This window comes from Ictidomys tridecemlineatus, chromosome 6 (genome assembly GCF_052094955.1).
Source record: "Ictidomys tridecemlineatus isolate mIctTri1 chromosome 6, mIctTri1.hap1, whole genome shotgun sequence".
NCBI lineage: Eukaryota > Metazoa > Chordata > Mammalia > Rodentia > Sciuridae > Ictidomys > Ictidomys tridecemlineatus.
The window spans coordinates 77,362,771-77,651,128 of record NC_135482.1 but is presented as its reverse complement, the minus strand read 5'-3'; the positions used below and the strand labels follow the sequence as shown (position 1 = coordinate 77,651,128).

The 288,358-nt window shown below is 37.2% G+C and overlaps 3 protein-coding genes, 2 non-coding genes and 2 pseudogenes across 28 annotated transcripts; 3 read left to right on the top strand and 4 right to left on the bottom strand.

Annotated features, from left to right (window-relative positions):
* Positions 1-49,949: 49,949 nt before the first annotated feature.
* LOC144365249 (U4 spliceosomal RNA) lies at positions 49,950-50,024 on the bottom strand (annotated as a pseudogene).
* A 2,366-nt stretch (positions 50,025-52,390) lies between these two features.
* On the bottom strand, positions 52,391-129,226 carry Ipo8 (importin 8). Of its 4 annotated transcripts, none has more exons than XR_013422995.1 (25): positions 128,985-129,225; positions 122,631-122,712; positions 107,318-107,474; positions 102,723-102,881; positions 101,156-101,312; positions 98,590-98,679; positions 96,915-97,009; positions 95,925-96,009; positions 95,339-95,473; positions 92,713-92,812; positions 91,279-91,355; positions 90,786-90,902; positions 90,254-90,343; positions 89,817-89,982; positions 88,672-88,832; positions 87,699-87,824; positions 83,621-83,687; positions 79,116-79,241; positions 78,425-78,522; positions 74,700-74,795; positions 63,165-63,385; positions 60,253-60,458; positions 58,151-58,349; positions 55,642-55,758; positions 52,391-54,351 (listed from the first exon to the last, which is right to left on the bottom strand). XR_013422995.1 is itself a non-coding variant. In XM_078014965.1 (25 exons), the coding sequence occupies exons 1-25, from the start codon at positions 129,066-129,068 to the stop codon at positions 54,254-54,256; spliced, it is 3,114 nt and encodes a 1,037-aa protein (XP_077871091.1). In that variant the 5' UTR covers positions 129,069-129,219; the 3' UTR covers positions 52,391-54,253. The 4 variants fall into 4 exon arrangements, 3 of the variants coding, with proteins under 3 accessions (XP_077871091.1, XP_077871093.1, XP_077871092.1); XM_078014965.1 differs by having other exon boundaries at positions 58,146-58,349; positions 128,985-129,219; XM_078014966.1 differs by lacking the exon at positions 52,391-54,351 and having other exon boundaries at positions 128,985-129,226.
* Positions 93,304-93,376, top strand: Trnaa-ugc (transfer RNA alanine (anticodon UGC)). Its single transcript has one exon. It is a non-coding gene; the product is annotated as a tRNA-Ala (tRNA).
* Positions 129,162-133,376, top strand: LOC120888328 (barrier-to-autointegration factor pseudogene; annotated as a pseudogene).
* Positions 133,377-143,339: 9,963 nt separating this feature from the next.
* Positions 143,340-188,891, bottom strand: Caprin2 (caprin family member 2). Of its 17 annotated transcripts, XM_078014955.1 has the most exons (20): positions 188,635-188,889; positions 187,348-187,563; positions 185,619-186,402; positions 183,463-183,525; positions 177,735-177,821; positions 175,647-175,885; positions 174,414-174,496; positions 171,870-172,037; positions 170,470-170,513; positions 168,760-169,437; positions 165,486-165,608; positions 164,234-164,315; positions 162,762-162,817; positions 159,332-159,436; positions 156,219-156,365; positions 153,428-153,596; positions 149,291-149,476; positions 148,413-148,513; positions 145,257-145,323; positions 143,340-144,261 (listed from the first exon to the last, which is right to left on the bottom strand). In XM_078014955.1, the coding sequence occupies exons 6-20, from the start codon at positions 175,844-175,846 to the stop codon at positions 143,693-143,695; spliced, it is 2,778 nt and encodes a 925-aa protein (XP_077871081.1). In that variant the 5' UTR covers positions 175,847-175,885; positions 177,735-177,821; positions 183,463-183,525; positions 185,619-186,402; positions 187,348-187,563; positions 188,635-188,889; the 3' UTR covers positions 143,340-143,692. The 17 variants fall into 17 exon arrangements, with proteins under 17 accessions (XP_077871081.1, XP_077871077.1, XP_077871074.1 ...); XM_078014951.1 differs by lacking the exon at positions 185,619-186,402 and having other exon boundaries at positions 188,609-188,891; XM_078014948.1 differs by lacking the exon at positions 185,619-186,402 and having other exon boundaries at positions 188,635-188,891.
* Positions 188,892-242,247: 53,356 nt separating this feature from the next.
* On the top strand, positions 242,248-242,320 carry Trnav-cac (transfer RNA valine (anticodon CAC)). The gene has a single exon. It is a non-coding gene; the product is annotated as a tRNA-Val (tRNA).
* Positions 242,321-251,114: 8,794 nt separating this feature from the next.
* Positions 251,115-287,334, bottom strand: Sinhcaf (SIN3-HDAC complex associated factor). Of its 5 annotated transcripts, none has more exons than XM_078014942.1 (6): positions 287,117-287,334; positions 272,022-272,169; positions 270,036-270,135; positions 267,648-267,774; positions 259,039-259,189; positions 251,115-253,202 (listed from the first exon to the last, which is right to left on the bottom strand). In XM_078014942.1, exons 2-6 carry the CDS (start codon positions 272,147-272,149, stop codon positions 253,043-253,045), a joined length of 666 nt encoding a protein of 221 aa, XP_077871068.1. In that variant the 5' UTR covers positions 272,150-272,169; positions 287,117-287,334; the 3' UTR covers positions 251,115-253,042. The 5 variants fall into 5 exon arrangements, with proteins under 5 accessions (XP_077871068.1, XP_077871067.1, XP_077871069.1 ...); XM_078014941.1 differs by lacking the exon at positions 287,117-287,334 and adding an exon at positions 285,497-285,929; XM_078014943.1 differs by lacking the exon at positions 287,117-287,334 and adding an exon at positions 285,203-285,410.
* Between the last annotated feature and the right edge of the window lie 1,024 nt (positions 287,335-288,358).

The following is a 288,358-nucleotide window of genomic DNA, read 5'->3' as shown; positions in this document are numbered from 1 at the left end:
ACCTGTAATCCCAGTGGCTCAGGAGGCTGAGACAGGGGGATGGCAAGTACAAAGCCAGCCTCAGCAATGGCACTAAGCAACTCAGCGAGACTGTCTCTAAATAAATACCAAACAGGGCTGGGTTGTGGCTCAGTGGTTGAGTGTCCCTGAGTTCAATCCCTGGTACTCTGTCCTCCAAAAATGTTCAAATCCTAATATACACTGATTTAAAGCAATATCTTCAAATGCTGTTTCAGTGTAGCAAATCAGAAAGTCCCTGAGGCTTTCTACTTTCCAGCTTATAGGGAAGCAGCCAGCACCTCCATAAGGGGTCCTTCTTCCTGCCTGCAGAGGGCGTAAGCCACCAGAGAAGATAAGTCAGAAATAATCAGTGAAGAACAAAAGACACAGAGTCAGGAAAAAAAAAAATAGTTTCAAAGGAAATTTGGAGCACCTGATAGGCCCAGCCCACACAGGAGCTGGAGCTGGACAATTAGAAAATAGCTCTCATCGTTTATTTAAGAGGGTACATCAAAGGCAGGGGTAAGGCTTCAGGGGTGGAGCCTTGCTTCTGATGTCTTACAGTCAGCAGGTTGACTGGCATCTTGGCAGGTCACACCCATCTCTGAGAGGCTGTGTGGCTGCAGCAGGGGGGTCACCCCATCTCTGCTGCTGTGTGGGACCTGGGGCAGAGCTTGAATAGGGTCACATGTGTTTGGGTGGTCTTGGCCAGAGGAAATTTCCACTGGAAGTTCCCAGACACCAGATTCTCCTATTTACTAGGTTACGATGCCAAAGTACTGGACACACAGTCCACAGATGGCTCTCAACACCAGCTGCCATAACTGAGACATTTTCCTCCACTCTGCCCTTCTACCATGATGTCTCTGCCTTGGAGACAGCTAACTGTGGCCTGAGTCCTCTGAAACCACGTGCCAGGTCAATGATGAGTTACTGGGTCAGCCCACCTACAAAGCAGAGGAGCTTGGGCATGACTAAAGACATGACCAGATCTGAGCTTCCGCATAAGCACTGCATTGAGTCTGCCCTGCTGGAGAGGTCAGGGTAGATCCTCAGCTGGACTCAGGCACCAAGGCTCCAGAAAGAGTTCTGGTGAACCCTCACAGCTGCCAAGGGAGACAATGGGGCTCTCCTGTAAGGCTGGATTACAAGCTTCCCATGAAGCTAGATTCTTCATAACTGAGATTAGGTTTGGGACTCCAGACAGCATCTCCCAACTCAATCACCCAACCTGTTCAGCAGACTTAGCTCCAAATGACTGAGAACTGTTCTCAAAACCCACATCCCCGCTCTGAGGACACAAGTTGTCAGAGTTATCTAAAACACACCTTGGATCGGGTGCATTAGTGGCTCTCCATTGCATAGAGAGTTAAGCCCCAATTTCTCAGGATGGTTTTCAAAATTTTCTGCATTTCACACCCCCACTTGGCTTTCAGTGCTGTCACCCACCATCTCTATTCCAGGAACACACAGGGCCCTCTCTACTTACCAATGCCAGCTACCATGCTCTGAGCCCTTCCTTCACGCCCCACACTGTGCTAAGAGCTTTACATAATCTCTGATTTTATCTTTTTAAGATTTTGTAAGGTAAACATTATTTCTATAACAGCTAATAATAAAGCCATGATAATTAATACTTCATACAGTGCTTACAATGTGCTAAACCATTGTCCAACAGAAATATAATGTGTGCCACAGATATAATTTATATTTAAAAGCCACATTAAAAAGTAAAAATAAGAGAAGGAAGAATAGGATAACATAAAGATAAAAGGAAGATCAGTAATGTAGAAGAAGGAGACCAAGAAGCAGAGTGAGGGCTGGGGTTGTGGCTCAGCGGTAGAGCATACACTGTGCATGTGGAAGACATAATAAAGGTATTATGTCCACCTACAACTAAAAAAAATAGTGTTAGAAAAAGAAGAAATGGGGCTGGGGTAGTGGCTCAGCGGTAGAGCTCTTGCCTAGCGTGTGCAGGGTGCTGAGTTCGATCCTCAGCACCACGTAAAAATAAATAAATAAAAGAAAGTATTATGTCCAACTATAAAAAACTAAAAATATTTAAAAAAGAAGCAACGTGAAAGAATGAGCAAGGGGAGGAAATGCAGTGGGAGTTCTTTAAAAATTATGTTATGTGCATATATAAATATACCACAGAGAACTTCACCTTTTTACATAAGAACCAATCAAATATAAATTAACAGATGAGCAAAAGGACGTCTAGTAGTGTAGAGGAAGGAGAATGGGACAGGAGAGGGAGAGGGAGGGAAAAGGGTGGATCATGAACTGAAATTGGATTCCATGCATGTATGAGTTTGTCGGGATGAACACAACTACTATGTATAACTACAATAAAAATAAATTAATTAAAACAATTAAATAAAAAATATTTTGTCAGAGAGCATGTAATCAATATGAAATGTACACAGGAAATATAAAATATTTCACATTCATGGTTTTCAGTTCTGTCACCCACCAGCACTCTTCCAGGAACACACGATGCCCTCTTAATCAATGGTTTCAATATGAAGTCATTGAAGCACTCTGCATATTTTGTATCTACAATTTGGATGCTAAATTTTCATTGAAAACACTTGAGCCTGTATTTAGATTTCATTAAATGTGCTGGAAAAAAAAAAGTAGGCCATATACTCAAGTTGTTCCAAATATACTTAGATTTCTAATAACTGAATCAATATAAAAAATAATTTCCTTTTCTATTCTCATCCACATTGCCAAAACTGTTTCAATTAAAAATTTTTAATTTCACCTTCAAGCAGTTAAAATTAAATAAAATTGAAAAATTAGTTTCTCGGTTGCACTAGCCACATGTCAATTGCTCATTAGCCACCTGTGGCTTGTGGCTGCTGCGTTGGACAGTACTTCATAGTGCTCTACTATGAAGGAAATAGGGGCACAGAGATGTAGTGACTTGTACTAGTTCACGCAGCTAACAAGCTACAGGTCAGAATAACTGATTTGCCCAAAGTGACTTCACTAGTAAAGACGGCGCCAGAATTGGAGCTCAGAGCTGCCTATTTCCCCAGCCTAAGTCTTAAGCCAGTATGCTAGTCTGCTCTGCACACTTAATTTTGCTCACTATTCTCTTAAAATCCTTACTTGATTCTGATCCTTTCTTATCAGAGTATTGCCTCTGTCAAGAATGCTTTGTTAGGTCCATTTCCAATGTCGTCCACTCATTTATTCACTCTTTCAACAGACACTGTCAGCCATTTTCCATAGATTTCCCACAGAGGTGAGAGCAGTGAATAAGACTGACACCACATCTGCCCACAAGCCTAGAGTCTAGAAGGAAACTTCTCAAACTCCTTTTAGTCTCAGGACCCTGCAACACAATTACGGAGAACCCAAGGGACTTTTGATTAGGTTAAGTATAACTATCAGTATCTATTGCACTATAAATTAAAACTAGGAACCTTTAAAATATTTATTTATTCATTTAAAAAATGGCATAAATAACCCATTATATGTAGACACAAAGAATGCATGATTATTAAAAGATAATCCTATTTTCCAAAACAAAAAAAAAAATTACTAAGGAGACTGGCATTGTTTCATACTTTGGCTAAAATCCTTAATATGTGTCTCAATGAAAGATAGCTACAGTTTTAAAAAGAAAAAAAAGAAAGTCCCTGAAGTCCCTGAGAAATTGGTACAGGATGATTTCCTTTCACAATATTCAATTCCTTAATTTATATTATAGGATGCAGAGATATTTGAATAAATAAATATTCTGGATCTTCTCAAAATATCATGATAAGCTAGGATTGGCCCACACGAATGTTTACTAAAACACCTCAAAAAGCAAGCAATAGGTTTTAATTTTTATGTATTATAATAATGCATAATCATCAGGCCATCCAGCCTAACCCAAGCCACCATAGAGTCATGGCGAACCTGGGCAGACTCTGCAGGTCACTGGGGGAGAAAATGGTACAAATGGTAAAGTGTCTCTCTTTTGTTTTGACAGTTGCTCAGAGACCCTAGCATTGCCCATCCACTTTGCAGGGTGGGTACTGGGGATTGAATTCAGGGGTGTTCTACGATTGAACTATATTTTCCTTCCTCCCTCCCTCCCTCCCTCCCTTCTTTCCTTCCTTTGAAACAGTTCTTAGCCTCCTAAGTAGCTGGGGTTACTGTGCCCGGCTTACTTTTCCATTAATTGGAAGAGATGTGTTTGTAGGATACGTACTAATATACTCAGCTTGAATGGTACCAATTTCCTTTCTCAAAAAGAATAATATGGGGCTGGGGTTATAATTCAGTAGTAGAGCACTTGCCTAGGATATTTGAGGCACTGGGTTTTATCCTCAGCACCACATAAAAAAATAAATAAATAACCTGGGGACAGTGGCCCACACCTGTAATCCCAGATGCTTGGGAGTCTGAGGCAGGAGGATTGTGAGTTCAAAGCCCACCTCAGCAAAAGTGAGGCGCTAAGCAACTTGGTGAGACCTTGTCTCTAAATAAAATACAAAATAGGGCTGGGAATGTGGCTCAGGGGTTGAGTGCCCCTGGGTTCAATCCCCAGTAGCGAATAAATGAATAAAGATATTAATTATGTCCATTTACAACTAAAAAAATTAAAGAATAATATATTAGACATTTAAATGGTATCTTAATTAATGACTTGTTATAAACTGAAGTTAATGAAGTCAAAAGTGGAATTAATTTCCATGGAAACTAGTAACTTTACAAGGGGAGCAGATGAAAGGGTGTACAGAGGACAAGTCTCTCCCGATTGATGGAACTGTCCCTTGGCTCTGGTCCCATACCTTGGTTCAGTTAGAGGGAGGCATTAGTGTATAAAGGGGTAGACATGAGAACATTTTTTAAAAAAATTTTTTCTTGATATAATGTCAAAGACCAATCTAGCTCAAGATTGAAAATCCTCCTTAAATTTAAATTTAGACCTTTGGAAAAGTACTTTAAAAAAAATGAAGTGTGATGCTTTGTTCTTAGAATTTGGTGCACTGCCGGGGGCACAAAGGGTGACAGTGCCACCCTTGGGAGTGCTGTTACAACACTGATGGTGTCAAGAGGCCGTGCCATTCACCAGGAAGCTGCAGCTCCTCAGCCTGCCCACAGGATTCCACCTGGCACTGATGAGAAGCACACCAACAAGGGAGGAGAGAGGAAGGAGAGGGATCCTGGCACGAAACGCAGGGAAGGCTTCGATGACCTCAAAATGGGGTGAGATTCATGTGACCCGCCCATCATATCCATTTACCAAGATCACAGTGACCAGAAAAGTATATAGTTTATCTAAAAAAAAAATTCACAAAACAAGCTCTTCTCCTTAGAAATGCAATCTGTGAAGCTTCTCTTACACAATTGTGTGGAAAACCTAAACCATTCAGCTCTGTGGCTCTGGGTCATGATTTGTCATACTTAGTCAACAGTTTATTTAAAAGAAGAAATCATCTATGTGGGTTTCTTTTGGCCATCCTTGCTAGCTGTAGATGGATGCACACAGGTACATGTGCACGCGTGAGCACACACACACACACACACACACACACACTGTAAACTGTAGCACATGTAACCCTAGATGTGTGCACTACATAGAAACTGAAGGCTTTTTATCAGGAGAACAAAAGAAATGCACTGTATAAAATGTGTGTACTTATATTAATATATAAAATGTGGATATATATATATATACATATTGTAAAATACATATATAACATTATACTATAATGTAATATGGTGCTCCCAAGGCATTTTCCCAATGTTCCTATGCAGGAATGCTTTATTTAATAAGGAATAACAAACTATCTTCTAAGCCAAGGTTCATGTGGTTTTGCAGACTCAGGTTTGGGGTATGAAGATTCAGACAAAAAGAGTCACATTGTGTCACAGGAGACTGGATAGCTTGAATGCTACTGCCTCTTGCCAGCAATCTACAGCAAGCAGGGACACCATAACAAGAAAGCCACTCTTTGGCCTTATGTTTGGATTCAAAAGTAGACAAAGATGTGAGGATAAATAATTCATAAATTTGCACATTGCAAAGGCTGAGACATCTAAATACTGTTAATTAGCAAATTATTTCACCAAAATACCATCAATCTTAGATTACCTTTCTAAATGATAGGATCTTTTTTAGCTCATCTTCAAGCTAAAGATTTTGCATGGAATTATCTCATCTTGTTCTCAGTGATCTCTAAAATAAATAAAGACCAACATTTGTGCACAGTGTGCTTTGCAAACCTCAGGGTGATACACTGAATATTGATGGCACTCCTGCAAAACAGTGAACAGCTTTCCATGGAGCTGTTATCATTTATGTCTTTAAAAGTCACACCACCAGTAAATCTGTGATTCGGATCAACAAACAGTCTGAAGGTCTTGTGTACGAGACACTCTGTGGGGACCAGGAATTGAATGAGAAGATGGAAAACACTGCCTTCTTCCTCATGGCGCATATTGTCCAGAGAAGGAGACAGATAGGAAACAAATGTAGGATCACAGCTGTGCTCACTGATGTCACAGGGTGACATGTCCCTAAATAGCATGCAATCAAGGGACCTGGGTGGTCTGGGAGATTGGTGTTCCGGTGGAGAGATGTGCAGGAGCTGAGTGATGAATAGTTCACAGTGAAACATCACATAAGAGGCCCCACAGCAGCAGCGAGTGTCCTGTTGGAGACAGGCAGGAGGGAGGAGAGGTACCATGTGACATTCAGATGCATAAATGGGTAAGGACTAGACCCCTTGAGCCAAACCAAGGATTTTGTTCCTTGTTTTGTTTAGTGTTTTTAAAGAGAAATGCAGCCAGCACTGTGCTTTGAAGAGCTGTCTGGCATGGTGTAGTCAGTGGTTGGAGGGGCAGAGTAGGCACCAGGGACCTCCGAGAAGGCTGCTGGAGTGGTCCAGATGAAGCCAAAACTGGCCCCAAATCTTCTCTTCTTTCCAAAGCATCACATGACCTTTCTGCAAAGTGAGCAGGGACATTTTATTGTCACCAAGTCATAAATAGGAAATGGAAGAAAACTGTTTTGTCAGGGCTACCTCGTTTCTCAATGAGAAACTCAGGAAGAATGAAGAATGAATTTGACTCACACCACCTTAGGGTTTGATGGACCATGCTGGCTAAGGCAGAGGAGTAGGATTATTGATTTTACCTTTTCGTCATGTTTTCCTTTAATATACTTGCATTCTGATTTTCAGCCTCAGCAGGCACTTTGGCTGAAACCAAAAAACCCTGAAGTTAGAGCTGAGCTTTGGCTCACAAAGAAGAATCTAAGAAAGCAAAAACTCAACACAGCTCTTGAAGTATGAACATTGAGTCAGGCATTACATTTATGAATTAATACTAATACCCCTCAGTGTTTAAGCAAATACAGTAAAGTCTAACACTGTTAAGACTGTTTATCTAATCAATCTTTGGTTAATTGACATTATGCCTTAAGTTTCTTTTTTATAATTGAACCTTCAATTTTTTATTTTCAAGGGTCCCACAATATCGTTAGGTTATTATTTTTAGCTTTTTTCTTTCTGTTTTACTACAAAATCCTCTCTTCCAGCTCAGCTAATACCTAGATATGCTTAGGGCATTTATACTTCTTGCCTGTATGTGTCCTTGGAATAGACCCCTTTATATATCCCCCAAAGGTTCATAATCCAAAGGCTTTGTCCCCAGTGAAGCAATATTCAGAAGCAGGGCTTTGGGGAAGTTACTGGATCATGAGGGCTCTGACCTTGTCCATGGGTTAATTCATTGACATATCAATAATTTGATCACATTAATGGGAGATGTTGGTAACTATAGGAGGTGGAGCCTAGTTGGAGGAAGTGGGTCACTGTGGGCATCACTTGGAAGAAATTTCTTGTCCCTAGCACCTTGAGCATGTCCTCCCCCTACCTCTCTCTTTCCCAACCATCATGAAGTGAATGGCTGTTTCAAACACAGATTGAAAACTCTAAAACCATCAGCCACAATAACTTTTTCCTCCTTTAGGTTGTTTTTCTCAAGTATTTTGTCTTCATGATGAAAAGTTTTCTAACACAGAGGAAGTAGAAACTTTAGGAGGTGAGCACTAGTGAGCACTAGTTAGACAAAGTCAGTCACTGGGGGCATGACCTTGAAGGGTATATTGGGACTCCCATCTCTTTTTCTCCCCAACCCCAAACCTCCTTTCTGGCTGCTAGTAAGTGAGCCAGTTTGCTCCACCATGTGCCCTGACACGAGTTTTGCCTTGCAAACAGGCCCAAAGCAATGGAGCCAAGTGACCTTGGACTAAAATCTCTGAAATCACAAGGCAAAATAAATCTTTTCTCTTTTTAAGTTGGTTTTCTCAGGTATTTTTGTAACAGCAACAGAAAACTAATAGTTCATCCCACCCTGACTTGAGTACAACTTACCCAAAAAAGATGCACTGACTCTTCCTCTCATGGGAAGCTTTCCCTGATACCCCAGTCACAGTCACACTGACCTGGACACCTGCTGTCTATACTTGTCATCTGAAAGTCACAGTCTGTTAAACTGTGGTATTAGGCCTCTTTATAAATATGCTTTACAGCATCTAATGAATTGAAAGTTCTTCAAGGGGAAAGACTGCTTCTTTCCATATTTATAACACTGTGGCTTGCATCCAATAGGTGTTTAATATCTACATCATTCATTAAAATTCATATAATATCTATATCATTCATTAAAAGTATACACAGCTTGCTCAATGGTAAACATTTACAAATATAAACACTATATTTTTCTTTTATCTGGCAAAGCCACTGGTTAGAATCTGTAATATCTTCAGATCATATCAATTATATTTTGGAAAAAATTCTAAGTGACATAATTTTGTCAGAAAATAAAGAAGTGACTTTTAAAATATTATTGAAAAGCAAGTGCAAAGATACTTGGAGAAATTAATTTGCTAAACTTGAGATGGAAATTATCTAAATATTCTTTTATCTGTAAACATTTTCAACACCAGCCTTCTTCAGTTATTTTTACTAACATAATTTTTATTATTAATTTATATATAAATATACTACATGTGTACATATATATGTAAATATGTGACTAAGATTATAAAGGCATTATTTTTTAAATAAAGATATTTGCTGATTCCAATGAATCAAATGTCATTATATGGAAGATGAACATTTAGTCTAGGACAGTAAGTTAATATTAATAGATAAAATGTTCTGGGTACTTACCATTTGACAGGCCTTATTCTAAAAGTTTTATATGTATTAGCTAAATACATAAATACATTGATAGAAGGTCTATAAGATAGATGATACAAATCAAAACTGCAGTGAGATATCACTGCACACCCAGTATGATGGTTGCATCTAAATAAATAAGTAACAAGAATTGGCAAGGATATGGATAACTTAGAAACCTTGTGAACTGTGTTTGAAGAATGTGAAATGATGTGGCTGTTGTGGAAAACTGTTCCTCAAAAATTTACAAATAGAATTAGCATATATTTCAGGGCTGGGGTTGTGGCTCAGTGGTAGAGCATGCGCCTCACATGTGCGGGACCCTGAGTTCGATCCTCAGCATCACATAAAAATAAATTAATAAAATAAAGGTAATGTGTCCAACTACAACTAAAAAATAAATTTAAAAAAAGAATTAGCATATGTTTCAAAAATTCCACTTATGGGTATAGACCCAAAAGAAGGATCTGGAAGGGATGTATGTATACTCACATTTATAGCAGCATTATTCATAAACCCAGAAACAACCCAAGTGCCCATCAACAGAATATGAATAAGCAAAATGTAGTACACACATACAATGAAATATTATTCAGCCTTATAGAAGAAGGAAATTCTGGCCCATGCTACAACATAGACGAAACTTGAGAACATTATGCTAAGTGAAATAAGCACTTAAAGGCAGATGCTATATGATTCCTCTTAGATGAGGTCCCTAGACAAGTCAAAATCACAGACAGAAAATAGAATGATAGTTTCTATGGACTGAAAAGGAAGGGAAAATGGGGAGTGGTTTCATGAGTACAGAGTTTCACTTTTGCAAGATAAAAAGAATTCTAGAGATGGATCATGGTTGCTCAACAATACGAATTACCTAATACTACTGAATTAGATGATTAAAAACAGATAAAATGGTAGAGTTCATGTGTATTTTACCACAATAAAAAACTGGGAGAAAAAAAGTTTTTCTTGCCAATTTCATTCAACAGAAGCAGTTTTTACAACTAGAAAACAGTTTTCTTGCAGGTCAAGGCCAGCAGGAAATGATGCCTGATAACAGAAATCGCCTGGGTTCCCACAGATGTTTTCAGTCTCTTCAAGTCCACCAGATTATCTCTGCAGGGAAATTACACATTTCCAGTTTCCTCCACTTTATAAGTAACAACTTTTGTGATACACAGCACTTTGGAAAATAATAACGTCTGGTTTTCTATTACTTTGGAAATAATAAAAAATAATAGTGATAATTATATTAACCATGTAAATGTTAGTGTGTGAAGAGAATGATTTCCACATCCCTGTGGTGCTAAAGATGGGCTCTCATTCCTAACCTGAAAGTATCCCTTATTTATTTAGATCTATAAAGCAGCTATTGAACTAAATCCAGATCAAACACATGCCTGGATGAACACCAGGATAAAGGAAATCGCTCACAGCCTCATGAACAGAGGTTTTCCCCCTGGTTTCCCTTTCCATGTGTCTTCTCTTTAAAGTGATTATAAACCTAAACCCTCACTGAATTCTCTGAAGTCCCAAAACATAGATGCTTAACAGCGAAATTTGCAGTTTGTGCCCCACCTGTGGGATATGGATGTTGAATGCCGTCAGTCTCTCCTTCTTTTATTTTTTTGAGTGTGTAGATGAGGCACCATGATTTTACCAATCACAAACATAATCACATGGACTTCTCGGAAAGATCATTATATAGCAATTATGAACTAATTCTATGAACTACAATCCTGTTCGAGTTCAGTCTTTTTATTTTTTCTCACGATTTTACTGAAACATCAAGATTAAAGTGCTATTTTATCTTGGGGATGGAGTTTCCTGAACCAAACCTATGGACCTTGAGGGGTCACTGTACAGATATGAGAGAGTATTTTCATTTTGACCCCCCAAAGGCCTGCCTATTGTAATTGGCAAAGTCCATGGAACCTCTGCCTCCTACCCCTTCCCTCTCTCCTCTCATGGAAGGGCTTACATGGAAGCTAAAAAGCTTGGGCTTCAGGTATCTCACTTGCCTGGGCTCTTTCCAGGCTTCAAGGGGCTGTAGCCATATGTTCAAATGGTCAGATGTCTAAAAAATAAAAATAAATTGCAAAAATAAATAAATAAATAAATAAAATATTTAACAGCTGGAAAAAAAAAGTGCTATTTTAATACTATTTTCCTATTTTTTACCTAATATATCTTTCTTCCTTCCTGACTTTTTGGGTAAATTACTGTGCTTCCTTTTATTTACCTTTTTTTTTTTAAATTGTCAATGTTACCTTTATTTTGCTTATTTCTATGTGGTGTTGAGGATCGAACCTGGTGTCTCACACACGCTAGGCAAGCGCTCTACCGCTGAGCCACAACCCCAGCCCAATTCCTGTGCTTTTTATTTCCTTTTCTTCAAGAGAACTCTTCAAACCAAGAAGGGCTGATAATTATTTGTGTGTCTCTCCCTCCCCCTCCCTCCCTCTCCCTCTCCCTCCCTGTCTCCCTCTCTCTCTCTCTCTCTCTCTCTCTCTCTCTCTCTCTCCTGAGATCTATATTGCTGGGGCCCACCATGCTCTGCCCTCACTCAGGCCTCAACACTTTTCAGGCCCAGCATCCCCTCTCCATGAAATAGCAGGAGACTTTTGTTAGGGCTCCCCGTTCAGGGAGATCTGCAAGGATCTACCTGACCTTCACCAGCACGGTTTCCCATGGGGTAAAAGAGAAAAGGGGAGTCAAGGCTTCCTCCAGTTAGACTCTAGATTATACTGGACAAATAAATGATAAAAGGATTAAAGACTTGAGTGCTCCTCTATTTTGGCTAATGGCTGCTTCTCATTACACAGGGACAGACGCAGAGGCTGCCAGCCACTTTTTAACCCTATCAACACCATCACCTTTTGTTGCAAGCCCCTCTTCCTCTGGCTGAAGTGACTTCCAGGACCAGTGCCCACACACCCCTTCATTTTTTCATCAGTCCCCTTTTGGGAGCCAGTCATTAAAGACTAAGACCTTTAAAAGCAGCTGTATATGAGAGAAGAAATAGAAAGTTACATGTTCGTGCAGGGAAAGGTGCAGGCACAGAAAAGACCTAAGAAGACCTTAAATTTAGATCTTAGACTGAAATTCAGCACAGAGACAGTCCATAAGAACCAAAACCAAAACAAACAGCAGCAAACCTGGGGAAGGGAGAGAACCTGCTTGTTAGAATCAAATGCCCAGAATTCAAAAAAAAATCATTATGCCCACACAAAAAAAGAGATCTATAGTGTACATTTAAGGAAGGAAAAAAAACTACAGAAGCAGTCCCTGAGAAAGACCAGATAGCAGCCCTACTAGACAAAGACTTTAAAACAACTGTCTTAAGTACATGTATGAAGACATGAATTGGGTGTCAACCTACTTTATATACAAACAGAGATATGAAAAATTGTGGTATATATGTGTAATAAGTCTTTTGCCAATTTTAAGGTGTTTTTGGTAAAGGCCCCTGGTTCAATCCATGGTCCAAACCAAACAAACAATCAAAAAAAGGAAATGCATTCTGATGGGTAACTTCGTGTTAATTGAAATGACCCAGACACACAAGGAAAAATACTGTGTGATTCCACTTATATGACCAGGCAAATTCACAGACACAATAAGAACACAGGTTACAAGAAATAGAGCGGCTGGCCAGGCGTGGTGGTGCACACCTGTAATCCCAGTGGCTCAGGAGGCTGAGGCAGGAAAATTGCAAGTTCAAAGCCAGCCTTAGCAAAGTGAGGCACTGAGCAATTCAGTGAGACCCTGTCTCTAAATAAAATACCAAATAGAGTGGCTCAGTGGTTGAGTGCCCCTGAGTTTCAATCCCCAGTACCAAAAAAAAAAAAAAAAAGAGCAGAGGGGAGAGGGGAGACTAGAGAATTTTTTTGATGGACACAGAATTTGAGTTTTGTAAGGCAAAGCATCATAACACAGCACTGTGACTGCATTAATGCCATTGAATTAGTCACATGAATATGGTCAAGATGGTAAATTTTGTTGTACTTATTTTACTATAATAATTTTTTTGTGTGTGATGGGGATTGAACCCAGGGCCTTGTGCTTGCAAGTTAAGCACTCTACCAACTGAGCTATATCCCCAGCCCTACAATAGAATTATTTTTAATTATTTATTTATTATTTTTTATTTTTTAGCTTTAGGTGGACACAATATCTTTATTTTATTTTTATGTGGTGCTGGGGATCAAACCCAGTGCCTCATGCATGCCAGGCGAGTGTGCTACTACTTGAGCCATATCCTTAGCCCCTATAATAGAATTCTTTGAAAATTATTCCAGGTTTCTCTGTGATAAATTCTGCTGCAATGCAGCCTTTCATTTAATAAATCTTTATTGGGCATTTGCTATGAGTCAAGCAATGTGGATAATTTTTTGTAGATAAAAAAGGAAAGAGACACAACCAGCATTTATCAAGTACCTATTCTAGACACCCTGGCTCTCAGGATTTTGAGAGGTAGAAGCCAAAAAAAAAAATGCACAAATAACAGGACACTATAAAAGGATCCTCAAGGGTGCAGGTGAAGCACTACTGGCTTTGTGAAGTGGAACGATCCATCGAGTCTCCAAGGATGGCCACCATGGTAACAGTAGGGCAGACAGGGTGAATCCAGGTGCCAGCAGGAAGTAAATGGCGGGGAAGAGAACAGAGACAAGTATGGAGGGGACATGGGACTTATGAAGAGGATGTGGGGAAGATTGGAAGCCAGGGGAGCTGGCTGGTTCCAGATCCTGAAGAGGTCACAAAGGCCAGTCGAAGCCTTAGTGGGTGAAGCCAAGGACATCTGCGGGTACAAGAAGCAAGGGATCTTGAGTGGGAGTAAAGCAAAAGGAGAAGGCAGGATCGAGATGCTGTCCATGGAAAATTCAGGTCTGGAATGAGTTTGTGTTGACTAAAGCATCTCTTGCTAACTTCTAAGCACATGGAAAGTCTCATCTGTACACTCCAACTCCTGCCTAGTGAAGAAAAGCCAAGTGGGAATTTTTCCATCATGACCTTGATTAGGGGAAAATTCTTTAGGACAGACAATTATGTCCATATATTTCTCTAATTTATATTTTGAAATGCATAAATGTTCCCAGAGGCCTCCAGGGTGATCATGGCAGTGAAACAAATAGAAGAAGGTCACAAGGGCCACACCAATTCCACTTCCTGTCAATTGGCCAAAGCAAGACCCCTGGCCCAAACTTAACTTCAGGAAGAACTGAGAGACACAGAGAAGTGTGGAGGTATTTGCTGAGCAACTGTCATAAGTAGATAACGTTATCATATTCCCATTCCATTAGAGAGGTTAAGTGTTTCTTTCACCCAGAGCCACACAACCAATAATCAATGTAGCCAACAGTCTCATTTAACCATCTGATTCTAAAACCTACAATTTACCCACTGAATGGCTTTGTCAGATGTGAAGAGCTTTTTATTATGATAAGATTGGATGATATCCTGTAGACAATGGAGAGCTACTCAAGAATCTGAAGCAGACAATGGCATGAGTAGATTTTTCTTTTGCATAGATCACTTGGGCTGTGGTTTGGAAGATGGCTTTGAGAGATCAAGATCAGATGTATAAAGGACATTTAGGAAGCTGTGGCCACAGTTCAGATGAGAGATGATGAGAGTCTCAAGTAGAGCAAGAATAGAAGGCACAGAGAAGAGAGACATACTGGAGAAGCTTTGGGGACATGGATAAAATTAGCCAGATTTATTGATTTATTATGAGAATGAGGGATAAGAACTATTCAAGAAAGATATCCCGATATTTGAATGATGGCCTAAAAAGACAGTGTCATCAATAAAAGTAAAATATATAATAAAAACAAGTTTAGTAGAGAAAATGGTGATTTCAGTTGTGGAAATTTGAAAGACATCAAATGACAATGCATAATCATCTGCTTATAGAGCAAAGTTAGGGAACAAGTTAGGGTGGGAAATCATAGATATATAAGTGGCTGTTGAATAAAAGACAAAGAGTTAGAATCCTGCAAGAAACAATCATTGAAAGACCAAGTTCTCAAAGGAGAAAGAAGAGGAAAAACCCAGTGGTGGTACAGTCAAAGCAGCAGACAGTCCAATATAAATATCAGTTTGTCATTGAAAGTTGATGATGATCATAGTGGAAAGGCTTCAGTGCAGTAGGAGTGGGGGGCAGAAGTCATCACATTGCACAGGGAAAGTGGATATAAAATGCTGCCTCTTTTAATTCTCTCAATAAGTAATTTTGTCATCACTACTTTATAATGAAGCTCAGAATGGTGACTTAGAGCCTTGGGGCCCCAGATATGAACTCAGACTCTGGAACATGGCTATTTCAAATTGGGTTCCTTGGAATTAAACTCTGAGATGGATATTGCATGTAGGTTTACTGGGGTGCATTTTCAAAACCAAGGTCTATGAGGACTGGGGATGGGAGGTGGGCAGGGGTGACAAAGGAGCTATAGGAGGGCTACTCTGACCTTGCAAAGGCCTCTTGAATTGGAAAGGACATACCAAGCTGCCTTAACATAAAGGCTTTTAGTCCACATTGCCCAGACATTGGGAGTGAGCTAATTCCAAGAAAGGATTTGACCTGGGGTCTGGCAGCTCCCTTTGGTCAAGGACAACTCCCAGAGAGGGATTCAGCCAGAGCCATCAGGACGCCAGTTTTCCCAGCAGCCTGGCTACTGAATACAACAGATCTGAACAGGGACTCTGTGGGGCGTGTGACAGGATCCATGACAGCACTGTCTATTGGGTAGCAATCTCAGTTCATCCACTTACTAGCTATGAAACCTAGATTAGTTTCCTAATCATTCTATGTTTTAGTTTTCTCAATTCTACATCAGGAAAAATACTATATATATATATATATATATACTCATTCTGATAATTGTCATGAGGATTGGATGAGTTAACAAAAGAAGATTCTAGAAACATGCCTGACACAGGGTCAGTACTTCATAAGAATAGGCTGTTATCACTAAAGGTAGAAAAGCCACTGTAGCCCAAGTCTGGAGATTTTCAGACCTGGGCTGCTTCTTCAAATCATCCAGCCTCCTCCAGTCTAATTCTGTTTCCAGTACATGAAGTACTTAAGTATGGTGGGTCACATCACCATGGTTAAGTACATAGGCTACATCAGGTTAATTTGCTCCTTTACAAAAGTCTGTGTTAATTTAATATTACCAAAACAAGGATCTTAACAACCTGGACATTTCAGTAATTTTATTCCAAACCTTTGCCCACTCATACATCTGAGGGTTCAGGTGATATGTCAGGGCTTAGCTGCACCTGCCTCCTAGCTGCAGGCTGAGTCCAGACCTGCTCCATGGCACTCACCTGTATTATCAGTGCCCATGACATATTGTTTTCGTAGTAAAAGGGAAGCGCTCATGAGAACACCCAAATATGCAAGCACAGTTCAAGGCTCTGCTCACCTCTGTAGACCTCCCCTTGGCTAAAGCAACTCAAGTAGCTGAGCCCAAAATCAAGCACATGCAGCAGGGTAAAGAGCATATGCACAACACCCAGGAAGGTTGGAGTGAAGGAGGAAACAGAAAATTGCTAAACAACATCCTTCTACACATCTGAAGAACAAAGATTCTAAAGTAGAAAAGAACATACCTGTGACCAGAATTTAAAGAAAAAGCTGCAATTTCTGGGCATGGTGGTGCATACCTATAATCCCAGCAACTCAGGAGGCTGAGGCAGGAGGATGGCAAGTTTAAGTCCAGCTTGGGAAACTTAGTAAGAACCTGTCTCCAAATAAAATTAAAAGTTCTGGATATATAGCTCAGTGGTAAAGCACCACTGGGTTCAATTTCCAGTACTGGTGGGGGCAAAGGTTGCACTTGAAAGCCTTTATTAAATATGTTTTGCTGGTGTGTCTGGGTAAGTCCTTCTAGCCTCTCTTTAACTCAATCTCCTCAGTTATAAATCATAATTACAATACTCCTTCGACTTAACCTGCAGGCATGAGATATTATCATTTTCATCCATGTGTCATACTTTTATATGAAATATTGAAGCACATTTTATGAAAAATTGAAATTTTTGTCATCTAGTATAATTTTTTGTTGTTGCTACTAAGAAGCAAGGTGTTTATTTGAAGAAGTAATCAACTCAATCTGGAGAATGCTTATAATTCTTTACTGAGTGTTCCAATATGAGCCTGATTCCCAGCGCTGCCATAAAAAGATACAAGAATTGCAGATTAAGTAGACAGGAGCAGATGGAATCTTACACACTACAGATTCCACACGCCCTGGGTCTTCATCTAAAGGCCTTAACAGTGCCCAGTATATAGAGGATCTTCCGTACTATCTAGTTAATTTCCTGAACTCCTACATCTTCAAGATTGGTTAAATAGAAGTTGGTACCAAAACACTGCTGAGATAGATCCCTTTCAGCTAAAAATCTAATTCAAGTCTTATTGCCAATCACACTAAATACACAGCTGAGCACATATCTGCTTAATTCTGAAATCTTCTATTTGGGCACTACCTGTGAAGAAGCAGTAAGTTTCCTCAACAAAGGACGAAAGAATTGTGGTTCAGCAACCTGCAGCTTCTTGTCCAAAAAATATATATATATATAATTTTTTTTGTCTTTCTAATCCATTCAATTACAGCAAGACAGACGCCAAACTCTTATGGCCTCTTAGTCTAATCAAATTTGTTTACACAAAGATGAAATCTCCCTCTCTCCACTTGCCAGAAACAAGACAGAATCTTTATCCCCATAAAAAACTATCTTACTACAAGCATCATCCAGCTCCTTAAAGATACTCTGAAATCATTTAGATTTTAGTAATGCTTTTCATTAAACCTCTGCCAGACAGATCTTTTATAAGTGCTACAAGACTTCTTGAAAGAAACACTGGAGAAAGTCTCAGTGGCTTAGTGACTGTTGCTAGGACTGTGTGGAGAGCAGCTGTGACCTGCTCAGAGTTATTATAAGATGCACAGAACAGCGAGTTTTTAGCTGTGCCTAAACCTGTGTTACTCTGTTTTTTAAAGCAGTAGTTTGCCATGAGCTACTATATTTTGAATACAAGTGCCAAGTAGAATAAGCCTAAACCTTGATCATATAATTAAATAGCCACCATCAGCCCAGTACAATCATAAGGCATGAATTGATAAATTATATGTGCCAATTTATTAAACTAAATCAAGTACCTAGACACATGGACATCCAAAATCATATCAGAAACACCAGACACAGGAACTTATCAACGTCACCAGATGCAACCCCTTGCTAAGACCCATAAAAGGGGGAAGCCCCTGAGAATAGACATGGCTGTACCCTGATCCCATCATCTGACCACTCATCACCAAGCCCTACCCATAAAATTCACCACAGTGACACACCTATGACTCTCTGTTCTCTGGCTTCATCTAGTGAGGCTTCTCCTGCTCCTGATGACTATTCATCACCCCAGCTGAGAATCTGAAACTGAATCTGACATCGATTGTTGTCCAGACCCTCTGTTTTGACAGAACTGGTTCTTGACATTCTTATCTGGCTACCTACAGTGACTCTGAGTCTGCATTCATCTCTCTGCCTGTGCACTTGTCTCAGCATTCTGTAACCCTGTGGCTGCCTTAACCCTCCCTTCATCTATCTGTGAGATATATATATGATATATATGTATATATCATATATGTCACAGCATACATATATGTGTATATATATATATGTTATTATGTGAAGTATGATATGTGACTTGAGTGTTAGAGATATTAGAAATTAAGATTGGAATAAAAAAAACATGCTTTCCTAGGTGACCCACAAGCATTTGGAGAATCATCATTAATAAAAATGGTATAGCCCATGAATTTATTGTTATTCAAAAGTTCTGACACTGTGGAAAGACACAAACATGTTTGGTCTATGTTAATGACATAGCTTGCACACAACAGGCTGCCATAAAAAAAATTCCACAAATTGAAGGGTTTAAACAACAGAAATTGTGTTATCTCACAGCTCTGGAGGCTGGAAGCCCAAAGTTCAAGTGTGAGCAGGGTGGTTCCTTCTGAGGGCCATGAGAGCGGACCTGTTGCAGGCCTGTCTCTTCCCCTCAAGCTTGGCTGACATTTTGGCATTTTTTGGCTTTGGATACCTCACCCAATCTCTCCTTTAGGTTCACATGGCACTTTTCCACCTATCTGTCCTCAAATTTCCCTTCATATAAAGACACTAGTCATGCTGGATGAGGAAATAGCCCAGTAACTTCATTCTAAGTTGAATACCCCTGTGAAGACCCTATCTCCAAATGAAGTCACAATCCGAGGTTTTAGCGAGTGGGACTTTGATATATAATTTGGGGGAGATATAATTCAACTCACAATAGTGACCTTGTGTGACACAGACTTCTAATAAACCATAAAAAAATACAATTGATAAATTGAATGTCATCAAAATCAAACACTTCTGGTATCCAAAAAACACTGTTGAGAAAATGAAAAAAAAAATCAGCCATAGACTGAGTGAAAATATTTCCAAACATGTATCTGATAAGGAATATATAAAATATAAAGAAATCTTAATAATGACTCAATAAGAAAAATGAAATGACAAATCATCCAATATAAAATGAATAAAAGATTTGGACAGACATGTCAATGAAGAAGATATATAAATGGCCAATAAGCATATGAAAACATGCTCAAAATTATTAGTGATCAGGGAAAAGCCAATTAAAACTACAGAATACCTCTGCACATCAATACATGAAAAATCAAAGAGAATGACAATACAAAGTGTTGGAAAGGCTAGGGATCAGCTGAAACTCTCATGTAGTCATGTTGGAACACAGTATGGCATTTCCTTGTGAAAGTCATCATATCTCCATTTACAATACATCAATACAAATCTTAGGTATTTTACACAAAAGAAACAAAACCCCATCTATACAGAGACCTACATGAATGTTCATAATGTCTTTATTCATAGTAACCCAAACCTGGAAACAACCTAAATGCCCATCAATTGAAGAATGGATGAATGATGATATACATATACAGTGGAATACTATTCAGTAATAAAAAATGAACTTCTAATACAAAAGAATATATATCCTGTATTCAATATGTATGTCATTCTGGAAAAGAAAATACTATAGAGACAGGAAATATATCAGTGGTTAACAGGAACTGGGAGTAGTGGAGGGAACTAACTGAAAAAAAGGAGAACAGTGGAACTTTGGAGTGACAGATATTTCTGTATTGACAGATATTCTTGATTGACAGACTTCTGTATCTGGATGATACTGATATTAGATGACAAGGTATTTACCAAAATTCACTGAGCTCTACTCTTAAAAAGGAGAATTATTGTATGTAAATTATTTTTAAAGAACTACCATATCTCTCATTCCTCCAGCATTTACAAAGATTGCTGAAGCTGCCTCATCTCCATGTGCAATGCACCATGCAAATCCCCACCACAAGGTCATCAGGGATGCAGTTTCCTCCTTACAGCTCATTACTAGAGCCAGCTTCCCAGCTGGAACATACCACATACCTGCTGACTGAGTTATTCTCCCTCTGATCATTTATGGGATGAGTGTCCCCAGCCCTTCTCCTTTGCAGATAAATCAGGTTCTGATTCTGCCCACTGATTGGTACCTTCACTGCCTCTCCCTCTGAGCACAAGTAAGCAACACTGAGGTCCTTGGGAGGCAGAATTGGGGCGGGGGGAGGGGAGCTGAGGAATTAACTGTTATGAAAATATGCTTCACTTTCCAGGGCATTGAGAGAAGAATCCCACACCTGGAAAGTATGAAGAGACCAGAGCAGAACTGGGAGAGTTGGTATCAGGGTGGTTCAGAGAGAGAACTGGGCTGGGCCAGGGGGTGATGAAGAAGATCCTTCTGTGGGAGAAGAGAGATGGGCCTCCATCCATGTTGTCAGGTGCTGAGGAATGTGAGGGAAAGGGGGTTGTGGTAAGAGCTGCCTAAGTGTTGCATATTTGATTTGTGTGACTTTGATTCATCTTTGTAGTATTCTTTGAATGTGGCTCTATCCCAAATGAACCACAGAGGTCGTGATTTTAAGATGATCATACATATCACAACCTATGGGTATCCCATATCTCACTATGCAGCAAAGGATAAGCAAAAGATGTAAAAGACAGCTTTCAAAATCTTAGCATGTTTGATCCATTGTGATTTTATTAAATCCTGATTAGAACGTGGTGGGGCAGATAGAATGGGTCTTATTTTATCTAACTAAATAACTGAGAATAGCTGGTGTTCCGCTCAATGACAAGAATCTTAACCCAGTTCTGAAGGTCTGCACATCTTGTCCCCATTTTTCTCTCTGCAACCTCTCACTCTGTCTGGTCTGATAAGAATCATGGAATACCAGAGAGAGACTAAAGCAGAAGTCCACATATTGGTGTGTAAAGTGGCACTCAGGGTTTACTCCAGACATGCCTAGTTCCCTTCAGAGCAAGGATCGCCAATAAGGATTCACAGCATGTCAGGTTTCCAAGTCATCATCTGCCTTTTGGCTGGACAGTCACTCTTGGTCTCAAAGAGTTGGCTACACCACAGGCTCACAGACCACTAATCCCATCACATCGAACATTGGGAGATAGCTTCCATTTCTGCTTATCTCCTGGAATCCATGCTTAAGGAGAAAGAGGATCAAGTTTATCAATCTAGCACCATCCCATACAGCATTCTGTACAGGAAATGCTTTTGCCCAAAACTCCATGAAGACATCTGGCCTCCCTAGTTTTCTTCCAAGGAGAGCTGTGGATGGATTAGCAGTGATGAGTGGAGAGAGGCTGTGACTTTGAGGCAAATGATACAAGTAAGGCTGCTATTGTGTTGTATTTTCTAAATCAATAAATATGTAGCTTTGTTCTTTCCTTTGGTACAATATAAACCTAATACCTCACGTGCTCTTGCATTTTTGTCTCATGCTTTCAGGCAACATGGGCTTTCAGAGCAGTTAGTTTTCATTACTCCACCATTCCTCCACTTCATCCTCTCAGCTTTAAGAGTGCATTTATCTCAATTCAGAAAAGAAGAGAAATACCTATACTACTGCTTTTTAGATGACTCTGAACCAATTCTAACGTAGCACTCAGAAGCAGATATTGCTTATTCTTTAAAGATTCTAAAGCTCCCTGAAAGAGATATTTTTAAAAACTGACACAAATTATCAATGGGTCATATTATTTATTATATTTTAAGGTTTCATGAAAAAAACATGAAACAATCTGGTCTGTAACTCACAATTTGAGTGTTAACTCAAATTTTTAAAATATATAATTTTAAAATTAATGTGGTACAGATAAATTAGAAGTCATACCTGTTGGCCTCAGAGTTATTTAGTATCTTTAATTCTCTAAAGATATTTAGTATCTTTAATTCTGTCATGAAGAAGGATTAACAGCTCAACTGCTTCACTGTAAGCATAGCAATTATTGTGGTTGGAATTCAGGGTTCCATAAACTATCCCATCAAAGTATGTGGAGGGCAGATGTTGAATCACTATAGTTAAGGATTGCTGCCTTTACGCCACTTAGATCATGCATCTTAATTTCCTATAATAAGCTCAACTACCGCAATGTTTGCATAAGAAGAGTGAGGTAGATAATAGGACTGACCTTTGACCTAAGACTCAGGAAGCCTTCTGGAAAGATCCCAGCAGCAAAACCTGCTGTCACTCTCAGATCACCTCTCAGCACGTCATAGTCCATGTTCCTGTCCTGTCTGGATGAGCTGATGAGGGTTGTTTGGACTAGATGTAGAGACTGAGAATTAGTAGGCACCCAACTGTATTATGATTTGGAAGATTCTTCAAAGGATCCCCTTTCTCCAATGATATTCCCTCCCATTAGGATATCTGAAATCCAGATCTCAAAGGCATTCCATTTCTTCTGATATTTTTGTCTAAGATCACACATCTTACGTGGGGCACAGGGGAGGCAAAAGAGAAAGACAACACTGGGAACACTGGGATTGGTCTTTCTCCAATAAACACGTTTGCAGAGCTGGCTCAAGAAATCCTCCCTTCCTTCCTTTCTCTCTCTGTCTCTCTCTCTCTCTCTGTCTCTCTCTCTCTCTCTCTCTCTCTCTCTCTGTCTCTCTCTCGTCCTACTCATTCAAAATATACTTTCCATTTACATCTTCTCTTCGTTTTGCAAATTTATTCTCTTTCCTTCCCTCTCCTTTCTCCCTTTGTTTCTCTCTCCCTTCCACCTCTGACTTCTTTCCCCAAGATCAATTATAGAAAATCACCAAGAAATTATGATAATCTTTTATCTTCTGTTGGTCCTTTAAAAGACTTCTCAAATTTGCTCAAAATTCAAATTAAACATGTGACTTATGACATCACCCTGATCCCCAACTTCCTTGAAAGTTGTGCACTGAAATGCACAAAATACACAGAATCTGACTGAACCCCTGAGAAAACTTTGCTTTTGTCTTCTGAACAATGCAAGTACATTTTGAAAATATGCTAGGATTTTCATATAGTTATAAACATATTGTATAAATATGGTGATAGCATAGTTATGAATTTTCCCATGACTTCTATTGAAAACCACAAGGAGCAAGAAAGAGAATTTTTTTTAAGAGACAAACTTAATTTTTGTAAAACTATGAAAAAAAACTATAAATTGAATGGAAAGGTTTTCAAAAGCTGTTGAGTTCAGCAGAGCTTTTTGAGAGGCAGAAATGAGACAAATAGGATGATAAGGAGAATGCAGAAGCACCTAGTAGTAACCCACCTCAGAAATCACTAGCAAGAGTTTTCTCCCAGAGGACCCCCCCACCCCCCAATGACAACTGCTGTGGGAAGGGATGACGTTGAGTAGGTTTTGAGTTCTAGGAAAGAGTGAGAAAAGAAGGTGGAAGGTGTACAGGGGTATGCAAAGTGGTAAATATCAAAAGCAGCAACCGAAACACACTCTCTAAATGTGAAGGAACCAACTACTTGAGTAGGCACAGCACTAAGTGAGGGAACCAGGGGAGTGCAGAACTGGCTGTGGCCACCACTTTGAACCAGGTGAATTCATAGACACTATATTTAGAGAAAAAAGAAAAAAAATATTTGAAGAAATAGTTACAACTTCCTACATTTGCTCAAAAACAATCTATATATCCAAGAAGGTCAATAATTTCTAAATAGAATAAACTCAGAGTTCCATGCCTAAACATATCATACTCAAATTGCCAAAAGACAGAGAAATTTTTGAATCCAGCAAGAGAAAACTTACCACAAAGAATCTGCAATAATACTAACAGCTGACATCTCATCAGTAACAATGGAGGCTAGAAAGCAGTGCATTAACAAGGTCAAAGTGCTAACAGAAAAAAAGTAGACAACTAAAAAGTACATACCCAGCAAAATTACCATTCAAAAATGCAAATGAATTAAAGAAAGACATTCCCAGATAGTCAAAGTCTGAGAGAATTTGCAACTAACATATCTTCCCATACAATTAATTCTAAAGGAAGTCCTTGAGTCTAAAAAGAAATTACACTAAACATAACTTGAATCCATACAAGAAATAAAGAGCACAAGTAAAAGAAGTTATATCGTTCCTATGGCTAATGTAACAAGTTACCAAGAAATATATAGTGACCTAAAATAATGCAAAATATTATCTCATCTGTGAAATTTAAACGTCTAACCCAAGTTTCACTGGGTTAAAACCAAGGTGTCCTGGAGAAAGGGGAACTCTTATACATTATTGCTAAAACTAAAAATTACTGTCACCACTATGAAAAACAGTATGGAGTGCCACAGTCCAGCTGGGCAAAATAACCGGGAGGTGACAAGCAACTTGAAGGTTGAAGCGGGAACTGCTTTATTGCGGGGGAACTCAGCGGGAACTCAATGTAGCGGGCTCCCAAGGTAGCGGGAGCCGCTTTATTGCAGAACAGCAGAGGTATTTATACCTAACTGATTACACACAGCTTGACTCAATTAGCATCATCTAGATACAGCAGTCAGCCAATAAGGAATCCCCACCATCTTAATGGCTCGGTGGCGTTGCTTCACAAACCACTCCTCCTGGCAAACTGCCAGGCGCCATCTTGACTTGATTTTCGGTCTCCAACAATGGAATTTCCTCAAAACAGCTAAAAATAGAACTATGATGTGATCCAGCTATCCCAGAACTAGCTATATCCAAAGAAAATAAAATCCACATATCAGAAAGACATTTGTATTCCCATGTTTACTGTGGAAGTACTCACATAGTCAAGATATGGAATCAGCCAAGATATGTATCAATGAATGAACATACAAAAGAAAATGTGCTATACACACATAGATACACAATGAAATATTATTTAGCCATAAAAAGAATGAAATTCCATCATTTGTAACAACTTTGATGGAATTGGAGGACATCATGATAAATGAAATAATCCAGGCACATAAAGACAAAGACTGAATGTTCTTCATCATATGTGGAAGCTAAAAAAGTAAATCCCATTAATGACTACTGCCAACCCCATCAGCAATTTTCTAGGCAAGTACTTTCAAATTTTTAATTGTCCTTTGCTTTCTTGAGGGGACGTCTTCTAAGTGGCCTATTTCTCAGCTGCTTTATTACTGTTGTTTTCTAAAATTTTTGTAATGTGACCTGGAGCGCAACTGTACTAATTTTCAAGAACCATGCTCCCTTTGAAGAATACATCATTTTAAAAATATAAAACAAAATAACATGCTTTTGAAAACAAAATATTAAAATAACTTTGGCAAAATTGCCCTCTTTTTTTTCTCCCTGTTTTTTTATTCTAAATTACAAAGAAGGAAGGAAGGAAAGAAAGAAAGACAATCCTCCTTTTACAAAATGCTGCCCTCATGATAATAAGGGTGTAATTCACCAAGGCAGCCAGGTTTCCCTCTACAAATCCCCATTCCAGAGAAAAAGAAACCACCTGAGCCAGTGTCAAGACCAGGAACTAAAATACAGACATCCAGATTTCCTGAATTTCCATCTGAAAAAAAAAATACCTTTCTCCTACCTGGACAGCTCTGGCTAATAGTCAGTTAATAATAATCTAAAGATAATATTTAAAATAATAAACATTCTTCAAAACAGAATCCTAGAGTTATTGGCTAATGTTCTAAATAAATAATATGAAAGTATTCTGTGATGTTAGTATAAGAATGTGGCTTAATTTCTAAAACCAAAGTTATACTCATTTACCTTTCTCCCTTTGATTTTGATTTTCATAAAGATCAAAGCATGTAACTGGCAGTTTGCCAACAGTCTCAGTCCTCTAAGTCCAACAGCAGTTTTGGAAACAAAAGTAAAGATATGCTAATGATTACTATACTCCAGTTACTTCCTTGAAGGGCTATTAAGTAGACAATAGCCTTTAGCCCCCAAAGAGATAACCCCTCCCAACAGTTGTTATGTCTAAAATATGAAAGCTAAACATTCAAGTCATCCTGGAGCAGTTCTTTCAGCTTGCTCACATGGACGAACATCTTCCACTCTTTCTCTCCACGTGGTTTAAGTTTACACTGTGAGGTGCATTTGTGAATGGATGATTCTGTCAGCCTTATCTGGGGCCCTTCAGAGCTGGGAAGGACCTCTGATTGGCCGTATTCTATGGTGACTGAGAAAAGTGGCGAGGAACCAACAAATTAGAAAATAACAAGTACTGACTACAAGTGCTGACAACGTCACACCTACTGTGTGCTTAGCACAAAGCAGGCATTGGCACAATGGTGGGGTGAGGTACAGGGGGAAAGTACGCACACCCCCAGAGTTCCTTGGCAGGGCCTTCCTAGCACCAGTTGCATCACCATCATCCCCACCACCCTATGCACCAGACACAGCTCATGGTCCACTCTGATCTCAAAGCCTTTGAAATGGCACAGGTTAGGTGGATTTTCATTACTAGGATTTGACTTTTTTCCTAGCTCTGCCAAAGACCACAACATGATTGATATTATCTACTCTTTCCAAACATCTGCTTTTCTCCTTCCCCCTTTTCCTTCTTTTGTATCTAATACTCAAAATATGCAGAGTGAACCAGATTAACAATCCTTCCGCCTCTAAAGTGTCAGTAGATAGTTAATGAGCTTAGCATGAATGGCTGCAATGTTCCTAATATAAACTAAACTTTCAAATAGGAAGAGATGAAGAGTTATCTAAAGAAATATTAGAAATCACAGGAGAAAATAGGAGGACGACAAAGTACAAAGCCTTGTCAGAAATGGTATCAATGACCTTTAAAAAGCATGTTGGCCCATAAATACTTTTTTAAAAATCAGGAAACAACATACCAAGAATTTAAAATCACAGCATGTTTTAGAGAGCATCAATAAATTTGTGTGGGTAAAAATAATGTTTGAAATTCCAAAGACAAAGTAAGTCACAACCTCTTCTTTGCAGTACTAGTAACAGAGAATGCAGGTGGCCTGGGGTGAAGCAAATAGCTCAGTGGCTCTTCCTCTGCTTGCCCAGTGTGCACAGAAAAGCAGAAGCTAGCCTTGGCCTAGGTTATGCCCATATTCTTAGATGTTGACTTTCAGACATTCTTCTTCATTAGATGGAGTTGCCCTCTCTATTTATGGTGACTTCTGTACATATCTACAGCTTTTAAAAGAGGAGAGTTGTGCAAAAAATATACACTTCATTTTAAAAATATTCTCTTGCACTGTCACTCAGACACATATGAGAGCTTAGACAAACTAAGACAGCTACAATGTCACCAGGCAATATAAACTAATAGGACCAAGTATGTGCAGTATGTGATTGTTTTAGACAGCTTTTGCATTACTGTGATCAAAACACCTGACAAAAACAACTTAGAGGAGGGAACGTTTATTACATTTCATGGAAAAATCCCTTAGAGGCTGGAGGTTTGGTCAAACCTGATTGACAGCACATTCCATTACTCTAGTTTAGTTGTTCCCTGAATGGCAAAAGGGAATTAACAGTGTTATCAAATAACCATTGTCAAGTGACAGTTCAACAAAGACCTGGGGAGCCAAAAGCCTGTGTTATTTAATGAAACACAGGCAATTCTACTCTTATATTTTAACCTTAGATGACTCTGAAAATCATATTTCTAAGTTGAATATAACATGAGATGATAAAAATAGAACCCAATGGCAGAGAGACATGCAAGTACTATTTATTTATTTATTCATTCATTCATTCATTCATTCATTCATCAGGAGCCACTCTGGAAATACATGCCCTTAAGTCCTGAGCAAGAGATACTGAATAATTATTGAGCCCTGCAATAACATGGGCTTTACTCCAGCTCAGACAACACGGCATGGCTCCAGGAGTAGGCGTCACCCACTGGGGTTGAGTTACACCCACCAGTTTCTTTTTAATCCTACCCCTTTGCCCTTTTGGGGATAGAATGTTCCATGGAATCTCCCCTTGTGTGTCCCCTATATAAGAATAAAGAATTCCAGTGGCTCTCTCTTTCCAGAACCCCTAAGGTCACAGAGCCATCCCAGATTTTGAAAAGGTACTTCTGTGTGTTTGCATGCTTTCTTCACCATTTTCTTATGTTATAGGAATAGTCAGATTTTGTGAACCCAGCATTAGGTTGCCAGCTAGGTTAAATGGCAGTACTTATTTATTTATTTATTTTTAGTACCGGGTATTGGGGTACTGAGTCCAGGGCCTCATGCATGCTAGACAAGTGCTCTACCACTTAGCTATATCCTGGACCCTTTTGAGTTGATTTGATTCTGAGACACAATCTCATTAAATTGCCCAGACTGGCCTTGAACTTGCCATCCTCTTGCTTCAGCCTCCTGAGAAGCTGAATTTACAGGTGTGTACCATCATCAATGCAAGTGCTTCATGTACTATAGAAGAATCTACTGAAGAACTGTCTCAATTGTATGAGTTAGTAGAGCTGCCCCACGGACACATCCATAACTACAAATGAGTACATTAAGGAGTCTCACCCACAGCCCATGCAGGCAACAGAAGCTGGGTTCCCCTGCGTGGAGTGAGCTGGCTGAGATATTTGCAAAAAATCACACAACACAGAAAATAGTTTTAAAGAGCAAGGGCAGGAGGGCTATTCGACAGTGAAGATACTAAGCAGCTCAGGAGTGGCTTCCCACAAAGGACTATAACTTGTATGAAGCCTGAATACATGAAAAATCAGCCATGGTTGCAAATAGGACTTTATGGCCATATAAATGGAAACTAAAAATTAAATTATGTCTTGTCACTTGTAGAAAGTTTTGCATATTAGAAAATAAAGTTGGGGGCTGGGGTTGTGGCTCACGCTTGCCTAGCATGTGCAAGACCCTGGGTTTGATCCTCGGCACCACATGAAAATAAATAAAATAAAGGTGTTGTGTCCAACTATAACTAAAAAAATAAATATTTTTTTAAAAATAAAGTTGGCTAAACATTAAAACAAATGATACACCTTCTCCAGGTGTGAGAGCCCTTCCGTGTGGGGGTGTGACTGATCATTGACCCTGAGACCAATCACTGACTCTGACCTTGGAATTCTGTCCCCCTCGACCTTCATTGGATGGAATTTTTCCCTGAATTTCTTGTTCCCCAATAAAAGGCCATCCTCTGGCATGCGCTCTCTCTCTCTCTCTCTCTCTCTCTCTCTCTCTCTCTATCTCTCCTGCTAGTCCTGAGTAAGCCTTGCTGCCCCACCGGGTGGTTCGAGGCAGGAGCCAGAGGGAGGGCCGTCTCAGACTTGGTCAAAAAAAAAGGTAGTTGATTTTTGTGTGTTTATTTTGATCTCACTAGATAACTTCTATGCTACGAACCTCTTGTATGAAGCCAGCATGCTGGTCGCACGGCTGACACCCCAATGACCCAACTCCTCTAGCCACACTCTACTTGCCTGCCTTCAGTTACTAGTTAATCCCTATCAGAGAATTAATGCACTGGTTAGGTTAAGGCTCTCATAAACCAATCATTTCACCTCCAAACTTTCTTGCACTGTCTCACACATGAGCTTTTGGAGGGACACCTCATGTCTAAACCATAACATGCATACTCCATACTGGTGGAAACATTGGTAAAACTGTTGCCCACAGTAACTCAGAGAGTTATTTTTAAAATGTACCTAATAAAACTGTGTATCTGATTAAGGATATTTAGAGGCAAATTTTGTAAAAATCAGTGGGCTTTTTTTCTTTTTTACCTCTACATGATACAGCATGAAAAGAAAACTAAAAAGATTTGTTCAGTTTTCAAGTCAAATTTGGTAGAGGTATAGAAGACTCAGGATGTTTTATATCAGGAAATAAACTGTTAAGCATTTCTAATATTTCCAATCAGAAAAAAAAATCAAAGTAAGAGAAGACCTTGGTGTAGAATCAAAGATGTGGCTATAAGATCATTTTTTGTTGAGACTTCAGAAAGATGTAAGGCAGCATCTAGTAGACATTGCTCAGCAGGATAAAAGGCCTCCTAGGAATCTTAAAAACATTATCTCAGCTGTGGGACAAATTAGGTCTGTCTCAAAAGAATAATGCATGTAGCTTTGGATTATGAAAAGAACCGCAATAAGACACATAACAAATCCACAAAGTTTCTGAGAGAATTATATTGGTAAGGATGCCACTAGTTTAGAAGAGACAGAGACAGTTAAAAATGGAGAGTCTGGGCTTAAATTTTTCTACAGTTGGCAAATAGGTTAAGAAAGTTACTTTTCTACAAACATGGGACATTTTTAACCAAAAAGGAAAAATATCTCAGAAGGCACAACTGAGGGCCTAAAGGGTACCAAGATCCCATTGCAAAGCCAAGAACCAGGGATCAAGTAGGATAAGACAATCACTCTAAGGGACTAGAGCTAGGTGCTTGTTAATCATTCCCTGCTACCAAAGAAGTGGGTCCTAGCAAGATGAACCCAGCAAGCCACGTTTCAAAATTCCTGTTAACTAGTCACTATCAAGCACCTTCCATTCCTCATATTTTTCAATGAGAGTGTTCTGTGGACATCCTCTTCCTGTCTCACCTTTGTATGTGCATTGGGTGGGGAGGGAAGAAAACCTCTGAGCTCTCAGTTCTCTGCATCAGGAGGAGCTACACCCATGGAGACTAAACCATTTGGACCTAATGCAGATCATAAAATAATGGCCTTTGAGACTAATGCAAAAACTGGATAAGACTTCAGGTATCTTGGGAAGAACTGAGTGTATTTTGCATGTAGAAGGAATTTAAATTACTGGGAAAGAATGCAGAAGTGGCAGGTTCTTACTATAATGGCTTCCAATGAATTATAGCATCCTATGGCCACACTCTTTTGTAATGTGATTTTGCCACTCCACCCGTCAAGAACTAATCTGTTTCTATCACTTTAATCTGATAAGGACTTGTTTTATACAATAAAATGCAGCCTAAGTGATTCTGTGACTTCAAAGGCTTTTAGACCATGCAGCTTCCATTCATACTGTATCATGTGAAAAACTTTGGCCTTCCAGCTCCAGGAAGAAAGAGGCCTCATTTGCTCAGGTAAGCACACCCACAGGCAATCAAGCGGCTAAATGCAGTTGCATGAGTGAATCCTGAGAATGTAACCAAAAACATGCACAGAATAGTGTGAGGGAAACTTATTTTTTAAGCCAACAAATCTTGGGGGTGGTTTGTTACACAGCAAAACTGAAACAGTATATAACAAAATGCATGTTTTGGAATAGGTAGCTAACTAATTTTAAATCCCCTTCTTAAATTGTCTAATTCCCAAATCTCTGCCATCATTATTTAGCCTCAACAAGATGCAGATTATCTGATCAATTTACGTAAGTTTTACAATGTGTCTAAAATTGCTTTTTATTTTTTGTTTTTTTTTTTAAGAGAGAGAGAGAGGGGCTGGGGATGTGGCTCAAGCGGTAGCGCGCTCGCCTGGCATGCGTGTGGCCCGGGTTCGATCCTCAGCACCACGTACAAACAAAGATGTTGTGTCCACCAATAACTAAAAAGAAATAAATATTTAAAAAAAAAAGAGAGAGAGAGAGAGAGAATTTTAATATTTATTTTTTAGTTTTCAGCAGATACAACATCTTTGTTTTGTATGTGGTGCTGAGGACCGAACCTGGGCCGCACGCATGCCAGGCGAGCGCGCTACCGCTTGAGTCACATCTCCAGCCCCTAAAATTGCTTTTTAGAAACATTAAAAATGCTCCGTCCTTTTTTCTGCCTTGTCCCCTCTCAATTCTGGGTATGAACAATGTATTAGTTATTTATAGCACATAACAAAATGTCCTCAAATGTAGCAGCTTAAAACAATTATTGCTGAAGGGTCAGGATCCAGGCTCTCAAGAGGTTATAGTCAGCTGTCAGCCAGGCTGAAGATTCTGAAGACTCCACAGGGCTGAAGTATCTACCTCCAGGTTCACTCATGTCTTTTGGCAGGAGGCTTCAGTTCCAAACCATGCAGATCTCTCCACAGGACTGCCCACGATGTGGCTTCCTCCAGAGTCAATGATATAGCAGACAGACAGGCAGAGAGAGCACCTGAGACAAAGTCACAGCTCTTAATAACCTAATCTTGGAAATGACATACCATACATAACTTCTCCTGCATACTATCACCCTGAAGTCCAGCTGCAGAGCAATGTGAGAGGGACTCACTGGAGAAACAGAATTTAGTACTGGACACTCAAAGCAGATTAGGGACTCAGGAGGTTGGATATTAAAAAAAATAAGGAAGAAATCTCCAGCACCACAATCTCAGCTTCTGCTAGAGGCACCAGCCAAAGCAATCCCTCTATGAGCACAGTGCAGGGATAAGAGAATTAGAGGTACCCACATATTTAGGAGGATTGGGGCGTGTCTGGGTACAGAGAGTTTACAAATCAAAGACACTTGCCTGACTAAGCTGAAAGAGATGCTTCATAACAGCCTTGTATGGGAAAGAAACCACACCTCTCCTGAAGGTGTGTAGAGGACAGAGGAAGAAACCATTTGAAGCTGCATGTAGGAACTAGCAGCAGAGGGAGCCAATTCTTGGCTAACACAAATCTGGCCCAAAACACAAGCCTGGCAAACCCACACTGCACAACATAGAGTGTGCCTAAGAATATCAAACTTGGAAAGAGGTTTACACAGGAGACAGCTGGTCATGGAAACCCACATAGCTATCCTTCTCCCCTTCCAATCAGGCTGCTTACAGGATCTCCTGGGAGAGACGTGCCTGACCAGGAATTTTAAAAGGCCAAGGAGGGAGAGATTGAGTTTGGAGAGTGAACCCGAAATGAGGAAATGTGGGGCCCACAGGTGACATAGTGGACTAAGAATTCGCTCCTCCACCACATGAGTGGAACCCAGAGGAGATCCCTGGGGTGCAGACTTCCAGCTTGGACCAGCAATTGCCAGGTCCTGGAAGTGCATTGATTTAAAATCTCCAGACCAACTGGCATTCAGCAAAGAGCCTGCAGCCTATTTAAGCCTAAATCCTGCCTTCAGAAGTCCTGCCTATGGGATTAACTCCCTCACCCTAGCAACTCCACACTAAGGGTGTAGCAAGCATCATGCTGCAAAAAACCCCACCAAACTATTGAGAAACAAAGCTGAGAATCTTTTGAACTCCAATAGAAACAATTCTTTAACTTTTCATTGAGATCTTTTCCCCCCTTTTTGTTTTCTCGAGTTAGTTTTTTGAGGACTAGGAATTTTGTTGTTATATTTCAGTTTTGTTTTGTATTCTTTTATTTTTTTATTTCTCAAATTTTTACTTTCTATATTTTTTCTTTCACTTATCTATTTCCCTTGAATCTTTTTCTCTCTTTTCTTCTGCTAACAGCCAAACCCTATTGTTCTGTCACTCTTCCTTTAATTTTTTACTTCTATTCTCTTCCCTCCTTCCTTATAATCATTACATTCTACATCATTTCTTTTCTCTCCCTGTGCACCATTTGAACTGTAAACCCTTTTGCAAACTTACTGTTTTTACTGTAGGCAATAACTGATCATTTAATTTCTGTTTATTGTGACAACATTGTAGACATCAGAGCAGGGGCTCTTTGGTTTAATGCTGTATATTGTTATCATTGGTTGTTGTTATAATTTGTCTCTCCCCTAGATGGTGAAGTCTTCAGGGAAACTATAAGTTTAAAGGGGAGAAACTCTACTGCCTCAAATTCATATTGTTAGATAGGTAGATACACAAATAACATGAAAAAGCAAGGGAACAAAATGTACCACACAAACCAAAATACTTCAATAACAGAATCCATCACCAGCACAGTGGAAGAAATGTCAGAGAAGGAGTTTAGAATGTACATAGTTAAACTGATCTTTGAAGAAAACAATGATATAAGGAGTGAAATCAGAGAGAAAATACAGGAGGTGAAAGATCACTTCAACAGAGAGATGAAGATTCTGAACAACAACAAAAAAAAAAAAAGCAGAAATCCTCAAAATGAAGGAATCAATAAACCAAATTAAGAACTCAACTGAAAGTATCACCAACAGGCTAGACAACTTGGAAGACAGAATTTCAGGCAATGAAGGCAAAATATATATTCTTGAAAACAAAGCCGACCATGGAGAAAACATGTTAAAAGACCATGAACAGGACTTCCAAGAAATATGAGATAACCTAAGAGACCACACTTAATATTTATTGGGATAGACAAAGGCTCAGAGATAAAAGTGAAAGGAATGCACAATCTTTTCAATGAAATAATATCAGAAAATTCCCCAAACCTAAAGAATGAAATGGAAAATCAAATACAGGAGGCCTACAGTACCCCAAAAATACAAAATCACAACATACCCACACCAAGTCATGTTATTATGAAAATGCCTAACATACAGAATGAGAATAAAATTTTAAAGGCTGCTAGAGAAAACTAACAAGTCACGTTTAGAGGGAAACCAATGCAGATCTCAGCTGATTTCTCAACTCAGACCCTCAGAGCTAGGAAGCCTTGGAGATATATATATATATTTGAAAAAAAATGGATGTCAGCTGAGAATACTATACCCAGCAATATAGCTTCAGAATTGACAATAAAATAAAAACATTCCATGATAAATAAAAGTTAAAAGAATTCACAATTAGAAATCCTGCTCTATAAAACATACTACACTAAAAGAAGAGTAAATCAATGGAGAAATTAATTCAAATTAAAAACCAGAAATTAATAAAAGTGACAGGAAACAAAAATTATTTCTCAATAACATGAATGTAAATGACCTAAACTCATCAATCAAAAGACATAGACTGGCAGGTTGGATTAAAAAACAAGACCTGGGCTGAGATTGTGGCTCAGTGGCAGAGTGCTTGCCTAGCATGTGTGAGGCACTGAGTTTGATCCTCAGCACCACATAAAAATAAATAAATAAATAAATAGAGGTGCATCAACAACTAAAACATATTTAAAAAAAAACAATATTCTGTCTCCAAGAGACTTACCTCTTAGCAAAGACATCCACAGACAAAAGGTAAAAGTATGGGAAATACATATCACTCACATGTATCTCGTAAACATGCAGGAGTTTCTATCACATAAAGTGGACTTCAGGCTGGGGATGTGGCTCAAGCGGTAGCGCGCTCGCCTGGCATGCGTGCGGCCCGGGTTCGATCCTCAGCACCACATACAAACAAAAGATGTTGTATCTGCTGAAAACTGAAAAACAAAGTGGACTTCAAGCCAAAGTTAATCAGAAGGGACAAAGTACATTTCCTTAAGGGAATTATATATCAACAAGACATAACAATTATAAACATTTATGCCCCAAACAATGGAGCATCTACATACATCAAACAAACACTTCTCAATTTCAAGAATCAAATAGATCACAACACAAATAATACTGGTTGACTTTAAAACATCTCTCTCACCATGGGATAAATCCTCCAAACAAACACTAAAAAAAGAAGTGATACAACTAAAAACTACAATTTATAATTTAGACTTAAGAGATATATTCGAATATTTCATCCATCAATGACTGAATAGACTTTCTTCTCAGCAGTACAAAGATCCTTCTCTAAAATAGACCCTATGTTACATCACAAAGCAACTTTTAGCAAATTTTAAAAAAAATAGAGATAATACCTTGTATTCTTTCAGACCATAACGGAATGAAATTAAAAATCAATGAGAAAATAAAAAATAGAAGCTACTCTAAAACTTGGAGACTAAATAATAAGATATGAATGACCAATGGATATCAGAAGAAATCAGGGATGAAATTTTAAAAAATAAAAAAACTTAGAAGTAAATGAGAACAGGAATACATCATATCAAAATCTCTGGGACATTTTGAAGGCAGTGCTAAGACAAATGTTTGTTGAGAGCCACAGCCAAAGGGGCCCCAGCAAACTTCCAGCTGCCAGCAAACTTCCAGCTGCCAGCTGATAATTGGCTCACAGCAGTCCCAGCAAACTTCTAGATGCCAACTGATTGGCTCCTCTGCAGTGATGCTCATTGGGCTATTTCCCCACCCTTTCAGACTACAGAGCTGCTCATTGGGGGACTTTTTTTGGCTCTGCCCATGCAACCCAGCCAATCAGCCTCAAGAGCAGGAGGAGAGGGGGAGGTTGAGAGGCTTATGGGAAGCTGGTGGTGGCAGTTGGGCTCTGAGGGTTTCTCCTGAAGAGCTGTGTTGGGCGGTGTGTGTGTTCTAAAAATAAAGTTCATTTCTTTTGACAAGTGGCTCCTGAATTGTGCCCAGCCAGACTGCGGCATTTGGTGGCTCGCATGGGGGAACGACTGAGGGTAAGTGATAAGGTAAACTGCTCGCCCCTGAGGGCAGGGCAAGAGGATGGGTAGCCATTTTAAGATTCTTCTTTTGTTTTGCTTCACTTTTCTTTTAAGTTGCCTGTCCCTGGAAATGTGTAAGATGGAAGAAAAACCACTCACATCTGAGGAACAGATAGGGAGAAAGGACGGATGGACATTTCAGGAGGATAGAAAGGCTGATATAATGATTTTTTGTTGTTCCAATTTTGTTTCACTCTGTTTCAGTTTTGTTTGGCGCTATCTTGTTGGGTTGTACTATAGTTATAGTAGAAAAATTCAAGTAAAAGAGAAGGTCTCTCGAGCTAGTCAGAGAAAAAAATTCAAGTAAAAAAAAAGGTCTCGAGGGGGGATAGTAGAGAATAGGACTGACAGCAGAATACATCAGACACTAGAAAAGCAATATGTCAATCAATGGAAGGGTAACTGATGTGATACAGCAATCTGTATACGGGGTAAAGTTGGGAGTTCATAACCCACTTGAATCAAACTGTGAAAGATGATATATTAAGAACTGTGTAATGTTTTGAACGACCAACAATTATAAATAAATAAATAAATAAATAAATAAAATAAAATAAAAAAGGTCTCTCGAGCTAGTCAGACAGAGGAAAAAATTCAAGTAAAAGAGAAGGTCTCTTGAGCTAGTCAGACAGAGGAAAAAATTCAAGTAAAAGAGAAGGTCTCTCGAACTAGTCAGACAGAGGAAGAAAATTTAGAGCATAAAAAGCCATCAGGGGGAAAATTACAACAGGAGACTGCTACTAACACCTTTCTATCACCAGAGGGCATAAGTGTCCAACCAACAGCACCACCTCTATATGCTGGGAGGCCTCCAAGCCCCACAGTCGATAGATGGGATCCTGAGACAGGATCTCAAATATTAACATGCCCTGTATTTGAGCAGGCAGGAGGGCAGCGAATTCACAATGCTTTAAATTTTAAAACAGTGAAGCAGCTAAAAGAGGCTGTAACAACGTATGGTCCTCAAGCACCCTTCACTATAAGCATGGTCGAATCCATTACCAATTTGAACATGACGCCAGCAGATTGGGCTAATATGTGTAAAGCTGTGCTAAATGGAGGACAATACATGTTATGGAAGGTTGCCAATGATGAATTTTGCAAGGAGACGGCTATGTGAAATGCAGCAGCTGGTTATCCTCAGAGAAATTTAGATATGTTGTTAGGAAAGAGACCTTATGAGGATCAGCAGCAACAAATTGCATACAATCCTGACGTATACTCACAAATTGCTGCAGATGCAGTTAGGGCATGGAAGACTTTACAAGGACATGGAGGTTTACAAGGTCAATTATCTAAGGTAATACAAGGAGCTAATGAACCTTACGCTGAATTTGTAGATAGGCTTATTCAAACAGCTACCAGAGTTTTTGAGAATACAGAACAAGCAATGCCATTAATAAAACAACCGGCTTATGAGCAAGCGAATCATTGGTGCAGAGAAGTCATTAGACCATGGAAACATGAAGATTTAAACACATATATTAAATTATGTAGAGACATTAATGAACAAGGGCAAGTCATGGCAGCTGCAGTACAACAGGTTTTAGATGCCAGGCCAAAAACATGCTACAATTGTGAACAAACAGGACATTTTAAAAGGAATTGCCCCATAGGAGGAGGGTTTAACAAAACTAGGTATCAAAGGAGTAGAATACCGGGTATTTGCCCACAATGCCATAGAGGGAGACATTGGGATAATGAATGCCATTCTCAAACCACCATAGAGGGCACTCCATTATCAAAAAACGAACAAGGACCAGGTGTTTATCCACGATGTCGTGGAGAAAGGCATTGGGCTCCATTGCCAAAAAATGGACAGGGGGGCCCAATGCTCCGGGGCACAGGACCACAAATATACGGAGTACTGGAGGAACCCAGCAACCCCATCAGGGTAGTGCCCAGGACACATTATCCATTAGATCTCTCATCAGACAAACCAGAGGGAGCTCAGGGTTGGACATCTGCACCTCCACCAGAGCAGTACTAACTCCAGAGATGGGAGTTCAAATCATTCCCACAGGGATAAAAGGACATCTTCCCAAAGGAACAGTAGGCTTATTATTGGGATGAAGTTCTTATACTCTAAAAGGACTTATGATAAGTCCTGGGGTAATTGATCCCAATTATAAAGGTGAAATAAAAATTATAGCCAGTTCTCCAAAGGGTATATCAGTAATTTTACCAGGAGATAGAATAGCACAGTTACTAATAATACCCAGCCTACATGATAAATTTTCCAGTCATACTGTAGAAAGAGGTTCCAGGGGATTAGGCTCCACAGGTGTAGATTGGGCTATGCTTTCTTTAAATTTAGATTCTTGGCCCAATCTAAAACTAAATATTCAAGGACATGAGTTTAATGGGCTACTGGATACAGGTGCAGACCTTAGCATCATCTCTCATCAAGAAAGGCCAAAACATTGGCCATTACAACAAGCCACTCAAACGCTTTGAGGCCTAGGAATGGCAACTAATCCCCATAGAAGTGCAATGATATTAGATTGGAAGGATGCTGGAACTATACAGCCATATGTATTAGATCATCTTCCTGTAAATTTATGGGGACGAGATGTCCTAGATCAATTAGGTTTGACATTAACAAATAACATCAATCAAAATGCACCCACTATTAGGGCTAGACAAGGTTTTAGGAAAGAAAAAAGATTAGGAGAACAAAGACAAGGTATAGCAGCACCAATTCAAATAGATCAAGGAATAAATAGACATGGATTGGGTTTTCAGAAGGGGTCACTGAGACAATAAAAATTACTTGGAAATCAGAAAGACCAGTATGGGTTCCTCAGTGGCCCCTGACTAAAGAAAAGATACAAGCAGCCCATGACCTGGTCAAACAACAATTAGCAGAAGGACATATACAATCTTCTGTATCTCCCCATAATATTCCCATTTTTATCATCAAAAAGAAATCTGGTAAATGAAGATTATTGCAAGATTTAAGAGCCATTAATAATGAGATGGTTATTATGGGACCTGCTCAATCGGGGATTCCTCAATTGTCTGCTTTGCCAAAAACTTGGTATGTTTTAGTTATAGATATTAAAGATTGGTTTTTTTTTTTTCAATTCAAATTCATCCTGAGGATAGTCCACGTTTTGCATTTACTATCCCTGCACTGAATCATGAAGGTCCTGATCAGAGATATGAATGGAAAGTACTCCCTCAAGGGATGGCTAACAGCCCAACTATGTGTCAAATTTATGTTAACAAAGTAATCCAGCCACTTAGAAATCAAAATCCTGAATTATAAATATTTCACTATATGGATGATGTATTATTAGCACACAAAGATAAAAACACATGGCTAGAATGTTATGCCACACTTACAAACTTATTAAAAAATTATAATCTAGAGATAGCAATAAGTAAAGTATAATTAAATTTTCCAATTAATTATTTAGGAGTTCTATTATCCTCAACTATGATCTGTCCACCAAAAATTCAAATACGAGTAGATCAACTCAAATCATTTAACAACTTTCAAAAGTTATTAGGAGACATAAATTGGATAAGGCCTTATCTAGGTATACCAACAGGAGAGTTGGGACCTTTATTTGATATCCTAAAAGGTCCATCAGATCCAAATTCACCCCGAATGTTAATGCCTGAAGCAAGAAAGGCATTAAAAATCATTGAAACATATATGGAAAATATGCATTTGGATAGAATTGATATAAGTTTGGCTTTATTATTTATTTTACTACCAACAAAAAATATTCCTACAGGCATATTTTGGCAAGAAGGTCCATTATTATGGATACATTTATCTTATTCTCCTAACACTATTCTTACTAGGTATCCTGAGGCTGTAGGACAATTAATACTCAAAGGAATAAAAGCACCAAAGGGAGTGTTTGGAATTTCTCCCAATAAAATTATTACTCCATATACTATGAATCAAATTCATGAGTTAGCTAATGAGTTAAATACTTGGGCAATAATCATGTGTAAATCTAATGTTTCATTTGATAACCATTTACCATCTAATCCTTTATTGTCTTTTTGGTCATTGTATCCTGTAATTTTTCCAAAAATGACAAGAAAAACACCTATTATGAATGCTCCAAATATATTCACTGATGGGTCAAATAATGGTACAGCAGCAATAGTTACACCTGATCAAACTTTTACAAACTTTTGGTACCCAAACAATCAGCTCAAAAGGTAGAGCTTAATGCAGTATTACAAGCTTTTGTGATGTTTAAAGATTCTGTATTTAATTTATTTTCCGATAGTCAGTATATAGTTAATGTGATAGTATCCCTTGAAGATGCTAGTAGGATTTCCCCTTCCTCTACTGTCTTCTCTTTGTTTTCCACTATACAAAGTCTAATCTGGGACAGAAAAGATCCATTCTTTATAGGATATATTAGGGCACATACAGGATTGCCTGGAGCCCTTAGTTTGGGCAATGATTTAGCAGATAAAACTACACATAACATACATATTTTCTCTACACTAGAAGAAGCTACAAATTTTCATAAAAAGTTCCATGTCAATGCTAATAGTTTATAAAAGCATTTTAAAATAACTAAGGAACAAGCCAGACATATAATAAAACAATGTCAAAATTGTGGGACCTTTTTACCACAAATTAATCTTGGAGTCAATCCTAGAGGACTGATACCTAACCATATTTGGCAGATGGATATCACACACTTGCCAGAATTTGGAAAATTAAAATATTTGCATGTTATAGTTGATACTTCTTCTGGATTTTTGATGGACTCCCTTCATGCTGGAGAAAAAACTAGATATTATAGCTCATTGCTTACAAAATTTTGCCACTGTGGGCATTCCAAAACAGTTAAAAACAGATAATGGTCCTGGTTATACTTCTACCTCTTTTAAACAATTTTGCTCATCATTTGGCATTACTCATATAACAGGAATCCCATACAATCCACAGGGACAAGGCATAGTTGAAAGAGCTCATCAAACTATTAAAATGTAATTATTAAAGCAAAAAGAGGGAATTGGGAAGGGGAATATATTCCCCAAAGATACACTTAAAATAACCCTTTTTACTCTAAACTTTTTAAATTTGGATTCATCAGGACTTAGTGCTGCGAAAAGGCATATGTGTCAAAAAAAATGTACATAAGCCTAAGGTACTTTGGAAGGATATTCTAACAGGACAATGGAAAGGTCCTGACCCAGTAATTGTCTGGAGTCAGGGGTCTGTTTGTGTGTTTCCACAGGGAGAACAGCAGCTGATTTGGATTCCAGAGAGATTAACTAAAGCGATTTCTACAGACCAAAAGATGATGATTTGGTTCAAATCCATAACAGCTGATATCCAAAACTCCAGTTTGGCTATCCTTACATCTTCGACAGAACCAGGATGCTTTTTTCAGTATCTATTTTATTATTACCCTTTCCCACATCATGAAGTTCTATTTTGTTTTTTGAGCTCATACAGACCTAGGTTAATGTTTTGCTGATCAGTTCTATTTTTTGACTATAGAGTTTTTAAACATTGCAATGGAAATTTCACCTGTAAAAAATTATAAGGCCTTTACTATTATGTTATATGTTGTATGTATTATGTGTGCACACTTGTGTTTTATGTTGTATGTTTGTATGTACATATGTCCATTTATTATATATGATGAACGATCATGAAAAAATGGATCCAAATATATTTTTTATTCATGTGATTTAAATGGTTTAATATAAATTGGGTAAACAGCTGTTGAGGATTGTTTTAATATGTGAATGAAAAAGAAGGTTAACAGATCTATTTGTTTACTTTCACCTTTCCTTTTCATTATATTTAATAATTCTGTTCAAGATAATGTAAATTGTTCACAAAATTGTTTTCTTTTAGTGCCTTCTGGAATGTAACATAATTTTTCCTTTAGCCATTATTGTCAGAATTCCTATCTTCATCCCAGTGCCGGTGAAGACAAAGATAAAACCAATCTACAGCTTCTGAAATAGCTATCACTGAACTGCTTGCAGAACTTGCCTGGACTACGTATCACTTGTATGCATTGTGAACTCACTTGTATGCATTGTGAACTATCTGTTGGTGCAGCAACTTGTGGTAGTGTTGGGGTATTTTTGCTGATGGTGTCATCGGTACAATTTTTCCAAAAGGAGCCGTCAATTGGCCTAGTGTATCTTCCTCCCTTCTGCTTGTCATGTCGTTCAGCTAAAATTTGGGAGCCAAAAGAGGTGAGGCAAAGAACCTCACATCCCCCCGCCCGCTGGTACAAAGACCTATCCACAGGTGTGGCTGTATGCTGGACCGGTAGTCAATGACGGATAAGATCCAATTGCAATGGTACCAACCTAAGACAGGAGGCTGACGCCCTGAGGTCAGCTCATCCGAAGACGGATAAGAACCATATGTAGTATTGGACAACCTAACAGGCACAGTCCCTAAGCCCCATTGCTTGTTGTTTAAACAGAGAGGGGGAGATGTTGAGAACCACAGCCAAAGGGGCCCCAGCAAACTTCCAGCTGCCAGAAAACTTCCAGCTGCCAGCTGATAATTGGCTCACAGCAGTCCCAGCAAATTTTTAGCTGCCAACCTATTGGCTCTTCTGCAGTGATGCTCATTGGGCTGTTTCCCCGCCCTTTCAGACTACAGAGCTGCTCATTGGGGGACTTTTTTTGGCTCTGCCCACACAACCCAGCCAATCAGCCTCAAGAGCAGGAGGAGAGGGGGAGGTTGAGAGGCTTGTGGGAAGCTGGTGGTGGAAGTTGGGCTCTGAGGGTTTTTCCTGAAGAGCTGTGTGGTTGCGGTGTGCGTGTTCTAAAAATAAAGTTCATTTCTTTTGACAAGTGGTTCCTGAATTGTGCCCAGCCAGACTGCAGCAAAAGTTCATTGCATTAAGCTCATTCACTAACAGGATAGTCAACAAATAAACAACCTAACATTACATCTCAAAGCCCTAGAAAAAGAACAAATCAACACCAAAATGCTGCAACTTGCACAGCCATTAATTCAGAAACCCAACAAAGGGTGATGGTGGCCTAGAAAAGATAAATAGACATATAAAGAGAGAAAAAGCTGAAACCAGGTGGATCTTCACATTCTGATGGAGATATAATGACCCAGAGGTAGATCAGCACGTTTATTATATAGGGTTTAATATCAAAAGGATTTTTTTCTGGGAAAGTTTCTCCAAAGCAGGCAGGGAAAAGGATGAACGTCTGGGCAGCCTAATTATAATTATCAACTTGCGCTCATAATTCTTTACCCCCAGAAGCTGGTGTCTGAACTCAGTGTCAAGACTGATAGTCCCATGACTAGCATGAAACCTCCTTTGTACAGGGCATCACCATAGCAACTGGATAATCTCAATCTGTGCCTTTCCACAAGGAGTTCCCAGCAGAGGCATGCTCCTGTTGCCAGAGAATCAGAGAGTAATTCAAATCACCACTCCCAACACCAAAAGCAGTAGAAGAGAGGAAAAATAATTAAAATCAGAGCTAAAATCAATAAAATTGAAATGAAAAAAATAATAAAAATATAGACAAAACAAACAGCTGATTATTCAAAAAAAATAAATGGATAAATCTTTGCCAAGCTAATGAAAATAAACAGAGAGAAAAATCAGCAAAATTCATGATGAAAAAAGAAATATCACAACAGATACAGCTGAAATACAGACAATAATCAGAAACAATTTTGAAATTTTATTCTCTAATAAAATAGCAAATCTTGGGCTGGGGTTGTGGTTCAATGGCAAAGCACTTGCCTAGCATGTGTGAGGCACTGGGTTCAATCCTCAGCACCACATAAAAATAACTAACTAAATAAAATGTAGGCTGGGATTGCGACTCAGTGATATAGCGCTTGCCTCGCAAGGGCGGGACCGGGGTCAAGCCTAGCACCACATAAAAATAAAGGCATTATGTTGTGTCCATCTACACCTAAGAAATAAATAAATATGAAAAAATAAAATAAAATGTCTATCAACAACTAAAAAATTTTTAAAAAATAGAAAATATTGAAGACATTGACAAATTTCTAGAAACCTATGACCTACTAAAATTGCATCAGGAGGACATAGAAAATTTAAGCAGATAATTTTTAAGCAATGATATTGAAGATGCCATTAAAAGCTTACCAACAAAGAAAAGCCCAGGCCCAGATGGATTCTCAGTCACATTCTACAAGATCTTCAAAGAAGAACTAACACTAATCCTCCTCAAATTATGCCATGAAATACAAAAGGAGGGAACTCTTCCAAAATCATTCTCTGAAGCTAGAATCACCCTGACACCAAAATCATAAAGAGACCCATCAAGGAAAAATATTTCAGAATATCCCTGATAAACATAGATGCAAAAATTCTTAATTAAATACTGGCAAATTGCATACAAAAACATATTTAAAAGATAGTGCACCATGATTAAGTGGGGTTCATCCCAGGGATGCAAGGTTGATTGGACATACAGAAATCAATAAATGTAATTCATCACATCCAGTGACTTAAAGACAAGAATTACATTATTATCTCAATAGATGTAGAAAAGGCATTTGACAAAATACAGCATCCATCCATGTTCAAACAACTAGACAAATTGGGAATAGTAAGAACATACCTCAACATTGTAAAAGCTACCTAAGTTAAATCCAAGGCCAACACTATATTAAATGGAGAAAAATAAAAAGCATTCCCTCTAAAACCAGGAACAAGACAGGGATACCCCCTCTTTTACTACTTCTATGAAACAATCCTGGAAACTCTAGCCACAGCAATTAGACATAAGAAAGAAATCAAACGGATACCAGTAGGAAAAGAAGAACTCAAACTATCTCTATGACATGATTCTATATTTAGAAGACCCAAAACACTCCTCCAGAAAACTTCTAGAATTCATATATGAATTTATTAAAGAAGCTGGATATAAAATTAACACCCATGAATCAACTGCATTCCTATATATCAGTGATGAATCCAACAGAAGAAAAATTAAGAAAACTATCCCATTCACAAGAGCCTCAAAGAAAATAAAATGTTTGGGAATCAATCTAACAAAAGAGGTAAAAGATCTGTACAATGATAACTACAGATGTCTTTAAAAAGAAATTGAAGAAAACCTTAGAAGATGGAAAGATCTCCCATGTTCTTGGATAGGCAGAATTAATACTGTCAAAATGGCCAAACTACCAAAAGCACTATACAGATTTAATGCAATTCCTATTAAGGGACTAATGATGTTCTTCATATAAATTTAAAAAAGCAGTCATGAAATTCATTTGGAAAAATAAGAGACCCACAATAGAAAAAGCAATCCTCTGCAGGAAAAGTGAAGCAAAAGGCATCATAAATAACCAGAACCTAAATTAGACTACAGAGCTAAAGTAACAAAAACAACATGGTATTGGCACCAAAACAAACATGAAAACCAATGGTACAGAACAGAAAACACAGAGACAAACCCACATAAATACAGTTCTCAAATACATTGAAGAAAAAATAGCCTCTTCAATAAATGGTGCTGAGAAAACTGGAAATCCATATGTAACAAAACGAAATTAAACCACTCTCTCTCACCCTGCGCAGAACTCAGCTCAATGTGGATCAAGGACCTAGGCAATAGACCAGAGAACCTGTGCCTATTAGAAGAAAAAGTAGGCCCAAATTTCCATCATAAAGGGTTAGGAACCGATTCCTCAACAAGACTCCTAAAGTGCAAAAAATAAAATCAAAAATCAATGAATGGCATAGTATCAAATATCAACCTAAAAACTTCTTCACAGCAAAAGAAACAAGAACATGAAGAGAGAGCCTACAGAGTAGGAGAAAATCTTTGCCACTTGCACCTCAGATACAGCATTAATTTCCAAGATTTACAAAGAACTCAAGAAGCCAGGCATGGTGGCACATACCTGTAATCCCAGAGGCTCAGGAGGCTGAAGCAGGACTATCGTGAGTTCAAATCCAGCCTCAGCAAAAGCGAGGCACTAAGCAATTCAGTGAGACCCTGTCTCTAAATAAAAGACAAAATGGGACTGGGGATGTGGCTCGGTGGCCAAGTGCCCAAGTTCAATCCCTGGTACAAAAAAAAAAAAAGAACTAAAAACTTAACACCAAAAAAACAAATAACCCAATCAATAAATGGGCCAAGAAAGTGAACAGACACATCACAGAAGAAATACAATCACTCAACAAATATATATATATATAAAAAAATTGAACTTCTCTAGCAAATTCAAACTACACTGAGAATTCATCTCACACTAGTCAGAATGGCAATGACCCAGAATACAAGTTAATACAATAAATGTTGGTGAGGATGTGGAGAAAAAGATTCACTCATACATTGCTGGTGGGAATGCAAAATGGTGCAACCACTCTGAAAACCAATATGCAGATTCCTCAGAAAACTTGGAATGGAACCACCATTTGATCCAGTTATCCCACTCCTCGATTATAACCAAAGGACTTAAAATCAGCATACTACAGTAAAAGAGCCACATCAATGTTTATAGCAGCTCAATTCATAATAGCTAAGCTATGGAACCAAACTAGGTACCCTTCAACAGATGAATAGATAAAGAAAATGTGGTACATACACACAATGGACTATTACTCAGCCATAAAGAATGAAATATGGCATTTACTGGTAAAAGGATGAAACTAGAGACTATCATGCCAAGTAAAATAAGCTAATCCCCAAAATCTCTCTGATATGCAGACACTGACTCACAATAAGCAGAGGTTGGGTAGCAGTTCACCAAACTGGAGGGAGTATGGGCAAAAGAGGGGGAGAGAATGGGAACAGGAAAGACAGTAGAATGGATCAGACATAACTTTCTTATGTCCATATATGAATACACAACCATTGTAACTCCACATTGTGTACAACCATGAAAGTGGGAAGTTACACTCTATGTATGTGTGATATGTTAAAATACATTCTACTGTCATGTATAACTAAAAAGAACAAATTTTTTAAATTAGCTGGCTACAAATACGTGGGTTTATTTCTGGTTCTCTATCCTTTTCCACTATTTGTGTTTCATGCTGTTGCAGTTACTCTTTGTATTGTGTTTTCAGTATTGTGATACCTCCAGCATTGTTCTTTTTTGCTCAGAACTGCTTTAATTCTTTGAAGTGTCTTGCAGTTTCAAACAAATTTTAGAATTGTTTCTTCAATTTCTGTAAAGAATATCATTGACATTTTGATAGGGAGTGTCATTAATCTATAGATCTCTTAAGGCACTATAGACATGTTAACAGTATTAATTCCTCCAATCCACATTGTGTGTGTTTGTGTGTGTGTGTCCTCTTCTGCTTCATTCATCAGCAATTTACAGTTTTCATTGTAGAGTTTTTTTAATCTCCTTGGTTAAATTTATTCCTAGGTTTTATTTTTGTAACTATTGTTAATGGAATTACATCCTTGATTTCTTTTTCAGCTAATTCATTGTTGGTGAATTGAAATGTTAATTTTTGTATGTTTATCTTATGTCCACAAATCTCTAAATTTATCAGTTTTAAGTATTTTGATGAAGTCTTTAGGTTTCTCTATTTATAATGCCATTTGCAAACAAGGATAATTTGACTTTCCCTTTCTATTTGGATGCCCTTTCTTTTTCTGGCCTATTCTGGCCATGACTTCCAAATTGTGTTGAATAAGAGTGACAAAACTGAGCTTCCTTGTCTTGTTCCAGATTTTACAGAACATTTTCAACTCTTCCCCATTTTGTATGATATTAGCAGTTAATTCATCATAAAGAGTTAAGAAATTATATTCTGTCTATATCTGATAAGACTTTTTATCATGAAGGAATATTGAATTTTATCAAATATTCTTCATATCTATTGAGATGATCATATGGTTTTTGTCCTTTTGATGTTTAATATGCATATGTTGAACCATCCTTGCATTCCTGAGATAAACCCACTTAATCATGGTGTATAATCTTTTTTTTTTAGAGAGAGAGACAATTTTTTAATATTTATTTTTTAGTTATCAGCGGACACAACATCTTTGTTTGTATGTGGTGCTGAGGATTGAAGCCGGGCCACAAACATGCCAGGCGAGCGCGCTACTGCTTGAGCCACGTCCCAGCCCCTGTATAATCTTTTTTGAAGAGCTGTTGGATTCAGTTTGCTAGTATTTTATTGGGAATTTTTGCGCATATATTCACCAGGGATATTATTGGTCCATAATTTTATTGTTATTATATTCTTATCTGGTTCTGATAACAGGGCCATTCTGGCCTCATAGAAGGAGTTTGAAAGTACCCCCTTCTTCTTTAATATTTTTGGGGGGAGATTTTGAGAATTGGTGTTAGTTGTACTTTAAATTTTTGGTAAAATTCAGCTGTAAAGTCATCAAGAGAGATTTTCTTCACAGAAGAGGGCACATTACAAGCAATGCCACAGAAATTCTTTTAAAAAGATCATTAGGGACTATTTATGAACAATTACAGGCCAACAAATTTCACAACCTAGAAGAAATGAATAAATTCATAGGAACATATAAGATTAAATAATTAATCTTATATATATTAAACATATAAGATTAAATAACATACCAAGATTAAATCAAGATGAAACAGGAAGCCCAAGCAGAACAAAAACAAATGGGATTGAGTTAGGAATTTTAAAACTTTCAACAAAGAAAAGGCCAGGAACCAAGTAGAAGAAGCACATGAATTGGAAACAGTGAAAATAGGCAACTAAAGGTTACGGAGGGTGAGGAACAGCCAGATTACTTTGGACATTATACATCACATTAAAGATTTTCTCTTTATCCAAAGCCATTGAATACGTCTTAGGTTTGTGATACCATCAAGATTAGGATTTTGAAAAATCACTCTGTCTACTCTGTGAACAATGGGAAAGGACAGTGAGGTGGGTCACAGGAGCAGGTAGATGATCTCAGGTTTGAGATATAGGAAGAAAAAAGTGATACAGGAAGAAGTAAGCAGATTCAAAATGTATTTCAAAGAAGGAATTAGTGAGACATTGCGTTTGCAGGGTGAGTGTGAAACAGTGGGAGTTATCAGGATGAACAAGCTTAGAAGTTACACAGAGGATAATGACTCCATAAAGGTTTCAATTAGCAATAATCGCGCCTCGGATAAACCTCATTGGCTACGATACTGCCACTGCGCAAAGCTATGACTCCATAAGGGAAAAAAAAAAAAAAACATGTTGGAGTTAGGAGAAAGGCAACTAGAGAGGTCTGAGAAAGAAAAAAAAATAGGGGGAGGAACCTATTTTGAACACTGCTCATTGCTGCACATAAAAACTGTGCACTGGGGGCTGGAGCTGTGGCTCAGTGGTAGCACAGTTGCCTGGCATGTGTAAGGCACTGGGTTCGATTCTCAACACCACATATAAATAAATAAAGATCTATTAGCAGCTGAAAAATTATATTTAAAAAAATTGTGCACTGGGTGTAGAAAGAACAGGAAGTACAGCCACAGTGATTCACAAACATCTCGCTTTCACTGGCACAAGCCAACTTTTCTTACAAAGGAGCTGCTGCTGATACTGCATTTTTGTTTTCTTCTTCTAAAAGCCAGGTGCCTCCACAGGAACCTCTGTCTCTAAGCCCTTTTTTGTGGCCTCTGAGATATTTCTAAGTTCCAAGCTCATTGGTAGAACCTCAAATATTCATTCAATCAGCCATGTTTAGCCACCAGGTGCAGCACATCATAAATATGACAAGATGTTTTTGTTTTTATTTATTTTATTTGTGGAGCTGTAAGGGCCTTGTGCATGTAAGGCAAACACTCTTACCAACTGGGCTATATCCCCAGCCCAAATAAGACAAAGTACTATATAAAGCAGTCTCCTCCCTCAAGCCTATCATCAATGGTGTAATCTAAGGCAAGGCAATAAAACACAAGTGACAGGAACACAGTTCTAGTTCATTGCCATGCTTAAGGACATAAGCCTAGTGGAGTCAGACTATATGGAAATTAGCAGGAGGGAAGACTCAGCTATAGAACATGTCTCCAGGACAGAATGACTGCCAAGGAAAAGAAACAGGGTGCTGTCCTCACCTTCTAGGCAGCAGAACTGGAGAATCATTCTAAATTTACAAAAGCAGTGTATTTGACGCCGAGACACAGCTGAAAGGTACCCATGAGGCCTCGTGGGGAAGTTCCCGTTCTTCCCAGATTTTTCTTCCATGCCTAGATAGGTTCTTTGGAGGAAAAGTTTCCTGAAGATATTCTTCTCCAAATAGATCTTAGCTCCTGTGCATTCCAAATCATTGTGATAGTCTTGAGACACCCCCATCTACTCGCAAAATCTTTTTCAAGTTCGGCAACCTCCAAGATGAATTTCTTCTCATGTGTCCTGCTAGGAGTATGTGAACCCACTCCCTCTTCCTCCCTGATGGCACAGTGTGCATCCCCCCTCTCCGGAGCACACTCCTCTCCTCCCTCTACCAGCACTACTGTCTTTCCCAGCCTCTCCAAACACATGCTCTTGATCATATACTTCTGCTGTCAGCTACAGAATCAACTGTTTGCCCTATGCTTCTTCCTCAAGCACAGTCCATGCACAAAAAAGGAAGCCACTCTCTTGATTTTGCAGACTCATCAGCAGAGTACCCAAAAGCTCACGACCCACCCAGAGTCAGCACTGTACACTCGTCCTAATGCAGACAATGGAGTAAGGATAGGAAGGGTTGTCATCTACAGCACACCTGAATGATTTTTAACAGATAACACTTGTGTGCATGCACACAGAGATGGTTCCTAATACTAGGCCAAGTTCCCCTGGATTTTCAGTGCCCTTTACTGAAAACTATACTATATGTAATTCACTATGTCACTTAGAAAACAATTATTTAAAAATTGTCATTTATCTTAGAAACATTCACTAACTTCCAGTGTATTGGTTCAGTGTAGTCTTAAAATAACTTGGAGGTGAAGATTTTATTGTCAAGAAAGGGAAGCACTAAGAATATAAAGGCTAGCATATATCCAACCAGTTATGACCACTCCGAATTTGATAAGAATATTGTTCCATTTTAGTCACTTTTTCTCTTACTTCCCTTTCACCTTCTCTTCCTGATGTAGGTAAATGACCTTGCTTTTCCAGAACTCTGTCACTCTCATTTGGATATGTGACTGGGGTTCAGTGGTAGAGTACTTGCCTATCACTGTGTGGGGTGCTGGGTTCAATTCTCAGCACCACATAAAATAAATAAAGGTGTTGAGTCCATCTACAACAAAAAATATTGGAGGGGGGGGAGAGACAGAGAGAGACAGAGATAGATAGATAGATAGATAGATAGATAGATAGATAGATAGATAGATAGATAGATAGATAGATATGGGGCTGGCTTCCTACCACTCCCCATACTTTGGCTGTTCCTGATGAGACCTTCTGTTGGCCCAGATGAGTCCCTGGTACCTTCCAGACCAAGTCACCTTGCTGCAGGTGTCAGAAAAAGGTACTGATAGTTTGTTATCTGCCTAAAGCGCCTGCATATTTTGGAAAACATTTCACACAGAAGAGTTCAGAATCCTGGGAATCAGTCCGCATTTTATTTTACAGTACATTCGTGTAAGTTCCTGCATTTCCAAGATAACCAGATCACATTCAGGTTAGCACTGCTGGTAACAAAATCATACAACTTCCCTGGCTTCAAATACAAGATAGGGCAATGCACATTAATACTTCTTTCCCTTTAATACTGCAGAAGATAATACATCACACACACACAAATCACATGCCTTTTACAATCCAGTGTGAAGGCATTTTATGTTAAAATTAAGCCATGTGGAACATGGGCACAATAAGAGTTCCAAAATTCCCTAACATTCCCAACAATGCCATCTTTCTCTTAATTGACAAGGATAAGATTCAGCTTCAATGCCTTGGGAAGTGAGGGATGGGAAAGCAGAGGATTATTTAATTCTGAAACTCATGGCTTTTCAGGCTACTTCTGTGAAAATTATTTAAATAATCTAAAATTGTAAAGAGTTAATATGAATAAAGGATAGTAATATAGGAAGCACCTGGGAAAAAAAATTCCACCAGTCACTGATGGAAAATTTAAACTGCAGACATTTCACAAAAATGGAAAATCTGTATCACATCCAGTAATATGTAAATTCTCAAGATACATTTTCATTTTACTGAATGAACACACTGTGATCCATGTTCTGGTCTTGAACAGTTCAGAAAAATTCTCCATCTGCAATATTTATTAAAAGCCGTCCTAGATCATTACCCATCTAAAAATACAACTGACCAATATACCCAACCCTTACAAACAGAGCTATAATAAAAACGAAAACAAGATATGTAGGAGAAAAATCAGAAGTGTGGGAAAGCAAGTTACACTTGTTTAAGTCGTGTGACTAAATAAACAATTTCATTATAAAATGGTTCAGACCCTGGTCCACCACAGCTGGAATGATGAGTTACTGAAGATACAAGCCCCCATCCAGAAAGACACTGTGCTACGCAGCATCTTTCTCCTAAAAGTTCAATGTGCTTTAGGTAAAATCATTACTTCACTGCATAATTAAGTACATGATTCAGAATATCTTCAGACTTGCTGTTAACTCCAGTGACTAATGAGCCTCTGCCACTTGCTTCCAAGAAGCTGTTGAGTCCTGAACGTATCAGGTTCTGATAAAATCGATATGCATATTTGTTGATCCTGAAAGAAATCCCACCCCTTTCAAGGCAGAAAATATGATGGAAGAGGGAATAAGACACTTCTTAGGAAAGCCACAAAACAACTTATGAAAAACCAGAGCCAGTGCATATTTTACAACCCCTGAAGAAAGCCCCCGTAGCAGGGTGGGCAAAGGGAGCAGTGATGTTTTTGAAACCAGAGTGACTTGCAGCTAACTGCCTGACAGTAAATTCACAGAGTAAAATGCAGAATAAGTCGACATATAACCAAGGTTTACATTATATCTAGAAATATGTTTTATGCTTTAAAAAAATTGCAATGCACTCCAAAAAAAATTTTCTGATAATTCATGTACAACAGAAGGCACTGTTATCCGCATAAATCCATGGATTCTGCATGGCAAAAACCTGAGACCTGCAAGTCAATCCAATCCTCTAAAAACCACCATAGGCTGTCAGCCTTTGGAGCGTATGGTTTGTCCTTTTCAATGCAATGATTCTGTTTTTCTTTAATTTCATACATTACAGTAGCTGTTGAAAATATATATTTCAGGGTGAGAAAGGTCAAAGGGGAAAGGGAGAGTGGATAAAAGTACTGCCTAATGCCAGATGATTACTGGTGCAGCAGGAGGGCCCTGAAAAGCAGCCCCCTAATTTCTCCCCTTGACTCTCACACTCCCTTTGTGAAATTGTGAGATAAAAACACAGCAAAGACGTCTGGTCAGCTGATGTCCTTCCTTCAGTTGTTGCTCGGCACAGTCCCAAAGTTAAAGGCAGAGAGAACTCCTTTGTTTTCAAACGTGAAGCCTCCCTGTTGTTCAATCTTCTTCTTTGCCTCTAGCATTTTCAAAAAAAAAAAAAGAGGAAGAAAACAGAAGAGTCCATAAGGCACAAAGTTGGAAAGAATCTCAAAAGAGCCAGATTCTTTGCATACTTAGAACTGAAGAACCATGACTTATGGTATTTGTTACCTGGCCAAATTGAATGCCAGCCTTTAGCAGGAGCACATCAATAAGTAATTATGTTTACTATCACAGAAAAACATTACTACAGTACGTGAAATGAAAACAAGTCTCAAGCTAGATTCCAATAGCTTCACTGTCTCTACTGCTGAAAAGGCACCAGACTTCTCATAGCAGGAGGGTCGATACCAAATCTGAAGACCTAAGTCTGTGAAGAACCAGAGTTCTCAACTCTAGACGCCCATCCATGATGTTTTCTACCAAAATATTTTTTTGATCACAAAGTCTTTTCCATTGCTAATCTAGGCGTGACCATAACAATCTCAACATAAAAATAAAATAATTTCTTTAGCTTAAAAACTGAAAATCAACATGAGTCACCAACACAAAAAGCCCAACAAATATAAATGGAAAGCATTTGTTACAGTTTGGATTGTAAATATTCCCCAAAAGCCTACATGCTGAAGGCTTGGTTGTCAGCCTTGGCACTCCTAGGCGGGGATGAAACCTTCAAGAGGTGGGGCCTAGTTACGGGAAGTTAGGTCAACAGGGGCATGCCCTTTAAGGGAACACTGGGCCTTGGCTCCTTCCTTCCTCTGTTTCCCAGCCACCTCGATGAGCAGGTTTCCTCCACCACAAACTCCTACATGATATTCAGCCGTACCACAGGCCTAACAGCAACAGGGCCAAGTGACCATGGATTGAAGCCTCTGAGACTAGAAGCCAAAATAAACTTTCCTTCCTTATAAGTTAATTTTCTCAGACATTTTGTCACAGCAACAGAGAGATGACTAATGTAGTATTTCATTTACAGGAATACAAGTTCCTTGCAAGAATTCATAAAGAGACTTTGGTCTACCTGTGGTTAAGATGTTTAGGTAGGTGTCCATCTGATTAAGTCTCCCTCAGCAAGATTCATGCCTACCCTTACTTTTTACCTATACCTCCAAAATAACATAAGGATCTGAATGGGAATACCACTAATAAACACATAATGAACAGATTTTTGCAAATCTAAGATATTGGAAATGATTAAAAAGAACAACCATTCAATGATGACAACTCCTCATATTCTAAAAATTTAAAAAGCATATTTAGGTGCCCCCAGGACACTGAAGAAGTCTGGCTGCCAGCAATCTGACACATGTGAAAGTGAGTGGCTGACCTGCCACCGTCCTTCGGTGCTCTGCCAATGTGTACACCTCCTGCAGTGTTCTCTTCTGGTCCTCACTGAGAGGGGCTAACAGCAACTGGTACCAGGCAGCATCCCGATTCTGCACAGCTGTTGCATTTCAGGGGTGTATAGGAAAAGGAGAAAAAGATAAGAGTCCAATAACAACTATTACCTCAGAGAAAAACGAGTGGCATGATCAAATCACAATGAAATTACTTCAGATAATAAGGGACAGGATGATGAAACTTAACCAAGGAATAAATTGTTGTTCTTTCTAAATTTTACCATCTATCAATGTTCCCTAAAATCCAGATCATGGGACATACACCTGTACTCACTTGTTACCATTTTCCTCGAGGAAAATGCAGCTTCAGCATTGTTTCCACAACAAGGACCCACATCTGTGTGCATTTAGGCAAAGTCTTCCCCTTAGCTACTAGACTTTTCCCCTTAGATAGCTCATCTCAAATTCTACACAATAAAACCAAATTCAGCACTTTCCTCCCAAACTCTGTTTATCTCCCTATTTCTATCACTGGTTCTATTAGTCTCCCAGGCACCCATCCCAAGCCCTTACCACCTCTGCCCACATTGTCTTCATGTCCAATCCTCTGAGACTTGATGTTTTCTACTCACATGATTCTTTCCATTAAATCCCATTCTCTACTCCAGGACCTTATTCCTCCTACTTTAACAAAATAATCTCAGCATGCTTGGTTCCCTCAGCTCTTTTTACACATTGAACACCTGGAAACTCCCTGAAGGTAAACTACCACATGCCCTTACAGAAAACACTCAACACTCTACTGGGAAATGGAGACCAGAACTCAAAGCCTCTACAATCTCATCATGTTTCCTTCCTTCACTGAGGCTTTCAGCAGTCGTCATTACAAACTGGCCCAAAGCTGGGTGCCTAACTATCACTTGAGGAGCATTTTAATAATACCATACGTGCTGGGCACAGAGGCACACACCTATAATTCCAGCTACTCAGGAGGCTGAGGTAGGAGGATCACAAGTTTCAGGCCAGCCTCTGCAATTTAGCAAGACCCTATCTTAAAATAAAAAATCAAAAGGACTAGAGATAGGGCTCAGTGGCTAAACACCCCTGAGTTCATTCTCCAGTACCTAAAAATAAAAAAGGGGTGGGAGTATAGCTCAGTGGTAACTTACCTCTAGAGTCAGTCCCCATTACTGAAAAATTAAAAAATGAACTACATCTTTTGAGACTCCACTCAATACTTAAAAGTTTCGTTGGTGACTAGGGTGCACACCCATGTCTGGAAAAAACTATCTTGGTACACATCATATTTCCATCTCCACATTTATGCTTTTATTTTCCTAATTGTTTTGTAATGACATTCCTTGTACTCTCTTTAATTCCTGTGAAATTTCAATAAAAATATTTAGGTAGTTTTTAATCTTCATTAATGGTATTTGCAACAACACTAAATGATGCCAAAATTATGCTAATATTGTCCCTGTCAGTAAAAATATTTTATACAGAAGCATATCCACTTTAATATCACTTATAACAAAAAACTAGAAATAATCCTAAATGTCCAACAATAAAAATAAGTTATATTATGATACAATAATAGAAATACCATCTAACCATAACAGAATATACATTAGTGGGATTATTTTTCATTATACTTTCTTTAATAATTTTCTAAATATTATCATTGGTTTATCATTTCTTTTGCAGGAGGGACTGAACTCAGGGGCACTCAACCACTGAGCCACATCCCTAGCCCTATTTTGTATTTTATTTAGAAACAGGGTCTCACTGAGTTGCTTAATACCTCACTTTTGGTGATTCTGGTTTTGAGCTTGCAATCCTCCTGCCTCAGCCTCCAGAGCTACTAGGATTACAGGCGTGCACCACTATGCCCGGTTCATTTATTTTTATTCTGTAAAATTTCTATTTCCCATTTTTATACTAGTTCATTGGTCTTACTCATCTGTAGAAGGCTTTTGGATGTTGTGCATCATAAGCCTATGATATATTTAGCAAGTCTTCTCTTCCAATCTTCAATGAGTCTTTTAATTATATTTATGTGTCTTGCTGTACAAAATTGGTAAACTGTTTAAGAAGAGCTAGCCTCTGTTCCTTCCCTCAGGGACTGTGAATAACTAAAAGGTTTACACCACCATTTTTAAATAATATACATCTGAAATACTTCATTCTTTTCTGTAAATGCTTGCTCGATTTTTGCCTAAAAGACAACACATTTGCCTGGAATTGCTTTCGTGAGGATAACCTACAGGCTCACCCTATTGCTTTAAAATGATGAAAGATGCTAGGACTGGGTGATGAGAGTTTCTTTATGTTAATCCCTTTCATTTTGCATATGTATGGATATTTCTGTAACAAAAAATTAAAATTTTAAGTGTCTATACCGATTTTTAGTCAGATCCCAAAACAAGTAACAGAAAGGAATGAAAAAAAAAATTCTAAGAAATAGCTCAAAATTCAGGGAGTAAAGACATACTTAACAGAGCTTGTGTAAAGAACTGATATTCATCCACACTATTGTCAAGGTCAAGTGGAGTGCTGAACCCCTCAAGGGCAGTTTCTTCCAGCACTTCTTCATCCCAGTCATCCTCCTCTTCCTCCTCGTCTCCACTTCTCCCGTTATTTGCCTGCATGGCTTGAGCGGCAACGTTTGTATCCTCCTCATCACTGGAAATCTCCTCTGTGGATCCATTAATTATTTAAAAGGAATCAAAATATGCAAGTGTAATAGATCAAATTCCATGAAAAAGACTATTTTAAAAATGTAGAAATGGAAAAACAACAATTTTACATAAATACATAAAAATAAACCTTATGCGTACTCTACAGTTTGATAAATTGAGAATGGCTTTATCCTTCTCACTGAAAACAATTTCCCTAGATCTGCGGGTTACCTGAACATTGCTAATGGTATACTATAGCTGACTCATTAACTTGAGAATACTATTTAACTGCAGATTTCCCATAATTTTTGTTAAAAAAAAATAAAAAGACATCAGATGATTTTGTAATCAGTACACGTTTTAGATAACAATGACCTCCCATTGAGAATTCAGGTCTCTCATTGATTAAACAGATTACCAAGTGTTCAGAAGTACCAAAATGAGGAGGTCATTTCCTTTAATAGAAATAGTAAAAATGCAAAAAATGTAAATAATAATAAAGTAGTCAACTACATGTGCCTTGAAAAGTTATAAGCCAAGTTACACATGACCTATTTTCAGTGCTGCTCTGTTCCAAGCGGTTGGATGAATATTATAACTGGAATATTATAACTAGAAGGCAGCAAATTCAGAATAAAAATCAACTTAAAAGGAAAAACCTAGAGTAAACCAGGCAACATCAATCTAAAACTAGTTCCATAAAACACACCACACTGAAACAGTTGGATTAAACTAAAAGACAGAGATAAAACAAGAAACCATAGTTTGGGACCAGACATGCAGTGGGGGAAAAGTGGCAAAGGTACAATTACAAAGATAGCAAGAAATATCTTTGCTAGTTAATAATTCTACACTTTGGTAGAAAATTCAACAAGTCTTGGAATATTACTAGAAAAAAATTATTTCAAGCCATATTATTTATAGGCCAAAAACCAGCAAAACATGGAGTTAGAAAGAGATCACAACAAAATGAAAAAAGAATTTATAATTCTTGGAATATGCTTAACCCCCTCCAAAAAAAAAATAATAAAGAGGGGGGAAAAGTAACTTCTAGAAAGAAACTATTTCAAAAGATCTACTCAGAAATCAGAAAAATCAGAAACTTTTGTGGTAAGAGTGGTAAAGGGTAGCTTAAAATTCCTTATATACCAGTTAAAACAAAACGTGTTTTAAATCTATACCTGCTGAAATCACAAAGTTTAGCATCAAAAAATAGTTTGGTTTTTTTTGTTTGTTTGTTTTTGTTTCCTGGCAAGAATTCTGATTTTTCTTAGCTAAAGATAAATGTCTGTTTTTAACCAGAAAAGGAAAACCTCCACTCAGAATTAAATAGTGCTACTTCCTGGGCCCTAGCAAGTAGCTTTACAATCTCATTATTAAATGTCTAATATTCTTGATGTTGACAATCTTATTCTGACTTTAGATTAAGCAAATCATCTTCATTTCTGAACTTTATTCTAAATGTATATTTAGACCACAAATACATTTCTCATTAATAATTTTGGAAGATGAATCACCTACCAATCCTTTTTTTTTTTAATCAATCTCCACTGTTCTTAATCTAGTGTTTCATTTAATTCATGGCTGCTGCCTTCATTTAGTCTATTAGCATTAACAAGAAAATAAAATACTAAGTTGTTAATGTGTAGCAAGACCATATGATTCTGTTACAAATATATTTACCAGGTATAAAAACATCCATTAGGCTCAGGTTTAAAAATAATTCAGTTTACAGTTTCAAGAAGTACACAAATCTGTTATCCCACATGATACAATTAACAAGTCAATCAAGTCCAAGATATTTGTCAAATGTTCAGCAAGCCAAAGAATGTAAATCTGTTTAATGAAGCCAAACAGACTAAAAGTCAAAGAAAACAATGCTCAAATCACAATCAATTCTAGCACCATATAAGACTTTACCATTTTCTTCTATGTCAACTTTCTCTGCTTTTGAGCGATCTTCCCGGTTTACCAGTTGCCTACTGGCACAGACCTGCTTTAGGCCAAGGAAAAGGAAAAGTATTGAAGGGACAATCTGTCCCACCACAGCTTCTACTGCAGGAGGTCGATTTTGCAATTCAAAAAGGATACTCAGTCCTATTATACACATCTTCCGATCATGATGCCTGCAAAATTTAAAGGGAAAAAAATGTAGACATGAGAAGTGCAATAAAGGACAAAACCCAGAGAAATTACAAAAAGAAATGTTCAAGGCAAACTCTAGGGTTTATTCATTGGGATTGTACAGAAATAGCTCCAGTTTTCTGCTATATGAAATCTTACATTAAAAAAGTTTTATAAATCATTATCATTAAAGACCCATGGGAGTCTGCAATTAGCATGGTGAATCTTGCTGTAATACCAACTTATGACTAATGTAAATGCTACATTTGAGTGTTGGCATAATGGATTTTGTTAAAACAGAAAATTCTTATACAATGGAAAACATGGAGAGTTCCCCAGACTCTTCCCACTAGACTAGTCCTCAAGTTTTCTTGGCACAGGTATTGTACACTAACATAAGGTGCCAAAAGCTATTTCAAAAACTCGACATCCAATAAGCTGAGCTTCATAGATCTAAGTAAATCTACTAGCATCCTCTGCTATAACACGGATAAGGAACTCTTTTTATTAAATTATTTATTCTAATTTGTTATACACAATGGCAGAATGCAATTCATTTCATATTACATATATGAAGCACAATTTTTCAAATCACTGATTGTACACAAAGTATTTTCACACCATTCATGTATTCATATGCGTACTGAGGGTAATGCTGTCTAACTCATTCCACCATCATTCCTACCCTCTTGCCTCCTTTCTCCCCTCCCTCCCTTTTGCCCTATCTAAAGTGCCTCCATTCCTCCCATGCTCCACACCACCCCAGGAAAATTTAATTCTGAAGAAAAAGATGTTTGACCAATTTATATTAGACATATTTTTCTATACATTCCCTTTAAATTGTTTAAAACGAAAGATACTAAGAACTAAAAGACTATTATATCAGTAGAACCACTTAAAATTGCAAGCATGAACAAAAAAAAATCACTTGCAGTGGTTCAATTCATTTAAAATGAGATTATAATACAACAACCTCATGAATACTTTACAAGCTTCTGTTATTCCTCATTATTTACATTGCTTGCTTCATTTGAGTTACTAATGGCCAAGTCGTATGACATAAGAGGAATTGTACTTGACCGAAGGCTTTCTCATTCTCATAGTATCAAACTAGTAGTGCATACCAGTCAAGTGGATCATAGCAGGAAAGATGATTAACCAGTGGGTCTCTAAATAATCTAAGGAAGCACTCTCCAAGGATGCCCAGTGTATGCAAAAGCTAAAAAAGACTGTCTTTGAAAAACTGCTTATTCATGTTGACAAAGATATAAGAATACCAACTACATAACTTTGCATGAACAAATCTCTACTCTAAATCTTTGTCAGAGTTAACTTTAAGCACACTTTTTTTGGGGGGGCGGGGGCGGCTACCGGGGATTGAATTCAGGGACACTCAAACACTGAGCCACATCCCCAGCCCTATTTTGTATTTTATTTAGAGACAGGGTCTCACTGAGTTGCTTAGCACCTTGCTATTGTTGAGGCTAGCTTTGAAGAATGTTTTTCCCTTGAAAGTTTTATAAACAAATACAAGTGAGGGACAAATTCCAGGCTTCTACAAGTAGAAAACAGGCAGAGCATCCTGTAAGTGTGTTCCCTCAGTCCTAGTCTACCATCCTAATCCAGGCCTTCACCATCACCCACACACATGGTAGTGTACTGATCATTTCTACCCAAGGGTCTACTCCTTTCAGCAAATTTTTCTAAGTAATATCTTACAAAACTTAATAAATGTTCCCAAATTAAGACAGCAAGCAAGCTCAAATTCTAACATAATATAGCCATCAACATGTGTTGGGTGACTTGAGATGAGCATATAACAACGTAGGACCTTACTTTTCCTGTGTTTGAACCATGCCCCCTGCCTTTTTTTTTTCTCGCCATACTGGGGATGGAACCCAAGGCCTCATGCATGCTACGCAAGCACTCTACCTTAGCTATATCCCCAGACATAATTTGTGGGTTTTTTTCCTTTGTGGCACTAGAGAATGAACCCAAGACCTTGTACATGCCTCGCAAATGCTTTACCACTGAGCTCCATTTCCATCCCTATGTTTAAAAACTAGGAGAGTGAGTCACAGAAAGCCAAACTCTTCTACAGAGGCAATCTCTAAGCTAAAATTAATAATCTTTCTGACCACATTTGAGAACAGGCTCCTTTGAGAGCTGCAAAGAGCTAAACATCCCAGGACAGTATGTAACATCTTTGGCAGACTGGTATCCTCCTTAGAAACCTGATTGCCCCTAGAATGTCTGCCCGCAGACACATAATAGTCATAGCATTTAGACCCTTAATTTTTGCTGCCTAAGATAATAATGACATACAATAATCAAAAACAAATGGGAAGGGGTTGGGGATATAGCTCAGTGGCAGAGCACTTGCCTAGCACATGTTGAGGCACTGGGTTTAATCCTTAGCCCACATAAAAAATAAACAAAATAAAGGCATTCTGTCCACCTACAAGTATTAAAAAAAAAAAAACTTTTTTTTTAATACTTGTAGGTGGGAAGAGGCTTGAATTCTTTTCACTAGATTGTACTGTTGAAACACATTCATAACACTCTAAAAGTTAAACATCATGTTACTAACATACCAAAAATAGCTCCAATGATATGAAAATTGATTTTGTACATGGTATCCTACATATATATATATGAAGTAACTTTCCAGAAACAAAGTCAATATGAAGTCCAAAAGGCACACATACCCAAGAAAATAATCTGTATCGCTCATCCACTGGTTTATAAACTGTACAGTGATAGGTCCAGGGTTGTGAGGCAACTGAATTCGATCTAAAGTATGTAGCAGCAAATCAGGGTTATAGTACAAGGCAGCAATTGCAACCTGAAGACACATCGTACGGAGTTCACTAGTTTTGACCCCTCGAGTTAATCTCTCCAAAACAAGTTGAACAAAGAGAGGAATGCACTAAAGAGTAAAAAGAAAAGAAGAGTCAACCATACACAGAGCAACCAAGTAACTTACAGAAAGCTAACGCTGGCAAAGAGTAGTATCAAAAAGTCAATAAAATGACAATAAAATTTTTGCTTAAATTGTTTTTAGATATTTACAAGATTTACATGTTCATAAAATTCACAGAAATTAAGTAAACAAAACAACAGTCCTTCAGCAATGCCAGGAAATCTGCTTTCTTAAGTGAACACTAGAGTTCATGCAAGATTGTCCAGTAGAGTCCACACTCAAATGGTGACAATAACCCATGGGTGAACTCAGCTAGATAAAATGATGAAGGTGGACTTTTCTTTGATTAATCAAATTGAAAATAAATGATTGGGACTAAAAGTAAGTATGAAAGTCTCAGTATGTCTCTTGAAAACAACTTTACATGAAAGATGAAAAAGAAGTGGTGAATCCCACACATTAAAATGATCTAATTCCAATGGTAACTCTGTTTCTTACTCAGATGCAGAATACTCCTGGTTCTAATGTAATAGCACAACACATATGATTTTAAAATACATTAAAAATTATTACCCTGGCCAAATAACTGGTTGAAAATCAGTGAAGTCACAATGGAAAACAAGCCTGAAGAGCTCTTTTTGAGAGGTTTTAAAAGTAAATTTTAATTTTAATTAAATTTTTTAAATTAATTTTTACTAATACATACAAAGCCAAGAGGAACCAAAGGAATCTTTAAGTTTTAAACCAGTAACACTAAAACTATCCCCTTTACAGTATATTAAGACAAAACTGATTATGGAGACAAGTTGGACAAGTTACACAAATCCACAAATAAAGCACTGTGCAACTACAAGAGCAGTGCAGGAGAGCTGCTCGTACCACTGTGGAGGGTGGCCACCAAGAAAAGAACAGCGAAAAACATAGGTAGAGTGCACTGCTGTGTATCTAAGAAGCAAGGAAAGAATGAATTTAAAATGGAGGGAAATAGGGAATTGCTGTAAAGGTAAAAGGATCAGTGATGGAGGCTAGACTCCTCTGAATACACCTTGTTTATTAAGTTAGACTTTAGAACTGTGTATATGTTCTATATTCGTTAATTTTTTTAAAAAAAAAGCAATCCCTAAAAATTCAGATTAATTGAGGTAAATGAATAAGCCAAACAGGGATTATTTTAGTGACTTTAAATTTAATGATTTGACTGTATATTAACTACATGTATATATTTGTATACTCCCAGAGTATAGACATACCTTGGGTGAAAAGAGCTACCAAAAAATCTTGAACTGTTAACAGTAATTTTTTTTTTAAAGAGAAAGAGAATTTTTTAATATTTATTTTTTAGGTTTTGGTGGACACAACATCTTTATTTTATTTTTATGTGGTACTGAGGATCGAACCCAGCGCCCCACGCATACCAGGCGAGCGCGCTACCACGTGAGCCACATCCCCAGCCCAACAGTAATCACATATTGATGATAATAATGATATAATTATTCTGAGACTATTGTTTATATTAGTGGAATAAAGCACATAAGTAATTATGATGATAACCTACCTAATTGATCCTACCTCCTACACCAAAAATTATATTTAACTAAAAATAAAGAAGCCCTGAATTTTAATTGGAAATTAGAAACATCTACATATATCTATGTGTACTAATGATGCACAGACTAAAAAAAGAAAAAGGTATTTCAGCTCTTCTTCATAGAAACAATGACCAACTCAATATTGATGACTATACATAAATAGCAGTAAAATATATATTATATATGAATGTTAATATATAATTGATGCATATTACATCATCAACATACTAATATATTAATGACATACTACATCTACATAGAGAGAAAATGTGCATGCATGCATAATAAATATCACTTATGCCTAGCTTATAGTCTTGAAATACCATTTCCCAGGGTAGGGCAGTCTAGGACAAGAAATCTATACAATGATCCTGGAACAGCTAGTCCTACCTGATAATAGGAAAACTACCAACGACTATCAGAGTTAAGTCAAAAGGATTCATAAGGGCTGGGGTTACAGCTCAGTGGTAGAGTGCCTGTCTAGTACATGTGAGGCACTGGGGTTGATTCTCAGCACTGCATATAAATAAATAAAGTCCATCAACAACTTTTTAAAAAATTTAAAAAAAAAAAGACTCATAAGACAAATTCAAGAGGTTCCTACTGGCCAAAGATGACATATCTTTGTATACTTGGAATATATTCAAATACCTCAACCAATTTGAATTCATAAATTCACAATGATACAAATCAACAGAATGAAACAAAAACAACATAATAAAACACTTCATTGGTCATCTCTGGAAGAGGTCAAGAAACAAAAGTATTATCTTGCTGGGCACAGTGGCGCACACCTATAATCCCAGCAGCTCGGAAGGCTGAGGCAGGAGGATCGTGAATTCAAAGCCAGCCTCAGAAACAGCAAGGCACTAAGCAACTCAGTGAGACTCTGTCTTTAAATAAACTACAAAATAGGGCCAGGGATGTGGCTCAGTGGTCAAGTGCCACAGTGAAAGTTCAATCCCTAGTACCCAAGATAAAAAGTATTATTTTGAATCATGGTAGAAGAGAGAATTAACATACTTAAATACTCAAACTTTCTCAGGATAATCTGATAATTTATGAGAAAACATTTCGTTTTACAGAAATATTTCATATAATAAATGAAGAAGTAATGGTAATTAGAATATCACTTTCAATACCACTAACCTCAGAGGATAGGAGACAACTAGACATACTGTGCTTCCTGGGAGAAATACACATCATCACCCATGACTTGTTCTTGCCAAAAAAGTAAAACCTGAGTCTAACCCAATCTCTAAATTTAACTACCATGTGACAGGAAATTTAGAGAAATGGAATGCCAAGGTAATGTGTTCCTTAATAGATAGTGAATGCACTGTGTATTCGCAACCATTAGAAATCCTCGTAAGTCCTCAGCTTTCTGATTAAAAATTCTCTAATACTATCTTCCCAGATCCTTCTACCACCCAGTTTTAGGAGTAGAAATTGACTATATCACTTTAGAGATTTTTGGTTGCTGACTTTAAATGAACATACACATATAAACAATCCTCTTATTCAACTCTTGATTACCTACCATATTGCTCCAAACTGAAATTTCAATTTTTTGCACTTTTACAAGTCTTCCTAATTTGCTGATAAACAAAGCCAAGATAGGCCAGTAGTTCAGCAGAGAAAGCCCAGGAAGGAGACAGCCAAGAACAACCCTCATGGGGACAAGACAAACCTCACAAGAACCTGAAAACAAAAAATCAGCCATTACGAATGCTTAAAGAAGGGCTGGGGATGTGGCTCAAGCGGTAGCGCGCTCGCCTAGCGTGCGTGCGACCCGGGTTCGATCCTCAGCACCACATACAAACGAAGATGTTGTGTCCGCTGAGAACTAAGAAAAAATAAATAAATGTTAAAATTCTCTCTCTCTCTGTCCCTCTCTCTCTCTCTCACTCTCTTTTTTAAAAAAATGCTTAAAAGAATAAAGGAGGGCTGGGATATAGATGAGTCTAGAGTGCTTGCCTGGAGGTGAAGCCCCTGGGTTCAACCACCATGAAGGAAGAGGAAACCATTCCTAAAGGAAACTTTGATTACAATACCTCAAATATAAAATAACAATAAAAACAGACATTATAAAAAAAATTCTGAACTTAAATACTATGAACAAAATGAAAAATTCACTAAAGAAGCTCCACTGGCCAAAGGTTTAAAATGGCAGAAGAGAGAATTAACATACTTAAAAGACAAGCAATAAAGACTATGAATTCCAAAGACCAGAGGAAAAAAGAATAAAGAAAAATGTCCACAACCTCAAGGAAATGTGGAACATAATTAAGCACACTAGTATACGAATAACAAAAGTACCAGGAAAAAAACAGGACAGAAAGGGGGGGAAATACAGAAACAATGGTTGAAAACTTCCCAAGTTTGACAAAAATAATCTGAACATTTAAGAAGCTCACAAATTTCAATTAAGATAAACACAAAGAGAGCCACACACATCCACATCATAGTAAAAATGCTGAAAGACACAATCTCGACAGTAGTGGTAAGAGAAAAACATATACCAACACAATGAACAAAGGAAGGTTAATAAGATTAACATCTGTTAATCATTGTTTCTTCCCAGAAATAATGGAGGCCAAAAGGCAATGTCATAGCATAGGTAAAATTTTGAAAAAGTTGTTCACCAAAAATCTACCAAAACTACCTTTCAAATATGAAGGCAAATCTTTTCTAGCTACACTTCTGACAGAGGATTAATATGAAGAATATATAAAGAACTCAAAAAATTTAACACCAAAAAAAAAAACCACCAAAAATCAAATAACCCAAATGATAAATGGGCAAATGAACTAATTAGACACTTCTCAAAAGAAGAAATACAAATGTCCAAAAAAATATATTAAAAGTTCAACATCTTTAGCAATTACAGAAAAGCAAATCAAAACTATACTGAGATTTCATCTTATTTCAGTTAGAATGGCAACCATCAAGAATACAAATGACATCCAGGCGTGATGACATATGCCTATAATCCTCAGCTCAGGAGGCTGAGGCAGGAGGATCACAAATTCAAAACCAATCTCAGCAATTTAGCAAGGCCCTAAACAACTTCATGAGACCCTGTCTCAAAATGAAAAACAAAAAGGCCTGGGAATAGGGCTCTGTATTTATGCAACCCTGGGTTCAATCCCTGTTACCAAAAGAGTATGAACAATAATAAATGCTGAAGAGGATATGGGAAAAAGTTAAACTTGTACATCGTTGGTGAGAATGTAAATCAGTACAACTACATTATGAAGGTTCTTCAAAAGACAAAGGATGAAATTTCCATATGATCCAGCTATACCACTCTTATTTATACAAAAGAATTTTAAGTTATCATACTATAGTGATACATGCATACCACTTTATAGCAGCACAACTCATAATATCCAAACTATGGAACCAAACCTAGGTGTCTCTCAATGAATGAATGAACAAAGAAAATGTGGTATGTACACACAATGAAGTTTCCTTCAGCCATAACGAACAAAATTATGTCATTTGCAGAAAAATGGGTGGAATATGAGACCATTATGTTTAGCAAAATTAGCCAAATTCAGAAAGTCAAGGGTCATGCGTTTTCTCTAATATGCAGAAGCTAGAAAGATAAAAAGAAAACAAAGGTGGGGGTGGATCTCATAAAAATTGAAGGTACATTAGTAGAGTAGAGGAAAGGGAACAGGGAGTGGGAGGAGGGGAGGTAAAGGAGAAATACTGGGAAATGGTTTCGGCCAAATTATATTGTTATATTGTGTGCATGTATAAATATGTAAAAACAAATCCCTCCATTATGTACAATTACAATATACCAATAAAAATATTTAAAAAAATAAATATCCCTTTAAAAAACAAATACAAGGGGCTTGGGTTGCAGCTTAGTGGTAGAGTGCTTGCTTAGCATGTGTGAGGCCCTGGATTAAATCCTAAGCACCACATAAAAATAAGTGAATAAAATAAAGCTATAAAAATATGAAGGTAAGATAAAGGCATACTCAGATAAAGAAAACCAGAGAGGGGTTGGGGATATGGCTCACGTGGTAGAGTGCTTGCCTCACATGTACAAGGCCCCGAGTTCAATCCCCAGCACAACTACCAAAAAAAAAAAAAAAAAACGAGAATCCATTGCTAACATAGCTGCATTATAATAAGTACTAAAGGAAGTTCTTTGGGCTGTGAAAGCAAATGACCCAGATGGCAATTAAACGTTACACACACACACTCATACACACACACACACAGGCACCAGTAAAGACAGCATACACAATATTTCTTTGACTTTGTTTTCTTTACTGTTTTAAAAAGCAACTACATAAAACAAAGTATACCACAATTGTACTGTTGGGCCTATGACATAAAGCAATGTAATAATACAGAAGAGGTAGGAGGAGCAAGGTAATCTTGAAGCAAGGAAATAACACCAGATGGTAACTTAAGTCCACAGGAACAAGTAAAGGAATCAGAGATTGTTAAATAAGAAGGCTAATATAAAAAAACCCATATTCCACAAACCAAGAACAACTTTGTGCATACATACTTGGTTATCTCTCCTCTCTTCAATTTCTTTAACAGATGCAAAGTTACAAAAAGTGATAATTATTAATAATGTATTATTGGATTTGTAACAAACATAATATGTATAAGAACAGTGCAAAGAGAGAAGAGGAAAGAGTTATATCAGACTATTTCTGTTATCTTTCTGAAATTAATATTAAGTGGATTCTATAAATCACCAGAAAAAATTTATTAAAATGAAAAAGTTTATAAGCCTATGTCAGATTCTTTAAAATCTTCAGCTATACCAACAACTCTTGAGTTCCTTAAACTATAGGATCCTGGCCGTGATTATTTGCTATAAACCCATGATAAAGGGGGATCAGGAAGAGAAAATATTTAGGCTGACAGATTTGGCCTTAGGTTTCTCTGTCCAATTTCCTGGCCTATGCGTACTTCCATTTCAGATGGAATCTCTCACTGGGCTTCTCTGTGATTCAAATGAACAATCACTATTTATATCAAACACTACTTTAGTCATGTCTTTAAATTTTTTAACATCCAAAAAATTTAAATAGTGAAAAAATATAGAGTAATCACTAAGAGAACAAAAAGTATAGTGAAAAAAAATAATTAAAGAAATTAAGATGTGACATTGGAAAATATTTACTTAATCAAAATAAAGCAGATAAAGGATTAAATAATGGGAACAAAAACACATGAGATATAAAAAATTGACTAAATCCACATGTAACAATAATAGAGAATGTCAGGATGTCAGATTGGATTAAAAAACAAGACCCAATTATAAACTGTATACAGAAAACACTTTAGATTCAAGACACACAATAGATTAAAAGCAAAACCATAGGAAAAAAATATATCAGGGAACACAATTATGAAAAAAGATAATATCAGACAAAATAGACATTAAAACAATTTCTAGAAATAGAAATTTTGACTAATGAGTCAATCCATCAGAAAGCTAAAGCTATTATAAATATACACAAACCTAACAACAGAGCCCAAAAAAAAATGAAGCAAAAATGAACAAAAATTAGAGAAGTAGACAATCCAACAATAGTTGCAGGTGACTTAAATACTTCACTTTCAATAATGGACAGATCAAGTAGGCAGACCATCAAGATATACAGGACTTAACATTATAAACCAACAACTAGACCTAACAAACACCTACGGAACACATCAAAGAACAGCAGAATATACATTATTCACAAGTGCACACAGAACATTAAGACAGACTAGATGAGAAGCATAAAACAACCCCCAAGGTCTTAAAAAGGAGTGAGATCACAAAAAATGTGTTCTCCACTCAAAATGGAGTCAGAAATTTCTGAAAATCTACAAATTCACAAAAATTTTAAAAAATACTTCTAAATGACTGGTGGGTCCAGAATGAATCACAAGGAAAACTAGAAAACATTTTGAGATAACAAAACAAACACATATCAAAATTTATGGAATTTATCTAAATCAGTGCTGAGAGGAAAATCTATAGCTGTAGGTTCTTATATTAAAAAAGAAGATCTCAAATTGGTAACCTAAAATCCCACCTCAAAACACTAGAAAAAGAATAACAAATCAACAAAGAAGAAAAAAACAAAGATTAGAGGGGAGACTAAAAAATGGAAAACAGAAAATAAAGAATGAAACCAAAAGTTAGTTCTTTAAAAAGATGGACAAAATTGACAAAACCATTAAGTCAATTACCAAAGGAAAAAAAAGAGAAGACTGCTAAAGTCAGGAACAAAATAAGGTCATTATTGCCACTCCTATAGAAAAAAAAAGAATTGTAGAGAATCACTATAAACAACCACATGTCAACAAACTAGACAACTTTGATGAAATGGCCAAAAAGATGCTAGATAATGAAATTGATTTCAAAAAAACTGGAAATATTAATAGATTAACAAATGAAGAGACTGTGATAGTAAGTTTAAAACTAACCACTGAAGTCTACCAAAAATAGAAGAATACCAATCCTTCACAAACTCTTGGAAAGAAGAGAATAGGGGAGAACTTCCAAAATTCTGAGACCAACATTACTCTGATACCAAAGCCAGCCAAAGACATCACAAGAAATGAAAATTCTATATTAATCTCTCTTATGAAATCAGACACAGCCAGACATAAAGGTGCATACTTGTAATCCCAGTGGAAGGGAAAAAGAGAAAAAAAAAAAAGTAAGGAAGGAAGAGAGGGAGGGAGGGAGGAAATCAACAAACTTTGTCTAGAAATACATAAAATGAATTATACTCTATGCCCAAGTTTGTACCAGGGCTGTAAAGTTGATTTAACATCTGAAAACTGAAAGAAGGAGAGGAAACCACATCATCTCAATAGACACCAAAAAAAGCATTAGACAAAAATTCAAACCCCCTTCATGATAAAAATATTCAATAACTAGCAATAGTCAAGAACCTCCCTCAACTTGATAAAGGGCATCTTTGAAAAACCCCAATTAACACTAGATCTAATGGTAAAAGATAGGATGTTTTCTCTTCCTAAGACCAGGAACAAGACAAGATGTCACCTCCCACCAAAGGCAGTCAACATGGGATACAAAGTTCTAGTCAGGCAATTAGTCAAGAGAAAGAAATAAAAAGCATCCAAATTAGAAAGGTAAAACTATTTGTAGATGATATGATCTTTTATATAAAAAATCCTAAGTAATTACTAAAACAAATGAGTTTAGCAAGGTAGTAGAAGATAAACATACAAAACACATTTGTTTTTCTATACACAGGCAGTAAATCTAAAAATAAAATTATGAAAACAATTCTACTTATAATAGTATCAAAAAGAATAAAATACATAGAAATATTTTAAGAATAGAATTGTAAAGTATATACTCTGACAACTATCAAATATTGAAAGAACATAAAGATGATCTAATAAAAGTTAAGACATACCATGTTTAGGGATTAAAATACTAAATATTCTTAAAATGGCAATACCTCCCAAATTGATCTACAAATTCCAAACAAGGCCTATCCCAATCCCTGCTGGGTTCATACGTGGAAATTTAGGGGATCCTGAATCACCAAAATGATCTTGCAAAACAATAAAGTTGGAAGATTCAAATTTCCTGATTTCAAAACTTACCACAAAGCCACAGGAATAAAGATAGAGCAGTTACTAGCAAAAACAGATAAATAAGTAAATCACAGTGATAGCCCAGAAAAAATACCCTCACATTTAAGGTAAATTGATTTGACAAGGATGCCAAGAAAACTCAATGGGGGAAAAGTCTTTTCAGTATACTGTGCTGAAACAATTTAATATCCACATGCAATGAGTAATTTAGAGCTCCTCTCACTTCATATGCAAGAAATTAACTCAAAATGGAGCAAAGATCTAAGTATTAAGAGCTAAAACTATAAAATTATTAGAAGGAAACAGGTAAATCTTTGTGACCTTGGATTTAGAAATTTTTCTTAAATATGACACCAACCACAGGCAATAAAAAATAAATAAACTGAACAGCATCAAAATTAAAAACTGATGTGCTTCAAAGGACATGATCAAGAAAGTTAAAAGGCAGCCTACAAATTGAGAGAAAATTTGTGCAAATCATTTATCTGCAAGGGACTTGAATCTAGAATATATAATGAATTCTAACAATTCCACAATAAAGAAACAACGCAATAAAAAATTTAAAATAAGTGTAGAATCTGATTAGACATTTCTCAAAAAAAAATAAGTATACAAAGTCAATTATCCTTGAAAAGATCTTCAACATCCTTAACTATCAGAGGGAAAAAAAAAAAAAAAAACTAGAGCGAGGCACTGGATTCAATTCTCAGCACTACACAAAAATAAAAAGATATTGTGTCCATCTACAACTAAAAAAAAAAAAACCTACAATGAGACACTACTTAATACCTACTACAATGACTATTACAAAAAGATGAAACAAGTGTTGTCAAGGACATCAAGAAATGGAAAACCGCCTTTACTCCTTTGGGGAATAGAAACAGTTTGACAATTCCTCAAATGATTAAACTTTGAATTCCACATGATCCAGCAATTCCACTCATAGGAAATGAAAATATGTCCACATAAAAACTTATACACAATCATTCATAACAGCATACTCATCATAACCACAACAGGGAAATAACTCAGATGATGAACAACTGGTGAATGAATGAAAAATGTGATATTTCTACATGATAGAATACTATTTGGCAACAAAAAGAAATAAAGAACTGATACACTACCACTTGGATTAACCTTGAGAACCTTAAGTGAAAGAAGCCTACAAGAAAGCATCATATAATGTGATTACATATAATGTGATTCCATTTGCAAGAAGTGTTCAGAATAGGCCTGTCTATAAAGATGGGAAATACAGTAGTGACTGCATGGGCTGGAGGGAGTGAGAGAAGTGTTGGAGAAAGTGATTGCCCATGAAAACAGAGGGGTTACTCTTTTTGGGTGGGGCAGATGATGAAACATTATAAAATCATGGCAATAGTTACACAATTCTGTGAATACAATGAAAATCATCAAGGTGTACACTTTAAATGGGTAAAATGTATATCAAGTGAATTATATCCATACTACTATTATAATAAATAAAAGAAAAATACAAAACTAAAGAGAAATTCACAATTTTACTCAAATGCCTCCATATGTATACTTAATCAATTAATATCATAATAGTACCAAAAAATAATCTCATTGAAAATTTATAAATTTATCTTATAAAAAAGAAAATACAAATTTATAATTTTAAAATTTGTCAAGAGAAACTTTCTCCTTTTCATTTTTTCATAGTATCTTAATTTCTATTTAGAAAAGATATTTGGTGAGTATTTAAACAGTATACACAAAAACAAAGAAATGTACTAGAGAGCACGGCAGTTGAGTGCTTGCGTGTGGGATGCCCTGAGTTTAATCCTCAGCACTGCCAAAAAATAAAAGGGAAACATGCAAACACTAGGGCTCCAAATAAGTAAAATTTACTTACACACTTATTTCTTTCATTATTTCATAGCTCCTTAAATTGTTATATATTTATTATGCATCCTTCTCAGCTAGGATGCAAGGTACAATCTCCAAAATGCATGATTGTTTGGTCATTTAAATAAAATTTGCACCCACAAGCACAAATTATCAGCTATCTTTTAAATTTTGCATCAAAAGAAAATGTCAATCAGGCATATAAATTTTAAATTTGAATGTTTAGACACTTTCCAGAATTGTATTACCTGATCAATTCCCCTTCCTTTGCACTGAAGAATAATGACTTCAAGAAGTTTGGCTGCATGACATTCTGCATCTTCTCCTGCATCTCCACATAGTACCTACAGTAATTACAATTTACCTCAGTAGTGAGTGGTATTGCATGCAATTTAATCAAGAGCACTTGAAGCAAATATTCTATACAAACTCAATCATAGGGATTATAGCTTTCCAAGTTTACTTATCAGCCCAAAGAAGGGAAGGTCAAAATAAAGTCCACCTATCTTCTCTAGTACCACTCTAATTCCTTATAAGGCATAATAATTCACTCATTTGACTCTAAATTAATAAAGTAAGCTATTTGCATTAACTACCCAGATAAATAAAGATTCCCTTTTAAAGCAGCAAAGCAATGAAAAGAAAATAACTTTTCAAGCAAACTATTTTTCTGTCTCTTTTGCCCATTTTTTTCATAACTGTAATTTGATACTATATATTTTTTAATTTTCCCACCTGGAATTCATAATTAGAATATTTTCGTTGGCTATTATAACTAATCATGTTACATATAGTAGGACATAGTACATGAATATAACAAAGTTACTAAACTGTTCCTCTATTGTCAATTCTGTATTTTTGCTATTACAAATGATTCTATAATAAACATGTTCATATGTAAAATATGGAATATAATTTTCTTATGATCCCTAGAAGAGAGGTTCCTAGAGTAGAACATGCTTATATTAGAAATTAAGACAAAAAATGAGTCCAAACACAAAACATAAGGAAATGAACTGACTTAACCCAAAAAAATAGAAAAAAATGAGAGCAGAAAATTAAAATACAAAGAGAAACCAAAAGCAGATTCACTAAGAAAAAAAAGACTAAGTAGACAACTTTTGCCAAATGTTTACAAAGCAAAAACTTAAACATATTAGAAATGTAAGACAAATATAAAAGAGAAATAAGAAATAAGAATATGGGGAACACTATTTCCATATTTGAAAACCTAAACAAATTGAATTATTTCCTAGAAAAATACAATTTTAAAAAACTGATTTGAGAAAGACAACAGAAGGAACATTCCTATTTAATTGCATTCCCTCCCAAGAGGTTAAAATAACAGTGAAGAGTTTTTAATAGTATATATTCAACAAAGAGAAAAGGAAAAACACACCAGTAAAAATTTTAGAAGCTGGAAAATAGTGAGCTAATTCATAAGCATATGACAGCAGAGCTAAGAGTGAGGGCTATTTACATAAGTTTAAATCTCTCCCTCCAGGACAATACACAAAATCCAGCTTCTAAAACAGCTCTGGAACAAGTACAGCTCTGCCACTCATTACTTGTACTTTTAAAAGCCACTTAACCCCTGTGTCTTACTTTCCATCTATAAAATGAGGATAATAATAATACCTACCTCAGGGATTTGTATGATATGGAAAAAAAGAAAACATTTCCCAAAATTGCACTCACATGGAAACTTGTTTGCTTAATTGATTTCTGTTTTCTCAAAGGGAAAGAAACAAGATACATCCTGTAATTTTAAAAATGGAGGCAAGGAATGGTAGCACACACCTGTAATCTCAGCAACTCAGGAGGCTGAGGCAGGAGGATGGCAAGTTTTAGGCCAGCCTCAGCAACTTAGCGAAGTCCTGTCTCAAAAAAAATTTTTAAAGGAAGAGGGTGTATATTGATGGGAGAGTGCCACTAGGGTCAATCTCCAGAACCACTAAACACGTAGAGAGGGCTCTGGAACTAGACTACCTGGGCTTCAAATCTGCCTCCAACACATAGTAGCTATGTGATTTAAAACAATTTACTAAACTCTAGCCACAGCAAAAGAAATTAAATTATGCCCTAGTTCTCTCATTAATAAAAATGTGACACCTTCTTCATAATATTACAAAGATTAAAAAAGTCAATACGTATAAAGTGCTCAGAAAATATCTGATATATTGAAAATTAAGTAAATATAATTTGATATTAAAACCAAGAATATGAAATATATTTTAACTACTTAGTAAGTATAAGGACATTATGAGTATCAGTTTTAGTGTACATGCTTTAACACAGAGCACCTGAGTTACTAATGGAACATACAGGATTGCTGTTTTCTACTTGTTTTCTTTCTCCCTTTCTGTCTCCATAATGGGAAAACTGAAGATGCCAGTGATTTTGATTTAACAAGATGGGCTATCGCAGTGCTAAACTGAGGTTTTTAAATATCACAGCTTAGATGTGAAGTTTAATGACTTCCCAAAATCTCCCAGGCTTTTAATAATGAACTGAAAATCAGTCTGTCTCAAAGAGACAGACTGATTTTCAGTTCACAGCTCTTACCAGATTCTGGTACACATCTCTTCCAGTGAGAATACACACTTGCTATTTTATTCTCTACTCCAGAATCAAACTTTTTGTTTTCAGGCTAGTTAAGCTTTCTAAAATCTGCCTGATGGCTTTAGGCAATATAGTTTTAAATTTATGTATATGCCAATAATTATCTAAATGAGAAGGAAAACATTATTTAGCCATCAAAGATTCCAAGACATAACCAACAGAGGCCTAAATCTAATCTATAAAGACAACACAGTAGATAATCATGTTTGTGCATAAAGATAAGAATAGCTATAAAAAAATAATAATAAAGAATAAATTAGGGCACAGGGGCTGTAGCTCAGTGGTAGAGTACTTGGCTAGCACATGTGAGGCACTGGGTTCAATCCTCAACACCACATAAATAAACAAATAAAATTAAAAAATTTTTAAAAAGGATTGCCATTATAGGGATTATAAATTATCTTGTCCTGAGCTAAATGATGCTGTTTTTCTAACTACTATAATTGTTTGGGGCTGCGTTTATAGCTAAGTGGTAGAGCTCTTGTCTAGCATACATGAGGTCCTAGACAAGAGCTCTACCACTTAGCTATAAGTACTGCTTAAAAAAAAAAAAAATTGTCTTATATTGTTCAAATTACCTATACCTAGTGATATCCAATATACACATTCAATCAAAAGAGAAAAGATCAATGACAGAATGGGAAATTGTGTGGCCAGTTTTCCTAGCTTTTCTTAGCACATTTCTTTAATTAAGTAATGAGTTTATATTTTAGAAAGAAAAAAGTAGAGAAGTACAGTTGGTCCTCTATAGGTTACCTATCCAGATTCAACCAAAATATCAAAAATACTTTTTAGAAGAACTACATCTGTATTGAACACATACATAGTCTTATATAACAATTATTTATACAATATTTACATTGTATCAGTTATAAGTAGAGATGACTTAAAGTATATAGAAAGTATGTGCATAGATTATATACAAATACTATCTCCTATTACTCAATAAGCTTGAGCATTCGTGGAGTTTGGCATCCATGGGGATCATGAAATCAATTCTTCATTAATACTAAGGAACAGGGCTGGGGTTGTGGCCCAGTGGTAGAGCACTTGCCTAGCCTATGGGAGGCATTGGATTCGATCCTCAGCATCACATAAAAATTAAGTTGTTCATCTACTGCTAAAAATATTTCTTTTTAATTCTAAGGAACAACTATATTTATCTTTAAAATTATAATGTAGATATTAAAGTAGTAAACATTTTAAGCACAACATATATCATGAAACTTTCAAATTACAACAATCCCAAATTCATTCTGAAAATGCAAATTGACAAATACATGTTGATAAAGGATATAAATATTCAAGTATTAGTAAGAAACACTGTGACAATTGATTAGGATATGCTTACCTTTCTACACATTGTAAAAAGTACTTCTAAATGCTTTGGATTTGATAGTAAAGTATTTGTATCTATTGTCACATAATTATGCAGGAGAGGCATCATGTCTAAGAAAAAATTCAAAATCCCAATGAGATTTGAGCAACAGGAGTAGAAATAATTATTCCTAGTGAAACCACACTTCCGTAATGCCCAACATAATTCTTTTACCTAGCAACTACAAAATGCTAGAAATGAAGGTGGTCTGCCCTTTTTGTAAATGAGGAAAATGTGAATTTGAAAGATTAAGATGCTTACCATTTATTGTAGTGATTGTCCTGAATTTTTGCTTATTCACCTGAATACTTCCCTGCCCTCTCCCATTCCCCACCAGAATGCAAGCTTCAAAAGGGTTTCTGAAGTTCACTGCCATATTACTGAGTTTAGAAGAGCATTTGGAACATAGCTGACATTCAGAAAATATTTATTGAATTAACATAAGGACATGTGCTCTGGTTGCAAAGTAACTTAACACAACAAGAAACACAGCCTTAACTCTTTTGATTATATATAAACACTGCTACAACAGCTCCACCCTATTCAGGACAGAAAAATAAGAACATTTTCTAATTAGTGCTAGAATCATGTGTGATATTTGAAGTGTCAAAGGAGTAAATATCCAGAACCAGAAAGTCAAAAGGCTATATGGTCAAAGCCATACCTGTAAAGTATTCAAAGCAATCCTGCTGGAAAACTTCATATAAAATACCTAGAAGTTGCCACATTTGAGGGGAAATTGTGTGACAGGTTAAACTATATGCCAGTGAAAGAATTTCTTCATAGAATTCTAGAAGGAAGAAAATCTCTCATTAGAATATCAGAAATAGCAAAAAATAAACGTAAAGACCACGCAGAGGAACAACACACGTTCCTCCTATGTGCTTACCAGCATCCCTTTCTCAGCATCAGCACTTTCACCTTTCAAGACTTGTCCTCAACTTGAGGCAAGGCAAAAATTTGTTTTTACTAAACTTTCTTTTAATACTGGAAAAAATATAAGTTTTTCTATTTTATAACAAAATATAATTTATTTTTATAAAGTTATATTAGAATGCATGAGGGAAGGAATAGATTACCATACCTCTTTCACGTAGAGGATTTTAAACTTACAAATAATAATATTCTTTGAAGAGCTTAATTACATAGGGATTAAAATATCTACCTATTTCACATTTATATTTTTAAAAGCAATTGTTGCTACCAGTATTTTTCAATCCATAAAACTTAAAGATTTGCATAGTATTCTTCAATTTACCTCAAAACAATTATACCCACAGGGCACTGTAGCACACACCTGTAATCCCAGTGGCTCGGGAGGCTGAGGCAGGAGGATCGTGAGTTCAAAGCCAGCCTCAGCAAAGGTAAGGTGCTAAGCAACTCAGTAAGACCCTGTCTCTAAATAAAACACAAAATAGGGCTGGGATATCACTCAGTGGTCGAGTGCCTGAGTTCAATCCCCAGTACAAAAAAAAAAATTATACCCACTGTAAAGTAGAAGAGTCCAAAAGAAATGTTCTTACATTCACACATATTTAATACCATCACCCTCAATCAAAAGTAAATTATAGCTAAATATATAATCAGAAAAGACAAGCCTCACTGTAAGTTTCAAATAACTCCTACCATGTCACTGAGCCAAGAAGTCTAACTAGAAAGTTTTATTTTTGTCTCAGAAAGGTAACTAACACTTACCCTGAAAGCCTGAATAATATATTCTTTGTCTTACTTAAAAGAACATATTCAGAAGCTACTAATACAGACATTTGCCTTATTAAAAGTAAAATAAGATAGAAAGTATAAATTTTGGGAACTAATCTGCTATATAAGGTAATCACTTGAAAACAAATTGTCTGAATAAAGGATTTCTGAAAGTTTCAACATGGCATAAAATCAGTAAAATAGAATGGAAAACCTAGAAATAAATCCATGTATTCACACTCAATTCATTTTCTACAAAAAAAAAAAAAAAGCACAAGAACACATATAGGGAAAAGACAGTCTCTTCAATAAATGGTGCTGATAAAACTGGATATCCACATACTGAAAAATGAAATTAGATGTCCATCTCATACCATATACAAAAATCAACTCAAAATGAATTAAACACTTGAACATTAAGACCTGAAATTATAACACTACTAGAAGAAAACAGAAGGAAAAGTTCTGTGCCATTGCTCTGGGGAGCAATTTTTTTATGACCCCAAAAGTACAGAAAACAAAAGCAAAAAATAGACAAACAGAATTATGTCAAACTAAAATTTTTCTGCATAGCAAAGGAAACAATAGAGTGAGGAGACAATCTACAAAATGCAAGACAATATTTGTACACCATACATCTGGGGGGAAAATCATATGTCTAATAAAGAATTACTATCCAAAATACATTAGGAACTTAATTCAACAGCAAGAAAATACAAAAATATAATTTTAAAATTGGAATCAGGCAATCTTGCATGTTCCCATAGTCCAAGCTACTCAGGAGGCTTAGGCAAGATGATTGCTTCAGTCCAAGCCACAGTTAGACCTCATCTCAAAAAATAAAAAGACAAATAGATATTTTCAAAAGAGAACATGTAAATGGCCCATAAGTATATGAAAAAAAATGCCCAGTATAACTAATCATCAGGGAAATGCATATTAAAGCAGATTAAAACTCACATCAGTTAGAACGTTTATTATCAAAAAGATAAATGCTGGAAAGGATGTTGAGCAAAGAGAATCCTCAAACACTGTTAGTCATGCAGCCACATGGACAACAATGTAGAGGTTCCTCAAAAAAGAAAAACCAGAACTACCATATGATTCAGCAAAACCACTAATGGATACATATCCAAAGGAACTGCAATCAGGATCTTGAAGAAATGTAATAGTTAGAAATGAAAAAGCTAAGTGCCCATTGACAGATGAATAAATAAAGAAAATGTGGTACATATCCAGGATAGAATACTATCTAGTATTTTGGAATTCTATTCTATTATTATTATTATTATTATTATTATTATTATTATTATTACTACTACTACTACTACTACTACTTTATTACTATTAAAAATATTTAGAGTTAATTCTTTATACTGCACATTCTATGCATTTTGACAAATGTATATAATGCCATATGTCTATCAATACTGTATCACACAGAAGAGTTTCAATGTCCTAAACATCCCATACTCCCACATATTCATCCTTCCCTCTCTCCCATTCCTAGTCCCTAGCAAGTACTGATCATTTTACTGAAACATATACTTTTTAAAAATTATCTTTTACGTATTTTTAATTGGCCAAATTAAAAATGTGCAATTTATAGTGTACAACAAAATGTTTTGAAATATACATGTTTTCTGGAATAGTTAAATCATCTAATTAAGGTATCCATTACTTCACATACTTATTTTTTGTTGTGAAAACACAAAAACGACTCTCTTAGCAATTTCCAAGTATATAATACATTAACTATAGTCACCATTTTGACCAACATCTCCACATCTCAATCCACTCCCACCCTTGGAAACCACCATTCTAGTGTCTCTTTCCAAGAGTTCAACGTTTTTAGATTTCACATGAGATCTCACAGTACCTGTCTGTTTCTGACTTATTTCTATCAACAGCCATCCTTGAACTGTATGTGAAGACCTTTTCAGCACTGCAGCCAGGGAGTGGGAAAGTCTGGTATTGGGAACTTCCCGTGGCAATCCCACAGAGTAAGATCACCCAAATACATGTGAACTCCCTCTCAGCTCTGCTCAAAAATGTCTCATACAGTACTGGAGATGGGGTGACCTGCTATTGTCACACAGCCTCTCAGAGATGGGTGAAACCTGCCAAGATGCCAACATGTTGACTACAAGACATCAAAAGCAAGATTCCACCCTCAAAAATTATCACTGCCTTTGATATATACCCCCTTAGATAAACCACGGGAACCATTTTCTAATTGTCCAGCTCCAGCTCCTGTGAGGGCTGAACCTATCAGGTCCTCCATCCTTCAAAACTATAATTATGTCTCTGTATTTTGTTCTTTACTAATTATTTCAGACTTTAAGTTCTTTAGAGGCTTATCCCTCTGAGCAGAAAAGGGTTCCCTGGTGAGGAGCTGGCACCCACAATATATTTCACTTCATATAATTTCCTTTAGGTTCGTCCACATTTTTGCAAATGACCAAAGTTCTTTCTTTTTAAAGGCTATGTAAATACTGTGTGTGTATGTACATGTATCATATTTTATTCAAATAATCTCAAATACTATAAGTATTTGAGTGAGATCAATACTTATTGAATAAATAATCTCAAATACTATTAATATATATTAGACATGCATGCTCAATTTTTTTACTAATGAGCAAACAATAAAAAGTTTGGAGACAACTACTCTTAAGCCATAACATACTTTTCTTTCTACATCAATACTAAATAACTTGTGTCTTTCTCATGCCCACATGTCTTGGGATTGGCATCTTCAAAATGCTTGAAACTACAGAAAGTAGCCTCCTCTATCAAAACTACCCATCAGCTCATAATATCTAGCATCAGTTACTGATTCTACTCACAAGTCAGGCACTTTTAACAGAAAACAGGACAATTCACACTGCTAGTAATAAATATTTCTATTTTTAAATATTTTTCAATCCCAGATTAAAGAATCTCACCAAAACCTCACCTCAGTTCATTTCTAAAAATGTAAAATACAACATTCTCTGTCCTTTATACTTTTCAAAGCCAAAAATTCTCACTGGATATATAAGTTACTCCTTCTCTAAATGGTCCATCTGTCAAATTGAAGGGCTAAAAATGTACTTTAAATTCATCAAATTGAAAAAATAAAGTCTCGATTATCTTTCTTTGGGGGGGAGGGGTTTTGAATCTAGGGCCTTGCACATGCTAGGCAAGTGCTCTACCATTAAGTTATATCCTCAATCTTCAATTAACCTTTTTTGGGAGTGGGGTGATGATACAGGGAATTGATCCCAGGGACACTTAATGGCTAAGCTATATCCCCGGACTATTTTTATATTTAATTAGAGACAGGATTTCACCGAGTTGCTAAGGGCATCACTAAATTGCCGAGGCAGGCTTTGAACTCGCAATCCTCCTGCATGAGCCTCCTGAGCCGCTGGGATTACAGGCATGCACCACCACTGCCGATTTTTATTTAACTTCTGAACTTACCAATTACATGCTTCTGTAAAACAAGGTCAATGATCCGTAGACAGATATTCTCTAATTGCTGTGTGATCTGAAAACAAATTTTAAATATTTACTTTAAAATTCATCATGATAACCTTTAAGTTAATATATAAATTAATATTATCCCAATAAAAATACCTATAAGACATTTCTGAGGGGAATTTGATAAATTAATTCTAATTTTCATGTGAAAAATTAACCATGCAAAAATGCAAGGAAGGGGCTGGGGTTGTGGCTCAGCAGTAGAGTGCTCACCTAGCACGTGCAAGGCCCTGGGTTCGATCCTCAGCAGCACATATAGATAAAATAAAGGTATTGTGTCCAACTAAAAAATAAATTTTTAAAAAATGCAAGGAAATTCTAAAAAGTAGACCAAAGATGGGGATAAGAATAAATCTATAGTAAATCTGTGAATTAGATTAGTTCCTTACCTGTTTTATACCAAAATAAATTTATAATGGATAAAGATTTCAGATGCAAAGAATTAAAACAAACAAAAATACTAGAATAAAAAAAAAGAATTCTCGTGTAATCCTGAAGTGGGAAAGTGAATCAAAGCCCAGAAATTAAAAAAAAAAAAAAAAAAAAGCTGAGCCATCTAATTGCAAAAATTAAAATTTTCTGCATGAAGCCAAAAATAAAAATTTGAGTGAAATACTATCAAATGGTATTACAAAAATCATATTCCCATTATATGAAATCAACAGAAAAACAGGCAAAGGTTATGAAAAATAAATCTAAACAAGCCTTAAGCTTATAAAAAAAGATGTTTAATATATGAGAAAATTATAAATTCAAAGTGCAATATTAATACTTTTGACCTATCAGACTGCCAATGATCAAAAAGTATGAGACTGGAAAGAAAGACTGTGGTACACTGATTCATGGACTATAAATGGGCGCACTCTATTTAGGACAAATTAGCAACGTCCTTAGAACTAACTCATATAAAAACCATTTAACCCAACAATTCCACGTCAAGAAATTACCCTCCAGACATTGTTATGTGCACAAAATGACATGCAAAAAGCATTCATTGCAACAATATTTGTGATTTCTCACCAATGTCCATTTAAACAAGGGACATCTAAATAATTTCTATTAACTAGCAACCTGTTATATAAATTTGACACATCATACAAGAGAATAGTATGCAACCATTAAAAATGTGTAAGTTTACTAACTGGTATAGAAGGATCACCAAGATGAATTAAATAGAATATGGTAGCTAAAAATTGTGCATAGTATGTTACTGTGTTCATAAAAGAAAAATATGTACACTTTTTGTTTGTATGACAGTAGAAAAACCTCTGGAAGAATACCAAAAAAGACCTGAAAAAACTTTGCTATCTTCTGCAAGGGATAAAATTAAGATAACTAGAGAACTGAGTAAGAAAGTAAAATTTCACTGAGTAATCTTTTCAGACCTTTTAAATCATTCAACATATTTGTTTTAAACATTTTTTAAATAAGTTACAATTAAAATCCATCATGTTAGATTTTTACCGTAAATATCCAATTTCATCTTTTAAGCACTTTCTAATACTCAATTATTTTCTTCATTGTTGTTTTTGAAGTATTGGGGATTGAATACAGATTAAACTCCTGAACCCAGGAATGCTCTAGCACTGCCCTATATTCCCAGTTTTTTTGGTTTGTTTGTTTTTGTTTTGAGATAGTCTAAGTTAGCTAGGCTGGACTTCTAATCCTCCTGCCTCAACTTCCCAAGTAGCTGGGATTATAGATCCATACCACTATATCCAGCTGTGTTTTTATTTTTAATTTTCACATAATAATGGTGCATTTTTGTGGGATACAGTTTAGTAACCCGATATATGTTAAACTATTATCTAAAGTTCAAATGATCCAAAATGTCCCAGTTTAAAAATTGCCAATATACTTAAAACCATTAAATAAAAATGTACATGCTTAAGCACCTATTTCAGATTTCCAATTATGCTCTTCATGCATTAAGTATTTGTACAGATATGGGTTTTTTCCCTTTTAAGGAAATACTGCTTTCAAAGTTTGCTTTTAACAAGGCAAAGTTCAAAATTAAAGGGCAAGTGACCTAGAGACCAAGATTTCAGTTGGTGTTTTGTCTCTAACTACCTATGACCTCAGTAAAGCCAGTTAGCTAAATCATTAAGGCTTTGCTCTATAGTATAGGTAAGGGAGTTAGATTTGTGTTTCTCAGTTTTAACCCACTCCTCCTTTGAAAACCAGAGTTCACAGCTCCTTTAACATTATTTGAAATTCAAAATAAATTTAATATCAATAGTGAAAAATTAGGGCTGGGGATATAGCTCAGTTGGTAGAGTGCTTGCTTAGCATGCACAAGACCCTGGGTTCAAACCCCAGCACCACTGCCAAAAAAAAATAGTGAAAAATTAAAACAAAAAGACCAGTTTTGTTTTCAAACTAATCCTAAAGCTAATTCTCCAACTTCTTACACCCTCACCCACACTCAGAAAAACTGGAATAGGTGATTTCTAAGGTGTCTTCAAATTTAAAGCATAAGTTCCAAATTTAAGGTGAAAAAACTATCCTTACAATACATATTGTAATTTAACTTGGAATATCTCACTGTTACAAGAGGACCATAGTTTCAACATGAACAAAAAAATAAAATGATGAATATGAAAATAAAAATTCACATTAAGCCCTTCAATTAAGAAGATGCATCCAAGAGAGAATACTGAACCATTTTTAAGACACTAGCAAGCTCTCATTAATATCTGATAAACACAGGATAAATCAACAGTCACATGGTTTAACAATAATAATGCTGTTATGGTTTAGATGTGAGGTGTCCCCCAAAAGCTCAAACGTGAGACAATGCAAGAAGGTTTAGAGAAAAAAAAATGAGCCTTAACCCAATCAGTGAATTAATCCCCTAATGGGATTAACTGAATGGTAACTGAAGGTAGGTTGGGTGTGTCTGGAAGAGGTAGGTTCCTGGGGGCGGGGCATAACTTTGGGGTATATGTTTTTGTATCTGGTGATCATCATGTCAGCTGCTACACTCCAACACACTCTTCTGCCATGTTGTTCTGCCTCAACTCAAGCCCCAAGGAATGGAGCCAGCTGTCTATGGACTGAGACCTCTGAAACTGAGCCCATAAATAAACTTTTCCTCCTCAAAACTGTTTTTGGCAGGTATTGTAGTCACAGCAGCAAAAAAAAAAAAAAAAAACGCTGACTAAAACATGCTATTTAAAGAACTGGCACCTACTTCCTAAGTCCTCACTGTATAAAACAAGAGCTCCATCCCTGACAAACCAATCAACTTGTGCTCACAGAAATAATGAGTAAAAATCTAATTTGAGGTGAGTCCACGTTATAATTCAGAAGGAGAACTGCAGGATTTAAGTGGTGGGGAAAAAACAATACATTATCAGAATGATCTGACTACAAACCTAAATGCACAACTTATTAGCTCTGTAACCATGAACAAGTCTCCTGAACCTACCTGAACTTGTCCTGTTTCAGCAAAAAGAGATTACCAACACCTGCTCTCTCTCTCTCTCTCTCTCTCTCTCTCTCTCTCTCTCTCTCTCTCTCACATGGCATCAATAAGACTACATCAGCTAATGATATGAAGACATAGGATACATGTCTTTGTAAATTCTTATCCCAATACTATTCTAGGAATTGGTTTATGAAAAATGTCTAAGTTCTTGCCACTCTTCTATTCTTACAATACTAGTAACATCAGAATTCTATTCCTTTACTTAACATTTGCCACTGTGATTGAATAGCTATCTGTTTTTCTCTACCACAAAGACCGAACTGTGGGTTCCCAGAAAACAGGGCTCATGTCTTATACAAAACCTAGCCTGGCACATAGCAGATATGATGAACTAAACTCTTTAAAACAGAGAGATATACTATATACTTTAAGTGCATCTCAATGTTTCTTTAAAATTTGAGGGCAATTTTTAAAGCCTAGCAACATAACTAAATAGCAACTTCAAGGTCAAGACTTTAAAACTCATGCCCACCAGTCATAAAAATTTCAGTCACTATTATGTCATAATAAAACACAAAGAAATCCCACCTCTTTATGATCTTCTACAACTGTTAAGATAGTATCAATAGTATGTAAAATTCCCATAGCCATTACTGTTTTGTCTTCAACTTCTTCATATTCATCACTTTGAAGAACTTTGCCAAATATCTCAGCCTAGGCAAAACATATTAAAATATTCAACAGTTGGTACTGTTACAACCCCCCTCATTATAAAAATTAGCAAAAGGGTAATGTCACACATTAAAATATCAGCATCACTCAAACGTTAATTTCTGCACTTTGTGAATAAATCACCTTTTTTCTTACAAAAATATAATCTGTCATATTTTAAATATAGCCATTTCCCCCATATAGTTATCAGTGTGAAATATTCATTAGCCATTACAACCGTTAATTTTTTTTTTTTTTTTTTTTAGAGAGAGAAAGAGAGAGAGGGAGGAGAGAAAGAATTTTAATATTTATTTAGTTTTTGGTGGACACATCATCTTTGTTTGTATGTGGTGCTCAGGATCGAACCCGGGCCACACGCATGCCAGGCGAGCGCGCTACCGCTTGAGCCACATCCCTACCCCCCTTGAGCCACATCCCTACCCCCCTTGAGCCACATCCCCACCCCCCACCCCCGTTAACTAATTTTATTGGTTGTCATTAAGCAAAATGACTTTAAAAAACAGAGAAATTTATCAAAGTGGTAAAACAAAAACAAAAATGCCCCAATGTAAAGAAATTGAGATACCAGAATCAAAGTTAAGAAAGTAAAAATTTAGAACGTTCACATCAAGGCACGTTATGAAATCTTAGGATACTACAGATGAAGAGAGATTATCCTACATGTTATTAGCTTCAAGTCTGCTTAACTACAGGAATATCAGAATTATCAGAGCAAACATTTTTATATTAGTATTTCAGTTACAAATAAAACTGAACTTGAAATTATGGGGTTTAATTTAGATTACTCAAGGATTCCAAGCCAAACTAACAAAAAACTGTCACGTCTTACCAAGTGTTGGGTCATATCAATAGCAATCGAGGCTACCTCTTGACTGTATTCACATATCATCTTCTGGATTACATTAGTAACATCATCATTTTCTGTCTCTCTAACAATGTGCAACAGCTCCTGCATAATAGGCCTCACATGTGGCTTCATATATTCCTTAGCTAATGCAACAAAACAAAATTAGTAAAAGTTAGCCATTCACAGATAGTAAAAGGAATTAACTTGGTAACAGGTCAAGTGACACAAGGTAATACCTAGATAAGGTTCTAGATACACTCATGCTCTATGATGAATAAGTTACAGAGTTGCATCAAATAATATTCACCACTATACCAACTTCAAGAATATAAAAGGGATAAGCAGTTCTACATAAGGACTGTCCTATTCCAAATGCTAATAGTTCCCACTGAAAAATTCTAACTACACATATTGTCATCAGCATAACTTGGAGAACATAAATATTACATCAGTCTTGATGTCAAGTATAAAAACTCATGTACATAAAGATTATCCCAACACTGATGGGGCCCACTCCCTACCCTAATCCATTTCTACCCCTAGATCTCTGGAAAATCCTCATACAAAATCCAGTCCTCCCATTAAAACATGTTAAATAAAGGTAAACAAGGTTCATGTTTTTCATAAAGCTGAATTTGTTTGTAAAGGTTTATTTGAACTTTGAACAGAACATTCTTCTAAACAAACAAATGAGATATTTGTTTTATCACTCCCTAGAAATAATACTTGCTAGAACTGGTAGAACCAAAGAATTCTAAAGTTGAAAAAAATCCTGAAGCCATCTAATCTAACCCCCTCAAGTTTAAATATGTGGAATCTAAGCCTCGACAGATCATATGTCTCACCCAGCTTTCCACGACAAGTTAGTAGCAAAATCAAAACTGAACCCAAGCCTCTCTTCTCAATCTACCTTACTGCCCAGCAATTATTAACTTGTTCCTCATGTAAAACTTTTCCAGAAACCACAATCAATAGGAACTCCTAAAAAAGGGACAAGAATAATCCCCTACAAAATTCTGAGGGAGCAAAAGCCTAGGAATCCAAACTCCTGGAACCTAAAGAACCCCCTTTATTAGGGAAGGAAGTGAATGAAAAATTACCCTTCTAAAAGGCATTTTTGGTTTTACCTTGTATCTGATTAGAAATTAATGACTGAAGAGCAAGGGCAGCTTCAACTTTGACTGGCATCTCCTTATCTTCAATCAGGCTCTTCTTTGCTAATTCAACTGCATTTCTGAGGTTGAGTTCATTGTGAAACTTCAAAGAACTAAATGCATGAAGCACCCAACATGACTATAGTATGAGCAGAAAGTAAACAGAAAGCTATTAGGATTATGGCACTGAGCAATAATGTCACATAAACAAGAACTTTTTTTTTTTTTGGTGGTGGTGGTGGTGCTAGGGATTGAATCCAAGGTCTCACACATGCTAGGCAGGCACTATAACTATAAGCTACACCTGCATCCCTCACACAAGAACTTCTTATTAAAATATCACATTTATTTCAATAATTTTCTTACAGACAAGGATTTTAAGGTATAAAATAGATACACAGAAAACTTACTCTAGCTCGAAGATATCCCAGGTTAGACAACAATAAAGGAAATACATGATTCTGTAGGAATAGCTCGATTTGGTCCTTGAATAAACTCTTCTGTTAGGAAACAGAAATTAAATTTCAATTTATCAGTGGCTTTTCTCATATGTAAGAATCACTTCCTGATAAAGCATGTTTATTATGACTTGCATTTATATACTTCTATTCACAATTTTGTAAAATCGTCTGACCTACATACTGCATATTTTAAAACACAATAATAGTACTTTAGATCAATTAGATATTGATGGATTTTTGTAGAAATAATAACACTAAAATCATTTCCTATCCTTTTTTATAGAGCAGTTTCATAAGGAAAAACTGACAAAAGTCAAATTTTCTCTTAATAAAGAAATAGGTTACAAAAAGAAGGATCTGTATCGTTGACTCAATCACCCAGAGGAAGTCATAATTTTTAAATTATCCATAACTTTCATACTATCTTATTAGTCTGTGCTTTGCAATTTTATTAAGTAAATTAAATTTTGATAATCTTAACCTTCAATAAAATCTCAGCTAGGGAACCAATCACATGCAGGGCTCCATCTTTCTTCCTAGGGTCAAAGTTCGGGTCTGTTAGGATTTGATAACAGAATGCCATCATTTTTGGCAACACCTAAAGAAATAGAAGAATCCATTTTAGTCTACAAGAACTTTCATTATCTTAATAAAGTATTAAATATGATATAAATTTTCAAAAATAAAAACCATTTTATTGTGTTTTATCAAATAACCTTAAGCTCAATAAGAAAGGTACAATTTATTTTTTAAAAAAAACTAACCAAAGTACTTCACTCTTTTCCCCTACTAGAACAAAGAATATTGTTAAACTGACAAGTTACAACTAATGATAATATTATTTTTGAATACTAGGGGTATATTAGAATATACTTTTTTTCCTTACTAGAGCAAAAATATTCTTAAACTAGGTTATAACTAATACAAGATAATTTTCAAATACAATGAGTACATTAAAAAGAATAATTATATACCTCTTTCCTTTTCTTTGCAGCAGTATATAAGAGAGTCTGGGCTGCTGTGGTAGGAGAAGCATAATCTTCAAAAATATCTAGGATTTCAAAAGGTCAAACCATATTAGTAAAAATGTAGTGACTTATGATACAGATTTTAAATCTGACCAACCAATAATTCAGACCAAAAAATAAAATAATCCACATAATGCCATTCATAGCATAAAGAAGCTAAGAAGAACAGGTGCAGTAGTACACGCCTATAATCCCAGCAACTGTAGAGACTGAGGCAGGAGGAACATGAGTTTGACATCAGCCTCAGCAACTTAGTGAGATCCCATCTCAACAAAAAAGGGCTTAGGAGTGTAGCTCAGTGGTAAAACACCCTAGGGTTCAATCCCTGGTACCAAGTTGGGGAAAAAAAGGAGAAAATTAGCTAATCATTTTGTCTTGCCAAAGCAAACTAGAAAAACAAATACATAAGGAAGGGGAAGTAATAAATTCTACACATGAGTTTCAAAAAAACAAAGAAACAAAGCAGGTGGTAAATGTTTCATTTGCTCTTCCTGAACTTTGTCTCCAAGAGAAAAAGTACCTCCTCACTTACAAAGCCCTGTAAAAACACCAGAGTCTGATAATCTAATGCTCATACCAGTAAGTTTAACTCAGATAGCTAGAGATACCTGGCTGAACAGATGACAGCACAGCTTTGTCATAGCACATTTGGCATCTTTGTGTTAGTTCTAGTAGTTGATTTCGACATTTACTGAAGACATATTAAGGTCATGCACTAGTAGAGGAATACAGAGGAGGAAAGGATAAAAAATATAAAATAAGACAAATAAGACAAAGCTCCTGACTTCAGATAGCTTCTAACTTGTGGGAGAGACAGAAACACACAAATTAATATTTTACTATGTTAAGTGCTTAAAGGAGGATAAAGGGAAACAACTTAGGTAACCTACACAGTTCAACAGCTTCCAGGAAGATCAAATTGCAAAGAACCCCAGAAAATTGTGCACATGCAGTATGTCTAAAAGAAATCCTATTCCCTGTGGAATACTTAGTCATAGGGAAAGGAGACAGGTGAAATAGGGTACCCCCAAAACATGCAGAAATCTAAAGGCTGTCTCAGAGTTGAGAACAACCCAATCCATAGGTGAGAACAAAGAAAAAGATGGTCCCTGCAAATCCACGGGACACAGCCTAAGTAACAGATGGCTTCATGAGTATTTCAGCACTCCTAAGAGAGATACAGAGGATTTTCATCTCCCACACCCAAAGGCCTCAAATTCTCTTGTTCAAAAACACCAAACTCTCATGAGCTTCAGTTAAACAAACAAAGTGAAACTTTGGGAATTTAACAAAGTGATTTAAAAAAACTGCTTAAAATGTAAATATAGTTATATTGTTTTACATATCCAGGAACTATTAAGGAAAAAATATCTCAAGTACCAAATTTCATCCTTATATACTCATATGGATCTTCTTGCCAAAGCTCTTCATCCTCATCTTTATAGCACATCACAGAAAAAATCACATCTTCGGAGATATTCTAAGATGAGAAACAAACAAAACAACAAATGGGTATAGGTTATTCAAATTTGGGGAATACCAATAGTGTATTCATTGACAGTCTCTATGATCATATTCTTCCAATTATAGTATTTCTTCTTTTAAGCCTGCATTCACTATGGTGAAAGCAAGTAAGCAAAAGTCCCCAAGCAGACATAGGGGTTAGAATTACAGGTAAGATTGCTTTTGAACAGCGAGTAAAAGCACAGAGAAAGAAACAAATATAAACTACTCTTTGAAGCAACAACAGGGACAATGAAATTTTACTAACAAATTGACATTAAACAGACTTTGATTTCTTTAAGGAAGAAAAATGTCAAGTCAGGGATATATTTCTATTTCTTACGTTGAAATTCTTAACATTTCCACTTTGGTCCTAAATGTCCACTGATCAACAATATTATAATTTTCTTTTTTTTCTTCCACTTTCAAAAGACTAATTTTCAATCTCCAAACTGCATGTTTAGGGCTGGGAATATAGCTCAGTTGGTAGAGTGCTTGCCTTGCATGCACAAGGCCCTGGGTTCAATCCCCAGTACCCCCCCACACAAAAAAAATGGCATGTTTAGGGAGGTCCTAAACTAGTGGCCTCTCTTACACTGCTCTAACAACTACTTATACAAAACTGAATAATTCAAGAATGGATCCTTCTCTAAAACAGACCATATCTTATGCCATAAAGCAACTGTTACCAATACAAAGAATAAAGGTAATAACCTGCATCCTTTCAGATCATAATGGAAAAAATTAGAAATCAATGATAGAATGAAAAATAGAAGCTACTGTAATACCTGGAGACTAAATAATATGCTATTGAATGATGAATGCATAATAGCAGAAATCAGAGATGAAATTAAAAAATACTTAGAGGTAAATGAGAATAGTAATACAATGTATCAAAATCTCTGGGACACCATGAAGGCAGTACTAAGAGGAAAGTTCATTGCATTGAGCTCATTCATTAAAAGAATAATAAGTCAACATATAAATTACCTAACATTACAACTCAAAGCCACAGAAAAAGAACAATTCAACACCAAAAATAGAAGACAGGAAGTAACTAAAATCAGAGCAGAAAATAATGAAATTGAAACGAAAGAAACAATTGAAAAAACTGACAAAACAAAAAGTTGGTTCTTTGAAAAAATAAGTAAAATTGATAAACTCCTAGCCATACTAACAAAGAGAAAAAAAGAGAAAACTCAAATTACTAAACATATGAGGAAAAAAGAAATATCACAACAAACACAACTAAAATACAGAAGATAATTAGAAACTATTTTGAAATTTATACTCCAATAAAATAGAAAACTTAGAAGACACAAATTTCTAGAGACCTACCCAAACTGAATCAGTAGAACATACACAATTTAAATCAAGGATCAATTACAAGTAATGAAATAGAAAATGCCAAGCTGGGGTTGTAGCTCAGTGGTAGAGCAATTGCCAAGCATGTGTGAGGCACTGGGTTCAATTCTCAGCACCACTTATAAATAAATAAATAATGAACGTTCATCAACCAAAAAAAAAAGAAATAGAAAATGCCATCAAAAGCCTACCAATCAAGAAAAGCCCAGGACAAAACAGATCCTCAGCTAAGTTCTACAAGATACTATATATTTTTTTTAAAGTACTTCTCAGTTCTCAATGGACGTCTATTTTGTTTATTTATATGTGGTGCTGAGGATAGAACCCAGTGCCTCACACATGCTAGGCAAGCACTCTGCCACTTAGCCACAATCCCAGCCCCAAGATACTATATTTTTAAAACTAGTAGTAACAGAATGCTAACCAAATCCTATGCTGGACACAAAGGAAAAGTGAAATAATTTATTTTCTTGTTACATACCAACTTATAGAACTTAAGAACTCATAGTTGGGAAGTGGTGATTCAGCTCCTAATGTTTTTGAATTAGCCAGGATTATTTATGTGTGAGTTATTTATTAATGGCCCATAATTTTTTATTCTCGTTTGTAGTTTAAGTAATAATGCTGAATTCTACCTTAAGTAAACAATTGGTATAAAACAGAAAATGTTAACTTCTACTGAAGAACTTAATCTAAAGAAAATAAAAAGCTTTTCTGCTCAGACCTATAAAAGAAAAACGGTGCACATATCAGATTTTATTTTCTATAAAATAATACGGTCTTAGTAGAGCCCAACTGAGTTTTCAAAATACTTTCTCACAAAATGCCTCATTTGATCCTAGTAACCTTTAGATAAGAAATGTTATGAGCCTCAACAGAAGAGAAACTGAGATAAATGAGATTTTAAACAAAGTCAACTTTCAATCCAAGTCTTCCAACTCTCAAAATGAAAGGCCTCGCTCTTTTCAAATGACTAAATTTTTCAAGTCCATAACAGATGTAAGATTGTGCTTATTAGAAGTTATTAATGGAAATAAAGAGATACTAAATATAAATACAGGATTAATAACACTAATTTTACCTGGGAAACCTAAGTTAACTGGAGAACGATTCTGGAGAGCTGCTCTATGACACTTACCTGTATGTGTGGCTTCATCTGCTTCCAGGTTACAGAATGAACAACCCCTTGGTTGAGATAGTTGAATGCTTGCTGAAGAATACGAGGGGCTACATACTCTTTCTGTCTATATTGATCTAAAATTTTTAGTAGTACCTATAGGAAAATAGGAAGAGATAATATGGGAAAACAACTTTAAAATTAAAAAAGATGAGGCACTTTAGGTATAACAAAATCCAAAATACATAGAGATTAAAAATAATAGATTTAGGAGGAAATCAATATTTTGTGAGAAAGCTCACATAGGCAGTTATAATTTTTAGATACATCCGCGTTACACTGAATCAAAGGCTGACTTGCTGTGACTCCCAGGCATTTGTCCTACTTTTAACCTGCAGAAATACTCAGACTAAGTCTAATTTCTATTCCACTGTTGGCTCTTTGAAATAAATTAAGACTTCTATTTTAAGAAAAATGCAGCTCAGTGGTAGAGCACCCTAGCTTCAATCCCCACTACCACAAAAATAATGTAATGAATTAGTATGTCTATAATTCACTTTTGAGTAGATGGAAATAATTCTCTGTTTTAAAAGTGAAGGCTTATTACCTGCTGAATTCCCACTGCATAGGTTTTCAAGAAGAATTCAGAAAATTCAAAATATTCTTTTGTGACATTTCCTGGGCTTCCATACCTTAAAATTCAAAAAAAAATTTCAAATACTATGAAGTTTAAAAACAAAGCAAGCTCACTAGCTTAAATATAGTCATTGAAAGATGCATTCTATTGTAACAAAACTAACACATTCCTCTTTTTCAGAAGGCACAAAATGAAATCATAAAGAGCTGGGTTCAAACTCTGAGCCATACTTAAAATTTCACATGTAAGCTTTTACTTTCTAAATCAAGAATTCCTACAGAGCTAATGGTAAGACTAAAAAATGCTTATCTGACATGTAATAATTTTCTTTCCATAAAATGTTTATCTGACATGTAATAAATTTCTCTCAATAAATGTTCTTTTTTAAAAATTTTTTAATTTGTTCTAATGATTTATACATTACAGTAGAATGCATTTTGACACACTGTACACAAATGAAGTACAACTTTTCATTCATCTGGCTGTACATGGTGCAGTCACTCCAGTAGTGTAATCATACATGTATGTAGGGTAATAATGTTCATCTCATTACACCATCCTTCCCATCCCCACAGCCCTTTCCCTCCCCTCATTGCCCTCTGCACAATCCAAAGTTCCTTCATTCTTCCCTATCTCCCCAATAAATGCTCTTACAATTAAATTTTACTTTCTAATGGAGCTTGATAGCCATGCACCTTCTTACATAATTCCTGGATATTTCTAATGGACTGAATAATGTTATTTTTCCATGTTTTTCACAGAATAAAAGAGCCAGAGAAGGCTCCCTACCTCATTATGATCTCAAAGCCAATGATCGCAATTAAGCCACTTTAAACCAAGGGTGACTTTTTGCCCTCTGTGGTTTTGAAGACATATAATTATAAACTGCAGAGCAAGAAGGGAAGTGTCCACTTTTATTATACTGACTGTATAAGCTAAATGTAATAAACAGAGAATTACCGTTCAAAGAGACGAGCTACAATATGCAGAGCCCACTTTTTACACTTCCACCATACTAGTTCTGGTCTATCATCTTCATCAATTTGCAGAGTCTCCTAAGAGGGCAAAAATCACGCAGATTAAATGTCTGCATAATAGAAGGATTTATGTGACTAACAAAAACAGAATAAGTCTTGGTATAAATTAAATCATATTAAATGTGTAGTTAGATTGCTCTACAAGCATTCTTTATAGATTGCTAGGTAGAAATTAAATAAGCAAATTTCATAGTCAATGCCATTGTTCACATTATCCACTATCTTCAATAGGGCCAAATAAGTAGACAACAAAATATAAACATCATGATCCCTTGATAAAACTCTTGAGATAGCAAAAAGCCTCTACACTTTAATCTGAGTGATGCTCACAAAATTTTACATACTAAATTTTGAGCATCTAATATATGTACATTAAACCTTTATGTTTAATGTACATATATTATATGTTTCAAATTAAAGAGAATAAAACTAGAGATATAGCTTAGTGGTAGAAAGTATACTTAGCATGTGTAAGACCTACGTTTATTCCTAGCACACACATACACAAAGATAAGAACAATGGAAAGAATATTGTACACTTTAAGACCATCTTAAATGTAAAAATACAAAAAGTTAAGCCAAATGTAGTAATCCCAGCAACTCAGGAAGTTAAGGCAGAAGTATCACAAGTTTGAGGCCAGCCTAGGCAACTTAGTGAGACCTCGTTTCAAAATTTAAAAAGGGGCTGGGGATGTGGCTCAAGCGGTAGCGCGCTCATCTGGCGTGCCTGTGGCCCGGGTTCGATCCTCAACACCACATACAAATAACGATGTTGTGTCCGCCAATAACTAAAAAATAAATATTAAAAAAATTCTCTCTCTCTCTCCCTCTATCACTCTCTCTTTAAAAAAAAAATGTAAAAAAAAAAAAAAAGGGCTGGGGATGTGTCTCACTGTAAAGGACCCCTGAGTTCAACCCTAAGAACAGCAAAAGAAAAAATATATTGGGAAGTGAGGGATTAATTTGACAGATGCAGAAATACTCTCACTGCAGATCAAAAGAAGAGACATATGAAATAGGCAAACTTAGAATTCAGTGTATACTCATAATAGGCATCTTCAGCCACTGTTTATTAAAGTATAAATCAGGGTGCCCTTTCTGGAAATCATTCCGTAAGATGTATCAAAAGCCTAAACACTTTTAGAAATTTTTCTAGAGAAAATAATTGTGCACGTGCACAAAAATGTAACTGTGTTCTCATATTTAAAACACTAAAAGCATCTGACAAAAATGAAGTATAAAACATTCATAATCAAAAAAATATATATATATATTAAATTTTAGGCCAAAATGAACTTCAAAATAGTATATACAAGTACTATTTTTTATTCATAAACTATTGTATGTAGATGCAGAGAAAAAAGGCTAGAGGAATACCAAGTTTTAAAAATGGTTTTTACCATATTTAGTAGAATTAGCTATTTCATTATTTTTGCTTCTGAGCTTTCTAAAAGTGATTATGAATTATTTTATTAATTAATATTATTACAGTAGCAATTTTCTTTTTTCAAATAGCAGGATAGGATAATGAATTAGCCCAACACAAGCACTCCAAACCCAAGACTGCCCATTTTTTTCTCAGAACACCCCTATCTTACAGGAGGGACTGTCCTGTCAATAATAGTTCGGAAGATCTCCATCCATGTTGTCATGGTTTGGTTATTCACCAACTGAAGAGGCAATGCATACTGGAAAAACAGAACAACAACATAAAGAATTCCCATTTACCATAAAAACCAGCAATTTTATCTATTCTAAAAGGTTAAAATATGTAAAGTAGCCAATTTTTAAGCATTAAAATAGCAATTTCATATGATTCAACCTAAAATTAACTTGAATTAGATGTGTAAGTATATATCTAGGCTAGGGATATAGCTCAGTTGGTAGAGTGCTTGACTAGCATGCACAAGGCCCTGGGTTCAATACCCAGCACCAACAAAAAGAAAAAGTAAACTTTTAAATTATGTATAATTTTGAAAAAAAATTTAATTAAGCTCTTATTTATTCAGCAACACTATATCATTTCAAATGGACAAACGTAGTCTATAGATGGTAAAAGTAAATAAAACAGGACCTACATAACTATGAGAAGCTTACCTATGGACCTATACTTTAACTAGAATTAATATTCCAGGTAAGTAGTTTTTACTGTTTATCCCTTTGCATGTCAAACTTTTAATTTCAACCACTTTAATGATAATCTTTACCTTACTGAACACTCATGAAACTATTTTTTAGTTACTCTCATCTACACTGTGACATAATAACCACAGTCCACTTTGAAGCAGGCACTTGTCTTCCTGCTACATTGTGAGCTGTAGGAGAGGAGGGACAGTGCCTCTATGTTTATTCCAAAATGTGCTAAGGACATAGTAAGAAAGATAGTCATTGCCCTCACAAGCTTACAGTCTAATTGGAAAACACACACACACACACACACACACACACACACACACACAAAAGTGGTAAAGATAAAGGTGGAGGGATGAAGAGTTTTATAGGCTACATTCAGTTCACACTTTATTCAAAATGCCCTGGGGATGCATTCAGACTTGAATTAGGGTGCAGAGGAGGACCAGGCTGAGAGTTAAGCAAAGAATGGTGATTTCTCTGGAATGTATGAAATATCCAAGTACCCATGCAAATAAATGCTACTTAGACAAAATCAATCTCATTGTACAGACTTTTAAAAAATATTCCTCTGCCTCTTTCCATACTGTCAGTCACTTTTTAGTTACATTATTATTGCAACTGTGTCCCTCAATGCTTTGAAATTTTTTGCTTTCAAAAGAACATATTATATTAGTACATTAACAGATTACGAAAATGGTTAAAAGTGTTAAGGGTATTTACCTATTTTTTAGGTTTTTAGCATGTATAGGTTGAGAGAAAAAAATTTAGATTTTGTCTCATTGGGCAAATAACAATAAGCCTTAGAAAAAATGATTTGGTCAGTCTTTATCTTACTGCTCAATTCCTAGCTATGTTTCTCCCAATAAAAAAGTCAAGTCTGGTCCTAAACAAAAGGGTTATTACCAAATCTAATGGCAAAACGTCTCACTGAACAAAAAATTTGCCTCAAAGTAAAGTGATCCTCCTGAGGAAGATTTCTAAACAGTGCTTCGATAAGTAGAGGCATCATGCATCTTCCTTCCCTATTCTATTAAAAAAAAAAAAAAAAGGTAAAGGAATATACTTTTCTAATATTCTAGTTCTTCTCTCTTCTCAGATTTGCCTCCTTTTCTTTCCTCTCTCAATCCCTCAAAAGGCTGATCTGAAAAACAAATGTCTGGCTCAGACTGTCTTTCGTAAAAGTTTAAAAGATGTAAGGCTGAGGGTATAGCTAAGTGGTAGAGTGCTTGCCTGGCATACCCAAGGTCCTAGGTTCAATTGCCAGTAATACCCCCTACACAGACAGTTTTAAAGATGAGACTTCAATATAACTATAAATCTATATTGAAATGAAATGTTCTGAAACAGTGCCAAGAACTGTCCTGCCTCTCAAGTTCAACAAAACTATCCTAGTATCATGAGGAATTTAACTAAAAACATGTATTAGAGCTTCAATTCACTAATCATACATTATTTAGGGTGACAACAAGGATTCTTCCCCCAACCAGACCTCATTTACTCAAGCCTTTCAAAGATTTATTATTAAATACTTTTATATTTTATACACATTACATGTCTGTCTTATAATTTTTTTTCATTCCCACATTAGTAGCCCTTATAGCTTTCAGATATGAAAAAAGAAAATTTTGAATCAAGAAAAATGAGCCACCAAATCTTGGTTAGCTTTAGGTTGGTGGAAGACAGAGAAATTATCATAAATATGATTTTCCAATAAAAGGACGACTCTATTCTTATTTTCCTTACCCTTTTCTTATAATCATAACTATGCTTTGGACAGAAATGTCTACTAAAAGTTTCGGGGAAAGTAATGTGTTGGTTCTTACTGACCTGGAGCTTCAGACACTGGAATGGAAGCACAGACACTGAATCTCACCTCTGTTAACTTCTGTGATCCTGTTTCTCATATTTCTTTTTAAAAGAAATATATATGAAAATATATAATAATTTTTAATAATAACTGACTCTGAGCATTTTCCACACATGAGGAAGAAATACAAGACCTCATTTTTGGCTTCTGCAGTAGAAACTTACCTGAACAAGAGCATAAAAGATTTTGAGAATCTGTTTCTGTAGTAATACAGAATAATGGGAGGAATCAGGAAGGAGCTGCATGATTTGCTGCTGAATACGTGGCAAAAATATCTGCATCGCTGCTATAAGAGGTTCTCTTTCTTCTGCTTTCTTATATCTACATGAGGAAAGACAAAAAGAATGAAAAATAATGTCCCCTCTTCCCCAAAGAACTATAAACAATGAATGAAAAATATTTGTTAACAACATAAAACAAACCCCTCCCCAAAAAATTTTTTTGGCTTACACTTTCTGTTCAGATTGTTGGAATAAACTTGGGGAGTATGTCCCTGTTCTAAGCAAAATACCTAAAATCTTTCTAAAAAAAATTTAGGCTAATTTTTAATAAAAGCATCCAAGACTAATGCAGCTTTCCTAAATTTTTCTAGTATCTATAGTCATTTTTATTAAATCACAATTCTATAAAATACAAGTTGAAAAGCTAGTTTATATAGGAACTCATAATGTGGGGAAATTTTTTCTTATTATCCTAAATTGAGAAGTAAAAATAACTTACAAATTTAGCTGCTTTTAGATCACTTTAATTGCTAAAAATCTAAAATATTCTGTAAAAATTGTACAAATAAGAGTCTGCACTAATTTCATGAGTCAGCCATGGGCTATGTGTGTGAGCTATGAGCATTTGAGCGCTGGAGGGGACTGGACTGATGCTGTTGTTAATGGGTTGTGTGACATATGTGTCCTTTTCACTTGCTTCGCCTTTGATCCCACACAGCACCTGACATGTGTGTGGCCTTCCAAGATGTCAATCTGCTGACCATAAGACATCACCAAGCAACCTCCTGAAACCCAATCCCATACCTTATTTGGATTGAACTTTCTTGACTGTCTTCCCCTCAATAAACAGGATGGTCTCAGGAGTACTCTCTTTCTTTTGTCTGCCTCTATTGCTTCCTCTGTGGGAGCTGGGGCCAAGAAGCAATCAGAAAAACATACTTTCTGTGTCTGTGGGATTATTCAGTGCCAAACCAATTTACCTGGAGTGACCCTGACTGATTTAGTTGTGTGTTGAGGCACATTAAATATTTTAAAAGGGAAATAAGATTTTGAATGCAAAAGCAGAAATCCTCTTTTAAACCAGAAAATACTATTAAATGTGACCCTAGTCCTCTACCTCTCAAACAACTTTTATGGGAGAAGAATATCCCCAGCAAAGAAACTTTAACATTTTCATTCTTACATCCAGAAAGGTATCTGATTTGACTTATTTCATAATATGCTCCTGAGAAGACAAATGTTAAGGTAAAACATTTAGAGTCTCCAAGTAAAACTGTTAATAAATATTTGAGAAGCACTGCATATTATATCTGCATTAGAAATTAGCAATATACATTAAAAGACTAAAGTGGCTTTGAATAACTGCAGTAAATTAACATGCTTAACTATATTTAACCCAACATTTTCCAAATTAACCTGGTTTTACAGAACACCCACAGCAGACTCTCTACGCAAATTAATCCCAAAGTGACACAAGACTATTCTCTTTAGCGAAGAGAAATCAACTTACTCATAAGTCTTCACTAGTTGGTAAAGACATAACAAACTGCCAAGCCAGCTTCCACTGTTCTGCGACTGTAAGTAAAAGTTTATCTTGTCCACTACCGCTGGCCAGTGACCAGGAAAATCATGCTTAATGATGACACGGAGACACATTGTTAACTGGATTCTGTAAGGTGAGAGGGAAAAAGGTAAAAAATACAAGTAGTTAGAAGTATAATGTATCAAGGACCTCTAATATTTTACATAAAAGTTCTCCAGCTCCTATTTGCCCATTATGTAGTCACAGTCACACATAACTTACCACCATGGATAACGTTATAAAAAATGCATAAATTAGCAAATTCACAGCTTTGGGAATAACACAGAGTGAACTTTTTATAAACTTAAGATGGCTATATCACTAGATAATGTAATTTTATGGGACCTATCATATATACGGTTGACCAAAATGCTGTAATGTGGCATGAGGCTACATTATATGTGGAGTAGGAAGGAAAACAGTAGTCCTTTAAAAAAAAAAAAAAAAATTCCTGGGGCTGGGGTTGTGGCTCAGTGGTAGAGTGCTCATCTAGCATGCACAAGGCACTGGGTTCGATCCTCAGCACCACATAAATGTAAAATAAAGATACTGTGTCCACCTAAAACAAAAAAAATAATAATAAATAAAAGATACTCGGGGCTGGGGATGTGGCTCAAGCGGTAGCGCGCTTGCCTGGCATGCGTGCGGCCCCGGGTTCGATCCTCAGCACCACATACCAACAAAGATGTTGTATCCGCCGAGAACTAGAAAATAAATATTAAAAATTCTCTCTCTCTCTCTCCTCTCTCACTCTCTCTTTAAAAAAAAAAAAAAGATACTCTATGTGCTGGCAGAGAATCAATAAAATAGGTTTTTTTTTTTTAAATTCCTCAGTAGCTCAATTTACTAAAAAATAAACAGAACGAAAATGAATAAAGCTTTTCAAAGTGTCTTATTTTAAAGACAGCTTTTTAAAATATGAACTTAAAAATAAATTTGTAAGGCCAAGCACAATAGTACATGCCTGTAATCCCAGCAACTCAGGAGGCTAAGATAGGGGAATTACAAGTTCGAGATCAGCCTCAGCAATTTAGTGAGACTCTGCCTCAAAATAAAAAATAAAAAAGGGCTGGGTATGTAGCTCAATAGTAAAGTATCCCTGGGTTAAATCCCAGTACCAAAAAAAAAACAAAAAAGAACTCATAAAAATCTCAAAACAATGAATCTACCTCAGCTTTGTAAGATTTCTCAGCATGCTACAGCTGAGAAATCTTATATTTTGGTTACCAAATCCTAAAAGGAATGAGGAGAGAAAATAGTTCATCATTTCAACTAGACAGACTTAGTTTGCAGATGGTAAAAGTAAGAATCTACCTCAGCTTTGTAAGATTTCTCAGCATGCTGTATTTTATATTTTGGTTACCAAATCCTAAAAGGAATGAGGAGAGAAAATAGTTCATCATTTCAACTAGACAGACTTAGTTTGCAGATGGTAAAAGTAAGTTAAATGGAGGTTTACAAAACTATGGGAAGCATCTCAATGAACCAAAACATTGAACACTCATCCCTCATCAGTTAACAACCAGCAGTGAGTGCTGCACTCGTCAAAGCAGCTGAGATACTAATTTTTGTACTCTGAGTATAAGAAAAAAACATGCATTAGCCAGGCAATTTCTGAAGAGGAAAGCTAAGAGCCGTCTCCAAATAAATAAATTTAGAAAGCAACAGAAAAGATACAAAACAGAAAAAGAGACTATCCCTTTGATGAAACCACAAAGTTAAGTGATAAAAGATGTTGTCTCAACATTTAGTTCAGTGATCACTTCCTCAATAGGCTCTCAATCATAATAGAGATTTAAAAATAAGGGAAAAAATGTGGCTTCTAGAAACTATCAACATTATCACTAAATTTGTTCTTACATACAATTTGCAAATGGTTAAAAAATTGGTCTGGCAAATTAGGATTCTATGATACAAAAGAAAAAATGTTCAGTTCAATATCTGCTAACTTGGATTCCCAAAAACCAGTAAATTTAAAAAACAAAAAAAAAGGCTTTTTCTTTTGCTACCAAATCTATTTGAAATTTTCTTTGCAATACTTTTAAATAAAACTGGAGAACTGGAAGAAAATATGTCTTCAGGGTGATTACAATTAAGCCTTAAAGACAGAAGGAGCAAAGCCACAAAGAACTTTCATAACAGGAGGCCTTCTCATGTCACCAGCAACAGTCCTTACAAATAGGTCATATTTGTATGTAATAAAACTGACACTTTTAATTTCTTAAAAATTTCATCTTCAAGGAGCCAGGCACAATGGCGCATGCCTATAATCCCAGCAGCTGGGGAGGCTGAGGCAGGAGCATCGTTGAGTTCAAAGCCAGCCGAGGCACTAAGCAACTCAATGGGACCCTGTCTCATAAAATACAAAAATAGGGCTGAGGATGGGGCTCAGTGGTTGAGTGCCCCTGAGTTCAATCCCTGGTACACCCTCACCTCCAAAAAATTTCATCTTCAGAGCTGGGGTTGTAGTTCAGCAAGAGAGCTTGCCTAGCACGCAAGGGCCCTAGATTCAACCAGCAACACCACAAAACAAGAAAAAAAAATCATCTTTGGTTGACCTCTCAGTTCTTTCTCATTCCAAGCCAAAGAATGACTATGAAAGGCCATCCTTCATGTTACTATGTAAAATCATTAGAAGATTCAGGTAAATCAGAAAATGTAAGCATTTTGACAAAAAAATGGATACATGATGATACTGCAGGGTTATCAGGACCATGACTGGCAACTAGTGAGAATCATGATGATTTTCATCAATTAGCACATCTATTTTCTCCCCTTAACAAAATAACTGCACAAATGGTTCAATGTTTGTTCTTCCTGTTACTGTTACTCTCTTATTTACCTCCTTTCCCATTGGCTATATCATAATTTCTGTTAGACGCTCAGGGCTAAAGTTATAATTAAACAATTTCATTCCCTTACCACCGTTTAATCTGTTTGCTTCTTTTCTTTTCTCTTTTGTACTGGAGACTGAACCCAGAGACCTTTTACCACTGAGCTACACCTGCACCCCTTATTTTTCACTTTGAGATAGAATCTCTAAGTGGCCAAGGTTGGCCTCAAACTTACAATCCTCTTGCCTCAGGCTCCCCAACAGCTTGGATTACAGGCATGCACCACTACATCTGGCTTGCCCAACATTTTTTTTTAATATTTATTTACATGTAGATGAACACATAGTATCTTTATGTATTTCTATGTGGCACTGAGAATTGAACCCAGTGCCTCACACATGCGACGCAAGCACTTTACCACTGAGCTACAATCTCAGCCCCTTGCCCACCATTTTTAGCTCATATGTTGGAGTAAATCTGTTTCTACTACTTTAATCCATTTTTTTCCATTATTCCAAATATGAAACTATAAAAACTAATAAGTTGAGCAACAAATACAACACTATGGTAAATAATATTTGAATATTTACTATATTTGCAGAATTGGAAACTTGGGACTTAATGGGTTTAGACTGCAAATCTTGGGGCTGGGAGTGTAACTCAGTGATAGAGTTAGCATGCATAAGGCTCTGGGTTCAATCTCTAGTACTGTAAGAAAAAAGAAAAAAATCTCAACCTAAGACTGCAAAATCTGTATGACTCATTGGCTTTGTTGCTTAACAGAACAGTCACTAACTACATATACACACTGTAAATGCATCAAAATTAAATGAAATTTAAAATGCAGTTCGTCAGTTACACTAGCCACATTTTCAAGTGCTCAAAAGGCAAGTCACATGGCTAAATACTGGACAGTTTGGACAAAGAACACTTCTATCACTGCAGAAAGTTCTATTGGGCAGTGCTCTCTACAGCCTCTAATCTAATCTATGAATCTAAAAAACTGGCATTAACTTTTGTAGTTTATATTGACTATTCTTTCTTTGCTGCAAGAAAAGACATTTAGTTCATTTAAAACATGAATAAAAACATAGGTAAAGAATTAAAATAACAGTAGATTAAAATTTCCAGAATTGGCTGGGCACAGTGTAACCCCAGCGGCTTGGTAGGCTGAGGCAGGAAGATCACAAATTCAAAGACAGCCTCAACAACTTAGCAAGGCACTAAGCAACTTAGTGAGACCTTGTCTCTAAATAAAATATTTTAAAAAGCTGGGAATGTAGTTCAGCACTCCTGGCTTCAATCCCAAGTACCAAAAAGAAAAGGAAAAAAAGAAAATTCCCAGAATCAATCCCTCATATCAAAAAAAAAAAAAATGAAAGCAAATATAAAAGAAGAGATTATTATTAACAACATAGGTTATTTACTTCACAAGAATTTACACAATCATTTTAGTTAAGTTTGATTTTTACCTTACTTTTTTTTTGAGGCAACTTATGACAACTAAATCTTTTCCAAAATATTTTGAGGCAAAGAATTATAAATGCAAAGACATAAGTTAGATAATACTCCTTGAGTGTCCATCTTTCTTATTTACCTTTTTTAAGAAAAAAAACAAACTCATCGCTCTCATCCCAGATCCAAATATTTCATGTTTCCTAGTAATTACACAGATAAAACACAACATACCTCACTAAATCTGGTGATCGAATTATCCCTTCCACAATGTTATCACGTATTTGCTGGCGGTCATTTTCATGAATATTGAAGGGAAATATTGCTTCTCCTGGTGGAGGTTCTCGATCTGGCCAATACTGGGTCACCATGTTCTTTAGGTAGATGGCAGCTGTGTTTGGGAAAATAATGTTAATGTGTTAGTATCAAAAGAAATGCTTTAATTCAGCTGAATAGGGCATGAAAGGATAAGCCTTTCAGTGCCGAACGTGACACCCAGCAGAAAAGGCAAATCTTGCAGGAATAAAGCCAAGTTAGGAAGGGGAAATGGATAAGAATTTAAAGGTTTCACTTTAGGTAGTCAAAGCAGAAAATATTTTGCCAAATCAAACTCCAGAGCTTAAAAGCCAGAAAAAAATGATCTAGGAATCGTGTGTGTGTGTGTGTGTGTGTGTGTGTGTGTGTGTGTGTGTGTATCTCCTTAGACAAAACACAAAGTGGTCTAAATGAGGCCATACAAAACACACACTAAGATCACAAAAATCACACTTTTCATAATGCCTAATACTGAACTGACAACAGGTAAAACTCTGCTTTCCTTTACACAGACTGGTATTTCCATTTATTTTCTCTCACTGGCTACTATCTGGTACTACCATCTTAGAATATTTATGCTTTTTAAAGCACTGGTAATTTTTATTTAACCCTTTTGAGATATTTATTACTTATAATTAATAGGGAAATTGGGCATCATTTCTATCCTTCAAATATTTTTGGAAAATCTCAGAAAAGAAATAAACAGAAGAAAAATTTCCTATTAATTTCTATCAATTATTTTGTTCCCACTCTTTGTTTTTATAAGAGATGTCTTTATTTGTTCTTTTTAGTTATCCATGACACCGTAGAATGCATTTGACTTATCATAGATACTGGAGTATAACTTCCTATTGTTGTGGTTTACATGATGTAGACTACACTGGTCATGTATTCGTATATGAATACATATATTCTTTCCCATTCCCATCCCCTTCCTTTGTCACCATTCCAATCCAGTGAACCTCCACTCCCTTCAACCCCATTGTGAGTCAGCATCCACATATCAAAGAGAACATCTGACCTTTGTTTTTTGGGATTGATTTATTTCACTTAGCTTGAGAGTCTCCAGTTCCAACCATTTACCAGCAAATGCCATAATTTCATTCTTCTTTATGACTAAGTAATAGTCCATTGTGTATAAGTACCACTTGTTCCTATTCTTTTTAACAACCCTCAACTTTTAACAGTAAGCTTTTCAAAGAAGATGAAATACTATTAAGGGATTTTAAGAGAAATGTTAAGTTTTCTAACTGTTCCAATTGAACGCTGAATGAAGGAAAAATACTAAAGATATTCATATTAACAATCTTAAAACCTCCCTTTAATCATTTAAGTATTTAATAGTTAATTGGTCAGAGCTCAGAAATAAAACACTAATATCATCTTAATCTAATTCATAGTGTTATACTTCATTTTCTCACCAAATCCACTTATTATTTATGTATCTTAAGTTTAAAATTAGTTTTTGTTGGAACATAATATTTGAATGATTGTGGTAATTCAACTCACATATTATATACATGTATACAATCTTTAATAATCCAATCGTGGTTTCTTTGGTTTTTGAGCTAAATCCCTAGTCCCCAATAATTGATTTCATTTCATGATCTACCTCCTCTACTCCACTGAACTTCCTATCACTCATCTATTCATATTTCACTGGTCCTTTTTACTTATAAATATGAAATTACCTGTAGTAATATTTAGATAGGTACATGAAATGATTTTCTTAAAATCATTTTTCATTGCCTCCGCTTATTCATCCTCTCACTCTGTAGATCTTCTTCTACATTACTAATCTTTGCATTGTCTTTACGTTATTCTATCACTCTCGCCCTCTTCCTTTATTTTACTCTAGTTTCTGCATATGAAAGAAAACATTTGATCTTTGTGATTCTCAGTTTGGCTTATTTCACTTAGCATGATATTCTCCATTTCCACAAGTTTACCAGCAAATGCCATAATTTCATTCTGTATTGTTGCTAAGAAGAACTCTAATCTAATTTATCAATCTATATCTATTATCTATCTACATATCTATATATATATATATAGATATATATATGTTTATTATCTATCTATATATATCTATCTAATCTATCAATCTATGTCTATTATCTATCTATATACCTATATTAACCCATTTATTTATAGGCACCTGTGTTGATTCCATAGTTTACTATTTTTAATTTTGCTGCTATAAACACTGAAGTAATGTTTTAATCATAATTTTTTAATGGACATAACACAATGCCTTTATTTTTATGTGGTGCTGAGGATCAAACCCAGGTCCCACCCATGCTAGGCGAGCGCTCTACCACTGAGCCACAATCCCAGCCCCTTAATCATAATGTTTTAATAAGTATTTCCATCTCTTCAAACATTCACTTTTACGTGCTGGGAATTTTGTACTATTCTAATCATTTTGAAATATGTCATAGATTGTTTTGATCTATCATTACCTTATTGTGCTAAAGAAGAACCAGAAGTAATTCCTCTACTCTGTTTTGGTGCCCCTTAATGAAATTCTTTCTAATCCCTCTTCACCCTAACTTTTCAAAAGTCTAATGACCACTATTCCATTCTCTTCTTCTACAAAACTGACTTATTAGCTACCACAAATGAGTGAGAACATATGCTATGTGACCTTCTGTGTTTGTCTAATTTCACTTAGCATAATGACCCCCAGTTTTGTTCATGTTGCTACAAATGACAGAATTTCATTCTTTTTAGGGAAGAATAATATTTCATTTGGGGGGGATCTTTATCCACTCAACCACTGAAGGGGATCTAAGTTGATTTCATATTTTAGCTGTTATGAAAAGTACTGAAATAATCAGGAGAATACAAATGTTTTTGGAATAAGAATTTTATCACCTTTGGACATATACCCAGAAGCACAGTGCTGGATCATATGGAGTTCTATTTTTAGTTTTCTGAGGAATTTCCATACTGTTTTCCATAGTGATTATACTAAATTTACATTCCCACCAAAAGTGTATAAGAACTCCCTTTTAGAGAAAAGGAAGCATTTGCTTTTTTAGTTATTCTTTATTTGCAATACTGTGGATCAATCCCACAAGGCCTCACACAGGCTAAGGAAGGGCTCTACCACTGAACTATGTCCCCAGCCCATTTTGTGTTTTTTGATGATAACCATTCTAACTGGGGTGAAATAATATCTAACTGTGGCTTTCAGTTGCCTGCCTCTCTCCTTCACAAGCACAATGTATCATCACTTAAACTTCACTCTCTACTCAGAAACACAACTACAGAAATAAATTGGGCTCCACAACCTCAAAGGATCAAGATAGTGCTGTTATAAACTCGGTGAGGCAGAATGCCATGCTTTGTAGGTGATCTTTCGAAGCCTTTGCATTCTTCATCATAATTTGGTAGCCCTTCTCTCCATTGCTATTACTTCAATCTGTTAAAGGCTAGGAGATCTGATAACAAATGTATAAGCTATAAATAAAATTAAACAGATTTTTAGTAAGAGCAGAGAAGCATCCTACAAATAAAATAGTTTTAAGAAAAGAGCTTTTTGAAATGCTTCTGAAATGATAAACATTATCCTTCTGTTTATCACTAGCTTCTTCATTTTATAATGCTGAAGTTAGTCTTAACAAACAAATTACACATAAAAAACTGTAAATTGTAATATCATCACCCCATCCCTTTGACATACAAAAAGGAAAACAACCTAGAAGAATGAAAACCAGGCGGGGGGGGGGGGTCCTGTTAAGCTTTTTTCTGTTTTTTTCAATTGATTGGTCCTTCATCATTCACTGCAGATGACTTCTTCAGGTCCAATATAATATTCCTCTCAACCTCCACTTTTAAATACAAACTACTCTTCTCACAGCAACTGCAAAATGCATTAAAGAAAAGTACATTCTGAAGCCAAGTTTACATTTACTAAAGGGTCTCTTTCTCTTCAGAGACAAGGAGTTGAACACTTAAAAACAAAAGTGACTTGAAAGATTCCAAACTACAACTTCAATATCCTATATTTAAAACAGGCTTCTTCCCAGGCAAGGTGGTGCACTCCTGTAATCCCAGCAGCTTGAGAGGCTGAGGCAGGAGGATTGAGAGATGAAAGCCAGTCTCAGCAACTCAGTGAGAACCTGTCTCCAAATACAAAAAAAGGGATAGGGAAGTGGCTCAGGGGTCGAATGCTCCAGTAGCAAAAAAAAAAAAAAAAAAAAAAAAGGCTTCCTTCTCTACATATTACCTGGTTATAATATTATTATGCTTATCAGTACTTTGAAAGGAAAGCAATAGAGCAAACCTCCAAATTTATTTTGACATGACAATATTAAAATATTAATTTTTTTCCTATTTCTTGAAAATTCACAGTAAGCCAAAAGCAAACATTTACTACTAAGTTTACTTAATAATAGAAAGAATATTTTAGAATTGTCTACCAAAAAAGATGAAAATTTTAAAAAAAAAATTTCCCAGGGACCTGGGGTTGTGGCTCAGTGCTAAAGTGCTCGCCTAGCATGCACAAGGCACTGGGTTCGATCCATAGCACCTCATAAATGTAAAATAAAGATGTTGTATCCACCTAAAACTTAAAAATAAAGATTTTTTTAAAAAATTTTCCAGCACCAAGAAACAAAACACTAACATCTTAATCCAATTCATAAGGAAATAAATTTGTTTTCCTACAAAAACAGGGCTATGTAGAGCTATATCTTTCCACTTAATTTTTCTTTTTTTGGTTGGTTCGTTGTTTGCTTTTGATTTGTTTATTTTTACAGTTTATGTAGGCTGATCTTTCTTTAAAACAAAGACCACATCATTCTATTTTTAATATGATGATGAAATGACAGGCTAACTAGATGTCACCTTAAAGTGATAAAGCATCCTTGTATTTTAATAATAGACTAAATAGAAAAGAACATTTATAAACTATTCTTTAGGATAGCTGTAAAATGTTATACAATATATTTCAAACTCGATGGCAAAAATGGATGCTTTAAGATTGAAAGTTTGTTCAAATACATTAGGAAATAATCAGTCACCAAGCCAAACTGTCCTGCAGATAAAAGATTTAAAATTCACATACATTATAAAGAAAACAAGCACCTTTACACACAGATTATATTTTATATGAAAACTTCATTACCTAAGTTATTAAGATTCAAAGTTGTAGAGCTAGAGATATGGCTCAATGGTAGAGCACTTCCCTAATATATAGGAGGCCTTGGGTTGGATTCCAAGCACCAAAAAAAATAATTTTTTAAAAAAAGTTATGCACAGGCGCCCAGCCAGACCGAAGGAGGAAGTCCGGCCCCGCCCTGAGTGCTAGTCAGGAGGAAGCCCATCAACCCTTAAAACCCATCAAAGGAGGTGTGGCTACCAGCAAGGTTCTGCGGCTGATCCAGGTTCCCGGTTTCCAACTCCCCCACCCTCAGCTGCAATAACTCAAAATATTTCCCACAAGCTTTTGGGGGTTGCAGCTATCAACGCAAAACAACAACTGTACAGGCACCTGGTTTCTACCTCAGAGACTAGAGTAGGGAAGATACAGGTGGAAGATCATTTCCTTTCACACTGGCTATATCCACCACCCTGAATACAGAGGCTCAAGCTAGGAATAGACAACGCCACCTACTGGAAGCAAGGAAAACAGTGTTCTGGGAGACTTTTTTTTCCTCTTTCTTTCTCTATAGAGGAATTGCATATACCCCACCTCCCCCCCATTTTTTTCTTTATTTCTCTTACTTCCCTTTTCTTTCTCTTATTTCTCTTTTCTTCCTTGTTATTTTTTTTCTTTTTTTTAATTCGTATTCTCTCTATCCCACTTTCAACCACCTAACTTTTGCTATCTATACAAAGGGTAACTATCTAAATACAGATAGGAGGTTGAGTCTATACATTCTTCCATAAATTATCAGTCTAGTGGTTAGAGTTCTCCAAAGGTGCTAAGTAAGTTTAACCTCATACCCTCACTCCTTTCCCTCTAAGTATAACATCCTTCATCTGAAATTAAGTTTTCTATATGCCACCAGATATGGTACGCATTTTATGAAACTAATGAATATATTCTTTTTTTTTGAGAATTTTTAATATTTATTTTTTAGTTCTCGGCTGACACAACATCTTTGTTTGTATGTGGTGCTGAGGATCGAACCCAGGCCGCACGCATGCCAGGCGAGCGCCCTACCGCTTGAGCCACATCCCCAGCCCCTGAATATATTCTTAAGTAATAATTAAAACCAATATCTATAGTCTTAGAATCTAAATATAAATGTATTAATAATGAAAACTTGTGCTTAGATAATGTACTGTTGATATTGGGATCTGTTAACATTGTCTTTCTCCGCAAAAGAGGAATTTTGGAGCTATACAAGAACAATACAAATATATAAGGGAAAAAACATTAGCACAACAGTTTCACAAAGCTAGAAAGAATCATGAGCAGTATGAAAAGACAAGGAAAGAAAGGACCACAAACAATACAGGTCAATTCAACATTAGACGAGGTAATATCTGCAGCTGATGCAATGTCAGACAAAGAGTTCAGGATATACATGCTTCAGATGATCTGGAGTCTCAAGGAAGACATTATACATTGAATTCAGACAATGAAAAATCACTTTGACAATGAATTACGTAAACAAATCCAAGAAGCAAAAGATCAACTCTATAGGGAGATAGAGGATATAAAAAACAAACAAACAGAAATCCTGGAAATGCAGGAAACACTAAACCAAATTAAAAACTCAAATGAGAGTATTACCAGCAGAGTAGAACACTTAGAAGATAGAACTTCAGACAACGAAGACAAAGTTTTTCAACTTGAAAAGAACACAGACAGCTCAGTGAGAATGTTAAGAAATCGTGAGCAAAAAAAGAAAGAAAGAAATCATGAGCAGAACATACAAGAATTATGGGATAACATCAAGAAACCAAACCTAAGAGTTATTGGGATACAAGAGGGTACAGAGGTCCAAACCAAGGGAATGAGCAATCTATTCAATAATACTAGAAAACTTCCCAGACTTAAAGAATGAAAAAGAAATCCAAATACTAGAAGCCTACAGGACACCAAATGTACAAAATCATAAGAGATCCACACCAAGACACATAATAATGAAGATGCCCAACATACAGAATAAGGAGAGAATCTTAAAAGCCACAAGAGAGAGGAAGCAGATTACATTTAGGGGTAAACCAATCAGGATAACTGCTGATCTTTCAACACAGACTCTGAAAGCTAGAAGATCCTGGAACAACATATTTCAAACACTGAAAGAAAAAGGGTTCCAACCAAGAATCATGTATCCAGCGAAATTAAGCTTCAGGATTGAAGATGAAATAAAAATCTTCCACGATAAACAAAAGTTAAAAGAATTTGCAGCTAGAAAACCAGCTCTTCAAAACATTCTTGGCAAAACATTACAGGAAGAGGAAATGAAAAATAACAATGAAAACCAACAGCGGGAGGTAGTACAGTAAAGGAAAAACTAAGCATAGAGGAAAACAAATCATGTTAAGTATCATACATAACCAAATATGGCTGGAAATACAAACCATATTTCAATAGTAACCCTAAATGTTAATGGCTTAAATGCACCAATCAAAAGACATAGGCTAGTAGAATGGATTAAAAAAAAAGATCCAATAATATGCTGCCTACAGGAGACTCATCTAATAGGAAAAGACATACACAGACTGAAGGTGAAAGGTTAGGAAAAATCATATCACTCATACGGACCCCGGAAGCAAGCAGAGGTGTCCATACTTGTATCAAATAAAACAGACTTCAAGCCAAAGTTTATCAAAAGGGATAAACAAGGACACTACATACTGCTCAAGGGAACCATACACCAACAAGACTTGACAATCACTAATATATATGCCCCAAACAATGGTGCAGCTACGTTCAAACAAACTCTTCTCAAGTTCAAGAGTCTAATAGACCACAACACAATAATCATGGGAGATTTTAACACACCTCTCTCACCAATGGACAGATCTTCCAAACAAAAGTTGAATAAAGAAACCATAGAGCTCAATAATACAATTAATAATTTAGACTTAATTGATATATACAGAATATACCACCCAACATCAAGTGGATACACTTTCTTCTCAGCAGCACATGGATCCTTCTCAAAAATAGACTATATATTATGTCACAGGGCAAATCTTAGCAATTACAAAGGAGTTGAGATACTACCATGCATTTTATCTGATCATAATGGAATGAAATTGGAAATCAATAATAAAATGAGAAAGGAAAAATCCTACATCACATGGAGATTAAACAATATGCTACTGAATGAACAAAGGGTTACAGAAGACATCAAAGAGGAAAGTAAAAAATTCTTAGAGGTAAACGAAAACTCAGACACAACATATCGAAATCTCTGCGACACTATGAAAGCAGTACTAAGAGGAAAATTCATTTCATGGAGTTTATTTCTTAAAAGAAAAAAAAAGCCAACAAATAAATGACCTCACAATACACCTCGAAGCCTTAGAAAAAGAAGAACAAATCAGCAGCAAATACAGTAGAAGGCAAGAAATAATTAAAATTAGAGCTGAAATCAATGAAATTGAAACAAAAGAAACAATTGAAAAAATTGACAAAACTAAAAGTTGGTTCTTTGAAAAAATAAATAAGATTGATAGACCACTAGCCACGCTAACAAAGAGAAGAAGAGAGAGAACCCAAATTACTAGCTTATGGGATGAAAAAGGCAATATCACAACAGACAATTCAAAAATACAGAAGATAATTAGAAATTATTTTGAAACCCTATACTCTAATAAAATAGAAGACAGTGAAGGCATCAATAAATTCCTTAAGACATATGAATTGCCCAGATTGAGTCAGGAAGATATATAAACAACCTAAACAGACCAATTTCAAGTGAGGAAATAGAAGAAGCCATCAAAAGACTACCAACCAAGAAAAGCCCAGGACCGGATGGATATACAGCAGAGTTTTACAAGAACTTTAAAGAAGAACTAATACCAATACTCCACAATCTATTTCAGGAGATAGAATGAATTTGGAAGTTCTCTCTCTTTTTCTATGAGGCCAATATCACCCTGATTCCCAAACCAGATAAAGACACCTCAAAGAAAGAAAACTACAGACCAATATCCCTAATTAATTTAGATGCAAAAATCCTCAATAAAATTCTGGCAAATTGTATACAAAAACATATCAAAAAGATCATGCACCATGATCAAGTAGGATTCATCCCTGGGATGCAAGGCTGGTTCAATATACGGAAATCAATAAACGTTATTCACCACATCAATAGACTTAAAGATAATAACCATATGATCATCTCGATAGACGCAGAAAAAGCATTCGACAAAGTACAGCATCCCTTTATGTTCAAAACATTAGAAAACCTAGGGATAACAGGAACTTACCTCAACATTGTAAAAGCTATATATGCTAAGCCTCAGGCTAGCATCATTCTAAATGGAAAAAAACTGAAGGCATTCCCTCTAAAATCTGGAACAAGACAAGGATGCCCTCTCTCACCACTTCTATTCAATATAGTTCTCGAAATACTTGCCAGAGCAATTAGACTTTTGAAAGAAATTAAAGGCATAAAAATAGGAAAAGAAGAACTTAAATTATCACTATTTGCGGAAGACATGATTCTATACCTAGAAGACCCAAAAGGGTCTACAAAGAAACTACTAGAGCTAATAAATGAATTCAGCAAAGTGGCAGGATATAAAATCAACACGCATAAATCAAAGGCATTCCTATATAACAGTGACAAATCTTCTGAACTGGAAATGAGGAAAACCACCCCATTCACAATATCCTCAAAAAAAAATAAAATACTTGGGAATCAACCTAACAAAAGAGGTGAAAGATTTATACAATGAAAACTACAGAACCCTAAAGAGAGAAATAAAACAAGATCTTAGAAGATGGAAAAATATACCCTGTTCATGGATAGGCAGAACTAACCTCATCAAAATGGCGATATTACCAAAAGTTCTCTATAGGTTCAATGCAATGCCAATCAAAATCCCAACGGCATTTCTTGTAGAAATAGATAAAGCAATCATGAAATTCATATGGAAAAATAAAAGACCCAAAATAGCAAAAGCAATTCTAAGCAGGAAGTGTGAATCAAGAAGTGTATCGATACCAGATTTCAAACTGTACTACAGAGCAATAGTAACAAAAACAACATGGTACTGGTACCAAAATGTGGGAAGCCATTCTAACACGTGATTGGGTGACTCCTGTTAAGGGCCTGAGGCGCTTTGGCAGTGTCGAAGCTTTCCCGACCCTTTCCTGATGAGAGAGCCCATCCGTGTGGGGGTGTGCCTGACCTCTGACCCCGGAGACCCAATCACTGACCCTGACCTTGGAGTGTAGCTCCCCCTCAGCCTTCATTGGATGGAATTCTCCCCCGAATCTCTTGTTCCCCAATAAAAGGCTACTCCAGGCGTGTTCACTCCCTCTCTCTCCTGCTAGCCCTGAGTAATCCCTGCTGCCCTGCTGGGCGGTTAGAGGAGCGAATTAGAGAGGGGAGCCATCTCGGACCTCGCAATAGAAATAAGGTAACTGAGTCTTGTGTTTTATTTCGATCTCTTCTAACTAACTTTATGCCTAGAACCTCATTAATGAAACCATTGCGCAGGCCGCGTGGTAGACCAAAACAGGCGGGTGGACCAATGGTATAGAATAGAGGACACAGAGACCAATCCACAAAACTACAACTATCTTATATTCGATAAAGGGGCTAAAAGCATGTAATGGAGGAAGGATAGCATCTTCAACAAATGGTGTTGGGAAAACTGGAAATCCATATGCATCAAAATGAAACTGAATCCCTTTCTCTCGCCATGCACAAAAGTTAACTCAAAATGGATCAAGAAGCTTGATATCAAATCAGAGACACGGCATCTGATAGAAGAAAAAGTTGGCTCCAATCTACATACTGTGGGGTTGGGCTCCAAATTCCTTAATAGGACACCCATAGCACAAGAGTTAATAACTAGAATCAACAAATGGGACTTACTTAAACTAAAAAGTTTTTTCTCAGCAAGAGAAACAATAAGAGAGGTAAATAGGGAGCCTACATCATGGGAACAAATTTTTACTCCTCACACTTCAGATAGAGCCCTAATATCCAGAGTATACAAAGAACTCAAAAAATTAAACAATAAGATAACAAACAACCCTATCAACAAATGGGCCAAGGACTTGAACAGACACTTCTCAGAGGAGGACATACAATCAATCAATAAGTACATGAAAAAATGCTCACCATCTCTAGCAGTCAGAGAAATGCAAATCAAAACCACCCTAAGATACCATCTCACTCCAGTAAGATTGGCAGCCACTAGGAAGTCAAACAACAACAAGTGCTGCCGAGGATGTGGGGAAAAGGGTACTCTTGTACGTTGCTGGTGGGACTGCCAATTGGTTCGACCAATATGGAAAACAGTGTGGAGATTCCTGGAAAAGCTGGGAATGGAACCACCATTTGACCCAGCTATTGCCCTTCTCGGACTATTCCCTGAAGACCTTAAAAGAGCATACTACAGGGATACTGCCACATCGATGTTCATAGCAGCACAATTCACAATAGCTAGACTATGGAACCAACCCTGATGCCCCTCAATAGATGAATGGATAAAAAAAATGTGGCATTTATACACAATGGAGTACTACGCAGTACTAAAAAAATGACAAAATCATGGAATTTGCAGGGAAATGGATGGCATTAAAGCAGATTATGCTAAGTGAAGCTAGCCAATCCCTAAAAAACAATGCCGAATGTCTTCTTTGATATAATGAGAGCAACCAAGAACAGAGCAGGGAGGAAGAGCAGGAGAAAAAGATTAACATTAAATAGAGTCATGAGGTGGGAGGGAAAGGGAGAGAAAAGGGAAATTGCATGGAAATGGAAGGAGACACTCATTGTTATACAAAATTACATATAAGAGGTTGTGAGGGGAATGGGAAAAAAAATAAGGAGAGAAATGAATTACAGTAGACGGGGTAGAGAGAGAAGATTGGAGGGGAGGGGAGGGGGGATAGCAGAGGATAGGAAAGGTAGCAGAATACAACAGTTACTATTATGGCATTATGTAAAAATGTGGGTGTGTAACCGATGTGATTCTGCAATCTTTGTAATGTTTTGAATAACCAATAAAAAAATAAAATTAAATTAAATTTAAAAAAAAAAGTTGTACACAGGGCTGGGGATATAGCTCAGTTGGTGGAGTGCTTGCCTTGCATGCACAAGGCCCTGGGTTCAATCCTCAGCACCACAAAAAAAAAAAAAGGTTGCACACAGTTGGTGAGGATATGGGGAACCTAGCATTCTAAGGCACATTTTTTCCTCCACAGTGCTGGGGATCAAATCCAGGGCCTCCTGCCAGGGCTCTGCTATTGAGCTACACACCCAACCCTCTTAGGTACATTGATAGAAAAAGTAAGCAAGGGCTGGGGTTGTGGCTCAATGGTAGAGCGCTTAGCTACCATGTTTGAGGCCCTGGGTTCGATCCTCAGCACCACATAAAAATAAACAAAATAAGTATCCAACTAAAAAATAAATATTTAAAAAAAGAAAAAGCAAAAGCAATTTTGTGATCGGATTCAAATTATAACTGTTAATATCTTTAACATCTATTAACCTAGCATTTCATTCCAAATAATTCATTCTAAAAAATAAAAATTCCCAAATACCCAGAGGTACATTTCCAAAGATGCTCATTAAGCACTGCTTCTATTAACAACAAAAAAGGACAATGAGTGAAATGTCTGTCAATATCAAATTGTTTAAATAAACCATGACAGTTCTACACAATGAAATACTACTGAGTCACTGTAAGAATGAAGAATGCGTGTGTACACAAACATGGAATAATCTCCAAGGTACATAGTTTAATGAAAGAAAGGAAACTTGAAAACAGCATGTGTAATGTAAATGGAAAAAACTAAAGCACTGCCCCAAATTTGATGGCAGCTATCTTTGAGAGTGGTATTAAGTATAATCTAATGTAAAAGTTCTGTGTTTTGTTTGTATGTTATAAAACAACACATTAATGTAATAAATTGTTTTAAGATCTTCTAAAACAATATATTTTAAAATATTTTTTAAAAGCTTTATAAGAACATCACAATGTCCCTACAAATACTTGGATTATTAAAATAGGTTTCATTTAGTAAAATGTTGTTTCAGAACAGCCCCACTTTAAATTTTTTATTTTTTTTAGAGAATTTTAATATTTATTTTTTTTAGTTTTCGGCAGATACAACATCTTTGTATGTGGTGCCGAGGATCGAACCCGGGCTGCATGCATGGCAGGCGAGCACGCTACCGCTTGAGCCACATCCCTAGCCCTAGAACAGCCCCACTTTATAAAGTCAAAGATTAAACAAATGAGATCCAAAATTGCAAAAAGCATTTACAGAATTCTTATAAACCTTATTAAAATAAATAATTCCAACATGAATGTTTTTCCATAGGTTTTTCTTTTTTATCTAAACCACAAAGCAATCTTGTAGGAAATCATACAGAGTTATGTTCCACATAATGATATTTCAGTCATTATGACAATCAACCATTTTTCCAAAGGTAAATACCACAAATCCTAGATGTGTTGGAAGCCATCCTGTCCAGGTTTGTTTAGGTAGATGCTATGATATTTGAACAGTGATAAATAAATTGCCTGCCTACACATTTCTCAGAAGATGTCCCCATCATCAGGCAACACATAACTGTATTTTCATAAACATAGTCCCAGAATTTAATTATTCCTTATTTATTCTTTGTCCAAGTGAAATTAAATACTTTGATCGACATGTAGATTATAATTCAATTTCTATGAAACTATTCTTCTACCCTTGTACCTGAACACATGTAAGACTTATGCTCACCTAATGTCAATGAGGGTCATTTCTGAATGATGAATATTGGATAATTTTACTTTCTTCCTTGTATTCTTCTTCATTGCTCAGATCAATTATAATGAATAGAGATGACTTATCGTGGTTCAATGCATGCTTATTTAACTTTAGAATGATGCAAAAAAAGTATGCATTCAATAGAACCCATATTTGAAATTTTGAATTTTGATACTTTCTGGGGCTAGCAATATGTTGCAAGATACTTTCTCATGATGTTAAGCTACCACAGTCAAGAGATCATGAGGGTAAACAACAGAAACTCAAGAGTATACTGTGTTGTTAAGCTATGGTGTTCAATAGATTAGGTGCATCAAATGAAATTTGTTTGTTTGTTTTTTGGTACCAGAGATTTGAACCCAGGGGCACTCAACCAATGAGCCACATCCCCAGACACCTTCATTTTCTATTTTGAGACATGGTCTCACTAAATTACTTAGGGCCTCACTAAGTTGCTGAGACTGGCCTAAAACCTGTGATCCTCCTGCCTCATCCTCCCGAGTCACTGGGACTTCAGGCATGCACCACCATGTCCTGAATCAAATGCAATTTTGACTTATTATTTTTCAACTAACAATGTTTTCAACTTATAATGGGTTTATCAGAAGGGAATTCATCATTAGTGGAGGGACATCTATATATATCACTAACATAAGGCTTTTAAATACACTTATTTTTTAAATTAGCTATTGTCATTTTACCCCTGTTAGTTTATAATTATTATCTTTTCGGGATATTCCAAGGACTTGTGATATTCCAAGGCTTTCTCAATATTTAACCTTTGAGCTCTAATGATAAGCCCACTAAAAAAAAAAAAAAAAGTGCATTAAGCAATTACATAAAATCTCAGACTTAAGAATAAATTTGTGTTTAAAACAAAGTCCAGCTCTCCAAACATCTGGTTAAGAACATCTGTGTGACAATTACCACCATCAATTGACACATAATTAGAGCTTGAATTCCAATACATAAACTCATGGTCTTAATCTGTGGGTCCAAAGGTGAGACTATCAGGAATCATAAGAAATTAGGGAGATAAGCAATTAAAACTGGGAAAACTAAGTGAGAAACTGACATTGTAACAAAGGCAAGGAACTGAGGGGTAGAACAAGAGGGGCGGGGGGAGCTATTTGAGAGTTTAGTATTTACCTTTGAGTTTTCAGTGGGAAAAAAAGGTAAATTTTTATGCCTTAGAAATATGTAGATGCGCTTCCTACTTTTTCAAGAAATTATATTTAGAATTAAAATAAAATTCTCATTCTATTTTCACCTATAAATCAATTTTTAAAGTATTAAAAAAAAAAAACTCACCTGCCTGGCGTACTGGAAATTCCACATGGTCAGAGACTATAATCCGAAGTAAACTGGGGGCAAAATTGATAATCTTGTAAGACTGAAATGACAAAGAATAGTTTTATAAAAAGAGGGAAATGTCAATAAATATCTATTAGCACCTGTTAATGAATACCTTATCATCCAGATAAAAGAAAAACTGCTGGGGCTGGGGATGTGGCTCAAGCAGTAGCGCACTCGCCTGTAATGCGTGTGACCTGGATTCGATCCTCAGCACCACATACAAAGATGTTGTGTCTGCCAATAACTAAAAAAATATTAAAAATTCTCTCTTTAAAAGAAAAAAGAAAAACTGCTAATATAAAACAAATTCTCCATGGCAAAATGAAGATTATTAAGATACTTCAAGTCAAAAGACAATTTCTTAGAATAAGCTCATAAATAAAAGTGTGAACACTTAGGATTTTTTTTTTTTAACTAGGTACTGAACTTAGGGGCACTCTGCCACTGAGCCACATCCTCAGTCCTATTTTGTATTTTGTTTAGAGATAAGGTCTTACGGAGTTGCTTAGTGCCTCACCTTTGCTGAGGCTGGCTTTGAACTAAAGATCCTCCTGCCTCAGCCTCCCAAGCCACTGGGATTACAGATGTGCACCACCCCGCCAGGCACTTATGATTTTTTTTTTTTATTTTTAAAGAGAGAGAGAGAGAGAAGAGAGAGAGAGAGAGAGAGGAGAGAGAGAAGAGAGTTTTTTAATATTTATTTTTTAGTTTTCGGTGGACACAACATCTTTTGTTTATATGTGGTGCTGAGGATCGAACCCGGGCCGCACACTTGCCAGGTTACCACTTGAGCCACATCCCCAATGATTTTTGACATATGCTGCCAAAATGCTTTTCACAAAGAATATGCAAAATCACACACTCAACAGTAGTATACAAGTGTCCATATAAGCAATGTAGGTAGAGTATTAACCATTTCTTTGAAACTTTAATACTTTAAGTTATATTTCCTCTATTACTAAGGAGGCTTTTTGTGATTGCTATTGTTTTGTTTGGGTGCTAATTGCTTCCACAAATTTCTTACTCCATTTATCTTTTTGTAGGTAAAATTTTCACTTTTTCTCAATAAAGTCTAAAAGCTATTTATGGATTTGAAGTCTCTGAGTAACTCATTACAAGTGTTTATTCTCAAATTATTTGTACATTAATTTTGTTATTTTTGACAAACGCAAATCAAGAAAACATCAGCTACAGAAAACTGGATATCCAGACCAGACGATGTTAAATAATGCCTAAGCTATGGAGAAGAGCCAGTCCAGATTGGAACAGGGTGACTCACAAGACAGGGTTGAAAGCTGTCATTGCCAGCTGTCCTCTGCAGCTATAGCATCTTTTAAACTTAACAATGCCTAAGGGAGCCTATGCTGATGGAGTTTCTTCTCTGCCCTGCTGCTTGAGTCACTTCACGCCCCAGACATGCTCTACACCAGTAATCTGCTCCTGAGTTTGGCCATGGTAACCTTAGAAGCAAAGAAAAGAAACAGAGCAGCCAGTTCCTTCTGGCCATGCTCTACATAGATGTTTAGTATCTGGACCTTCACAACCCTGTACATTCCCAGAGCCCATAAATGGATTTGCCCACTGACAATCCCAGAAAAGACTTGTAAATTCTCACTGAAGCCAAACCAGACAATGCCCCACAGAGTCTGTCTAGCTTACATTCTCCTGGGAGCCTGAATCTCTGGTATCATCCCTTTGAAGATACAGCTAGGTTTGTGCATACACTCATTTATTTAATCACCTTTCCTATTACTTTATTTATAAAGTAGCATTTAAGGTAAATATAATTAAAAATAAATTTGGAGAAAAACAACATATTTTCCATTCAAGTACATTTTTGTGCTTTCCCAAATACTTCAGTAAAATTTTGTATTATCTTATAATTATTCTTCCCTCCTGTATAGTCTTTAAAATCTTAAATCTGGGGCTGAGATTGTGGCTCAGTGGTAGAGTGCTCGCCTAGCTTGTGAGAGGCACTGGGTTCGAAAGATTTATAAATAAATAAAGGTATTGTCCATCTATAACTAAAAAATTTTTTAAGAAATCTTAAATCTATCATACTTAAGGGAAATTCATTTTCATAATTGAAACTACAAAATTTCAATTTTTTTAAGTTGTAGTTGGACACAATACCTTTATTTGTTTTAATGTGGTGCTGAGGATCGAACCCAGGGCCTCGTGCTTGCAAGGCAAGCGCACTACCACTGAGCCACCCAGCCCCAAAATTTCAATTCTTAAAGAAACATATTTAACTATAATTTACAAGTGGCAAAATTAATATAGATTTAGCACCATCTTCTACATCTCTCTACATACACGTTATAAAATAATTCATTTGTGCTGGGCACAGTGGCACACTTTGTAATCCCAGCAGCTCAGGAGGCAACAGCAGGAGGATCAGAAGTTTTGAGAGTGAAGCCCTAAAGCAACTTAGCAAGACCCTGTCTCAAAATGAAAAATAAAAAGAGGGCTTGGGATGTGGCCCAGTGGTTAAGTGCTCCTGGGTTAAATCCCTAGTCCAAAAAAAAAAAAAAAAACAACTATATCAGTTACTTTTAATCATAAAACTAATTGGTTACTTTTTTAAAAATCTTCCTACACATAAAAACAACATAACCTTTACACTTAGATAATGCTACTTATTTGAAATTAATTTCAGCATTGTTGCCACAGTTGGAACTTCTCTTTTTTCAACTGTTTACATTTTAAAGAACTTCAGGAACTTTGTCTTCTCCTTTTAGCTTTGTTTCAATGTATGTTAATTTGGCCAGATAAAACATTCAGCAGTAAATTCTGGTATATTCTCATACTATTTGCCTCACAAATATTACTCAATTTCTTTGTCCTCCTTTGGGCTTCAAGTTTCTAAAAAATAAATAAATATTTAAATAAATAAATACATAAATGAGATAACTGATTTCTCCATGATTTCTTAAGGATGTTTATTTTGAATCTGTGAAGTTCACTGAAAACTGTTTTCTTGCTTGGCTATCTTCTGCATTTTATGAGAACTCCTATAAAGCAAAAGCCTGATTTTCCCATTCTCTGATTCACTGCTCTGACTACATTTACCTTTCAAGTCTTCTAAAATGACAGGTTGAGGGCCTTTTCTGAATTTGCTATTCCCTCTGCTCCTCTCCCAATTCTCTTAGCTCGCTCATTCACAATATCTATGTCTGTTCAATGTCATTCCTCAGAGAATGATTACCCTATGCATATATTCCAACACACTTTCTCAGGCTTTATTAGCATGAAATTATATTATTTGCTTGCCTGTATCTCTAACATATAAGCTCCATGGGAGAAGAATCTTATACCAATGCCTACAATATAACTCTGTCATTCATATAAACAAACTCTCTAAAAGGGGAATAAAAATGGGCTAGAGTGTACCTACTGGGTGTAGAGTAGTTACTGGAGATCTACTGGGTGTAGATCCCCATTAACTAATATGCAGGCACGCGCGCGTGCGCGCGCGCGCGCGCACACACACACACACACACACACACACACACACACACACACTTCCATGGAAAATGGGGATTCCAAATTTTGGCAATTAAAGTAATTATATTTATTTCCCTATTGAAAACATGTGGAGGATAATTTTAAAAAGACGACTTTTAAAAAAATGTTTAGTTATAGATGGACACAATACCTTTATTTTGTTTATTTATTTGTATGTAGTGCTGAGAATCAAACCCAGTGCCTCATGCTCAAAAGAAGGCATCTTGGGGCTGGGGTTGTGGCTCAGCAGTAGAGCGCTCACCTAGCACGTGTGAGGCCCTGTATTCGATCCTCAGCACCACATAAAAATAAATAAAAACAAAGATATTTTAAAAAAAAAAAGATGACGACATCTTTCTCAGTGAGTTACAGAAGCAAGAAATCTACCCAATGCTACTCCTCTATGCTGCTGCTAAAGGGACTTCTGGTGGAGAGACAGTGAGGAAGGTGTACAGTATTCATTTTTAATAAAAAAGACTCAAAAATCTATTTTCCATAGAAACAATATCACAGACAGTCAGAGAACCAGTCACTGCTAAGAGAAAAAAGCTGGTCTAAGAAAACATAGCTTCCAAATAAGAATTTATCCCTTAGACCTTAGGCTGTTATGCTGAAGCTACTTACTCTTAAAGCAATTGACAGATCAATCAGCACACTGTAGAAGCTACCCCCATTTCCTATGCAAAGCATATTTGCTGAGGTGGGGCAGTCTAGACTAAAATTAATGAGCTGGGGACTAGAATGTAGCTCCATGGTAGAGTATTTGTCTAGCATGTGCAGGAACCCTGAGTTGGATCCCCAGCACTATGAAAATAAAAATTTTAAAAACACAAAATTTTAAGAGGAGAACCATAAATACTTATGATAGATTACCCACCAGATTATCCAGCAAAGCAGAAAGTTACAGTGGTGGTAATGAACAAGCATACAAAACCCAAAAACCATAAACTATGTGAGTTTTTGTTTTCCATACTGGGGACTGAACCCAGGGATTCTCTACCACTGCACTACATCTCTAGTCCTTGTTATTTTAAGAGAAGGTCTCACTAAGTTGCTCAGGCTGGCCTAAAACATGCAATCCTTCTGCCTCCAGCCTCCCAAATAGCTGGGATTACACATGTGTGTCACCATGTCTAGCTAAACCGTGTTTTACTATAAGGTTAAGTAATATTATATGGTGGCCTTCTATTTACAGACAATTCCAAAAAACTTAGTGTGGATATATTGCAATGCAAAACACCATACAAAACAAATGCTAAATGAGTGGCATGGCAATAATCTACATACATACATTTATTTATTTATTTATAGAGTTTTTTGTTGTTGGTAGTGGTTTTGCAGTGCTGGGGATGAACAAAGGGTACCTTAAGAAGTTGCACTGGAAATGGTCTGTGATGAGGAGAAGGGGGTCACAAACAAGCTAACTCTCCTGTTCATATTAGAAAATTGCAAGTTCAGCTCTTGTTTTGTTCTTCCTAACCAACCCCTGGATTACTATTCTTCCAGCTAATCTGCAAAGCAGGTGCTGACTTTAACTTTATCCTGAGTGATGGTCCTGACACATCCCCTTTGGGTTTTAATACAATCTCTGTCTTCATAGTACTTTCACAATCCCTTTTATCGCTTGGGAATCCAGGTTTCAGTCTACTCAGAACTCCACACAGATTTCCCATTAAGATAATTCCTTTCAAAGACTCACAACTCATATCTGCTTTTTAAAATTAACCCCAACAGAAACATTTACTTAGGACAGACTTTATCACATTTTAGAAGGAACAGAATCACCTGGTGAGTTAGTTAAAACACAACTGGTTCCCACACCCATAATTTCCCTTTAAGTCTGGGAAGAAACCCCATCACTTGCACTTTCAATAATTTCTCAGAGGATGTTGATGTGCTGGTCCTGAGCAAATACCTTGCGAGTAATTAATTTGAGAATATTCCTTTATATTTTAAGGATTGTTAGAACTTCAAACAGTGGTCACCTCATCCTAGGAGTAGGTATCATTTGTACTTTTTAGTAACAGGTCTATGGTTCAGTGTTACAGGTATGAAGGAAGAAATACGTTAGAGTCCGGGATCATTAAGTTTTTGGAATATTGGGGATAACACTAACAAGGTTGGTTAGGAAGAACATCTGAAGTCGAATAGAAGAAATTCTTACACATTTTAGCATTTAAAAGAAATCCCTCCAAACACCGATTAGGGGATGTGTCTTTGGTAAAGCACATGAAAACTGCCCTTTCTTCCCAGAGCACTCTCTCGACAGCAATGCCCAGCGCTCCAACAAAACTCTTGCCACTCTTTGTCAAGAAAGACCGTGCCAACCCCACAGAAGCAGGCGATGGGCAGGGTTTCCCACAGCAACACCTAAAAAGGGTTGGGTCTGGAGAAAAGCTAACTCGGCTTTGAATATGAAGTGAATTTCCCCCAACCGCGTCCTCAATTCCAGATTCGGAATTGAATTCGGATTCCAGCTACGGAAAAGCTTCCCACCCTGAAGACACCGGCAAAGGTTGCAAAAGCTTCTCTATTTGGACCAAGTGGGGTTGACAAACTGCACTGGGAAGGAAGGCGACACGAAAAGATGCAAAGGTGACCAACAGGTGCGTGAGTTGTTCCGCAAAGACCCCGGGGGAGTGCCATGCTGCTCCCCTGGACCCGGGGCGGGACAGGCCGAGGGAGCGCCGGGGTCCCGAGCCCGGGTGCGGGTAGAGACGAAGGGCGTCGAGCGGGGAGAGCTGGCAATCCGGCTGGGGGCACCGCTTCGGCGGCAGCGGGGCGCCGAAGGCCCGCTCTCACCTGGTTGAGCTCGTTCTCTGCTGCAATCCGAAGCTTCGGGTCGATGGTGCCCTTCAGCGCCTGGATGATCCGGTTGAGGTCCATCTCCCCGGGTGGGGGCTCCGCGGCCCCCGGACCAGTAGGCCAGACTGCAGATTTAGTTTTATTTGGACCCTCTCACCTTCCTCCCCCGCGACGCCTAGACTACCTCACTCCCCAACCCCCGCCACCGTCGCCACCTGCAGCCACTTGCTGCGCCACTCTGACTCCGCGCCCCCTGTCCTCCCTCTTTCCCCCCCACAACTCGCTCTCCATTCACCCTTTTACGACAGCCGGTGGGAGGCGGGAGAAGTAAGAAGAGGAAGCGGCGCCTCCTTTACGGCGGCCTCTTCCCCCGGGCGTGATGCTGTGACCGGCTCCCACGGGCGGCGCCATGATACTGTACGGACAGAGCTTTCGACTTCTACCCGCAAAAGGGAACGTGCGGCCGAGTTCAGGAAGGCAGCTGCCATGCTGCTGTACGGAAAACAGCCTCGGGGGAAACAAGCTTGGCTGTTGTCTTCTTACAGCCGCTTCCAAACGTAGCGGGTCTAGTGGAGTGACACTTTCTGTTACTCCGAAAACTGCTTGGGCATCGCAGCTAAACCTATTCCATCACAGACTTATTGGGACCTTAAGATTATGTAGCCGCCGGGAAGACAGAGTTGCTTCCCAGTCTATTATGGGAGCCATCATTCATTCATTGACTCACTCACCGAACATTTGTTAAACTTATATTTCGGATCCAGAATTCTAGGATGTCTAAGTACCACGTTATAACAAGATGAATTCGATACAGTTTAATATAAAGGCATTCAGGACCTTCGAGGAAAGACAAATATAAACATATGAAGTATATTTTCTGCGTGAGGAAACACAGGTCAGGGAAAGTCTATGGCTGAGATTTTCCAGAAAAAAATTCCAGAGGCTCTCAGAAAAATAGTGAATGACAAGAAGAGGGTGACACTATTTCCAATTACAACAGCCGTATCTGGCCCCACAACTTTAATGACATAAGAATGTAGAGCAAATTTTTCCTGAAATTAGCCCAGAAAAGGGAGTTTTAATTACATTTAGTAAACATGGCTGTGAGCAAAATACAATTAAGGGATGGTGGTCTTTCCAGGAGCACAAAATCAAGATTGATGGGTTCAATTAACTGGGTTTAATGAAAAGGGTAGAAAATGTGGCAAAAAAACTTATCTGAAACAAGGCCCTTCAGCTGGGTGCAGAAGTAATGAACTTGTCTCTGATTGCTTTGAGTGTTGCCCCTCTTTTAATTCATTATCCACAGTACCATCAGAGTAAGGTTTCTGAAAGGTTAATATGGTCCTATCCCTTCTTTGACTTTCCATAAATTCTAAGATAAAAAACAAATTCCTTAACACTGCAGGGTCCTTTGAAACGATGGCTTTCATCTCTTTCATTGTGGCATTCTCTCTCTCTCTCTTGGACCTCATGATTATGTCAAGTTTCTTTACATCTGAAATCTTAACTCCAATATCATCTTTTCTAGTCAGAAAGTGTTGTTCCATGTTTCTCTTGCTCAATACTTCTACACCTTTTTTCTAACCCAACTGATACTACTGGTTATCTGCCACGAATTCTGCTCCCCCACATATTGATATTTGAACATTGGAGAAGCACTCTGGAGGCAAGCATATAAAGCAGGGTTTATTAAGAAAGGGGTAACATAGGAGGAACATAGGGAGGGAGAAGGGGGCCATAGTGATATCCTGGTACCCCCAGAAGCCAGATGTTCTGCCCTTTTTATAAGTCCTAGGCTTCCTTTGTTCTGCCCTCTTCCCCTTATCTCTCTCCTTTCTGCATACAGGATTAGGCCTAGGAAATCCTTGGTGGGATGGCCAAAAGGTGGAAACAGGTAGGATGAAGGGGGAAGGGCAGAATGGTGCAACCAACTACACTTTAACAACTTATAGCTCCCTGTAGGGCGGTTACCTTGGCAACAGGTTGGAGCAGGGGCAGGTTCTAGATAAGGGTGATGGAAGGGCTCTGTAGGAATTAACATTTCAGTCCTTCAGGGGAGTCTCCAACTTCTCGGACTCACTCAAAATTGGCCTCCTTGATCCGACTTGACTCAATTTACCTATCTATGCTGACTGCCTGTCTAATTCTGGCTTCACAATCACTACTTCAGTTCTCTTAGACTATCCACTCCTGACTCCACATCCTCTTCTTCTATTAAACTCCCAATTCAATTTCTCAAGCCCACCCTGGCCCCACTGTACAAACTGACAACACTACAAACACGTGGGTTTTTTTCTCAGACTCAACAATCCTATTCCTTGTGATTAATCAGCACCATCTCTCATTTCTTCAATGACTGTTCCAACCCTCAGGACTCTTCTCAAACCCCTTACCCCAAGGATGAGGAAAGTCATTAGGCTGAACTCACCAAACACAAATTAATCTCAGCTTACCCCTCTCCACCTCCCTCCCACCAGTCTGAACCAAATCTTCTCTCCCATCTCTTCTAGAACCTTTCTCCTTAAATCTCTCCTTTCTTTTGTATAGTTTTTCATTAAGATAAATTTGGGGTATTATTACATGCTCTTTGTTGACTAATTATAAGATTTTTTCCTATATTTTGGGGGTATTCTCCCCAGTAATTCAACTTTATCCTAAAACATTGGCCTCCAGTTTTTTTAAATCATTTTTCCATTAATACTCTCTAATTATTGCTTGTTCTTTTCACTTTACATTCAAAGAATCGCTTCATTCATTACCTCCACTTTATTTCCCATTCATGCTTCAAGTAGGTATCCCTGGTCTTCTGCCTGCATTTCTACTGAAACTGCCAAGCAAAAATGAACACTAGTCCCTTTAGCTACCAAATGCAAGATATATTTTTAGTCTTCCAATTAAATTGTCTCTCATCTGGCATATAACACTGTATTATATGCTCTTTTGCTAATGTCTCACTTCTTGTTTTACTTTCCAAAGTATATCCTAGCCCTTTGAATACTCAGTTACCCAACTCTTAAGTATGAATGGACTCTGGACTCAGTTCCTTTCTTTCTCTTCCACCCACACTGCATGAGTCATTTCATCTACTTACATAACTTTAACCATAAACTTAAAGAGACAATTCACAAAAGTTCTAACCAATGTCTCTTTAAGTTAGATGAATCCAAATGCCTACTACATTCATACCAAGATATGTCATCTCTCAAAAATTTTTCGGCCCATGTCTGAAAATGAATTTTGACACCATTAAAGAAGATGGTCAGGAGTAGGGAGACTTGATGTAGTTATTTCAATAATGTAAAAGGAGAGGAGACAGAAAAATTCTAGTGGTTTGAAGTACTGGCTGGAGCAGCCGAGTGGAAAAAGGGGCCGTTATGGGAGCAGGAGCTGATCAGGATGGCAGCACCACAAAAGCACAGAGATTTCGTGTCAAAGTCTATAGAGGGAATGCCAGTGGGGAGCCTGGCCAGGATTGAGTAAGTCCTGGACAAGAAGCTGGAGGAAAAGGACTTTCATAAGACATCTGTGGTCCTAGTTTTGGGTGCTAAAGAAAGATGAAGAAGGAAATGGGGCTCCAAGGCCAAAAAAGAGTCCCAAGACGGCTTTGGGTGCTTTTAAGAATGGTGTGATGCCTTCTTGTGATGTGCTCTGGAGAACCCTCAGTCCCCAACCCCATTGAATGTCCAGAGTTGGCAGCTGAGTGGGAGTTCCTTGTCCTCTACAAAGGAAAAGATTCCTTTTTGTACTTCAGGGTCTCTCAGAGTTCTCTCCCCTCACCATTTCTATCTTTTTGGAATTATTGCTCTTGCATGCATCTGCCTTCCTCCTTCCCCTGCTAGTTTCATGGAAACATTTAACCAACTTTTCTGATTGGGCTTTTGGCCCCTTCCCTCACCCCATCTTTCACTTCTGGTCTGTTTGATTCCATTTGGTGCCTTTTATGGCATAAATCACTGTCCTTGTAAATTTTTTTAGATCAATAAAGTCATTGGCCTTAAAAAACAGGGGCGGGGGCTGGGGATGTGGCTCAAGCGGTAGCGCGCTCGCCTGGCATGCATGCAGCCCGGGTTCGATCCTCAGCACCACATACAAACAAAGATGTTGTGTCCGCTGATAAAAAAAAATAAATAAAATATTTTAAAAAAACAGGGGCGGTTGGGGGCGCTCGTGTACACCTATAATCCCAGCTGCTCCGGAGGCTGAGTTAGGAGGATTGCCAAGTTCAAAGCCAGCCTCAGCAAAAGGGAGGCACTAAGCAACTCAGTGAGACCCTGTCTCTAAATAAAATACAAAATAGGGCTGGAGATGTGGCTCAGTGGTCAAGTGCCCCTGAGTTCAATCCCTGGTATCCCCAAACACACCAAAAAAAAAAAAAAAAAAACTAAACATGCAACTTCCACATGACCTAGAAATTGCACTCCTGAGCATTTGTCAGAGAAATGAAGGCTTGTACTCATGTAAAACTTTCAGGTAAGCTGGGAATGGTGCCCTGTGTTGGGAGGCTGAAGCAAGAGGATCATGAGGCCAGCATGGGCAACACAGTAAGACCCTGTCTCACTGAGACAATTGGGGTACCTCAGTGGCAGAGCCCACACACAAGCCCTAGGTTCAATCTCTATCACTGGGGGCCAGGGAGAAGCACCTATTAATAGCAGTTCTCCTCATTATAGCTAAAAACTAGAAACAATCCAGATATCCTTCAATGGGAAAATGGTTAAACTGTGATACATCTACGCCTTGGAACTCTACTGAGCAAAAAAAAAAAAAAAAAAAAAAAAAGGAATGATACGTGCAACAACCTGAATGATCTGTGGAGAATTATATTGAGTGAAAGAGGCCAAAGGATATGTATTGAGCTGTGAATATAACTCAAGGGTAAAGCACTGACAGCAATAGAAGATGCCCTCAGCTGAATCCCCAGAACTACACACACAAAAAAGGGGGGCAAAACAATGTGTATTTTCTAATTCCATTTACATAAAATCCTTAAATTTTTTTTTAAAGAGAGAGTGAGAGAATTTTTTAATATTTATTTTTTAGTTATCAGCGGACACAACATCTTTGTTTGTATGTGGTGCTGAGGATAGAACCCGGGCCGCACGCATGCCAAACGAGCGCACTACCGCTTGAGCCACATCCCCAGCCCAAAGCCTTAATATTAAAATATATAGAAAGATCAAGTCAGTAGTTTCTGCAGGCTAAAAGAAGGGCAACTTGAGAGATTCTTGTAATAATAGAAATTTTCTGTATCTTTTTTTAAAAAAAAATTATTAGTTCTTAGTTACACATGACATGTTCTGTATCTTAACTGTATCTATTAGTATCCTGGTTGTAATATTGTACTATAGTTTTGCAAGATATTACCATGAAAGAAAGTGGATAAAGGATACATGAGATATATTTGTATTATTTCCTACAACTGAATGTGCACCTTCAATTATCTCAAAACAAAATTTTTAACTAGAGCTATGGATGTAGCTTATTGGAAGAGACCTTGCCTAGCATGCAGAAGGCCCTGAGTTTGATCCCAACTCAAATATTAATTAAAATAATACATAACCAAAAAGTCAATTTTCCCATGAAAACCTTTTCAAAAAAATTTTTTTGTAGTTGTAGATGGACACAATACTTTTATGTTTTGTCGACTTTTATGTGGTGCTGAGGATCGAACCCAGTGCCTCACACATTCAAGCAAGCATTCTGCCACTGAGCTACAGCCCCAGCCATCCCATGAAAACTTTTTATGCTTTAGTGCACACTCCGTGAAGACCAAAAAAAAAAAAAAACTATCAAATTTGAGGTCACCAAGGTAATAGGTAAAGATCAAAATCAGGATAAAGATATAGGCTCTCAGATTCTGCTCTAAATTTTCTTTACGTGTGTTTTGCTCCCTGTTACATGTGGCTCATTGTTCTGAGTCCTTTCTTTTTGTATTACTTTGCGTGAAAGGATTTCTATATTTCCTAATGACCTCATTTTGGTCTCAGTACCTTGAGTCACCTGTATTGTCTTGTTATAATTTGCAGATATGCCTCATCTCTTAGCACTTGTTTCCTCATCTGCTTCTAAGAGTTATTATGAAGACTAAATAAGTCCTGTTGCCCTTGGGAAATGCTCAATAAATCTTAACCACTATTGCCATCTCTTTAAAAGGAAGGAAGAATGCTGCGCCCAGTGGCTCATGCCTATAATCCCAGCAGGGTGGGAGGCTGAGACAGGAGGATCACTAGTTCAAAGCCAGCATCAGCAAAAGCCAGGCGCTAAGCAATTTAGCAAGACCCTGTCTGTAAATAAAATGCAAAATAGGGCTGAGGATGTGGCTCAGTGGTCGAGTGCCCCTGAGTTTAATCCCCGGTACCAAAAAAAAAAAAAAAGAAGAAAAGACATCTTATTCAGACTTCACTGAATAAGACATAAAACAGCCTCACAAAATAAACAACCAGTAAGTACTAGTTGAATACATAAATGCATGCATGTGCGATAACAATGTGTCTGAAACAGGATGTTCCACGGTAGGAATGAAGGTAAGAAAAATATGAGACACTTTGCAGGTAGAATCAACAAGGATGTGTGACTGATTAGGTACACAAAATTAACTAAGGGAAGTCAAGAATGATGCTAAAGTTTTAAGCTTTGATGACCTATGGAAGTCATTAGCCAAGGGAAATGGAAAATACATTTTGGAGGAAAGATGAGGTTACCTTCGGACATTATGAAGTAGGAATGCTTATAGTTTATACAGCTGGTGAACTCCAGTGAACAATCTGAAACCACATCTGTACTTATAAAAGAGCTGGGGGAGGAAGAAGGAAATGATGGTGGAGAAGAGGAAGAAATAAAAGGACAAAGAGACTTGAGTCATTTGTGTACATAGGGTAGCTGACATCAAGGACGTGATGGCATTACCCTAGAATACAGCATAGTGTGAGAAGAACTGGCATGATTACAGCTCAAATTAAAGAAAGCAATTGTTAGTCCACGCACTGCCACTATGGCCTTTTTTGAGATTTAACATTTTAGTCATCTAAACGGAATATCACACAGCTGTGCTCCCCGTCTGCTGGCAGTAGCTCATCCGTTGGTCTATATTAGTAGGTTTGAATCTAGTCCATACGGTAAAAGACAAATAGGAGTTAAAAACCAATGCTGGGGCTGTAGCTCAGTGGGCACAGTGCTTGTCTAGCACATGTGAGGCACTGGGTTTAATCCTTAGCAACACATAAAAATAAACAAATAATATAAAGGCATGCTCTCCATTCATCACTACCCAAAAAAAAAGTTTTTAAAACAATGTATAAAAATCCTATCTATAAACTCAATAATTCATCTTTTATTTTTTTAAATATTTTTTTTAGATGTTGATGGACCTTTATTTTATTCATTTATTTATATGTGGTGCTGAGAATCGAACCCAGGGCCTCACACATGCTAGGCAAATGCTCTACCACCAAGCCACAACTCCAGCCCCAGTAATTCATCTTTTAGACCACATTAAACAGTCTGTAAGGGAGTGCTGTGAAGTTGGTTCTTAAAACATCTTTATTCCCAAAGTGTCTATCTTGGCGTAGCTCCACGTCATAGCACCTGACATATAGGCAAGTGCACAGGGGTACCTCCTGAAAATGTAAGATTTTTAATATTTTTTTTCTTTTTTTTTTAAAGCATGTACCTTTTTTATTTTATTTTTTTAAAGAGAGAGATTTTTTTTTAATATTTATTTTTTAGTTTTCAGCGGACACAACATTTTTGTTTGTATGTGGTGCTGAGGATCAAACCCAGGCCACACCCATGCCAGGCGAGCGCGCTACTGCTTGAGTCACATCCCCAGCACAGATCTTTAATATTTTGTTAATGGAAGTCAACAGAAATTTCCTTTAAAATAGCACCCAAGTAGACTTCCCTAAAAGAATGTGACAAACCTCCCAGTTAAAGAAAACTAAAAAAAAGGAAAAAATGAGTGACATATGTAGGGCAGCATTACAGTTTCTCAACAGAAGCCAGAAACTTACTTTTCCAGAGACTACAATGGTAGTAGTGGTGGGAAGGTTGAAACTAAAGATAGTAGTGTTAACTGGGACAAAAAGATGACATATCTACTTTCAAATAAGTTTTTTGTTGTTATTTTTGTTACTGTTGTTGTTGTTCAAAATGTTGTTTCTTCATTGCCTCAAGCTTTCCTCATTCCACAGTGAGAAAGGAAATGTCCCTTGCCTCAGCTTCAGCACCTATGAGGAACTACTTTATGACAACCTCAAATGAATCTGACTTGCATGGTTCGTGAAGGATGTAACGTGCCATAGCAAAATTTAGTGCCTCCAAAACATGTGCAAGACAGCAGTGGAAGATATGGTGATAGAAAACACTACACTATTCAGACTTGGGAGAGACAATTGGCTCTGTGCTTCTGCTCCCTTACAAAATCTCTAAGAGTTTCTATTTTCTTATGTCCCACACAAGATCTATCTCACCAGCGCCACTGTGAGGATCAAATAAGATTATATAGGGGAAATCCAAGTAGAGAGGGGGTGGGGATGGTACTCCAGCTTTTCTGTTAAAACTCCTCCATGTGTTATCTCAGGCTGGATGATAATACCCAAATTCCACCCAAGGAAAGACAAGACTGGGCAATAGCATACAATCTACCATTTTAAGTGTTTTAAAAGTGATATATATACATTTTTATGGTAAGATGCAGGATGAAAAGTCAGTCTTCTTTCTTCCTACTTGCAATTCCCAAAACCTTTATACAAGGCCAAAACTATCAAAATTTTTATCTACCCTATCCTACTAGGGGAAAAATTTAAAAATCAAGTCATCAGATATATGCTTTTACATTTTTGTCACACAAATGAGATATTATGCACTTTGATCTGTGCCTTCCATTTTGATTCATTTAATTCCCTACTAGCGGGCATATGTGTTGTTTCTCTAGTTTTTGCTAGTATAATTAGTGCTGTACAAAATATCTTTGTGCATGTATCTTGGCATAATTCCAAAACTATTTGTGGAATAAATTTCCAGCAGTGGGATTTCTAGGTCAAAAGCATGTGCTTTTTTATCTTGACAGCTACTGCCAACTTACCTTCCAAAAACATGCCAATTTCATTCCCATCTGCTGTATCTGAGCCTCCATTTCACCCTCATGCTTGCCCAAATACGTATTTGAAAGTTTTACCTTTGCTTACTAATCACCTTTAGTATGCATGTGTGTGTACGTGAATCACTTCGCCTTTTTAATTCATTTTTTCCCACTCTAGGTAGTCTTCTATCTTTTGACATTGATATTTTCCTGAAAACAGAAGTTTTGGGGGAATAAATTCTGTGTGTCAAATTGATCCATCCTTGGGGCTAGGGATGTGGCTCAAGTGGTAGCGCGCTGGTCTAGCATGCATGAGGCACTGGGTTCGATCCTCAACACCACATAAAAATAAAATAAAGATATTGTGTCCACCTAAAAATAAAAAAGAAATATTAAAAAAAAATTGATCCATCCTTTATGCTGTTTAGGTTTTGTGTCCTACTTAAAAAGCTCTTCAATACCCCCACATTGGTGTTTCTTCTTCCTCTCTGGGGAAAAGAAACATCATAATACCACAAAGTCCAAAGTCAACAAGCCCCACCTCTGTGTTCAAATTTTCCAATGCATTTTTGGTACTGTGTTCTTTGTATGAACAATAGCCAACTACCAAGATTCTAGGCAAATATAATGATAAGAAAGTGGATGTAAAAAGTACAGGAATAGACCACAGAGAGAAGAAAACCTGGAAAAAAAAAAACAAAAAACCTTTGCCATTTAGTAATGAGAAAATGCAATCATGAAATAAGGATATGTACAAGAAACATTCTGATAACAAATGTATTTAGATATTTTAAATGTGAGCAGAGGGCTGGGGATGTGGCTCAACTGGTAGCGCGCTCGCCTGGAGTGCGTGCGGCCCGGGTTCGATCCTCAGCACCACATACCAACAAAGATGTTGTGTCCGCCGAGAACTAGAAAATAAATATTTAAAAAAATTCTTTCTCTCTCTTTCCCCTCTCTCTCTTTAAAAATAAATAAATAAATAAATAAATAAATAAATAAATATGAGCAGAAATTTAAAATGCTGTGAAATGGTAGAAATATAAAATCTCCCAATAAAGAAACTTTGAAACAAAAGGTCCAAAGAAGTCTAGTTTTGAATAGTAACACTTCTAAATAAAAGAGGTGTGTCAGAAATCAGAGAAATAACTTGAGATTTGCTCAGTAGAAGAAAGTGATGAACCTGATGTATATGAATATTTAAATGTCATTCATCTTTGCAGTCTGAGTCAGGTACAAATGAGATTATCCCAATATTTAAAAGACTAACCATTACCAAATTATGATATTTAAATAGTCAATGAAACAATAATGATTAAGAAACTTAGAATTAGTGAGCCTACATCCTCTTGGTATTGATAATGGATAATTTTTTATAATCTGGCATTTGGTGTCACACACTGGTAGTAAATGAGCTGTACCTATCAGTTGTCAACACTTGCTCAAAAGTTGAAAAACGAGGACAAAGCCATTGTAGCCTCATTACTAAAGTTGTCAAAAAGATACCTTTACTAAGGTAAATAAAGTAGCAAGTAGAGGACCAAGAGACAAATTTAAATTTTTTCCCCTTTTAGAACACTTAACATATTATCCTATTTATCACAAGGACCACAATGTAACACCAGATCATTTAAGCTAAAAAGTTTAATTTGCAAACAGAAAAGATTAAAATACAGTTAAAGGATTATAACTGCTAAGGAGTTGAGAAAGGGGACAAATCAGCAAACCTTTAAGCTTCTTGCTTTAAATGCCTGCATTTGCTCACAAACCAATTTAGAGACAATATGCAAAAACTAACAATTGTGGATGTGAGAAGTCATTTAACAAAAAGACTTAAAGTGAAGGAAAAGAACTTGGGGGAAAATATAGTAAACATGTACTATACCCTGTCCATCTCCTTCAGTAAGACAACAAAGCATTTATATGTTCAGGTAATTATAAAATGCCTTTGTACTTCAGTTCTATTTACAAGATCTTCCCAGTAAAATATAAGTTCTTTATAAAAGGTCTATTAAAGGGGCTTTTAATTTCTATGGATGTTCACTCCATCTCTTGCAAATGTATAAATATGTACATATGCAAATCTTCCTGTAAGATATTATGCTTCTACTAAAACATCCCAAAGCTATCTTTAAAATTTTATACTGCAGGGTTGATGATTTAGATTTAGTGGTAGAACACTTGCTTATGAACATGCACAAGGTTCTGGGTTCAATCCACAGAACTTCAAGAAATGATACTGCTTCAGGAGGAAAGATCATGTCCATTCATTTTCGTAAGTCTAATTTATAATTCATAGTCTTTATATTTGGCGAAATAGTAATTTCAGACACTCGCATAACTCCAGTTGTGGTAGCACATGCCTCTAATCCCAGCTACTTGGAAGGATAAGGCAGAACAGGATTGTCCAAGGTCAGCCTATCCAATTTAGCAAGACCCTGTCTCAAAATAATAAAAGGGGGTGGGTGTCAAGAGCCATCCATGGGCTGTGTGTATGAGCTATGTGCATTTGAGCATATGAGAGGACTGGCTGCTGTTGTGTGCTCTTTGGGCTGTGTGACACACATGTGCCCTTTCCTCTCGCTCTGCCTGTGTTCCCATAAGGCACCGAGATGGGTGTGACTTGCCAAGATGTCAATCTACTGACCACAAGACATCATGAAGCTAGACTCAACCCCCTGAAACCTGATCCCTTGCCTTATTTGGAATATTCTATGAATGGTTTCTCCCCAATAAATAGGGGGACTTCAGGTGTGCTCACTCTCTTGCCTCCTTTGCTCCCCATGCCCTCTAGTGTGGAGCTTGATTCTTGAGGCTGTAGAGCTGTCCTGAACTCTGAAAAAGGCATTTTCTGTGTTTGTGTGGTGTTTTTTGTTGTTGTTGTTGCCAGCCCAATTCACCCAGAGTGACCCCGATTCCATCGCATACTGCAACAGGTGGGCATATGGGTCAGTGGTAAAGCACACCTAAGTTCAAGCACACCCTAGTGCCAAAAAAAGAAAACAATCCCCCTAAAACAAATATTATGATATCCCATTTAATGAATCCCCATTGGTGGATTTATATTTTTAAAAACTCAAGAAATGCTCACACTATTTAAATAAGCATTTATTGTGTACAGGAGAAAAATAAGACTAAGCTAAAAATCCCAATGTAGTAGGAAGCATAATGGATAAAGGCCTTGTTGAACTTGAGGACTCACTATTCCTATACACCAAATTTTGCTTTCAATCATTATACTTTGTGTTCTGGACATAAATGCCAAACCATGAACTAATTTATTTAACTGAAATACTAACCTACAAAGTATCTACCTTGAACTGAAAAAAATTCTGTTAAATAGTAACTCACCCCAAATCCTCTCTACTGAGAACACTAAAATTTAAAACCACAAAGAGAAGCCATGTGTATGTACCTGTAATTCCAGCAACCTCGGAGAGAGGATTGGGGATTGAGTTCAAATTGAAGGCCAATGTGGGCAATACAGTGAGAACCCATCTCAAAAAAAAAAAAAAAGAAAGCTGGTAATGGTGGCACACCAAAAGCAAGGTGCTAAGTAGCTCAGTGAGACCTCGTCTCTAAGTAAAATACTAAACAGAGCTGGGGATGTGGCTCAGTGGATGAGTGCCCCCAAGTTCAATCCCCAGTAACCACCCCCTGAAAAAAAAAAAGTTATGCATAGCTGCAGGGTTTAACTGCTGAACCCAGACCCAGCTCAAAAATAATAACTTTTGTAGATATAAAACCTTTTACCAGCTTCCCAAGTTTACTCAACATCTCAGAAAAGAGAATCAAAACAACTTTCTGCTTTAGCAGAAGACTTGCATCTATTTCTCCATATTGCAACAAAATAGTTTTGATGAATTTTATTCAGCCAAAGAGAAAAATGAAATTACGGCATTTGCACGAAAATGGATGGAATCAGATACCATTATATTAAATGAAATAAGTCAAACTCAGAAGGTCAAGGATCTAATGTTTTCTCTTACATTGGAAGCTAGAGAAGAAAAAGGAAAAGAAAGAAGGGAGTAGATCTCCTAAAAATCAAAGCAAGATCAGTAAAGGAAGGGACCAAGAGGTAGGAAACAGAGAGGGAGGGGGCAAGTCCTGGGGAGTGATACTGATCAAATTACATTGTTGCAATGTGTGCATGTACAAATACATAACAAATCCCATCACAATATACAACTAATGCACCAATAAAAAATGTGGGAGGAAAAAAAATCAAGCTCTGAGTACTTGTTGTGCTTGTTGCTAATGAAATAGTACTGCTTCTAAGAGCTTCAGTGAATAGAACTAATTTAATGATTTTTAAGTGCAAAAAAAATTGAGAAATAAAATATTATTAATGAGAAAGATATAAAGCTTAAAGGGTGAAGTTTGAGATGTTACATGCCTCAAATGAACAGTAAACTCTGGTAGTACCTACTATACTGCATAAGACAACATATACACACATACACAGAACCCTGTATAGTCTTCATAATTAAGAAAAAACAAAAAAACCCACAGCACCTCATATTCATTTAATGCCAAGAGCCAGGCACTAAGTCTTTTAGACATATTCTTAGCTAAGTTTCACAACTGCCCCATGAGACTGACCAATCATCATCATCATTCCCATTTTACGTGTGCAAAGACAGTCTTTAAAAATAAACGAGAGAGAGAGAGAGAGAGAGAGAGAGAGAGAGAGAGAGAGAGAGAGAGAGAGAGAGATCGATCTTAGAGGTAAAATAGCTTATTCAATTGGATAGCTTATCCAATCCAGATCAGTTATGCAGTGGCAGCACCAAGGCTCAAACACAGTATTGCCTGACCAAAGACTATGCTTTTTGATGATTTAGCATTTTACCTAATTCAAATTAAATCAAGAACCCAGGAGAAAGCAAAAGCCTTACTGATGGTGGACCATGATATTACCTGTGTATTTTCTATTGTATCTTGTATTATTATACATGTAGGAGGTTCCAAAATAAGACCTAATTAAAGGAAGTACATGCCCTACTGCAAAAATAAAAGAAAGAAAAGAAAAAAAGAAAGTTTCAAGGAGAATGTGTGATTTGGTCCATTGAAAACATATTAAATCTTTTAATTAAAGACATGTATATCAGTGACCCTGAAAGGAACTGTTATATATAAAAGTCTTATTTAAAAATAACAGCATGAACCCATGAATAAATAACCATTCAAGAATTATCAGTGATAAATTCTAAAAACTTAGGTATCTTACCTCTCATCTAAGTGTTCAATCAAATAGGAACAACTGAAGGTGCAAGTAACTTTTTTATTGAGGCACAACAAGGCATTGTAACTTGCCTGAACTTGAGGCAGTCAGTTTAGTAAGCTCAACGTTAATACAGTTAAGGATTAAGTGCAAACAATATACATTCACAGCTTGACTAGCGAGGCTACATCACAATTTATAAAGTGCCAGATTAGTGCTAATTGTCATTCAGCTTGAAATTTTTCACCTAGAGAGGAAAACAAAAAAGTAAGGACCTCCACCTTCCTCTAGGAATGAAAACATTTTCTTAAACCAATCAGTCATCATGGCAAGGACTACATTTTCTCCAACCCCACTAATTCAAACACCATCCTTTTATTGTCAATTCTGAACTGACTTTCAATCTTGATAAAGAAGATAGCCTGAAAATGTAGAATATTTCCAACTACTTCCATAAATTGCTCCCCTGTGCAAACGTAACCATATCTGGTCTCCCTGGAAGAGCTGAAGAATTGCATGATTGCTAGCAGTTTCATGGTCTGGAGCACCATCATTGGCATAGGCTGATACCAACACCTCTTCATTCTTCATGAGGTTGACATACAGTGGAACATTAACTGCCAGCTTTAGCATATGGAAAATGAAAACATAAGTGCCATTCACTGGGCAATTGAATCTACCAAGCTGAAGATCAAAAGTCTCCCCCAAGTTATTCAGAAGAAGATCAAACACAATAGGTTGGTCTAAAGTTCCAGGGGCCAGGTTAGAGGTTCTGGCTGCTGAGAAGGCAACTCTCATCTGCTGAGGCAGGGGATAGACGTGTACTGGCAGTATGGTGGCTGCTGGGTTTGTCACTGGCACATCCACAGGGGTCATGCTACGGGAGTCTCCTTGTCCAGAGTCACCACTGTTAAAGGTTTCGTTGTCTCTTTCTGGGCTGCTCACCTGAGAAGAATCACTCCACCCTGCTGTTTTATTAGCAACAGTGAGTTTCTCATAATGAAGCAGTTAGCTTTGAACACAATATTTAACATTAGTCGGCTACTGAAACACAGATAAAGATACATTTTATAGTAAATTCCAAAACAAAAGCAATAAAATGTAAATAACTTACAATTTCTTAGATTTTCTGGAACAGACTTTATAATACTATTCTGAAGCCAAAAGGGACCTAACTAATCTTGTCTAATTGTCTTTTTAAAATTTTTCTTAAGAAAATGTGGTCCCCAAAAAGGTTAGATAAAAAGGTTAGCAAAAACTTAACCCCAGGTTTAAACATTTTTTACTTCTGTATCTTTTTCCCATAATTCTGACTCAGTTAATTTCTCATGATCCATCTTCTACTCAAAGTAGGTAATATAGAAATAAAATAAAACCTAGATTAAGAAACCAACTTTTAGAACTACTGGCTAATAGCTCTTCAGAGATATTTTGATTTGGTACTAAACCACATGATGAATGCTTATTTTTTATTTCCAAGTTAATGTGACATCAAATAATTTTAATGTGATAGGGGCCATACAAAAATAATGCTTAGGTCAGGTGCAGTGGCACACACCCATAATCCCAGCAACTTGGGAATCTGAGGCAGAAGGAGCAAGTTTGAGGTCAGCCTCAGCAACTTAGCAAGGCTCTATGCAATTTAGCAAATCTCTGCCTCACAAAATAAAAAAGGACTGGAGATGTAGCTCAGTGATAAAGTGCCTCTAGGTTCAATTCCCAGTACCATTAAAAAAAAAAAAGCTTAGATATAAGGCAAAGATGTTGTAAATATTGGTTACTTTTTCAAAAAGAAAAGATTGTTTTTAGGCTGGGATTTAGTTCAGTATTACTCTTAAGAAAACTAAAACTTTAAAAAGATGAATGCTGGAAGCAATACACTTTGGGGAGAAGTTGGAAGAGGGTGCAGAATGAACTAAAATTATGCTTTTGGTAAATAAACTACTCACTTAATGACCCTTACCTCTTGAATTTGCCCGAGGACCACCAGATGTTGTCCCTCCTCGCTTATAACACTGTTGGAAATTATCCTAAAACGAATACATGAATATTCACCTTGGCACCAAAAATGCAGGACAAAAATTAGTTATTACACAGGATTATTGGCTGCTAAGTCTATAAGATTAAAGTCCTCCTAACTCTTTATCTGACCTTCCCCAGCAACCATCAAGAAGCTCAAGATGTTCCCAAACACCAGAAAAAACAAAGCAAAGGCAACAGTGGCAATACTTGTTTCATCTGTTAATTAACCTGACCAATTAGCTATGTATATGCAAAAACAATAAGTCACTTAGAAAACACTATGTAGAAGGTACAATACTAGGTAATGATGGCAATTCAGAAATACAGCATGGTCCTTTGTCCTTCATCTCAATATAAGACATAAAGCAAGAACAAGAACATAAAGCCAGGTGAGGTGGCGCATGCCTTAATTCCAGTGGCTTGGGAGGCTGAGGCAGGAGTATTGCAAGTTCAAAGCCAACCTCATCAACCTAGCAAGGCCCTAAGCAACTTAACCAAATCCAGTCTCAAAAAATAAAAAGGCTGAGGATGTAGCTCAGTGGTTAAGCAACCCTGGGTTTAATCCTACATAAAAAAAAAAAAGAACAATTTTTTCAATCTTATTTAATTTAATTTATAAATCAAACTGAGAAGACTAAGTTTGTTTTTTGATAGATAAAATTAAAAATAATTACATCATGTAAGTGTATTTATTGCCTGGAAATATGATCCAAAATAGAAAAGAAAAAATATTCAAGGTGCAATGCTTCCAACTGATTCTCAAGTATGGAAAAAGCATCTCCACATAACCCATGAAAATAATAGTTTTTTTTTTTTTTGAGAGAAAGAGAGAGAGAGTTTTTAGTATTTATTTTTTAGTTTTCGGTGGACACAACATCTTTTTTTTATTTCTATGTGGTGCTGAGGATCGAACCCAGCGCCCCGCGAATGCCACATGAGCACATTACCGCTTGAGCCACATCCCCAGCCCAATAATTAGTTTTTTAACTAAATTAATATGTACAATTTTGGGGGAAAAAACAGGCCAGAAGACACTCAATAAGAATAATTAAGTCTCCTACTCCAGAAGTTCATAATCTCCTTTCTAATAGCACCAATATCAATTTCTTATGTTTTCTCAAAGAAACTTAGAGCAACACACAAAAACACTGGAACACTGATATTAAGAACAAGTAGTTCTATTAATGAAGTCTATATTCATCAACACCCTCCCCAAATATAGTCACCGAGGATCATATAATAACAGCTAATATTTGCATGCTTGATATACACTCAGCACTGTGTTGTTAAGCACTCATAAGTATTGTTAGTTCATCTGATCCTCAAAATATCTCATGGAGAAATCCTCAAAACCCCTCAAAGTTAGATGAATAACTAAGAGATGAGTCCACATCTAACAGATAAGGAACTAGAGCTCAGAAGGCTAAAGAAACATATTTAAGGTCACAAGGCAAGAGAACTGATAAAGTAAGAAAGTAAACACACATCATTTAGATTCCATGGTGTGTCCTTCACTCCTTTTCAATCCTGCCTCTATACAGACATCTACCCTACCTCATGTAACTGAAAGCTCCAGAAGAACAGGTATTTGATATATTAGCAACAAAGCTCAGTGTAGTACATATACACATGCACCTCTTCTTTAATGGGGTTATGTCTTGAAAAACACATCATACATTGAAAATATCGTAAGCCATGTAATTATACAAGAGAAAATTGAACACTTTTTTAAAAAACTAACCATTCCTTTATATATATATATATTCCTTTAAATATATATATATATTTAGTTGTAGACAGACAAAATACCTTTATTTTATTTGTTTTTATGTGGTACTGAGGATTGAACCCAGTGCCCCACACAAGCAAGGCAAATGATCTCCTGAGCTACAACCCCAGCCCCAAACTGACCATTCTTAAAAATGTTTAAGAATATGCAATTTGTAAAAAAAAAAAAAAAAAAAAAACTAAATAATCACAATTAAGACACATGTTCCCCGCCCCCCCGCAAAAAAAAAATATATTGTAAGTTAAAAGGCATTTAATATACCTAACCTACTGAACATCACTGGTAGGTAGCACAATATTCTACACAGTATAATTGGTTGTTTACCCTCATGACTGCACAAATGACTAGAACTCTGGCCACTGCCCATGATCTTGAGAGAGTATCAAAATTCAAAATCTGAAATAGACTTTCTACTAAATGTATATCACTTTCAGTCATCATAAAGTCAAAAAAAATCATTAAGTTAAACCACTTTAATTTGGGGACCATCAGTACATATTCAAAATCTTATAAAAGTCTAAAATGGAAAATACTAATATGGTATAAATTTATATCTAGGATACCAATGACTGCCTCTTCCTGGTTTGTAAACTTTTTTTGGGCAGCCAGTTGGGGCAGCGGGCGGCTGTGTACATGTGTAATTGAACTCAGGGCCTCATGCATACTAAGCAAGCAATCTACCACTAAGCTACACCCAACAAAGCCACACCCCTTTTACAAACATAAATAAATTTATATCCATATATGACCAATAACAGGAAGTTCCAAGGTTTGTTAAAGCAAAATGTCTAACATCCTATCCAGTCTTCCATCAGATGTAGTGATGGAAGATGTTTTGATTTACTGCAATCAGAATAAAAGACAAAAACAACAAAAAAAAGAGCTCTGTTAATTAAGCAAGCTAAGTTAAAGGCAATATGGTAAAGTTGAGATCATGAGGTTTGGAGTTAAGAAACTCACATTCCAATCTAAGTTCTACAATATACTTGCTGAATGAACTTATCTAAGTAGAGAAGTTACTTAACCTCTGAACCCCCAGCTCCTTTTTCAAGGTGAAGGATTAAATGGGCTAATGTGAACATGATTACTAAAGTCCTTAACACCTTTAAATTCCAAATATCCAGTAGCTGACATTTATCTTCCTTGGGTGACTGGGAAAGCTTCCAAATCAACACTCCATAGGACTTAAAATAGTTCTAGAACTAAGAACACACTTGTACAAAACAGATTATTACTGTTATAGTTTAATCACCAGCTTACCACCAACAACTGTAATACTATTCAACTACAACAACTATTCTTACTTACCCTTTGGGAGTAAGGAGTTCCAGGATATTCTCTAGCTTGGAACTGCAGCTGGCTATAATTTCCATTGGAAATTGAAGGTGGTCCTCTGTAAGTATCAAAACCTAACAAATAAACAAACAATAAACCAATTAATAAAGCATACTAAATTAATGTGCACATATAAATATGTAACAAATCTGTTACTATTATAATGGCTCAACAAAAAAATGAGGAAAAAAAGCATATTAAACTATACCACTGCAAAAGATAAACTGACCCTGTAAAGCCATCATTACTTCATTACTTCTTTAAGCAAAGACATATTAAAATTGCTCCCACAGTAAAAATACATTTATAAAATATCACTGACTTCAAACAAGCCCAGTTTAGAAATTTGCTGCCACTGGAATACAGGTGGGGATAGGAAAAAGTGGTGGTAGGGCAATTAGGGTACTTGAGGCTTCTGTCTTGAATATTTTGCTAATACTAAGCAGTAATTAAAATACTTGGGATCATAACTAAAACTTAATATCATTATCATAGTTTTCAAATTCTGTGTTCCTGTGTGTAGAATTAGACAAATAATTAGAAAACAGATATTATCTAATTGTGATATATTTTTTGACAAAGTTAACTAACATAAAAAGAAACTATTCAAATACAAAAGCCAAACTTATCCCTAGAAAAACAAGAAGATTGACCATTCTATTTAGTAAACAGCAGGATTAATCTGTTCTTCAAAAAGGTAGTTCTGTTATAGAGAGAAGGCATACTAGGTAGAAGACCTCCATTACATTACAAATGGCAATGACAAAACAGAAAAAGGTAAAAATGGATTGAGCCAGGTAAATATACAGACAAAATAATTCAGTACAATTAAAGTTTGATTCATAGCATACCTTTATAACTACCAGGGGACCTATATGAATTGGTCAGTAATCTCCCACCACGAGTACATCCTCTCACAGATCCCCGGCTGTTGACAAATGGCTGAGCAGGTCTGGGAAATACATTCGTCTGTGCTGGGTAAAAGGCAAGGCTACCATTGCTTACTTGAACAGTTCCATCAGGATGATAATTTGAAGCTTAAGGAAACAGTTAAGAGTTAAATGGTAATAAAGGTCCGATACTCTTTATATGTAAAAAAATCAATAATCAAAACCTTTAATATATTTTCTCCCTTTAAAAAGAAAATGATTTAAGTGATGAAGCCACTACAAGAGAAACTAGGAAAACTACCCATTCATAATAGCCTCAAAAAAAAAAAAAAATACTTGGGAATCAATCTAACAAAAGAGGTAAAAGACCTCTACAATGAAAACTACAGAACACTAAAGAAAGAAATTGAAGAAGACCTTAAAAGATGGAAAGATCTCCCATGCTCTTGGATAGGCAGAATTAATATTTTCAAAATGGCCATGGGCTGGGGCTGTAGCTTAGTGGCAGAGCACTTGCCTAGCATGTGTGAGGCACTGGGTTCGATAAAAATAAACAAATAAAAGTATGCTGTCCATATACAACTACAAAAAAATGTTTTAAAAATGGCCATACTACCAAAAGCATTATACACATTTAATGCAATTCCTATTAAAATCCCAATGACATTCTTCACAGAACAATTGAAATTCATTTGGGGGAAAGAAAAAAAAAAAAAACCCCAGCATAGCCAAAGCATCTTAGCAGGAAGAGTGAATCAGGAGGCATCACAATACCAGAGCTTAAACTATACTATAGGGGAACAGTAACAAAAACGGCATGATATTGGCACCAAAGTAGAAATGTAGACCAATGGTACAAAACAGAACACACGGAGACAATCTCCCATAAATCCAGTTATCTTATACAAAGGTGCCAAAAAAACATACATTAGAGAAAAGACAGTCTATTCAACAAATGGTGTTGGGAAAACTAGAAATCCCTATGTAGCAAAATTAAATTAAAACTCTATCTCACCCTGCACAAAAACCAACTCAAAGTGGATCAAAGAAAGACACTAGAACAGAAATCCTGAACTAATAGAAAAAAGAGTAGGCCCAAATCTTCATCATGTCAGCTTAGGATCTGACTTCCTTAACAAGACCCCTGAAGCACAAAAAGTAAAATTTAAAAAAATCAATAAATGGGATGGATTCAATCAATAACGTGAAGAGAGAGCCTACAAAATGGAAAAAAATCTTTACCACATGTACCTCAGATAGAGCACTAATCTCCAGGATATATAAAGAACTCAAAAAACTTAACTCCCAAACAACAAATAATCCAAATGGGCTAAGGAGCTGAACAGACACCTCAGAGAAGAAGAAACAAAATCAATCAACAAATATGAAAAAATGTTCATCATCTCTAGCAATTAGAGAAATGCAAATCAAAACTACTCTAAATTTCATCTCACTCCACTCAGAATGGCAATTATCAAGAATATAAACAATAATTCGTGTTGGTGAGGATGTCGGGGGAAAGGAACACTCATACATTGCTGGTGGGACTGCAAATTGGTGCAACCACTCTGGAAAGTGTTATAGAGATTCCTCAGAAAACTGGGAATGTAACCACCATTTGACCCAGCTATCCCATTCCTTGGTTTATACCAAAAGAACTTAAAAATCAGCATACTACAGGGACATAGCCACATCAATGTTTATAGCAGCTCAATTCACAATAGCTAAACTGTGAAACCAACCTAGATGCCCTTCAACCGATGAATAAAGAAAATGTGGCATTTATACACATGAAATTTACTCAGCCTTAAAGAAGAATGAAATTATGGCATTTGCAGGTAAATGGATGGAAGTGGGAATATCACACTAAGTGAATTGAGCCAATTGCAAAAAAAAAAAGCCTAAATATTTTCTGATAAGCAGATGCTGATCCATAGTGGGTAGGGGTGAGTGTGGGGAAGAACGAAGGAACTTTAGATTGTGCAGAAGGGAGTGAGAAGAGGGGTGGGGCATTGGGGATGGGAAGGACAGCAGAACGAGACAAACATTATTACCCAATATACATGTATGATTACACTACTGCTGTGACTCAGCACCATCTACAGCAAGAGGAATGAGAAGTTATGCTCCATTTGTGTATAATGTGTTAAAATGCATTCTACTGTCATGTATAACTAATTAGAACAAATAAAAATAAATTGCAGGGGCTGAGGTGTGGCTTAGTGGTAGAGTGCTTGCCTAACACGTGAGGCATTGGATTCTATCCTCAGCACATTAAAAAAATAAATAAGTGAATGAATAAATAAAATAAATTTTAAAAATAAATAAATTGCAAAAAAGTGATTTTTGTGTGTGTATATGAGAGAAATGAGTATGATTTATTACTTCTTATAAATGAAAGAAATTTGACACATGCTACAACATCAATGAACTGTGAAAAAATTATACTAAGTGAAAAAAGCCACTTCCAAAGGACAAATATTGAATGATATAACAGGAGGCTAAAGTAGTTAAATTCATAAAGACACAAAAGTAAAACAGTGGTTGTCATGAGCTGGAGAGGGAGGAAAAGAGGGAGTTCGTATTAAATGGTTCTAGTTTCAGTTGGGAAAGAAAGTTTTAGAGATGGATTATGGTGATGGCTACACAACACAAATGCAGTTAATGTCACTTAGCTGTACACTTTAAAAATGGTTAGAATAGTCAGGTTCATGTTATGTATATTTTACCATGATTTTAAAAATAATAAGCTAACCATTTCAGGCCAGGGAGTAGAAGAAAATTAGTCCTAATTCATAGAATTCATAATTGAAAAAGCATATGACAAAATATTATTTATGTAGATCACCTGCCCTATATTTCAACAAAATACGTGAGAACAGAATGAGGTCCCTGTGGTTAGAAATTTATAATTACTATCTCTTCACCATTTTATTGAAAAGTACCAACAAGCTGGGCATGTTGGCACACACCTGTAATCCCAGCTAAACAGGAGGATCACAAATTCAAGGCTAGTCTGGGCAACTTAGTGAGCCCCTGTCTCAAAATATAAAATAAAAACAGCTGGGGATGTAACTCAGCAGTAGAGCACTTGCCTAGCATGAGTGAGGCCATGGTTTAATCCCCAATATGGAAAAAAAAAATGCTCAGTTCACTTGCTCAGACATTAAGTTTCAGAAAAGTGAACAAGGAGTTGAAATAGCAACACTGAAAATCTACAAGTGCTCCTTTAAGAAATAAGTACAAAGTTGCCTATTTCATAATTTAAAGTAGCATAAAAGATCAAAGTATTCTCCTTTCTCTGTTAACAGTATAATAAGCATACTAAGTTATATCTTCACATTAATCAATGTCGTATGTAAGAGAGGGAAAGGCCAGATAACCCTTTGTCTGTGGTGAAAAATTAACACAATGGTTTCAAAATCTTCATGCACTGGGTATGGTGGCACACACCTGTAATCCCAGCTGCTTGGGAAGCTGAGGCAGGAGGATTGCAAGTTCAAGGCCAGCCTCAGCAATTTAACAAGGCCCTTTCTCAAAATAAAATATGAAAAAAAGAGCTGAGGGGGCTGGGAATGTGGCTCAGGCAGTATGGCGCTCGTCTGGCATGCGTGCGGCCCGGGTTCGAGCCTCAGCACCACATACCAACAAAGATGTTGTGTCCGCCGAGAACTAAAAACTAAATATTAAAAATTCTCTCTCTCTCTCTCTCTCTCTCTCCCCCCCCCCCTCCTCACTCTCTTAAAAAAAAAGAAGAGCTGGGGATATGGTTCAGTGGCTATCCCTGGTACCAAGGAGCGGGGTGGGGATCTTCATACCGTCAGATAGTACCCTATCTACCTCAGTGGAGTGCTCAAAGCAATTAGATTTTAAAAAACACAACCCTACAAGGTTAAATCGGCCATCAAAGTTCTGCCTCTCTATAAAAGTTCAAATTAACAGGTGAACTTAACTAAACAGAAACAAAGACACTCAGTGCTTCTCAACACTTTAGAAAGGTTTATTGGACAAGAAAGAACGTCTTGAGTGTCACTACAGACTTCCTTTCCATTTAATTACCTGTTACCAAAATCTTCAAAATATATGCAAAGATCTTACCAGTTTCTTGAGACATGCCAGTTGGTTCTACATGTATAGCTGGCAGTTGGCACTGGGGTGGCGTCTGTGTACTTGCTGTAGTAAAACTTTGATTGTAGCCAGGTGTATAAGGGGATTCTTTAATTTCCTGTTCTTTCCGTGGAGGCAGAGGTGCATTAACATTAAATACCTTAAAAGATAAGGGTAAATAGGCCATTTGTGAATGTTTATAGGAAATGCGTAAGGATAGCATTCATCAAACTACAATATTTTGATATTTCTATTTGTGTAAAGGACTTGAATAGACATTTCTCCAAAGAAGACAAATAAGTACATGAAAACATAATCAACACACTTAGTCATGAGGAAAACATAAACCATAATAAGATGCCACTTCATACCCATTAGGACAGTTATTATCAAAAGACAGAAAACAAGTGGTATCAAGGATGTGGAGAAGATACACTGCTTGTGGGAATGTAAAATGATGCAGTCATGAAAAACAGTACAATGGTTCCTCAAAAAGTGAAACATAATCTACCATATGATACACCAACTTCACTTCTAGGTATGCACCCAAAATAACTAAAGCATGGACTGGAATAAATATTTGTAGACCTGTGTATTTAGCAACATTATTCATAACTGACAAAAGGTAGAAACAACCCAAGAGCCCGCCAACAGATGAATGAATAAACAAGATATATACATAAAATGAAATGTTCTTTAGCCAGAGGAAGGAATGAGAATCTGATGCATGAACCTTGAAGCATTATGCAAAGTGAAAGAAGCCAGATACAAAAGAACAAGTATTGCATGATTTCACTTATGTGAGGTACCTAGAATAGGTAAATTTATTGATATAGAACATGGAATAGAGGTTACCACAGGCTGGGGAAGGGGAGGAATAACAACTTACTACTTAATGAGTACAATGTTTCTGTTTGGGATCATGAAAAAAGTTTTGAAAATAGTAGTGAGGGTTACACACAAAATGAATGTATTTAATGCCACTGAATTACACACTTTAAAATTATTATAATGGTAAATTAAATTCCATTTGATTCCAGACAGAACTGACATGAAAGAGTAAATGTTAAACCTCTATTAAGCTATCATAATAAGGCTTATTGAGAATAAAAGTTATATAGAAGAAAAGGATCCTTTTAAAAAAACTAAAATAATTTATCACTTCCTGAATTTTTACTATGTGGCAGGCAATAACCTTCCAGAACCTGGTCATAATTTACAAAAGAACATTTCTATTACTTTGGCTTTCTTACCTTGCTCCATTTTCCTTACATTACATGGCATCTGATAATATGTATATTTGTCTTTCTAAACCTCCCACTTCTAGTAATAATAATATAATAAATTATTATTTAATTTGCAATAATAAAAATGCAAACTTCTTGAGCAAAGACCTATTTTTAATTGCTATAATCCCAGTGATTTTGATCTGGCTTCATAACTACATGTCTAATGAATGAATAAATGAGAACTGATCTGAACTTGAAAGGCTTCAAAACAGGCAGAACACAGACAGAGGCATGAGCAAATAGGTACTGTGCCAACAATGAGCAAACCAAGCCCATTAGGGGACTGGTTTGACAAGTTATACAAGACTACAAAGGTACTGAGTGTCAGGCAAAGGACTCAATTTCATTCTGTAATGGACTACTGCTTGCTTTCAATTAGGAAAAAGAAAAAGTAAACCCAATGTGGCAAAACTGTATAGGATGGACTGACAGGGAAAGAGGAAAAGCAAGGAAACTAAGATATTCTAATTGATTAAGCACAGAGTGATAAGATTGGTGAATTCGGGTGTCGAACTTCACCAGCCTATTCCTACATTGTGCCTGCTTCCCATTGCCACTCCAAGGGCCCCCCCCACACACACACCATCATCACTCCAAAGGAGCTGGAGTGGGACACTGAGCCAATTAGGATCACTAACAGCCCTACAGACTGTTTCATGCTACTGTGTTTAGAGAATAAATGTAGAAATCTAGCTGCAATATTATCATTAAAAAAAGAGAAAAAAAGTTTTAAGCCAGGCATGGTAGCACACACTCATAATCCCAACAAATCAGGAGGTTAAGGAAGGAGGATCACAAGTTTGAGGTCAGCCTCAACAACTTAGCAAGAACCTGTCTCAAAAAAATAAGAAAGGATTGGGGATGTAGCTCAGTTGTAGAGTGATCCTGGGTTAAATCCCCAGCATGATAAATAAATAAATAGAGTTTAAAACTATAATTTGTAAAGAAATACATAATTCAGAACACCAAACAAATCTGAATAAATCTCTATAAATAAGCATGAGACCAGGATGAAACCAAATGAAATCTTCAATAATGAAGTGAGGTGCTAAGCAAGTCTGTGCCCTGAACTTCGGGTTACTAATGCTAGGAACATCGCTAGTACCCTTTTAGTAATGATTAGTATTATTAAGCTGTTCCTAGAAACAGATGTTTTTCACCTACACATTTTCTTCCTTTTTTTGCTGTGCAGGGTACTCAATCAATCACATGTTTTATTTGTCTGATATAGGCCTTCAGCTTTGCCTGCTAGTTTTCAGAGTGGGAACAATGCTCTGATAAAAGACCCATTCAAAATTCTAGGGACTGGGGATTTAATACTCCTCTGTCAAAAACAGTATGTCAACTAGACAAATGTAAATTCTAACCACCCAAATAAGAATAAAAAAGGCAAACTTTTCACATAGCACTAATAATAGATGTAGGAGAAACAAAGACTCTTAGGCAGAATAATGAATAATGAACTGTGATCATCATTCCCGGTTCATACTCACTGTCTGCATGGCTTGAAAGGGTGCTGTGTTAATGGTTATTGAACTAGTACTTGCTGGAGGTGACTGGAAGCCCTGTTCAGAACCCTTTGCCATGGAAGGATTTGGAGCAGCTAGTGAAGACGGTGGCTTGCTTGGGGGAACTGCTGCCTGGAGGGAAGAAATGCAGCATCAGCCAATCACCTGCCATATAACAAGCAGTTCACTTACACTAAACCCCAAACTGGCGCAAGTCAGCAAGTTCTTTAGGATGACATTTGGACACAGGAATGCAAAAGAATAGCTTTTGCTTACAATTTCAAATCTCAATTGCTGAGGATGCACACTAGTATTTGCTTTGCACAGCCTGCTGACTAAGTCAAAGAGTCTTACTGATAATCAGTCTAACAAAAGAGGGGCTGACCTTTTTACAAGCATCTAATCATTTCTGAACCCTGAAATACCATTTTCCAGTTAAGAATCTAATGTTATTCCAAATTTATACAGTGGAATTGAGCTTAAGAAAAATCTTGGTTACTTCTTTAGTGTTAATTTTTCTCTGTTTTAAAGACTTATTAGTGGATTTCTGAATCAGTTAACTAAAAAAAGAAAACCAATCCTGACCTATTTTAATTAATTTTTAAGGAAACAATTAGTTCTTGACATAACAGACTATGAAGACAAAGACTTCTAAAAAGACAGTAAAAGCTGAGGCTGGGGCTCAGCAGTAGCACACTTGCCTGGCATGTGTGAAGCACTAGGTTCAATTTTCAGCACCACATATAAATAAATAAAGGTCTATCAACAACTTAAAAAAAATATTAAAAAAAATATAGTAAATCCAATTCCAATTAGTTATAAAGCAGATATCTGTGGTCACTTGGTAAAAATCACTATCTACTTTTTTTTCAATATTGGAGATTGAAACCAAGGATTCTTTACTACTTAGCTACATCCCCAGTCCTTTTAGTATTTTATTTTAAGGTAGGGTTTCGCTAAGTTGCCAAGGCTGGCCTTGAATTTGAGGTCTTCCTGCCTCAAGTTCCCAAGTAGTTGAGATTACAGGTGTGCACTACCACCACATCCAACTGATTTGCCACTATTTTTTTTTTTTTTTTTGAGTACTGGAAATCGAATCCAGAGGTTCTTAACCATTGAGCCACATCCCCAGCCCTTTTTATTTTTTTATTTTGAGACAAGACCTCACTAAATTGCTAAGGCTGGCCTAAAACTTGTGATCCTCCTGCCTCAGCCTCCTGAGCAACTGAAATTACAGGCATCTGCCACCACACCCAGCTTCTTCCCCCATCTTTTTAAAATGAAGAACCAAATCTCAATTTAGACCAAGGTAGTACCATAAAAACTAATGATTGTGGGGCCAGGGTTGTGGCTCAGTGGTAGAGTGGCAAGGCCCTGGGTTCAATCCTCAGCACCACATAAAAAAATAAATTAAATAAAGGAGTTTTTTTCAACTACAACTAAAAAACTAAATACTTTGAAAAAACTAATGATTGTTTGTGGGGTTTTTTTTAGTTTTTTTTTTTTTAAGTTGTCAATGGACCTTTATTTTTTTTTTATTTGTATGTGGTATTCAGAATAAACCCAGTGCTTCACACATGCCAAGCAAGAGCTCTACCACTGATCCACAACCTCAGCCCCTCTATGTTTTCTTGTATTGTATAATGAATATTTCTATATAATAGCACACCCAAAATAAAACTAATATTTGTTAAATTGTCCTTCAAAATTCATTTTATCCTGCTATGTCTGTCTCAAAGATTTGCTCAAACATCAAAATCTATAACTCAGAACAGTTTGTAATCTCAGCAGCTCGAGAGGCTGAGCAGGAGATTCATGAGTTCAAAGCCAGACTCAACAACTTAGCGAGGCCCTAAGCAACTCGGCAGGACCCTGTCTCTAAATAAAATATAAAAAGTGCTGGTGCAGGGTGTGGTAGCTATTGGTGCACACCTGTAATCCTAGCAGCTGGGGAGGCTGAGACAGGAGGATTGCAAGTTCAAGGCCAGCCTCAGTGAAAGTGAGGCACTAAGCAACTCAGTGAGACCTTATTTCTAAATAAATCACAAAACAAGGCTGGGGATGTGGCTCAGTGGTCAAGTGCTCCCGAGTTCAACCCCGAGTTCAATCCCCGTACCAGGAAAAAAAAAAAAAATACTAGAAATGTTGCTCAGTGATTAAGAACCTCTGGGTTCAATTCCTGGCGCGATACACACACACACACACACACACACAAAAAAAAAAAAAAAAACCCTGAAAGCACAAAAAAACCTAATATTGTCAAATAAGCTAAAACAGTAACTCACAACTGAACTAACATTAAGCAGTATTGTTTGGTTTTGTTCCAGAGATTAAACGCAGGGGCATTTAACCACTGAGCCACATCCCCAGCCCCTTGTAACTTTTTTATTTTGGACAGGATCTTATGAAGTTGCTTAGGACCTCACTAAGCTACTAAGGCTAGCTTTAAACTTGTAAACCTCCTCCCTCAGCCTTCTGAGCCACAGAGATTACGGGCATGAACTACCATACCCAGCTTTTGAATTAGCATTAATTTTTTTTTTTTTTTTTATACTAGGGATTGAACTCGGGGACACTCAACCACTGAGCCACATCCACATCCTACTTTTGTATTTTATTTAGAAACAAGGTCTCACTGAGTTGCAAAGTGCCTCGCCATTGCTGAGGCTGGCTTTGAACTCTCGATTCTCCTGACTCAGCCTCCTGAGCCACTGGGATTACAGGTGAGAACTGCCACACTGGGCTAGCATTAATCTTAATCCTAAAAATTATTGTCTTCAGTCATGAAAAAATAAAAACTTGTCCAGGTTTTCCTTAGAAAAATCTGGCCTACTCTTACCTAAATTTTTTTACTTTTCTATATGAAAAATTAAATATTTATTGCAAAAGATAAGGCAATATACTATTAAATTTACCTATACAGCAAAGCCACTGTAAAGTTACCTAGAAAAGTTCTAGGACCACAAAATCTATAAAGTCATACCTTAATAAATTAAACATTACATCATTCAACTAATCATTCCTGTAATTCATAAAATAAACTAGTTCTGCTATTCTTTTAGGAAGAAAAGAAATTAAGACCATTAGCCTTTTAGTACCTCAGGAGTCTCTGAAGTCACAAATTCTGTTTCAGCTCCCGTTGAAGCCTGATCAGCAGTAACCAAGCAAGCATTTGAGCTACAAGTAACTGGAGAAGCAGTAGCCTAGACACAAGAAGACATAAAATACTATAAAAAAGTCATATTTTGCTCACTTTCTGTTTCCTGGGCCCTAGGTCTCCTAATATGTTCCTCTTACTAGCCCTCACTAGTGTTAAGCATTATGTTAAGCCCATCACACATATTAGTATTTAATATTAATAATAACCCTGTAAAATACGTACAACTATCCCCATTCTATTGATAATCAGGCAGAGATAAAGAAAAGTGCAGTGATTTTCCCAAATAACATAAAAATTATGTGGCGGGGTTAAGATTCAAACTCCAGGCCTAGGGCTAGACTGAGTGTCTCAAAAAGCAGCTCACTGAGGGTAAGCTCGGGCACATGAACTCTTCAGCCACAGCACTGTCAGGGATCATTAAAACTAGGCTTTTATTCTATAAGTACTTTCTGTATTAAAGAGGAAGTTGGAAGTATAAATGGGATAAACTCCACATAAATCAAAATAACACTAAAATTCTAGTGCAAAACTAAATTAAAAGCATGAATAAAAGAAAAATTGTGAGATAGCACAGCAGGAACTAAGGCTGCACCAACTGTAACCAATAAAATACTAGGAGAGTAGCTAGGAAGGAAATCTATGGCACAACAATTATTAGAATATATCAGAGATACTTCCCAAAATCTAGCAAGCAAGGTCTAAAGCATCCACAAATTCAATAATTTTATCTAAATGCTTCTATGTGGTTCTCAGAAGCTCAAGTAATAAAACACATGAATGGAAACTAACGAGGGGTAACCAAACATTAGAAGTTATGCTGCTGCAACCCTCCAAAGGGGCCTTCATGATATGCTGCTCCTTTAAGAGTGTGGGACCAAGTTTTAAAAAAGATCACATGGAAATAATTTTTTAATCGTGTACAACATTTTATAAAGTTAAACAGGCATAATTTATATCCAACTAAAATATTAGAATACGAGATTGAACACTTTTAAAACTATGCCTTTCTTCTGTCTTCTGAAAGGACTTCTGAAAGGACATCATATCTATGTTACCCATAGCAGAGAAGAAACTGGAAGAAATGAAGTATTCTAGGCCAGAATGTTCCTATTTAGAAGACACATTTAGATACAACCATTGCTGGATGTGTATAAAATCTACAAACGTTAAGTCCTTATTTGAAACATCTGATCATTTTAGATGTTTAGAAGTGCACAAAGTATGTTAAAAACAGAGGTACTAAATAAAACACTTTATAGATATTTTTTAAAAACTGACTTTTTTTCTGTGCTTCTTATTAAAATAATGAGACAACTGCAAAAAAATAAATAGAACTGGCTGTTGTGAGGACATAAGTCTCTCAACAAAAGGGTTTCACAGATGCTAAGTATTAAAGCTTCTTGGACCACCTGATAGTTAAACTTTAAAAGACTTGAAGGCAGGCATGATGGCACATATTTATAATCCTAGTGATTAGGGAAGCTAAGCAGAAGGATCAAAAATTTAAGGCCAGCCTTGGCAAATTAAACTTAGCAAGACATGGAGATACAGCTCCATTGTGGGGTGCCAATGGGTTCAAATCCTAGCACCATAAGAGATTTAAGGAGGGAAAAAGTTTACTTAACAACAAAAAAGACAAACACACGTTTTTTTCCCCTAGTACTATGAATTGAACCCAGCAGTGCTTAACACTGAACTACATCCTAGCCCTTTCCTTTAATTCTTTAAATTTTCAGACAGGGTCTTGTTAGATTGCTGAGGCTGGCCTCAGACTTGTGACCCTCTTGCCTCAGCCTCCCAAGTAGCTGGGATTATAGGTGTGCACCACCAAGCCCAGCAAAGACATATTCTTTACACTTGTATTCATGTTAGCAGCTCTTGTTCCAAATTACCACTCTTTAAAAAGTGAACCAGCTGGAAGAAGATTACATATTGGTGAGTAAACATGATGTTTGAGATGAGTGGTTCCAAATACAGATATGCAGATTCACCAGGGAGTTATATTCAAAAGATAAATACTTAGCCAGTATTTACATGTGCCTGTAATCCCAACTACGTGGGAGACTGAGACAGGAGTATTCCAAGTTCAAGGCCAGTCTTGGCAACTCAGCAAAAAACTAACTCAAAATTTAAAAAAAAAAAAAAAAAAAAAAGGATTGGGGGGAGGGTATGAATCAGTGGTAAAGCACCCCTGGGTTCAATTCCCAGTACAATAAAAAAAATTCTTTAATAAAAAATAAATAAATGAATGCTTAGATAGCAACCCTGGAAGTGATGCTCCAGCAGGTTTAAAGTTATACCTAGAAATACATATTTTTATTAGAGTGACCAGAAATTCTGATGTAGCTATCCTGTCAGCCTGTACCTGAGAACTTCTACACAGACCAGTAGTTATTCAAAAAGAATTTAACTTGACAAATGAAGGCCTTTTGTAGAATTCTAACAGCTAGATAAGATAAACAAAACCACTTTAGTAAAAGCATAAGTGGAAAAGATAGGGCAAAAACCCCCTGATATACCTTGCTTAACAAATACAATTTAAAAACTGAGGACTCAAGATGTAGTCCAGTGGTAGAGTGCTTGCCTAGCATGCACAAGGCAATGGGTTAAGTCCCCCGTACCCCAACCCCAAAAACTAAGCCACACCTTTTCAAATTATATATAAACCACCATAAACAAATGGTATTTACTCAGAGGGTTTCAGAAGGGAAGATCACAACTGCTGAACCAACCAGTCAAAATATTTAACTTACTGTCAAAAGAGCTACTGTCAAGAAAATTGCCATAAGGCTTTCACAGAAACAGTTAGAAAACGTTTTCAAAAATAATGGCCAGTGAAGTTTGGGCTTACCTTTGATGGAAATGCAACTTGACATTGGGGATCTCAAAATCTAATTCCTTTGTGCTTCTAAGTGTACTCAGTGAAAATGAGAAGAATGAACTATTATGGGCTGTGAGGGAGGGACTGGTTAACCATGGACTAAACAAAATTAGTTTCTTTCTTTAGACCCTTTACTATGCTAATGAACTGTAACTTGCATAGCTCAATAGAAAAGCAATATTCTTAGACAAGGTACCCCTGAATTCTTCAGGTTTGTTCTTTACTCACCAAAATCAGTCAACTGTCCCTACTGTATTAGATGTTTTCAGCATAGTCAGAGAATCTTTTTAGAACCGGTATGCTTAATCTAAAAAAACTAGACAGTCTTAAAACACTTTTAACAATTTAGGCAAGTGCTCTACCACTGAGCTACAACCCCAGCCCTACTTTAAACAATTTAGTTAGGTATCTTAATAAGTCTGGTCTTTCTTGCCAAAGCAAGAGGTCCTTCCCAGAATAATAAAAAAGAGTAATCTGAGGATATTACCTGTAATGGCTCTTGAAGAAAATCACTTTGACTGGAAAGAGTTTGTTCTGTAGACACTGCAGAGAGTAAAATAAACCATTATTGAGGAGGAGAGAAAAGTTACTGCATAGCAATTGGAAAGAAACTAAAGTTTACACTTTACAGCAAAATCGTTAGCTGGAAGAACTAGGTATTAAGTCCATCATGCATTCTTCATTAGTACTTTAAAAAGAGCCAGAGAAACTGGGCACAGTGACACATGCTTGGTATTCCAGCTACTCAGAAGGCTAAAACAAGAGCATCACAAGTTCAAGACCAGCCTGAACGAATTATCAAGACCCTGCCCAAAAATAAAAATAAAAGAGGCTGGGAGTGTGTGTTGTATATCAGTGGCGAGAACTCCTGGGTTCCATCCCCACTTGCAAAAAAAAAAAAAATCAGAGAAGGTGGCGAAGAGCTGAAAATACTAATTTCATCTGATACTTTTTCATGGTAATATTTTAAGGTTAAAGGGTTATAAGCATTTCAAGGCTTCTAAAGAAAAGAACTAAGACTTTAAAAAACAACCAATAAAACACAAGTTTCACAGGTTTCAAAATAAGTCTTAGCTGGGTCGTATGTTCAGGTATTTTTCTTGCTGGTTATAATAATATGCTTTTCAAACATGTAGTTTTCATTTTGGTTTCTTGTTAATGTCTATCACAATTGTTTATTACTTTCTACTGATTTATTACTTCACCCTGGAATTGCTGCCCCTGTCTTGAGCTGGTGTCTAGTGCCCACTGCAGCTGGAATACGGCTTTGATGTGTTCTCCCCTCACCTGACAGAAACTAATATGGACCAAAAAGGCTACCTGTTAAAGCAGCAGACCAGATTTACATTTGGGGTCTATCATTAGTTACTGTGTTAGTCACTGTTCTAAACATCTCTCAGGTGATCTCATTGTTAGGATCCAAAAGCACCAACTCCAGATTTGGAGTCCAAAAGAGTCAAGCAGTTTCTAGTCAGAAATCACTCCAAGAAGAACATAAGATATAAGCCAAAAACATAAGCCAAAAAATCCAGCTATTGGGCATTTCCATTTACCCATCTGAAAACTTTCTCCCAAAATACAAACAGGTCAGGTAAGCACAGTAATGTACTAATGGTAATTTATCCTTATATAACTCTGATGGCAGAGGATACAATTAGAATAAATTATTACAGAGACATACTTCAGTTTAACCCTTATGCTATCTAGAGCAAATGATTTGTAAAGAGATATAACTGTGAGCTCTAAAGCTGTTTGTTCTGAGTTTTTTGTTGTTGTTGGTGGTGGTGGTGGTGATGGTGTTTTTTTAGTTATACACAGACACAATATCTTTTTTTGTTGTTTATTTATTTTTATGTGGTGCTGAGGATCGAACCCAGGGTCTTACATGTGCGAGGCAAGCACTCTACCTGTGAGCCACAACCCAAACCCTTGTTCTGAGTCTTTAGAAAGATTACATACCTACTGGGCTACCTGGAGAAGCTGAAGGCGGCTGTGATGATGGAATTGCACTTGAAGGTTTGTCAAAATCCAGAACAGACTCCTGAAGATAAGGGATTTTAAATAATGCATAGGAAACAAAGATCATTAATTTAAAAGATATTACCATTAAATTATTCATGGTATTGCCCATAGCTTATTAGCTAAAGCTATAGGTATCTAGTTAATTAACATCTCAAGATGTTCAAAATTCAGCATATAAAAGAAATTAAGAGTCAAAAATCAACTCTAATGTAACTGCTAAATGTTAAAAACTATGATAGCAATTACAAGGCCTAACTTGGGAAAGACACTCCTCTTTTTTAAGTATAAGCATCAATCCTAATCTAGTCTGTACCTCCATTTTTATTATTCCCAAATTAGAGAGGGTCTAATTATTTTACCGCAACCTCCTACTAGCTCATGTTGTTAAACAATTTAGTGATGAGAACCATTCTCATTTCCTACCTACACTATATATCTTGGTTATCTCAGAGAAATTTCCCCACATTTTGCATACTTAAACTACATACTTGTAGTAAGCATTTTAGTTTTTTTATTTTCAAATAATTCACAGAGGTAATCCATTCCTTAATTTTGTAAATAAGTAGAGGTTTGGAAGTTAAATAACCTGTGTGGATTATATAAGTCTTAAGTGGTAGAACTGAGATTTAAACCCAGGTCTAAATGCAAATCTCAAGATCTTTTTGCTAAACAAAAATACCTTTTTTGACTACTCAGTCCTCAGTAATATCATGCTATTATGAAATTCTGTAAGAGTCTGTATCTCATAATTTAGCATTCAACTATTGATATAGCAAAGTTTATAATCTTATACAGCTGGAAATATAAACTCCTCAAAGGCAAAAAATGTCCTATCATTTTCTATATACAGCAATACCCAACAGAAGACCAAGCATGGAGCAGGTTCTCACAGCCTGAGTGGAACTACTGGTGACCTGCAGCGGTAATAAGTACTTGAAGTTTTTTTATATGTCTAATTCATTTCTTTACTCAGAACAAACTTAGGAAGTAGGGAATATTATCTTCATTTTTCAAATAAAGAAACCAAAGCAGAGAATCAAGTAATTTGCCCTCAGAACTAAGGGATAGCAGAGCCAGGAGTCTCACTCATTCTGGACTGCAGAATCCACAATTTCTCTGTAATTCTTCAGATCAGAAGTTAACTGCCCCATGAATATCACCAAAGACTCTTTTTTAAAATGGCTCATACTTGCATAAAGTTACAAGTTCCTTGAATCTGGGTCATCAGATCCTGCAGTTTTTCTTTCCTCAATACTGGATCCTTTGGAAGAGCAGAGGAAGAACCTACAGGCTGAGGCATGGGCTTAGGCACCTATAAGACAAACCCACTACGTATAAGAGAAATTCAAAGTCAACAGCCTTATTCAGGATCTCACTGTATCTTAATAAAATTAAAACAAACAGCAATGTTCATTTATCAGATTTATTACAATTAAAGAATTTCTACATAAATGCATTTTCTAAATAATGTAAGCAAACTTTAAATAATTTTCCCTTATTCATGACAACTTTAATGGAGATCTTTCTTTAAAAACCTATTTCTAAAGGGAAGACCTAGAATAACAGAACTTCCTTGTTAAGAGATGTTCACTACTGACAATAGTTATCAGTATGTTCTCTGCACTGAACATACTCTTAACAAGGATACCACTGACAAATACCAATGATTTTTTTCTCCCTGGGGCAAAAATTACTACTATTACATTAAATATTTTTAAGATGTATCTGATTTCAGAAACACTAAGATACAAATACATATACACAAACACAGGCACCCTAGAACTGAGGAAATACATTATTACATTTTTTTACTTTGAGGCTACTGGTATTTAAAAGGTGATTAGCTAAAATTGCTGTACATTATGAATTAGACCTAATTTACAATTTATAATTACTCCTTACAAATGTTAGGATGACAGGCTCCATCCGCATCTCTTCCCCAACTTGTAAGTCACCTGAGTGCTTGTCAAAGGTACCAGATAAGTTAATAGACTATAAGTAAATAAATGAAGAACTCTTTCAGGAGAAAAATATGAGCTTTAGTGATTAATTTCATGTTACCTAGTCTTTTGGCTTTGAATTCATTTTGCCCTTGCCTATACCTAGTCATGTTCTAGACAGCTGAAATCACAAGACAAAATCTGCACTACACAGAGTAGTATCCTCTCAGTTACTTAAAAACAAACAAACAAAAACTAAAACTACACTAGAATGTTGTCTATGCTATTAAAGCAAATCACATGTGAGTTCTGACCTTTCCAACTAAGCATGTAACAAACAACGCATTATCACTATTCTGTCATGGAAAAGGTTCAGCATTGCTATATCTAGTCCAATTTCCCATTAGATTTTTTTTTAACAGCTGTCTGGAGGTATTAAATTAGGTTTTTAAATGTTTCTCAAAATAGTTATGACACTACAGTTACTGTTGTATAATATCAGGTTAATGAAATACAGCTACCAATTTTCTATAGAAAAGAAGATAAAATCAATATTAATACTCCTAGAAAAGAGAAGGAAAAGAGAGCAAAAGATAAGTAACCCAACTCTTTCCATAAGAGAATCGAGCTAGAGGTAGCAGAGGTAGTTCACTGCTTATAAAATGTAATGCTTGACTTTTTTCAAGCTAAATGTTTTAAGGTATAAGGCTAAAGACTAACTGGAAAGCCTTGACTAAAATGGCACAGAAGTACAAGAAAGACCACTACACAGAGGTAGAGAACACTGGGAGGATAAGTTCACACTTCTTATAAAGCAAGGTGGTAACAAGTTTGTGTTCACCACAGTAGTGAGCAATTTAGTAACAGGCAACACTAGCATGGGACTGTATCCAAGGATTATTCATTATTAACCTCATATTCCTGAAATAGGTTATTTATCATTAACAGAATGAGGCCTTCTTTTTTCAAAACTTAACTACAAAATACTTAATGCCTATATTTTCTTATCTCTGGAAATTATTTTGAAACAGAAATAGAAAACTAACTCAAATAGGGGCTGGGATTGTGGCTCAGTGGCAGAGCGCTTGCTTCGTACATGTGAGGTACTGGGTTCGATCCTCAGCACCACATAAAAATAAATAAATAAAATAAAGGTATCGTGTTTCCATCTACAACTAAAAAAAAACCTAACTCAAATTGTCACCCAAATACCAGGATATCTGTAACCATCATGTATCTCACACTTCTTCATAAAAATTCAGGCTAGTCTCAGTGTTACAAATGAAAAAATACAGAAAAATGTAACTTCTGTCAGAAAAGATCACCCATGTGCCCAGTGGAAAACTCCACAAATAAAACTAAAACTACACTAGAATGTTTTCTATGCTACTAAAGCAAATCACATGTGAGTTCTGACCTTTCCAACTAAGCATGTAACAACGCGTTATCACTATTCTGTCATGGAAAAGGTTCAGCATTGCTATACACCGTGTAACAAGTCTCCCATTCTGTGACAAGTATTTATATTATTCACTTATTCACATTAAGGTCTTGTCTGAAATAGCCACTATCTGATGTCATACTGTACCATTAAAAAGTCAACATTAATATGTATCAAAAAATAAGAGTAGCTGGATGCAGTGGCCTACACCTATAATCCCAGTGACTCAGTAGGCTAAGGCAAGAGGATCAAGAGTTCAAACCCAGCCTTAGCAATTTATCGAGGTCCTAAGAAACTCACCAAGACCATCTTTAATAAAACATAAAAAAAGAGTTGGGGATATGGCTTGGTGGTTAAGTGCCCCTGGGTTCAATACCTGATACCCTGCCCCACAAAAAAGACCAAATAAAAAGCAATCAACCTATATTAATAAATAAATAAGACAAGATTTACGATAAGTATAGTAGACATAATGTGAAGTTATTCAGATATCACATGAAGTTAGATGCTACTGAAGCCTTAGAGTACATAATTAAGTTTAAACATTCAGTCACAACTATGTATTACTTATATAAAACTGTCCTAAGTAAATCATTATTCAGGATTAAAATAAATATATTCCTCAATTTCATCTAAGAGAGGTGTTGATAGCTCAGTCACACTGAAATACTATAAATCCACTGTGAATGAGGTTCAAATCTGAGTTATGTAACTTATTTTTTGATTCATACAACCCAATTAATTTTATTTGTTTTATTTTCCTCACATTTGAATTAGAAATAACAACTTCCTAATTCATTAAGGTTCTATGAAATATATTTGATAATATGTTAATATAGGTACTTCATGTCTTTTCATTAAATATGTGTTGTACCTGTTCAAAAAATTGGCATTAAATCTTAACATTTTATAATTGTAGAAATTTCATCTTCAGTTAGACTCCTAGGAAAAATAACAGATCAACTCATTAGAGAGTTAAGGGTATTCAATTAATATTACAAGGGGTTTGTTTTTAAAAGAAATTATCATTACTACAATTCCTTATGCCTCCACTGACAGAGCCAATATGCAGATCTACTCACATCTTTGGATTCTGTATTAAACTTCCTGGGCAGGAGCTGGTCATTTGGTATGAGGCCTGCTGTGGCTACTCCCCAGTTCTTTGGAGAAATCTGAGATTGTGGTGTTAAAGAGTGTTTTTGACTCTCAACATTGCTTTCCCAAGATTTTGGAGTCCCTGGCTGTTTTGCATCCTGCTCTTCACACATGGGAGTGGACCATGACTTGCTGACATTCTGGTCACTCTGCACAGAAGGTGTCCAGGACTTTGGAGTTTGCTTCTTTGGATCCTGTTCCTTTTGCAGCTGAACTGGCCAAGGCTTTGGTGTCTCCTGCTTCTTCTGCTCCTCTTGAATATATCCTGCTTTAGACTTAGGAGTTTCTTGCTTCCACTGGCTGGGAGGTGGTTTGGGTTTAGAGATCTCCAGCTGCTTCTGCTCTTCCTGCAAAGTTGACCTGAGTTTTGGAATCTCTTGTTTCCTCTGATCTAAGGAAACTGCAGGCTTTGGTGTCTCCTGTGGCTTAATAGGAGACTCCCAGGACTTGAAGGATTTCTGTTTCTTCTCTTGACCATCTGGTTCAGTAAGCATATCCCAACATTTGGGGAGATTTGGTTTCCTAGCATAATCTGCTTCCCAAGATTGCTCTTCATCTTGTTTGCCTGAATAATCCACTTCAGTCATATAGCGTCTGTTAAGAAACTGAACCAGAGAAATAATGTGCTTGAGTCATAAATTTATACAAGACCTTGAAAGCAATGTTCAACTCTACTAGTATTCCCATATCCACTGGTCTGAATCATCATGCTGATATGAAATTTCTGTCCTTATCTTACTTAAAAAGACTGGCCTACTTCTTTGTTCATTCCTTTTTCCTCAATTAACAGAAATATAAACTTTGATATTCCAAAAGCAGCTATTTATGTTGGACTCACTTATGATTGGCAAGAACAGGGCCAGGGTTGTGGTTTGGTGGTAGAGCGCTTGCCTAGCATGCATGAGGCACTGGGTTCAAGCCCATCGCCACATATAAAAATAAACAAATAAAATGAGGGTACTGTGTCCATCCACAACCAAAAAAAAAAAAAAAAAAAAAGATTGGTAAGAACAATTGGTGCCACAATTGTTTGATTTAGGCCCTTTAACCAAAGCTATTTCACCTCTGCCAGCCTTAGGACCCTTCTACCTACCTGACTCCCTTAATTTAAATAGTTCATATAAGAAAACCTGCTTAGCTCTATTTCCTGTATTACCAGCCTTTTCTTTTATTTCCTTCATATATCAATTATACTATGTTTTCTTCTCTCACTCTTTTTGGCCCACAAATTTCAATGTCACATCTAAAAGAGGGAAAAAAATATACCCTTTTCTGCTAACAATGTGAGTAAATTCTGGAGAGAGCATAATACCATACATCTTTAAATTCTAACACAAGAATAAAAACATCAATAACAGTTAACAGCACTAATTGTGTATCAGGCCAAATTCTAAGTAATTTAACTCCTTTGATCCTCACAATAACCCCATGAGGCAAATATTATTATTATCCTTATTTTAAATTTGAGAATAACGGACACAGCTGGGCCAACAATCTTGCCCAAGTCACTAAGCTAATAAGCCGCAGAGCTAGGATTCAAGCTCAGGCTGTCTGGCTCCAGAGCCTTAGCTCACAACTACAACACTATACAAAAGTCTGAAAAAACAGCATCAGCAAATGATCTTTCAGTCTCTTACCTCCTGTGGTTGTATCTCTGGCTGTGCAAGTTCCATGAGAGACTCTGGGAAGATAAAAGAATGTTAAATAAATACTAAATAAGAATATTAAATAAATACTAAGTAATTCTAAGTTTTTAAACTTATTACAACTGTAATTCATTCCGGCAACATATTTCAGAGGATTTCAGAAGAACAATAGAAAAAGAATAGTACAATTAAGTACATTTATTGTATGAATGATTCTAACTATTGCTTTATTGGTCAAAAGCATGTGGAGGGGCTGGGAATGTAGCTCAGTGGTAGAATGCTTGCCTAGTATGTGTAATGCCTGGGTTGAACCACACACACACACACATACACACACACACACACAAACACACAGCAGCAGGTGGTCTCTAACTAAAGCTAGTGGCTCTCCTATATAAAGCATTCTGTTAAAGTCAAGTTTCAGCTAAAAATTTATTTCTGATTGAAAATAATACTATCTCCTCTTACCCAAAATACAGCTTTATTAAAATTGGAATCATAGTTCAGGTCTTATGTGTAAAAATTAGTCATCTCAGCTTTGAAAAAGAGCCCTTAAAGACCTCTTCCAAGTCAGTTTAAGGTCAAGAAGAAAGCAAAAAAAGAGAGATACTGAAGCACTGGTCTTAGAAGTAAGGAGAAGTAAACTTTGAAAATAACTTTAATCTTACTGGTAGGCACTAGAACCCTACCTGGACTACCTCCTTGAAAGAGGCTTTAATAAATTCAACCTCAACAAACAAAAGCAAACTTCTTCTTGAAAATCTTTCTTTCTCAGGAAAATAATTTGAGAAGTATATTGTCTTTCTTAATTTTGGCAATTTTGTTCCTAAATCAGTATTTTGATTTTAGATTATTTAAATTTTCATTCTACCTCAGTATTGGATTCTACTATAACTTATATTTATGGCACAATTTTAAGCAGAATTATCCTACTAGTAGTAATTTAACTGAGAGGTTAAACCAATATATTCTCTTGGAACAAAATATAACCTAATGTTTCTCTTAAGGTTTGCTCTATAAATCATGGCAACAAAGGCTGGAGATGTTTTCTAAACTCAGGCTTACCTTGAAAAAAAGAATTCTATACATAAAGAATCAAATGAATTAAAATAAGACAAATCATTTCAAAAAAAATTTTTTTTAAAAAATGCAGTGTTAAGAAACCAATAAAGAGGGGCTGGGGCTGGGGCTGAGTGGTAGAGCGCTCACCTAGCACATTTGAGGCACTGGGTTTGATCCTCAGTACCACATAAAAATAAATAAATAAATAAAGATATTATGTCCAACTACACACACACACACACACACACACAAAAAAAAAATATATATATATATATTATATATATATATATATATAAACCAATAAACAATCCCAGAGATTTTTAACAAACCTGACTCTCTGATAGATTCAGTCTTCGATAATTGATTTTTCTTTTCTGATTGTATTAGGATTTCTTCCTCCAAGGATACTTCTTTTTCCTTAGCATTTTTGGGAACAGGGATGCTTTCAAAATAACCTGAGTTCAGCAATTTAGACAGTAGATCTTTCATGTGTTTGTCTAAGAAAGAGTTAATTAGGACTTAGTTATCACATAACCTAACAGTTCATTGAAAATTATGAGGAATAGGAATCCTAATTTTACCCTAGTTACAGTACTGATGTACTGTTACAAAAGTTAACATAGAGATACTCAAAGAATTAGTTCCATAAAAAGTAATAAGCAGCCCATCTCTATTTTATGCTGAATCAATATAATTGTTAAAGATTAGAATCTCAAAGTTCAGCAAATTACTAAAGTTTCTCTGGGCCTCCATTTCCACCATATGAAAAATGACTTAAAATTAGAGATCCTAATCAGACTCTACTGTCACAAATGCACACATTCCCTGAACTGAGAGACAAGTCCATTTGCCCGCCAAGATATCACAACTAGCAACTGCTTTGTGTTCTCCATTAAGGCTTTGGAGAAGTAAAAGACAGTTCCTCAAAAATAACCAATGTAAAACCATAATTGGACGATCTCTTAATGAAAATATAAAATTCCATAATTAAGATTTTACTAAGTTATGTTGCAGCACATCACATTAATCATATGATAAAGTTGCCCACTACAAATAGGTCTAAAGAATATTTCATTTTAAATATCCAATAAAAAAATAATTCCCAAACTAAACAGAGTTCCCATGCTTGATCTGGGTCTATTATTCCTTTAATAGAAGAACTATGACATAGATTTTGTCTTTTTCTTTTTTCATCAGCTTTGAGATATAGCTTACAAACAACAAAACTAACCTATCTTAAGTACAGTTTTACCAAATATATAGTCATGTTACCACCCTTTAGAACCATGATATAAAGCATTTTCATAAACCCAAAAAATTCCTTATGCCCCTTTTGCAATTACTCCCCTTCCCCAACCTCCAGCAACCAACAGCCTATCTAATTATGTCTTTCCTAGAATTTCATAAAAGTGAAATCATATAATATGTACCCATTTATTGTCTGGCTTCATTCACTAAGCATAATTATTTTGAGATTCATCTATATTTCACATATGAATAGTTCATTCCCTTTAATTGCTGAGTGGATTCCACTGTATAGATATTTTGTTTATTTTTTTTTTGTTAATATTTATTTTTTAGTTTTCAGCGGATACAACATCTTTATTTGTATGTGTTGCTGAGAATCGAACCCAAGCCGCACGCATGCCAGGCAAGCGCGCTACCATTTGAGCCACATCCCCAGCCCCTAGATATTTTGTTTATTGATATATCAGCTGATGAACATCTAGGCTGTGGGATTATTATGAATAAAGCTAGCATAAGCATTTATGTTCAAGTACTCATATGAACATAAGGTTTTCATTCATCTTGGGTATTAGAAGTATCAATGTTTGGTCATACAGTAAGTGCAACCCACTTTTGCCCAGGTTGGCCTTGAACTCCCACACTGAAGCATTCCTCCTACCTCAGCCTCATGAGTAGCCAGGAATACAGGTGCATGACACCACACCCCACTCAAGAAATAAATTTTTAATTGTGACTTAAACTTTGAGTTAGAAATCTTAATAATTATACATACTTGGATTTTTTTTTAAAAAAAGGAAGCAATTAACTTAAACGTTAAACAATTAACAAAAATGTCTATTAGTTTCCAGTAAGTTTTCATTATTCTGAGCCATTATAAAAAGCTATGTCCTGCCAGGTATAGTGGCCACAGCAACTTGGAAAGCAGAGGCAAGTTCAAGAAGGACTGCAAGTTCAAAGCCAGCTTTAGCAACTTAGTGAGGCCCTAAGCAACTTAGTGAGTTGTTTTATTTCTCAAAATAAAAAATACAAAGGGTTGAGGATGTAGCTCAGTGGTTAAATATCCTTGATTTGGGGCGTGGGGGGAAACTACATACATATGTACATCACATGTATCCATTTGTGCTTGTTCATTTGACCAATAGATATTTAGGAAGCCAAAAGGAATTACTCCCTCTCCAGATAATTTTCAAATCAATAAAAAACAGTGCTTCAACAGACTAACCAAACCGTTCATATTTTCTTATGCTAATCTGGTAGATAAATCCATGCATTACTAATGTCAAGGTTTTAAGATTTTTAAATAGAACAGGTACTTCCACTCAGAATAGAGAACTGAACCCCAAAATAATCAAGCTAGTATTGAAGCAAGCACTATTACTTAACTTTTATTCTCAAATCACATTGCTTTGCCACTTCAAACTTTTCCCTTAGTTCCACTTTAGTAAGACTACATAACAGCTGCTTTTAACAGAACTGAATGAAGGGATTATTTTCTCAATGAATATAATATTGTCAGACATGTAAGTTCTGATGGACTGACACAGCTTAGACCCTCAATGTCATACTAAACTTCTAGACATAAAGTTTAGTATTTACTGCATAAGTCCAGAGTAGAGAAAACTCACATGTCGTTCCTACCACTGCTTTCTCACTACCTTCCAAAAGGTCCCAAAAGTACAAGGATGACTGTTCCATCTGGTCTTCAACACTGACAAGGAAAAGCAGCAGCAGAACAAAGTGGCTTTAGAAGCACATATATATATATGTGGAGCAGTACAATTCATGCAGTATAATCCATTAACAGTCAAGACAGTCGAATGTTAATATTGTCCATTTTACTCATTGGAAATGAAAAGTGAAATTTTTATAAAGGGTGAAATTTTAAAGGGGTAAAATTCCCATTTACAGATTTCAAAAATAAGAAATTTTTCTTAAATCAACTAAAAATAAAGATTTTACCAAATATGACTATCAAAGAATAGACCAAAAGAATTTAAGACTGCCCACAAGGTATCATTAGTTATAAAGCAAGTTTCATAGATGAAAGAAAAATGAATTGGAGTCAATAAAAGCTGCATTTAACTTTAAAGACAGCAGCTGATTTTTCAAATTACATTTTGCTGACATTTCACATACTTAAGTATGTTACATTCCCTGGACCCACCAAAGTGAGAAGGTAACAATAAGCAATCTAACAGTAGTGATGGGGTAAATTATCAACCTAGGAATAAAAAGATAAATAGCTATCTACAGGTAATTAAGAGTTTTATTGGGCACCTTCATGATATAAGGCTGATTTCTAGTAACAGATGAAATCTGACTCTCCTTTAACATGACTAACAAAGTTGGGATAACGTGTATTTAACAAAGCAAAAGCATAGAGATATATTTATTAACTGATTTACTCTATTTAAACAAAAATAGTAAGTGGCTAACTATAAGGAAAAAATTAGCCCAAATTTGTTGATTGTAAAACTTACATTATCAGATCTATGTGTTTGCTCACAGGATAAAAACATGTCAAATAAGTCTCATTTTTAAAGTTTAATGATACTGACGAAGTTAAACTTTATTACTCTATTTAAGTACAGCAGGAATAAGAAGATAAAGACAAAAAGTTTTCAACTGTCTATAATTAGTATCATGGTTAATAATTGTATGGGGTTAAAACTTGATCAGACATTTTTAAAACATTGTTACAATGAAAAAGCACATTAACACATTCAAACTAACTTTTTTTCTGGACAATCTATCAAACGCCAAAGTTTTCCATGTTTGATCAAATTAATGTTTTCTTTGTTAATATATACTAAAGTGCTATGAGGCTCTTATTTCGGGAAAACTTTTCATTAGCTTACCTCAGACTTTCGTTTCTTTCAGGGCAGGTCAGTTTTGAAAATTTAATGAGGTAGTCAAGTTCTTTTGAAGGCAAATACACTGCACCATTCAAGCCCTCTATGAAGTCTTTTTGTACATGATCCTGTGTCAGATTCTGCAATACATACTGAACTTGAAGTATAGTTCGAAGCTTTTTCTTCTCAGCCTCAAGTTTTAGCATGTGCTCCCTTCTTTGGGCCTTTTTCTGAGCTTTCAGTAGCTGTGAAAACAAATGCTGAATGACAACTCTCCACCACCCACATTAGCTATTCAAAGATTACAAGATATAATTCCAAATAGCTGAGATTAGATAATAAATCTTATTGCTTAAGCCATCTCCTTTTCCAGTTAAAGAACTCACTGCCAGGTGTGCTGGCCCACACCTATAAACCCAGCAACTGAGGCAGGAGGTTCAAGGCCAGCCTCAGTAAGGCCCCAAGCAACTTAGTAAGACCCTATCTCAAAACAAATAAGAAGAGCTGAGGATGTGGCTGTGACTTTGTGATTAAGACCCCTGGGTTCAATCCCCATACCAAAAAGAATTCACTGGTTTGTCTCAGGTAACCAGAGACAAGGGAATCCAAATATCTGACTTCCAACTCCAGGATATACCTGGTGTCTTTAAAAATACCATGATACAAACTAAAATACTAATCACTGATAGCCATACTTATTTCAAGATTTTACATATATATATATATACATATATATATATATGTATGTATAAATTTTTTTAGATGTTAGTGTACATTTATCTTATTCATTTATTTATATTCAGTGCTAAGAACCCAGTGCCTCACACATACTAGGCAAGCATTCTACCCCTGAGCCACAACCCCAGCCCCAGATTTTACCTTTTCTTATTATGTATATCAAGCCTTTTAAGGCCAAATATTTTAAGAAAAATACTTTAACTGGGGGTTTTCAAAAATCCAAAATCTGAAAGCTCCAAATCTGAAATTTATTGAGCAGCAACATGACACCATAAACAGAAAATTTCACACCTGACTTCATGTGACAGTGTGCAGTCATATGAAAAACCAATGAAAGCATATTTCTTATTGGAAACTCAAAAATCAGGTTACATTTTTCTTATCTTCCAACTGAAGACCAATTTGGAAAGGAAGAATTTATACAAAATAAACCACTCCAAATCAATAGTAGTGAATGACAACTTATTTTCTGAACCATGACTTAGAATGATGAATCCCTCTCACAGGGACAGAGATCATCTCACAATTACAAAGGCTTTTTCTTTTTCTTCCCCCCCCCCATGCCAAAGGAACAGTAAAGAAATTTTTAAAAAGGAAAAATATCAAAAACATAGACTATAAGACATGCTCCCCATGGAATCAATTTTTTTTTAATTTCCTCAATTGTTGAAACATTACCTTTAAAGGAACTTCTAATGCTAAAATCCTGAAATAGTGAAGAGTATTTCATTAAGGAATGCTTAAAACTTTATATTAACTACTAAATACGTCAGAAATAAAAGTTTGAGGGGCTGGGGATATAGCTCAGTTGGTAGAGTGCTTACCTCACATACACAAGGCCCTGAGTTCAATTCCCAGCACCACAAAAAATAATAATAAAAATAAAAGTTTGAAAAGTTTGTATTATCAACATAGAGAACTTAACTATTACAAGGCCAGACTTAATTTAATACGAATCACAAATTTTCCATAATAATTTTCATGCCTCAATAAGAGTACCAACTCTATATTTCCTCCTTTATTAAATAATGTTCAACTAACAATGTGTAAATTTATAGGCATATGTTCAAAAATTATCTTCAATATACTTGTCAAAATTATTCTCAATGATTTCTGTGATTCCACGATGAAATTAAATAACCAATGCTTTATTTATGGTGTCCCATATTTCAGGTGCTATTTGTGTTCCCTTGAGACTCCAGAAATCTAAAAAAGTATTAACTATCCTCAATCTTTAATACCAATATAATATCAGCAGAAATTAGAAGGATGGTAAACAAACATTGTTATTAGATACTGACATTTCTTCAAGGTGGTTAAACTGGTTTCAGGAAAAGCAAAAAAAGACATACTCACATCTTGACTTAGTCCAGAAAAGGTTTTCTGAAGCTCCTTGGCAAATTCCAAATTATGTAGCACTTCTTCATATTTCTCTACTGCTTCCTACCACACAGGATAAGAAAACATCAATTCTGTGACCATATAAGTACAAATATGTAAAAATAAATGTTCCTTAAATACAGCAGAGGAGATTTAAGATTTCATGAACTAGCCATTTACTATATACACATTGAAAAATACTTACCTAAGGAAAAATAACAAGCAATATAAAGTTAAATGTAAAAATTATAAAGTTAAATAAAGTTATACAAAGTTAAATGTAAAAATTCCACTTTAATGCTAGAAATTCAAATTTAATACTAGAAATCAGACTCCCTAATTCTACCCTATCTATGAAGTTTAAGGTTAGAGAGGCCTGCAGGTTTTAAGAGCACTGAGCCTATAGGATTTTCCTATAAATATTCATTCATCAATCAAATGTACAGTAGCACAGTAAGCATCACAGAAATCAATGAGCGACCTCAAGACATTTATGATATTGTGGAAAATACATATAAACAATTATTTATTAATAGGCAAACAATATCCTACAGGAAATTAAAGGAGCAAGTTTAAGATTTCTCAAATGAACACAATTTATTTTAAAGAATGACTTTATTCATGATAATTTAACTTGAATCTTAACTTGAAGTTCTTAACTTGAAGTTCTCTAATATTTTTTTGTGTTTCAATGAAACACAAAAAAATATTAGAGAACTTGCCAAACCAGATAAAGACAAATAGATTATCAATAATTAAAATAGTATAGCATTGAACCCCTAGATATTGCCCAAAAGAAATGAAAACATGTCCACAAAAAGATGTATGAATCTATATAACAGAATTACTCTTAATAGCCCAAAATAAAAACAATCTAAATATCCAGCAACTGATAAACAGATAAACAAAATGTGTGTAGCCTTATAGTGGAATACTATACTATACATACTATTACATGGAAAAACATGAAAAACATTAGGCTAAGTAAAAGAAGCCAAATGCAAAAAATTTTATTTTATATGAAATGTTCACAAAAGAGAAGCTTATAGAAACAGAAACAAATCAGGACACAAAAGGGGACTTTAGGGGGTAAAATATTCTAAAACTGGACTGTAGTGATAATTGCATAACTCCACAAATTTAGTATAAATCACTGAATTGTGCAATTATAATAAGTTTATTTTGTGACACTTATCTTATGCCTCAATAATCTTTTGGGAAAAGTCTGATAATACTAAGTTCCTATGAAGTTATAGAAAACTAATAACTCCTTGTACCATCAATATTAGTAAAAATTGGTACAATAATTTGGGGAGACAGTTTAACATTTTTACCCATAAAGTTAACTATGGGCAAACCTTACAGCCCAATGATATGTATACATCCTAGAAAAAATCTTTCTCCCATGTCTCAATAACATATATACATAAGATTGATGAAAGAATTGTTCAAAATACATCTATTTACACATTACTATTAAGAAGAGAAAAATATAAAATACAGTTACTTGCATCGATAGAAAAATACTAAATATAGTGAGTGAAAAAGGAAAACTACAGAATATATAGTGTGATACCACTAATTATAAAGTGCAAAAAGTAGCTCTCACAGATTTAAGGGCAATAAACAAAAATTAAATTAAAAGTGGGGAGAGAGTTTCAAGATCACAGTTACAGGGAGGAAAAAATACTGGGTAAGAACTTCAATAGTACTGACAATGTACTATTCCAGTTGAGAGGTGGTTCTGCTGCTTGCTTTATTATGTATTATAACTCTGATGCAACACTCTGTTTGGACCATGTTTCATAATAGAAAGATAACGTGGCCTCCCTGCTATAGAAACATGAATGGGCAAATAATAAAACCATAGCATATAATCCTCAGAGGGACATAAATCTAGAAAGGAATACTTCAAATCCATTCCCAAAAGGTATTAGCTTTGAGCCACCTGACTTCCTATCACCCAATGTACATCAGTCCTTTCCTCACAGAGTAGAAGAGATTCTCTCCACCTGTGCCTTGGGTCATATTTAATTCTACTTTCAAAGAAATCCGTATTGTGATTCTCTCTTTAGAGTTTTCTAACAGAGCTTCTCCCTCTCTGTTGATGCTTTAAATCAGCATTTAAAAAGTCCAAGTCATGGGCTGGGGATATAGCTCAGTTGGTAGAATGCTTGCCTCACATGCACAAGTCCCTGAGTTCAATCCTCAGCACAAAAAAAAAAAAAAAAAAAAAAAAATTCAAGACATCCCCAAATAGAAAAATTTAAAGTTCCTCTCTGGCAACCACTTCTTTCCAGTCTCAGACAAATTTCCAAACTGATGATCTCTATTTCCTTTTCAGACCTCATCAGCCTGGATTCTGCTTCTACCATTCCACTAGACCAGTTCTAATTGAAGTCAGTGATGTCAATCCCATTCTTTAAAGCTCTGGTATGAGTCTTTTATAATTCTCATTTGATTGATTTCTCAGCAGCCTTCAACAAAAAGGCACTCTCCTGCTTTATAAATACCTTGCTTCTCATATAATAAACTTCTATTTTTTCCCATTTACCAGCTGCTTATTTGCCAACAATATTTCCATTAACTTCTCTCACTTCAGTTTCAAGTACCTGTAAGATAGGCATAAGACCTACTGCACATAGATGCTGTAGAATTTAAATGACTTAGTACTTATAAAACACACAAAATGATGCATGAGCCATAATAAGTTCACTGTATCTTAAGCTATTATCCAAACATGAAATGTCAGATCCTCAGGACTCTGTCCTCAGTATCTATTCTGCTTTCTATAATCCTGCCCAAGATAGTCTCATCTTCTCTTATGGTTCTATTAGCAGCCATATAGGTGATAAATCTCTAGACTAAACTTTATGCTCCAGGTCGTATACTTTTAAATACATACATACCCATGATATCTCATAAGCACATTAAAATCAGGGGTTAGAGCCAAAATTGGTTTCAGGCTTTCACAGTTGGATAGCTGGCAAAACCATTTAATGAGCTTGGAAATACCAGGGGAAGGTTTTTGTTTTGCGAGGATGAGGTATAAAAAAAGAGATCAATTTTGTACTGAGATTTCTGTTTCACAACAAGGACACAAGAGACAATAGGACTAAAGTCCCAAGAAAAGGCTAATAGTTAGAAAAATAATGGACAGTTCAGGTGGCCTACCTTGATTAGGCCAAGAGAAGAGGAATGATGAAGGAAAGAAGATTCTATATTATTTTTTTTCCTTTTTGTGTGGTACTGGAAATTGAATGCAGGGGTACTTAACCACTGAGATATACCCTTAGCCCTTTTTTTCCCCTTATTTTGAGACAGAGTCTCACTAAGTTAGGCAGGCTGAACTCAAACTTGCAATCCTCCCACCTCCGCCTCCCAAATCACTGGGACTACAGGCATGGACCACTGTGTCCAGAAGATTGCACATTATTTAATGTGTTTATCAGTAGGTGCATTAATTACAACACAGGATCAGAGTTTAGCGGTAAGAGAAACCAAATCCTAATTCTTCAATGGCAAAAACTTCTGTGGAACCCAAAGTATCACTCAAGAACTCACTTGTAACTTGGTTCTCCATTTCAAATCTATATCTGAACTAAAACATATAGTTTTAAATGGGACTCTAAAATCAACTCAATTAAGATATTATCTTTGCCAGGCATCGTGGCACATGCCTGCAATCCCAGTGATTTCCATAGCTGAGCCAGGAGCATCACAAGTTCAGGCCAGACTCAGTAACTTAAATACCCTATCTCAAAATAAAATAGGGCTGTTGGTGGTTACGTGGGGTGGTGATGATGTAGGTCAGTGGTAGAGTGCCCAATACAGACAAAAAAAAGAAAAGCTGCCACTTCAAAGTGGATAAAAGAGCCATACAGACAAAAGAAAGCTTTATTTATAATATTACTAATGTCTGTTGGGTTAAAGAAGAAAATCAAACTAAAATTATCAAATTTTCTCACAATTAAAAATACAATATCAATACCTAACACCACTAAAGCAGTGCTTGACAGAAAAATCACACTCGAGGAATTTTTACAAATAAAATTTTTATGTTAGAAAAAGTAGAACAAATCAAAAGGGAAAAGAAAAAGGCAAAAAGTGAAATTTAAAACAAAAATCCAAACATTATTCTTAAGGAAAAAAAAAATATATATATAGTGTGTATGTGGTACATATAGATACATATATACACACTTTTTCTGCAGACATATATGTGTACATACACACAAACACACACCTATCATGAGTTAGCTTCATTAAGAATAAACTGAGATCTGCCTGTGTAGGCTGCTAGCACTGAAGTGGATTGCACAGTGGAAAAAAAGAAAAAGCCCTACTTAGCAGAAATATTTAAAGGTTAAAATAAATAATTTCAAGATTAAAAAAGAAAGAAAGAAAAAGAAGAAGAAACTGAGGAAATAGAAACACAAAAAATTAAAAATAAACAGAAAGTAACCAAAGAAGCAGGCGGTGAAATTTTATTAAAGGGACAACTTCATTCAAATCTATGCAAATAAATTTTAAAAAGTAAATAAGTGATTTTCAAGAAAAAGTTTTTGAAAGTTGCTTCCAAAAGAAAAAATCTAAACAAAATCAATTTTCAAAGAGAAAAAAATAGAGAATTTTCAAAGAGCTCCCATTCCCACCTCAAAAAAAAAGTTCAAATAGCTTCACAGAGGAGCTCAACCAAACTTTAAAGACTGTGTATTATGGAGACACTACTGCCACATAAAATCAATGAAAAAAAAAATTAAGTGAATGAATAAGTGTAGTATAGAGACGATTTAGGATGTGAAACTATTCTAAATGACACTAACGGTAGATGCATTTATCAAAATACATAGAATACAAAGGGGTTGGGGGAATGCCTCAATGATAGAGCACTGACCTACCATGCAAACTGGGTTCCATCCCCAGCACCAATCAAAAAAAGAAAGAAAAAAGAATGAAACAAAGAAAAAGAATATGTAACACCAAAAATTAACCCTAATGAACTTTGATGATAATGTGACAATGTAGGTTTATCAAAGGTAACAAATGCATCTCTCTGAGAGACATTTATAATGGAAGAGGCTGGGGGTAGGCAAGGGGGTACATGGAAACTTGTATTTTCTGCTCAATTTCCCTATAAATCTAAAATTGTTCAAAACTAAAATCTATTAAAAATAAGAGGCAAAAATAAATATTTTTTATAAATTTATATAAATTTAAAGAAATTCTGAAAGAACATAACAATCTATTAACAATGAGTATACCTTAACATGAGAACTGAACAGTGAAAAGATGAGGTAAAAGAAAAACTACAACTTTTTAAATATTTCCTGGTTTCTGAACTGTATGAAATATTACAAATTTTAAAAACTAAACTCAGGGCTTGTTTTTTATCTTTAATTGACATAGTACCTATACATGTTTGTGGGATAGAGTATGATATTTCAATACATATATACAATGTGTAATGATCATATCAGGGTAACTGGCATGTCCTTCACCTTGACTATTTATCATTTCCTTATGATGAGAACATTCAAAATCCTCTCTACTAACTATTTTGAAATACACAATTATTTGTTATTAACCTAATATGCATCAGATACTAATTCCTTTTGATCTATTAAGCCTCTGGTCTCACTAAATCCACCTAGAATTTTATTAAGAAACCAGTATGTTTGACAAAGAATCATAAGCCACTTACCAACTGGTCTGGATTAAGTTGCTCTCCATTTTTCAGACGATCTTTATAATCTTCCAGTTTGAGCTGCAAAAGAGAAATTTGTATCTACTATGATTTTTTTAAAAATCTGAAGCAAATAAATATCAGACTTTGTTCCCTCTGATAACAAAGTTTCTTGAAGTAAGCAATCAATACTCAAGAATACCATTTTACCATAGGCAGAGAGCAATTAAATGAGTTCCAGTCATGGCGGGGCACATAGAATAACATTACTCTGGTCTCTGCACTGCTTCAGTGTAGCCAGACTCTTTGTTCCATAGAGTTGAGCCCTGAGATTTCCCACTACTTTTTTGTGTTGTGTCCAACTGCTGCAACAAAACCCTGGCGTTGGCTGACTTTAGGTCAATATCTCATAGATGGAACAGCCTCAGCTCCAAATACAACTTGAATACCACAGGTATAACCCATTGAAAATGGGATATTCTGATGCTGGTATTTTAATTATTTCTACATTTGCAATAGAAAAGTGCCTCTCTTGAGGTAAAACATTCTTACATGTAATAACTATGCACCCCAGGAGTTAGAGCAGTAGAATAGTGCTGAGTGGTGACAGGACAGTGTAACAGCTGCTTCAAGTTCATTTAGTTCTCACAACTCTGAGTTAGGTAGTAGTCTCTCATTTTACAAATGGAAGAAGTGGGTTAGGTGGTTGAGTTCCCTACGTGAATGAATACCTCTGAAGAAAGAGCTCCACAAAAGTAAATTTTTGGCTATGTGACTAATGGAATCTGTGGTGATTTAGTGCCCCAGTGTAAGAGTAACAAAATTTCAAACAGATAAGGCCAGTTTGGGAGAAGGACCACCGTAGATCCATTAAGAATATAAAGTCTGCCAAGCACGGTGGCACATGCCTGTAATCCTAGCAACTCTAGAGTCTGAGGTAGGAGTGTCAACAAGTTCAAAGCCAGCCTCAGCAACTTAGTGAGGCCCTAAGCAATTTAGTGAGACCCTATCTCAAATTTTAAAAAATAAAACAGGCTGGGGATGTTTGGATTCAATCTGCAGTACAAGAAAATAAAAAAAGAATGAAAGGTCTTAGAAAAGAAAAGGGAAATACTGAGGAATGATATTGGCCAAATTATATTGTTACACTGTGTGCTTATATGAACATGCAACAACGAATCCTACTTCATGTACAACTATATACACCAATACAAAATGTAGAAAAATAAAAGAATGTAAGGTCTTCATAGTACTTAATTGCTCTGAGCCTACAGAAGTTTCCCAAAATTGGGCACAAAGGGAGCATCTATAAACATGTCAGATGTTTTTGATGTATGAAGCATAATGAATTGCAAAAAAAAAGGGGAGGGTGATTTTTTTTCCCAGTACTTCCAGGGGCACTTAACCAAGAGCCACATCCCCAGCCCTATTTTGTATTTTATTTAGAGAAGACAGGGTCTCACTGAGTTGCTTAGGGCCTTGCCATTCCTAAGACTGATTTTGAACTTGCAATCTTCCTGCCTCAATCTCCTGAGCCACTGGGATTACCCACCACACCAGGCTGAAAAAAGGGGATTTAAAAGGATGCTACAGTGCTAGATTATTAGAATATGAAAGTATTAGAGGTAATGGGCAAAGCTTTCATATGAGAAGAAATGTGACAGATTAGCAAAACACATGTAGCCCACTCCATGCTAGCCCAAGTTCACTCCTATTAACCAGTCTACATGTCTAGCAATTGAGATTTATTATTAGAGCCTGTATGCTAATTATAAGTAATTCATTTTCCAGGACCTTTAAATGAAGGAATTTAATATTTTCAAAAAGAATAACATTATTCTAAAATTATAATAAAAAGGTGCAATACTTTTCTCTTGCTTTTTTAAAATTTTTTTAATTATCAATGGATCTTTATTTTATTTATTTACATGCAGTGCTGAGAACCGAACCTACTGCCTGACACATGCTAGGCACTGAGCCACAACTCCAGCCCTTTCTCTCTAGCTTTTTAAGACAGGGGTCTTACTATATTGCCCAGGAGGGCCTCAAACAATTCTCCTGCTTCAGCTTCCCAAGTAGTTGGGACTAAGGACACATGCCACTGCACCAACTCAAAGCATTTTCCTCTTAAAACTTCTATTTATAATTAGACTACTTAATACACAGAGACTTACCTTAGTCAATCATATGTGGTGTTCATTTGGGCAATTTTGTCCTCCAGAGACATCTGGCAATGTCTGGAGACAGTTTGGGTTATCACAACTTGGGGAGCTAAGAGTGAGGTAGACTAGTATCTTTTGGTAGAGGCCAGTAATGTCACAACCCATAATGCTCAGGACAGCCCCTCACAACAAAAAATTATCTGGCACAAATCAATATCAATGGTGTCAAGGTTTCAAGTTCTGCTCTAACCTCATACTTAAACTTATTAGTTCAATTACCTGCTGAATTATATGACAGTTTCCTAAAGGAAGCACAAATGTAAAAGAATTCCTTTCTAATGTTTTAGTAGCCACAACTTATTATTTTTCATATTAAACTTGATATTTTATTTAAGGAAATACATGAAAAATAAATTGCATTTTCAGTGCCATAATGATAACATAAACCCAGTATATTTGTCAAGCATTTCTCAGGTTCCTCCTATATTGCTTTAGAGTCTAAAAATGCTTTCCCAGAAGCTTGAAATGAAAGCACCAGTACTTCCAGGTATTCAAAATTAAAGAGGAATAGTAGTTAAGCTAGAGAATATAGGTTTACATATATGTAGTTTCTCTATCTGAGGAAAGCCATTAATGAATCTCCATTAATAGTCCCACTTTGACTAGTTCTCATAGTGGTAGGGAATTTGTGCTGACCCAGGCAAATTTACCTTATCACACTTGTGATCAAATGCATATATTCAAAAGAAAAATGGTGAAGATACTAGCAACTGGCCCTTCTTTACTACCTTCCTAGCTGAAAGAAAGAAAGAAAGTGAAAAGAAAAGACAGGGTGAGGGGAGATAAAGTCAACCACATTTTTAAAATCTGGTTAAAACTGGGCATTGAAAGAAACTTCCCAGGATTAGGGATATGGCTCAGTGATAGAGCACTTGCCTAGCATGTCTGGGGCCCTGGGTTCAATCCCCAGGACCACAAAACGAACTAAAAAAAAAAGCAAAGCAGGCTTCCTAAGGTTTAACTAGATCTTGACATAAAAGTATGTACAAACACGTAGGTCCAGATAGTTACCCACTCAGCCTTACCGTCTAAATCAGAAGAGAATCATGACACAACAAAGAAACGTTCAGTACCGTTTCATAGGCTACATGACTCAGGAAATGGAAAATGATTTGGATACATCAGCATTTACTATAACTTTAAGCTGATAATAACCCCTGGGCCTTTTTACAAGGCTGTCCACAATACTTTCCCCTACCAATCTTAAACCAACACCAAGCAAACACAAAAATTAGTGCTGAAATATTTTTTGGCTCTACCATGGTTAAAGCTTCCAATGACTGCAGCAGCAATACTGCAATATCAACTGCTGCAGAAAGTCACAAGGAAAACAAGCTAAAAAAGCAGGCTTTTACTCATCTTTGAAAAGAAACATTAATTCTGTAACTCAAAAAATTTATCTGCCCCAAAATAACCAGCTCTTCAAGAATTTCAAGAGCAGTATGCATAATAGTTTTACTATGTAGAATACTGTTATTCAGCTGTGTTGAAAAAAGAAACAGAAGGTTTAATACATCCAATATTTAGCCTGCTTATTTAAATTGTTCTCAGACTAAATCCCAAGGTTAGTTAAGTCTTCAGGAAGGAAGATCTGTGATTCTTGACATAAAGAAAATGTCAATTCTTTAACCCTTGTTTAAGATCATGCATACAGAGGGCTGGGAGGGGGGAAAAAAGTTACCTTCTTTTTCTCGATGTTTCTAATTTTGTGTTTAAGGCATATGAGTCCATTATCAATATAGGTCTCATACGCCTGGGAAGGAGATGAAGCAGAACTGAGAGTAGACTGCAGGGGGCTGAGGGCCCGCTGGCTTTCCCCGTGCTGATTGTGGTTCACTTGGGGCTTGGCTGACTTCATATTCCCCTCTCTTCCCTCCTCTGAATGGCCTGAAGGTGACTGGTAACCAAAAGGGGATGGAGAGAGTTGCACCATTGAAACAGATGAAGCTGAAGGAGGGGGGAGGGGGAAGTTACGAATAAAAGTAAACTAGAGGGATAAACCAGGCTTTAACTTCCCTAGGGAAGTCTAGACCCACTTTCTTAAAATTCTCTTGCACGGAAGTGAATTCAGAACCTAACGGTGCTTCAGATACTGGACGTCCATCCCATTATTTTTAAAGTAATTGGTGACAAGCACTGGCCTAGGCAAAATCTACAATATAGGGGATATTTCCAGAAATTCGATTTTCCACATGGTCAGAAGAACAACCCATAAGCAATGGCTTCCAAGCTCCTCTCTCCACTTAAGGGCATATCGCATTCTGAATAATTCTGTGATCAAATGATTTCTCACATTCACACACAAATAAGCTTTCCACGATGGGACCTCTAAAGCAACCACTCTTTATCTGATCTCTCATTCCCAGCCCCCAACCTCAATTATATGAATGACATTTAAATCTTAAAACTCACTCGCCAAGTGAACCAGCAGTTTCTTGGACAAGAATGTTAATTAAGTTCCCTTGGACTGCTCTAGAACCTAGAGGTTAAGTCCATCACTTCTGGACATTTTTAGCCAGGTACCCTCTCAAGCTGCTAGCACCCTAGTTGATTTTCGGTTGTTTTAGGCGAACCCCAAAATCACTCACACTCAGCCGGTTTAAGAGTTCATTCTAACAAGCCTTCAACTTCCCTCAGCAGTGGCCCTTGGGCACTGCCATCCCATTCCCATTAGGAGCATCCCCAAAGCAAGGGCAAAACAGGCCCCTCGCACGCCAGCGCTATTCCCAAGACCCCACGTGGGCCCGCGCTAGGGGCACCTAGACCCAGTGGTCACAAGCACCCTGAAGGGACCGACCCCTCCCCCTGCCCACAGCCCTTGGGGGCCACTTCTGCAAGGTCGCTGGGGAGGCCGACCTGGGGAGAAAGGCACGAGCCGCTGCCCTCGAGGACCCCGCCCAGCGATGCCGAGCCCCCCTCCACCTGGTCGCTGCCACCCGGACCTGCCCACCCTCGCCAGGAGGGTCACCTCCCCACGCCGCGCCGACCGAGGCCGCCGCAGCCCGGCTTCACCTCCCCAGGCCACCAAGGCCGCCGCTGCCGCAGCCCGGGCCCGCCTTCGAAAGCCCGCGGGAGCCAGGCGAGCTGCGGAGGTGGACCGGCGCCACCCCGCACTCGCGTCTCCTCCTCCTGTCTCCTCCCTCTCCCCTCCCAGTCCTGGCCCGCGGCGTCTGCGGCGCCGGGCTCTCCGCCGACTCCGCCGCTCGTGCCCAGGCCCGCCCTTTCCGCCGCGCGCAGCTTTTATAAGCCGCGCCCCGCTCCGGCCCCCGCCCGCGCGCGCGCCCGTGAGCTGCCCTGCCTCCTTCCGGTATCTACGGTGCCGGCCCGGGGAGCTGGGCGTCAGTTCCCAGCCCAGCTGCGGCTGGCGGTCGGTCGGGAGAGGGCGCCTTCTCCAGCGGTTGCAAATTGCTGGGCACCAGGTGACCGGGATCAGGACGTGCGCCGGCAGGCTGTAAACCGCGCAGCCCTGCCGTGTGTTGCTGATTGCATTCAGTACTGATTGGCAGGGCGACCTTGAGCAGGTGATTTCAATGCCTGGAAAAGGGCGACACGCCCAGGTGGGCAGTTGTGAAATGACAGAGGCGTCTTTGCCACTTGGGTAACACCCTTCATCGTAGGATAGGGGAAATCACTATTTCCAAAGCAGGGACTTGGCCTATAAGAGCAGAATGCTCCAGATCAGCATTGCCACAAAACTGTAGTAAGGCAACTCAGTATCCTTCAATAATAAGATTGTGTTTATTTGGGCTGTTATTTGTTGCTGTGGAACGAATTCATTCATTGGCACTCAAAAGCTGGTTAAAAAAAATTATTTTTGGTAAGGATGTATAAAATTAGGAGGAAAGGCTGAAAATACATCAGAGTTTCTGAAGGAATGGACAAGTGTTTCTGACCAACTAAACACGTTTTTAAAAATAAATTACTTGGCTCAAACACGTGTCCAACTGTTTTCATCAAATGGAATTGTTTTAGGTCTTGTATCTAAGGCTCCGAAAAAAAATAAAATTTAGCCTAGCTAGAGAACAGAAAAATCAGGAGAGTAGTCAAGAAAACAAGGCTCCAGTTTTAACAGTCTGGTAGATTCCACAGAAAAATTTTCTGTGTTAGCATTTTTTGATACAGTATTTTGCCATTTATTATCTGTGTTCTTTTCAGTTCCTGGTGATATTATGTACCCTAATGTTACATTTTAATTTTGAATCTCTGAATTTCATGTGGCAACATTGAAGGTCAGACAAATAGGAGAGTATTCATTTGACTCTTGGTTTATAACCAGAGAAAGAACAAGCTGCTGAGAGGAGAAAGGCTATGCCTCTCTTGACCACACACTAAAAGAGTGGACATGATTAGAAAAAGTGTGAGGACTGAGGAGATAGCTCAGTGGTAGAGTTTTTGCCTAGCTCACTTAAGGCCCTGAGTTCCTCCCCATACTGAAAAACAAGCCAGAGGGCACATGTTTGAATCAAGGAGTTGGCACAAAGTTACAACATGCCTTATACAGATTGTATGTAGCTTGAGCTAATAATAAAACCAAAAAATTGTATTTCCAGACCAGGCAAAACTATCCCTTGGGTCATATAGATCTCACTATAGATCCCAAATAATCCATTAAATGAAATAAATCATTTACTTCCAAACATATATTGCAAAAATGAATCAAGAAAGAATGCAAAAACAAAAATAACTAAACAAATCCAGTATAATACAGTCTATGTAAGTATAGCGTAACATTTATAGGAGAATACACAATAATACTATAGCCATGTCTTCTGAAAAATGAAAAAGATGATTTAGAAAAAGAAGCTTTCCAGGGCCTGGGAATGTAGCTCAGTGATGAAATGGCCTGCCTTATATATGTAAGGTCCTGTGTTCAATCCCTCGCACCACCAACAAATAAAAAGTAAAACAATTTCCTGCCAGAAGAGATCTTTAAAGCCAGCAAATCTGGCTTGTTTTGAAAAGAACTGCCCCCAAACTTTCATGTGTCAATGATTTGATTTGTTTCCTCTTCCCCTTCCCTATTTTCTATGAACTTAATTAAGTTCCCTTGGACTGCTCTAGAACCTAGAGGTTAAGTCCATCACTTCTGGACATTTTTAGCCAGGTACCCTCTCAAGCCGCTAGCACCCTAGTTGATTTTCGGTTGTTTTAGGCGAACCCCAAAATCACTCACACTCAGCCGGTTTAAGAGTTCATTCTAACAAGCCTTCAACTTCCCTCAGCAGTGGCCCTTGGGCACTGCCATTCCATTCCCATTAGGAGCATTCCCAAAGCAAGGGCAAAAGCAAAACAGGCTCCTCGCACGCCAGCACTATTCCCAAGTCCCAAAATGGGCCCGCGCTAGGGGCACCTAGACCCAGTGGTCACAAGCGCCCTGAAGGGACAAGCACATGCTTGTAATCCCAGTAGCGCGGGAGGCTGAGGCAGGAGGACCACAAAGCCACCTTCAGGGACCATATGGCCCCTTGTCCTCCTGGAACTGGGTGGGAATTCAAGCTACAGATATAAATGGCAAAGCAACCAAATCAATAAAATAGACAAAAACGCTAAAGAGTCATCATAGATGGTTTCATTCTGACAAAAACAACCAGACTTTACATCCCTTGAAAATATGAAATGTTAAATGTGCATTGTCTGGCAAAGGTACCATCCCTGCAGGCTATATTGCAGTCACTTATAATTAACGTAGCTTCCTGTTGTTGAAACTGAAAAGACTAATTCACCAGAGGATGTGAAAGTTGGTAGCCTACAAGTGGAGATGTGAGAAATTATCTTGGACATTTTGTTATGGGTGATAGAAGTCAGCTTCTCAGTGGTTCTGTAAGATTTTGGGGAAGGAGGAAGGGAGGAAGAAAAGGAAAGGGAGACAAAGAGAGAGGGGAGCAACCAAGAAAAATAAGAAGGCAAAGGAAGATAAAGATTCTTGGGGAACAATTATCATAAGTTTATTTAAAACATGGTACTTTCACATATTTTCAGATTGACAGGGTATCTTGCCGAAGTCTGGCTTGGCACAAATCAGGAGCCACTTGTCAAAAAGAAACTAACTTTATTTTTAGAACTACAAACGCCAAACAAAACAGCTCCAGGGAAAAACCCTCAGAGCCCAACTGCCACCACCGGCTTCCACAAGCCTCTCTCCCCCACACCAGCCTCTCAACCTCCCACAATCCTCCTCCTCTTGAGGCCGATTGGCTGGGTTGCGTGGGCAGAGCCAAAGAAGTCACCCAATGAGCAGCTCCGTGGAGGAGCCAATCAGCTAGATGTTGCTGGGGCAGCTGTGAGCCAATCATCAGCTGGCAGTCTGAAGGGCAGGGAAACAGCCCAATGAACATCACCGCAGAGGAGCCAATCAGCTAGATGTTGCTGGGGCAGTCTGAAGCTTGCTGGCAGCTGGAAGTTTGCTGGGGCCCCTTTGGCTGTGGCTCTCAACATCTCCCCCTCTCTGTTTAAACAACAAGCATGTGGCTTATGGACCGTGCCTGCCTTAGGTTGTCCAATACATATGGTCCTTACCCGTCTTCGGATGAGCTGACCTCAGGGCGTCAGCCTCCTGTCTTAGGTTGGTACCATTGTAATTGGATCTTACCCGTCATTGACTACCGGTCCAGTATACAGCCACACCTGTGGAGAGGTCTCAGCGGGGGGGGGGGGGGGTGAGGTTCTTTGCCTCACCTCTGTTGACCCTCAAATTTTAGCTGAATGATCATGACAAGCAGAAGGGAGGAAGATATACCAAGTCAATTGACGGCTTCTTTTGGGAAAATTGTACCACCGATGATATCATCAGCAAAAATACCCCAACACTACCACAAGTCGCTGCACCAACAGATAGTTCACAATGCATACAAGTGACACATAGTTCTGTAAGCAGTTCAGTGCAAGTTCTGTAAGCAGTTCAGTGATGGCTATTGCAGAAACTGTAGATTAGTTTTATCTTTGTCTTCACCGGCACAGGGATGAAGATAGGAATTCTGGCAATAATGACTAAAGAAAAAATTAGGTAACATTCCAGAAGACACTAAAAGAAAACAATTTTCTTAACAATTTATATTATCTTCATCGGCACTGGGATGAAGATAGAAATTCTGGCAATAATGGCTAAAGAAAAAATTAGGTAACATTTCAGAAGGCACTAAAAGAAAACAATTTTCTTAAAAGAAAACAATTTTCTTAACAATTTACATTATAGTGAAGAGAATTATTAAATATAATGAAAACGAAAGGTGAGAGTAAACAAACAGAACCTCCTTTTTTGTTTACATATTAAAACAATTCTTAACAGTTATTTACCCAATTTAAATTAAACCATTTAAATCACGTGAATAAAAAAAAAATATTTGGATCCATCTTTTCATGAGCGCTCATCATATATGATATATAGAAATACGTACATTGGACATACGTACATTCAAACATATAACACAAAACACAAGTGTGCACACATAATATAATACATACAACACATAACACAATAGTAAAGGCCTTATAACTTTTTACAGGTAAAATCTCTATTGCAATGTTTAAAAACTCTATAGTCAAAAAAAAAAAAAAAAAATAGAACTGATCAGCAAAACATTAACCTAGGTCTGTATGAGCTCAAAAATATAAAATAGAACTTCATGATATGGGAAAGGGCAATAATAAAATAGATATTGAAAAAAGCATCCTGGTTCTGTCGCAGATGTAAGGATAGCCAAATTGGAGTTTTGGATATCAGCTATTATGGATTTGAGCTAAATCATCTTCTTTTTGGTCTGTAGAAATCACTTTAGTTAATCTCTCTGGAATCCAAATCGGCTGCTGTTCTCCCTGTGGAAACACAAAAACAGACCCCCGACTCCAGACAATCACTGGGTCAGGATTTTAGTTAATCTCTCCGGAATCCAAATCAGCTGCTGTTCTCCCTGTGGAAACACACAAACAGGCCCCCGACTCCAGACAATCACTGGGTCAGAACCTTGGTTAATCTCTCTGAAATCCAAATCGGCTGCTGTTCTGGGTCAGAACCTTGGTTAATCTCTCTGGAATCCAAATCGGCTGCTGTTCTTCCTGTGGAAACACACAAACAGACCCCCGATTCCAGACAATTACTGGGTCAGGACCTTTCCATTGTCCTGTTAGAATATCTTTCCAAAGTACCTTGGGCTTATGTACATTTTTTGGACACATATGCCTTTCTGCAGCACTAAGTCCTGATGAATCCAAATTTAAAAAGTTTAGAGTAAAAAGCGTTATTTTAAGTTTATCTTTGGGGAATATATACCCCTTCCCAATTCCATCTTTTTGCTTTAATAAGTACATTTTAATAGTTTGATGAGCTCTTTCAACTATGCCTTGACCCTGTGGATTGTATGGGATTCCTGTTATATGAGTAATGCCAAATGATGAGCAAAATTGTTTAAAAGAAGTAGACGTATAACCAGGGGCATTATCTGTTTTTAACTGTTTTGGAATGCCCACAGTGGCAAAATTTTGTAAGCAATGAGCTATAACATCTTTAGTTTTTTCGCCGGCATGAAGGGAGCCCATCAAAAATCCAGAAGAAGTATCAATTGTAACATGCAAATATTTTAATTTTCCAAATTCTGGCAAGTGTGTGACGTCCATTTGCCAAATATGGTTAGGCATCAATCCTCTAGGATTGACTCCAAGATTAACTTGTGGTAAAAAGGTCACACAATTTTGACATTGTTTTATTATTTGTCTAGCTTGTTCCTTAGTTATTTTAAAACGCTTTTGTAAAGTATTAGCATTGACATGGAATCTTTCATGAAAATTTATAGCTTCTTCTAGTACAGAGAAAATATGTATGTCACGTGTAGTTTTATCTGCTAAATCATTGCCTAAACTAAGGGCTCCAGGCAATCCTGTATGTGCCCTGATATGTCCTATAAAGAATGGATCTTTTCTGTCCCAGATTAAACTTTGTATAGTGGAAAACAAAGAGAAAACAGTAGAAGAAGGGGAAATTCTACCAGCATCTTCAAGGGATACTATAGCATTAACTATATACTGGCTATCAGAAAATAAATTAAATACAGAATCTTTAAACATCACAAAAGTTTGTAATACTGCATTAAGCTCTACCTTTTGAGCTGATTGTTTGGGTACTAAAAATGTAAAAGTTTGATCAGGTGTAACTATTGCTGCTGTACCATTATTTGACCCATCAGTGAATATATTTGGAGCATTCATGATAGGTGTTTTTCTTGTCATTTTTGGAAAAATTACAGGATGCAATGACCAAAAAGACAATAAAGGATTAGATGGTAAGTGGTTATCAAATGAAACATTAGATTTGCACATTATTATTGCCCAAGTATTTAACTCATTAGCTAATTCATCAATTTGATTCATAGTATATGGAGTAATAATTTTATGGGGAGAAATTCCAAACACTGCCTTTGCTGTTTTTATTCCTTTGAGTATTAATTGTCCTACAGCCTCAGGATATCTAGTAAGAATAGTGTTAGGAGAATAAGATAAATGTATCCATAATAATGGACCTTCTTGCCAAAATACTCCTGTAGGAATATTTTTTGTTGGTAATACAATAAATAATAAAGGCAAACTTATATCAATTCTATCCAAATGCATATTTTCCATATATGTTTCAATGATTTTTAATGCCTTTCTTGCTTCAGGCGTTAACATTCGGGGTGAATTTGGATCTGATGGACCTTTTAGGATATCAAATAAAGGTCCCAATTCTCCTGTTGGAATACCTAGATAAGGCCTTATCCAATTTATGTCTCCTAATAACTTTTGAAAGTCATTAAGTGATTTGAGTTGATCAACTCGTATTTGAATTTTTGGTGGACGGACCATGGTTGAGGATAATAGAACTCCTAAATAATTAATTGGAAAATTTAATTGTACTTTATCTATTGCTATCTCTAGATTATAATTTTTTAATAAGTTTGTAAGTGTGGCATAACATTCTAGCAATGTGTTTTTAGCTTTGTGTGCCAATAACACATCATCCATATAGTGAAATATTTGTAGTTCAGGATTTTGATTTCTAAGTGGCTGGATTACTTTGTTAACATAAATTTGACACATAGTTGGGCTGTTAGCCATCCCTTGAGGGAGTACTTTCCATTCATATCTCTGATCAGGACCTTCATGATTTAGTGCAGGGATAGTAAATGCAAAACGTGGACTATCCTCAGGATGAATTGGAATTGAAAAAAAACAATCTTTAATATCTATAACTAAAACATACCAAGTTTTTGGCAAAGCAGACAATTGAGGAATCCCCGATTGAGCAGGTCCCATAATGACCATTTCATTGTTAATGGCTCTTAAATCTTGCAGTAATCTCCATTTACCAGATTTCTTTTTGATGACAAAAATGGGAGTATTATGGGGAGATACAGAAGGTTGTATATGTCCTTCCGCTAATTGTTGTTTGACCAGATCATGGGCTACTTGTGTCTTTTCTTTAGTCAAGGGCCACTGAGGAACCCATACTGGTCTTTCTGATTTCCATGTAATTTTTATTGTCTCAGTGGCCCTTTGTGAAAATCCAACCCATGTCTGTCTGTTCCTTGATCTATTTGTATTGGTGCTGCTATACATTGTTCTTGTCTTTCTAATCTTTTTCCTTTCCTAAAACCTTGTCTAGCCATAATAGTGGGTGCATTTTGATTGATATTATTTGTTAATGTCAAACCTAATTGATCTAAGACATCTCGTCCCCATAAATTTACGGGAAGATAATCCAATACATATGGCTGTATAGTTCCTTCACATCCTTCAGGATCCTTCCAATCTAATAGCATTGCACTTCTATCGGGATTAGTCGCCACTCCTAGGCCTCGAAGCGATTGAGTGGCTTGTTGTAATGGCCAATGTTTTGGCCATTCTTGACGAGAGATGATGCTAAGGTCTGCACCTGTATCCAGTAGCCCATTAAATTCATGTCCTTGAATATTTAGTTTTAGCATGGGGCGAGAATCTAAATTTAAAGAAAGCATAGCCCAATCTACACCTGTGGAGCCTAATCCCTTGGAACCTCTTTCTACAACATGACTGGAAAATTTATCATGTAGGCTTGGTATTATTAGTAACTGTGCTATTCTATCTCCTGGTGAAATTACTGATATACCCTTTGGAGAACTGGCTATAATTTTTATTTCACCTTCATAATTGGAATCAATTACCCCAGGACTTATCAAAAGTCCTTTTAGAGTAGAAGAGCTGCGTCCCAATAATAAGCCTACTGTTCCTTTGGGAAGAGGTCCTTTTACCCCTGTGGGAATGATTTGAACTCCCATCTCTGGAGTTAGTACTGATTTGGTGGAGGCGCAGATGTCCAACCCTGCGCTCCCTCTGGTTTGTCTGATGAGGGATCTGATGTGCTGGGCACTACCCTGATGGGGTTGCTGGGGTTGCTGGGTTCCTCCAGTGCTCCGTATATTTGTGGTTTGGGGCCCCGGAGCATTGGGGCCCCCTGTCCATTTTTTGGCAACGGAGCCTGATGCCTTTGTCCACGATATTGTGGATAAACACCTTGTCCTTGTTCGTTTTTTGATAATGGAGTACCCTCTATGGTGGTTTGAGGACGGTATTCATTAGCCCAATATAATGGAGTACCCTCTATGGTGGTTTGAGAACGGCATTCATTAGCCCAATGTCTCCCTCTACGGCATCGTGGGCAAATACCCGGTATTCTACTTGTTTGATACCTAGTTTTGTTAAACCCTCCTCCTATGGGGCAATTCCTTTTAAAATGTCCTGTTTGTTGACAATTGTAGCATGTTCTTGGCCTGGCATCTAAAGCCTGTTTTACTGCAGCTGCCACAATTTGCCCTTGTTCATTAATGTCTCTGGCATCCAAAACCTGTTTTACTGCAGCTGCCACAATTTGCCCTTGTTCATTAATGTCTCTGGCATCTAAAGCCTGTTTTACTGCAGCTGCCACAATTTGCCCTTGTTCATTAATGTCTCTGGCATCTAAAGCTTGTTTTACTGCAGCTGCCACAATTTGCCCTTGTTCATTAATGTCTCTACATAATTTAATATATGTGTTTAAATCTTCCTGTTTCCATGGTCTAATGATATCTCTACACCAACGATTCGCTTGGTCATAAGCCAGTTGTTTTATAAATGGCATTGCTTGTTCTGTATTCCCAAAAACTCTGGTAGCTGTTTGAATAAGCCTATCTACAAATTCAGCGTAAGGTTCATTAGCTCCTTGTATTATCTTAGATAATTGACCTTGTAAACCTCCAGGTTCTTGTAAAGACTTCCATGCCCTAACTGCATCTACAGCAATTTGTAAATATACACCAGGATCATATGCAAGTTGTTGCTGCCGATCCTCATAAGGTCCCTTTCCTAACAACATATCTAGATTTCTCTGAGGATAACCAGCTGCTGCATTTCGACTAGCCGTCTCCTTGCAAAATTCCTCATTGGCAACCTTCCATAACAGGTATTGTCCTCCATTTAGCACAGCTTTACACAAACTAGCCCAATCTGCTGGCGTCATGCTTAAGTTGGTAATGGATTCGACCAAGCTTACAGTGAAGGGTGCTTGAGGACCATAGGTTGCTACAGCCTCTTTTAGCTCCTTCACTGATTTGAAATTTAAACCCTGGTAAGTTCGCTGCCCTCCTACCTCAAATACAGGGCATACTTGAGATCCTGTCTCAGGATCCAAACTATCAACTGCGGGGGTTGGGAGTCTCTTAGCATATGGAGGTGGTGCTGTTGATTGGACACTTATGCCCTCTGGTGATAGAGTGCTGTTAGTAGCAGTCTCCTGTAGAGGTGGCGCTGTTGGTTGAACACTTATGCCCTCTGGTGATAGAATGCTATTAGTAGCAGTCTCCTGTAGAGGCGGTGCTGTTGGTTGGACACTTACGCTCTCTAATAAAAGGGTCTTATTAGCAGTCTCCTGTTTTAAATTTTCCCCTGATAGATTTTTCTGCTCTAAACTTTCTTCCTCTGTCTCACTATCTCGAAAGACCTTCTCTTTCACTTGAATCTTTTCCTCTTTCTGACTAACTTGAGAGACTTCCTCTTCTACTTGAATCAATATGTCTTCTTCTTCCTCTACCTCTGTCTGAACTGAAGGCTTTGGACTAAGCAAACTAGATACCAACGTCCACAATGACAATGTGCCAACTGGCAGAGTCCCTGGGTTGTTCTTTTCTATTCTTTTTAAATCTTCACCATGATGGTTCCATTGTGATATATCTAACAGCTCCTCCTTAAAAAGCCATGGGCTATATTCTTGTATTACATCAACGTATGCCTTGACTGCTCTTGATTTTACTGGGAAGCTTCCTTCCTCTAACAATTTACTTAACACTCTTTCGGTTTGTTTTTTACTAATTGCTGATCCCGTATTTCTACTATAATACAACCCAACAAGATGACGCCAAACAAAACCGAGACAGAATCCAATAAAAAGGGAACCACACAAAATCATTATAACAGCCTTTCTATCCTCCTGACATATGCATCCGTCCTTTCTCCCTATCTGTTCCTCAAACGCAAATAGTTTTTCCTCAGATGTGAGTGGTTTTTCTTCCCTCTTACTCATCTCCAGGGACAGGAAAGTTAAAACAAAAACGAAGCAAAACAAAAGAGGAGACTTAGAATGGCTCCCCATCCTCTCGCCCTGCCCTCAGGGGCGAGCAGTTTACTTACCCTCAGTTGCTCCCCGTGCGAGCCACCAAATGCCGAAGTCTGGCTTGGCACAAATCAGGAGCCACTTGTCAAAAAGAAACTAACTTTATTTTTAGAACTACAAACGCCAAACAAAACAGCTCCAGGGAAAAACCCTCAGAGCCCAACTGCCACCACCGGCTTCCACAAGCCTCTCTCCCCCACACCAGCCTCTCAACCTCCCACAATCCTCCTCCTCTTGAGGCCGATTGGCTGGGTTGCGTGGGCAGAGCCAAAGAAGTCACCCAATGAGCAGCTCCGTGGAGGAGCCAATCAGCTAGATGTTGCTGGGGCAGCTGTGAGCCAATCATCAGCTGGCAGTCTGAAGGGCAGGGAAACAGCCCAATGAACATCACCGCAGAGGAGCCAATCAGCTAGATGTTGCTGGGGCAGTCTGAAGCTTGCTGGCAGCTGGAAGTTTGCTGGGGCCCCTTTGGCTGTGGCTCTTCAATATTTGAGGAAAATTTTTTTCATGTTAGACAAGACTCAAGTAACGCAGACCTCAAATAGAAAAAAAAAAAGTTTCCACAGTCATTTAGGGCAATTTTTAAAGAGAATTCCTAGTTTTTAAGGTTAATATTTTATGGGCTTTTTTCATAAAATTATAATTACACATTCCTAGTAGTTTGGTCTATACTATTTTTTTAATTACTGGAATTAATGCATTAATAGTGCTTTACCATTAAGTCCCTTTGAAATAAAAATCCTTTGGTGGAAGAATGACTCATGCAGCTGATTCCATAATGAACCTGTCATGGGCTACCTTACATTTTCTTTTTTTTTTTAATATTTATTTTTTAGCTTTAGGTAGACACAATATCTTTATTTTATTTTTATGTGGTGCTGAGGATCGAACCCAGCGCCTCACGTATGCCAGGCAAGCGCACTATTACTTGAGCCATATCCCCAGCCCCTACCTTACATTTTCTGAGATGCTTTCCTACTTCCCTTTCCAGTGTCCTCTCCCTACTGCCCAATTTGAAGTGCCTACCTTGGATTCTTTTTGTTTGCAATTAATATCAAGTAAAAATTCAGACAGCAAGCTCTACCTTTCCATCAGCATTTGAGCTACTTGTTATTTGATCTAAATGTCCCTTCATCTGTTTTATACTCATCATAATGTTGCTATTCTCTAGACTATTGAAAATAGCCTCTTTAAAACTATATAGCTAGGGGCTGGGGATGTGGCTCAAGTGGTAGCGCACTTGCCTGGCATGCATGCGGCCCAGGTTCTATCCTCAGCACCACATACAAACAAAGATGTTGAGTCCACCGAAATTAAAAAATAAATAAATAAATATTTTAAAAAAGAAAAAAAAAACTATATAGCTAGTCGGCTGTGGTGGTGCTTGCCTGTAATCCAAGTAGCTCAGGAGGCTGAGGCAGGAGGACTGCAAGTTCAAAGCCAGCCTCAGCAACAGTGAGGCATTAAGCAACTCAGTGAGATCCTGTCTCTAAATAAAATACAAAATAGGGCTGAGGATATGGCTCAGTGGCTAAGTTCACTCCCCAGTACCAAAAAAAAAAAAACCACTTTACAGCATAATTAAAGCTCAGCAGAAGCCTGAGCGAATGCATATTGTTCCTGTAGGTTGACAGTGAAATGATTTGGGGGTCATGGAAAAGAAAGGAAAATAAACAGTATGTTGATTTTCATTTTATATTTTTAAACTATGTAGACTTTAGAAACCTTCACATTTTTTTTTCAAAATGCCTAACAATTAATAAGTACAACATAGTGGGGAACAAGAAAAAATGGAACTGCATAAATAAAATTCACTTAAATGTTTTTATTGATGCAAACTGTTTTTCTAGGAAAGAGATTCCCCTTCAGACACAAGTAGATAAAAGCACATACACACACACAAAAGCACAAGCTAAGTGTAAGTTGGATTTCTTAGAACTTTAGTTTTATGACCTCTAAAATAAGATAATAATTCACAGGGATGTTTTGTTGATTAAATGAGCTAACAAATGTAAAAGTACTTAGCACATTGCCTAGCATGTAATACTAACTTTTTTTTTCCTTTCTTTTTAAATGTTTTTCCCAGCAGTACTGGGGATTGAACCCAGGGGTGTTTTACCACTGAGCTATATCCCCGGCCCTTTTATTTTGTTTTGAGATGGAGTCTCACTACACTGCTCAGGCTGACTTCAAACTTGGTGATCCTTCTGCCTCAGCCTGCTAAGTCACTAGGATTATAGGTCTGTGCCATCACACACCTGGCTGGTAGTTATTCTTACAAAAGCAGTTTCCAACTCATGCTATTGTCTACAGTAGAAGACTAGTAATGAGCCAGGGAGGAATGCATCCCATGGAAACTTCTTGACCATTTAGACAGCCTAAGGAAAGGAAATAGGACACTGAATAAAGAACTCCTAAAACTGGCACCCCACACCTCAGAGGAGTGCAAATTGAGAAGATAGCGCAGTCTCCTTTCACATGCTTTGCATTTTGGGGGCCACCCAGACTTCTATAAATGTGTGCCCGGGGACATCACAGAACTTACTACACATGAGAATAAATTCTAGGGCTTCTTGCTCATGCTGCAGTGGGCATCTTCTAAGACAATTGCCTTTGCTAGCTCTACCTACCACTACCGCTATTAATGTTACCAATTCCAAAAGCATCTTTTAGAGTTACAGCAACTCTAAAAGATGCTTTTGGAATTGGTAACATTAATAAAATAATTAACAAAAGCAACTGATTCTCCTTCAAAGCAACCTGTGCTTTGTTTCTGTGAAGCAAAATTTGGAGGTGAGAGATAGAGGCAGGAACTGAAACATGGCATCTATAATCACATATAGAAAGAGAACTGGACTGATTCAGGGAGAGTTCTACTTCTGGCTCTTCCCATGATAGTTTGTCAACTTGGGCAAATGACTTAATTTGACTGTGAAGAGTCCCATGATAAAAAAAAGTTGATAGCAGTTCTATCCACATTTCTGTATATACTCTATCACTAAAGCCAGGCTTCCATATTCTATGTGGACATAGCAACAGACTTCTCTGGATTTCTTGCTTCCTTCTTAGTACCACTATAAATTTCTCCTAGACACTGAAGCAGAGAGATATTTAAGAAGTGTAAATCATGTAGAATCCCCTGTTCAAGAGTCATAATTGTTTTATACCCTACTTAGTAAGAAAATTCATACTATCTAAGATGGTGGGAGCTAAGTATATAGCTCAATGGTCGAACACATGCCCAGCATGAAGGAAGCCCTCAATTACCTCCAGTACCTTCCCTCCAAAAAACATGGTGTTCGTGATATAATCCTCCTGCCAGCCTCCCACCCGCAACCTCCCTGACATTATTGTAGCTGACAGACTCTAAGGTGGACCCCCATGATCCTCACCTCTAGATATTCATTTCTTGTGTGTTCCTTGCCCAGCAGGTGGGATCTGAATGTGTTTAAACAGAATACAGCAAAGGTGATGAGATGTCACTTCCATGATGACATTACTTAAGATGATAGCCCATCTTGCTGGGAGACTCTCTTTCCTTTGCTGTCTTTGAGGAAGGAAGCAACCAAGTTGGGAATAACCACACACACAGAGCTGAAAGCACCCTCCAACTGACAGCCAGCAAGAGATTGAGCCCCTCAATCCAACAGCCATAAGGGACTGAGTTTCCCACAACTACTCAAGCTCAGAAACAGATCCTTAATAAGCTGCAGATGAGACCCCTATCCTGGCCAACACCTCGATTACAGCTTTTCAGAGAACCCAGTTAAGCTGTGCCTGAATTCCTGATCCACAGAATGAGATAATAAGTTGTTTTAAGATGCTATATTTGTGGTAATATTGTTACCTAGCTATAAATAACTAATACTGTTGTCTTAAACCACACTCCTCACCTATAGCTTGCCTACCCTGGTTTTCATACTGCTCTCCACATATGTTAAGGTCTCTCCTTTCTAACCATCATCCCACACCCTAGGAGGTTCTTAACCTACATCTCCACTTCAACTGACTTTTTCTTGTCATTCAAGGTTTTAGCTCTAATATTTTTCTTATCTACCTAAAGTAGTCATTATGACAGCAGCATATTATGTTTTATTTCTCTTCATATGATTTTTTACTACATGTAAAGTTTTTCTTATTCTGTTTCCCTACTCTATAATGTGAGTTATTTGAGAGGAAGAACTTGTCTATCTTGCTTCCCATTATATACCTAGAACCTCAAACAGTGCTATAAGTAACATTCACTAAATACTTTGTTATCGGGGCTGGGGATGTGGCTCAAGCGGTAGCGCGCTCGCCTGGCATGCGTGCGGCCCGGGTTCGATCCCCAGCACCACATACAAACAAAGATGGTGTGTCTGCCGAAAACTAAAAAATAAACATTAAAAAATTCTCTCTCTCTCTCTTTCCTCTCTCACTAAAAATAAAAAAATAAAAATTCTCTCTCTCTCCTCTCTCACTCTCTCTTTAAAAAAAAAATACTTTGTTATCACTGAATAAGCATTGGGAGATATTTAAGCTCTTGCCAATATTAAAATAGTCTCAGATTTATAAGGGACATATGCAGAATGTTCATTGTAACAATATTTATGATGTCATGAGTGGGAGATAGCATGGGTGTTCATCACTGAGAGAGTAGATCAATGAAATTGGTGGATGCACACATGGAGTACTGTGCAGCAATTGGAAGCAACAGATCATATGTGCATTTTGCCCCATGGCTTGACTTAGAGCATAATGCCCAAGATTAAGATGGATATGATGCACATATTTTGCAAACAAAAATACATATGCAGACAAAGATGCCTATTTTTGTAAGAACCAGGCAAACAAAACCACATTAGATAGATTAGAATACATGTCTTTAAGAGAGAAGGAGCTGGGTGCGGTGGTGCACACCTGTAATCCTAGTGGTTCAGGAGGCTGAGGCAGAAGGGTCACAAGTTCAAAACCGGCCTCAGCAAAAGCAAGGTGCTAAGCAACTCAGTGAGACCCTACCTCTAAATAAAATACAAAATAGGGCTGGGGATGTGGCTCAGTGGTTGGGTGCCCCTGAGTTCAATCCCAAGAACCAAAGAGAGAGAGAGAGAGAGAGAGAGAGAGAGAGAGAGAGAGAGAGAGAGAGAAAGAAAGAAAGAAAGAAAGGGAGAGAGAAAGAGAGAAAGAGGTAAAGAAGAAAGGAAGAGAGAGAGAGAGAAAGAGCAGGGGGAAGGAGATACAAGTGGGAAATGGGGTTAATAAGGAGTCAATAAAACAGGAGAGGAACCTTGCACAGACTAATAATGATACTGTTCTAGGAATTGAGCTGTATGATTAATTCTATCTTCTGCATCTGAGAGCAGAATTAAACAAAACAAAATTGTGTGATTCAGAGATCCAGAAGATTGTATCACTAGCCTAAAGCTAAGAAATATTGGATTGCATACTGGAAGGTGACCTACACTAGAAGTCTCAGTGTCATCCTTGACCCCTACCTTTTCTTCCCTCTGGTTAATACTAGGCATCTAGGTTCTTCCAAATTTTATCTCAAATTATCCACCCAAATCCCGTGCAGGCGGTGGAATTTGGGTTTCCTCTGCGTGGAGTGAGCTGACTGCGAAATAAAGCTATGAAGGTGGTGAAAAAACCACACTACACAGAAAGTAATTTTAGAAAGCGGAGGTGGGGGGCTGAGGTTTGGCTCAGTGGCAGAGCACCCACCTAGCACGTGGGTTCCATCTTCAGCACCACATAAAAATAAATAAGTAAAATAAAGGTATTGTGTCCAACTACAACTAAAAAATAAATATTCAAAAAAAAAAAAGAGGGCTGGGGTTGTGGCTCAGTGGTAGAATGCTGACTTGGCACATGTGAGGCACTGGGTTCGATCCTCAGCACCACATAAAAATAAATAAATACAATAAAAGTATTGTGTCCACCTATAACCAAAAATAAATAAATAAATGAGAAAGAAAGAAAGCAGGGGTGGGACAGCTCTTTGACTTTAGGGTTCAAGCTTCAACACTGGGAAGAGAGAGAGCCCTTGATTGGTTTATTTATGTGGGGGAACCATCAAAGGTTTTCTACGGAATGTTCTTTTGCCAAATAAGGTAGGAGGTGGGCTGTCAAGGTCCAAAGGGTCATGCCCAATTCCAGAGTTACAGAGCAATCTCCCATTGTGTAATCCACTAAGTGGGAGGAGCCACAATATGACTTGCAACCCAAACCAAAATCTCCTTGGCTCAAGGCCAAGTGAAGAAGATTCTAAATAGCTCAGGAGTGACTTCCCACAAAAGTAGTCTCCACCTATCATAGGTTTCTGTCAAGATTGGACTTAGCCATTCTTGCATTAGAAAGTATATAATGTATAACTATCTCTCTTTTTGTGACATTAGAGCTCTTAATGATCAAAGCCACATGGCTTTATGTCAGTCTATGTGTTCACTTTGATTATATGAAATTAATGTTTATTCCAAAGGAAGAATTCGTGGGAGAAATATTCCTTGGGTTTTCAAATCTCATAACAATTTATCTATGGCCTTCATTCTCAAAAGCCAATTTAACAGTTATAAATCTGTGGCTCATGTTTGCTTGCTAATGGACTGTCAGATCTCTGTGTTGCACCTTATACCTTTCTCCACTGAAATGTCCTTCCAACTTATCATCTGTCAAACTCTATTCATCCATTTCCGCCAAATGATGACTTCCTATCACTACAGAGTCTTTCCTGTCTGCTCTTTATAGAATTAAGTTCTGGGCTGGGGATGTGGCTCAGGCGGTAGCGCGCTCGTCTGGCATGCGTGTGGCCCGGGTTCGATCCCCAGCACCACATACCAACAGAGATGTTGTGTCCGCCGAGAACTAAAAAAACAAAATAAAATATTAAAATTTAAAAAAAAAAAAAAAGAATTAAGTTCTATTTTCAAAAGTCTTCTTATAAAACTTTATACATTACATCACTTATACTTCATGCATGGCTAAATTTGTTAAGTTTTTCCTATGTGCCAGGTACAGCTGAGCCATACAATAGACTAATTACATGTAGTGTACCTCAGTAAAATGATACTGCTTCTACACATTTATGTTTGTTCTAGAATAAAAACTTGCCTAAGCATCTAAGGGAAATAATAGTAAAAATAGTCTTTTAATCAACAGGCTTAACATATTATAAAAATGTTTCCAAGTAATGTAATCTCACCTCTATTCCTTCATTCCTTTCCATTTCCATATGAAAAAAAACTGAGTTTTTATTTGATCAAAATTTTATTTATGTGTGTATTAAATAAAAAAACACTCCAAGGGGGCTGTAGCTGTAGCTCAGTGGCAGAGTGCTTGCCTAACACTAGATTCGATCCTTAGTACCATGTTAAAAAAATAAATCAAATAAAGGCATGCTGTCCATCTACAACTCAAAAAAAAAAAAAACTATATGAGGGCTAAGGATGTGACTCAGTGGTAGAGTGTCAGCCTGGCATGTATGAAACCCTGGGTTTAAATCCTAGCACCATAAATAAGTAAATAAAGATATACAATAGTGCTTCCTGCTTTAAAAAAAAAACTACATGATACAATTTATGTATTCTGGAACTGGTAGAATGCCATTGTCTACTCCAAAGAATGCTTATATATTGTCGTAACTATAGAGGAGCAAAGTATAAAGATTACATGTAATTCTTTTTTTTTCCATTTTTTTTATTGATTGTTCAAAACATTACAGAGCTCATGATATATCATCTTTCATACATTTGACTCAATTGGGTTTTGAACTCCCCAAATACATAATGCAGACTCACTTCTGTTACATACTCACATTTTTACATAATGGCATATTAGTGACTGTTATATTCTGCTACCTTTCCTATCCCCTACTATCCCCCCTCCCCTCCCCTCCCCTCTAAAGATTACATGTAATTCTTAAGGTACATTTTTAACAGGACTAGGTTTGTTTTTCATTCAAAATAATGTTATGCCCTATCATTCTTTAAACTACATATGCTGGGGATTAAACCCAGGGCTTCATGCATATAAAGTAAGAACTCTATCACTGAGCCACACCCCCAGCCCTAACCTCTTTTCTTTAATTTCCTATAGTTTTCTGAGAAAGGAATATTAGGGGTAAAATATTAAATTTTAAAACTTTCTCCATTCTCACCTAGGTGTAGTGGCACATGCCTGTAATCCCAGCTATTTGGGAGTTTGAGGGAGAAGGATCACAAGTTCCAGGCCAGTATCAGCAGTTTAGCAAGATGCTGTCTCAAAATAAGAAGTTCTGGGGATTATAGTTCAGTGGTAGGGTACCATTGGGTTCAATCACCAGTACCATAAAAAAAAAAAAAAAACACCTGTTCTCCATCCTCACATGGCATTTATGGAGCAGTTTATAATTCCAGATTAGACATAGTTTTTCTCTCAGAATTTTGAAGACATTGTTCTGTTGCCTTTATAGCTTACTGTGTCACGCTGAGTACCCAAAGCCGTTATGATTCTGAATCTTTCACATGTGACCCTTTTTTCAACCTGGAAACTTTTATAATCTTTTTGTTTATCTGATGGGTTCTAAAATTTCAAGATAGGTACCTTGGTAAACTCATGGGCCTCTTTAACCAGAAACTTAATTCTGAGAGGGTTTTTCAAATTAAAAATCATTTATCTGATAATTTCCTCCCCACTCCCCAAACGCTTGTTTTGCACATGTTTCATCTCCTGGGTTCATTTTCTAGATTTTTTATCTTTGCTTTCCTATTTCCCATGTCTTTGTCTTTTTGTCTGCCTGAGAGAGATTTCCTTACCTTTAATTTAGAGTCCCACATTTTTAAAAAGGTTTTTAGACAGACATTTTTATATTTCTTAAAGGCAATTATGAAATCTCAAAATACCAGCATCTAGTATAGTTACCTGACATGTGGGAATAGGTGCTGAGTACATAATTTTTGAAAAAATAAAATGGAGTCCAACCCCTAAACTGCCACTCTAAGTGAGTATAGAGACCAAAAGAGCTAACAATAGGTTCCATGAATTTCCCATTTCTCTCTCTCTCTCTCTCTCTCTCTCTCTCTCTCTCTCTCTCTCTCTCTCTCTCTCTTTCTGAAAACAATACCCAAATAATAGGGAGTAATTTAAATCATATGGATTTTTAAAGAGTCAAAATGATAGTATATCTAGTCTTGTTTTTGTATTCTGAAAATAGTTTTAGATAACTCAATTATATTTTTAGCTTCTTAGATCTTTTACTAAATTAAGAATCCAAATTAAACACGGTTATTTGCAAATTTCTTTGAAGAATTAGAAGTAAAACACATTTTGTGACAGTGCTTCCATGTTAAGCATACTTGGCTTTAGACTTTGTATAGGAAGTGGCATCTTGATGACTGCCTTTTATCAATTTTTGAAGGTTAACCCCAAAACTTATTTATCATTATTAGAAATTTTATGTCGCACTGGCAAAGCATTCGTCATACATCATTATCGTTCAGGAAAGATTCCAATTTTTATTGTATTTTATTGTATTGGGGCAATAATATGTTGGTGGATATTCTGTAGAAATAAGTAGCTTGTTATGAGAAAATTCTATTTCAATAATCATTCTATTTTAACAACTGTCCAGATATAATCTTAAGTCCAAAGGATCATTATGATTGGCTGTATTCCTATGTTGTCCTTTCCTCAAGAGTTACCTTTAAATAGCCAGTATGTTCATTGTGGGACCAACATATAGTTAGGTTCCTACTGTAGCCTGTATGCTTAAACCCATGGATGGGTGTAACATGAGTATCGGTAAGACCATCCATCATATGAGTATCATTAATAAATACTGGGATGTGTGTAGATTTTTTTAAACATTTATTTTTTAAAAGTAGTTGGACACAATACCTTTATTTTATTTATTTATTTTTATGTGGTGCTGAGGATCAAACCCAGGGCCTCGCTGGTGCTAGAGGAGCGCTCTACCACTGAGCCACAATCTCAGCCCGGGGATGTGATCTTTAGTCCACATTGCTAGGCACATTCAAGATGGATTTGTGGAATGGGTCCATAGAAGTCTCTCCTTGATTTTACTTACCTGACAGCTCACAAAGCCTGCATGGCTATAAATATTGTGGTTGGAGATTTACCTTCCTGTGTCAGGTTTTTCAGCCATTTTCCATGATGACAGATTTAGAATCTTTCTTTGAAATCTGATTTATCCTTTTGTTCCAGGTGTTGCTCAGTAGCAGTAAGACTTTGAGTGTCATGATTTAAAGAAATTTTAAAATATTTTTGTGAGATTTAGCGGGGACATGTAGGGTTCTTTTTCCCCTTTTTTTATTTTTTAAAATTGAAGAAAAAGTTGATATAAGTCAGAGTATTATTAGCCTTAAACTGTATACAATGGCCTACTATAGTACAAGTATTTTAATAAGAAGAAAAGATTTACTATCTTTAGTTGGCCTGCAAAATTGGCAAGAGTTAGGTATTAGGCATGTTAAGGTTAGTATTATTGAGTTAGAAAGGAATTATAGTAAATGAAAGTTTAATTTTTATCAAATGTATGATTAATCTCTATAAAGGTATAAAAGACATAAATAGAATCTTTTTAGAATAAAAATTATATTTGTGTTAAGTGAGTGTAGGGAAAAAATTTTATTTAGTACTAATAATGAGAAATGAAATAGGAGAATGAATAACTTTTACTTAACAACTTAGGAAAAAATAATTTTTATTATCATTAAATCTAATGTTGATCTAAGTATGGGGAATCAGTACTTTAAATATTGATGAGTAAAAGTGTATCAGTAGTATTGCTTAGGACAGTGATTTAACAAATTATTTAGAAAAATTTCATATGGCATTGACCCAGCAAAAGCATCTCAAAGGACTTATGTCAAAACAATTTTTATGTATAAAGATATAGTTGTATGAATATCTTTAATAACTTTATATTTAAAGTAGTAAGATCAACTCAAATGTTTAACATAAGATTTTGGATAAAGGAACTATATGATAGATAATTTGACATTAAAAGTGTCACTGTAAAAGAACATCAATCATGTATAAGTTTATAAGTTTTGTAAATACTAATATGATCCTATATTTTTATATAAAATATGTATATCTATGTGTATAGGAAAAAAAAAAGTTTAGAAGGCTATGTATTAGATGCCAATAGCAGTTAACTATGGACAGTACTTACAATAGTAGAACCCTAAGAGATTTTTATGTATACTTGTTAATTTTTCTAACAACGGGTCTCTTGGCAAAAGTTAGGTAAGATGTTTTAATATTGAAATTAATTTCATTTTTCCATCTGAATATCAGTTTATAAACTTTGGTATGCAATCTTTGGGATAACACAGATTATCTAAAATATGAAATGGACAAATTAAGAGAACTTTTAATCCCTTCTTGAGAAAAGGTGTTAAAATATTTTTATATCTTATGTTACCCTTTTAATAAGCTAGCACCTCTCAATTGTCTTTTAAAAATATAGCTAAGCTTACTTTCCAATGTAGTAACATTTAAGTTTTATATTATATAATTATAGAATAAGTCATATTATTAGATTTTTAATTATTTTGTTCATTATTGGATGAGTTGTTAAGAAACCATTTATAAAAAACTAGTTTGTAGAGCATCAGTTTAGTAAAATGTTCTCTTAAACCTTATACATTAAGGATTTATATATTTAGGAAACAGAGATACAATTGATATATAAGAATTAGTAATAATAATTATTATATTGATGTTTTAAAATCAATTTATCTTTCAAAAAGAGGTTTGACACTTGGAACTCAAGGTGATATTTGAAAACATTTACCATTTAATCAAAATGTATGACTCTTAATTTCTTAAAAATTAGTCCTTTTTAAATAAAACTTACTAGGCATAAGTAATTATTCTATTGGAATGAGAGTAGATAAATGTTTCAAGAAGTTTTTGTCATCTCAATGTATAGGTTAAAATTTTGGTTTATATTAGCACATTAATATTTGCTCTTAGGGAAAAGCCTCAATTTTTTTTCTTTTTCTTTTTTTTTTTTTTTTTGTGTGTGTGTGTGTGTCAGTGGACCTTTATTTTATTTATTTTTATGTGGTGCTGAGAATCAAACCCAGTGCCTCACACATGCTAGGCAACCGCTCTGCAACTGAGCCACAACCCCAGCCCAAGCCTCAAATACTTTTAATTGATTGTTCTATATATTTATAACCAATTTAGTTACACAAATCTGTTCTCTATTTACTCAAACCTTTTACATCACCTATGTGTATGTGTATAATCATATAAAGACCCCTCTATCCAGAAAAACCTTTTTCTTTCTATTATTAAAAATCTTCAAAACATAAAGACCTTTTTACCCAAAGATGTTTTCTTTCTTCCTTCTAGGACTCTCTAATTTTTTTTCCTCTCTGTAGAAGTATTTCTTTCTTTGGTTACATTTTGGAACAATTCCTGTAAATCTCTGAATCTAGATAAATTATTGTATTTTTTTTTTTTTTAAAGAGAGGGTGAGAGGAGAGAGGAGAGAGAGAGAGAGAATTTCCAACATTTATTTTTTAGTTCTCGGCAGGCACAACATCTTTCTTTGTATGTGGTGCTGAGGATCGAATCCGGGCCTCACGCATGCCAGGCGAGCGCGCTACCGCTTGAGCCACATCCCCAGCCCCTAAATTATTGTATTTTAATAAGAAGAAATATTTCAATGGAAATGTAGCCAAAGTTTTTGGACATCTTTGTACATAGAATTATATTTGTTCACCACTTGATGAAAACCTAAACAGTAGTTAGGAGTTAAGATTACTTGTTGTTTGAATCTTCACTGTATAAGTCATTAAGTATCTCTTGAAACAGGCATTTATATAATGAATTACATTTATTGTGAATTTATCCCTAACTGCAAAAGGCAGGGCATCAGGTAAATGTATATAATGAATTATGTATTTCCTGTTGAAGAAACTGTTAGAAGTAAATAGACATATAGGTTAACTATCCTATAAATTAAAAATTATGTAGATTATTTAACCAGCTGGAAAAATATGTATTAAGAATGAAGACATTGTCTGTTTTTATTTAATTACCTATTTAAAAAAAAAAGAGAAAGAGAATTTTAATATTTATTTTTTAGTTTTCGGTGGACACAACATCTTTGTTGGTATGTGGTGCTGAGGATCGAACCCGGGCCACACACATGCCAGGCAAGTGCACTACCACTTGAGCCACATCCCCAGCCCTTAATTACCTATTTTAAATTGAATTTTATTAAATGACAATTTAAAAGTATTTGGATGGGGGCTGAGGCTGGGGCTGAGCAGTAGCTTACTTGCCTGGCATGTGATTGTGAGGCAATGGGTTTGATTCTCAGCACCACATATAAATAAATAAAATAAAGGTCTATCAACAACTAAAAAAAATTTTTTAAAGTATTTGTATTCATTTTTATTTTACTTGAAATATTATGAGTGCACTTTTATCTATGCAAACTTTGACATTATGTAATGAAGTTAAAATAGAGTTTTTGTGCATATACATATTCAATTCTTATGTTTACATATTTAGAAATCAGAAGAAAATATTTTTCGTCATAATGAGAATGTTGTGAGATTAAGCATGTTAGATTTCCAGCTTTTGTTCTCATAACGGTCAAATTTATCTCTAGTATCCCTAAAAATTAAAATAATGTGTGAGAAAACATAAGTAGAACATCTTTTGTTAACATAATAATTTTTTGCAACTCTTCCTTGGCATAGCTATAGAGAGAATGGGAAATCAAATTTCTTGGAAAAACCTGTTGATAGGATTAGAGGTTAGTTTATGTAACTCAGCATAGGGAAAGAATTAAGTATAAAAACGAAGGAGTTCGTTGGTCGGGACCCTGTCTGTAAAGAAGTATATATTGGGCGCTTGGTGTTTGCGTGTGAGAGGCAGCAATGCTGGGAGATACAGGTTCCGCAAAACTGGAGGGCGGGCCGGAAGTCCCGCCCCGGGATGGTGGGGGACCAAGAGGAAGCCTATGAAAGCGCAGGAGGCGGGGCTTGAGGAATCCACCAGGTTGCTGGTGGCCCGGTGGCCCTGTGGCTAGAGCCATTTTCCCATGTTTTCCATGTGACCAGAAACTCTGCTTGCCGCTCTGGGGTCCCCATCCTGTACACTGTTCTGCCCTGAGTGCCTCCCATATTCCATACCCCATCTGAAGTTAGAATACCGGTGACTTTTGTAGGATTTTGCCAGGCGGGTAGCTACCATCCATGTCCCCCAGGGTGATGGAATCTGGGTCCCTCTGCGTGGTGTGGGCTGGCACCGAAAAGACCACACAGACACGGAGGTAATTTTTCACAGCCCAGCCTCCCCTCCCCGCCAGTTGTAGTTGGACACAATACCTTTATTTTATTTATTTATTTTTATGTGGTGCTGAAGATTGATTCCAGGGCCTCGCACGTGCTAGGCCAGCGCTCTAATGCTGAGCCACAACCTCAGCCCTTTTTTTTTTTTTTTTTTTTTTTTTTTTTAGTATATTTTTCAGACAGGATCTTGCTAGGTTGCCCAGGATAGTCTCTGACTTGGAATCCTCCTGCTTTAGCTTCCCAACTAGTTGGAATTATCAGCACATACCACTGTGCCCAGGTTAGAGTAATTTTTTTTTTAATAAATAGCAGTTATTCAAACAATTCTCTTTATAGGCTAAAACTAATCAAGAAACTAGTATCTGCTCTGATATAAATGACAAGAGAGCAATTGAAAAAATAATGTAGCTATAACTATATGCACATTACATGTACGAAATACGCATGACAACACTTTAGGTTACTTTCTACCATTTTCCCCATTTTATAGAAAAGAAAATAAGATGCAGATTAGTTGAATAACATCCTCAAAGTTATATAACTATGTGACATCTTTTGATAAATTTCTCTTAATTTTTTTTATTCTATGATTTTTATTTTCAGGAGTTTTTTAATATTTAATTTTTAAGTTTTAGGTGGACACAAAATCTTTATTTTACATTTATGTGGTGCTGAGGGTCGAACCCAGTGCCTCATGCATCCTAGGCAAGCACTCTACCACTGAGCCAAAACCCCAGCCCCTTTCAGGAAATCTTTAAATCCTCTAAATATAGCTTTTAAAAAAAACTCACTCTTTATAAATGCAATATCTACTTTTTCTTATTTATTTATTTTCAAAACTCAAGATTGAGTTCAGGAGTGCTTTCCCACTAACCTACATCCTCAATCCTTTTTTATTTTGGAACACGTTCTTATTGAATTGCTTAGGGATTCTCTAAGTTGCTGAGGCCGAGCTTGAAATTTAGATTCTACTTCCTGAGTCTCAGAGTTGCTGAAATTACAGGCATGTGCCTACATGCCAAGCTCCAAACTCTGTTCTGTTTGTCTTTTATTTTTTCATAGTGCGACTTTCCTTCAATGTTGACTCTTATCTATTCATTTATATTTTAAGAGTGAGGTCTAAAACCCAACAAGAAGACCTTTGTGGGAAAATGCAATGGACTAAGTTGTAGACTTTACTGCAGAATTACTGAGCAGGGACCCCACCATTCCCTAAAGGGAACCTCCTCAGAAATGTGTCAGCATCTCCAGCAAAACCCAGTTGGTCATTCTCTCCAGAGAGAAATTCTCCCTTCAGCTCCTAACCTTGATGAGTGTCAACTTGGATGCCAGCATTCTAGAGGCCAATTTAGGGAAGGAAGCTTTAGAATCCTACTTTGAAATTATATCTTGATTTCTGCTTAGTCCCCTTGTGATCTGCAGGGCCCCCTGCCTTTCAGCTATGTTTGAGGCCAGTACATTTCAATATCCTTCCATTTCCTGCTGGGTTGTGTACTTGGTTACCTGCGGTGTGGAAAGGGACATGAGGGTCTGAATTGTTTCATTTACAGACTTTCAACCCACCCTTCTGTTTTCAGCCCCACACCACCCCCTGCCTTCAGAGATGACTGGTACCACCTCAGGTTTTCCAGGATTCTAAGGCAGGATTTTGCTTCTTGGTTTCCCTCTGCAGGCAATGTGGTTTTAGCTTTCTCTGGTTTTGTTAGATCAGTTAGCAATTGCTAACTGGTTTGGGAGCTTCCAAAATTTGGCATCTCTTAACTGTTTTTTGTACCCCCCTCCTGTTGATTCCCCTAATGTTCTTTTCCTCCTCATAGGTTTATTAATCCCTTTCTCATCATCTGGGTAGAGATTCAGGTAGGAGCAGAAGTAAATGCAAGCATCCAGTCTTCCACGGTTAGCAAGACACCTGTGCTTTCAACCTCTCTGTTATGCTGATGCTGTGTATAGCTTGCATGTCTGTCACCCACAGAGACTCTGATTTCTTGAAGGCAAAGACCTGTAAATAGTTCCCACACTCCTTAGAAAAAGATTGAATGCTCTGTAGTTATGGCAACAAGTAACCACCAGAACCAGTTCTAAACTGGCTTAATGGATCCATGACAGCTTGCCTCAGTTTAATGAATCAATGGCAACTTGCCTAAGTGAACACACTTCTGAAAACCAGCCAGAAACAGTCCTATGCTTTTGAAAGCCAGCCAATCCACAGCATTCTCATCTGAACAACCAAGTTTCCATAGTGACACCAACTAACCCACACCCACCTCTGAAAGTCCACCAACTCCATATTCCATAAAACCCTAAATAAAAACAGCTCCTTGCTTTGCTGGAAGTGATTGCAGCAGCCACCACAAGATCTGTCACATTGAAGGTACCAAGTGGGGAGGTAAGGGAAGGTGCAGAAGGCAACTTAATTGTGTCCTAAATAAAAGGTCCTAAGATTTGGGGAGGCTGAGGCAGGAGGATCATGAGTTCAAAGCCTAAGCAACTCAGTGAGACTCTGTCTCTAAATAAAATAGGGCTGGGGATGTGGTTCAGTGGTTGTGTGCCCTTGAGTTCAGAGTTCAATCCCCAGTACCAAAGGTCCTAGGCTACTTGCTCTAGTGAGCCCTATGGCAAGGCTAAACCCAATATAAAATTCATTCAACATTCACTCATTTTTTAAAATGCATATGCCCCTGACATGTAAGAAACCTACATATCTGTATCCAGAAGCAATATGTTCCTTCCTTCTTTGATTCAATATTGTTAACTGTATGTTGAGAGCTGTCCATGGGCTGTGTGTGGACTGTTACACATCACAGCCTAGTGAATAGGGAAACCTGGTGTCTGGGAACTTCCAGTGGATATTACCTCTGGTTGACTACTCAAAGACATTGTGAGATTGTGAGCCCTATTTAAGCTCTGCCTGTTCCCACACAGCACTGCAGATGGGGTGACGTGCTGTAGCTGCACAGCCTCTCTGAGATGAGTGTGACCTGCCAAGATGTCAATCAGTTCGCTGATAGCAGGAAGCAAGACTCCACCCTTGAAACTTTACCCCTTTGATGTACCCCCTTAAGCAAGCCATGGGTGCCATTTTCTAATTGTTCAGCTCCAGCTTCTATGTCCTGGACCTATCAGGAACGCCCCTTTTAAAACTATCTCTTCTGACTTTGTCTTTTGTCCTTTACTAATTATTCTAGACTTTAATTTCTCAGGTGGCTTACACCCTCCTTGGCAGAAAGAGGAACCCCAAAACAAGGCACTAGCTGCCTCCCTATAGCTGTATACATCCTGAACAATGAATAGGACCAGCTGCTACCAAATGGGTTTTGCTTGTTTTGTTCTATGACTACACTTTCAATTCTGTTTGTGTCCTCTCTCTCTCTCTCTCTCTCTCTCTCTCTCAGGACTGGGGATTGAACTCAGGGGCACTCAACCACTAAGCCACATCCACAGCCCTATTTTGTATTTTATTTAGAGACAGGGTCTCACTGAGTTACTTAGCGCCTTGCTTTTGCTGAGGCTGGCTTTCAACTTGTGATCAGCCTCCTATTTCGCTAGGATTACAGGCATGTGCCACCACACCCAGCACAATTCTGTTGTCTTTATCCTAAAGAAGAGAAAGAAAATCTCCCTCAACAGAGATCACATTTACAGTTACAAAACTGATTCTAGTAGATATAGGAAAATATCCTATATGAAACTGAATTATAGGATTAAGGGTTCTCTAGGTAATGCTTCAAATGGGAGAAGATGTTCATTTTATTATACACACACACACATATACACACATACATACACACATCCATACATATATACACACACATACATACACACACACACACACACACACACACACACACACACACACCAGGGATTGAACCCAGAGGTCCTTTACCACTGAACCACATCCCCAGTACTTTTTTATTTTTTATTTTGAGACAGGATCTCAGTAAGTTACTGAGACTGGCCTCGAACTTGCAATCAATCCTCCCACCTCAGCCTCCCAAGACACTGGGATTACAGGCATGTGCCACCATGCCAGCCGCCTAGACTTCTGAGGGATGGAAGTTGTAAATATTTGTAAGGGTTTCCTGATGTATTAATTAGTTTTTGCTGTATCACAAACTATCTCAACTCTCAGTAGCTTAAAATAACAACCAGATATTCAGCTCCCAATTCTATGCTGTGGGTCAGCAATTTGGACTGGGCTCAGCTGGGCAGTCTTCTGTGATCTTGTTCATACATTTACAGTGAGCTGCTGGATGTGCAGTTAGTTGGCTGGTCTATTGGAGGTTGACTGGTCCTAGGCAGCTTTGTTTGCATATCTGGCAGATGACCAACTGTCAGCTGGGGCACCTTGGTCCTTCTTCACATGTTCTCATTTTCTACCAGACTAGACCAGCCTTGTTCATCTGGTGGCAGTGTTCAAAACTCACATGGTATCAGTGGTGGTATCACTTCTGTCACCACTTTTCAGACAAAGGAAGTCATGAGGCCAACCAAGAGTCAAGGTCAGTTAATACACCTTTCATCTTTCTTGACAGGAGTTGTACTGTGACCATTTTTGCAACCATTACTAATTATTACAGTAACCCACTATTTCCATCCTGGTTGTTCCTGGATCCCATCCTAGCTTTCACAGGCTCCAGGCCTGAAGCCCACTTGACCACAGATCCTGTTAATTCTTTTTTTTTTTTTTCTTTTTTTTTTTTTTAAGAGAGAGTGAGAGAGGAGGGAGGGAGAGAGAGAGAGAGAGAGAGAGAGAGAGAGAGAGAGAGAGATTTTTTTTTTATATTTATTATGTTTAGTTCTCGGCGGACACAACATCTTTGTTGGTATATGGTGCTGAGGATCGAACCCGGGCCGCACGCATGCCAGGCAAGCGCGCTACCGCTTGAGCCACATCTCCAGCCCAGATCCTGTTAATTCTTACATCAGCGATGTGCTGGGTTCCCAGTTCCCTCTGCCATCTGATTTCACATGTATTCAGCCTCAGAAAATCCCCCCAGTGTTTGATACCCTGAGAATTTTCTTATTTTTGAGCATCTTTGTATATTCACCTAGAACTAAGGTAACCATATGATTTATCATTTAAATTGGGACTTCTGAGAATGCACTGTGACACTATCAATAATCATGCTAATACACCAAGCATAAACTGAGATGTTCTTATTTAAAACCCAGTGGTGGGCTGGGGCTGGGTCTCAGTGGTAGAGCACTTACCTCTCACATATAAGGCACAGGGTTCAATCCTCAGCACCACATAAAAATAAATAAATAAAATAAAGTTATTGTGTCCATCTACAACTAAAAAATAATTTAAAAAAAAAAAACTTGGTACTGGGGATTGAACTCAGGGACACTCGAGCCACATCCCCAGCTGTATTTTGTATTATATTTAGAGAGAGGGTCTCACTGAGTTGCTTAGTGCCTTGCTTTTGCTGAGGCTGGTTTGAACTCACGATCCTCCTGCCTCAGTCTCTAGAGCTGCTGGGATTACAGGCATGTGCCATAAAATATTTTTTAAAATAAAATAAAATCCAGTGGTTATAAGCACAGGTTCTCAGACCCTCATTATTTGGGTTTGAATCTTAGTTCTTCCAATTATTTACCAAACTCTTTTATTTATTTTTCTTTAAGTTTCTTATGCAATACTGGAGATTGAACCTAGGGTTATTTTATCACTGAAACTACGTCCCCACCCCAACCCACCCCCTTTTAAAAATTTTTGAGCCAAGGTCTCCAACTTGACAATCCTTCTGCCTCAGCCTCCAAAGTAGCTGGGATTACAGGCATGTATCACCACACCTGGCTATTGTACTAATTTTGAACATAATTCTAACAAACTTGTTTTCTGGTTTCCCAGAACTCCCAAATTAAAAGAAAAAAAAATAGAAGCAGGTTTAAAAAAAGCCTGAAAAAGATAACTTGGGAATATTTGCTCAGAATTCAGTGGTAAGAGGAAAGACAAAAATAAAAACATGAGGAATAGGACTGGGGATGTAGCTCAGTGGCAGAACATTTGTTTAACATGTGCAAGGGCCTGTATTCCACACCCAGCACTACAAAAAAAAAAAAAGAGGAATAAATCTTAGACATCTGGTATCATTTAATGGGGAAACACATCTTCAGTATTCAGTGTTTCATGACATTGTTGCTTGTTGTAGACTGTAACAGTTAATGTTCATTATAACACTGGATGATCCATCAACAAAATTCCAGAATGTAGTAAGCAAATTTTGCTGTAGAGTGATTGCCATTAAAAAGTAAAAATAAAACTTGTGTTGAAAGAGGACATCTGCTGCTTGGCTTTATTTTATTTTTAGGCTTTGAATTGGTACACACAGTCATATGGCTTTGCTAAAGGTGAGATGAGAAAGCATGGAGGGAGTGAGCTCTATATTCAGGAATAATAATGAGGGTAAAAGACCTGGGACAGGGGCTGGGATTGTGGCTCAGTGGTAGAGCGCTCACCTAGCACGGGCAGGTCCCAGGTTGGAGTCTCAGCACCACATAAATAAAAGCATTGTGTTGTGTCCATCTACAAAAAAAAAAAAAAAAAAAAAAAGATATTCTTGGGGCTGGGGATGTGGCTCAAGCGGTGGCACTCTCGCCTGGCATTCGTGCGGCCCGGGTTCAATCCTCAGCACCACATACAAACAAAGATGTTGTGTCCGCTGAAAACTAAAAAATAAATATTAAAAATTGTCTCTCTCTCTCTCTCTCTCTCAAAAAAAAAAAAAAAAAGATATTCTCTCTTTAAAAAAAAAAAAAAAGACCTGGGACAGGGCTGGGGTTGTGGCTCAGCGCTAGGTTCAATCCTCAGCACTTCATAAAAATAAATAGATAAATAAATGTATAAAGAGAAAAAAAAAAAAAGAAAGACCAGGGACAGAACCAGAAAGACAGAAAAGCTTTTTAAGATCACAGAACCTCTGACTCTTCCCTGTATTGGTTATTATTTGTTGGCCACTTCTGTGCTCAAAGCAGAAATCTCTCTACAAGTCTTCTTATATTCCCAAGCAGCAAGAAAGTAGGAAGCTAATATGTTATTTCCTCTCCATGTTTCTTCAGACATGCTATAGTCCAGATAACTCCAAAGCGAGAATGGCTGGCTAGGTACCCATTAGCTCTGCAGCAAAGAACAACTTGGACGTCCATCTCAGTCTGATGAAAAAACTGAGGGATTCAGTAGTATAAAAATCTAAAATGATTCTCTTATCAAGCATCAAAATCCCTTAGATGGCTTGCTGAGACATTATTACTCCCTTCACATCTACGACTTATTTAGAAGGACTGGATCAGGCCTAAAAATTTGCATTTTTAACTAGTTCCCAGGTGATTCTAATAATGTAGGACAAATCCAGGGACTTTGAGAACCAGTACAGGCATGGTTCCTGGTACTGACTAACCATCAGAGTCACCTGTGAGGTTTAAAAAAAAAAAAAAATTCCTGAGAGCCTCATAATAGAGCCCAATTAGAATTCCCAGAAGTTCCCTGACCCCCACCCCGCCATGCCCCCTCAACCTGCCCTACTGTGGAATTTGCTTGTTTCTTTACCTCTCTCCATGACTCTTTGGTGTTCAGCAGGTGTGGATTTCCACAGCCCAAGAGAGCCTTGACTAATGGATTAATTTAGACCAAGAGCATTTTCAGCACTTAAATGTGAACCCTCTTGTATACTAATTTTTTTACTTAATTCATGATAATGATATTCTTTGGAGAATATCTGTATTGGTCTTTTAGTTGCATCAAAATGAACACTTTTGGAAGGAAGCCCTCACAATTCTAATAGGTAAATTTAAAAGTTCTGGCACAACTATATAAATCATCAATATTTCTGTGGCAACAACATGAAAACTTCATTAAAAAAATAAGGCTATCATGAGATTCTTTCAGATTTATCCTTTAGAAATTAATACTTATCTTTTATCAGAATTTCCTAGCAATGTAACCAAATTGGTAGCTTATATGCTTATCAAAACTAGGGAGGGTAGTTTTGCCAGGGAGCATTACTTTCTACAACATAATTCTCTTTGTAATTCTCTAATTTTTCCCCCAGTACTGGAAGTTGAACCAAAGGGTGATCTACTACTGAACTACATCCTCAGTCCTTTTTATTTTTTATTTTGATTCAGGTTCTTAATAAGTTGCTGAGGTTCTTGCTAAGTAACTGAGGCTGGTCTCAAATTTATGGGAGATTCTCCTGCCTCAGTCTCCTGAGTAGGTGGGATTACAGGTATGCACTACCATGCCTGACTGACTAATTATTTAGCAAAGACTAAAAGCAGAATAACACTGTTATTAATGTTTAAAAGTATTTTATTAATAAGAAGCAAGGTTACCACTTCAATGGTAAATTATATATTAGATAACATGAGTTTAAAATGTATAATATCATCTTTTCTTCATTCTTGTAATTTCCTATCTTGATTCTGGAGATTTCTTGCTGATAAATGTCTAGATTCTGCCAAACCTATATAGCTAAAATGAACCATTAAGCTTTGGTTTGTTAGAGATTTACATGAATGAAGAAAAAGTAGCTTGGAAGCTTGACTCTGAATTGTGGCTCATCTACGGAAGTTGATTACCATTTAATTTGTAGATTGAGTATTGAACTCAATGTTTCTGAAATTAAATAATTGTGTGTTATTACTGACCCAAATGGAAAAACACGACCCATATTTATTAGTGAAATGTAAAACAGAATCTCATCATTCTACGTGTGAAGTCAAAAAAAACAAAAGCAATGTGAGAATTAACTTAATTGGAAATATTGTAAAATTATTTTCAACATCATCTTCAAATTAAGGAGTTGCTTTGATTGCTAAGTAGATAATAGAGAAAGCCAAAGTAGTAAGCCTAGTTAAAATGTGCTTTATAAATTGCTTATTTTCTAGTATTATCACAACACTTGATAGTGGTACATTTATAATAGGAAGAAGAATTTAAGTTAACCTAGATGAGAGTTAAGTCGATGATTTAAATAAACTGTTTGAAAATTTCTCAAACTGTATTTCATCTTTCATAACTATAGAGCTAAAAATACATTCTCCATGTTTTAATACTTTCCCCAAAACACAGTTGGCAGTCAGTATATATTGAGGAAAAGGAAAAAAGGAAGGAACAAATGAGTATCAGGAAAACACTTATCTCCTTGGTGTTAGGGAGAAACAAACTAGAGATCAGCTACAAGTCCTCTCCTAGGATTAGCAAGTCTTTTGCCAGTCCAGTACTCTCCCAAGAAGTCCAGATATCAGCTCTTACTCGACAGTACATCAGGCAATACAGCCAACTCATTAAGAACACAGATGCCAAAGCAGGGCAGCCTGGGTTCAAAGCTATGTATGTTACTGATGTTAGTTATTTGACCTCACCCAAGTTACCTCACCTCTTGATAGCTCACTTGTGAAATGGAAACAGCAATGTTGAAAGGATTAAGTGGATGAAAACTGAAAACATGTAAAGCGTTGAGAATAGTTCCCACCAGCAAGCACAGTGGTGCACACCTACAATCCCAGGCACTCAGGAAACTGAGGTAGGAGGATAGCAAGTTCAGAGCCAGCCTCTGCAACTTAGTGAAACACTAAGCAACTCAGCAAGACCCTGCCTGTAAGTAAAATATAAAAAGGGCTAGGGATATGGCTCAATGTTTAAGCGCCCCAGTATCAAAAAGAAAGAAAAAAGTTCTGACCTGCCTATAGTTGGCAGCTCGTGACATAGCTCCCAATGATCCCCAACTCTTGGTGTTCAACATTTATGTAATCCCTTCCCCTTGAGTATGGGCTGAACCTAATGATTTGTTTCCTACACTGAGAAAACAGCAAAAAAATGATAGTATGATGGCTAAATCCCCCCCCTTTTTTTTTTTACTACTAAGGATTGAACCCAACTGTACTTTACCATCCAGCTAAATCTCCAGCCCTTTTTATTTTTTATTTTGTGGCAGGATCTTACGGAGTCACCCAGGATAGCCTCAAACTTGTGATCTTCCTGTTTTAGCCTCCCAAGTTTCTGGAATTATAGGAGTGGGCCACCAGGTATGGTGATAGTTGTTTTTATGTAACTTAACCAGATTATGAGATTTCCAGACAGCTGGTAAAACATTACTTCTGAGTGTCTCTATATGGGCGTTTCCAGAAAAGAGTAGCATTTGCAACTATAGCTTTAGAGAAAATGGTCTCATCAATGCAAGTCGGCATCATCCAGTCCATAGAGGGTCTAGAGACAACAAAGAGGCAGAGGAAAGACAAATTCACTCTCTGCCTGAGATGGGTCATCTATTTTCATTGATTTTGCCCACAGGCATGTGCTCCTGGTTCTCAGGCCTTCAGATTGGGACAGGAGCTTTATCACTGGCTTTCCTAGGCCTCCAGCTTGCAGATAGATCTTGAGACTTTTCAGTCTCCATATCTCATAAACCCATCCCTCATAACATATATATTTATGTATAGATATCCACACACAGATACAGAAATCCAATTGGTTCTATTTCTCTGGTGAACACTGATCAATATAGATTAAATGACATTTCTGTGACTAGTTCATAAAAGACTGTGATTTCTACCTTGCAATTTCCACTCTCTTTAGCCCTTCCTGATGTTGTCACCTCCAGTGTTATGAGAAGCTCTATGGAGAGGCCCATGTGGTGAGGAACTGAGTGAGGCCTTTGATTAAACAGTCTGTGAGAAAATGAAGCCTCAGTCCAACAATCAAATCCTATTAGCTATCAGCCAAGCCAGCTTGGAAGCTGATCCTTCCCAGTTGAGTCCTAAGACAATGGTAGCCTTGTGAGAATCCCAGAGCCAGAGGACCCAGCCAAGCCTCAGTCAGATTCCTGACTATGAAACTATGAAATAATAAAAGTTGTTTTAAGCCACTAAGTTTAAGAATCATTTGTTATGCAGCAAGAGATAACTAACATAATGCTAAGGCATTCTATAAATGTCAGCTGCTAAACAGACATCTCAAATTTCATATCTCCTTCCCTCGAACTCACATCACAGTAAAGGGGATCATCATTCAAGTTGACCAAACCAAAACCCTAAGAGAAAATCATCTGTCATTCTTTTCCTTTTCTCAATGCTTCCTTTTCTAAATAGACCAGTTTCATGAATATCTGAGAAAAAGAGTATTTTAGGAATGGAAGGTTCAAAGAGTCTGAAGGTAAAAGTAAGCTTGGCTTATTTTTCTGTGAGAGAGACGACAGAAAGCTGAAGCTGGAGGATCATAAGCTGAGGCCAACCTGGGCAACTTAGTGAGACCCTCTCTCAAAACCTAAGAACAGCTGTAGAGTACAGCTAAAGCATCCCGGGGCTCAGTCCCCAGCCCATAAAATGAAATAAAGCAAAGAGGGAAATCAGTGTGGCTGGAGCTGCTAGCAAGAGGGAGAATGATTAGAGAAGAATTAGAGAAGAAGGCAAGGGGCCAGATCACTTAGGACCTTGAAGGCCATGATAAGAAGCTTGGGTTTTTTTTTTTTTCTGAGTGTAATGGGAAACAACAGAAGGGGAGGCAGAGTTATGACATGGTCTCACCATTTTGGTCTGAGTCTTAGTCCTAGTAAAACCCTTTGGCTGCTATTTTGAATAACAGTTATAAGACAGGAATAAAGCAGAGAGACAAGTAAAGGAAATAGCATTCTAAATGAGGGATAATAGTATTTTAGATTGGGTTGAAAGCACTGGAAATAAAGAGAAGTGGGTGTTCTGGGGATAGATTTTGGAAGCAGAGCCAGTAAATTTGCCAAATAATTGGATGAGGAAAACACAGGCACCCATGTTGGCCGATAGGTGTTTTGGCTGAGCTACAAGGGAAGAGGAGAGGGACAAGTCTAGGGTAGAAATCTCAATTTCTCTTCTGATCATATAAGCCTAAACTGAAATTAGTTATCCAGGTGGAAATGTCAAGGGGACAGATGAATATACTCATCCAGAGTCCTGGGAAGACCTTTGTTCTGGATTTGGGGACAAATTAAATAAAGATGACACTTAGCTTCCAAGATCTTCAGGGGATTATCCAGGGAGAGAATGTAGAAGAGGAAGAGGACCCAGGTCCAACCCTGGGAAACTCCAAAATGTAGGAGTCTGAAAGGAAAAGCTGGCAAAGGAGCCTGAGAATCAGTGGCCCAAGAAACAAAGCAAGTAATCCCCACCTGGGAGCCTGGGAAATTATGTAAAACTCCCTGAACCCAACCCCAGAGGTGGCAGGAGGAACCCTAGACTGAGGTTAAGTTGATACACACACACACATACACACACACACACACACACACACACACACACACACACTCAACTAAGTTGTAGTTGGACACAATACCTTTATTTTATTTATTTTTATGTGATTCTGAGGATCGAACCCAGCACCTCACACATGCTAGGTGAGCATTCTACCGCTGAGCCACAGCCCCAGCCCATAAGTTTTATTATTATTTTCAGCACTGGATACCAGGGTCTCACACATGTTAGGCACATGCTCTATTACTGATCTCTGTTATATAAAATTACATATAAGAGGTTGTGAGGGGAATGGGAAAATAAACAAGGAGAGAAATGAATTACAGTAGATGGGGTAGAGAGAGAAGATGGGAGGGGAGGGGAGGGAGGATAGTAGAGGATAGGAAAGGTTGCAGAATACAACAGTTACTAATAGGGCAGTATGTGAAAATGTGGATGTGTAACCAATGTGATTCTGCAATCTTTGTAATGTTTTGAATAACCAATAAAAAAATTAAAAAGAAAAGAAAAGAAAAGGAGGCTCCCTTGAGATGTTGCCTTCAGGGTGTCTTCATAAAGAGAAGTGAGCTCTTATGATCCTGAAGGAGGGAGAATTTTAACCAAAAGGATGAGAGAACAGAGATGAAACCAACTCAATTTAAAATTTAGGGAACAGAAGGTATATGGTATATGAGAATGGAGGTGGGGAAAGAAAAAGAAAAGCCCTAAGGAGATTTGGGGCAAACTGACACCTCAGAAGAAAAAGTTGAATTTTCATCCTTCAAAAAGACAAAGGAAGGATATAGCTCAGTTGGTAGAGTGCTTGCCTCGCATGCACAAGGCCCTGGGTTCAATCCCTAGCACCACAAAAAAAATGGGAATAGTGGTACACACCTGTAATCCCAGCAACTAGGGAGGCTGAGGCAAAAGGATCGAAAGTTTGTGACCAGGGCTGGGGATGTGGCTCAAGAGGTAGCGCGCTCGCCTGGCATGCGTGCGGCCCGGGTTCGATCCTCAGCACCACATACAAACAAAGATGTTATGTCGGCCGAAAACTAAAAATAAAATAAATATTTAAAAAAAAAAGAAAGTTTGTGACCAACCTCAGTATATTAGCAAGAACCTGCCTTAAAAAAGGAGTTAAGAAGGTAGCTCACTCTAGAGTGCTCCTAGTTCAATCCCCAATACCACACCAAAAAAGGGACGGAGAGAAGTAGTTTGCAGCTTTTCTCAAAGGAGGCTCCTCAACTGAATTGGTTCCTTTTTTTCTGAACCCGAAATCTGAACACATGATGGGAGTGACTTTCACTTCCCACAAGAATGATAAATCTAGAATCCAGAACCAATGGGACTGCTCTGGATGCATGATGTGGAATTCCATGTAATTGATAATTTAGAGCACAGGGGCTTAATTGTTCTTGGAATCCCAGTTGGAAAAGGCCTCCCCTAAAGACGTGTTTGAAAAATAACACAGAAAACAGAAATTTAGGACTAAATTTTAAAACAAAAATGAAGATCTCACCCAGTAAAAGTCCAGCCTCACCGAGTCAATGTAGAGTGATGCCGGAGGAGGGGAAGACTCCCAATGATGAGGTCCTGTCATTCTGTGCTTACAGCCAATGTGCTTTCAGCTGCTTTTATGATAATTACACCTACCTTCCTAAGAGTTACTCTATCACCTAGCCTCTATTATGCTGGGACCCAATCATCTGGTGGCAGTGAACCAGATCTGTAACAGCATCTCCTACCATCAACCCTGACCTGCAGAGCTCTTGACAGCAAATTTAGAGCTTCTGTAATTCAGTGTCCCTCTCATCAGACCATGACTTACTGTGACGGTGAATGGAATATCCTCTGGGTCTTCCCATCAACAATGTCAATGGTGGGTTTTGTGACCTTTCTATTGTATCCAGTGTAACATGCGCACTTCTCTGGACATTTCCATTCCTTCTTTCACCATTTGCAAGGCAGCTTTTCCAGTTCTAGCTCACTTAATTCGAACCAATGTTTTTTCAAGCTTCTAAAAGGCAACTTTTCAGTGTATTAGCATCATCTCCTGGGGGTCCTTGCTAAGGTATAAGTCCTGTACCACGAAAGAATGTCCTCATAAATAAATTATCCCTTCTCAAATTTTATAATGTATCCCTCTGATTTGGCATTCTTAAGATCGAGTGCAACACATATACTCCCCATTTCTCACAATACATGTTGGTCAGGGCCTGCAACTACTTCAGGGTATAGTCCTTTCTCTCCCTTAGCAAGCCTAGCACTTCTGTAACTTGACCCTATTTATGGGTCTGATAACCAATAAGACAAGTAACAATGGATCTTGAACAGAGCATGGTTTTTCTTGCAAGGTAGGATCCTCTGCCTGATCTTTAAATAAATAAGACACTAACTTTTCACAGGGAGGAGGGGTTCTCTTCTGCAGGCCCAGAGTATCCAATAGAACCTGAGCATTCAAAATCTATTAGTGCAGAGACCCCAATGTCCCCATTCAAAATCTCAGGGTCTTACTCCTTCTAAATAGCATCCTAACCTGGATGCTAATTAGAAGGAGTAACTGGTGGGAGTTGAGGTTCAATATCCTCTTTAACTTTGTTACTCCTAAATTGGTGTTATTGCACCCAGGCTAGAGGAAATGGTAATCTATTTATATATACCCAAAGAGACTGTATATAAATCTTCTCACTTCCTCTTACATTGATGAATAAATAATCATTCGTAGGTTTTCATTGTCTTTCTCCAAAGCAGATGGACCCCAAGCAATAATTGCTAATTCCAAAATTCTTTATATTTACTTAATTTCTCCTGAGACTCTCAACTCCCTGAGATATTGCACTTGCCAGTGCATTCCCTTTCACTACTGTCTCATCCTAGGTTATCATCTGTGAAAGGTTTAACAATTGCACTGGAACTTCATGCCTTGGGCTATTAGTGCTGTACCTCATACAAGTGATATACTTCTTATTTACAGCCAGCCAGGTCCAGCAACAAAACCTCACTTTAGACATGGTCCCCAGGACTCCATCCAGCAGCAACTGGCATAAATTGGGTCCACTGGGAAACAAACACTGAGACCCTGGGTGTGTGTGTGTGTGTGTGTGTGTGTGTGTGTGCACGTGTTGCTGAGGATAGAACCCAGGGCCTTATACATGCGAAACAAGCATTCTACTGAGTTATATCCCCAGCCCAACATGGCTCTTAACCACTGAGCTATATCCCCAGCCCTTTTTTCATGTTTTATTTTGAGACAGGGTGTAGCTAAGTTGCTTAGGACCAGGCTAAGTTGTCGAGGCTGGCTTTGAACTCACAATTGTCCTGCCTTGGCCTCCCGAGCCACTAGAATTACAAGTGTGCACCACCACACCCAGCAGACACTGAGATTTCTGAGCAGAAGTTATAGGGAAATAATGACAGCATAGCACTTGCAAGGGGTAAAGAAAAGGTTTGGCAAAGAGAAAAATTGAATTACACTCATTTGCCACACAGAGGTCTCAGCAGATCCCATAGGGAACTCTAGAGTTAGAATGGCCCTTCTGGGATATCCCTACCTCAGGCAAGGTGGACAAGTATTTGTACCCCATATGTACCAGTCATTAAATATGCGCTGTGTCCAGGCAGGGAGCATAATCTGGGTGAAGTGTCTAACTAAGGAAATGCCAGGAGAGTAGCACAGCTGAGAGGCATCATCCAGCAACTCCCCCAGCTGCTGGAGGAATTGATGGCATCTCCATCCTGGAGGGGGATCTGAGTGGCACACCATAGCATCTGCAATACTTGCAACAGTGAGACTCTTTCCTGGCCTGCAAAATAAGGAAATAATAGCTACCTCAAAAGATATCTAATGGTGCAATGCTGCATCATGTACAACCAGAGAAATGAAATTGCTGCATTGTGTACAATTAATCAAAACTCATACTGTTGTCATATTAAAAATTTAAAAATATATCTAAAAGAAAATACAAGTGTAAGCAATTTGTGAATTGTTAACATGGTTATTCTTTCAGTCTGTATTCTGTAGTATAATCTCCATCACCATTTTTCTTTCTCTCTCTGTTTTTTTCTCTTCTGGTACCGGAGATTGAGCCCAGGGACTTTATCACTGAGCGACCCCCACCCTTTTTATTTTGAGACAGGTTTATTTTGCACAGGTTGGCCTGGAACTTACAATCCTCTTGCCTTAGCCTCCCCTGTCACTGAAAATACAGGCATAAAGCAAGGTGCAGGGACATCACTGTCTTTCTGTTAAGCCCCATACTCATATTTTACAATCAGTATTTTACTTTTCTACCATTATTTATCGTGTGTGTGTGTGTGTGTGTGTGTGTGTGTGTGTGTGTGTGTGTGTGTTTCCAGTACTGGGGATCCAACCCAGGGCTTCACACATGCTAGGCAAGTGCTCCACCTCTGAGCTACATCCCTAGCCCTACAAGATTTATCTTTAGAGTTCAATTATACATCTCCAAAAAGTTACAATTATGATGTCAAGACATGTTCATTATAAATTAATTTCTAAAAAAAGTCTTATAAAACAACAAAAGAAACCTTTAGTCTATAATCTTGGGATAAAATTCAAGAATTTTTAGTTTGTTTGTTATTTTTTGTTTGGTTTTGGTACTGGATATTGAACCCAAGGATGTTTTACCACTGAGCTACATCCTCAGTCCTTTTATTTTTTATTTATTTTTTAATTTTTTTGTAGTTATAGATGGAAAGTATGCCTTTATTTTATTTGTTTATTTTTATGTGGTGCTAAGGATCAAACCCAGTGCCTCACACATGCTAGGCAAGTGCTCTGCCACTGAGCTACAGCCCCAGCCCTTAATATTTTTATTTTGAGACAGGATCTCCCTAAATTGCTAAGATCTTCAATAAACTGTTGAGACTGGACTTGTACTTGCGTCTCAGCCTCCAGAGTTGCTGGGATTACAGCATGCACCACCATGCCTGGCTCCAAGAATTACTAATTCTGAAAAATTGAAAATTGCTGGGCATATTAGCAGACATCTGTAATTTCAGCTGCTTGGTTGGCTGAGGCAGGGGGATGCAAGTTAGAGGTCAGCCTGGGCCACTTAGTAAGCCACAGTCTCAAAGTAAGAAATAAAAAGGGCTGAGAATGTAGTTCAGTGGTAGAACTCTCCTGGGTTCAGTCCCAAGTACCACCACCACCACCCCAAAATTGAAAACTCCTCTCAAAAAAGTTTACCAGTTCAAAGAGATAAGTGAATCACATAATTTTAAACAATTTTCAGTAGATGGCGCTAGTTACAAATATATACTTTCCCACATAACCTCAATTTCTGAGCCTAAATAAATATCAAAAGTGTATACTAGGGGCTGGAGATGTGGCTCAACTGGTAGCTCGCTCGCCTGGCGTGGGTGCGGCCCGGGTTCGATCCTCAGCACCACATACCAACAAAGATGTTGTGTCCCCCGAGAACTAAAAAATAAATATTAAAAATAAAACTCTCTCTCTTTAAAAAAAAAAAAGAATAATTAAAAAAAAAGTGTATACTAATTGTGTGTCTAAATCTGGTTGGTCATTTGAAAATATTTTTTAAACTCTGAAATACTTTCAATTAGAAAATAGCCAATTAGACCTTAACCAAACTTCTAGAGTGAACTTAAATAAGTTCTTTATACATTTTGCAATATTTGAAATATTTATGCAATAACTCTAATATGTTCCAATACAATATCTTTTTGTATACTTAAGGAAAGAGACACAGACTCAATGATCTATAAGATCCCCTCCAAGTCTAACTTTTTGTGATTTATAAAAAGATCAAGTTTGGAATATGAAATGTAAAAGCATAATTTATACAGGCAACAGAAGTATATTAGTTTAGAGCATTAAAAATGCTTTTGTAATACATGGAGCTACAACATGGTGAACTATAAGAAATTTAGCAGATTTCTTAAAATTTCATTTTATAAAATAAAATCAACATCTTGAGAATAAAAGACACTTTTTTTTTTTTTAACTAGGGATTGAGCCAAGAGGTAGTCAACCACCGAGCCATATCCCCAACACTTTTGTATATTTTATCTAGAGACAGGGTCTCACTGAGTTGCTTAGGACCTTACTAAGTTGCTGAGGCTAGATTTGAACTTGTGATCTTCTTGCCTCAGTCTCCTGAACCACTGGGATTACAAGTGTTAGCTACTGCCCCTGGACAGGAGACACTACTGATGCCATGTTTAAACATGATTTATTCTAATGATTTAGTGCTGTCTGCGGTGTTAAAGCCTCTCCCTTTCCACTCGACTTTTATTTTCTTGATATAGGATCTGGCTATGTTGTCCAGGCTAGCCTCAAACTGCTGAGCCAAAGGATCTCTAACTCCCAAGTAACTGGAACTGCAAATGCACACCATGACACCTGACTGTAGCCTTCATTTTTAAAAGAGAACTAGTGAGGGGAAAGAGGTCATTCCCAAATTTTGCCATGTGGAACTTAGTGTTATTGCTGTTTTTTCTGAACTATACTAAACAGAATTATACCGCTTCCTCTCCCCTCCCAAGACATCTTCATTGAATTCTAAAATTTGAAAGTTTTCTACTTTTACTCAGTCTGGTTTCCAACTACCCTCTGCCCCAGTGCTGGGAATTGAACCCAGGGCCCTTGCATGCTAGGCAGCACCCCACTACTGAGTTACACTCACAGTCCTCAGTTTAATTTCTTGACTTGATAAAGACTGGGACAAAATAAGGAGGAGCAAGCAAGAAATAAGAAGAGTTAGTTGCAACATGGTACAAAGTAAAAAGGCGTCAGGCATGATGGTGCACACCTGTAATCCCAGTGGCTCAGGAGGCTGAAGCAGGAGGATTAGATTAAATTGCCAAGGCCATCCTTGGCAATTTAGTGAGGCTCTGAACAACGCAGTGAGACCGTATATCAAATATAAAAAAGAGCTGGGGATGTGGCTCAGTGGGTAAGTACCCTTGGGCTCAATCCCTGGTTAAAAAAAAAAAGTTAAAAAGGCCTTTGACACTGGAGCTGGTAGACCAGGGTCTGGAGAAATTTCATAACCTCAGGCAGTTCCCCCATCCTCTTATGTAAAATGGGGACAGAATAAGATCCATGCTTCGGTGTTGTGAAGTGTAAAGTGCTCAACACAGTACCCCAAGCAGAAAGCCTTCGCTCATATTGGCCATCTGGGTGATGAGGGAGAATGCCAGAGAAGTAGAAATGGCAAAAGTCCAGACTATGTCCTAGACTAAACTCCCAGAAATCAAGCAAATGATTCTGGATCAGAAAGGAGCCTTCGAGACCATCAAACCTAAATGACCAGCAGGGCGCATGCGGTGGCGCATGCCTGTAATCCCAGCAGCTTGGGTGACTGAGGCAAGAAGATGGAGAATTCAAAACCAGCAACTGTGAGGCACTAAGCAGTTCACCAAGATTCTGTCTCCAAATGTAATACAAAATAGGGCTGGGGATGTGGCTCAGCGGTTGAGTGCCCCTGAGTTCAATCACTGGTACCATAAAATAATAAATAAATAACCTAAATGATGAGAAGGAGGATCAGAAGCATCAGAGAATATGTACCTTTCAAAGGTTTCGCACATCATGATTTCTCCACAATAAAATACCCACAGCGATAAACAGCCTTGCCTCCTGTTCATCACTCTGTCACGGATGCTGAGTCTGTGACCCACAACCTGGGTGCTTGGCCAGGGCTCAGGCACACAACCAAAGCAAGTTTAGTGCCAGAACATCAAGGAGCTTCCCGCGGAGTCTTAAAGAAAGCAGGCAGTCTCTAGCTTGTGGAGGAAACTGTTCCAGAGCATGGTGATCTCCTTTGCGTATCTCTTCCTTCTCCCCTTTAGGCTAGAAGGTAGGAATTGATCAGGGGCTCACTGGGATCAAGGTGGAGCTCAGAGCTAGAATATAAGGAACAAAGTGGTTGAGGTTGGAGGTACACTGTCTATTTTGCTAGCTCCTTCTTACTTCAGTAATCTCCCCACCCCCGTTCTCAAACTATGGTGTGGCCATAGAAGAAAGCAAGAAGAGCACTAGAGATGTTCTCCTCTGTGCCTCAAACTAAAGGGCCAGATTTCCTGTGACTCACACAGCTGGAGACGCTAAACCCAGAGCCAAAGCCCTGGCTAGCAATTAAAGTAGGTTCAATGGCAGATGTGGAGGCCAGGAGGCTCAAAACCTGGAGTCCTGGCTGCTTTTCTCCAGGTATATGATGATCACCCAGACTCTTCCTCCTTACAAGTTTCTTTTGTAACCTTCATCTGTACCTTTCACAGGCATCCCTAGGTAGTGCTTTATGTTGTGCTTGAGACAAATGAAATAGTCATTTCAATTACACAAATTAGCTGATGTAAAAAATATTCCTTTTCTTCAGTCTTTCACTTTGACCTTTTCATTCCATGTTAAATATCATGAAATTTAAAAAAAGCTTTGCTCAGTGGTTAAGCACCCCTGGGTTCAATCCTCAGTACAACATGTAAGTTTTATGAGATATATATATATATATATCTCATAAAACTTACATGGTCCAAACCAGTTGTACCAGGTAACAAGCTATATGCCTGAGGAACTTTTCTTTTCCTACATTCTCCCTGTACTACAAATACATACACAAAAAATACCTATACCATGCATATAATTGTAAATGAAGATACTAAAAGAAAAATACAATTTAAAAGGGCATGGTTAAGCTGGGTGTGGTGGCTCATACCTTTAATCCCAACTACTTGGGAGCTGAGATTGGAGGATCACAAGTTCAAGGCCAGACTAGGCAAATGAGTGAGACACTGTCTCAGAATGAAATAAAAAAGACGGGGATGAAGCTTAGTGGCAAAGCACCCCTGGACTCAATTCCTAGTAATGCAAAAAAAAAAAAGTTTAAAAAAAATTCAAAATAAACATCGAATTTGATCTGTACATACACAAAAATAAGAAATATGCTAGAAATTTTCAATTATAAAAATATCACATATACAGATGAAACAAATCTCAAAAACTGGATGATTAATTTAAAAAAAGAAATATAATGGCCAATGTCAACTCTAGAAGTTGAAAACCTGAAAGTTATGAACAAAGAAAAGCTTTTTAAGTTATCAAAGCAATGTCTACAGAAGCTCTCCAGACTCAAAGCTTTACTTTCCTATTTTAAATTTTCCATAGCTTAACAAAAATATGAAAATTAATAAAATGGTTAAACTTGGTTTATGCAGCATAACTCATTTAACTTGAGTTCAAATCAAATAATTCTCTTTCTTCCATTGATTCATAGAAGTCTGCTTCCCATACAGGCTGCTTGAACATTTGATTGGATTTTTAATTTCTTTGGCTAGTAGGATGTTAAATTTTTTTTTTCTGGACATCTCCATAGATCTCTGATCTTGATGAAATTTTGCCTTCTTATATTCTTATGTGAAAGGCCACTCAACTTTAAACATTTTAAACAGCCTCTGATTGCATTCTGGAAAGCTCTGTGATTTGACAGACCCTGAGGTTACACTTCTTAATGTTAGTCTCCTAATTAGTACCTCCAGGTATTAAGACATAAAAGCTGGGTACAGTGGCACATGTCTATAATCCCAGCAGCTGCTGAGGTAGGAGGATCACCAAGTTTGAGGCCAGCCCCAGCAACTTGGCAATGCCCTAAGCAACGCAGTAAGAACTTGTCTCAAAATAAAAAATAAAAAGGGTTGGGGATGTGGCTCAGTGGTAAAGCACCTCTGAATTCAATCCCCAGCACCAAAAAAAAAAAAAAAGAAAGAAAAAGAAAAAAATATATAAAATCATAATAATTAAGATGGAGTGACATCAACATAAGATCTTTTCAGACAAAGAGAGCACAGACACTTACTAGACACTTACAATTGAATATATGAATATGTAATAATTACTGATCACCAGGAAAGGGAAACTTCTATTGCATAAATAATGTTGTAGAAACTGAACTAAAATTATGAATGCAAAACAAAGCCAAAAACTATAATATGAACAACCATATTTGAATAGGAAAGGATATAAACTTAAACACAAATGTATCACTATTTGCATAAAAATTTAAAATATCTTTTTTGTTTATTGTAATATTTTTAACAAACATGACAAATTCTTAATGTCTTTTATATATAAAGAGCTTTCACAAATCACTAAGACTACAATAGGAAATTGAGCAAATTATAAATCAACATTGCTAGAAATAAAAGCAAAATTTTTAAATATTAAGATGCTCTACTTTTTCTGTGAAATTATAAAGTCTACAGAATGAATACTCAGGGGTGATGAGGGTATAATAATACAAGCCCTCTCACATGCCTTTGATGGGAGTTGATCAGTCTAACCTTTCAGGAAAGCCATTTAACAATATCAAGTGCTGTGACACAGGACTAAATCAGTCAGGGTCACTCCAGGTGAATTGGGTTGGAACAAAATAATCACAACGAAGAGGGGTCGTGGCTCAGTGGTACAACACTATGTGTGAGACAATGGGTTCAATCCTCAGCACCACATAGAAATAAATAAATAAATAAAATGAAATCATCAAAGACAGATAAAATACCTTTTTCCTTGGGTTCTTCAGCAATAGCTCCTCTGCTCCAGCTCCTACAAGGGAGACAAGGAAGGCAGACAAAACAGAGAGGAGCATGTTCTGAAGTCCTTTTTACTGAGGGGAAGACACTTGAGAAAGTGCCATCCAAATGAGGGTAGGAGTCTGGTTTAGGGGGGTGGAGTCTAGCTTGGTGATGTCCTGTAGTCAGCAGATTGACTGACATCTTGGAAGGCCACACCCATTTCGGGTGCAGCGTGGGGATCACCGGCAGAGCCAGTGAAAAGGACAAACACATCACCAGCCCAAACAGAGAGGTAACGTCAGTCTAGTCCCCTCAAGTTTTCATGCTCTCATAGTTCACACACACAGCCCACAGCCGGCCCACAACAATCAAGTATGTCTACATAGTCTACCTTTTGTAGATGATGTAAAAGACTAAGACAACCCACTTGTCTATATTTTACTATTCTTACATAACAAGTACCCCAGGATTTGACACTTTAAAGGATATTAATATTTCTGGGGTCGGGTCCCAGGAATTGAACTCAAGAGGCACTTGTATTTTATTCACACACAGGGTCTCACTGAGTTGCTTGGTGCCTCACTTTTGCTGAGGCTGCTTTGAACTCTTGATCCTCCTGCCTCAGCCTCCTGAGCTGCTGGGATTATGGGTGTCAGCCACTATGCCTGGCTAGGACATTAATATTTATTATCTCATGTAGTTTCTGCAGGTTGGGAATCTGGGAGCCGTTGAACTAGGTGGTTTTGCTCAGCGTTTTTCATGAGGTTTTATTTAAGCTGAGGGCCTCAGTAAGTTGCTTCAAACCTACCATTTTGTGAATATGGATGTTGGGAAGACACACAAGGGCAGGAATGCAAAAGAGGCTACCAGAGTTTATACCTAGAAAACTAACTTAATCAAATAATCTTAAATGCAGAAAATACTTTACTTATTAAGATAGTCACCCAGCAGCTTGGGAGATGGATGCAGGAGGATCCCAAATTCAAAGCCAGCCTCAGCAATGGCCAGGCACTAAGCAACTCATGAGACCCTGTCTGTAAATAAAATACAAAATAGAGCTGGGGATGTGGTTCAGGGGTCAAATGCCCCTAAGTTTAATCCCAGGCACCTCCCACAAAAAAAAAAAAAAAAAATCAGGCCCAGCATGGTGGTGCACATCTGTAGTCCCCAAGGCTCAAGAGGCTGAGGCAGGAGTATTCCAAGTTCAAAGGCAGCTTGAGCAACTTAGTGAGGCAATGAGCAACTCAGTAAGCTCCTGTCTCTAAATATTAAAAAGGGCTAGGGATGCGGCTCAGTCGTTACATGCCCCTGAGTTCAACCCCAGTACCAAAATATATATGTATATATAGATATAGATATAGATAGATATAGATATATAGATATATATTCATTATGAAGCAGGTAAGAAGGTGCATTTCACTTATCTCAGCTACTGGGATGCTAAGGCAGAAAGATCACAAAATTAAGGACAGCCCCAGCAATTTAGCAAGACCCTGTCTCAAAACAAAATTTTTAAAAGAGCTGGGGATGTATCTCAGTGGTAAAATGCTTGCCTAGCAGGTGCAAGGCCCTGGGTTCAATCCCCAATACCACAAAAAATGTATATATGTACACATATGTTCATTATATGCAGGGCACAGTGGCACCTGCTCTAATCTCAGTAATTTAGAAGGTTGAGGCAGGAGGATTGCAAGTTTGAGGCCAGCCCGGGCAACTTGAAGGGACTCTCTCTCAAAAAATAAAAAGGGCTAGGGATGTAGCTCAGTGACAAAGTGCCCCTGGGTTCAATCCTCAGGATCAAGAAAAGAAAAGAAATCTGGGTTTTTTGTTTGTCTTTTGAGTTCTGCAGGGTCTCATGCATAATAAACATGTATTCTACCACTGAACTACATCTCCAGCCCTTAGACTGTTCTAAGTAAGTGCTTTATATGTACTAATTAACTTAATCCTCACAATAACCCTACAGAATAGGCCACTAATAGAATACATTACACCCAAGGAAACTGAATTACACAGATAAGCAAACAGCCCAGATTTCCACAATTAGAAAGTCAATAATTCAGAATTCAAATCTAAATAATCTGACAATGTTAATCACTGTCTATATTTTCTCTTAAATATGGTATTATATAAAATATCTATCATTCTCATATGTCTATATACATATTTATGTGAGTAGGAAAAAGATAAGAGGGAAAAAACCTAAAATATCATTGACTACAACCACGGAGTGATAGTGATGGAGTTATGATATTGTTTGCTTTATTTTTCATACATTTCTTCTTTTTCAAAATTTCCTAAAATGGATACATATTACATAGACAATCAGAAATGATCCTTTCAAGGAATTACAAAAATCAATGGGACACTGTGCCTATACTCTACCAGGAAAAGAGAGAAAAAGTAAAAAAGAAAGAAAAACTTGGGGGAGGGGGGAAGGGAGGGCAGGGGTTAGCAATGATGGTGGAATGTGATGGATATCATTATCCAAAGTACATATTTGAAGACACGAATTGTTGTGAACATACTTTATATACAACCAGAGACACGAAAATTTGTGCTATATATATAAATGTAATAAAAGTTGTAATGCATTCTGCTATCATTTATTTTTAATAAGTAAATTTTAAAAAAGGAAAGAAAAACTCACTGATCTTGGAAAAGAATTATCAAAATTACTTCACTTTTTGGTGCAATACATAGCAAAATTATTATGTGGAAGATGTAATGTATCAGTCTGTGTGTTTTATGTACACAAGTAAAAAACGGACAGCATATTTTTAGCATACTTTGTAGGGTTCACAAAGCACATTCACAGTTATTCATTTGATAAAACAAAGATTATTTCTGCTATTAATCTACCCAGCTATTTACATCACTCTTGAGATGTTTGAAAAAATGCTTTTTGTTAATTTTAACTGAATGGAGTCAAATTCTTCCAGGGCAGGTGGCTGTACGACATTCACTGAGGAAAGCAACCAACTGTTTGCATATATTCCCAGGACAGAATTTGTTTAAAAGAATTGAAATACGGTTAAGTTAAATCTTTTCCTTCTCTGGCTAATGATTATCACTTTAACTGTGTTCTTTTCAAAGCTTTATTACACAAGCCATGAAAATACAGCGCTTAAGCCTGCTGATTGGAAGCAAGTAATCTGCTCATTCTTTCAAGGTGCATTCATCCTTTCAGGTCAAGAGGGTCACATTGCAAGACCTGAAAGCTAGTGCACAGTTGAATTAGAAAGGTTATAATTGAATTTGCCTAGCTCAGTACCTTAGCTACTCAGTTGTCCTCAGCGGAACTTTGTTGAAGGGTATATTTTCATTATTTCTTGCCAGACTATTAAAGGCAAGGATGGTATTGCTAAAACCAGGTAATTCTCCCATGCGGGTTGGTAGGGGGGAGACATAACTACCATAACAGCCATTATATATCTTCTACATTACTTATTAAGAAAACATTAAAAGGTATGGCCATTTATGCTAGACAAAAATAGAATAGAATATTTTATTCTGAATCAAAATGACAAAACAAAAAAATCTTTTAGAAGGTGTATAATGAGGGCTGGGGTTGTGGCTCAGTGACAGAGTATTCACCTAGAATATTCGAGGCCCTGGGTTCAATCCTCAGCATCACATAAAAATAAATGAATAAAGTGAAGGTATTGTGTCCAACTACAACTAAAATATAAATATATATTAAAAAAAGACATTCTTTAAAAAGGTGTATAATGAAGACAAAAAAGGAAATTTGGGTATTTGTCCAAGGATTGAGGGTATGGTTATAAGCACAGGGATAAAAGAAAAAGGAAGAAATTGAAATTGAAGATCTAATGCCTACAAAATGAAGGGCAAGCTAACAAGGTGTTTGGTTGATTTCCCTTGAGGGAAATCCAATAATTCAGCTTCAAAGGAGATTTTTTTTTTAAATGCTTGAATTTGTCCTATTTTACTATATAACCACCAGCTTTCACCTTCACATCAAAAGATGTCCAGGTTTCATAGTGCCCTGGTACATAGCCCCAGCTAGACTATGTCCAGTTGGAATCCCCTGTTGTGATCATCTGATGAGCAAACACACTGTCCTGTCAGGAGCTGCCCTGGATGTAGACACCTTTAAGTCCTGATGCCCAGGGTTCTGAACAATTATTGTCTTCAGTCTGGCATGGGGTAGTGACAGGTAGCAGTAACTTGAGCATTATCCCAGCTCCGGATAACACCACCATGCCCAGCCAAGAAATAGTTCTTGAACAAATGAATGAGTGAGCCAATAGAAAGCAGAAATGGCTGTTTATATATTATCATTGACCTACAGCAAGAAAGAAACTTGATGCATTTTGTGATGAATAGTTTTATGTGTCAAATTGGCTAGACCAGTTGGGTGCAGTAGTAAACACTTGTAATCCTAGCTCCTTGGGAGACTGAGTCAGGAAGATCCTTAGAGTCCATGAGTTTGAGATATTAAACATTAATTGGGGGATTTCTACATGTAAGATACTATTTAGAATTTTTTATGTTCGATCACCCTCTTGGCATATAACAAATCTGAATGTGTCAGTTGAGTCCTCTGGGAGGCAGATGGAGATGGGAATGCAAGGTGTTTTATTGGTCAACAATGCATGTGGAAGAGAAAAACTGGGAAAATTAAGCCTGGGGAGTGGATATCTTCAGATCCTCTCAGATCTCACACCTATTAAAGGAAAGGGAGAAGCAGGATTGAGTAGGAAAAGCCTCAGAGCACCCTGCAGATCTGACAGTGTTGACCAACCTGAGAACATCCACAACTCCGGAGCAAAGCTGACCCAAGAAGGGAGGCTCGTCCTGTGTTAGAGTGCCCATACCTGTACCCCACTGAGGTCAGCCACTCCCTGGGGGTTGTCCCAGAAGAGCATGATCTTATGGCATGTTTGAAATAAATCACCAGGTCAGTCTTGAAGAAAGACATAGAACTTTATTTGCCATGGAGGGTTGGAAGTACAGTAATCAAGTTGCCTCTGCAAACTTGACCCCTTGCAGAAGGTAGGATATCTCTTTTATAGCCAAAACCCACAAGCCACCAGTAAGTCAAAACCATAGCAACATAGGAAGTGGGTCAGAAGGACCCAGTTCAGGGTACAGTACACTGCCCAAGAAAAATGGGAACTAAATGGAGAATATCTTTACAAATGCATTTCTTAATAATACATTGTATAAGAAAAACAGAAACTTTTTTTTAACCGCCATGCTGTTGTCAAACAGGGTGTGCTTACCAGGAGGTGGCAGAGGCGGGGTTTTCTCATGGGAGAAGCATTTCTTACAAGAAATGGAGTCTCAGGGTAAAATGGAGTTTGTCTGGTCAAAGCACATGTGGATTGGCCCATAACAGTCTTACTTACCTCAAAGGGGAGGCAGATCCCAAGGGTACTAACATCTGAATGCCAGCAGCTCACTGTACTCCTTAGAACTGACAGTAAATCCTTCCTTGATGGGTTTGCTGAATAGTGAAACTCCATGGCTTTCACAGTGGGTTAGGTCTTATGATTCCTATCTTTAAAAAAGAAAATCTTCCGGCATAGTGGCACACATCTGTAGTCCCAGCAACTTGGGAGGGTGAGACAGGAGGATCACAAGTTCAAAACCAGACTCAGAAATTTAGTGAGGCCCTAAGCAACTTAGTGAGACCCTGTCTCAAAATAAAAAATAAAAAGGTCTGAGGATGTGGCTCAGTTGTTAAGTGTTCCTGGGTTCAATCCCTGCCAAAAGAAACGAAGAAAAAGAAAAAGAAAACCTGAGGATTGGGGAATGTAGTTCAGTGGCAGAACACTTACCTCACATGAGTGAGGGAACAGGTTTAATCACACCACACACACATAAAAAAAAAGTTAAAAAAACAAGATACAGGGCTGGGGGTATAGCTCAGTTGGTAGAGTGTTTGCCTCACATGCACAAGGCCCTGGGTTCAATCCCCAGCACCACCAGCACCACCAGCACCACCAGCACCACCCCCGCTACCCCACCAAAAAAAAAAACAAGACACAGGTTATATAAATTTCCCAAAGTTGGGCTGGGGTTGTGGCTCGGCTGTAAAGCACTCACCTAGCATGTGTAAGGCCTGGGGTTTGATCCTCAGCACCACATATAAATAAATTAAATAAAGGTATTGTGTCCATCTTCAACTTAAAAAAAAAAAAAAAAAGAGGACTGGGATTGTGGCTCAGTGGTAGAGTGCTTACCTAGCTGTGTGAGGCACTGTGAGGCACTAGATTCCATCCTCAGCACCACAAACAAAAAAATAAATAAGTAAAATAAAGGCATTGTGTTCATCTACAACAAAAAATAAATAAATAAAGATTTTAAAAATTTAAAAAGTGAGCAGCATTCTTAAAAAAAAAAAGAAACTTCCCAAACTCACATAATTTAGTAAAGAGCTAATAAATGTACCATTTTCTCTTGGTTGATAGTAAAAATAATTTCATAATTTATTGAGACTCTAATATGCTCCTGGCTAGTAAGTCCCTTTAAAATGCTGATTTTATATTGTTTTTCAACTTGCTAAGTATACCAAAAACAAACAAACAAAAAAGCCCTATCATGTAAAAAAAATTTTTTTTTTTTTTTACCGCCTACACTAGAGACATAGAAAGAGCCAGCAGGAAATATTCAATGCAAGTGGCCAAGCAGTAGAGGGATTACTCTATTGACATCTCTAAATTGGTTTCCTCCTTATCAAGAGACACTTCTGGCCTCCGCTTTTGATGTTTTTCTAACAGGAAAACATAGCTTTGGACAAGTCCAAGAGTCCTGGCAACACAGATTTTCAGAATATTTAGACCCCTCAATTAAGCCAATTATTTCACCATTATCTGTTAAGAGAAAGAAGAATGGTGGGGTGGTGGCTAAGAAAGGGAAACTTCAGAGCTAGGGCTGGAATCTTCTGCCTTTCAGTTTTGTTTTTAACACAACTTTAAAAACATACAATATTAGGACTGTAGGTGTAGCTCCATGCTTAGCACACAAGGGCCCCAGGTTCCATCTCCAGCACTGGGGGAAAAAAAATGAGATTATTGAGAAAAATTAGAGAACACCTAGAAGTAAAAAGGAAAACCATCCCCCAGGGCTATCTAACATTAAGCATATGCCCTTCTACTCTCTCTCTCTCTAGTATTCTTTTTTTCCAAAAATTAGTATCATTCCTTAAATATTACTTTGCAAGTCATTTTTCTTCACCCCATAGTATGAACAGCCAGGTGAGGTAGTTAACACCTGCAATATCAGTGAATTGAGAGGCTAAGGAAGAAGGAGTGCAAGTTCAAGGCCAGCCTGAGAAATTTAGCAAGGCAGTCTCAAAATAACAAATAAAATTTAAAAAGACTGGAGATGTAGTTCAGTTGTAAAGGACCCCTGAGTTCAATCCCCAGTATAGACAAACAAAGAAAAAAAACATGGAAATCTTTTCAATTAACAAGTAATTAAAAAATTACTACAAATTTGTACATATAAGTCTAGCACAGTTTATTCAAGTACCCTTTTGAGCACTTTATTTTTTTCTTTTGATTTTTCCTGTTTATATATATGTATATACATATGTATATGTATGCATATATATATATATATATATATATATATATATACACACACACACATATATAATTTTAAAAAATTTTTTAGTTGTAGGTGGACACAATACCTTTATTTTATTTATTTTTATTTGGGGCCGGGGATTGAACCCAGTGCCTCACACATGCTAGGCAAGCACTCAACCAGTGAGCCTCAACCCTAGACCCCTGTTTTTATATTTTAAAGAGAGCAATACAGTGAACGCCCTTGTACCTAAACCAAGTTATTTATACTTGAGATAAAATTTATAGAATATAAAATGTATTATTTTAACTATGTTCAAGTGTAAAATTCAGTGTTTTTTCTATTTATTATATTCAATATGATATGCAACTATTGCTATCATCTAATTCCAGAACATTTCCATCATCCCAAAAAAAGAAGCCCCAGATCTATTAGCATCACTCCAATTCCTCCCTGCTTTTATCCCCAATCTAGTTTCAGACTCTATATTTGTCTATCCTAAACATTTCATAAAATTGGAATCATACAATATATGACCTTTTGTAGTTGGCTTCTTTCACTCGGCATTATGTTTTCAAGATTTATACATGTAGGTCAGGCATGATGAGACTCTGGAGGCTGAGGCAGGAGGATATTGAGTTCAAAGGCAGCCTCAGCAACTTAGCGAGGCCCTAGCAACTTAGTAAGACCCTGTCTGTAAATAAAATATAAAAGAGTGCTGGGGATGTGGCTCAGTGATTAAGCACTCCTAGGTTCTAATTTCTCTAAAACCGGGCCAAAGCCTGTTATTTTCCCTTATTATTATTATACTACACTAGTAGGTATGAAACAGTAATCTCATTGGTTTGTTTACATTTCCCTAATGACTGATGAAGTTGAACATCTTTTCATGTGCTTACTGGCCAATTGCATATCTTCTTTCAGAAAACAGCTATGCATATCCTTTACCCAAATTTTTACTGTTGAGTTATAAAGGTTCTTTATATTCACTCCTGGCACGGTAGTACACGCCTGTGATTCCAGCAATTTGTGAGGCTGAGGCAGGAGGATTACAAGTTTGAGGCCAGCCTGGACAAGTGTGTGTGTGTGTAAATTTTCTTTGTAAGCAAAGGAGTAAAATCAGAAATTAGCTTTTCAGAAGCTACTTTGTGAATCTTCTGTCATTGTGAGGACACATTTTGTACCTTAACTGTCAGATTGTTGTTGTCAAATATTTTTCTAAATATTCCACATGAAGAGATGGCATGCTGCTGGGTATGGTGATGCCACCTATAGCTATGGGGGAAGCTCAGGCAGAAGGACCAATTGAACGCAGGAGTTTGAGAGCAACCTGGGCAACACGATCAGTCACAGTAAGGCATCTCCTAAGGAAAAAGAAAAAAGATGGCATGGAGGTATAAGTGGGTTTTTTGTTTTTGTTTTTTTTTTTTTTTTGGTACCAGGGATTGAACCCAGGAGCACTTAACTACTGAGCCACATCCCCCAGCGTCTCCCTCTTCCTCCCCTACCCGTGCTGGGGATTGAAACCAGTGCTTTGTGCATGCAAGGTAAGCATTCTACCAACTGAGCTGATCCCAGTCCCTCAGCCCTTTTTATTGTGACACAGGGTCTCTCTAAATTGCTCAGCATGGCTTTGACCTTGGAATCCTGCTGCCTCAGCCTCCAGTTACTGGGATTACAGGCATGCCCCAAATGCCCAGATGCATCCATATTTTCAAAAGAAGACATGTACTAGGAATGTTTACTGGAACTATCCAAATGCTTCCAAAAAAATTATAGTACATTCACATAGTAAAATGCTATAGTGTTAATGGGAATGATCTAAAATTAGAATGATCTAGAAATTAGTACATGTTACACAATTTCATTTATATGAAGTACAACAACCAGACAAAATTAATTTATATTGTTAAATGTTGGGATAGCAGTTACCCTTGAGGAAGGTAGTGACTGAGAACAAATGGGACAGAAGTTGGAGGGTCTTCTGGTCACCTTCTGTTTCTTAAACTGGATGCAAGTTACATAGATGTGCCCAGTGGTTAAAATCCCTTAAGCTGTAAGTGTCCCTCCCAATTTGTATTATATTTTGATGAGGCTGGGGGTATAGATCAGGGGTAGAGCCTAGCATGTACAAGACCCTGAGTTTGATATCCAGCACTGCAAAGGCAAAAAAAAAAAAAAAAAAAACAGAAATACTATACTTTGATGAAACTTTTGAAAATAAGTATACCAAGAAGGCTTAACTTTTAAGTTAAAAAACCTAAAACTGTTTAGTTAAGAAGCTGTTTTTGTCTAAATACATCTCATTGTTTTTCAATTTCTCAGATTTCTGCTTAATTTACACAATTTTGGGTATTACCATTAATCAGTTTCTTACTAGTTAACCTTTTCCTTTTATTTATTTATTTGTTTGTTTAAATTTAGAGACAAGGTCTCACTGAAATGCTTAGGGCCTCATGAAGTTGCTCCTCGTGCCTCAGTCTCCCATGTGCCAAGACACCTGGCTTGGAATCTTTTCCATGTACTAAGAGCACCTTGTACTTATCCTCATCTTAGAATTTGTTATTGTTCTCCAAGAATGTAAGGCACTTGACAACAGGGATACTGTCCATTATAATATTATCAGAGGTTTAGAACTTCGGGCCACAGAATCTGATATCCAAGAATTACATCCGGGGCTGGGGATGTGGCTCAAGCGGTAGCGCCCTCGTGTGGCATGCGTGCGGCCCGGGTTCGATCCTCAGCACCACATACAAACAAAGATGTTGTGTCTGCTGAAAACTAAAAAATATTAATATTCTCTCTTTCTCCCTCTCTCACTCTCTCTTAAAAAAAAAAGGAATTACATCCCACAAGGCAGGTGCTTGCCCACAGTGGCACTCATGGAGGACAATGGCACCAGGGGTAGGAGTCTGCTTTCTTTCTCCTTTGTGATAACCCAACTGCAGAAAAAGGTAAAAGTTATCCCTTAGTTCTTACTATCTTGGTTAAACAAAGGGAAATAGGTTCACCAAAGTTTTTTTAAATGTTTCTAAGGCTTATATATGAGCTGAAATAATTTAGCAGACCATAGAAGAAACAATTATTTCAACTTAGTGCTAAAATGAACTGCTGGGTGACATTAGGTCAGTTTCTTCATATGTAAAATAGGGGCACTAAGCTGGATGACCCCAAAACTTCTCAGGATGCCATACTACGTGTGACTGGCTCCACCTCGTGGACATTCAGGTAACATACGCTGAGAAGCCACTGGGTCTGGTTAAATTGGCTGGTTAAATTGGCACCAGAGAGCTTTTTCTCCTGGCATTTCTCTATGGCAGCTTCTCAATAATTCATACATCACTGGGAATAAATAAAATGGTTTTAGTTCTTCAAAAATAAGAAAATTGTATTTATATCAGACAATTATATCAGCAATTCAGAGATTGATAACCTAACAATGCTTTAGAAATAACCCTTAAGGGCTGGGGATGTGGCTCAAGCGGTAGCGCGCCCATGCCTGGCATGCGTGCGGCCCAGGTTCGATCCTCAGCACCACATACCAACAAAGATGTTGTGTCCGCCGAGAACTAAAAAATAAATATTAAAAAAAATTCTCTCTCTCTCTCCTCTCTCATTCTCTCTTTAAAAAAAAAAAAAAAAAAAAAAAAAAAAAAAAAAAAAAAAAAAAGAAATAACCCTTAAGATAACAGATCCCTACTTCACCTGTCACTGACTTACTACTAAGATGTCTCAGAAGCCAGTAGAGCTGTAAACACCCTGGATTCATGCCCTTAAGTGGCACTGTCTTTGGTCCTAATGTAACCAGGGGGAAGGGGAGCCATTCTGTAACCTATAATGTGAATGGTGGGTGCTCCTTTGCAGCTGTTTCAGGACTTTCTGCTAGAAAATACTGAGGTTGGAGCTTCAGCCCTTGAGGCGGAAGAGATGTGTTTTACTATTTTAGCATGTTTTATGAATTGTTTCCACAGTGTTGTTATAGGAGTCAACTTTATTTTTTTATTATTATTTTTTATAGTTATAGATGGACAGAATGCCTTTATTTTGTTTATGTGGTACTGAGGATTAAACCCAATGCCTCACACGTTAGGCAAGTGCTCTACCACTGAGCTACCGTCCCAGCCCTATAGGAATCAAATTTTACCCCGGAAAAATCATCCTGAGGGCCTAACACGGTCACTTTTTGTTTTCAGAACTTTTGTGAGATCAAACCTGGCATCACTTATGCTCTCTATACAATTCCCAACTCTGGGATTCATGTGCTTCCCAAGTATAATAATCTTAGGAATATATGTTCCCAAGCCCTGAAACCTAATAAAGCTTTACTACTTGTTTTGTAGTGATGATGATGGTAGTGGGGATCTTGATGAGAATTTGGGTTCACTATAATCATAGTGCAAAAGAGAATGCATCCTAGTGGCCCTAGCCTATACATAATAGGTGCACAGTGGTAAGTTCGTTCCATCATTTGTTCGTTCAGACTTTAGTACTGAAGTCTTAATTGGATATGCTTGGAATGAAAATTCTTCATGATCTGTTTCAGATTATTTTCTACATCTTATAGAAGAGGAAATGAACATAGATAAAATTTATCAGAGATCATAGTCAGTTAAGAAGAAATACCAAGATTTCTATTCAAGTCTTCTGATTCCATCAACTGTTCATCTATGCCCTGGTGATATTAAAAGGACTTATTGTTTCTAGCCCCATGATTTCTCTAGTGTCAAATGACTGTTTAGAACACTCAGTAGGGTATTGGATATAGGAGCTTAATTAGTACTTGAATAAAAGTCTGTTTTAAAACTGCCAGTTTTCACTGCAGACTTATTCATTTCTAAAAGGGAAAAACACATGCATAGTGGCTTACACTGTAATCCAAGCAATCTAGGAGTCTGAAGCAGGAGGATCACAAGTTCAAGGGCAGGCAAGACCGTGACTCAGCAATTTAAATGAGACCCTGTCTAAAAATTAAAAGGGCTAGGGATATAGCTCAGTGATAAAACACTCATGGGTTCAATCCCAGTATTCAATAAATTGATTTTTAAAAAGCTAGGGATAGGGGCTGGGGATATGGCCCAAGCGGTAGCGCGCTCGCCTGGCATGCGTGCGGCCCGGGTTCGATCCTCAGCACCACATACCAACAAAGATGTTGTGTCCGCCGAGAACTAAGAAATAAATATTAAAAATTCTCTCTCTCCCCCCTCTAAAAAAAAAAAAAAAAAAAAAGCTAGGGATATAGCTCAATGGCAGACCAACTGCCTAGCATGCATGAGGCAGGCCCTGGGTTCAATCCCCACTTTTGAATAAAAATATTTTTTTAATTAAATGCATTGATGCTATAATGGTGACAAAATATGGTTCAGGCTTTCATGGAACCCATTTAGCATATAATCCCATGTATGCGTGTTGGAGAGAATGTTTTGTTTTAGAAGGCTTATCTAAGTGGGGCCTGATTTAAACCTTAAAGACAAGTAGATATTGCTTAGTTATATGATGTGGAAATGGGTCAGGGGGAATAATGTATGGAAGCACATACATTATTCAATAATGTATGTGCTTCCATACATTGGAATAATGATGGAGAGTGATAATGTTTATTCCTGCTGTTTCTTCCAAACCCTTGCCCTTTTTACATGGTCTGTTTATCTCCTGTTTCCATTGACCACTTCCTCCCTCAACCATTAGACCAGCAGTAGTAGTAACAGCATCCTATCACTAGCACCAAAGTTACTGGTCCTGAGAACTATACTCTCCCTTGAAGTACCTGTACACCTTGTACACATAAGTCCCTTTATTAAGCTTTCCTCCAATTATTCAATTTCAATAAGCCATCAACTTCCTGCCAGCAACCTAAGTGATATGAAAGTCCTGGGTTCAATCCCCAGCACTGCAATAATAATAATAATTATTATTATTATTTCAACAGGGAAATCACTGATCACATCAATTGCTGTGAAAAGCCTGAAAATATAAGATGAGGGCTTTGGAAATTTCCTATGAAGCCACCAGTAAACTTTGAGGTAGCAAGGGCAGTATGAAGCGCATGGAATGGTTTAGAAGTAGCTAAAAGTCAAGAATGCACTTGGTACTTATTAAAAAAAAAAAAAAGGCACAGCCCTGTGCTCACCTGTAATCCCAATTTCTGGGAAAGCTGATGCAGAAGCTAGAGTGGGCAATTTAGCAAGACCCTGACTCAAAAATTAAAAAAAGAACTAGGGTGTCACTTAGCAATAGAGTATCTGGGTTCAACCCCCAGTATGCGGGGGTAGGGGGGTCACCATAAGAGATTGGGAAGGGGTGGGAGGTGTTCAGTTTTAACATTACTGAGGCTGTCCTTAAACTAACACTCTTCCTGCCTCAACCTCCTGAGTTGCTGGAATTACACGCAGATGTGATAGCACCTAGCACAAATTTTGCTTTAAGTCACTAAGTTTGTGGTAATAGTTACACAGAAATTGATAATACAGATACTGTCACCTTTCTACTATTTGAAGTTAACTCCATAACTTCAAAGTAACTAAAATAGGTGCCAGCAAAACCATCTGAATTATTTCAAAGAAAAATTTAAACTTTTCAATAGGGCTTGGAAACAGGGGGCTCAGTGGTAGAGTGCTTGTCTAGCATGTATGATGGAGACGCTAGGTTCAATCCCTACACACATCCACACATTAAACTTCAACAATACTATAAAAAGTTTGGCCTATAAAATCAATCTTCTCCAGAAAATAAAACAATCTGAGAAATTGATGTGGATTATACCTCTTAGGATTCTTCATAATTCTGTAAAGAAGCTGGGGGGGCGGGTATTAAGGAAAAAGTATGTTGAAGGTAACGTTGAAGCCAGCCAGAAGCAACTTTGTGTCACCCCGTCTCAAAAAAAAAAAAAAAGGGCTGGGGATGTGGCTCAAGCAGTAGCTGGCATGTGTGCGGCCCGGATTCGATCCTCAGCACCACATACCAACAAAGATGTTGTGTCCGCCGAGAACTAAAAAATAAATATTAAAAAAAATTCTCTCTCTCTCTCTCTCTCTCTCTCCCCTCTCACTCTCTTAAAAAAAAAAATTAAAAAAAAAAACCACACACACACACACACACACACACAAACCCCTCTTTGTGTGTGTCTTTGTTACCATACTATAAACTTAAATGGAATACCTGTGCAGAACAAAAACATTATTCTGACCAAAGACCTTTAACACAAAGCCAGAAAACATCTCCTTTTATTTTCTAATAAGACTAAATTTATTCAATAACCTAGTAAAAGTTTTGATTATAAGTATCCAACAGTATAAAAAGTACAAAACAGATCTGTAGATTTCTAATATATTAATACAAAGTGCATGACTACATACAGTACATCCTACAGGCAAAGAAAGGTGGAAGGGGAAAAAGAAGACTGTGGTTGAGGTCTAGTAATAAATAAATAAATACAGAAGTAGAGATGATCCATATTATAGTATATTCTACCACCAATACTGCAGCCAAAATGTACAAAAAAAAAAAAACCATTTCAAAATAACTCAGGAGAATGATAATGGCTGGACTCTTGTAATACACCTCAAAGGCTATGGGAGAGCCGACCCAACTCACTGTGTAGTCTGTGCATATGGTGGCTTGTAGCATGTAGGTATTTTCTCAAAAGGAAGAAATATAAGTTTAGATTAAGAACTGTAAAACTATAGGGTACCCATAAAAAGTGGCTCACTCCTTACTGTGATGCTATCCAATTTTTATAATCCAGTTTTAAAAATAAGCACTGAGTCATGTTATTACAAGGCAGGCAAATATTTGCCTCCCTCATGTATGGAAAGTTTGAACTGGTGCTATTTTTTTCCTGAATTTTTAGAAAAGAAGCAATAAGAATACTTTGGTTTGGGTTCAATAAGAGGCTTTTAATAAGGATTTTAGAATTAAAAGCTCCAGTTTCAGCATTATCTCAATGTTCAGAAAGCCTGACTATAGAAGAAGCCAAACCAACACTAACCCCCTTAGCATGAACCCACCTTTCTTCTTAGTAAATTTTACTTTTAAATAGTGAAAAAAAACCCAAAAACCCCAACAGGTTAAAACAAGTCAAACACCTACTCTATGCAGATAGAACCTTCACAAAGGTCAACTGAAGTAATCCAGAGCTAAAACTGAATTGTGAAGATTTCAATGAAGTCACCAGTCATGTAACACAAATAAAGTCAATTATTTACACACTCGGGCAAGCCCGACAAGCAACGTGCCCAAGAAGCATTAACCTTTTCTTTGTGCCATCCTGAAGACTTGCACATAGTTTAACATTTTTAAGAGTGTGTTTTCCACGGTGTGGTAATGCTTTGGTACTATTCATATAAGATCTCATCTATCCCACCTACTCACCTCTTCTCCAAGAGGAGATTTCATTCTGCTTGAAAAGTTTCACATAAATTAAAATCTTTAACAAATATTAATATGAAGGAAGGTGACACAGGATGCAACACATACAGTCAAGCTTCTCTCTATATAATTAGAAATTACTTCCTCCGTCAAGGTATTTGCACCAAAAAGCTCAGTCTGTCCTGCTTAATAATCATCAGTAGTACAGGTTTGATTCATCAGAAAGTTGGAGAGACTCAATTATATCAAAATTATTAACAACTACCTCTAGGGGCAAGACATGTTATTGAGTTACGACAAATCTACTAACATGAGGGAAAACAAGTGTAGCCAGCCATCTTTAAAAAATGCCCCAACCACTGCTTCTCAATATAGAAAGACTAAAAACTACATATGGTTTATCATACAACAAATCCCATCTGTGTCCCCTGAAATTCCCCTAATTTAATTCATTAGAAGGGGATTATTAAAAAAAAAAAAAGACTTAAAGAGCACTTTACAGCAGCATTCAGCTTTCCTATGAAATACTCAGCATCTTAAATATTATGTACACTTCTTTTTTCTTTTAGTAAGCTAGACACTGGCTTCAAAGTTTATGGGACTGGAGGAAAAAATAACCCATTCAAAACTATTCTAGAAAATTGTCTTTTGGCAGAATAGCAGGTATCCAAGTTAAAAATAGTAAGGTCAGTTTGTTGCTTTGTGGTCTTTTCAAAATTTAAATCATTTTTGTTCCCCTTCTACATAAACCTCAGTCACCACTCCTGAGTGGAGATGGGCAGAGGTTCGGGCCCCTGCTCCTCTGGCTTCTCTGCAGCTGTCTTCTTATTGCTGCAGCAAGGCTTGAATAGATGTGTGTCAATGAGGACTTCTCCAAAACGGCCTTTATAGATAATCCCACAACAAATTTTCTGTCTGAAAGAAAAAAAATGGAGAAATATATTAATAAAGCAGAATAGAATACCAAAAGCATACAAAAAACTTTACTCCTCATGTAATAACCAGCCAAACATGACCAAAAGGCTGTACTTTCATAAACTTCTCACATTCCCAATGAAAGGGCTCCTAGAGTTACCAATAGCTAAAGAATAGGAATCACTCAAGTCTCTTTAAATTCCACAATGAAAATTTTTCTCAAGGATGGAGGAAGAAGTCATTCTGAAAGATAGCAACTGCTATTAAAGTTGTTAACTGTTTCCTCCAAATATCAACATTTTTGGTGTGGGATGGGGTGGGGTGGGGTGCCAGGAATAGAACACAGGGCTTCTCAGCCACTGAGCCACATCCCCAGTCTTTTTAATATATATTTTTTTGAGACAGAGTCTCACTAAGTTGCTTAGGTCTCAGTAAGTTTCAGCCTCCTGAGTCTCTCGGATTATAGACACACACTACTGCACCAGATATCACTAATTCTTTTTTTTTTGAGAAAGAGAATGAATTTTAATATTTATTTTTTTAGTTTTTGGCAGACACAACATCTTTATTTGTATGTGGTGTTGAGGATTGAACCCAGGTCGTACGCATGCCAGGCGAGCGCACTACCACTTGAGCCACATCCTCAGACAAGTATCACTAATTCTTGAAGAAAACCATCCACCCCAAACAAGCTGATAGAGCTTGTGGTTTTATTTCAGTTAAATACTAAAAAACCATATATGCATTATCAAGTATACATAAAGGCATCCAAAAAGGACAACTGCAGGGTGTAGTGGTGCGTGCCTGCAATCCCAGGTGCTCAGGAGGCTAAGGCAGGAGGATCCCAAGTTCAAGGACAGCCCAGTAATTGAACAAGGTCCTAAGCAACTAAGCAAGACCTTGTCTCAAAATAAAAAATCAAAATGGCTGAATATGTGGCTCAGTTGCTAAATACCGCTGGGTTCAATCTCTAATAACAATAATTTTTTTTTGATTTTTTAAAGACAACAAAAATCAGTGCATCACATATTACAAGAATGTTACATCAATTCCTATGAATTCACCTGTATGACATTTTCCAGTCCTACCTAACTCCCATTTTATTCTCTCCTGCCTTAATTTGTAGTTTATTATTCCGTTTTTTTCTTTACACTTCATGGTTTTGCTATCTGTTTGCATCTTTGAACATATTGCTCAACAACTCATCATAAAAACACATGCACATGCCAGGTATACTGGCACATGCCAATAACCCTCAATGACTTGAGAGACTGAAAGAGAAGGAAAGAAAATTCAGCGTTCACTCAGTAATATAAAATCCCTGGGTTCAATCCCCAATTCCACAAAAACAACACCCACCCACCCACACAACATATTCTTCAAGTTTTTGCTCAACATTGAGTAACTGAGATTCACATGTAGTTAGGGGACTTGACTTAAAATAAAATAATTTAGATAATATTCCAACATGTGAACATACAAGTTTTATTTATCCACTCTTTACTATTACAAACACTGCTGTACTTGCCAGGGTATATCGCCTAAAGTTTTCTAGGTCATGTTGCTAGGATATAGGAATGGGATTATCTTCACCTTTACTCAAAAATGCCAATTTATTAATCAATGTGGTTAGAACTATTTATACCATAATCAACATTTCAATTCTTCGTCAACACTTGACAACAGATTTTATTCTATTTTTAACAATAATGGGTAAAAAATGCAATTTTAATTTATATTTCCTTGATTATCAAACTTTTTAACATGTTTTCATTTAATGAGCTATTTCATTTGTTTAATACCAAGGCCTGTGCCCAGTTTTCTGTTCGTTTGTCTTATACTTCCTTTCACAGGAGTTGTTCATGTATTGAACGTACTAATCCTTTGGCAAATGTATTATATATCCTCTTCCTTCCTTCCTTCTACTAGAAATTGAACCCAGGAACTCATGCAGGCTACAAAACCACATCCTCTCAGTTTTACTAAAACCATGAATGTGGCATGCCTCGTTAGTTATTTAAAATGTTATTCAGGGGCTGGGGCTGGAGTTCAGCGGTACCACATTTGCCTGGCATGTGTGAGGCAATGGGTTCGATTCTCAGCACCACATATAAATAATAAAGATCTATCACCAACGAAAAAAAAATTTTAAAAATAAATAAAATGTTATTCAATAATGTATATGATTTTTAGATATTTTCTACATAAAGGGTTCTATATTTCCCGCTAGGTTTTATTTATTTATTTACTACTAGGTTTTAAAAAATTTTCTAATGATATTCTAACACAAAACTGCCGTGGCTTAAATTCTGTTTGACGTAAGTCAAACACACAGTAATGTGTAACCTTAAATAAATTACTTCCTTTCTACCTGTTTCCATAAAATGCATCCTTCAACCGTTTTAAGGATTAAATGAAATAATATATGCAAACCACCTATAAAGCACTGTTCCAAGTGTTTACTACTGCTGTCACTACTGTTACTACCACTAACCAACAATCACGACATCATCCATAGCTACTGAATTTGCTAACCTCCTGTAACAGTAAACATTCCTTGATTTATTCCTAATCTGAAGAGAAAATGCTTTCATTTTATCAATTAAGTATGATGTTGGCTGTACTTTTTTTTTTTTTTTAGAGAGAGTGAGAGAGGAGACAGAGAGAGAGAGAGAGAGAATTTTAATATTTATTTTTTAGTTCTTGGCGGACACAACATCTTTGTTTGTATGTGGTGCTGAGGATCGAACCCGGGCCGCACGCATGCCAGGTGAGCGCGCTACCGCTTGAGCCACATCCCCAGCCCGGCTGTACTTTTTTTAATATACCCATTATCTAGGTAACTGAGTTCTCTTCTATGCCTGTTTTATGTTTTGTTTTAAAATTTAAAGAAATGTTTGCATTTGTCAAAACCTTCTCTGTGTCACTAAAATGACACCCTCCCTCATTCAGAAACTGTTAATGTAAGTTATATTTGTTGATTTTCTTTTACATCCCCAAAATATATGTAGTCTGGTAATTTACGGTATCAAAGTTATATTGACTTTATAAAAGTTTGAGGCTTATGCTTTCTTCTACCCATATCCACAGACTGGAAAAGTCAGTACAAGATTACAATCATTTGATTGTTTAGTAGAACTTGCCACTCAGGGCCCAGGATTTCTTTGAGGGAAGTCTCTCCCTCTGTCTTAATTGAACCTAGGAACACTTATTCACTGAGCCACATCCCAGCAAACCCCCATCTACCGCTTTTTTTGGTGGGGGATGGTGGGTGGGGGAGGGACAGTATCACAGTAAGTTGCTGAGGCTGATTTGAACTTGTGCTCTTCCTGCCTTGGCCTCCCAAGCCAATGGGATCATAGGCATGTGTCACCGCTATCGGCTTGGGAGGAGACTTGACCACTGAATCAATGTTTATTGATTTATTTCTGTCTCAAGAAAATTCAAGTTTTTCTTGAGACAGACTTGGTTAGATTTTTCTAGTAATGTGTCCACATTACAAAAGTTTAATTTATTGGCAAAGCTGTTCATAATTACTTTTAATCTTTTAAATTTCTACTTCATCTAAGCCTCTTTTTTTCTTCCCTAAAATTGCTTGTGTATGTTCTTTTTCTTGATGCACTTCATCTCCAGTTAATTTTTTTCACAAGAACCTTTTTGAAAACCTACTAATTCTCTCATCTGTATATCACCTTTCTATCCTATTTATTTCTGGTCTTCCCCCTTCCACCCTCCAATGCTGGGGATCAAATTCATGACTTCACACACTAGGCAAGTGCTGTACCACTGAGCTACATCTCCAATCTTCTACTCTCATCTTTGGGATTCCCGTTTATTATATATATAGTTGTATTGGCTTTTATGTTAGATACATATCAGGTTCTTCATTTTTAAGTCTTCCTTTTTTAAAAAAAAATATTTATTTTGGGGCTGGAGATGTGGCTTAAGCGGCAGCGCACTCGCCTGGCATGCGTGCGGCCTGGGTTCCATCCTCAGCACCACATACAAACAAAGATGTTGTGTGCGCCGAAAAACTAAAAAATAAATATTAAAAAATTTAAAAATTAAAAAATTAAAAAATATTTATTTTTAATTATAGTTGGACACAATACTTTTGTTTCATTTATTCTTTTTTTAAATGTGGTGCCGAGGATCGAACCCAGAGCCTCTCCTGTGCTAAGGGAGCACTCTACAACTGAGCCACAACCCCAGCCCAAGTCTTCCTTTTTTAGCAATCAAAGACAATATGGGGCTGGGGTTGTGGCTCAGCCGTAAAATGCTCGTCTGGCGTGTGCGATGTCCTGGGTTAAATCCTCAGCACTACATAAAAATAAATAAATAAAACAAAGGTATTAGGCTGGGGGATGTGGCTCAAGCGGTAGTGTGCTCGCCTGGCATTCGTGCCGCCCAGGTTCGATCCTCAGCACCGCTGATAACTAAAATATAAATATTAAAAAAATGTTTAAAAAAAAAAGGTATTGTATCCAACTGCAACCAAAAAATACACATTAAAAAAAGACAATACTTCTCCATCTGCATTTTTAGTTTCATTTTTTTAAGTTCTAACAATGATATATCCCAGCCCTATATGTACTGTATTTCTACTATACTTTTTGTCCCAGTTGTGATTTATGTCTTTTCTGTTTTGCAAACTTTTGGGTAGGGAACTACTCTTATTCTATAATTCCTGCCTCCTCCATTTTTCTTTGGAGGTCTTATACTTTTTTATTCTTTTAGTGATTACACAATTAATTTATCAAATTCTAAACAGTTATTCAGTCTTATTATCAAAAGGCAAAGAACATTTAGATACTTCCTACCAGCTCTATCAAGTTAAAATGCTATAATTATCATGGATTTCTTCACTATTACAACTACTGTCCTTGTAAAGTGTTCAAATTTACCTAGATGTTTATTAAATTTATTTATCCTTCTTTCCTCCCAGAACCTCAATGCGGAATCTCTTTCCTTCTACTTCTGTGAGGATCAGCTTGCTGGCAAGCTCCAATTTTTTTTCTTAGTCAAAATGTCTCATGAGGGGCTGGGGTTATAGCTCAGATTAGAGCACTTGCCTAGCATGTGTGAGGCTCTGGGTTTGATTCCCAGCACCACATAAAACTAAATAAACCAAATAAAGTATTGGGGGGAGGGAGGATGTCTCATTAGCTTTGTCACAAAAGATATTTTTACATATATAATTTTAGATCAAGAAGTATTATCTCTTGGTCCACTGAAGATATTAATCTACTGTTTTCTTGCCTTTTTTTAATCTATGCTTCTTAACGTGTTCCTTTGAAAATAATGTGTTCTCACTCCCTACAGTTGTATTTTGTCTGTAGTTTCACTACTCAATGTCTACAGATGAAAATCTTGCCTTTTGTTTATTTCTTGCATCCTAAAAAAAAAAAAAAAAAAACAATCCCTATCTACTTTCTCTTTTTTTGGGCTTTGGGGCCACACATTCACTTAGCATTTGTCCTGGATATTCTTTATTAACTTACCCACCCATTAATGACATTTTAAAAGACTTTAAAAAGGAACTTTTTAAAATTATATGTCTAGTAGCTGTGGTTTTGGAGGGTTTTTTGGTGACAAAAGTTGTTAAGTGGGAAAATGCTTCTTGTAATTAAGATGGGTGCTGATTGAAAAGAGATTTTTCTGGGCTGAGGATGTGACTCAAGCGGTAGCACGCTCGCCTAGCATGCGTGCGGCCCAGATTCGATCCTCAGCACCACATACAAAGATGTTGTGTCTGCCGAAAAATAAAAATAAATAAATAAATAAATATTTTTAAAAAGAAAAGAAAAAAGAAAAAGAGATTTTCTGTTGCATTTACCTTTTCCAGTAAGTAAGATCTAAAAAGGAAAAAACTGGTGTTCTATTAGAGCCAGAAGCCATTTCTGTATCTGAGCCATCATCTGACTGGTTACTATAACAAGGAGATTGAGCTGGGGAGGCACTTGAGGTGGTACTGTGAGCATCAGAATCTGCAATAAAAAGAAAAAACAGTTAATTTCATTACATGTAAATGCAACTAGTGATGCTGTTCAACTTCAAATTGTGTTAGTTACAAATAGGCCCACTGTAAGTAATGCTAAATACAAAATGTGATTGGGGTGGGGCTGTAGCTCCAGGGTAGAGTGCTTGCCTTGCACATGTGAGGTACTGTGTTTGATCCTCAGCACCACATATAAAGACATTGTGTTCATCTACAACTAAAAAAATATTAAAAAAAAAAAATGTGTTCAAGGGGCTGGGATTGTGGCTCAGTGGTAGAGTGCTTGCCTAGCATGCATGAGACCCTGGGTTCGATTCTCAGCACCACATAAATGTAAAATAAAGATATTGTGTCCACCTAAAACTAAAAAATAAATATTTTTTAAAAAATGTATTCAATACACCTTAGCCTACTAAACATAGCTGTTTCCCGCTTGACTGTATAGCTGATTGGAAGCTACTGTTTGCTGTGGCTGCCCAGCATTTTAAGGGAATCATACTGTATACATAGCTAGCTTGAGAAAAGATTCAAATTCAAAATCTGAAGTAATGCTTTTATTAAATACATATTGTTTTCACACTATCATACAATCAAGAAATTCTAAATCAGGGACATAACGAAGACTTAAGACTAAATTGGCAAAAGAAGGTAAAAAAAAAAAAAAGACTTATTTTTTACACTACTGATATTTAAAGATGTTTGCACTGCAATAATTTTTATGAGAATGTCTGCTTCCAAGAAGATGGAATGCATATATTTTTCTCTGTTCCTCCTGCTTATAGAAGTAAAAACCTGTGCATTACATATAAAACTAACCTAAAACTCTGAAAGGTGATGACCATATATGCAGCTTGGGGCCCAAGGAATGAATGACACAGTCATGAATTACCTACTTTTACTGGATTTTCTTTTCACCTCAAATTTGGAAGTGAAGCTTCAGCAAACCAAAAACAACAAAGTGCATAGATGACTCCCCTACCGTCCCCCACGCCAAAAAAAACACAGGATTCAATAAAAGCCAGCTCTCTCTAGTCAAAGGACCAGGAAAAACGCAATTAAGACAGTTTTCTTTTATTAGACAATAATGATTATCTCCAGCAGCACACTGGTGGCCACTGCCCACCACTCCAAGCAAAGAGTAAGCAGGGAACCTAGATTTCCACCTTCATTAAATTGCTTTGAGGCACCAATATCTCCACCAGGTGCCAGAGGAAGCCCAGTGAAAAGCCAGGACTTTCACTAAGAAAAAAGCTACCTTACCACGTAAAAGTCCTACAAATCCTGCTTTGCTTCCCCACACTAATAACAAGGAATCTTTGCCCTCACCTGTCAATGGTGACTGAGGTATCTGACTTCTAAAAAAAGTAGCAATAACATGGTGATAGCATCCCATCCCCCTTGCCCTGATGCAAGTGTCCAAAAAACGTAAAATTTAAATAAGATTCAAAGTCTAACAATATAAGCCGAAAATGTCCAAGATTCAACCAAAAAATCACATCATACCAAAACCCACAAAGATTCCAACCAAATGAAAAGACATGCCAAAAAGACAGATGTTAGAATTATCTGATGAAGATTCCCACTCCTCTGGGGCGGGGGGCAGGGATTGAACTCAGGGTCACTGGAGCCACATCCCCAACCTATTTCACATTTTGAGACAGGATCTCACTGACTTAAGCAGCCTGGATTTTGCTGAGACTGAGTTTGAACTCATGATCCTTCTGCCTCAACCTCCCCAGCCGCTGGGATTACAGTCATGCACCTCTGCACCTGGCTTCTAATGAAGATTTTAAAGCATCCATAAGAAAAAACATTTAAATAAGCAATCATGAAAATGTTTAAAACAAATGAAAACATAAGCCAGGCCAATGGCACATACCTATAACCCTAGTACTGTGGAGGCTGAGGCAGGAGGATCTCAAGGTCAAGAAAGCCTCAGCAGGGCTGGGGAAGTGGCCCAAGCGGTAGCGCGCTCGCCTGGCATGCGTGCGGCCCGGGTTCGATCCTCAGCACCACAAACAAACAAAGATGTGTCCGCCGATAACTAAAAAACAAATATTTAAAAATTCTCTCTCTCTCTCTCTCTCTCCTCTCCTCTCTCACTCTATCTTTAAAAAAAAAAAAAAGAAAGAAAGAAAGCCTCAGCAACTTAAAGTGACCCTGTATCAACATAAAAAATTCATCTGGGCTCAATCCCTTGTGCAAAGTGGCAAGGGATAGGCTCAGTAAACAGGCTCAACAACAGAGAGGACAAAGAAACCTAAACAGTTAACAGAAGAAAGAACAAAAATTACCAAATCTGAACACAGTGAAAACAAATGATGCTCTGAGACTGTAACAATAACAACAACAAAAACCAAAAAACCCTACTGTAAGTCCTGGAAGAATAGGAGAAAAGAAAAGAAAGAGAAAAAAAAAAGAAGGAAGAAAGAAATGAGCTACAGAAAAACACTTTACCTATTAGGGAAAACCAATAGATCCTGATTTTCTAAGGAATAAAGGCAATTTATTAGATGCAGAACTAAACCTGACCAATATTTTTGCCCTCAAAAGTCATCACATAAACATGCCAGAAAACAAATCTTTTGTTTGATACTCACTATGACAAAAAGCTACATACAGTTCTGCTATATCACAGCCAATATCATAATAAAGAGTGGAATTTAACACAACCTTTTAACTAAAAACTCCCTGCTCCCAGGACAAATGAACAGAATAATTCTATAATTCTATAATTCACAAAACCAATCAAATATTTATTAAGCATTTATTAAGTACAAAACCCTGTTATATGCTACATGAGTGAAAAATAAAGGATACTAAAGAGCTCAAGTTTGTATTAATAAGCATTTACATAAAATAGCATAAGACTATGTATCTAAAAAGTACCATGAGTGTTTTTAATACATTAATTTATTTCCAGTGTAAATAGCATTCAAGGTCATAAAAAAAAAACTTACAAAATCCTTAAAGACAGAAAGCTTCAAAGGAATAAGTACAGGAGAATTAAAAACTTTCCAAATATGGGGCTGGAGTTGTGGCTCAGTTCTTGAGCACCAGCCTAGCAAGTCCCTGGGTTCGATCATCAGCACCACATAAAAATAAATAAAAATAAAGGTGGGCTGGGGCTGGGGCTCAGTGGTAGAGTGCCTGCCTTGTAGGCGTGAGGCCCTGGATTCAATCCTCTGCACCACGTAAAAATAAAGATGTTGTGTCCATCTAGAACTGAAAGAATATTTAAAAAAAAAAAAAAAAAGATTTAAAATAAAATAAAGGTATTGTGTCTAACCACACCTAAAAAATATTAAAAAAAGACTTTCCACATAATTAACCTTAGTAGTCAGCTCTACACTACTGAGGAAAGCTCACTGTCCTAGGAAGTGCTTAACATCTTCAAAGTATTTGAAAATCCAGTTATTTGCCATTTTTATTTTTATTTTTTTTAAATTTTGAGATAGACCCTAAATTGCCTCGCTAAACTGCTGAACCTGCAATCCTCCTACCTCTCAACCTCTCAGGTAGCTGACTAAGGCTATCTACAGGTATGCACCACTTAAGCCGGATTACCCTGTTTTCTTTAACCTATAGAAACCATGTCTTATGGTTTAATCTCAAACTCTGGGAAGTACATTTGAACACAATGAAGAGTTCTTCTAGAATGTAAATCTGGAAATTCTTCAAATAACTGCAATCTTAAAAGTCTTTAAAATTAGGTAAGATTTAAAAAGGTACAAAGGAGTGATTAAGGTAACATGAGGTTAGCTGGGAATAGTGGTATACGCCTGTATAAACCCAGCTGCTCAGGAGGCTGAGGTTGAAAGATCTGAGCTCAAGGCCAGCCTTAGCAACACACTGAGACCCCATCTCCAAAAAAAAAAAAAAAGCGTAAGTTAGGTAAAGGTAATATGGAAAGCCACTATGTGCTACAGAAACTGAGAAACTGATTTAGCTCAAATATGCTTTTACTAAAATAGGACCTCCAAAGACTTTTTAGGGAACATTTATTCTATCACAATCAGAAATCAGTGTAGATTTTGAAAAGGATGTCATAAAAAGAATAGCGAGCCAGGCATAGTGGTGGCAAGCCTATAATCCCAGTGGCTCAAAGAGGCTGATGGAAGGGATGGGACTGTGGCTCATGGTAGAGCGCTTATCTAGCATGCATGAAGCACTGGGTTCAGATCCCCAGCACCATAAATTTTATAATAAAGGTATTATGTCCATCTACAAGTAAAATTATATATATATTTTTTTTAAACAAGAGGCTGATGGACAAGGATCACAAAGTTAAAAACTATAGAGTCAGGACCACAGAAAGCCCTGACTCAAAATTTAAAAATAAATAAATAAAAAGGGCTGAGGGTACTGGGATTTTGCACAATGGTAGAGTGTGAGGCACTGGGTTCAATTCTCAGCACCACATATAAGTAAATAAAAAAATAAAGGTCCATTGACAACTAAAAAATATTTTTTAAAATTCATTAAAAAAAAAAAAAGGTTAGGGATGTGATTCAGTGTTTAAGCGCCTGTGAATTCAACCCTACCCTCCCAAAAAATAGCTAAGTCAGGTGTTACTCAGGCATATGCCTGTAAATCCCAACAACACAGGAGCAGAGTCAGAGAACTGCAAGTTCTGAGAATTGCAAGTCAGCCTCAGCAAATTAGCAAGACACTGTCCCAAAATAAAAAGTGGGGATGTAGTTTAATGTTAAAGCACCCCCCAGTTCAATCCACCATACCAAAAATAAATAAATAATAAAAGATAGTGAATGGGCTAGAGATATAGCTCAGTTGGTAGAGTGCTTGCCTCATATGCACAAGGCCCTTGGTTCAAATCCCCAGCACCACAAAAGAAGGAAGCTAAGACTGTGTGTCTTACAAAACCCTTTTTTAATGCAATTATCCCCATTTCTCCAATTAGAATATTGTAGATAAATGTTAATTGACTCCAAAGTAAGCCATTGCTTAATGATAAGAACTGTAATTTCTTTTCAGTTGGTACTGCAGATTGAACTCAGGGGTACTTTACCATTGAACCACATCCCCAGACCTTCAAGGATTGAACCCAAGGGCACTCAACCACAGAATCACATTCCTAGCCCTTTTTATATTTTATTTAGAGACAAGGTGTTACTGAGTTTCTTAGGGGCTGACTAAATTGCTGAGGCTGGCTTTCAACTTATGATCCTCCTACCTCAGCCTCTTAAGCTGCTCCCAGCCCTTTTTTTTCTAATTTTATTTTTTAATTTGAGAAAGGGCCTCACTAAATTGCTTTAAATTTAAAGGGTCTCACTAAGTTACTGAGGCTGGCCTCAAACTTGCAATCCTCCTACTTCAGCATCCCAAATTATAGGATTACAGATATGGGCCAAAATGCCCAAATCTTTAAGCTCTAGGTCCAATGCCTTTCCAGTACACCACATAACAATGTTTTTCTGGGCATGGTGGCACACACCTGTAATCCCGGAGACTCAGGAGGCTGAGGCAGGAGGATTCAAAGTTGTGGGATCCTGTCTTTAAAAAGGGCTAGAGACGTACTCAGTGGAAGTGCCTCTGGGTTCAATCCCCAGTACTTTTTTTTTTTTAAAGGGAGTATACAGACTATACACGATGTACTGTCTCCAAACTTGTTATGATGTATACAGGATCTAGTAATTCACAATATACCTAAGAAAAACCTATTTCAGTTTGAGTTGTGAATATTCACACACCTTATTTATCAAAGGGATTTACTTTCAGTTTCCAACCACTACACAGTCCAGTTTTATCTTAAAACTCTTTAAGGTGCAATGGACATATTTCCTTAGGTAAGATCAAAGTAATATTACTGTGTCTATTACTAAAGGAAAAAAGCTAAGAATATACATGTGAATAATCAATTCCTCTGCCTTCAAGTGATAGAAGAATATTACAATTTCCAAAATATTCTTTAAAACATCTAGTCAGAATGGAGGGTAACAACATTAAACCTTCTTTTTTTTTTGGAAGGTAGATGACAATTGGTTTAAAAAAAAAAGGAACACACATAATTAAAACACATACACACAGACATACTGTTATGTTTCTTAAATGTTTTACTATTAATATATTAAAATAGCTACCATAAATTAAATATATCATTAGAGTAACTAAAGGAAGACTGTGTATAACACTCTCTACTAAGAATGATCTGGAAAGATCAAGTACTGAAGCACTTGTTATGCTACCAGGGAAAAACAGTTGCCCTTTGGAGCACAGGACTTTGAAGTTAAGACAAACCTGTAAGTCAAACTCACCTCAATCACTTACTAACTGACCTGGATCAAGAAATAGCCTCTCTGTGCTTCCTAACCTAAGTAATAAAATGGAAATAATAGAGATGTAAAGTGTATAAAAGTGGTCAAAAATTAGTTCTCCCTCACTCCCTACTTTTCCTAGTTTAAACTTAACTGTCTTTCAGTTATGCCACCATAATACCATCCCTCAGACGTGATACTCATAGTAATCTCACAATCTCACAACACAGATGACTTTCAACCTAAGAGTCTGGAGACAGGCATTACTCAATTTGTGGGTTATAATTTCTAAAATTACTTTCTAGGAATCCAGGCTTTGCTCTCAGATTGTCTTTTTAAGGCAGTACTGGGGATTGAACCCAGGGACCCACTATCAATGATCCACACCCCCAATCCTTTTAATTTTGAGACAGCATCTCACTAAATTGCCCAGGCTGGCCTTGAACTTGTGATCTTTTTGCCTCAATATCCCAAATAGCAGTTATTTTGTGAGTAACAGATATTTTCCAGGGGGAAACAAGGCTTGTGTACCTTGCCTGGCTTACTATATTTTACTGCATAATTGTTGCACTCTGATTTTTCAGTCAAAAAATTGGTTTATAACCTTTGGTTGCATAATCATCACATGGTATAATTAATCCTGTTCTTCATGCCACTTAAAAGATTAAACAGAGCAGCAAAGTATTCACCAGTGGCATATGGATGCACATTTGTCCTTGTGGACACTGCAAGCCAAGCCTAGAATTGTCTGTACAAGCTCATAAGTGCTGCAGTACTAAACAAGTGTCACTGAGGACAACACCATCAAATAACAAACCCAATAATACAGTGTGGCAGAATCTTTGGACACAGATTTTTTTAAGTTCATATTTTGCAAATTTTGTAAAATTTTCTCAAGTGTAATATTTCAACCATAATGCACAAATCCTGAAGAACTAATGTTTTTAGTTTTTTCAGATTAGAAAAATGTTCAATAAACTGTCAAAGAAATGATCTTTGTCGATTTGGACTACTCAGTTTTAATGTATATTCACAAGCATTCCAAGCATCTTTCTCTTGCACTAAAGAAGTTCAATAATAAATGATAAAATTTGAGTAATAACAGCAGAATTTTTTTTAAAAAAGAGCTGCACATAATAGTCACACTCCACTGGTTTGTTTTTGTTTTTTTAAATTTTTTTAAAGTTGTAGATGGACACAATACCTTTATTTTGTTTATTTAATTTGCTGATGTGGTGTTAGGGATCAAACCCAGTGCCTCACACATGCTAGGCAAGCATGGTACCATTCAGCCACAATCCCAGCCCCTACTTATTTTTTTATGTGGTGCTGAGGATCTAACCCAGCACCTCACACATGCTAGGTAAGCACTCTATACCACTGAGCTACAAATAAAAGCCCCCCCACACTCTACTGTTCTAAAAAAAAAATTTTGCATAAAATCTGCAACAAGACAGGCCAGTGGCACACACCTATAATCCCAGTGGCTTGGGCTGGGGATGTGGCTCAAGCGGTAGCGCACTCGCCTGGCATGCGTGCAGCCTGGGTTTGATCCTCAGCACCACATACAAAGATGTTGTGTCCGCCAAAAACTAAAAAATAAATATTAAAAAATTCTCTCTCTCTCTCTCTCTCTCTCTCTCTCTCTTTAAAAAAAAAAAATGCCAGTGGCTTAGGAGGCTGAGGCAGGATGATTATGAGATCAAAGCCAGCCTCAGCAAAAGCGAGGCACTAAACAACTCGGTGAGACAGTGTCTCTAAATAAAATACAAAACGGGGCTGGGGATGTGGCTCAGTGGTTTTGAGTAACTCTGAGTTCAATCCCTGGTACCACCAGGAAACCTACAACAATTATACAGTAAAATATGGTAAATATTTTTTGCATACCTCCTAAATTCAATTTCCTTTTGCATAAAAATCAAATACATAAAATAGAAATGCACCTTCTAGAAAACTAAGATATTTATAAAGAAACATCAAAGCAGTACAATCTGAAGTGGCTCAGTAAAGTATTTTTAAGATCAAAATCAAAAAATTCATAAATAAAGATCTCTACCAAGTCAGTTAAGAAATATGGGGAAAAGTTGTCCACACATACGATATACCACCCCCAACAAAAAAATAAAAACTGAAAAATTACTCTCAGTACCAATGTTCAAGTATCAAACTTACTGTGACGTTTAAATTCCTTCTGCAGTTTACTGATCTGGTTGCTTTTTATCCTGTTTCCAGATAGAGTTTTTACTTTCTTTGGTTTCAAAGTAGTCTTTAGACTAGGTCCTGCCCTTGCGTCTACCACCTGGAAGAAAACACTGAATATTTAATACCATTGAAGAGTTATATGTTCCCTTTGGTTCAGACCCACGCCTATTTGAGAACCAGAGTTTTACAAAATGTTTCTGAGAATTCATGAGAATCTTTAATCATCACACAATATAAAGAATACTATTTATCTATTGGGTGTTTGTTTTTAAATTCTTTTCTTTGAAATAATCACAGGGTCTGTGGGAAAAAGAAGATTTAATAGATTTATGTTATGGGTTAATCATTACTAGATGACCCAACTAGGTGAAGAAGAATCAAGAATCAATTCTACAGGATGATGTATAACAATGTAAACAGCTTTCGTTTATTTCTAATTCTACCACAAAGCAGTAAGGGGGCTCTTTTTGTTACTCTAATTTTAGTCTTAAGAAAATCAAGGTAATAAGAAAATTATGTATATTGCCTTTTTCCATTAAGCTAATAAATAAATAATCAAGGTGATTAGAGAGAAGACAAGACTGAAATCAAGGTCTTCAAATCTGTTCTTCATGTTCTTTTCACTATATAGTTGAATTCCTGAGGTCAGTTATGCAAAGGCAATACATGCTCCTGTATGTAGCCTGGCCATTGATCTATCCACGATGGTTCTACTATGGTCCTACTATGGTCCTATTTCTTGTGTGTTCATTCACATTTACTACTTGCAGATATGTATGTAAAAAGGAAGGTTGTCAGGCTGCGGTGTGGCTCAGTGGTAGACCACTTGTGTAGCAAACATAAGGCACTGGATTCGATCCCCAGCATCACTTAAAAAATACTAAATAAATATTTATGTCCATCTCCAACTTAAAAAGTTCAAAGTTTTAAAGAAAAAAAAAAAGAGTGGTGTGCAGTGGAACACACCTATAATCCCAGCGGCTCGGGAGGTGGAGGCAGGAGGATCAAGAGTTCAAAGCCAGCCTCAGCAATTTATCGAGGTGCTAAGCAGCTCAGTGAGACCCTATCTCTAAGTAAAATAAAAAATAGCACTGGGGACTCAATGGTCAAGTCCCCCCGAGTTCAATTCCTAGTAACCTCCCCACACACAAAAAAGGTTGCCATCTTCAAAATCAGAATTTTAATCTTCTCCAGATGAACTATTTAAGAAAAATTCATAGTTAGTAAGGTTAACAGATCCAAAAAAAAATCTATCACAATAATTTAACATTGTCATCAAAAGACAGACTAAGGATAATAGAGGAAAAGATAAAGAAAAAATGCTTGTCTACTTAAAAACAATACTTTGCGGAAATTTCATGGAACTGAAAAGAGATCATATTAAGTAAGACTTGGGGCTGAGGGGGAGCTCAACAGTAAAAAGCACTTGCCTGGGGTATGCCAGACCCTGCGACTCCAAACAAATTTAACTGTGTTGTTCTAATTTATCAAAAACTAAAAAAACTGGGTTGGGGATATAGCTCAGTTGGTAGATATTTGAGTAATAACATGTGCCTTGCATGCACAAGGCCCTGGGTTCAATCCCCAGCACCACACTCACACAAAAAAAGTTCTAGTGACATGGGAAAATAAAAGGGCTAAAATTTCCAGTTTGAACAACTAGATTTAAATAGATTAATAACGACTTCAATCTAACTGATTATTATATGCTTCACTTTATTACCATCTCATTGTTCTCACATTAGCTATGTGTGATAACTATTATGTTTTGCCCTTTGTAAATAAATATAACCTGCCTAAAGTCCACAACTACTATAAGTGGTAAAAGATCCAAACCCCAGGTTTTATTCTTAAACCTATATGCTCATTAGTACCAACCTCAATTCAAATACACGTTATTCTAAGAGTTAAAAGAAAAAATCCATGTCTAACTCTGGGTACTAGGTTAAGCCTTAAGATATGTGAATATGGGGGCTGGGGATGTGGCTCAAGTGGTAGTGCATTCACCTAGCATACATGAGGTACCGGGTTCGATTCTCAGCATCACATAAAAATAAAATAAAGATATTATATCCACCTAAAACTAAAATATATATATATATAAAAAAAAATAAAGCTTTAAAAAAAAAAGATATGTGAATATGCACTGTGAATTGGATACTGCCTTATGAAATGCCACATCTGGCTATTCTGTTCCAAACATATCAACATGGTAAATGATTATATATCTGAGCAGCAAGTAGTATTATTTTTTATTCTTCAAACTTTGCCATCCTAGGCATATTACTTCCTAAATTAGAAAGAAATTCATGTTACTTTAAATTATGAGATATAACTGATAAAAATAGATGAACTAACATGATTCCAGTTTTTTTTTGAACCTGCTGGTAACTTCTTCCATCTTTTCACAAGCAGAACACAGGCATTACAGATGTCTCCTGAACGAGTCTCATGCAGCCTGATGATAAACAATAAAACCTGTATTAGTCTCTTTAGTTTAAAGGATACACACAAATACATTTCTCCTGGAAAAAAAAAATTCATTTATGACTTATAGATGCAATTTCTAATCATTGTAGATTGAATGCCTAGTCCCTTTCTTTCAGAGACATATTTCAGAAATATAATTAACTTCTTTAGAGGCAATGAATCAAGTCTACATACTCCAATTTGGTAATTTAAAAATAAGAAGAAATAAAATCAGTAACAATTTTAAATATTTTGGGGCTGGGGATGTGGCTCAAGCGGTAGCGCGCTCGCCTGGCATGCGAGCGGCCCGGGTTCGATCCTCAGCACCACATACCAACAAGGATGTTGTGTCCGCCAATAACTAAGAAATAAATATTAAAAAATTCTCTCTCTCTCTCTCTCTCTCTCTCTCTCTCTCTTTAAAAAAAGGGCTCTGCTCATTAAAAAAAAAAAGAAAAGAAAAATGTTAATCAAAATTTCTCTATCTGGAAAAACTTTTCTTAAAAAAAATATAAAAAAAAAATTTTTTTAAATATTTTTAAAATGAAATAGTAAGATTTATGCTCTAGAAGAGAGCCTGATCACCATGGTTTTAAGCAATGCTGTCATTCTTGAAATATGTAGATATTGCATTAAGCAATAAAATGCCACATTTTAAGTAAAACAATGTATCATGACGTTCCAATTTCACAAGAAAAAAAAAGATGTATTGTAATTTTTAAAGTGATCTATATAGGGAGAAAAATCCATAGGACTAGTTGTCAAATATTTTTAAGCTGTATCTCTAAGGAACTTTTCATTTATTGTATTCTTCCTACATGGTAAACACAAAAACAAATTAATTTTGAATATGGGAAATGGTTCAACATTAAACATTTTAAGCCAGGTACAGTGGCACACAGCTGTAACCCCAGCAACTCAGAGATGAGAGAATCACGAATTCAAGGTCAGCCTCAGCAACTTGTAGAGACCATGTCTCAAAAATTGAAATAAAAGGAGCTGGGGTTGTGGCTCAATGGTATAGAGCACGTGCCTTCCATGTGTGAGATGCTGGGTTCAATCCTCAGCACCACATAAAAATAAATAAACGTCTTGTGTCCATCTACAACTAAAAAAATTTTTTTTTTAAATTGAAATATAACAAACACTTTTATCCAGTGTTTGTTGGAGAATAAGTTTCATCTTATTGGGGCCAGGGTTGTGGCTCAGTGGTAGAGCACTTGCCTAGCATGTGTGAGGCACTGGGTTCCATCCCCGGCACCACATAAAAATAGAAACAAATAAATAAAGGTACTGTTGTCCATCTAGAACTAAAAAAAAATATTTAAAAAAATAGTTTCATCTTATTAAGCAAAGGCTTATTGCCATAAATGAAGAATATAATTATGAAACAAAACCATACATACCCTGAGCAGGTTTCAGGGCAGAAAATTTTTTTCATCATCTTCTTCTGTTAAGTTAGATTACAGTATGAAATACTAAGAACCACTATTAATAAGAGAATAAAGATAATCTTTTAAAATCTCTTTATATCATGAAGATAACAAGAGTTTGTCTAATTAGAACTATAAGGGGCTCACAATTTGGTTGTTAGCTCTTAGTAATATGAAAAAAAAAAATTAGGGGCTGGGGATGTAGCTCAAGCTGTAGCGCACTCGCCTGGCATGCATGCGGCCCAGGTTCGATCCTCAGCACCACATACAAACAAAGATGTTGTGTCCGCCGAGAACTAAAAATTAAATATTAAAAATATTCAAAAAAATTAGGCTGTCAGTATTGTTTCATTTATTTTAAGAAGAGGAACCTTAAATAGCCTAGATTAGAATATAAATGATCTGAATTATTTAAAATGGTACAAACATCAACTGATCTTACCCAAAACAGCTCTGGAAGTCCTTTTCATAACGTTTACTATCAGTGAATCGAGAACTGGAGGACTTAGCTCTGCAAATACAGCAACCTTCTATACTTCGGTACATCTTTGGCTTGTGAAAACCAAACATTTTTTCTTCTGGGCAAAAGCCTGTAAAGTCAAGGGAATTGACACAGCTTTGTTGAGGGACATAAGAAGAAAACGTTAAGACAGACATGGTGGTGCAAACCTATAATCCCACTGATTTGGGAGGCTGAGGCAGAAGGATCCTAAGTTCAAAGCTACCTTCAACAATTTAGCAAGGAGGGCTGGGGTGGTGGCTCAGTGGTAGAGCGTTTGCCTAGTATGTGTAAGGCATTGGGTTCAATTCTCAGCACCGCATATAAATAAATAAAAATAAAGGTAACTAAAAAATATTTAAAAAAAAAAACAATTTAGCAAGGAGACCCTTAGCAACTTAGAGAGACCCTATTTCAAAAAAAAAGAAGTGGGGGACCTGGGGATATGGCTCTGTGGTCAAATTCCCTGGGTTTAATCCCTAGTACCAAAAAAGGAAAAAAGAAAACATTAAGATTTTTTTCTGTTCCATCCCACCCCCAAGCAACTTGGGTGTTTCATGACCAAGATGAAGAGGCCTGCTCTGGGAAAACACTTCTGCATCTATCACCATTTTTGGCACTACCATGGCAAGTGTATAAAACCACAAAATAGTCCGTTTGGGAGGCTTCTACCTCCTAGTCTAGCCAATATTCATTCCAAAAATGGAAAAGGAGAGCTTTTTTTTTTTTCTTAAATCAAGTTTTTAAGCAAAAAAAGCCACCACAAATCCTACAAAATGACAAAAATCACAATCAAGGATGCATCCTAAAATTTAAGATTCACCTTAGTATTCTGCACCTTTGTAATTAATGGGATTTCCCTCTGGGGAAATTTTGTGCATCTGCCATGACCACTACTTCAAACTAAAGTAGCACACTATGCATCAACCCACATCACTTTGCTCTATGGGAAATTAGGGGGGATTTCTTCTATAATAAATGGGAAGTTCTAAGCAGTCAATGTTGGCCCTGAATTATAACTGCTGAAAGGAAAATGAAAGCTTCACAGAAATCTAAGCTTAGAATTTATAAATAATTTAAAAAATCCATGCTGGGGGTGCAGTTCAGAGGTAGAGCACTTGTTTAGCATGTGCAAGGCCTTGGGTACAATCACCAGTACTGAAAAAAATAATAATTCTATTAATCATTAATTCAAATTAACAATGAGCTCATATTGCCTGACCATTGCTCTGCTGCTCATAAAGTTTTTGGAAGTATTCTATGAGGCTTTGTGCTAGAGCAGTGAATAGTGAGAAGCAAATGTTCAAGAAATACAGAATGAAATAAAATATAATTCTCCTGGTCAAAATAATCTCTGAATATCAAGGAAGGATGAAAGCATCTCTAGGCCTGGATACAAAAATGTATATCTTAGAATTTGGAATATCCAAACCAAACCAGCACACCTAGACTAAGAAAAGTGATGAAAAGGTAATGAATATAGAAACTAAACCCCAATGGGCAAGTGCAGAGGTTATGTTAGTGTATGTGCAAGGGTCCAACTGATGATCACAAAAGCATCATATAAAGCATGAACAGATAATTATCATAGTTCCAGGAGGTATAACCACAGAATACTATCTATTCTTTCTGTTTTGTTTTGGTGGGGAGGGTACTGGACACTGAATTTAGGGATGGTTTACCACTGAGCTAGGTACCTGTTCTTTTCTTTTTTTATTTTAAGATAGCATCCAAGGGCTGGGGATATGGCTCAAGCGGTAGCGTGCTCGCCTGGCATGCGTGCGGCCCAGGTTCGATCCTCAGCACCACATACAAACAAAGATGTTGTGTCCGCCGAAAACTAAAAAATAAATAGTAAAAAATTTAAAAAAAAAAAAGATAGCATCCAAGATGCCCAGGCTGACTTCCAATTTGTGATCCTCCTGCCTCAGTTTCCTGAGATGCTGGGATTACAGGTGTGAGCCACCATGGTCAGCTGGTTTTACAATGTTTTTAAAAATAGCTTAAAAGACTTTTATTAGAAAATAATTAGCTAAAAGCTGAAACTTCCCTTTTAAACAGATTTATTGTTAACCACATGTTCCTTTTTGATGTTTTATTGGTGAAGATGCAGCCAAAAGAGTGGGATGAGGCAAAACAGAAGACCACTTATGCATTTCAATGATTAAGCCTAAACTAAGTTACCTATAAGAATTGTTAAAAAGGGCTGGGGATGTGGCTCAAGCGATAACATGCTCGCCTGGCATGTGTGTGGCCTGGATTCGATCCTCAGCACCACATACAAACAAAGATGTTGTGTCCACCAAAAAAACTAAAAAAATAAATATTAAAAAATTCTCTTTCTCTTTCTCTCTCTCTCTCTCTCTCTCTTAAAGAATTGTTAAAACAAGATAGCATAATATTATTATCATAATCATTTTAGTTCAATGCTTGGGGACTTTTTTTTTTTTAATGAAAAAGAAAGTACCCTCTACATAGTAAGAAAAAGTTTGGGGCATATATCTTTTTCAGTCTAACAAAGCAACCTACATGAGAACTGAAAAAGAAAAGGTCCTCCCCCAAAAATGGTCATGTGTTGCTTTGGAAAAAGTAATATTAAAAAAAGAAAGAAAAGAAAAAGCAATATCAAATGACAGGACTATAGAACAGGAAAGTAGAAGTTAATGTTTTAATTTGTATATTCCTATTTTAAAGTAAACTGTAATACAGATTCTGTCCTAGAAACATCCTGTGATCTCCAAACTCCCCTTAACACCCTGCCTCTGAGGTCAAAAGTCCAAAGTTCCTCTTACAATCATCAATAGCTCTAGGAAACTTCAGCCTCTCTCCTCAGCAAGGACAAAGGAAGTGCATACAGCAAAAAATGAGCAGTTCATTCCATTAATACACAAATCCTATTATAACAGATAGATTCCCCAATCAGATTCCCCAATCCCCACCCTCACAATCTCTTTCTTTACCTCCCAAATAAACATGAGAGCAAAACTATGCAGCACTCAAATCATCTCTAAGTTTTAACTGCCTTCATTAAAGCTGGATTTGGCCAAGAAGCCAGAGTTTGTCCCAGTTATCACACTGGAAACCTAACAGAATGTTAGCTTTCTTTTTAACCAACAGCTAATGTGAATCAAGTGTTCATCTTAAAGTGATTTTTTGTTGGTGAGAACCAAACTTAGTCACTAATGGCAAGACATTTCATTCTTCATTTAAGGAATATTCTTCCTAAACCTCAGGAAACAGCTTGATACCTTAGGATTCATAATTCCTCTTTACATAGCTCTATGGCCTTACTTTTGTCCTAATGAAACTTTTCTGACAGAATCCCTAAACAACTTAGCAAGACCCTGTCAAAATTAAAACTAAAAAGAGCTGGGGGGGTGGGGGGTGGGGTTGTGGCTTAGCAGTAGAGCACTCGCCTAGTAAGTTTGAGGTCCTGGGTTCAATCCTCAGCACCACAAAAAAATAAGATATTGTGTCCAACTACAACTAAAAAATAGATAGATAGATAGATAGACAGACAGACAGATAGACAAATGCAAGCACTGGGGAATGTGGATCAGTGGTTAAGGGCTCCTGGGTTCAATCCTAGGTACCCCCAACTGCCAAAAAAAAAAAAAAAAATTCTGCCTGAACATGAGGGGAATCTAAACCCTAGACTTCACCATTTTCCAGTCAGTGTTCAGTGAGAAATGGAGTGGGATGGCAGACACTTGCTCTGATACAACATCCAAGTTGCACATAAACTTTTTTTTTTTTTACTTTTTTAAAATATATTTTTTAATTGTAGATGAACATAATACCTTTATTTTTATTTTTTTTATGTGGTGTTGAAGATGGAACCCAATGCCTCACCTGTGAGAGGCAGGTACTCTATCACTGAGGCAGGCACTCTACCACTGAGGCACATGAACCTTTTAAAGGATGACTACTTAATAAAGCTATTAAGGTTTTTTCTGAGCTTATTTCTGCACTTTAGAGGCACCTGGGAATCTGCAGCAAATACACAGGGGTTTCATTCTGGGCTTTGTTTACAGCAACCCGGTTAAGCAGTAGTTGGTGTTTAACCATTCTTCAGGTTTGGGGAGCCCTAATGTTAACTGGAAAAAAAATTTAAGTCAATGGTCACTCATGTTTTAAAACAAACTGGGCATGGTAAGACATATCTATCTGTAATCCCAGAGACTCCGGAAGGGTGAGAAAGGAGGATTGCAAGTTCAAGGCTATGTAACAGCAAAGCCCTGTCTCAAAATAAAAAAATAAAAAGGGCTAGAGGCTGGAGATAAAGCTTAGTTGGTAGAGTGCTTGCTTAACATGCAGCTCAGTGTAAAAGCCTTGAGTTAAATCCCCAAACACTCCTACCAAAAACACCCTTACCAAATTTCTGGAGTAAAAGTAAGGACATAAAATGGCTTCTGAAACAAAGTTTCTGAATATTTTTGAGAAAGTAGAGAGCTGGTGTAGCATAATTTGATTTTAAATGTCATTTGTTATTTGAAATGGTATGATAGTTCTCTCGAACTCTTTCCTAGTCCTACACTTGTGAAATATTAAAAAAATTCCTCCACAACAATCTACCTTATTTGTTCAAATAACAAGTTAGCTATTAAAATTTTTCACCTTTTAAATCTATTCTGGGTTAAAAGCATCACACCTTTCAGCACTGTTTTAATAGATGGAGGCAAATACCATCCACTTCCTAACTGATGAACAATTACAGTGGAAGGCAGACTCTACACAATCTTACCTTTAAGGGTGCACTTAAGGAGAACAGAAGAAAATTAAGCTTTGTGATAAACCCCAAAATAAGGGAGGACTTAAAATATTATAAAAATTTGTCTTCCAAAGTTAAATAGCAATGATGACTGCAGAACTTGGTCAATATACTAAAGGCCACCAAATTGTATACATTACGAGGTAAAGTTTATGGCATGTGAATTTATTATAAGCCTCTTTCTTAAAGATATTTAAGTGTGAGTTGGGAATTCTCCTGTCTTTATCATCTTCATAACCTCAGCATCTATGATAGCACTAGTATCAGAGAATACTCAATAAATGTGGCTTTTTAAAGAATTTTAACCAGGGATTGAACCCAGGGGTGCTCAATTATAAAGCCACATCTGTAGTCCTTTTCATTTTTTGAGACAGGGTCTTGCTAAGTTGCTTAGGGCCTCATAACTAAACTTTTCTTAATATGCTGTCATTTGCCAAATGCAATGGCACAAATGTATAATTTCCAGCTACTTGTGAGGATCAAAGGTTCAAGAACTGCCTGAGACCTTTAATGAGACCCTGCCTCAAAAATAAAGAGACTGGGGACTGTCGTTCAGTGGTAAAGCACTCCTCAGTTCAGTCCCCAGCACCACAAATATAAATTATTTTAAAAGCTGTCATTTGTATAACACTTTACCTTTGATAAATATTTGACAAAGTACATTCATTGACATATTTCCTTAGCTACTATTGACTAAACACTCAAATTTTTAGAATTACTGTAACAGTTAAAAACAAATCAGCTACCCTAAAATTTTAGTTCTGTCAATTTAAGTGAACCTCCCAAATTTCAACTAAATCAGCAAAAGTGGTAAGAAATAACTAACTATACAAACAAAATATCAAAGAGACCAAAAAGTGACATTTCAAAATACAAACATCTGTTGGGGATATTTCTACCTACTGTTGAGTTTCACATAAATCTAATGATCATCTCAATGAAAACATGGGGAATGTAATGCTGGTGTTGATGAGTCAAGAAAAGGATAAGAGGGGCTGGGATTGTGGCTCAGTGGTAGAGTGGGACCAGGGTTCAATCCTCCGCACCACGTAAAAATAAAGGCATTGTGTTGTGTCCATCTACTCCTAAAAAATAAATATTAAAAAGAAAAAGAAAAAAAAAAGAAAAGAATAAGAGCACCCTATATATATCAAATATGTAAAGGGTCAATTTGAATGAGACTGTGAAGCCAAAGATGATGAGATGATGTCTAATATTTTACCTAATTTAACACACTTAAGTTCACTGTGTATAACATAAATAGTATGGAAAAAGAATCTCTACTGTAAGTCAATATTATAGGAAGACCATTTAAGTTTTCTGATAATGTTAAAGATGACCTTTTAAAAATATTAATACCAAATACTAATACTGAAATGCAAATTTCAGTTTTAATATCCTTTTTAGCATGGAATTGGGTGAAAAGTTGAAGAAATTACTTCTGTCCAGTATTTTTTATCTCTTTTTAATCTACAAGTTTGTTAATTTAATACTTAGGTAAATGGAGAGGGTTCTTATTATAAATGTAACATTTGTTAGACTCAGCTTAATTGATTGTTTATACCAATAGCTTCTTCAATACAGTAACTTCCCAATTCCACTTTGTAGAGTTGTACTTCTGACTGTTTTACATTCAAACATACCTTTCAAAACTCAAAAATTCCCCTGGATGAACTATATGGAAGAAAACTAAGAAGTAGCCAAAGGTGGTAAAACAACAATTAATTTCACAACTTGTCCATGCCATCTTGGGAACTGAAATTCTGATAGGCACAAATTAGGAAAGCAACCAACCTCCCAAGTGAAAATATTCTTAGATTACAATAAACTAAAACCTTATAGCTTCTAGTCATGTTTTCTTTCTAAAAATCAACAACCTAGACCTAAACAAACACACACACAAACATTTGAAATGACCTAATGTCCATAGATTATCAGACTAATACTATAAAAAACTGTTTCATTCCTTATGTCCAAAATATCTTGTTCTATATAACGAGCACAGAATGTTTTAAAAGTGAGAACTTAATATTAAACAGTAGTTGCCTCTGAAAAGTGCAAGCATGAATGAAGGCAGCTTACTTTCACTTTGCTCCCTTCTATACAGCTATCTTTTTTAAATCAAGAGCATCACTCCCCCATAACTCTGGTTATCATCACACACCTTCATTTAACTAAAAGAGGAAACCGAAAGAAGCCCAGAGGGCTTAAATAAACTTCCTCAAAGATCTACAGATGGAGAGATACATGTTAGAAAATACATTACACAGGACAGATTATAGAATGGACTAGTGAAATCAGAATAGACAACAGCAGAATGGGAAGGAAACTGCCCAGAGCAGACAAGCAAAAGATTTGTAAAATGGGAAGGAAGCAGCGATGAACAAAGACAAAAGGAACCAAGCAACCAAAGACAACTTTGAAGTGAAAGAGATGCATTTCTTTTAGAGCCAAGCTTTAAATGACAGGATGATGGGAAAGGAAGAAAAATAAGCATTAAAAAAAAAAAAAAAACCCTGTTGATCACATGCTGTGGGATACTAGAGTTGCTGTAATGGGTAATGCCACCATTTTAGTCAATCGTATACTATCTTTAATCATCTGTAAATACAGGATCCAGTCAACACTAACAGTGTAACTAGAGCAACACTCTTCACAAAGGGTCAACAGGACTAAGCGCTTTGTATTCTCCCGCTGCTAGGCCACTTGGTTGTAGTATTCACCAACAATGAAACATATTTCATCAGCGCTTAAGGAAGCCATGGAATAATAAAACATTATTATTTCCTCTTACCTACTTCCAGATACCAGCATTATGTCCCAGCTTTAAAGGTTCTGAATTTAATCACTTAAGAGATAAAATTTAAATCTGCCTGGAAGAAATGAAAAAGGGGTGTTGGACCCCCACTTGCTTGCCAACAGCTTTTACACACACACATACCCTGTCTCTTATAAAATATGGAAAAACATTTATAACTGTGGCTGTCTACAGGATCCATAATTGGCTGAGGAGCCTAAAACTTATCCTACAGGAAAGGGGTCCAAACTAAAAACAAGCCTTCAGCTAAAGCAGCACAGATTGAAAATAAAAATCACAAATCCAGACTTTAGATAGTATAAAAAAATACTAGTTATCCCAATTCTACATTAAGAGTGATTCCAGAGGATAAGGAAGTTGAAGGGGTTGGAGAGTCTTTATTTGCTTTTAAGGGATGATTCTCAGTTACAAAATGTTAACTATAGTGAGCAATGAAAAAAGTACTATGAGTCAACTTGATGTCTATTTGGGTTCTGTCTTTACAACTTAATAGGAAGTAACTTTTAATTTTATTTGCCTCTTTGTATATTAGGATAAAAAAAATCTCACTTCTACTTTCTTTCTTATGAAGATGTTTTTCATTTTCAGGCTTGACAAAAAATGTTAAGAAAAGGGATGTGGGCCATCCATGGTGGTATATACCTGTAATCCCAGCTACTCAATAGCCTGAGGTAGAAGAATCTCAAATTTGAGGCCAGCCTGGGTAACACAGAAAGACCCCACCTCAAAATTTAAAAAGTGAAGGGTCAGGGGTTAGCTCAGTAGGCCCTGGGTTCAATCCCCAGGACAAGAAAAAAGAAAAAAGAAAGGGGTATGGTAAACACAGACCTGATCTAACCCAAACCTCAGTAAATTTCCCTAGCCTTTCTGATCCTTCTGTTTCCTCATCTATAAAATAGTGATAAATTCTAACTCTTGAATATCTTTAAAGTAACAACAAGAAGTGGTACTTTACACTCAGATCTGACAGTTCTTTTGATACATGGATCTTCCCCTTTTCTGTCCTCTAACATTTCAGATATCATTTTGCTTTCTGTTTGGGGCGTCCACTCTCTGGAAGTTACCAACACCCTTAATGGTAATTTCCCAATATTCGTGTCCTGCTCCAACCTCTTATTTTTGCTGTAGCTCAATAGAGCCAATTGGTCAATTTTAATCCTTATATGCCCTTTTAAATTGATTACATAACTTACCCTTCTAAATCTTTTCTTCCTGTGTTTACCTGTCTTGGTTATTACCCACAGTTACACACACACAAATCTGAAGTCAACCAGTCTCTTCCTTCTCATTCTCTCCAGGATCCCCCCATCAACAGACCTATTAGATCCTTTAGAGATCTGCTTCTTCCCTTCTCATATCCTCCTCTCCATCCCTACTGCCTGTTTGTCCTTCATCTTGGTGCTTGGTCTCCTGTTAGGACCTCATAACTGAATTGTCTACATCCTTCAAACAGGTACTATCTTCCTAAAACTCAAAATTAAATCAACCCTGCATTCAGGATAATATCTAACCTCCTTGGCAAAGATTTCAAAGCTCTTCAGGATCTAGTCCTGCTTACTAGCTGCTCCCAGGTTGGAACTCTTACATTCTGTGAGTATCAGACCAATTTTAATAACTAGCCATTCTGTTACTCAGTATAAGATGGTATCCTTCCCATTCCCTAAACCTGGGAAATTATTTTAAGAATTCTACCCGGGTGTATGCCTGTAATCACAGCAGCTCCGGAGGCTGAGACAGGAGGATTGCCAGCTTCAAGCAATGGTGAGACCCAGTCTCTAAATAAAATACAATAGGGCTGGGGATGTGGCTCAGTGGTCAAGTGCCACTGAGTTCAATCCCTGGTACAAAATTTAAAAAATAAAGAATTCTTTAATAATTTTTACAAAACTATTCCATACCCACTTTAGAACACCTGCCAAACAATATATCACTTACTTGTTTATTTGTATTACCTACTCTGCTCAATAGTAAACTGTTGCAGGGCACAAAGTCTTAAGATTACAACCAGGTGCTATACACAGTACACAAGGAATTTGCTAATTACCCAAAGAGAGGATAGCCAAGATGAATCTGAAGGATACAGATTAAGAAATGGTGATCACAATAAATATGGGAAGAAAAACTTTTAAAAAACTAATGTTTTAAAATGAGTTCCTTTTCTTTAACCTTTGGTCTATAAATTGTGAGGTTTAAAGATTTCCAGGAGGGGCTGGGGATGTGGCTCAAGTGGTAGCCTGGCATGTGGGCCGCCTGGGGTTCAATCCTCAGCACCACATACAAACAAAAGATGTGTCTGCCGAAAACTAAAAAATAAAAAAAATAAATAAAAAGATTTCCAGGAAATGTAAATTGAACGAATTACTGAAGAGAAGAATGAATGGTAAACAATTTTCAAAACTGATAGGAAAAAGATTTCATGCTTATTTCTAATGGGAGTGTGGGGAGATTAGCAGACTAATGTGGGGGAAAATGAGAACTACTGCAATTCAGCATAGACTAACATTAACCAAATTACAATAACCAATAGGTGGAAACAATTAAATACAACATTAGAAGTGAATTAATTTAGCCTAGTTGCAACTTTCATACTTGAATATATAATAGCAAATATACCTAGAACTTTAATATCACTGGTGCAAGAAGTAAACCTCCTTACATTGAAAACAAGAACCTGTCTTTTGGACTAGATTTCCAGATTATTTTCATAGTACAAAAAATTTTAGTTACATATACAATTAAAAGAAACTGGAGAACCAAGACAATAAAAATCCCCACAGAATCAAAACTAAATGTCAAAAATACAGGACATTCGCTTGGATAAGGGAAATCAGCAAGAAAGAAAAGTGGCCTTTTCTAGGTCTAGAGAGGGCTTTCTGATATAAAATGGTTGAATTCAGAATTGGAAAGGCAACCAGGAGTTGAAGGCAGTGTCTTCCCAGAACCGGTTTCTGAATGTGGGGGAAGGGGCCAAACATTCACTCTTTCCATTCAACATTTACTGAATGTTTCTCTGGGCAAGGTAATTGACAAAGGTCTCAGTTTTATCTTATGTAAAATGTCTGCTTACCAATGTTGTGAGGATAAGAGCAGCCAGTATTTATTAACCATATCACTTGCTTAATAATTTACAACTCCATGAGATAGGTTCGACTGCCATTTCACAGATGAGAAAACTGGACCACAAAGTAACTCTGAGATGGATGATCACAGCTTTGGAAACGAGGCTGTACGATCTCAGATCCAGAAACTTCTGAACCACTAACCCAAGTGTGCTGTAAAAAACATGTTCCCTTTCTTCAATTATATTCCTACCATCTCTGAAGTTAATAGAAAATGACATATCTCTAAAGCAACCTATGTGCCTGCAAAGGTAAAGTAATTAACTGTCCTCATAACAGCCTTATAAAGTTGGTTTGGGTTTCAAATAAGCTTCAGTTTATTTTACAAGGAAAAAAATCACACTCAAATTATGTTGCTGACAGAAATGTTCCTGAGTCTGAGCTCAGGGTCAAATATTTTCCCAAGACCTAATTAATACAGTGGGGCACAGGGAGTGGAGGGGACAAAAGAACTTGACCATACAGATTTCAGATACATAGAAATAAAAAAGAATACTGTGAAACAGCAGCCTTAGAGCCTGTTGTCCATCAAGATTCTAGAATATTCTACCCATTGACTTTTCATCTCCAATCTCCCACAAAATACCAACAGAAGGTAGTGGAGTCCCTGTCTGTCTTTTCCACCCTAATTCCCCTTGATAAACCAAATCTTTTATTATATACACTATCTGATTATTAGAATGAAAGCATTAAGTTCTATGGTATTTAAAAATTTCCCAGGATACAGAAATTCTACCAGTAACTGAGATATGAAGAACTAAGAAAAACAATCTCAGTCTATGTGCAAAACACCTCACAGGCATTTTAAATACATGAAAAATAATAGCCTGAAGGAAAACCAAAATTTACTATGTTCAAGGTTTTTCATGACCTGGCTCTTTCTATTCACTTCAGAAATGTACTGATACTGGTTGCCTTTCAGTATTTGTAATTTGGTCATCCAAAACTTAGGAGAAATGTGTTCATTAAACAATGAAAAGAAAAACTGGTTTTCAATTTTTATGGAATTTTTGGTGTGTATGTGCAAAACATTTAAGGACATTATTTTCCAGTCATAACCATTTCTAAACTAAAAAAAAAAACTAAACGGATTAGAACAGTAGAAATCACGAAAGAAGCAAAGAAGCAACAGATATGGTGCTGCTTATCGAATGTCTAGACTGCAGGCAAACCCCAAATACCAAAGAAGCATCCATGTGTCAAACCAGTATAATTTTTTGAGCTATGCCTGGGGCCACATACCCAAAAAAAAAAAAAAAAAAAACCACGGAAGGGTTGTAACCAGAAGGTCAACCCCAGTTCACAGGAACTAGGGAGAAACTAGAAGGGTCAAGCTAGCTAGCCATTACCAGTGTCATCTTCCGGAGCAGCTTCCTCACCAGCCCCTTATAATATCTCTGAAAGGCCCAACCCCCAAGTTTGCTTCCTCAAGGTCATGCTAAGATAATGCATTTGAATACTTGAGTCGCACACACCTAGACCAAAAAAGATCCCCTCTCCCAAAATCATTGCATAAAATGCCATTAGCCTTTGCTCCGGAACTTCATCAGAAACTTCCAGACTTAAGGCTGGGCAACTAAATGTGTTCAGTTCTGCAACATCAATTATTAAAGGGCTTTTCAAGTCTGGCAAAGCAGCAATTCCAAAGCAGGTGCTTTCAGTGTACTTTTAATGATAAGGTCAAATTCATTTTAATTATTAAAAGAAAAAGAAAAAGAAAAAAGTTGTCTTTAAACTTCCTTGGGACAACGTCAACAAGGGAAAACCAATGCTGGGATAAAACTGTAACAGGGTCCCTGTTTGGCTAAACAGTAATTCCTCCTCTTCTGAGTGCCTGCAGTAATGGAAGGTTAGAAGGAGAAAATAAAAACAAAGAAACTGACTGGGGTCAGTTACCAGCACAAACTCCGCACAACCTTCCCACCCCAAGAAACCCACCCCAACCAAAACAAACCTGCCCTTCCCGGTTTCCCCCTCCCACACCAAAGCACACAAAGCCTGCTGGCACGCACGATTCGCCCACAGACCTGGCTTCCCTCAGCATCAGCAGGGCAACCAGGAGCCCCGAAACTTCCCCATGGGGCTTTTCGGGTGTCGTCCGGGTTGGGCCCCCTGGACGTGCGAGGACGCTCGCGTGGAGGAGGGGCTAGCGGCACTCGCCCGTTTCCCCGAAAGCAGCAAAATGCCTCCCGCGTGCTCTCCCGGGGTCTCGCCCCCCCCTCCCAAACTGCGCGTCCCCTCGGCACGCGGCGACCGAGGAGAGAGACACCAGGCGGCAAATAGAAATGCTCCCTGGTGGATTTGTTGGTAAATAAGACATCACGGGTCGGGAAGAAAGAAAGTTCCTGTGAAGGGCGGCTCGCCAGGGCGAGGGCAGCGGGAGGTGAACCGCATCCCCCGCAGACGCCTCCCTCACCTGAGTGGGAACAACGGGCCCCCGCGCCCGCCCGGCCCGCCTGGCGCCTCCCGCAGGCCGCGCCTCCCGCACGCCGCGCTGCCGGGGCTTGTTCCTCCTCATGGCTTTGCCCTGACGTAATTCAAACATGGCAACAGTTCGACTTCAAAGGCGAATCCACAGACCTCCCAGACGCAGACTCCCGGGCCACCAGTAACGGCCCGAGAAGTCCGAGTCTAGCTCTCCCCGACCCTCGCCGGCCGCGGCCCCCGGAACCTGGGATGAAGCGCTGGGGGCCCGACTCGGTCTCCTCACCCGCGCGCCCGGAGCAGGGAAGCACGCCGCCTCCCTGCGCACCAGCATGGCACCTAGCACAAGTCGCGCCGCCAAAGTTTCCCCACGAGGGCCTGAGGGACAAAAGCCCCTCCCGACACTCGCCCAAACTTCGGGGCCCCTGGCCCGCAAGGCCCTTTGCTCGGCCGTCGCCCCGAGCGCCGCGGGGCCCGCACGGGCACATGCAGCTCTTTGTTTTCTGTCCAGCCCGGCGCTGCCTACGTGCAGCATCAAGGATGTCGGAGTGTTTCTCAGGGGCGAGACACTTGACGAGCACCTCCGGGAAGGGTCCCGACCCGCGTCCTGAGGGTCCGGAGCCCCATCCTCCCGTCCTCCCCCTGGCAACGAGGCCATTTAATCAAAGTTTTGCAGTGTCCTTGATGAGAAACGCCCGGATTGCCCGCCCCGCACAGGCTGAGAGTTGGCGACTTTCACTCTGCTTTTTAAACTGGCAGGACGCCATCATCAGCGAATCACATTGTCCTGCCGGCCGGACCTGCCCGACAGCGACCGCATCCCACAGCTCACAAGGAGCTGGACATTCATTCCCAGAGCAGGATTGCTGCCCGAAGCACGTGGTCTGTCATGTTGAGCACAAAAAGCGGTGCCCTCCGGAGTTCGCTCGCTCCCGCAGCGCAGACAACGCCACTGCCTCCATCCCTCAGGAACTTAGCTTAACTGGCCATCTTAAACCGCGGGCGGTCACCCTCCGAATGGGAAGTCCTCGCGTAGCGCCCACACCTACGCTACAGGTGAATAAATGGGGAGCAAAACTTCGGGCTGCAAAGACACCTCGGCCACCAGCGGCTGTTGGGCGCGGTCCGCGGACAGCAGGCGTGTGGAAGCCAGGCTGTTTTTAAGCGACCGCGTGTTGCTCTCATTGTCGCATCCGCATGCCCCCCGGAGTTGGGCAAACAACGCCACGCCGCGTGCGCTCCCGAGAAACCCGGCGCTGACCACCGAAGGCCGATTTAAACCCCCTAGCGCCGCCAGCTCGGAAAGGAGATGGCAAAGTAGTTTTCGAGCGATGGCGTTTATTGTCCACCCTATCAAAACACGCGCAGGGGGCTGCGATCAAACTACAGAGCGAGGTTTCACAACGGCGCCCGACCCTCCTCGGGCTCGCGCCCACGCGGACGCACGACCCCGGGCCGCCCCGCGACTGCCAGCAAGTCATTTTCCTCCTGGGCCTTCCAGCCACCGGGTTCTCTTTCGCTAGGGAACACTGCGGCTGCGAAAAGTCATTGTCACCTTCAACGTGGATCCCTCAACTCCGCGACTCCTCAGTCATTTCCAGGATCCACTCACTTCCCCCGGCCCCCGACTTTCGGTTTACCTCAAATACCCTCCCCAATTATTAAGTACACGCTAAACATGTACACACAAAAGACCCCGGGGTCTGAAAACCACAAAAACAGCGCTCCCAGCAATGCCATCTCCAAGACAAAACTTCCTGTGTTTGTGTGTGCGTGTGTGTGTGTGTGTGTGTGTGTGTAAGGGCTGGGGGGAGGTGGGTGAGGTGAAAGAGGAAAAAAAAAAACACTCTGAAATCAAAGCCTTGTGAGACAGTTTTGCACCAGAGTAATGATCATAGTCACTCACCTTCCCAAAACTGCCGATCCACGCGCAATAGCGTCCCCGAGGTGCGGAGTGCACACCAGGCCAACCCCCTCCAAGCGCTCCCTCCTCAACTGCCTTGTCTAGAAAGATTGTCTCCTGCAGTTCTGCAGTTGCTACCGCCGGACGGGAAGGTGTAGATTCCTCTTTCCCTCTGCGCACGCGCGGCTCCCGGTACAAAATTCTCTTGAATCGAACTTATTTGCATACGGGCGCGCGCGCGTCGCGGACTGGGAGGGGAGAAGGCCGGGCGGCCGCGCGCGCTCCCGGGGCCTCTATTGTCCTTTTAAGGGGAGAAGTACCGCGGCGCGGGAAACGAGGCGGCCAGAGGGAAACGAGGGCGGGGACGGCTTACTACGGCCGACGTCACATAAACAAACGCCTCCTGGCTGGAGGCGACTGCGAAGGGGGAGTGGCAGGATGGGAAAGGCGGAAAGGTTAGCTACAGGGGGAGAAAACTAGGCTGCGTGACGTGCTTTGCACTCCCAAAGTTCTTAGGGATCACGACTTGGCGTTGAAAAATAGTTTCAAAACTGCTTTGCAAAATCCTCACACCTGTGCCCAGGCTCTGGCATGAGGTGACCGAGAAGGTGGTCTCGTAAGCACCAGGCTGAAGTTATACTAACCCCATGTTTGCTGAATTTTGTTTTAAATTGAGTTTTTAATCTTTTAACCCTCCTCTACGTCAGCAAAGATTTAGTTTTCGTAGTTTTAATGAGTCGTTTAATGAAGTCCAATTTTGACATCCTGTCTATCCACCAACTCCCGCTTGCCCTTCTCACACGGTAACCCAACCCATAACAATCCAGGTTTTTTTGTTTTGTTTTGTTTTGTTTTCCGCTTTAGCAGTGAGATTTCAGGCCTCTCAAAATTGAATGGTTGTTAATTTCCGTGGGAACAGTGCCGCTTTCTTAAAAGACTAGTCGGTGGAAAGCCAGTAATCTAGGGACACGCATACCTCCTCCAGCTGCTTGTAAAAGGTGTTCCAGTCACCCAGAAATAATACCACTAACTGGTGGTCTTGGGAATTGAAAAAATAGTGAAATGCAGGCTTTTCCCTGTGGAACGTATAATAATCTAACAACCTGAACTATTTTAGGCACGGAGATGGTGGGTGGGGGGAATGTTGGGGGGAGGGAGGCTGAAGTAACTTCTCAGATGGAAAAATGGAAAATGAAAAAACGAAAAGATTGTGATACCTCTTTATTCCAAGGACACATGTAGCTC

What these genes read in the sequence shown, in the direction of transcription:
- Sinhcaf (XM_078014941.1), bottom strand. Translation starts at nt 285,698, where the DNA reads ATGTGCCCGTGCGGGCCCCGCGGCGCTCGGGGCGACGGCCGAGCAAAG. An exon ending in TCCCTGCTCCGGGCGCGCGG is followed by an intron (nt 272,170 to 285,496) that starts GTGAGGAGACCG and finishes TTGACTTTACAG; the next exon opens with GCTTTTGCCCAGAAGAAAAA. An exon ending in GAAGGAATTTAAACGTCACA is followed by an intron (nt 259,190 to 267,647) that starts GTAAGTTTGATA and finishes TTTTTATTGCAG; the next exon opens with ATTCTGATGCTCACAGTACC.
- Ipo8 (XM_078014965.1), bottom strand. Translation starts at nt 129,068, where the DNA reads ATGGACCTCAACCGGATCATCCAGGCGCTGAAGGGCACCATCGACCCG. An exon ending in TCTTTTATGCTCTTGTTCAG is followed by an intron (nt 98,680 to 101,155) that starts GTAAGTTTCTAC and finishes CTGTTTTTCCAG; the next exon opens with TATGCATTGCCTCTTCAGTT. An exon ending in TTGACAGGACAGTCCCTCCT is followed by an intron (nt 97,010 to 98,589) that starts GTAAGATAGGGG and finishes TTGCCCTCTTAG; the next exon opens with GAGACTCTGCAAATTGATGA.
- Caprin2 (XM_078014947.1), bottom strand. Translation starts at nt 187,599, where the DNA reads ATGGTGCAACTCTCTCCATCCCCTTTTGGTTACCAGTCACCTTCAGGC. An exon ending in GAACTCCTTACTCCCAAAGG is followed by an intron (nt 145,324 to 148,412) that starts GTAAGTAAGAAT and finishes TATTCGTTTTAG; the next exon opens with GATAATTTCCAACAGTGTTA. An exon ending in TCCTCGGGCAAATTCAAGAG is followed by an intron (nt 144,262 to 145,256) that starts GTAAGGGTCATT and finishes CTAATAAAACAG; the next exon opens with CAGGGTGGAGTGATTCTTCT.